The sequence below is a fragment of the Dipodomys spectabilis genome, unplaced genomic scaffold (genome assembly GCF_019054845.1).
Source record: "Dipodomys spectabilis isolate Male_0828 unplaced genomic scaffold, ASM1905484v1 ptg000051l, whole genome shotgun sequence".
Lineage (NCBI taxonomy): Eukaryota > Metazoa > Chordata > Mammalia > Rodentia > Heteromyidae > Dipodomys > Dipodomys spectabilis.
This window is the reverse complement of record NW_024870728.1, coordinates 14,039,268-14,283,060: the sequence shown is the minus strand read 5'-3', so window position 1 is coordinate 14,283,060 and position 243,793 is coordinate 14,039,268. Positions and strand designations below refer to the sequence as shown.

The 243,793-nt window shown below is 42.6% G+C and overlaps 3 protein-coding genes across 5 annotated transcripts; 2 read left to right on the top strand and 1 right to left on the bottom strand.

The window, feature by feature from the left end:
• Positions 1-22,967: 22,967 nt before the first annotated feature.
• Marchf4 (membrane associated ring-CH-type finger 4) lies at positions 22,968-118,651 on the bottom strand. Its single transcript, XM_042679348.1, has 4 exons — positions 118,154-118,651; positions 46,521-46,676; positions 40,849-41,041; positions 22,968-23,335 (listed from the first exon to the last, which is right to left on the bottom strand). The coding sequence occupies exons 1-4, from the start codon at positions 118,649-118,651 to the stop codon at positions 22,968-22,970; spliced, it is 1,215 nt and encodes a 404-aa protein (XP_042535282.1).
• Positions 118,652-162,772: 44,121 nt separating this feature from the next.
• Smarcal1 (SWI/SNF related, matrix associated, actin dependent regulator of chromatin, subfamily a like 1) lies at positions 162,773-233,353 on the top strand. 3 transcript variants are annotated; one of them, XM_042679180.1, is made up of 19 exons: positions 162,773-162,934; positions 163,697-163,770; positions 164,052-164,084; positions 164,980-165,870; positions 166,799-166,849; positions 177,681-177,893; positions 179,544-179,594; positions 184,884-185,070; positions 189,027-189,177; positions 190,473-190,631; positions 193,143-193,208; positions 205,258-205,398; positions 210,269-210,484; positions 214,658-214,728; positions 219,876-219,978; positions 226,709-226,942; positions 228,467-228,567; positions 229,538-229,634; positions 232,664-233,353. In XM_042679180.1, exons 4-19 carry the CDS (start codon positions 165,039-165,041, stop codon positions 232,895-232,897), a joined length of 2,907 nt encoding a protein of 968 aa, XP_042535114.1. In that variant the 5' UTR covers positions 162,773-162,934; positions 163,697-163,770; positions 164,052-164,084; positions 164,980-165,038; the 3' UTR covers positions 232,898-233,353. The 3 variants fall into 3 exon arrangements, with proteins under 3 accessions (XP_042535114.1, XP_042535115.1, XP_042535113.1); XM_042679181.1 differs by lacking the exon at positions 163,697-163,770 and having other exon boundaries at positions 226,760-226,942; XM_042679179.1 differs by lacking the exon at positions 163,697-163,770.
• A 7,321-nt stretch (positions 233,354-240,674) lies between these two features.
• Rpl37a (ribosomal protein L37a) lies at positions 240,675-242,436 on the top strand. The gene is made up of 4 exons (XM_042679040.1): positions 240,675-240,779; positions 241,103-241,231; positions 241,424-241,506; positions 242,318-242,436. The coding sequence occupies exons 1-4, from the start codon at positions 240,777-240,779 to the stop codon at positions 242,379-242,381; spliced, it is 279 nt and encodes a 92-aa protein (XP_042534974.1). The 5' UTR covers positions 240,675-240,776; the 3' UTR covers positions 242,382-242,436.
• The last annotated feature ends 1,357 nt before the right edge of the window (positions 242,437-243,793 follow it).

The following is a 243,793-nucleotide window of genomic DNA, read 5'->3' as shown; positions in this document are numbered from 1 at the left end:
AGATATCTTTGGGCAGAAGTTTGTCACATGTCCAGTTCTAGTAACAAGACAACCAGGAGAGTGAGACCAGTATTATTTTGGTCACTTCAGTTGAAACAGTCTAAGGAAAATCAAGAAGAGCGTGGATATTGAGTTGTTAGATAACAGCTGCTGTCACCCTGTTCCTTCCCTTCCTGTGTGTCTTAATTAGATTTGTAATACTGTAACAGAATACCTGAGACTGGGTATTTTCTAAAGAAGAGAGATCAATTTCTTGCAATTCTGGAGGCCAGGAAATCCTTAGTAGAGGAACCTACCTCTGGCAAAGCTCAGCTCATCCATCCTCTGATGAAAAGTGGAAGGCAAACGAACATAAAGGGTATGGCTGAACTTACCCTTTTATCAAGAGAGGGAAAGGGGCCACTTCCATCTTTCATCAGGAATCCACTCCCTGAAATACTAGCCCATTCCTGAGGTACTTGCATTAATCCATTCCGGAGGGCAGAGACCTTAACCACTGTTGTTAGTTTTGTTTTTGAGGTAGTCTCTCCTTTGTATAGCCCAGGCTATCTAGCCTAGAACTTATCTTCCTGTGTCCAGCTCCTGAGTCCTGGGACTGCAGGCATGCTCCCCCATAATCAACTCTAATTTTGAAAGCCTACCCCAGCATTGCTGCACTGAGTTTTCTGACACATGAACTTTGGGGGTTACATTCAGACTCTAGCACTGGGCAATCTGAGAGAAGTTGCCTCAGCCTTCTAGATTTCAGTTTTGCTACATTTATGGTAGTTGGTAGATTGGTTTGAGGTTTAAAATCAGTTCATTGGAGTAGCACCTCCCATTGAGTGAGCCAGATACCTCATTCCTTCCTGGCCATCCTACCCACCTGTCTTTCCTCACATCCTGTGTCTTTGCCAGAGATTCTGCAGAGATAGCTGGTACATTTCCTGCCATCCATGAAGGCCCCAGCCTGCAGAAGGGACTAGGAAGTCATGCCAGGTACCTTCTGCAGCATTTTTACCTCTCTATACCCCAGAGTTTCAGTGAGTGTTTTCAGTGCCATCACTAGTGGCCTGGGTGTAGCTCACTCTTGGCAGTGGTAGGAGCTGAAGGGGCAATCAGAAGGAAACAGAACTGTAGTTCTGGAATCCAAGGCTTCCGTGGCAGTTTGTGGTTTCACAACTCCTTTTCCTGCTTTTTGATGCCTACCAAATATGAATACTAAGCCAGACTAGGCTCAAACTGCCTGTATTTCAAATCCTGCCTGCTATGATTTAAGTGCAGTTTGTCCCTCCTAGGAGCACTCATGTTGGAGTTTCTTGTTGTTGTTGTTTTAGTTTGTTTTTTGTTGTTGTTTTTGTGCTGGTCCTGGGACTTGAACTCAGGGGCAGGGAGCTAACTTTCTTTGAGCTTTTTTTGGGGGGGGGGAGAGGGGGGTTGGTCATGGGGCTTGAACTCTGGGCCTGAGCGCTGTCCCTTAGCTCTTGAGTTCAAGACTAGCGCTCTACCACTTGAGCCACAGTGCCACTTCTGGTTTTCTGAGTGGTTTATTGGAGATAAGAGTCTCATGAGTCTCATGGGCTTTCCTGCCCGGGCTGGCTTTGAACCCGATCCTCAGACCTCAGCCTCCTGAGTAGCTAGGATTAGGATTACCGGTGTGAGCCACTGGTGCCCAGCTTCTTTTTTGTTGTTGTTGTTGTTGTTTGTTTGTTTTGAAGCAGCATCTTTCTATGTTACCCACCTGGCCTCAAACTCAAGGCTCTTTGGCCTCTGCGTCCTGGAATGTACCACCAGTCTGGTGAAAGTGAAGTCTTAGCCATCTTGGTGTAAGTCAGAGTCCCACCTGGATATATCCAAGTTCCTGCCTGCCCTCTCCTCTCAGCTCTACCTGCTCTCAGCTATACCTGCCCAGTGCTCTCTCACCCTGACTCCCTCCCATGCTTGTCCCTAAACCATCTCTTGTTCATTTCCTGGTACCAGACCTCCTGGAGTATACAAGTGGGTTAATTCAAAGGCCTACTCAGACTAAGGTATCTCCATGAATCACAGCAGCAAGAATATGGTGAAATGATGCTAATTCCAATAAGGGGTAATGTTTGAAGATGTAGTAAAACAGAGTGGAACATTTCTGGGAATTTCTGAATCTTCCTCACTCTAGTGGCCATTTTGTGCTGCTATAAATAAAGTATCACACACTAGGTAATTTACAGCCTATGGTTTATTTGCTCACTGTTCTGGGAGCTGAGGAGTCTGAGGTCAAGGGGTGACATCTGGAGAGAGCCTTGCTAACTATTGTTATGTGGTGCCTGTCATCACATGGTAAGAGGGCAAGGGAACAAACTTTTTTTTGGTGCCAGTACTGGGACTTAAACTCCTGGCTTGGGTGCTGTCCCTTAGCTTTATCACTCAAGGCTGGTGCTCTACCACTTAAGCCACAGTATCACTTTTGGCTCTTTGGTGACTAATTGGAGATAAGAGTCTCACTGACTTTTCTAATCCTTCATTGTCAGCCTCCTGAATTGATAAGATTATAGATAGGCATGAGACATTAGTGCCCATCCCTAAACTCATCCTTAGGTATCAATCCTATAGTAACACATTCATTTTCACAATGGTAACATTAATCCATAAGGGCAAAATTCTCATAACTTAGTCACTTCACAAAGGTCCCACAAAATACAGTTGCACTGGGGATTAGCTTTTTAACACATTCAAACCATAGTTTGCATCTATCTCATTCCCACAGCTCAAGGCTTTGGTCCTTCTTATATCTAATAAACTATTCATAGCATTAATAGTAATAAACTGTTAACAGCTACCTGTATTAAGATACAGGTGGGGCCTCACTGCAGACTGTGATGTTTCAGGAATAATGAAACAGCACTTGGGGCTAAGATGTAAAGCAAGAACAATTTCTGTAGACCAGAAATAGCTTTTCTAGATTGTGAGGGCACAAAGAAATACCTAGTCACAGCTGGGTGCCGGTGGCTCATGCCTGTAATCCTAGCTACTCAGGAGGCTGAGATCTGAGGATCACAGTTCAAAGCCAGCCCGGGCAGGAAAGTCTGTGAAACTCTTATCTCCAGTAAACCACCAGAAAACCAGAAGTGGTGCTGTGGCTCAAGTGGTAGAGTGCTAGCCTTGAGCTGAAGAGCTGAGGAACAGCGCTCAGGCCCAGAGTTCAAGCCCCACGACTGACAAAAAAAAAGAAAAGAAATACCTAGTCATTTTCTGTGGCTTTGTTTGAATGATGTCTCAAGACTAGTGTCTTCCCCACATACATACACATGCATACAGAAAGGAGAGAGGTTTTGAGAGAGATGGCAAACACTGAGGAGAATGGAGAGACGTCAAGACAAAGGAGCAAAGTGATGGAATGTTTCTACATGGGGATCTGGATGATTAATTTTGTGTGTGGGCTAAGGGATACCCCAGAGAGATGGTTAAATATTCTCCCACTTGTAGATGGTAGATTACAGGACATCAGCCTCCATGATTTTTCAACTTTGTGAAAGTAATATTCATTCAAATAGAAATTTTATTTGGGATTTTGAGTTTTAATCTCCTAGGCTAGTGATATATAGAGCAATGAATTCTGAATTCTGAGCAGTGGCAGCAAGCTCCCAGTCAGCCATATGAACACAAGGTAAATAGTTGATACTTAGGCTGGGAATGTGGCTTAGTGGTTGAATGCTTGCCTAGCATGCATGAAGCCCTGGGTTCGATTCCTCTATACCACATACACAGAAAAAGCAAGAAGTGGCACTGTGGCTCAAGTAGTAGAGTGCTAGCCTTGAGCAAAAAGAAGCTTAGGGACAGTGCCTAAGCCCTGAGTTCAAGCCCCAGTATTGACAAAAAAAAAAAAAAGTTGATACTCTTATAGTGTACATAATAAGTGTGTTAGTCAGCTTTGCCTTACTGTAACCAAATTCCTGAGACAAATCAACCTAAAAAGAGAAAAAAGATACTTTTGGCTCACAGGTTTTGATGGTTTTATTTGCATGGCTGATTGGCCCATTGCTCTGGGGCCTGTGTCAAGGCAGAACATCCTAGGAGCCTGTGAGAGAGGCGGGTGTCCATCTTCTGGCAACTGGGGCTGGGTCTCACTTCTTCGACGGCAGGTCTCTGAGTGACCCTCTTCCAGCTTCCACCTCCTTAATGCTCTTCCATCTTCCAACAGTGCCACAGGCTAACAACAAGACCTTTAACACATGAGCCTTTGGGGGGACACTTATAAAGCTCAATAGCATATGAAGTGAATTTCCAGCTTATATTGTCAACCTAGATACATTTATGAGGACATGACCCTATTGTAAGCATTATAAGTCAAAAGCATCTCTCTGCATGCATGTATGTATATCTCAGTAGCTATTTTTTTTTAACCTGAAAAATACAGAAATGGAAAATGAGAATTCCCTGTGCCTGTACCCAGGGTCAGGAAAAGAGGGTAAAGCTCTCTTTCCAATATTTCCTGCTGTTGGGACGGCCAGAGAGTGGAAAGTTCTCTCTACAGAGAATTTAAGGATCTGTTTCTTTTTTTGCCTCCACTTAACTAGGATGAGCTTGCCTGGGGGAGGAGACCCTGTAGGGAATATAAAAGAGGGTGAGACAGTGGGGCTGACCCATGAAAACCCTGTTTTCTTTGGCCTGGGTCTCTCTGGGATCCAGCAGAAATGACAATCTGGAAGATGCTCCAATTAATTGCTTTTAGGCCCTGAGATAGCACCCCCATCATTAGTCGAAGTTTTAATTAATCATGCCCATAGATGGGCTGTCATGGGCCCCAGAAGCCAGAGTAATGAACTCATTTATTATCTGGCTCCATTAATGGGAGGCTCCTAGGCTGCTGGGAAAAGAAGAGATGCTCTGATAGCAGGATCTGGGCAGTCTGGAGAAAATTTCTGGAAATATTTCCATTTTAGAGCCTACAAATCATTGAAGAGGGAGGGTATGATGTGGAATATGGGACTGTGGATCAGACTGGAAGAAAAAGCCTTCTTTCCTTTACTTCCCTTTTTCCTTTGAAACAGGATCTTACTATGCAGTCCAGGATGGCCTCTAACCTGGGATCCTCCTGCCTCACCCTCCTGAGTGTTGGGATTTCAAGCATGAACCCAAAACACTCAGCTCTTTTTTTTTCCTGCCCCAATGCTAGAAATCAAATCCATGCACATGTTAGGCTAGTACTTTTCCATTGAGAAAAGTACTGTTGTAGAAAGAAGTCTTGATCACATAGAGCCTCAGATGATGATGGAATTGGCCTAGCTCACTGGTGCCCTTCACTTTCATCAGTAACTTTAAGGTGATATAGGGTATGCTATGTCATATCTTCTTAAGCAGGAGTCTGATAGGGATGCTTTGACCCAACTGTTTTCAGGTCAGAGGTCATTTCCTATGGATAAATGGCTGGATTTTATGTTCCTGGGTTGTTTCATTCATTCTCGTTAGTGCCAGTACCATGTTATAAATGTTGAATGAATGAAAGGCTAGATAAATGAATACCTGAATGTGGAGTGCCTAGCATGAAGGTTGTCTTTGTGAAACAAAAAGCTTTCACTTAGCCTACTTTGGATCTGAGAGTCTCAGAAGTCTCCAAGGAGTCTGGATCTTGTCATATACACAGCTCTTGCTTTTGAGAACTGCCAGACACCCCTAACAGCACTGGGACAGACAAAATAGATAATGAGTGTGCCCACTCACTCCAGTATGTGAGGCTGGCCAGGGAATAGTCACAGTTAGTCACAGGGTTACAGTTAGCAGACACTATAGTCTGCCAGTCCAGTCCAGTCCCCTTCGTGAATGAGAGTGTTGAGGACCAGCAGGGCAGAGGTCTTTCCTAAGGCTATTCCGCTGGTCTACTACACACAAACCTGTGGCGCCTGCACACATTTTCCTTCCATGTCTCCAGATTGCACACCAAACCCAGGGCAGTCAAAGCAGCTTCACATGTGTCCCATTGACCTTGGCCCTACCGTGCCAAATCTTGCCCTTTGAATTAGCATTTGGGTTTTCTTCTACAGAACAGAGCCCCAATTTTCTCCTGTGGCTTTTAGACTGGACCCTTTGTCAGGTACCCCATTTCATGGTGCAGCCAGGGTAATGAGAGTGTAATTGGACATATAACCTCATGCAAGAAGGCCTGATGTCTGCTGTTCTCTGTGGGGGATAGCCCCTTCTTTCTTGAGCAGTAACCAGACTAAGCAGAGACCATTTTCTTGGACCTGCCTCCTAGTAACTTGCCATCTTAAATATTTGCTGGTACTGAAAAGTGATCAATTATCCTTAATACTTACTTTGAAATCAGAAAACCGTCCAAAAGAAGTCTTTCCCAGAGTTAGCACTCTGGCAATGGTACTGAGAGAGAAAACAGCTACCATTTTTGCTATGACTAGTGTTGCTAATTAGGTTAAGTAGCAGAGTGAAAAGTAACCTGCTGAAAATTTGGTTTGTATTTTTGGCACTATCGGTACCAGGAACTCATATACATTCCTCATATGCTTCAGGATTCCCATTTGGGAAAATGAGGCATGGGAAGACTAAGCCCCTTTTATAAAGTCACACCAGGCATTATGCCTTGTGGAAAGCCAGATTCAAACTTAGGTGGTCTGACTTGTAGTCTGTTCTGAGCCACTTCTATTATACTGTCTTCATAGAAAGATAACTTCCCAACCTCTCACACAAGGAAATATTGTAATTTCCTTTCTCAGAGGCACACTTACCTCCTACTTAAACTATGAGCATGATGAACATTTGGTGTTTCAAAACTCCTCTTCAGAAATATGAAGAAGCATGGAAGTTGCAGGATCTGCAGATGATATCAGCTACCACCACCTTCTAGAAGGTGGCTCTGCTTAAAATGCCGGTACATGGTTCTGGAGGATTGGACTCTGAGGGCTAGACATGCTCCTCAAGTGCTAGAGGTAAGTAAAAATAAATCTGCAGGCCTTATGAAACTGTGTGTCTCTGTGAGATCTGTCTTATGGAGACAAACATACAAAGATGGATCTCTAACTACAAACAACAACAAAGGAGATAATAAATGAATAGTATTATCTCATGTATCTGGAAATCAAGAAAGAGCAGGAAAGGACTGTGGCCAACCATAATGTGTACCTGTGTCTAAAGGAGACAGCTGTTATTCCCAGCTAATGCTAGCCATGTGGGAATATGAACTTCATTGGACTTTTTTTTGAGAGAAACTCTAAATCCACAAATTTCTTGATAGTGTGTGTGTGTGTGTGCGCATGTGCATATGTGTGCGCATGCGCACACATACACACACACACACACACATACACACACACACCAGTACAGGGACTTGACCTCAAGGCCTGGGTACTGTCCTTTAGCTTTTTTCTTCAAGGCTGGTGCGCTGCCACTTGAGCTACAGCTCCAATTCTGGCTTTTTGGTGGTTAACTGGAAATAAGAGTCTCATGGACTCTCCCATCAAGACTCGATTTGAACTGCAAACCTCAGATCTCAGCATCCTGAATTACTAGAATTACAGGCATAATCCATTGGCACCTGGCCAGTTTCTTGATTTTTTTTCTTTAATGTACATTTTTAAGTTTGCTCTGCTGTGGCTTGAGGAATCCACTGTGGGGGGATGGTGATCTGTGATGTTATCTCTAGTCAACTCAAGTATGAAATTGCAGTTGGCGGGGAGGGGGGAGCAGCCTAGAGCCACAAGGCTCTGGGTGCTCTGTCATAGGGCCAGTGGCAGTGGCAGGTAGTTTAGAATTAAGTAGATCTTTAATCTCTTATCAGTCCCAGGGGCATGGAGGGCTCTGAAGTTGAATTCCTCCCATATCACTTAGGGGGTGGCTTTACTTATAGATTGGGGAAGTAGAAAAGATGTGACCACTCTTGGCATCCTGCATGAAGTGAAGCAAGCAATTCACACCACTTCAAACAGTTGCATTTTATCCCTTGCAACAGCCCTAAGAGCTAAGAAACAAGCACATGTTGTTAACAGATTCAGACGGCCTAACTCCCCCAAAGTACCACAGTAAACACATGCCCAAATGCAGACAGACTGGTTTTCTTGGCCTACCACTCACTCAGCAGCCATATGGTCTGGACAACTAACAGTTTTCAAGGCCTGTGTTTCCTCATCTCCTAAAGTAAGTGCAAAGCCATTTTCTATTAGATGTGCTGTAGGCTGAGATTATGTATGGAAAGTGCTTACTTAGCACAATAAGTTCTTCATAAACACTAGGTTTATATTATTCAGGTTCAAATGGTCAGATGCCTAAGCCTATATGGCTGATAGAGCAGGAGTGGAGGCCTTTGCTGCATATCACTACCATTCCCACTATTTCTATTTGGCCCGTCAGACAGGCGTGCTCATCCACATAGTCCCCTCAGGAAATTGTTCCTCACCTATGCTATCCAGTACCGTCACAGCTATCCACATGGGACTCTTGAGCACTTGGTGGGGGTTGGAAATGAGATGTGCCAGAAGTGTGACCTACACCTGGATTTCAGTGTTATAGTGTAGAAAACCAGAACATAAACTGCCTCATTAGTACTTTCCATAGTCATCGTTAGTTGAAGTGATAATTGTTGGGATATTTGGGGCTAAAATATACTTACGATTAATTTCACCTATTTCACTTAATGTGCCTATTAGTTTAAAATTGCATATGTGACTTGCATTAAATTTCAATATTCATCTAAAAGCTAGAGTATGGCTAGACATGGAAACAGATACTGAATAAAAGAATAGCACAGGTCCTAGGCCTGTGTCTTCTCTCTTGAGCTATGCGGTCTCTTTCCCTCCCCTATTTCTATAGTGAATTTTGGCTGTCATTCACCATTAGTCAATGTCTCAGTCCCATACTCCCCATAAACAGAGAAGGGAGACCCAGAAAGATGCAGGTAAAAACACATGGCAGGTCAGTGACAGCAGAGAGTAGAAACAGAATGGCTTTTCCAAAGCCCGTACATTTACATTCTGCCTTGTTATTTTACCAATGAAACTATACAAACAAATATATAAACATACTTCATAAAGATGGGTGGAAACATTCAGGCAGAATAAATGGCCACATGGGTATCCATCACAAACATCTCTTAAAGAGATGGCGCTAACCTCCCTCCAATACCTTGACTCCCAATTAAGGCTACATCTGATCTGAACTCCATAGAAAGAATTGGAATTGAAGACAGAAACCACCAGTACTTTCATTTGGGGCATTTGGTCGTTTATTTTGAGTAAAAAGGCCTTGGGGATGTCCTCATAATATTGTAACTGTATCCAAAAAAACCAAAAGAGTTGGCAGTATGTCTTTGGAAGTCTCTGAAATCATTAATGTTACTGGTCTAGAGAGGCTGCCAGTTGGCACTTGCTGGGTTGCTTTCTCTCCATTTTACTAACATACATATACTCATGCACATGCACACACAAACATACACACACCACCACCACCACCAACCCCACCACTATCATCACCACTACCACCATTACTGTCACCAGAAAAGTGGCAGAGTCGGTGCTCAGAGAGCCATGTGCCAATCAGTAAAAGATTCTGGGACAATACACTTACAGTCAAATCCAAATGTGAGACAGTTATATAATATCATAAATACACTCAAGAAATAGGGCATGAGCATGAACAGAAATAAGCACCAGATTGGTAAGAGTAATAAAAATATAAGGAAAATGTTATGCTGGATTTTTGTTTTCAATGTTGATGACTTCCTGGAAACTGCTATGGTTTGTTCTCCCTCCTCACCCCCCCCCCCTTGCTTCTCATTCCCCCTCTTCCCTTTGTCTTTTTTCTTTTTCATAAGATCTCTCTGTGCAGCTTAGGCTGGACTTAAACTCGTGATCGCCCTACCTCAGGTGCATACATACTTAAAGTTGTGTACCACTGCACCCTGCTCATTCTGATCTATTTCTGCTTAGAATCTCAGACACTTTCATGTTACACAGTGGGTAAGCACAAGCTTCTCTTTTCATTGAGTGGATTGAGCAAGTGTTGGCCTGAGACTTACAGCATAGCTAGAACAAAATGAGAAGTCACAGACACTCAATTGTACATTGAACCAGGCTGTTACAAGAGGTTTGAGGTTTGAGGCTCTAGAAGGAGATTTCATTCTTTCTCCCAAGGATCTAGGAGTCTGGAAAACAAGTTAGAACAGAAACACCTGAAGTTTGGGAAAATTATAACCAACACAATCTAGACAGGACTGTAGAGTAATGAGGATTGCTGGGAACAGTGATTCTGACATAAGGAAGAACTAGATTTTAAAATCAGAAGAGGGTTTTGTTTGATTAGGAAGGAACAATGGGGCTTTTGACTTGGGTAGGCATGTGAGGTCTGAAGACATCGTGTAAATAGGTAGATAACCTAATCAGCATGGTGAGATCTGAAGGCATGGAAGAAGCAGATAGAGAACCTGATTCTCTTCCAGGTAGCCAAATGAGTCAGCATCACACTTACCTGGATGGCAAACGTCCTTGAGACTGCTCTTTACACTTAGTCCTCATGCAAGGTAATAACAGAGGCTAGAAAGGAGATAATGGAGACCTTGAATTCATCCTGTAATTGGTGGCCTACTGTCTTGCTTTCTCAACAGTGTTTTCATTGACGCTGTGTCTACTACTTTTTCCCAAGTCAGTGTTTTCCCATAGAGGTGGGGCTGAGCTCTGGGAACTCAGCTCTGGTTGGCTCCCTGGAAACTTACACCTGCTGAGAGCTCCAGTTGCCTTTCTGCCACAGTGATGAACATGGAGCAAATCACAAAGTGGGACACGTAGAAGAATGAACTGGAATACGGAGCATGAAAACAACCCGTGAAAGCCTCGCCTACAAGACTAAGTCAGTAATAAAAGTCAATGAGACAAACACCATCTGGTCCTGAACAGGAATGGAGCCTCTCCTCCTGGGAATCAGTGCTCCAACTGGGGACAGGTTGCTTTCGTGCCCACCTAAGGCTAACCTGGACTGGGGCAAGTGTTAATACTTTTCTGCAGAGCATTCTGGGCAAGATGCAACACTCGTTTGCAACTGACCACTTGAATGCACTCATTTGTTCCTGCACTCATCCATCTTTTCATTTCTTTCTTCTTTTCTCTACCTACCACTATTGCTTTAATCCACTCCTCGCTTGCTAGGTCCTCCCATTCTGCTGGCCTCTCTCCCTGTGAATCTTCTTCTACATGGTGATGAAAGCCTCTTTGCACAATCCATTCTAATACTCCCTTGATACCAGCCCTTCCTTGTTGCTTGCCTACAATAACTACCATGGTCAAGTTCCTACCAACTATCTAACCTCATCGCCCTCCCCACTCAGGTCCACTAATGAGCTGCATTGTTTCATACTTTGATGTCTTTGCTTACGTAGGTCTCTCATCCTAGAATATTCTATTTCTTGTCTCCTCCCACATTCTTTCACCTACAGCCTGCTGAGAAAGACCAAGTGTAGCAGCCATAAAAATACGCCACTGAGACTTCCTGCCAAGGTGAGCATCAATTGGCAGTGCCCCCAGCTGCTGTCCTTCTGGCTCTGCCTCAGTGTTTATGTTCCTGATGTGTGTGGGCTGTTCCAGCCAAGGACTGAATTTGCTCAGTAGGCTTTGTTGGCAGCCTCAACCAACAAGTTAGGAGATTTCTTTCCCCCAATGGGTTCAAGGACTTCACAGTGTCTGGCCAGAATTTTCTTGGGAATGCTCTGCATTGGAGCTTTTTCAACCCTAGTCTTCTTTTCTTCTCTCTCCTCCCCATCTATGTCAGCTTGTACTGTAGCCTAAGGCTCTTCCTCCTTTTTTCTGCTTTCTTCCCTACCCCCCCCCCCCACCGTCTACCTTCTCTCATATCCTGTTTGTGTTGCTATAACAGAATGCCACAAACTAGGTAAATTTATTAAAAAAAGAAATTTGTTTACCCACAGTCCAGAGGCTGGGAAGTCCAAATGCAAGGCCTCTGGCAAGGCACATTGTGACATGGTGAAGCATTACATGGAATGGGGTGGGGGTCAGGGAGGAGAGCAATTGACCTTTTATTAGAAGCTCACTCCCGCTATCATGGCATTAGTCAGTCATTCATGAGAGCAAGACTCCAACAATTCTTACTAGGTCCCACTGCACATTAACATTGCATTGGTACCAAGTTTCCAGCTCATAAACTTGGGCACCCATTCAGACCATGTATCTCCCTTTGGATGCCTATTTCCCTGGGCCTAATATACCAAGTTAGCTCACCCTCATCCCAGAAGACTTTCCTCTCTTGGGTAAAACAGAGCCCTCTCTCCTTCATACATCTCCTCTACCTTGTCTCTATTCTCACAATCGCATCATTAGGTTTTACTATAGTTTGTTTAAATAGTTGTCTCCATCTCCCAGGCTGTAGATTCCATGTGAAGCCAAAGAATTTACTAACTATCCACTTACCTGTGGTTTATATTACTCTTTAGTACAGTGGATGACATGATCAGATGCCCTATGCTTATGAAATGGATGAATGATTGGGCTGTTTATTCATTCATCAGTTTAGATGAGTGGCCTAAACTATATTAACTACTGAGAATAAAGAGATGATTAAAATAGAATCTCTGCCTTTAATACACTCTTAAGTTGGTCAGGTAAAAGTAGAGGAGCTGCTCCTATCAAAATGGTACAAGCAGAATGAAATCAGAGCCTGGAGAAAAGGTTGATGGTGCACATTGGGTGTTGGATGAAGGCAGAATGAGAGAAGGCTTCCCAGAAAGCATAGCATGTGGGCTGGGCCATGTAGGATCTACAGAATTCATACACAAGGAAGAAGAGAGGAAGAGTCTCCTCTGCCAGCCAGAGAGATGGCACCAACAGGGGCACAGAAGTGTGAATGTGATGACAGTTGTGTCAACTTCTATTATGAGAATTTTTCTGTTCAGAAAAAGAAGGTGCCTGGCTTGTTTTACTTTCTGTTCTGTTATTTTAGCCAAAGAAGGCTTTATTGATGTTTGTTTTATGTCCTCTGCCTGTTTCCCTGGGGTCTCCATCTGCCTTCCAGCTCAGAAACAGCCTTTGCCTTGTTTGTTTTGAGTAGTTCTTACCGTCAGTCTCCTTGATTGTCTTTCCCAGTCACATCTGGCAGGCTCTGAGGCCAGGATCAGCACCTGGGAGGCTATGGCATGGGGCTAGACACGCACAGTCTTCAGTAACGTCTCCAGCTGACATATCCCTGGACTAAAGACCTACTAGCTCCTGCTGTCAGAGACCAGTGGTACCTGCAGGTTGTAAACTGCCTTGAGCATGGGGTGAGGGTGTTGGCACCATACAACTGTCTGCTGTCATTTTTTCTATTGGAAGGAAAACCCTAGTGTCGGGAGGACTTGGATGGTGGGAGGGAAGAGCAGAAGTGGGCCAGTGCCTACAGTCTTCACTCCCTTGCTCTGTTTGCCAGCTTTGCCTGTACAGACAGAGTTGGCTACCAGGAGGCCTCAAAGTTGCCTGTCTGCATATGCACTCAGAGCCTTCTGGCCAGACATTGTTCTCTCGAGCTTGTGCTGGTAGCAGAAACTCCAGGCTCCTTGTTGTTCTGCTCTAGACAACTAGTCTGGATGCCCAAGGCTTAACTGAAGGTGGTAAGCCAACACACAACAATCTAACATGAGATTTATCTCCCTGGCCCATTCCCTCCATTAGAACAGCAAATAAATTCCCAGGTGTAAATTTCCTTGCTCTCTAACATTCCTTACCCTAGAATAAAGAAACAGAAACTTGGAAACCCCTGGCATTGTCCACTCCATATCCCTCAGGACAGGTGCAGAGTAAGTTCTCAGGAGCTAGTTCTGTTTAGACTATTATAGGATCTCTCTACACTCCCCAACGCCCCCACCGTTACCCCATGTATTTTATAGTATGGGGGTTTGAACTCTGGGTCTTGTGCTTGCATTCTACCACTTGAGTCACAGCCATACTCCTTTTTTTGCTTTTGTTATTTCAAGTAGAGTCTTTTGCTTTTTTCCTGGGGCTAGCCTAAATCACAATCCTCACATAGCTAAGATGATGGTTCTGTACCTCCATACCCAACATTATTGGTTGAGATGAGGCCTTACCAACATTTTGCCCTGGCTGGCCTCAAAGCACAATTGATGGAAAAATTACTTAAACGAAAAGCACTTACCTTAGAACTGTCTTTGCTACCTACCTTGCTGAATCATCTCCCCTCCCCGCCTCTCTGAACAGACATATCTGGTGGTCTTGGCAGAGAGCCTGAGACCAAGGCCATCTCTGACTCTGACACTCCTGTCAGACACAGCTGCTGTTGAAACCTTGAAACTCTTCAATCAAAACAATACTGCTCACTCACCTCGCCTCCACCTCACCCTGCCTGACATCACTTTCTGCCGAATATTTAAAGGAACCCTGGTTGTAAGAGGTGGGGGTGGGGGGCGAGGAACGCACCATTTCCCCTTTAGCCAAGCTGAAGGAGACTCGGTTGCCCTTTCCTCCCAAATAAAACCTGATAGTCTGTTGAGTTTCACCCTTTCTGCTCTTTTTCTTTTCTTACAACAATCCTCCTAATCTCCACTTCCTGAGTACCAGGGATTACAGGTCTGAGCCATAGCTCCTGGCCTTGTTTGTTTTTAAGAGAGCCTTGTTATGTGGCCCAACCTGGTCTCAAATTCACTGTGTAGCCCTGCTGGCTTTTTTTTTTTATCAGTAATTTTTTATAAGTTTTTTTTTTTATTGTGAAAATACTGTACAGAGGGGTTACAGTTACATGAGCAAGGTAATGAATACATTTCTTATCAAGCATTGTTGCCTCCTCCTTTGTTTTTCCCCTACCGTCCCTCCTGCTGGCTTTGTACTCAAGATCCTCCTCTCAGTCTTCCAAATGCCTGGCTCACTTGGCTTGGTACCTATTTCTGAAAAAAGCTTTTAGTCGTTGATTTTAGTGGTTGCATACTATTCCGCTGTAACATTTCAAAATACATACGTTCATTCTTATTACTAAAATGTAAACAGCACACCCAGGAAGTTCTCCCTTTGCATTCCTCAGCCTCATACTCTCATCAACTTGGTGGTAGCTTTTTATATCCTTTATAAAGTATGGCATTTTGAAATTGGAAATGTAGATGTGGCATTGCTTATTGTACAAATACATCATCATTGTGCTAATGTCCTACAGGTAATATTTTCAATCAATTTGGTCTTGAGGTCTTCCCTGTCAGTCCTTCCAAGTCTGTGACATTCTCTCAGATGTTGATGGTGCCCCAGGCTTTCATTATCTCCGACTTTCTCACTCTAACATGGAAATTTTGATTCTTTTCTCCATCTTTGCAATGACACCACACCCAATCTTATTTCCCAAGCTCCTTGCACATGCGCAGTCTGCTACTTATCTTTCTAGAAGAGTTGAAAAGGAATGGGATTCCTGGGTTGAAGGGGATGTGTACTCTAAGTTTAATAGAATAGTACCAATTGGCCCTAGAAGATAGCACACTGATTTATCCTCCTACCTCAGTGTGGAGAAGATGCCCCCAGCATTCCTACCCAGCATCCAATCCCATCTGCTTTTCCCTTTATGTATTTCATAGCAGATGCTGCACAGGGTAAATAATCACTTTCCCAGTCCCTCCTGCAGCTCACAATGAACTATATGACATAGTTTTGGCCAAAATGATGTATGAGGAATCAGCTAGGAGATGAGGCATGACTATGGGAATACTCTTGCTTTTCCTGATAGAAAGGAGGGCTGATATTGAACTACTTCTTTCGTGTCTTTCCTGCTTTGAGCTACAAGATCCTAATTCAGGCTCTGAGGTTATAGGTGCAGATGACAAATCAACCTGCTAAGGAAGAATCTAGATTACCAGTGGCATAGCTGAGCAGCCCATTCTAGCTCATTATAAAAGAAAAATACCCTGTTTTTTGCTTTTTGTGTTTTTGTTTTTGTTTTGCCAGACCTGGGGCTTGAACTCAGGGTCTAGACACTTTCTCTGAGCTTCCTTATACTCAAGGATAACACTCTACCACTTAAGCCACACTGCTACTTCTGGCTCTTTCTGAGTAATTTACTGAGCCTCTTTATACTCAAGGATAACACTCTACCACTTAAGCCATACAGCTACTTCTGGCTGGAGGTAAGAGTCTCATGGGCTTTCCTGCCATGGTGGCTTCAAACCACTATCCTCAGATCTCAGCCGCCTCAGTAGCTAGAATTGCAGGTGTTAGCCACCAGCATACAACTCTAAAAGTACATTCTTAATGGTCCTAATTATTTAAGTTCCTGCTAGCTGGATATTTATTACTTACAGCTGAATAAGAACTTAAGTGAGAGATTTTTGATGCTACATACTAATTTTTATATGCTATCATGATATAATAAAATGATACTAGCAATAATTTATTCCCTGCTTACTTAATATATGTTGTGTCTGGTTTTTGGAAAGATCATAGGAGGCAAATTGATTATTTTAAAGATAAGGAAACCAGAGACCAGAAGTGCTGTAACATCCATATTTACACAAGATTTTGACCTTGTTCTGGTTGCTTCCACAGGTTTTCATTCTTAAAGTCATTTTGGAACTCATAGTGGCATGGCTAATCTAATATGAACAGGTGACCTTTGGTATTTTGAATATAAAACATATTTTAAGTGTTTTGCTGATTCTTCTATAAATTTGTGTTCACTGTGCATATTATCCTGAAGGTTATATTTTCCAAAAACATGGTAAATAGCAGAAATAATGAAGAGCTTCTTTGCTTTTGAGAGTAGATCAATGGTCTTACTTCTAGCTTTGCCTCTTCCTCTGAATTCTAGAATCCTGAGTTCTGTCTTGTTGCCTTACAACTAGATCTTGTCTTTTTGTAGGACCTTAAATCAAAATTCTGATCATAGGTCTAACAGGTTTTTACTCTAGGTCATTGCATTGCCTGCTCTGATATAATTTTACAAAAAGATTTTAAATACCCCTTTAAAGTGTATTATGTCTATATGCATTATCTTTCTATTTTGTTGTTTGCTAACCAGAACAGAGTCATAGAGAATTAAGGCAAAATAACAGCTGTAAACACTAGCATCACACAAAACCTGAGCCCTTACTCCATACTATTCATTAGAGTTCCTTTGGCCTCCTAACCAAGACTCTATAGGTTCAACCTAAAGTTTTCTAATGGGATTGTTGGAAAATCTTGTATTTTTTGGTTACAAGTGACTTAAACGAATTTATTCACTAATGTCGTAGGAACTGTAGAGAAGGAATTGAATCCAGGAGCATCAGGACCATCTCTCTGCTCTTCTTTGTTCTGCATATATCTACTTAATTTTGAAGATAAGTGCTCTCCATGTATCAAGAAATAGGGATTTTGAACTTCTGGGACTTACAGATTTCCCCAGCCCACAACCCTTGTGGAATGAAACAGTGTTTCCTGCAGACATGATGCATAAATCCTGGGGTAGACTTACATTGGCTTCTATCACATGCATGTTTCTGTGGAAAAGGAATTAAGATGTTTACATTATTCAAGCCTGGATTATAGTCCTATTTCTGTGGCTGGAATTGTTAGTGTACTCATTCCTATCAAAGCCACATGGTTTCCTGTGGGAAAAAGAGTTTCTGTCCGATAGACAAAAGAAATAGGTGTCCTCTGAATTGATTTAAGGAATATTGGACAATATGAAATAATACCTCAGCCTTGTGGCTTTTGAGGGAGAGGCTACAGCTTATGATGCCACCATCATTCATAGCATGCTTAGGGAAGTGGCAGTTCCAGAACTTCTGGAAGAGATATAGCAGGCTATGTCCAAGGGCTACCCTTCAGCAAGTCACCTCTTGGAACAGCCACAGGTTGAACCCATAGAGATGATACCTCAAATAGAACCTCTAGGAAATGAGGGTGCGCAAACCATGTGACTTTACAGAGCTCAGAGGGATCTTTAGTCCCTCTTCACTGCTGCCTGGGTGTCTCAATCTAAGAATTCAAGAGCTACTCAGTGAATAGGCCTTGACCTAGTACACTTTTAAAGGGATGCATTTGTCACCTATACTCTGTATCTTTCTGTATATGTTTATCTGAGGACTGTGACCCTTCCAAAGAATGCAGTCTAACTCTCCATCTGCTTGGGGGTGATTGAAATTCCTTCACAGAGTTACTCCTCTTACTTAAGCATTATCTTCTCCTAAAAATGCAAATTCTCCAAGAGAAGGCTGTTAGCGTACTTATTTACTGTTAGTAAGAATAAGCTTGCCAGGCAGGCTTCTTTTTATTTTTTCATTTTTATTTTTTGGTGAGAAAAGCTTTTGATGAGAAAGACTAAGCTTCTTACTAGAGTCTAAACTAGGCAATGGAATTCTGAAACATGGCTATATCTTATTTCAGTTTGAGATACCCACCTGGCAAAAACTTCCCACAGAACAGTTTGTCACCATGGGTTTTCAATATGAATAAACTGTAACTTACCTCCAAATTTTCAGGAAAAGTGTTAAACACAACTGTATGTGCTAATCTTTGGGGTGTAAAGAAGAATCAAGGGAGAGGAATCATGCCTAACATTTAGGCTTACTGTTGAGTCTAAATAAAGGAATTGCTAGAAGGCAGAGAACAAAATCTTGAGTTCAGGAGAGTCTGGATATTGGAACAGGCACAATTAGGAAAGATTTTAGGGACTGATTGGTTAAAAATCCTGATCAGAGTCTCAACCTTCCCATAAGGTAAGAAATAAAGGGTTGGGACCAACTCTAACAGCGTATAACATAGATGGTATTTTGGTTACATCCGGCTAATGTTGGGCTCCAGGAGGTGTTAGAATGATTGTATCCCTGGTTTAGGAGCAGACCCTCATACAGAAAATCATCCTGATTGCTTGTTACTAACATGCAGTTTAAGCAGAGTTGTTGAGGAATAATTCTTTCCCCTCCCACTCTGCCCTTTCACCTCCACATTATAAGGAGTTCTGCTTGCAAAACACATCATTACTCTTAGGAATTGGTTGTTGTCATTCCAAATAATCTTACCCTCTGTAGTGCATCTGGATTGGAGACAAAGTAAGGGAATAGCAATAAATCATCTCATAGAAATTAAGATGCTATGATTTTAGAGCTTTTACACTCTAAGATACTAAAGATCTGGGTTTTCAGCAGAGATACGGATAGGGTCTCATATGTGTGGTCCTCCTAAGTGCTTTGGACCATGGCTAGAACCCCCAGCCTGCTACTATTAGTGAGCTACACTGGTCCCCAACCAGTGTAATTTATTTTTACTTTTTTTTTTCCTAGAAGGAAAGGTCTCTGAAAACCCTTATGAAATCTGGCCATTTTCTCATAAAATGTGTCTATTACTGGTTCAGCATGCCTCAATTGCCAGATATAGCCAGCTCTGTAGATAGGCCAACCATAGGACATTATCTAGATAACAGCAAAAACTGATTTTCAGGTAAACTGAGCTATTTTTTCTGTAGTGGTCAAAAGTTTATTTTCATTGATCCCCAATTTCGCCAACCTCCAAATCTCGTCTATAAATCTACCAGGGACAACCTCTCTGCATTGGCTGGATCCAGATTTCCTTTAAATTGATTATCTAGTGAAAAATGATGATGTGGTTATGATCAGGCCCAGAATATCTAGGAAGGAATTGTGGCTGGTGATTGAGTTATTTCCTGTTGCTTTAGTGCCCACATCTATAAAATAAGGTAGTGACAAATTAAAAAAAGCATCTTCTTTTTCAGGTTGTTGGAATATTAAATGAGTTGAGACATATAAAGGTTTTTTTTTTTTTTGTCAGTTTTGGGGTTTGAACTCTGGGCCTGGGTGCTATCCTGAGCTCTTCAGCTCAAGGCGAGCTCTCTAACACTTGAGCCACAACACCACTTCCGGTTTTCTGGTGGTTTAATTAGAGATAATAATCTCACAAACTTTCCAGCCTGGGCTGGCTTTGAACCGTGATCCTCAGATCTCAGCCTCCAGAGTACCTAGGATTACAGGTATGAGCCACCAGCACCCAGCATATAAAGCATTTAAATTGGTACCTGCACATAGTAAGAACTCAGGTGTTAGCTAATATCTTGTTCCATGCATAGTGCTCATTAAGATTTGAATATGAAATAACCCCTACAGGCTCATGTGTTGAATACTTCTCTCCTGTTGGTGATGCTATTTTGAGAGGTGTTGGAAACTTTAGGATGTAGGGCCTAGCTAGAGGAAGTAGGCAATTGGGAGCATATGCTTGAAAATCTGGTGCCCAAGTCCTCCCTCAGCTTTTGCTTCCTGTCCACCATGAGGTGAAGAACTTCGTCCATCACAGGGTCCCTTTACTATGATGTTCTGCCCAAGCACATGGGACAGAACAACCAAGGACTGAATCATGAGCCAAAATAAATCTTAACTCTTTTAAGTTGTTCTCCCAGGTGTTTGGAGCACAGCTATTCAGAAGAGACAAACACCATTCTTTTAAATTCTATTCCCAAGCACAAGATATTGACCATACTACTGAGTGAAGTAAAAACTTGACTTTTCATTTCAACTGCATGATTGATTTTGATAACTAGAGTATAAACTAAAAGGAGAGAAGGCATGTCTCCTGGATGCTGACAGTGTACTGTTCTAGAAGTGTCTTATTCAAAAAGATCATTGAGTAACTAAGATGTGCCAGGCACTGTTGTAAGTCCTGATCATACAACAATAAACAAGACAGATCAGATCGTACTCTCTTGAGCTCATATTATGAGTATCCAAAAAACTGTAGCATTTTATGACCATTTCTCATTAATTTCCTCTTCTTCAATACAATGACCTTGGATCATCACAAGATTCTCAAGGGTCTTGTGACTCATCAAAGAAACATGGCATGTTTTGGCTACTATAGTTCTGATAATATATTTTGTTTCACTCCACTACTTTCTTGAAATTAGATATCATAGTTTTTATAAGTATTTCATTAAACTGAATGGTTTATCCCTAGGCCACAATGAGAAATCAAACTCCTAATCAGTATAAGTTTATTTGTAGAGTGTTGGTTTTCATTTGTTTTATGTTTTCCCTGTGCATTTTCTAGTCTCTGAACAATGATGATGTCTTTTCTAGCCCTCTACATTTTAATCTTCATCAAGGAGGAACTTTCTTAAGTCTGTGTACATCCCATTGGTGATCTTTCCTGACCATCTTTCCACCCCAAGGAAGGCAAGTGAAGTAAAGTTCTTGTCAACTGCCTATGATCTATGTAAATCCTGTTTTGGTGCCCTGTTTTCAAAGGAAAACAGTCATGGAAGGCAGTCCCTCATCTTTTTCCTGGGGCTTCTTCAGCTTCTTTGCAATGACCTGATAGGGTGGAGCTCCCCAAACTTCCTTATAGTACTAGTACCTCCTTGGCTTCTTGGCTTCTTGGGCTGGATCCTTGGGAAAGTCTGGAGTTGCTCTTATACTCTTATACCATTTTCTAGGAAGCCATCTTCTAGGAGTTCTTGTGTTTCATTGGAGGTTTACATACACACACATATACTAACATACCATGTACACACATGCATCCACACTGACATGAACTTACCTGTCTTCCTTGCCTCATCTGTACCCTCAAAGGAGAAATGGAAACACTCTTGAGTTCTTGCTTAGAGGAGACTATAGGGATAGAGCTGACAGAACAGAGAAAAAAAATAGGTTCTGTCACAGAACAGGAGAAAAAAGCAAAAGCTGAAAGGGAGAGGGAGACTAGTGGTAGGGAAAGAAATTTTATTTTCAAGCTTTTAAGAGAATAGTACAAACAACAAGAGTTTAAAAAAAACCCTAAAAACTAGTTTAAAAAAGTACTTGACAGTGTCCTTTTAATACCCAAGGAGGATGTGGCCATTGTGCAATGACAAGAAACTGAGATGACCACTCAGTGGCCTTCCCTGGCAGCATCCTGGGAATGAACAGGCGGGCTCCAAAGACAGTTCCCCCTGCCTGGCTACACAGGAAGGACCAGGGAGCACACATCATTGAGCATGAACCATACTGCCTCTCGGGCAGCAAAAATAAATAAATAAATAAATACTTAGACTGGTCTCTACTCTGCTCCTTGGGATGCATCAGCCAACTTCCTGCCACAGTACAACCACAACAGCTGATCTGGGAGACCAGAATGGAAGGGACTTAGCATGGGTTGGCCTGGTCCTGTGCATGTGCCAAGGCTATGAGAATATGGCACTGAGCTGTCCAGGCCAAATGTAGGGCTAGGTAATTTGGAAAGTTATTCCTTTATTGAAGCCCTAGCAGAGAACTGTGCTTGAGATATCCATGGGAAATCTGAACATGTGTGTATGTATGTGTGTGTGTGTAAACATCTTTCAGTTAAATCACCATAAAATAAAGTTAACAAGGTCACAGAAAGACACCAATCTCCAAATTTCAACCCTCTTTGAAAAGCTCATCAGAAACTGGGAGCTCCAGTTGGGAAGTGTCTTATGGAGGAGAGACACCCCTCTCTCTGGCTCTTCACATCCACCTCTCCTAGCACCACCCACTCCAGGGTCCCTAAAGCCATTTGAGTCATTTGAAGTCAGAGATCTCAAAGCCTGTAGTATGTCCTCTAGCAGCCCTTCCCCCAACTTCCCAGAAACATCACCAGAGGAGAAACAAAAATAACTCAAGGTGGAAATAAGCAGGCTAACAAATTCTCTTCATTTGGGTGGCAGTGGCTTCTGCCTCTTCTTTCTGTCATCTGCGCATGCACAGGTACCATTCACCATATAGGCTTTGCCCTTCCAGCCTCTACTGGGTTTTTTCAGTGATAGGATCTGGATGGTCATTTTATTAGGGTAGGTTCTGTCTGCACTACCTAAGGTGGCTGAGTTTCTGTTCATTTTTCTTGCTGTTGTCATTGGAGAATGGAACTGACTAATCAGAAAAGTGCTTCAGGTGGCAGCCTTCCTCCAGCTTCACTTGCTCTTGGCTCTTTAACGGCCCACCTCTCTCTGCTCACTGTCTGCCCTGGCCTCCCCAACCCTGCTTCCTGGAGCCCTCCTAGCCCAGCATCTCTCCTGTGCTGTGCATGGTCTTGGCCTTCCTCCCAGGTCTCCTTTCACACTGTCGTGACTCTCATGACAAGCTCTCGGCTGCCGCCCTGGGGGGTCCGCTGTTCATGAGGCCTCAAGTGACTCAGGATGTGCAGAATGGTGTAAGCACAGTGGTGATGGGACACAGGTCCTGCAGGGTGACCAGCAGCCCGGGCAGGGCCCTCCTGTGGGGCAGGGGTGCTGGATGTCTCCTCTTCTGAGGAGGGGATATTGGCCTGGGTAGATGAGGAGGTCCGCAGATTTGTCCTGCCTCCTGACTTTTGGTCCTCCAGGTCTTTTGTCTTATCATAGTTCAGTACTTTCCACTGCTGGTTGACAGCCTGCCATCGTTTAAAGATGCGGTACACTGAGGGTCCCTCGTGGATGATGAGACCTGAAGCAGCAGAGAGGAGAAAAACAAGGCTAAGCAGAAGGCAAGGCCACTACCAGAAGAAATAAACACTATCTGCCTTCATGTACAAATAGAGGCATTGGGGAAGCAGAGTTTTGCTAGTGTGATTTGTGTTTTTCAAATCTACTTTCCAGCTCTAAGCCACATGATTTCTAGTAGACTTTAACAAGTTATTAGAAGAGGAAAGGTGGAAGGATTACCACACCATACTCATAAAAGAATTGGACACCTGTATGCAACGCTTTTGCCTGTCTCTTCTACTCTATCCCACCTCTGTCTTGGCTTGACACAACCTAAATTCTTTGGTTGAAAGTAGTATAAACATCTTTTCCTTTCTGTATTATGTATCCATGGCACCCAGTACTTAGCAGATGTTGAATGAATCGTGTGCTTTTAAAGGAAACATGAAAGAAACCCTGTGGTCATTCTAGACCTGCTGAATGATGTCAGAAATTCTACCAATTTGCTTTCTGCACAAATAGCTAGTGAGACTGAAATACAGACTCCCCTGGGAGGGAGAACATTCATGCAGTTATATTGGCCAGAGGCAGTGGTAGAGTGGAAATAAGACATACTAGGCAACTAGACAAATAAATATCAATTGTGTGTTTACTGTGCACTAAACACTGGAAATCCTTCAGGGACTGAGACAGTCAGAGCCTCACCTAAGAGAGTTTACATTCAAGCGGAAAGATGCACGCTCGAAAAGCAAGCACATATTTATGAGGGAGATGGGGTAGGATTATCTGACTGTATTCAGTGCCCACTTCAGATTTGAAGCCATACATTTTAAGTGAGTTTAGTTACTGATTTCTATCCACATCTTCAATTGCCTGTTCAGGTGCATATGTGGGATGAAAAGGTTGTTCTGAGGAACCAGACATGACAATTAGATATGGTTTGCAAGGGAGTGGTTATCACATTGGATCATGGAGCCTAGGCTGAAGAGGAATGAATTGAAGCAATTAAGGTACAGGAATATAGAACATGAAGAGTGACAAAGTCATTGTCAGGTAGTCTTCATGAGACTAGAGAATTACTGGAAACAATAAACTAAAAAGATCAGGAGATAATGGTCTGAGGGCTGGATGTTATAAGTCCAAATTTTGGAAGTGGTATGATTCATCATGACGAGTATTGGGGTAACTAGTTAAATAGGAAATGAGGTGGGCTGGTGAAAAAAATCTTTGTAGCAACAGAGAAGCCAAGGGATGGGTGGGCTCTCTGCATCACTCATCCACGGTACTGTTGTACAAAATACCCATCCCCCCAATTGTTTTTCAAATTTTTTATTGTGACTAAGTGGTTACATAATTTCCCAAATTTCACAGTATTGTGGGATAGTGAAGCTTAGTTAAAGTCACAAACACATTCTAACTTTCTTAGGACAAATTGTCTATCATAGTCTATAACATTTATGACTTCTATGAGCTTTGCGATACAGTTATTTCTTCCACATTGAGTGATATGTACATTTCTTTTGTTTTGCATAGCATCAGCTGTTCCCTCTTTCCCACTTGTTCCCTTCCTCCCATTGCTGCCATTGAGTTGCTTAGTTCATTTTTGTCAATGTCCAGTGCAGTTGATGGGTCCTCCTGCTGTTGTATGTTTTTCCCTGATTCCCTCTAGTTCTGTGTCATCCTCCTGGTTTCCCTCCAGTGTACACATATATACCATACACGTGATCAGCAGCATGGGGGTTATTTAGTAGTATTCGACCAGATGAGTGGAAGTCCTTTGTGTCTTAAGTCCAGTTAATTTTGTCGTTTCACCTAACATTTTGGATTTAACATCCACTTTTCAGGGAGACCATGTGCCGTTTGTCTCTTTGCACCTGGCTTACCTCGCTCAACAGGTAGATTTCTTCTAGCTCCGCCCGTTTCCCTGCAAATGCCATTATTTTGTCGTTTCTAATGGCTGCATAATAATCCATTGTGTATAGATACCACAATTTTTGGATCCATTCATCTGTGGTGGGACATCTGGATTGTTTCCATATCCTGGCTATTGTGAACAGTGCTGCAATAAACATGGAGGTGCATGTGTCCTTGTATACTGATTCCTGTTGTTGAAGATAGATGCCTAGAAGTGGTATGACTGGGTCATAAGGGAGGTCAATATTTAGCTTTCTGAGGACCCTCCAGACTGCTTTCCAAAGTGGCTGTATAAGTGTACATTCCCACCAGCAGTGTAATAGGGTTCCTCTTTCTCCGCATCCCCTCCAGCATTTGTCATTGGCTGACTTGAGGATGTGGGCCATTCTGACTGGGTAAGGTAGTATCTCAAGGTTGTCTTTATTTGCATTTCCTTCACAACCACCATCCCCCAAATTTTAATAACATGTTTATTTCAATATCTCTTTCCTGACTTGAAATGAAATTCATAAGGTATCATAAGCTACTATGGTTTCTTTGTAATCAATAGAATGCCTTTACAGATAACATAAAGTTAAAAGGGAAGTCATTTGTAACAAAACAATATAAATTTCTGTGTAAGTGCCGGGGCACAACTACATTAAAAAAACAAACATGAACCCCATACATCCCAAAATAGCTTCTAGAAGATGGAATACTGATGTGTATACAGATGCTGAGGACAGAAGTGGGAGGGGTGGGAGGGAATATATGAGCCAGCAGCAGAAAGGACTGAAAACTGAGAAGGCTATCAGCAGCCAGTATCCTAGGAGAAAGGAGGCAATGAAAGGGGCCAGGCACTCACTTCAAAGGATGGGCTCTTGAAAGAAGAAGTTGGAGAGGTTGTGTGGAAGTAATGCTGGGAGCAAGAAGCACATGGGCTTCACCTCCAAGTCCCTTAGAATACAGTGTGTGTGTAAAGAACAGCCAGTATGAGAGACAGCCATGAGGGAACAGTGTCCCCAGAAGACAACTATGTCTTCATCAAACGAAGATGAAACACAGAGAAGATGGGCATTAATGTTCGATGGTGAGGTCCGGAGCGCGTGGTGGAAAGCAAAACAGAACAAGATGATTATCCATACAGTGAGGTGGTGGAGAGGCCAGGCCTGTGAGGGTGAGGGGGATGGCTGAGGACTTGAGGAAGTGTGGGACTTATCCTTTAGCTATGGAATCTAGGAAAGGAGCTGGCTCACAGGAGCAAACCATTTGTCACCCCACTCCTCACTGTAAGGCAAAGTGACTGGATGGGAACACCTCAAAGTTCTTTTTGTTCTAACACAGAAGACAAAAGCAGGAGAAAAAGCAGGCACCCACTGCCACTTTGCCTTCCAGTATCCCCACAGGTCCCAAAATTATAGAACTTGAGATCTGCTACAGATCTTTAAGAGTTTATTTTGAGAGACTTTCTGTGGTTCCTGGCCTCCTTAGGGGTGTGATGAAGGCAACCATCTCTCTGGGGTAGGGAAGGCTTGGATATCCAAGTTGTCCTTACAGTGGGAGAGGCTAAATAAGTCTCTGGAACCATCTGTGGATCCCTGACCTGGTCTGATCGCTTCTGGACGAGGAAGTTTCTCTCTCATTATCATCTTCTCCCAAATGTGCCACCTCCTGCTATTTCTGTCAATCCTTGAATATATACCAAAGAATCACTGGCACTGAAACTATTCATCTGTCTATATATCCCACAAGACTGTTTGCATGCTATTGTAGTGTTTTCTCCAGACTCTAGCCTCTGGTGAACAGGGCTAGGTCTGGCTGAGACTCAGCTGCTACACAGCACCAAGAGTGTGTTGAAGCCTGGGGGATGGAGGAGGAGGAGCCTAGGTCTGGGGAAGAGAGACAGGATTTTGTTTTTGAGGCCCCAATCTCTTTCCAGCTAGAGCCACTGTACTCCATCCTTAATTAGCTTCTTCATCAGACAATTTTCCTCTGATTGAAGAGGGTGGCTTAAATTTTTTCATTTGAATACTGCCTTTAAATTACCTAACTTTCTAGTGTCAGGAAGTAATTAAACCATTTTAATGGATGGGTGGCCGAAGGGGAGGAAAGTGCACCTGTTTTTCTAGATAACGCTTGTTTGGCAAAAGTTGGAAAAACACAAACTACCTCATTTGCAAGCCCCCCCCCCCCCCCGCCTTCAGCTCTTCCTCTGCTTCCTAGCCTACAGATTACTTATTGATTCCTTAGACGGAAACATTTTTTTTTAAATGGGGAAGAGGGTATGGGTTTATCTGATGGAACAGGTGATGTTGAAAAGGTGGCAAAGAAGGATCAGGGTGGGAAATGGCAGGGTATGGAGAAAGGTGCAGAATTTAGATAGGGAGCAAAGATGGTTACTAACTGAGGGAATAGAGATGGAGAAGAAAATGGGAAATTAAGATCCATGGTAAAAAGCCAGGCATCGGCAGCTCATGCCTATAATCCTAGCTTCTCGGAAGGCTGAGATCTAAGGATCATGGTTCAAAGCCAGCCTAGGTAGGAAAGTCCATGAGACGCTTATCTCCAATTAACTACCAGAAAACCAGAAGTGTCACTGTGGCTCAAGTGGTAGAGAGCAACCCTTGACCTGAAGAGCTAAGAGACAGTGCCCAGGCCCAGAGTTCAAGCCCCATGACTGACTAAAAAAAAAAAAAAAAAAAAAAGATTCATGGTAAAAATCAAACCCAGTAAATTCTGACTGAGTCTTTTTCTGAGGTTTTTCTATTGAACATCTTCTAATATCAACCTACATACAATGTACCCCCCTGGGCTGTATTTGTGAGAAATCCAGTTTCCACAAATTCTCCATCTTTCTAACATCTCTTTGCCTTTTGGAGACCCTTTTGCTTACACAGTTACAGGTCCACAGATTGTCAGCCATTTCTTTTGTCATCATATCTCCTCCCATCCCCTGCCTGCAGTCTGTGGCTCAGCCCAGGAGGATGGATGAGAAGGTGGGCATGGTGAGTGGGTGTTCCTGCCCACACAGTTCCTTCCGTTTCTACACCACAGGGACAGAGAAGCCTCCTCACACATCCCTGTCCATCCTTGCTGCATTTTGGCCATCAACTCTTGTATATCCATACACTAAGAGGAAATTGAATCACTTTCCTGAGAGCGAGCTATTGCCTTCTATGAATACCAGGCATGGGCCAGAACACTAGCTCTCACTATGAGTAGAAAAGCAGGCCAGCACAAGTTGAGAAGTCTGTAGAGAACCTTCACACATCCTCAGCTATGCCAATATCCATCTCCACAGCCCACACCTCTTGCTAATATCCTGATTTAAGGGGCCATGAACATTTCTGTCAGCTCTAAAGCAGTGCACTTTAAATTTCAGCCTGCAATGGAATCTTCAGAGCACTCCTTAAAACACTGATTCCTGGCCCCACTCCTGGAGAGTCTGATTAAGTGTGACTCGGTAGGTCTGGGTGAGGCCTGAGTGTCTGAAGAGGCCCTGGTGATGCTGATGCTGCCTGTAGTTTGGCCACACTTGAACAGTACTGCTTACAGCTTGGTTCTTACCCTGCCTTCTGCTGCACACAAGGCTCTGCATTTAATTTTTTTTTTTAATTTTATTTTTGGCTGGTCATGGGGCCTGAACTCTGGGCCCGGGTGCTGTCCCTCAGCTCTTCAGCTCAAGGCTAGTGCTCTACCACTTGAACCACAGTGCCATTTCCGGCTTTTTCTGCTTCTGTGGTGCTGAAGAATGGAACTCAGGGCCTCATGCATGCAAGGCAAGTACTCTACCACTGAGCAACCTTCCCAGCCCTACATTTTTATTTTTAAAAGAGATGACATTGTTCAAAAAAGAAATGTACTCATGACCTGACATGACATAGTAACCCTTCTGTACAACACCTTAATAATATTATAAAAAAGGGTTGGACATTGGCGGCTCATGCCTACAATCCTAGCTACTCAACAGGCTGGGATCTGAGGATCCTTGCTCAAAGCCAGCTCAGGCAGACAAATATAAGAGACTCTTATCTTCAATTTAACCACACACATAAAATACAGAAGTGGCAGTAGGGCTCAAATGGTAGAGTTCCAGCCTTGAGCAAAAAAGCTAAGTGACAGTACCCAGACCCTGAGTTCATGCCCCAGTACTGGCACATACACACACAGACACACACACACACACACACACACACACACACACACACACACACACACACACAAGCACATAAGCTATACAGTTGAAAAAATGCTCTCATTATAAATGTAACAGACATTAAAAACAGAGAAACGGTAGAAGTGAACTTCCTCTCCTAGACCCAAAGACCCCATGAGGTCTTTGGAGCCCATGAGTGTGTATTGAACATTAGATTAGTCTGCCACTTATCCTACTGGCTTTTAATGAGTTACCTGCTCATTCTGGGCCCATTTCTTATGAGACAGTGGGAGCCAGTATCTCCTTCCTCACAGAATCATTGTGTGAACAGATGAGTTGATGAGTCCTGCATGTTGTGTCTGGGACACATTTTACACTCAGGCCACATTAACCGACTGTTATAGGAAAGATCATAGATTACACACACCTCTTCCTCTCTCTTCATTGCAAACCCATCACCACCACTAGCACCTGCCCTTCCATTCCATGGAATTGCTCTCCTTCCCAATTCTTAGATTGAGTGATTGTTTATAAATAAAGAACAAGCCAGAACTGAAAAGTATTCTAGATATCAACTGATTGTACTAAAGTGGGGACATGCCCTCCCCTCCAGGACCTATCCTCCACCACCAAGTTTTCATTACTGACTGCCCATTAACCCCCCACCCCCACCCCCAGTCCCTTGCAGACTTCTCCACTATCAGATAGCTACAAGGCAGGGCCTTGTCTTCCATGGTATTCCATCATGACCAAACACTCAGACAACTGCCACCCCTCCCCCTAAAGACCCAGCTCTGGAACCTGCACTAAGGAACACATTGGGAAAGTGTGGGAGAGAAAGACACACAACCAGTTATTTTTGGTGGGTTCAAAGGATTGCTTCTGGGAGACACCAGATTGGCCCCTGCCAATCAAGCTTCTCACAGTATGGCCAGGATGTGCTTCTGGGGACTTCCCAGGGAAGGGGTGAGACATAGATCAGGAACCCTACTTGGGCAGGCTAAGCTTGACTCTAATGCTTCAAGCAATAAAGACTCAAAGACAAAAAAAATGGCAAAAGTATTTGATGAAGATGAATTCAAGCTACCTTCCCTTCTATTTCTGTTCTTTTTATGCTCTGCCTGGGCCTTGGGGAAAGTGTCCTCTTGGATGACTTTCTTCAGAGCTTTTGTCCTCTGGCCGTCAGGCCGTCCACAGAGTATTTCAAGTCACCCAAGTCAGAACCACTGACCTTCCACTGACCTGGGAGAGGCCCTTTCCTAGGAAACTAGAGAGATCATGAAGTGCTTTGAAATGAAGTGAAGTGAGGTCAATACGGCTGAATAGAAGAAATTTTAGAACCCCAAGTTTGTATTTATATCAGAGGATCCATTCCTGAAAGTAGGTTTGTGAAGTCATATAGCAAGACACTGGGTCTTTTTCTGTAGAGGCTTCTTTGTGGGGTGTAGAGCTCTCACTCCCTGGGAAGAATGCCAAGACACTGGGCCTTCCTCAGCCACGTTAGATGCTGTCAGTGGTGTGCAGGTAAGGATGAAAGTCCTGATGGAGGTGATAGGACAATGCTCAATCTTTACTGAATGCTTGCTGTGCACTGTCACTCTCAAGAGGCTTTGCCAAATAAGCTCCCTTTCACAGAAATCCAGTGAGGTAAGCCATGTGATCTCTATTTTGTAGAGGGAAAAAATGTGTTGCACAAGGACACACTGCTTTTTCATCAAGTGTTTCACAACCCTAGGCTGGTTCATCTGAAATAGAACAGGGCCAAGACAAGACTGCTTCCTCCTCCATGTGAGTTAATGTGCACATGTGGTCATATGTACCCCTGAACAGTGAATAAATATATGAAGATAAAATTTTTGTGTGCCAGTTCTAGGGCTTGAACTCAGGACCTAGGCACTGTCCCTGAGTTTTTGTGCTCAAGGCTTGTGATCTACTGCTTTGAGTCATAATGTGATTTCTGGCTTTTTACTAGTTAATTGGAGATAACAATGTCTCAAACTTTCCTGCCGAAGCTGGCTTTGAACCATAATCCTCAGATCTCAACCTCCTGAATAGCTAGGATTATAGGCATGAGCCACTGATGCCTGGCTGACAAGATAAAATTTTAACCACATATGTGTTTATGCAATTTCCATTTGAATCCTTAAGACTTGTTTTGCAATATATATAGTTAGTTAATTAGTTTGTTTTAACACAAAATTTAGGCTTTGCAGTGAGATGATATTGGTTTCTGGGTGGAAGACCTTGAGTGATTTCACCTCTCATCTTTGGCTTTCTCAGCAGTAAATGGGCATTGCATTAGCAATTGCAACCAAGAGTTGTAGAAGATAATGCACTTAAGACACATAGGGCACTTTTCACAGTACTTAGAACATAATGAAAAATAAATATTAGTTACTGTATCATTATTTTTATGTAAATATCACATGATTTCACCTGAAATAAATAATAAATAAATAAATTTAAGTAGCTATTTTTTTATGGCTTTGGGAGATTCAAGATTGGCAGTACCACCACCTCCCTCATGTTTCCTGGGAGACATCTTCATGTTTCTGAGGTATGGCTAGGCTGGACTTCATATACATTATTATAAAGTTTTAAAGTTATTCTTTCAAACTGACATGTCAAAACTTTGGGGACTTCAAAAGATTACCTTTGAGAAGTAAGGTACTTTATCCTTTGAGACTATCCTCTCTCAGAACATTTTTAGAGATGGGCTACTCAGAGATGGTTCACCAAAAATCTATACTCTGTTTCCTTAATTATATAATTGCCATTGAGAAAGGATACTATTTTCTAGCCCTTTGTACCCATGGTGGCCAGATAACTAGTAGTGAATGCATTTACAAAATAGGTATTTCTGTGGGCGTGTAACAGGGAAAGCAAAGAAAGAGGTGGTATTGTCCAAAAAGAAATGTTAGGAAATTACCTGACAGGAAATGGCAAATCATATGTACCTTAATAATAATAATAAAATTATATTTACAAGAAAGAAATAGGTATTTGAGAGAAAAGTGGCGGGTGGGAAATGGCATTGCCTTATTCGTTTAAGATTTTCTACTAGCTGGAAAGAACTGAATCACTGTGTGGAGGAGAATCTTGTACTGCTCAGGAATTTCTACTGGGTTCAACTACTGACAGTTGGGAATTTATCATATATAGTCTGCTGAATTTATCCTAACAAATAGACCTGTAGCTAGGAAGGACTTAAGAGCAGTTTATATAGCTTAATGCCATGTTTCATGCAGTCTTCAAAATGTATGAACTTCCTTAAACATCTACCTTATTTATTGGATTAGGACTATCCCTAATCACAAAGCCACCAGATATGCCACTTCTGAAGTGATTTAGTACTGAGAACAGGTCCTAATGTGTTTTGAGCTTCTGAGAACAAATGAAATGCCTCTTTTCAAGTCTTCTTTGAAGTAGACAGTACTGTGTTAGCAAATCTGCTTCTAAATCAGTTGCATTCCCCCTCCAAGGATCCACCGGCTCAATGTGGAGAGAGATGCTGATGCATAGGAAGCCATAGGAGGTAGAATACAGTTTAACAGTTTAGAATACTGGACAAGCCACATGTAGATAACAGAGCATGGACTAAACATCCTCTTGTCTATTTATATAAGTTAATGCTTCTCTAGTTTTTTGGCCTGGCTTGGCCTGACATCATCGCACAGGGGGAGCAACTTCCAAATCCTAGCACACAAGACTTGGAATGATCCTAAAAGTTATCGAGTCAAGTCTTCTACTGTATAGATGAAACCACGTGTACAGAGAGCAGAGTCACTTGACGAAGGTCACAGAGGTCATTAGTGGCCAACCTGGTTTCCTGTTCTCTTCCAATGCATCAAGCTGCCTCTGCCTTATTTACAAAATTTCCTAATCAGAGAATCATCAGGCTTGACAGGGGTCACTTGAAGCCAGAAGGGGCAAAAAAAGGAAGAACCTTTGTGAAATATATGTATGTTTTCAAGTTAATGTGGATGCAGATTAAGCTTCAGAAATGTTTTACAATCTTGCTTCTATCCCCTGCCTATTTGTTCATTTAATCTCTTTATCACAGAGAGAAAGGAGCAGGCAACTCAGCATCTTTGGAAAGAATCTCAGAGGACTACACAGAGAAGAAACTTTCCCAAAAGATGATTCTATATTTTTTTAGGTTTTAAAAATATATTGAACTTAATTTTCATTATTATTATAAAGGTGATGTACAGGGGATTCTATACTTTTGAGGATTACCATATTCCACTGGTATAAAGTATTGGTAGCAAGCCCAGAAACGTTCTTTTTTTTCCTCCTTTCATTGAATAGGACACAAACATGATGAAGTGGAGGTCCTTATTTTTGTAGAACTCACTTTTGGATGGCCAATGTCTTAGGTGTATGAAGTTGGGGGTGGGGAACCCTTTCAGGTACCAGAGCCATTAATTAATTTATTCTTGTTAAGTCTTAATAACTTGACCCACTGGAGCAGAAAATACCCCATTTGTTTGCAGGGAGGCTCTGTCAGCCTCTTGGCCATAGCAGACAGTGTCATTACAGATGACGGAGGAGGAGGCAGGTGGAATGAGACTGTTAGACATAATCAGATCTTCTTGGTGAGATAAAACCGTTGAGTCTCAAAGAATGTTCAAGAAAAGGTGCTGCCCCAAATAAGAGCAAACTCTTAATTATGTGAGGTGTGGAGTTAGGCTTTGGCTACCTCTGAGCTGTAACTGGATTCAGATTGCAACTATGTTGCCACCCTTCATCCAGCCCTCAGAACAAGAGAAATGTCCCTTGAGCTAGGGTACCCTATGTGATTACCTGTTTACCATACATATGCCATCTTACTCAGTATGCTCACCAACCCTCTTAGGGTTCTGTTATTGACCCTTTCCTGGATCATGGAAGAGAAGCAGAGACACTCAAGGTCACAGGGTTAGAAGAGAATTGAGCAACACATGGCCATGGACTCTAGAATATTCTAGCATCACTTCTGCTACTCTGGGATTCTCTACTATTTTTATCATTTGCTATCTTCATCCATTTTTTTTTTGTAGTTGGTCCTGGTTCTTGAACTCAGGGCATGGGTGCTGTCCCTGAGCTTCTTTTACTCAAGGCTAGTGCTCTACCACTTGAGCCACAGCACCAGTTCTGGCTTTTTCTGAGTTGTTTCTTGGAGACAAGAGTCTCATGGATTTTCCTGCCTGGGCTGGCTTTGAACCATGATCCTCAAATCTCATCCTCCTGAGTAGCTAGGATTACAGGTATTAAGTGTTTAACATCCCTCAGGCCTCTGTCCTTAGCAGTCTCATTTCTGAACAGTCCTCTGTTAGCTCATTAAAAAGCAACCGCCTCAACCACCTCTTATTGCTTACCTCTAAATCTGCATCAACTTTCATCCAACTGTGGGTAGAAACCTGGGCATGCACTAGAGAATCTCATCCCTCCCTTGTCACCTCCCCCATTTCCCATCAATCACTGGCACGTGTAAGAACTGGCCTGATACCCTCAATATCACAGGAGGGAACCAGCTAGGCACTATGAAAATCCTTCTTCCTTCCCTGACAGATTTTTCATGGCATTGCCTGTTCTTCCTTCATGTATCTTGTCTCTATTGCAAACTCAGCTTGGGAATTGGCTCATGCTTCTGGACTTTAGGTGTAAGGCATGCCCCTTAGGATCCCTTTGTTTTACCCACTACCTTTGACACTGTTGTGATCAGATGTGGTGCTCAATTCCCCACTCAAGTCAGGGCCCTGGGACTCCTACTCTGGTAGAAGGAATCTTGACAATTCTATTAAGTCCGTATCTCTCGTGTGTCTTATTTTGTCTCCATTGCCACAGTGTTACATCTCTTTACTTCCTGCTCAAATGGTTCTGAGCATTCCCCAACAGATTCCTCCTGCCTCTACTCTGCCCAACTCTGACCCATGTCCCCAAATGGTCCACATTTTAGGTATAAGATGCACATCAGATCCAAATTCTTTCCTATGTAAACTTCTACCAATGTTTCCTCCTCCTTGGCAAAGTAGAATCTGAGTTCTTAACACATGATTCATGACCCCTGGGACCTTCTAAGGTTTTGCCAAGCTTTTGTACCTCATTGTTCATTATCCATCCCCAACCCTGAATCTTTGCCCTGAACCTTCCCAAAGGTTTCTATGCATGCCTTGTTCGCTCCATCTGTGTCTCTCCTTAGAGAAGTGCCTCTGCCTGGAGCATTCTTCTACACCCTCTTTTGGAAAACCCTCATTTATCTTGTGAAGCTTGCTCAAGGATAGAGTTCCTTCAGTAAGCCTCCTCAGACCCCCCCCCCCCAAGAAAGAAACAATTTCTCTCCTCTCTCCTCCACCTTCCTGTCTGCCTTGTACTGACCCTCATTGTGTGTGATACAAGTATGCACTATGAATTCCTTGAGAGTAATGGACTGTGTCTTACCCATCTCTGTTAATCATTCCTGGTTTGAGGAACAAAATAGGCAGGCAATAAATGCTCCTGAGTGAATGGGTATGACCCCACACCCTCCAACGCAGGCTGCTTCCCCCTCCCCCAAGTGCTTACTTCTCCAAATCCAGGCCTCAGTTCCAGCCCCCCTTTTTTTGTCAGTTGTGGGGCTTGAACTCTGGGCCTGGGCACTGTCCCTGAGCTCTTCAGCTAGGGCTAGTGCCCTACCACTTGAGCCACAGTGCCACTTCTGACTTTTTCTGTTTATGTGGTGCTGAGGAATGGAACCCAGGGCCTCATGCACGTGAGGCAAGTGTTCTACCACTGAGCCACCTTCCAGGCCCCCAGCTCTTCTTACCTGAGAATCAGTGATGACCTCTCCCACCTACCCCATGAAATCAAGCATCCTTATAAGGAGGTGACTTGCTTATTTGAGTGTGTATATCCAGTGCCTTTTCTCTCCCTTTCGCTCCCTCTCTCTCCTTCCCTCCCCCTCGCTTTCCTTTCTCTCTCTCTCTCTCTCTCTCAAATTTATACATACATATATATATATATATATATATATATATATATATATATATATATATATATATATATATAATTTGTCAGTTGTGAGGCTTGAACGCAGGGCCTGAGCACTGTCCCTGAGCGTCTTTGTGCTCAAGGCTAGTGCTCTACCACTTTGAGCCACAGAACCACTTCCAGTTTTTGAGTAGTTAGAGATAAGAGTCTCATGGAGACTCTTCTGCCCATGCCATCTTAGAACCACAATCCTCAGATCTCAGCCTCCTGAGTAGCTAGGATTATAAGCATGAGACACCAGTGCCCAGCTTGGAACACAATTTCTTAAAACCTTTTCTCATCTTATGAAATATGGATTATAATACTTACCATCCACATCTTTAAGAATTGTTATATTCAGTTCCTTGTAATGACTTCATAGTCAATTTTATGTCCTTGACAACTTACATTTAGTTTTTACAGTAGCATTTATTGTTCTCGGGGATTAACACTAAGGCAGATATAGGAGCAGCTTTTGTCACTAAATGTATAACCCTTGGATATAATCAAGTTCAGAGACATTGAGTTTCACCTTCAAACAAGGAACCCAGAACTTCTGGAAAACCATTTCAGACAAAAATCCTCTGATAAGCACTAAAGGCCATTCTCTGAGACAGTAATTTTTTTCCTGGAAGCTTCTCATTGGCCACTGATGTCCCTGGAACCCAGCTAGATAGATATAACCATGAATAGTACTGTTATGACTTCATGAGCAGCAACTGTGCTCCAGATTCTCATCCTCTTGGATTCTTGCTGTTATATCCCAGGGGAGTTCTCCTCAGAGTCTCTCACACTTCCATGAACTCTCCCTTGGCATACTATTTCAATAGAGTATGTATATATTCATCAGAACTATCCATTTTATATCTATTCTTATTCTTTACTATCTGTGGCCATTTGGAAGTCTTAGGGAAGAGATAAATTGTTCCTGAGATCTGAAAAATAAAGTCCAGAGACTCATAGAAGCAGAAGGTTTTATTTCTCTTCTCTTACTAAGTCTTTTATGTGAACATAGGGCTAGAGTCAGTTTCCTTTCTCCTTATGATAATGTTTTTAGCCAGGTGCTAAACTGCACAGCTTAGGTCTAAGAATATGGATTCTTTCACTGCATATATTTTTTTCAACCAACATTACTGGGAGAGTCATGGAAGTTATTCCCAGGTTGAATCTGCAATTTTGCTCTGAATCAAGAAATGAGCCCTGGACTGTTATGGAGTGCATGAGAATTTTCCTTCAGAGTAAGCCCAACTTGCCACCCTCCCCCTTCTGTCAGTGACTCTGGTGCCAAATGCATTTTCTGGTAGTCCCAATTAGTCTGACTACATTGAGATTAAAACTAGATATTGCATTACATTAGGTGGGCACTACAGCCTCTAGTTCGTTCTCCTCCAAAAAGCCCCTAAAAGGCAGGTAGTTTTATACTCACATGGGCATTGCTATGTGTTTTTCCAGAACACTGCAGAAGAGGAATAACTGAAACTTGAATTTCACCCTTAATACTACCATCCATCACTACTGATCACTACCATCATTAAAATTACCATCGTCAAAATAACCACAAGAATCAGTGAATTCCCACTGCTGCCAGTCACCTCCTGCTTCTTTCTTTAGACCAAATGTCACTTCCTGTTTCATTTTGTCTCCCAGCATTTTCTCCTGTAGACAGCATCTATAAGGCAAACACTGATCTGGGAGTCCTGATATAATGCCTGAGTCAGCCTAAGACAAATCCTTCAGGTACAGAGTTTCAGGATATGAAAAGTGGGAAGAATAATCTTTGTCCTCAGGGATATACTCAGAAGTAGAATTAGTTCCAGTTATAACCAATAAAATGATAGAGCAGCCGGAACTCTTTAAAGGTTAGATAAATGGCTTATGGTGTAGCTTGCACCCTAGGATATTTTATTTTCCTAAAAGCAGGAAAGAAAGAAAAACTAATGTGAAAACTTTTAGTATCCAATGAATTCTGCTTCTTTCAGAAATTAAAGGACTAAGTGCCACATGTGCATAAGAAGAAAAGGAATGACAAAGATAGAGCAGGCCAAGGAGAAGACAAGTAGGGGGAACGGAGCCAGAAAAGGGACATTGGGGGCAAGAATGGCACTGATCCTGGCTCAGAGAGACATCCTGGTTCTAGAGACATCAGAGACACATAGGAGCCAAAGCTATATTGCAGGGCGGCTCAGAGCATGGAGAAATGGCCTGCTCATGAGAGTTCCCTCTGTTAATGGGCCCTGGTATACACAGGGCATATTGGGCACCTGAAAATTTCCTACAAGTGATGATATGGGGTTCCTGCTATCTGAATGGGAAGAACACTGGACTGTGAGTCAGGAAACCTCTCTTTTCTAATTTCAGCCAAGAACCTTGAACAGATTCCATTATCTGAGCCCCAGTTCTCTTAGCAGCAAAACAAGGGAGTTTTACTGATTGACTACCATGATTTCTTCTGTGTTCTCAGTCCTCACATTTGTGGAGCTGTCCATAATAAATGGTATTTATGCTCTCTCTCTTGCCCATGCTCCCCAAAGAGGAGGAGAGCACAGTTCTCAACTAAGAGAAGAGTAGTCTGGTAATCCCTGCTTCTTTAGTGTGGGTACCAGCATAAGAATACATTGCATAGCTACAAGCTAATCCCAGTTTAGCTAACCCCAGGTAAACTCAGCACAGGCTCGACTATATCACAGATCCATGAATGGGAAAAAGATATTTATTGTAAGGGACTGTGATTTAGGGTTTCTTGTTTTTTTTTTTTTTTGCTTGTGTCTTGCCAGTCTTGGGGCTTGAACTCAGGGCCTGAGTGCCATCCTCAAGTCTCTTACAGCACCACTTCTGGCTTTTTCTGAGTAGTTTATTGGAGATAAGAGTCTCATGGACTTTTCTGACCAAGCTGGCTTCAAAATGCAAGCCTCAGACCTCAGCTTCTTAAGTAGATAGGATTATAGGTGTGAGGCACCAGTACCTGGCTGGATTGCTTGTTATTGCACCTAAAGCTAACTGATGCATCACCTGATGGGAAAGTCTCATAAAAGCCTACCTCCGAGCTGATCTACCACCTGCGTGAAGGACAGTAAAGGACAGTTGAAGGGGCCTCCACAGAAAGCCCCTCTACTGTTCCTCCTTCCAAGCCAGAGCTGCTGTATTTCTCCATATGGAGACACACCTGGCTTTTGGCATCAGCAACTCAGGCCTCTGCAGGGATAGGAAGGGAGTTTGGTGGGAGGGGAAGGTAGATTAGAATGCATCAATGTCAAATCCTTCCTATTTACAGTCCTCTCTCTTCCAGTCCTCCACACTTGAGCTGTTTCTCTCATTGCCTAGGTGCAATCATTAAAAGACTCTTGAAATTGGGGTTGATGCGTTGATTTAGTTAGCCTAGAGAGGCAGAAGGATGGGTTGGATAGATTTACAAGATCTAGCATCACTGGTCTGTGGCTGCTGCCAACAGTATGCAAGTCTCCAGGTCTTTCTCATTTCTAATATTAAAGGACTCCAAAGAGATTCATAACAACATTATCCTAGCCAAATCCTAGCTAATGAATGTTTTCCTGCCAAACAGAGCAATATAGCATATTTAATGTAATACACACACACAAGTCCAGAAGACACAACTGTGTTATTTTAACAATCCCAGTACTGTGGCCTAGGGAATACACCATGAGTTCCAGGTAAGGAAGTATGACCAGTGCTCAAGCATGCTTCCTTTTACTCAGAGAAACAAGGGCACTGCCCAGACCATTGTGTAAACCATATCTCTGGAACTGACAGCCACAGTGACTTATTGAAACAAAAATGATTCAACCCTCCACCAGCCATAGCGGAAGAGGAGAAACACAGATTTGGGGATGGGATAAGGGAAGAAATGGAGAACCAAAGCAGTGTTTCAACTTTTTTTTTGAAAACTAACCCTTTTCAACAAAATCTTATGTAGAATAAGGATTTTTTTTTAAAATCTCAGGATAAAGCAGGAACACATATACAGAGTCTTTCGGTATGGCATTCTATTTCTTACTCCCAAGACTGGCTCCTAGAGTTAAGTGTGGAACTGAAGTCCTACACACAGTTTTGAGCCATTAGACTACAGAAATATAAGGCCCTGGAATAGACTTATTAGCAGCTGGGGGAAATGAAGAGACAAATATCACCATGGCTGCTTGATGGCATTGTGCTAGAAAGAAAATGGAGTGAACTATGCATAGATCTCTTATTACAGGTTGGCTACCCTGGACCTTCCTCAACCAGCCTTCCCCAGATCTCAGCCTCCTTATCTTCTTCCACTGGGCAAGTCAGATTTGCTTAGGAATGATTCTAATCTTTCTTCTTTGCCCTGCCTCATTCTCACCCTCCCAACTCTCATATCTAAGCTATGATACCTCCTGGGTTCACAGGTTTCAAATTTGGTGTCATTTCTGCTTCAGCCTCCCAGTGAGAGGAATCCTGGGGGACTCCCAGCATGTTGTTTCAAACTTCCCATGGGGACAAGTCTTTGGACCCACCTATGCATACCACGTCCATGAAGCCGTACATCCCGTAGCAGATCTGGAAGAGGAGGTCTTGGCGCTGCCACTTTGCTGAGGGACTGAAGGTCGACCAGATGAGCCAAGAAATACTGGCAATAAGGAAGAGAGAACCCAAGATGGCGGCCGCAATCTGAACCTTCTCGATGACTGTCAGAGAGATGGCCTGCCACTGGGGAGGAAAGAGTGGCAGATTAGCTATTGCTTGGATTACCCTCACCCCATTCTCACCCATCTTCCTTCTTCCATTCCAAGAGCTCATTTCTCTGAGGCAGGATTTAAGCCAGGACTTCCCAACTGGTAGTATATAATGGACCTGGTTACAGTTTTACATTATACTTTTGAAGCAGAGGAAAGCTATATTATAGAATGATTAAAACTTATCTGTAAGGAGGGGCTCTGGGGCAGGCATAGCTGAGGAGACATTTTTTTTTTTTTACTTATGATACAAACAGAAACAGGAAGGAAAAAGAGAAAACAAAGAGCTAGTGTGGGTGGCTTTGCAGAGCTCCAGAATATTCTTTGCAGAGCAGCAATATAGTCTATTTTCTTACTAATAGGTGCTAAGAGGGCACAGGTCTATTTTGTTCCTACCACAACACTACCTTGCCATTTAATGTACATACTAGAAACTACCAAGTCAACAGACCAGGAGAGGAGGTAGGATGTAGGATGTAGAGATAAGGAAAACAGTTTCTAATTTATGAAATGTATATTAACATTGATTTTCCTTTTTCCTCTTTTACAAAACAAGCGCTGTACTTTTAGCAGCACTGATGGATGAATAGTCTGAGGATGGAGTATAGGTGAGTTTCAGCTCTGGAATTTTATGATTTCATGGATGTTCTAGGCAACAATGACCTTAAAAAGCCAGGAGTTGGATTACAGTGCGGGGTTTATTCATACAATTCACTCAATATAGATGTATTGAATATTTTTTGCTATGTGAGGTGCTGGAGATAAAACTCTAGGTCAATCCAGACAGCTACAACTGACAGCCAGCCTATGGAGCAGACAGCCCTGTGGATTTACAATTGTAATCCATCAGAGTTGAGAAAGGGACTGTAAGGGCCTGTGGCAGAAGCATTTGACATCACATAGGAAGCCATACTTGAGCTAAGTAGGAGATTACCAGGCATAGAGAAGGGTGGAGAGTACCCCAGACAGAGGCAGGAACATGTATAAAGGCCCTGTGTCTGAAGAAAACACGATGAGTATGAAAACCTAAAAGAACCAAAATGGGCCGAGTGGAGAAAACATGTGCAATAGGACAACAGGAAAAGCGTGAAGGGTATAGAGAAACCACAGTTTTGTTAACCATATTTGGATTTTTGTCCTGAGAGTAAACACGATGGTTTTTGTTTAAAAAATATTTTTAGTATCTTTAAGTAGTTGTACAAAGGAATTATTCAACAAAGCAGTTTATGAATACAAGATGTCTTGATCAATGTTGATGTTTTGAGTAGCTTTAAGTAGGGAACTGATTAGGTTTGGGAAGGCAGAGGGCAGAACTTCTGATTGGGTGGATGGTGATTTGCATAATGCTCTACCGAGAACACCACTACAAAGCATTGCAGCCTGAATGCAAGGGAGAGCCACATGCCTTCCTCCTGCCAACAGGGATTCTCTCACTGCCATCAAAGGCCTGGAGGGAAGCCGACATCATAGCTTCAGCCAGGACTGTTCAGTGACCTCCAAGGAACAATAGCCAGTGGAAAACTAGACTTATCCATCTCAAGGTAGGACATTGGCCTTGACATTTAATTACACAGATAACATCCCATTACAGGGAATTGGGCCTTGACAATCTTCCACTATTCCCCCAGTTTAAGGTTACACATAAGGATGGAACTTTCCAGAGGATGGCCTGATCATGTACAATGAATGCGTTTTTCCACAGCTTGCCCCACAGTCAGGAAGGAGGGCTTCAAAACCTACTCCTACTCTTCCTGACATCAAGCATCTCATATGTGAAGGCACACTTGGGCCCTCTTCCTTTCTACAGCCCAACCCAAGCCATCCATGGGACCTAAAGGGGGATCCTGACCATGAGGTGAAAAATGAGCAAAGTGGAACAAAGTGGAATGGGGAAAGAAAATGGTCTAACTGTCTGTCCCAGGTGAAGTTTCACAGAGGGGTGAGGGACAAGGCACTGTAAGGAGAGGACAGAGAATGAGAGCCCTCTGACATCTCATAAGCAGACTGAGGAGAAGAAGGCATCCGTGGGATCAGGATCTACTGTTCTCAAACACCGGAAACTTCAGGGCCTTGTTCTAAGTAGGTTTCTGACATTGATATCATGAGACTTCTCCATCCCCTGAACTCATTTCCTGGGGCACTAGTGAGTGGAAAAATAAAAGGTAGAGAGTAAAAACTGGATATTGCCTTCCTTATACCAGGTAGCAGGGTGTCACCTGGTTGTTGATTGTCAGGGAGACCGTCAATTTTCTCTTCTGTCACAATGGGAGGAAATGGTTCTCCTTACTTCCTAGACTATTATGTGGGTTAATTATCAATCCAGTGCTATAAATAGGATGTTTTAGCAAAAATTTGCTGTTTTAGCAAAAAATATAGATTAAGCATGACATGGCAAAAGCCATCCTAAATTTGCCTGGACGTGATGGGGTAGAAGTTAAGAGCTTGAATCCAAGCGTGAGAATTACTAGTGTAGTCAGCAACCTTACTCCATTACCAAATACCAGGCAGCTTCTGGCAAGTTGATAAACCCTCCTGTGCCTTCATTGTCTAATTTGTAAATTGAGAATAATAATACTAACAACTACTTCATTCCATGATTAAAATAGGTAATATATGTAAATATTTAGAACAGTAATAAGGTACCTAATAGACACTAACAGTTTATCAGTATACTATAGTCCTCCCTAAACCAAAAGGATATATATGAAGAGTCCCCTCAATGAATTTTTGAAACCTTGGATAGTACCAAGTCTTACATATAAGTATGTGATACCATGATAGTTGGTAACTGAGATGGCTAATGGATGCATAGTATACACTTCATGGATACACGGGACAAAGATCCCACATCCCATGAAGGATAGAGTAGAAAGGTATGAGATTTCAATGAATGGCATTCAATATAAGGCAGATGCATTGCTTATTTCTGGAACTTTCCATTTCATATTTTGGATTTCAATTGACTATGGTTAACTGAAACTGTAAAGGGAAACCACAGATAAGATAGCAATACTAACATTGCTGTTCATATGTCACAGAGAAAAGCTAGATAGAAAATGACTAATAGAGCCTCGAGATTCACAAGGCTGTGGGTTTTCAGGTAGAAATACGTAGGTGACTGAAATGCTGTCCTATCGTGAATAGTTGTGCCGTTCTCACAGCTTTGTATGGAGCATGAGCCAGTCGATGAGAGACCCAGGAGACCTGGAGGGAGCACTCCAGATCTGCAGTGGTTGCAGATCCCCATCCACATTCCACTTGCTTGTGGTTGACCTGCCAGGTCCAGCTTCTCCTGAAAGCAGAGTTGCCTACCATGACTGAGCAGGCAGCTGCCTCACAATGGACAATTAGGACAATTCAGGCTGCAACCATACAACAGAGCTTCTAACTCAAACTAGACACAAGTTTTTATTTGGACAGCACTTGAGTTTGAACTCAGAGCCTTGACCTAATCAGGCAGGGACATATCACTAATCCTTCTGGCTTTCATTATTTTTCTAATAGGGTCTTGCTTTTTGTCTGGACTGGCCTAGACTGTGGTCCTCCTATTTACATCTTCGTGTAGCTGGGATAACAGTTTTGTTGTTGTTGTTGTTGTTTGGGTTTTTCATTTTGTTTTGCTTTTGTTGAGGTGGCTTTTTATGAACTTTTTGCCCAGGCTTCAAACCACTGTTCTCATAACCTTAGTTAGGATTACAGGTGTGAGCCACTGGGCCAGGCTAAACCAAACTACTTTTGTATTTAAAAAGGTGACATTTACTGAGCATACACCATGGCATTTTTGAAGACTAACAGAATCAGAGGAGTCCCAAGAGTCTAAAACCTCACAACAGGAGACAGGATAATGACTTAAGAATATGATGAACCGACCAATATTTCCAAACACTGATATGTGCTTTCCTGACTCATAAGATTAGAATAACCTTTTCTTTTTTTTTACCCCCAGGAAAAAATTATCCCTGACTGTTTTTGTTGTTGTTGTTTGTTTGTTCATTAAATGAGTCAAGGATGAAACCAAGAGCCAGGTACTTTGGACTCGGCTGGTAGATTTGTGATCTGGTCTTTTCTGGAGGCTTTGGCCAGCTGAAAAGGAAGGTGTGGGTTAATGCACTCAGACCTTTGCTGGTACCCAGCAGACACAGAATCAGCTGTCTGGTGACACGGCTATTTTAAGATACTTCATGAGTTGGAAATGAATGGCTGAAGATGGAACCCACAGTGGGGAGGGGCACCTCTTGTGCTCGTGCTGTGATTCACCATTAAGGTGGCTGAGGTATCTAGGACTTTCAATACCTCTCCCCAAAATGCCCCCCATCCTAGCCCACATCTGCACATGCGTGTGCATGCACACCCCTCCCCCACCACCAGACACACACACACACACACACACTCTTAAAGGTGCCCCATAGAAAACTCCACAGGGTCTAAAATAAACCACACTGGACACAGCAACTGCAGGCTCCGTAGCAACGTAGATGCCAGCTGCCATTCTAAGTGAAGACCCTACCACATTATTATTACCAAACTGCCTGCCCTCCTGGGCTTGCAGGACTGACTTTCTGCCCCTCCTTTCCAGGAGGAGGGAAATTGTGCCAGGCAACTGAACTCCTCATCCTCACTGTTGCCATCCTGGCTAATTGATTATGTGGCAGCTTCATACATGTATGGAGATATTTTCAGAAGTGAAATGTTCTCTATGTGTGCAGGCACCACACAGGGCAAACCGCTTGATGTGAGGGAATTTATAAAGGAGGCACAGGATCTCCCAGCTCCTCCAGGGAAGATGGATGTGTGAACAGAACAGGGGGCAGAGGGTGGGTGAAGGGAGCTGTGAGTTATGTGGAAATGTGTTTGGCAAGCCCTACCCCAGCTCTGCCCTGACTGCCCTCACCCCTCTTAGTAGGTTTTTCATACTCTGCTCTTTCTTCTGCTCCTCCCCTCCCAACCATTTCTCTGCTTCCCTGTCTCATCTCCATTTTTCTCAGGGAGTCTTCCGCTCTTTGGCTTTTCTTGGTTTTTCCTTTGCTCCCTTTTCCTTTCTCACCCCTCCTCTCTCCTCTTTCCTCCTTTCCCCATTTCCTCTCTTCTACTCTTTTTCTTTTCCTTTCTTCACTCTTTTCCTTTCCTTCCTCGCTTCCCTTTCTCTTTCTCCTTCACTCTTTCTTTTCCCCTCCTTGTTCTTTTCCTTTCCCCATTTGCTCATTCATTTCTTCCCTCTCCTATTTTCTCTCTTCTGTCTGATACTCTTTTCTTCAGTATCTATTTATCTTCCTCCTCTTGCAGAGGCTTCAGAGAAAATAAAACAAAAAGATCTTTCACCCTTTCCTTCTTGAAAGTTGTTTCTAAGCTCCAAGCTACCCTGAGTCTAGGATGAACTAATTCTCCCCATGCAAAGCCAGTGGCAATGGAAGGGCCAGGTCACACCCAGCCCTCCTCAAGCAGACCCTTGTTACCTGCAGAGGATTCTTTGTGCTTATGGCGATGACATGATACTTATAGTAGCACAGCTCGCAGCTCCAGCAGCCCCGCTCACTGATCCACTTGATGAGGCAAGGCTGGTGTGTGCACTTGACAGAGCCATCACAGCGGCATGGGCTCAGCAGCTCCCCCTGCAGGGAGAGAGGCAGTGAATACTTTGGTAGGTGGTAGAATAGTGGATGAGAGATTGATCCACTTATCTGAGCCGTTCAGTAAGCCAGATAGGTCCCCATACCAGGCCACAGGCTTTGACTTGAGTAACCAGACTCCACAGAGAAGGCCTAGACTCCAGTGTCCCCACAGCAGGCCTGAACTCTAGTGTCCCCTCAGCAGGAGCCACATGAATTTAGTCAGCCCAACTAAAATTCCTAGGCCCTACTCATAGTTGGTATTACACAGGGCATCATTCTTGTGCTAGCCAAGTTGTAGGATTTCTGTGGAAGTCCTCTTGTAGTTCAAAGGAGGATGTCAGGCACCATTATTTTCTCTTTGAAAGCTCAGCCAAGGCTTCCAAATTCAAATACCTGTAGGGCCAGTGAGGCAAATAGGTAAAGGACACTGACTGTTAGCTGGTAGAGATTGAGATGATCTAGAAGGTTCAACACAGGCTGAACAAAACCCTAACTCTAACCAGCTGTAGATAAAGGAGTCTGGGAGAAATCCTTTTTTTTTTTTTTTTTCTGGTGACCAAACTCAGGGCTTCAGATATACTAGGCAATATACCTAGATCTACAAGCAATCTTCACATAAAACCTCTCAACAGTCAACATTTAACAATTTAAAAATACATTACAGGATTCATTTTGCATGAATGTAGAGCTCTGATCTTGAATTACTGCAATGTCCTCCTGGCAGGCCAGTGCACAGAGAACCAAGTCTTTCTGGTGAAGCATTTTACACTGGGTCCTTGAATGACAAAAGTATGGACAGGCCTGAATCCTAGGGAGGTTGGGCCAAATACCTTTGCTGGAGGCCCGCATCACTCCAGCCAGCCCTGAGCAAGGCTGGGAACACTGGAAACTGAGAGGCAAAGGTTACACAGTGTAAAGATTTGAAACCCTTTGAGTACAATACAGAGCTGGAGCTCCCTGTGGTATGCCAGAGAGGCATAACTGAATCCCATGCTTTGTGCTGCTTGACACATCCCTCCAAAGTATTTCCATGAGCCCTGCCTCTCTTGGGTGTCTTCCCTTTCCACTTTCAGATGTGTCTCCTCTTATCTGCTCTTTCTCTCACATGTAGCTCAAACTCACCATTGCTTACCACATTCCTATCCACTCAGCTCCTTCCTTTACCTTCTCAGGACTTTTAACAACTGGGTCCAACACACTGGCCTATGATCCCTCTGGTCTTGCCCATGTTCTTCCTTACTTTTCATGCCTTCACTCCAACTCATTTATTGTGTACTTAGATTCTCTGCCTCCCACTAATCAAAGCACTCATGAAATACTTTGCATAGGTGAATTGCAACTCCCCATGCTGGTGTGTTTGGGATAGAGCCAGTTAAGACACAGCTCTAGCAACTTAGGTATTTCAGCATTCATAAAACCACTGGTGGCTTTTGCCTGTAATCATAGCTACTTAGGAGGCTGAGATCTGAGGCCTGTGGGTCAAAGTCAGCCCAGTAAGAAAATCAATGAGACTCTTATCTTGAATTAAAACCAGAAGTGGATCTGTGGTTCAAAGTGGTTAGAGAGCTACCCTTCAGCAAAAAAGCTCAGGGGCAGTGCCCAGGCCTTGAGTTCATGCCCCACAACTGATAGAAAATAATAATAAAACCACACCTTATCCCCAACCATGAAAAAGAAGTCCAAGAGCCCCTGCAAATCTCCATCTGCACACTTAATCGTGGCCTTCACTACAGACTGCAAAACTAGTCATTTGCCTCCAAGAATTCTGGAATCATCTTTCCCTTCTACTTCAACTCCTGTCACTCAAAATTCAAATCTTGGCCTGGATGAAGTCAACAATGTTCTCTTTCCCCTGATTTACTATCTGTCACTATCCATTTTCAAGAAGATCCTAAGCTATCGAGAACCATCTCCGATTTCTATGGGGTGAGTTTAGTGCTCGGATGTAAAAGTGCTTTTAACTAAAAGTACGTTGATGTGATGTCATTTGGGGTATATCCCTGTTAGAATATCCAGCACATAACTATAAGAATCGATGCATATTCACCCTCCAAAGCACTCCTGGAAGTCAAGGATGAGTTTTATATATTTCTATCCCTTTCCCTCAGTGCCAAGCCCTACAATAACTTGAAGGCCCACAATAACTTTTCATATTTGAATGAGTGGATTGAAAAACAAAGCAAGTGGCAAGTTTTGCACCTTCCTAGGATATGGCTAGCCTCTGACTCCTGGTAGGCTGCTGTGGTGCCTGTGAAAGGAGAAACAGACAGAAGATATTCACATTGCTGACTACTCGCCACATCCAATAAGGCCTAATGGCTCTTGATATTGAGTAGCTCTGCTATGGCTCTGAGAAAGAGATGGGAGGAAGAGAGTAAGAAGAGGTGCTGGGGGAGGGACAAAAGCCCTCATTATTCATGACAGCATTTCCTAGGCTCATTAATTCTAACAGGATGAGCTGGGTTTGATTAATCGGGTTGTTAAGCATCCATGTCAAATTGCCAATCAGGTAAAAGACATTACTTCTGGTCCCTGGCAACGGTGCCAAGTGACAGCAAAGTCTACATTCCTTGCTTCCTGAGCAGCAGCCATGGAGAAAAGGCAGGAACTGCTGCTGGCTGGGGAATGACTAATAATAAGATTGCTTGTGAATGTGTGGGACTATTAGGGATTATGAGAGGTCCCTAAGCCTTGCCTGGAAGAGGAGGGAACATGGCCTGGCCTAGTCCCAGTGCCTGGCTAAGGGATAAAGAGATCAGAGCTGTACAGATTCTTCAGGAGCAAATCATGTCCCTTAGAGCTGGACAACCCAAAGACAAAATGAAGATTTTCTTCCAGCACTGCCCATAATAGAAAACAAGGACACTCAAACTGTGTGAGAAGTTCATATGTGATTTAAAAAGTGATCCAGAATTTTAGCAGGAAAAAAACCCAGAAATAAGCTATTTTAGCTTTGGCATTCATGCAAGTTTTATACTTATTATTTAGGACATTTTGTGCACCTTTGAGTTTTCTTCTTTTGGGGCCATAATCTTTTTTAATATTTTAAAAGGCTTTAATGTGGTCCCTTCACCACCTTCGATTAATCAGTGTGTCTCCAAGAACAACAAGAGTAGAAATGGCTGACAGAGGGATTAACATTAGACTTAATGAAGATGTGCCTTGGATTCAATGCCGATATCAGTTAAGTTGATTTAACATGGCAGCTGTATAAAATCTCTATAAGAGAAGTCCTGGCTGAAGTGAAAATGAAGTTGAATTACTAATTCAAGGTCACTGAGTCAGCCTGAGTCACACCGTGGCATGTGTAGCATGGGAAGCCAGGTGTTTTGGACTGAGATCAACCTCTGAGCTGCACCACTGCTGCCTCTGTTTCTGTTGCCTACGCCTGTACTGCAAATCTATTGTCTGTCTCCTCCCTTCCAGATGTTACCCAATTCCTGGCTCAGCTCAGGTCCTGCAGCCAAGTCTCCCATCAACGCCAGCTGTGGACCTGTCTCCTCTCCCTGCATCATTACCCACAGATTGGCACTTCACCATTTTCAAATCTTCTGGGACTCAGGCTACTCCTATACCTCATAGATCTGGCACATGGCAGATGTGTGTGAAAGGTGTATTTACTAACTAGACAGGTACGGGGGTCTGGGAAAAAAAATTGGAAGCTCAGTTTTGGAAGCATCACCTATGTCATTCCTATCAGTTCTTCAAGTAGAGATGCCAAACAAGGACTATAATGCATGTCATGCCTAGAGTTTAGGGAAAAGGTCAAGATATAAACTTGAGAGTTGCTGGCATGGAGATGGTGTTTAAATCCATGACAGTGAATGAGATCACCAAGGGTCTTAAGTAGGAAAACAAAGAAACAACAGGGCTGAGACTGGGAGATGCTCATGTGTAGAGGTCAGGAGATGTGAGGAACTAGATGAAGAGATTTAGAGGGAAGGTCAGTGAGATGAGAAGAGAGCATGATGTTCCAATAGCCAAGGAAGAACACTAAGTATTTTAAGAAAACAAGGATCTGTTGTCCTTACCAAATGCTGTTGATGGATCAAGTTGGACAAAATCCAAGAATTAACCATGGACTTGGCAAGATTAACTTTCTCCTATTTTTCTAAGTGAAATATGAAGAAAAGTCTTGGGTTAAAAGTAAAAAGGAGGATGAAGTTTTTTAAGGGTATCTGACACTGGACTAAAACAGTCATCAGGAAAATTTTCATTTTATCAAATAAAATGACTCGTCTGTGAAAGTAGGGGAGGAAGGCTAGTAGGAGACTATATTTAGCTGCATGTCTGGCACACAGTAAGCACATACTAAATGCAGATAATACTGCAGAGGGTTACAAGAGATGCAAAGAGGTCTTCCTGTCTTTGAATCTACTTCTCACTTCCTTCAAATGTTAAACATTTCCCGCCCCCTCCTTTCTGTAACATTCTCTCCTTAATAATCTTAATGTTACAAATATTTCACAGATATACAGAACACTTCCCTAGCCAGTTATACTGCTTGCTACCTCAATAACACAGTAAGGCTAATAACATAGTTCTGCTTTACAGTGGAAGATACTCACCCATAGTTTGTTACCTGCTCAAGAAAATGGAAGAGCAGGGGTCTGAAACAAGTTTGTTCATCAGACTGCTTCACCTGCATTCAAATAGTGTCTGCCCACCCTGTGTGACCTGTCCTTGGTCTCCTCCCATCCACAGAACACTATATCGGATCCTTACTTTTCCCATCCTGATATGGGAGATGTCATTATTGTTTCCCATTAGGACACAAACACGAAGACAACTCTCCTGTTCTTTCATTCATGTTCCTCTTTGAATCCAATTCTAGGCAGTGTAATTGGCTTCAACTGATGTTTGGTGGTAGTAGTGGTGGTAGGGAGTCACACCCCCACTCTTGATGAGGAGGAGACTTGTGTTAAGACAAAGTCAAGAGACAGAGACTTTTCTTTGTAAGAATAGTAAGCCACTAAAATTTCTCTAAGTTGGAGGCTATATCAGTGAGGAAGAGTCTAGATGCCTTGTACTTGTTCCATTGAGAAGACCTTAAGCGTCTAAAGCTTTAAAATCAGAACTTCCCCCTCCAGGGTAGAGCTGGAACCTGTGTGTATTGGGGTGGGGAGGAATGGACAGAGGAGTACAAAACATTCCTTGGGATTGTAGAGGAAAAAGAAGGATGCTAAAGAAGGTAGATCGTTCCCAGGACCATAAATTATTCACTTGATATGGAAACAACAATAATATATATGCACAGTGTGTTACAATAGATCTTTTTCAAAACTGGAGCTGTATGTATTATGAAAATAAAAAGTGTTTGCTTTCCCCCTTCACAAAATCCTGCAACACTGTCACTCTACTCTTTGATTATGAATTTAGCTATTTTGGAAAACTTACATCAGTTGCAACCATGCTGTATTTATATTTTTGTGACTGTCTTATTCCACTTAGTATAATGTCTCCAGGTCTTTTCATGTTGTAACATGTAATAATGTTTTATATTCTTTTAAATCTAAATAATGTTCCATTGTACCTATATATCACATTTTCTTAATGTGTGCATATGTTCACAGGTATTTAGACTGCTATTCAAATCAAACATTGTGAATACTCTTGCATTGAATATGAATATGAAAATCTCTCTTCAGCAAAAAAAAAAAAAAAGATTCACTTGATAGGAAAAATAGGGAACTCTTTGGTCACTCCTTGGACCCTTTGCGTTCAGGGGACTAGATAATAGAAGGCTTATCTATAACACACTCTTTGAACTTTATGGGCACGGTCAACCACGTAACTGGTCCACGATACTGACCAATTACTTGTGTAGCTGTGATCTGAGTTGGAAGAGGAGGGCTGGAAGGGAAGACACAAAAAATGTGCCCCAAAGGAGCCAGTGAGCAGAAGGAAGAGGCTCAGAGAACCTGTGTTTTTTCTTTCTATCAGAATAATAGGCAATGATTTCTTTACTCTGTAGGCCTGTGAAAGGCCCATGTACCTTCATATCAGGATTATTTTTAAAAATGATTATTGTGAAGACCATCTTGCCAGCAAATATTATGAAGGGGATATGAAGAGGGAAACCATGAAATGATGATAAGAAGCTCTGTGTTACTGGTGGGAGTGAGCCTGGTTGGCAAGATGATCTCCATAAAACCAAGTGTAGTTTTCTATAATCTCAGAGCTCAGGAATCTGAGGCAGAAGGATAGTGAATTTGAGGTTCATGGGGCTACATGGCAAGACACTGTCCCTAAAAGAACAACAAAATTTTTATTTCAAATTTTTTACAGTTTTCAAAAAAAGAAATGTATCAACAGACATAAAGGAAATGCAAATCTTACAATAAGATTCCATTTTTCTAATTTGGGGAGGGGAAAGGAAATAACAAAATGAGGATACAGGTTGACTCATTGTAACAATGAGATGTACAAGACACTATGTTGAAAACAAACTTTACAACTTGGGGAGGGGGAGGGAGGAGTTGAGGTGGGGAGGGAAGGGATTGTAGGGGGAACAAAGAAGGGGGTAGCAATGCTCGATAGGAAATATACTCATACCTTACTCATGTAACTGTAACCCCTCTATACACTATCTTTACAATAAAAAATATATATTAAAAAAAGATTCCACCTCATACCAGTCAGAATGTCAACCTTCAAGGAAAATACATACCAACAAATGATGATGAAGATACAAGGAAATAAATCATCCTTGTATACACTGTTCAAATGTAAATTAGTGCAGCCACCATAGAAATCAGCATGAAGGTCCCTCACAAAAGTAAAATAGAAGTACTATATGATCCTGCTAGTAAGACAACATACTGTAGAGATACCTGCACAATTGTATTTATTACAGCACTACCTGTAAGAGCCAAGCTTTAGCATCAACCTAGGTACTCATAAGCCAATGAATGGGTAAAGAAAATGTGTATACACACACAATTTTTCAGCCTTAAGGACGAATGAAACTGAAACTATGATCCATGTAGGAAAATGGGTAATACTATGGATCATCGTATTAAATAAAATAAGCTGGACTCAGAAAGACAAATACTGCATGTTTGCTTTCTTTCATGAGAGGAATTAAAATCTAAACAACTGGGTACAATGCTTGGGTGGGCAGTAAGCGAAGGGGGAGGGTAAGAGAGGATGAGTGGGAGGAACATGGTAGAAGAATATTAAGTGGACATGCGTATGAAATATGAATAAAAATTCATAAGAAAGTATAAAAAGAGGGGCTTGTGAAAAGGAGAGCAATGATGGACTGCATATAATCAAAGTACAGTGTATGTGTGTACATATGTATGTATAGAAATAAGCCCACATATTCACAAAACCAAACCAAAAAAAATCTCCACGAATTACAAAGATCCCCAAGATCCTAGAATCTACTATTGTTCACACACAAGCCAGTCTGAACCCTGTGTATATTGGGTCAGTGTGCGGCAGCTCTGTTTTCTGACTAGAGACTTTTCCAACCAGTCTTCCAGCTCCACAGCCAGCTGTAGCATTTAACCACTCTTATTCCAGTAAAGCTATGCCTAGACTTCTCACCTGCTCAAGAACACCAAGACCAAATCCTGGTGTCCAGGGACCAACAATGTGTCAACACTGGCAGAAGGAAATTAGGAAGTGTTGTGAGATAATTTGAATCAAAAGATGACTTTATTACTAAGGAAAAAAATGATTTAAATCCTTAATGAGCAGTACTTATCTACCCTAAATCCAATTAACCCCATAATTATTTCTTGTTCTACTCTCATAATCACAGCTTACTTTCACATCACACCAACACATGAAACACATACATAAAACCTCCTTCCATAGTCACAGAACATTTTCTAGCCTATCTGTGTCATCATCTCAGGAAGAGGGGTGGTGGTATGCAAAAAAAAAAAGAAGAAGAAGAAAAACAAAACTAACAGAAAACCCATCCAAGCCCTCCAAACAGTGATTTTCATTTTCATGATAATTATTCAATTCCCCTAATGCTTTTCTCCCTATATTTAACTGGTATAAGACAAATGTACCTATTCACTCTAACTGCCTCTAAATCTACTCAACTGGTACTCGAGAGAAGAACTTAACCTCACTATAATTGAATTTAAATAACATCCAATTCTAGGACGCCAAACATGATCAGCATAGCAAACAAACCACATTATACGAGGTGGGAAGGAAGAAGGTTATACTTAATGTGTGCATTTATAATCTTATCAGTATTTCTAATAACCTAAATGTGCAATATGATGTCAGTTTGTCTTTTGTATAACTCATCATGACCATTGCTAGCATTACCAAAGAACTAAAATTAAAAGCTGATCTACCCTTAGTCCTTCTTTGCTTTTCTCAATAGAAAAAACATAATTTAGATTAACCCTGATTAGCCATAATTGGGCTATTTGCCTATAGTGGACAGGGTTCGCTTCTAAGGTTCTAGGCCACTAGGCTGAATTTTCGAAGATGCCAGGAGCCATTGTTCCAAACAAGCCAAGGCCAGGGCATAATTGGCAGGTGAAGGGGAAAACACCCAGTCCTGTTTCTACTCTCCGCAGTCCCTGCACAATGGCAGAGGGAGGTCCAGCCCTGAAGTGTGCACACCCTCAGGCTCTTTGAAGAGGTTGTGATGACATTCTTCAAAAATTAATTTTCATTTGTTGAAATTAAGACATCATTCTGAAAATCTGGGGGATACAGCAGATGTTGTGGGTACACATAAGCTGTGATGACCCATGACATTCCCCAATCCTCCTGATCACAGTCCTAGGTACTTAGGGACACCTCTGTGAAGGGCTGATCTTCCCTGTGTGTGACCCCAGCTCTGCCACCCTCTGGCTGGTGACCATGGTTTAAGTGATCTGCATCTCTACTCATTGGTTCTCAGATCTGAGCATGCATAAAAATCACTTGTGGGGGCTGGGAAGATGGCTCAGTGGTAGAGCGCTTGCTTTGTATGCATGAGGCCTTGGGTTTGATTCCTCAGCACCACATAAGCAAAAAAAAAAAAAAAAAGCCAGAAATGGCACTGTGGCTCAAATGGTAGAGTGCTAACCTTTAGCTGAAAAGCTGAGAGACAGTGCCCAGGCCCAGAGTTCAAGCCCCACAACTGACCCCCAAAAAAAATCACTTGGGAGATTTTTTTTCAGCTTCTATGCTGATTTTGCTCCACAGACTTTGATGCCACGAAAACTGGCTCTCTACTTCTCAACACAACGTTGGCGTAGACTTCACTTGGTGAAGTGCTGGACCAGATCATCCTTAGCAAACCTTCTTCTGTCTCCACTTTAAGACTTGGATATACACAAAGATAAAAAATAAGTTCCAATAATGAAAGCATATTTGAGTACATACTGGATGCCAAGATCTGTTTGCAAGCTTTGACGATTGGGTTCAAATTCAAGTTCTCCTGTTTACTGGGTGAAGAACATGGGATAAATCACCCTCTCTGAGCTCCTGTACAGTTACTGTCATCTATATTGTTTTACCTTGCTAGTGTTTCTACTGTTGCTGCCTCTTTTGCTAGCTCTTGCCTTTGAGTGTGTGCCAGGGGGGCCCAAGTATTGTCTTAAGCACCCAATACATGTGAGGCAGCATGGCATAGTTAGCCAGGCTCCTGGACCCCAACTGACTAGGTTGGGTCTTTACTCTGCCATGCCTTGTATGTGTGACCCCAGGCAAATTTCTCAAGAGATAAAGGAGGAACTCAAGATACTTCCTGTATTCCCAGGTTCTCAAGACAATTAAATAGAAAAATACACAGTAAGGAATGGTCAGAACCCTGTTTGGCATAGGGATGCTGATGTGGCATGACATCATTACCAACTGTCCTGCCTGCACCCACCTACTCTTACTGAATCTATTTACATCCTGACACACAGAGAGGTAGCAGATGCTGTGCTCCCACTCTGCAGATGAGAGGCTCCCTGGAGTCTGTGGCCTTACCAAGCACCTTGCTTTACTGCCTGAAAAACAAAGTTCACAAGTCTGAAAACTGTGAGTCAGAATTTGCCCATCCACAAGCCAGGATGATGCCGATAGGTGATCACTGTAGGAAAAGCCAGGCATTTCCAGGTGCTCTTGCTGGAATGCCTGCCCTGGCATTTCAGGGATCCTAGCTCATCATTCTCTTGTCTGCCTCCAAGAGGGTCCAGCCTTCCTTAAGCCTTCTTCTTTTTTTAATATATATTTTTTATTGTAAAGATACTGTACAGAGGGGTTACAGTTACATGAATAGGGTAATGAGTACATTTCCTATCAAGCATTGTTACCTCCTCCTTTTTCTCATACTATCCCTTCCCTCCCACCTCCTCAACTCATCCTCCCCCCCACACCCCCACCGAAGTTGTAAAGTTCGTTTTCAACATAGTGTCTTGTACATCTCATTGCTACAATGGGTCAACCTGTATCCTTGTTTCAGCATTTTGTTATTTCCCTTCCCCTCCCCAAGTGAGAAAAACATGTATATACAAGATGCAGGGCACTGGAATCAAATACAGTGAAAACAAGGGTTACACCCTGGGGGAAGAAGCCTTCTTCTTTCACATGCAGGCATCTCCACCTCCTTAATGGAAAGTGGAAAGGTTCTTTCCCTTTTGTCCTTTTGGGGTTAAGTTGTGTTCACGGGGCCAACTGAGGTTTCTCTGATGCCTAAGGGACAGGAGGGACAGCAAGATGAGGGCCAGAAGGACAAAAAAGGAAATAGAAGCTGGGTACCAATGACTACACCCATAAGCCCAGTTATTCAGGAGGCCGAGATCTAAGGATTGAGATTCAAAGTCTGCCCAGGCAGACAGATCTGTGAGAATCTTATCTCCCTTAACCAGCAAAAAGTTAGAAGTGGAGGCATAGTTCAAGTGGGAGAATGCCAGTCTTGAGAGGAAGTGAGAAAGCCAAGTGAGAACATAAGGTCCTGAGTTCAAGCCTCGAGTCCCAGTGGCATGTACATGTATATGCACACACACACACACACACACACACACACACACACACACACACACACACACACACACACAAAGGGACGAGAAGGAAAAGGAAGACTAGAAAGGAAGGTAGACATCAAAGCACAATATACACATGTGTAGAAGGTCACAGTGAAACCCATTAGTTGGTACAATGAATACCCATTAATAATTATAATTTTAAAGAATTTAATAATAAAAAGGGAAGAGAAGAGAGGAAAGATTTTTGCCTTATAATTTCCTCTGCCTGCTCTTTTAAAGAGATTGTGGTAAACATATATTTTTCCCCCAATTGTTCTTCTCTTTGGGATTTGCCTTTGTTCTTCATGATCAGCCCCACTCTCAATACACTTCATTTAGACTGATGAACTAGAAGCCCACAGATAGTACTGGCCTTTCCTAGGCTGGAGACTTAACTCCCACTACAGGTTCAGTGCTCCAAAGAGTGGGTCTCACTTCTGTGCAGGCAAGGGCTGTCCATGCCACAGTCTGCTACAAATCTGGCCCATTTCTTTTTCACACCTCTCAAGGGAGTGTACTATTCCTGAAATCCTGGCTCCCGCTCCTTGTCAGGAGAAAGCATGCTAAGTGAATTTGAATGAATCTGGCATGTGAGTAGACTCCTGTCTGTTGGCTCCAGGTTTCTGCTAAGCTGCTCCAAGGGCCTGTAGCTTCTGTCATCTTGGCAACTTCCTTTTCAGTTTCAAATAATTCTGTACTCCTTATTTTTGGTGCTGGGAGGGGCTGGAGTAGGGATCTCAGAGGCTCTTGACCCCAATCTTGACAGATGGTAGAAACCCAAGGGTTTCTGTTGTTCATTTGGCAACTCTTAAAATCCCTTTGAGATCATAGATAAAACATGAAACTGGATATAAGCAAAACTAAAACTGACGGAATAGCCAGAGCCTCTGCATTGAAGGATTGGGGAATGTCTACTGTTTTCTTCCAAATAAATGAGGCCATAGCCCAAGGTCTTCTTTTAGGAAGCATTCAATGGCCTTAGTGGGGTTCCGCATGCATGGAGAACTCAGGACAGCTCTGGTCCGAGAGCCATTCGCACAAAAGACACACACTCCCCAACCCATCCCCAACCCATCCAGATTCTTCAGCTACTGCCATATTTTTAGCCTGCATCTTACTTAATTAGAGGCTGGTCGCTGACATATTAATCTTTTCTAGTATCTGTTAACTCATCAGCAATTAAGATTTGCTGCTTTCAATCGTTTTCTGGGATTTAGTGATTTAGTCTGTGTTCTTCTTTTACTTAGACTTTATGATGATTAAAACTACTCATTTTCCCTTCAGCCATCATCTATTCACACTCAAAAGCCCTATTTTTAGGTATTATTCTCATGTTACTGATTATTTCAGCCACTTTTTCCTCTACATCTTTTTAGATTTTAAGATAACATTACCTGCTCTAAGACAGTCAAGGGTGCATATGCTGAGACTGGAGTGGGGCAGAAAAGCTATTCCTTAAAAATACAGAGAGCTGAGTACCCATGGTTCACACCTATAGTTCTAGCTATGAGGCACTGCCATCTATGGATCATGGTTTAAAGCCAGGCTGGGCAGGAAAGCCACTCTTATTTCCAGTTAACCGCCAAAAAGGTGGAAGAAGTAGAGATGTGACTCAAATGGTAGAGCAACAACCTTGGGCAAAAATGCTAAGGAACAGTGCCCAGGCCCAAGCTCAAGCTCTAATACTGTACACGCATGCACACACACACACAAACACACACACACACACACACACACACACACAAATATAGAGGCTGGTTTTAAATTTTTCTTATAACTATAGCCTCCTCCCACACACATAATTCCCCCTTTTCAAAATCAGGAACATAATATACAACTTATTTGTAACTTGCAGTTTTCTATTCATACTACAGTATGAAAAAAAATTCTCACAGTGTTCTATGATTTTAGGGATCATATCCATGAGTGTCAGTAGAAGGTAGGTCTAGAATGGGATTACCAATCCATAGATATTTTTAAATATTTATTTATTCTTGTAAGTAGTTATACAAAGGAGTTTTGCTGGTCCTGGGGCTTGAACTCAGGGCCTAGGTACAATCCCTGGGCTACTTTTGTTCAAGACTAGTGCTATACCACTTGAGCCCCAGCCCCACTTCTGGGGGTTTTTTTTTTGTTTTTGTTTTTTTGCTAGTTTATTGGAGATAAGAGTCTCACAGACTTTCCTGCCCTGGCTGGCTTTGAACTGTGATCCTCAGATCGCAGCCTCCTGAGTAGTACTAGGATTACAGCCATGAGCCATTGGCTTCCAGCCCACATTTTTTTTTTTTAATTGTAAAGCTACTATACAGAGGGTTACAGTTACATGAGTGAGGTAATGAGTACACTTCCTCTTGAACATTGTTACCCCCTCCATTGTTTTCCCCCTACCATCCCCTCCCTCCCTCCCTTCCCCGAGGTTCTTTTTTTTTTTTTTTTTTTTTGATTGTGATTAAATGATTACATAATTTCAAAGTCACAAGTTCATTCTAACTTCCCTGGAGCAAATTGTCTACCACAGTCTGTAATATATAACAGTGTTCACATGTTATATACCATATTTGTGATCAGCAGCATGGGGATATTTAGTAGTGGTTCAACCAGATGAGCGGGAGTTCTTTGTTTCTTAAGTCCTGTTAGTTTTGTCGTATCACCTAACATTTTGGATTTAGCATCCACTTATCAGGGAGACCATGTACCGTTTGTCTCTTCGTTCTTGGCTTACCTCGCTCAACATGATTCCTTCTAGCTCCATCCATTTCCCTGCAAATGCCATTATTTTGTCATTTCTAATGGCTGCATAATATTCCATTGTGTATAGATACCACAATTTTTGGATCCATTCATCTGTGGTGGGGCATCTAGGTTGTTTCCATATCCTAGCTATTGCGAACAGTGCTGCAATAAACATGGAGGTGCACGTGTCCTTGTATATTGGTTCCTGTTGTTCAGGGTAGATGCCTAGAAGTGGTACGACTGGGTCGTAAGGGAGGTCAATCTTTAGCTTTCTAAGGACCCTCCAGACTGCTTTCCCAAGTGGTTGTATAAGTGTACATTCCCACCAGCAGTGTAATAGGGTTCCTCTTTCTCCACATCCCCTCCAGCATTTGTCGTTGGCTGATTTGTGGATGTGGGACATTCTGACTGGGGTAAGGTGGTATCTCAGGGTTGTCTTTATTTGCATTTCCTTCACCACCAGGGATGATGAACATTTCCTCATGTGTTTCTTTGCCATTTTTATTTCTTCATTTGAGAAGTCCCTCTTTAGTTCCCTTGCCCATTTAGTAATTGGTTTGTTAGGTTTGGGAGGGATTAGTTTCTTGAGTTCCCTGTATATACAGGATGTTAACCTCTTGTCTGATATATTGCTGGTAAATATTTTTTCCCAATTAGTTGGTTGTCTTTCTAGCTTAGTTGCGATAGATTTAGCTGTGCAGAAGCTTTTTATTTTAAGGTAGTCCCATTTGTCGAGTCTCTCTCCAACTTGTTGTGACCCTGGGACTCTGTTCAGGAAGTTCCTTCCTGTGCCTATTAGTTCAAGTGTCTCTCCTACTCTGTCCTGCAGTAGTTTCAGAGATTCAGGTTTAATGTTAAGGTCTTTAATCCATTTTGAGTTGATGTTGGTGCATGGTGATAGGCTGGGGTCCACTTTTAATTTTCTGCATGTGGCTGCCCAGTTTTCCCAGCACCAGCGGTTGAAGAGGCTGTGTTTCTTCCATTGTATGTCTTTGGGTCCTTTGTCGAATATCAGCTGGCTGTAGGCCTGTGGATTTATATCTGGATCTTCTATTCTGTTCCATTGGTCTTCGGGTCTGTTTTTGTGCCAGTACCATGCTGTCTTTGTGATTATAGCTCTGTAGTAGAGTTTGAAGTTCGGCATGGATAGCCCTCCCATATTGTCTTTATCCCCTAGAATTGTTTTGGCTATTCTAGGTCTTTTGTTGTTCCATATAAATTTTTGGACTGTTTTCTGTATTTCAGTGATGTACGTCATTGGGATTTTAATAGGAATTGCATTGAATTTGTATATTAGTTTTGGAAGTATCACCATCTTTACTATATTAAGTCGGCCTATCCAGGAGCATGGGAGGTCTTTCCATTTCCTAGTGTCTTCTGCAATTTCTTTCTTTAACTTTTTATAGTTCTCATTAAATAGTTCTTTTACATCTTTGGTTAGGTTAATTCCTAAATATTTTATTTTTTGGGAGGTTATTGTGAATGGGGTTGCTCCCTTTATTTCCCTCTCTTCCTGTACGTTATCAGTGTATAGGAAGGCAACTGATTTTTGTGGGTTTATTTTGTATCCTGCTATTTTGCAGAAGTGACTTATGATTTCTAAAAGTTTGGGGATGGAGTTTTTGGAATCGTGGAGGTATAGTATCATGTCGTCTGCAAAAAGGGATAGTTTAACTTCTTCTTTCCCTATGTGGATCCCTTTAATGTCTTTTTCTTGCCTTATTGCCCTGGCTAAGGGTTCTAGGACTATGTTGAAGAGGAGTGGAGACAGTGGGCATCCTTGCCTTGTTCCTGTTTTTAGGAGGATTGGTTGTAGCTTTTCCCCATTAAGTATAATATTGGCTATTGGTCTGTCATAAATCCAGCCCACATTTTTAAGGATGTTGATACATGTTGCTAAGTTGGCATTCAGAGATTCCATATCATCACAGTCATGTTCTTAGACAATGATCAGTGGTTCCACAGCTGTGTCTCTGTGGATAGGCCAAAATATAAACAACTTGTTCTTTTCTACCTTTCTTTCCCTTGCAGAGAGGGATCAGGACATGGCTTCAGGACTGGGGTAAGGCTGAGTCAGGAATGAGCAGCACAGCAATTCTCAGGGGGAAGGTCTCAGCTATGAAAATTCCACGAGGCCCTAAGCCCTGTGTGCTTTTTCATTCTCCAAGGAACTGGTAGAGGATAGGAATGACTTGAGAATTCCTGTCAAGTCTCCATATAGGTCAGACTCAGATGGCAAACTATAGAGCAAAGCCACTGGAGACTGAAGGGTCCCACACTGCAGACCTGTTAGCCAAATACCTGCCCACTATTGCCCTTAAAAAAACCTAAATATGGAAACCTCGTTGTGTAACTTTGTAGCTAAACATGTATCTTAATCCAAGTTGTGTTTTTTTTGTGTTGTTGTTCTGTAGTTTTCATCCTTTGCTATGTTTTCATGACAAATGGACAATACACAGGCTTTAAGATCAAACAACTTCTGGCTCTACCATTTACCAACTGTACCAGCTCACTCCAACTGCTCAAGCATATGCACTGCAACATCAGAGGCCTAAAACAACAACTGTTTTGTTTTGTTTTTTTTTTCTCTTTCACAAGTCTACAAGTTTGTCCAGTGGCTCCTGCTGATCTGATTTGGTTGCTCTTGACTGGATTTGCTCAGGGATCTGAGTTGCCTAGAATTGCTTAGCTGATCTAGGAAGGGATGACTCAAGCTCTGTTCCACATGCCTCTTACCGAGTTGGATTGTCCAGCTTGTTTGCATGATGGTAGAAGAGTTTCCATCAGCCAGAGAGACAGAGAGAAAGCAAGTCCCAATGCACAAGCATTTGGAGCCTCTGCCCACATCAAATTGTCTAAGGTCCTATTGACCAAAGTGTGTGAGTCGGCATCACCAAAGGGAAGAGGCAACAAGGAGTCTTAAAGGTCTAAGACCAATAATATAACCAGGCTACCACATTAGCTATCTGGTCTTAGACAATTTCAACCTGAGCTTCAGTTCCACCATGCATTCAAGTGCAGAGATTTTTGTAGGAATTCCTCGCTGTAATATATGTAAAGTATCTGCCACATAATAAACATTCATTTATGCCAATTTCCTTCCCTCCTCCTTTTCACATGAACTTTTTTTTTTCAATATTTAAGTTTAAACTAAGAGCTTTATGCTCGCTAGGTAGATGCTCTACTACTTAAGCCATATTCCCAGCTTTTCTTGCTTTTGCTATTGTTTGAATAGCATCTTGCGTTTTATTCTAAGAAAATCTGAACTGCAATACTCCTGTTTACATTCCCTGTGTAGCTAGAATGTCAAGGGCATGCCACAATGTCCAGTTTATTGATTGAGATAGGATCTAGCTAACTTCTTGCTCAGGCTATCCTGACACTGCAATTCTCTGTGATCTCTCTGACTCGTGAGTAACTTGGATTATAGACATGAGCCACGTGCTCACCTAAATAGAACATTTTTACACATTATTTTTTACCTTAGAGGTCTAAGGAAACATTAAACAATGTATCTATGACTTCGGTTGGCTCTCCAGCTCTTAGCAGGTGCCTAGTAAAATAGGTCCTTATTTACCCCCAAATGATCTGGAATTTGGTGAACAAAGGAACCAAGAAGTGTCTTCCCCTTTTAATTCTGGGGCGGTCCACTCAAGAGTTGATCTGTTGGCTTTGTGATCCAGATCAAATACCAGGAGTGAAATCTAAAGGGTTAACACATTTGAATACGAACTGAGGCAACAGGATAGTAAAACCTCCATTTCCTAATTTAAATGTAGCCTTGGGTGTAGAATACATATTCTGGCCTCTGCTTAGATTAATCAGGCTCTAGAAGAGTCATTAATTGTAGCCAGCCAGTCCTGCTGGGAAGACCCAAAGCTGCCAGCTCCCTTGCTGAGAATGGAATAGAATTATTATTGGCTGTGAAGGCATCATGGCAGGAGATGCAAGAGAAGGGTGGATCCTCCCCCAAAGCAGGTGAGAGAGCTTCAAGAGAAAGGCCCCAGGGAGGTGCATGGCAGCAGGGACCCACCGCCCTTAAGAGGTGGTCCTGGAACTACTGGTTCAGTTAGAGGGATGGATTCCAGATGTCTTCCACAGCACACTGAGGGTGGAGGGAGGGGAGGTGCACCATGCCCTGTAAACCTCACTTCTGTACTTCTTCTGGCTTCTATGAGAGAAGCATGACATAGTTACTGTCACATGCATAACCAAGCTCCTCCTTCAGAGATATCTCCAAGCAGAAGCTCAGCCTGCCAGTGTGCACATGCCCATGGGCAGGGAGCATGTCTGTGTTCATTGGTCTGTGTGGTTTGACGCAATCGCACAGCATTCTGCACTGTTGTTTCAGAGTTAATACTCAGATGTTAATATTTTCTCACTCAGATACCTTCAGATGATAATGTTTGAGAGTTCTCATGGTAATGTGTATGTTCTTCATGCTATGGCAGGTCCTGGAATACATGTAAAAAGAACTGACACATGAAGGCCAACAGATGTGACCATTAACAAGCAGACAACAAGAGCTCGTGTGTGTGTGTGTGTGTGTGTGTGTGTGTGTGTGTGTGTGTGTGTGTGTGTGTGTGTGTGTGTGTGTGTGTATGTGTGCTGGTTAATAGGTGATAGAGACTTAAACATTTTTCTGCATGAGCTGGCTTTGAACTACAATCCTCAGAGCCTGAACTGTGATCTTTCTAGTTACACCGTCTGTGCAGGTGGAATGACAAGGGCATGCCACTATGCCCAGCTTGTTTGTTGAGATGGGGGTCTGACTAATGTTTCGCCCAGGCTGGCCTGACATTGCAATCATCTCTGATTCTCAGCCTCCTGAGTAGGAAGGTTCACAGGCATGAGCCACTGGTGCCCAGCTATGAATGTAAGTTTTTAACACACACACACACACAATGATGCATAAGGCTTTTCAGAAACTGTAAGGCAAATTATTTAACCTCTTTGTGCCCTAGTTTCCTTGTTGGTGAACTGAGGGTAACAAGAGTGAATAATGGATATAAAGTGCTTAGAGTAGAACAGAAACTCATTAACTGTTTATATAATGACTTTTAATTTTGTATGTGCCAGTGCTGAAGTTTGAACTCAGGGCCTGGACTTTTTTTTTTTCTTCTTTTCTCAAGTGTGGCACTCTACCACTTGAGCTATATGTTCTCCCACTTCTTCATTTGAGATAGGAGTCTCATGGACTTTCTTGGCCAGGCTAGCTTTGTACCATGATCCTCTGATCTCAGCCTCCTGAGTAGCTAGGATTATAGGCAGGAGCTATCAACTTCTGGCCATGATAACTTCTAATGAAGGCTTAGAACTAATTATTTACCTACCCTTCTCTGTTGACTTAGTTATGGTAAGCCTAGTGGCAAAAACCAAGGGAGAATATTTTTAATAGCTAATACTTTTCAAAAACTATTTTAGGGGAGAAAATCTTAATAAAAATTCAGAGTTTTCAAGGAAACTTGACTGCATTAATACTTTAAAACTCAAGGCAATGAACCATCATTTATAACAACTAAGTGGTTTTATTTTTATTGTACATTTTGAGTTTTATTATCAAAGTTTTATTGCAAGTTCATCACTAATTTAGTTAGGTAGGAGAGCAATGCATTGACGGGATCATTGAAAATGGCACTTTATAATTTATAAAGCTACAATGATAAGCCTCTAGTTTGTAACCAAAAGAAAAAAGAAGAAGCACAACACAATCCCATTTCCCCACTCAATGCCCCTCTCCTGTTTATGCTTTATAAGGAATAAGACATCTGTCTGGCCTTAGCTCAGAACACAGAAAGGAATAGAGCAGATGAGGAAGAAGAAGAGGAAGAAGAAGGAGGAGGAGAAGTGGCCAAAACATAGTATCTTCTCTGAAGTAATGAGAACCTGATATTCAAAAACAAAAAAAGTAGGAAGTTGTTGGTATGTAGGAAAAAGAGTCCATGGGAGATGGCCCTGGCTCACACCTGTGGAAGACAGATCAGGCTTTCTGTTATTGGAAACAGCCCTTTCTTCACTAAACCTGGTTATTGGATCAAGTTTGAGTGCCCAATCTGTCCCCAGTGGGCCACCAATGCTGGAAAAACGAGTAGAATGCCATTTAAAGTAGTCCACTGCACAAATCAGGCCACCCCTTCAAAGAATGGTTCTCTTACGCCTCCTGGTTCTACAGTAGGGCGACAAGGTATGTGGAGCACAGGCCATGCCTTGCTCTGTCTGAAGTACTGAAATGATGCATGACTGGGATACTTGATGGGGAGAGAGGATACAGTTGTCAACACTGGGGTTCCAGCGTGCTGATGCATTCTGGAGACAGTTGGGTGAATGCTTGGCTTCAGTGTTGGCCCCTTGGCCTACACTTGGGTAGGGCTTTCTCTTTCTGAGACTATTGGTTTTTTTTTTCCCTTATGCTAGAAAGGGAATTAAATTAATCATCTCTACTTGTCTATGGCAGTTTCTATTTACAATTCTATAAATTATACAAAGGCTTCCTAGATGAAAAATGACTTAACACCAGGTTCTAAGGAATTTCTTGGAGATAAATTAGGCCAAAGGCATAGATGCAGAAACTCTTTGTAATTGAAGAGAGCACACTTCATAGGCAGATCAAAAGGACACCTAGAAATGTTAGTGTCGACCACAGAATCCATCCCTGGAACCTTGAAACAAGGGACCTGGAGATCAGTTTAGATTTGTGTGCATATAATATAGTAGAAGCATGGAGCTATGGAAATACTTCAGGCACTGAAAAGAATTGCTTCCTAGGATAGAAAAAGTTGATTTCTATTGCTCACTTCAGATCACTTTTTTGAAGCACTTATGTATGCCCCAAGTCACTAAACAAGTTTCTTTTCTTTTGTTCAGCTTCTCCAGTGATCCTAGACTACATTCACTCAACATAGAGACATAAGTACTCTAGATAATAAGAAGGAATATCTTCTACTGAACAGAGAAACCTATTTCTTGTAGTGTTTCTTGATCTGAAGTTTGTCTGTATAGAATATGATCACTCAGAGAAAACTCTTATTAAGCAGGGTGTTGGTGGCTCATGCCTATAATTCTAGCTATTTAGGAGGCTGAAATCTGAGAATTGTGATTCAAAGCCAGCCAAGGCAGGAAAGTTTGTGAGACTATTATCTACATTAAACTACCAAAAAAAGCCAGAAGTGTGGTTCAAGTAGTAGTATGCTAGCCTTGAGGAAAAGAAGATCAGGGATAGTACCCAGACCCTGAATTCAAGCCTCAGGACTGACACAAAAAAGGAAAAAGTTTATAAAGTGAAGTGAAAGAAAGAGCAGCTCTTTGAAAAGAGTGACCACAAACAATATGGCTTCCCTCAGCCCAATCTCATAGGGCAAAATTCCTCTTAATGTTAGTTGCCTCATCAAAGGGTATTTATTACTCTTGATGCTGCCCTGGGTAGTCCTGCCCACATGAAAGGAATCAAGGGCTGGATGTCATTGCTAAGCATCATTCTGTACCCATCTCTCTTTCCTTCACCTGAGCCATAAAAGGAATGACAGCCCAAGTCCCAAAGAATAGCAAGGCACAGTGACCACATCCATCTTTTCTCGGCTCTTGGGTATCTAAACATTTTCTTTCCTTCCCAGGACATCCTAACACATCTAAACAATTCACCATTTACCAAAATATTTGTCAATATAGGCATCATCTTTATGTCATAGTCATCATCATCATTATGCAACAAATTGTTTGATTTCTTTATTTGGATTCCCACATTTTGATTCTGTATTTATATGTGCAAAGTTTTCGTCAGGGTTATAGCTGCACTGAAACACTCTCACTGAGAATATATTTTCCAAAGAGACTTCCCTTAAGCAATCAATCCTCCTTTAATACATAGTAAACTGGTTCTGTGTTTCTCACTTGTCAGTGTTATTGAAACTTCTTGTTGAGATAAATCATCTTATAAGTAAAATGAGCATTAACTATTGATCCATATCAACTTACTAATTATAGTTTTGTCATGGAAGACTCTGTTTTATGGCTTTACTATCCTTCCAAATCTAATTTTTTTCTAAGTTGAAGTTTTTGCAGATGTAGATTTTAATTTTACTGAAAGCAGCAGTTTTAGCTGTCTTCAGTTTGATCTTACTGAATGTTTCTTCAGCAAAGAGGTCTGCCACGTAACGGCAAGGGTCCTTTAGTAACTCTTATACATGTGGGTATCAAGTAAACGTAGTTCAATCTAGTGAAAGCTCTGAGAGGTGCGTCTCATTATCCCCATGGTACAGGTAGGAGAACCAAGGATGGAGAAGTGAGGTCATTTGCCCAGCAGCATGCCAAAACCATGTGATAGACTCGGGGATTGAAAAGGATCTACTGTACTACAGCATTTCTCACTTCATTCATAAATATGCTATATCCTATCTCATTTTTTCCTTGCTCTTGCCTACCTGTTCTTCATTCTCTCTCTCTCTCTCTCTCTCTCTCTCTCTCTCTCACACACACACACACACACACACACACACACACACACACCTTGGGCTTCTGACAAAGCACACCAGGCTGCCACCAGGCTCCAGACGTTACTCCAGGGACAGCATGACTTACATTTTTCTTCCCAGTAGAAGAGTCCCAGGGGACAGCCTGAGAGGACTTCCAATTGCCAGCTCCTCAGGTTGGCCTTCCTAGACTCAACCCAGCTCTAGCTGGACTTCTTGAAAGAAGTGGGCATGTGGTGGTGGTAGTGATGGTGATGTGTGTTGTATGTATATGTTTGTGCATATGAGCTTGATTGCATGTGTGTGCATGCATGTGTGCACATGACTAAATCCCATGGCGGGGGCGGGGGGGGAGGGAGCAGGAATCATGTTGCTGCCAGGAGTCCAAACTCAGCTTCACTGCTGGCGCTGACTTCCATGGGCTCAGGCTGGTCCTGAGAGTGTGTCAGTGTGCCATTTATTTTGTCAGAAAGAGAATGTCTGCGTGCCTTTGCAAGGGAGCACATGCAGTTTCTTTCTTAAAAAAAGCAACAACAAAACAGCAGCAACAAATTACAGGGTGGTGGGAAGGAAAGGAAATAGAGGGAGAGAGAAAGAGCGAGGAGTTTCTATTTTTAAACCCTTGCGGGGCCTCATTTCAATAGAAATTTCTGTGAGGAAGGAAGACAGCAAATGAGAAGCTGAGGGGAGCAATTTCTAGACATAACTATTCTAGTCGCTGGAACCTTTTCCCCAGTGTATCCTATGAGGAATGCCAATATATGAAACAAATAAAAGAACTGCTTATTGATGCAAAGGTAGCTGCTTCCAGAACCAACCCACCCCCTGGCAGCATCACCATGCACACAGCAGCCTCTGGTACAGCTCTGCTGAAACTATGCTGAAAGACATGGATCACACGTCCAAGCACGCATTCATTCATCCATTCATTCATGAAGGACTTGGTACTTATTGTGTACCACATGACAGGCTAGGAATAGGGCTACTGTGGGCCCTACTTATACTCTTGTAGACGAAACAGACATTCGTCATGCAATCATACCAACGAATGTACATGGCAGCTGTGATGCATGCTATTAAAAAAAATGTTACTCTTCAAGAGCCATGTGTAGGCTGAGTGGGAAAGACAGATACCAAGAGCATGAAGAAGAGCAGGAAGCCAGGCACTGGTGGCTCATGCCTATAATCCTAGCTACTCAGGAGGCTGAGATCTGAGGGTTGCAGTTCAAAGCCAGCCCGAGCAGGAAAGTCTTATCTCCAATTAGCCACCAGAAAACCATACATGTCACTGTGGCTCAAGTGGTAGAGCACTTGCCTTGAACACAAAAGCTCAGTGCCAAGGCCTTGAGTTCAAGCCCTGCAATTGACAGAGAGAGAGAGAGAGAGAGAGAGAGAGCGCCAGCCGGAGCAGGAAAGTCCATGAGACTCTTATCGTCAATAAACCACAAGAAAACAAGAAGCAGCGCTGTGGCTCAAGTGGCAGAACATTAGCCTTGAGCTGAAGAGCTGAGGGTCAGCACCCAGGTCGGGAAGACTAGGTTGCTTGCAAATTAAGGCAGGGCAGGGGGAGGTAAGAGCTACAGGAATGCTTAGCCTTCAGCTTGAGATGTGTGCCACACACATGTGGCTAGGTCACTGTCAATGTCTGCTTTGCTGAGCGCAAGGCATTTATTTTTTAATGCTATTTCCAGGAAAAGATGTTTATAAGCAATGAATAATGATTAATAGCAAGCTGAGTAAATCATTGGGGTTATAGATATTACCATTTTAACCCTCACTTGGAGGGGTTTTTTCTGTTATGTTGAGGAGTAATTTAAAAGTACGCAAACACAGATAACGCAAACAATAATAATGTTTCTTTACATACTATGTATATCACATTAAAAAAAAATGTTGATTCTTGTAACAGCCCAGAAAACTATTCAAAATTAGGATTATTCCCATTTGCAGATGAGAACATTGAAGTTAAAAACCCTGGAAGCTCCCCACAAAAATGAAAACTTATTTAGGGACAGGACTTATTAGGCTCTGCATGGTGATAACAATGATAATGCCGATCATAAAGCGAACAATTTTTCCGATGCCTATTTTTGCCTGTTTCCATGCTGAGAGCTATAGTCATTATCTCTGTTGGTCTCTCAGCAACTCTGTGAATGTAACATTACCTCTAAATCAGGGCTCTTGGTCAAGTGACTTGATCAGGGTCTCACAGCTAAGAACTCATACATTTAACTTGAATCTGACCTTGAAGAAATAAACAAATCCAAATTGTAGGATTGTCTACAAAACAACTAACCTGCCTCTTCATTTTTCAAAAAAGCCAACTTCCTGAATGCTGGAAAAAGGTAGAGGAGCTAGATGGAAAGAAAATTAGTTTCAAGGACATATGAGAACATTCAACTCTGTCGAATACAAACTTAATATTAGCTTTCTTTTTCAGTACTGGATTGAACCCAAGGCCTCATGCATGCCCACAGCCCCTTTGCTTATATTTTTTGAGACAGAGTCTTGCTAATTTTGCCTGGGCTGGCCTGGAGCTTGTGATTCTCCGGCCTCTACCTTCCAAGTAGCTGCTGGGATTATGGATTTGCATCACCATGCCCGATTTGCATTCCTTTTAATACCATATCAATGCTGGACTTCCTGAGCATAATCACTGCAAGGTGTTTATTGAAGAGAATAAGCTTGTTCTTAGGAGATAGAGAAATATTGTCTGTCTTAGGAATAGGGAAGTATTTAGGGGTAAAGCATCATGAAGTTTGCAACTTATTCTCAAATGGCTTAAGAAAAAATATAAAAATATGAATGTGTGCATATATATATAGATATAGATAGATAGAGACATTCTCATAGAAAGAGTAGCAGAGAGAAAGCACCATGTATCAAAATGAAGGGAGTGTGGGTGCTCATTCTTTGTGCTATTCTTTCAACTTTGACATGTCATTGAATGTTTTCAAAAATAAAAACACTGGGGAAAGTGTATTATTTTCAAGTCATGCATGCAGTTTTGTCCTGGCCCTCCAGCCTTGCTAGACCAACCATGGGAAGCAGGCTGATGAGAGGGACACGTGACCAGCATGAGCCAACTGTGCAGAGGAGACCTCTAATGTGCTGTCAGGTCCTGCCTGAGGCGTGGTTGTGAGTCAGTCTGCCCTTTGCGTCCTGATTCCTGAGCTGTCATCCTCGCAGTAATCCACTGTGCTGCCCAGCATTTGTCCCTGACAATCCCCAGAAAGGCATCTTGAAAGCTGATAGAAAAGCCCAGACTATGACGCCCCCATACTGTCCAGACAGTTATTTATCATTCATAGCTCATTAACCTAAGCTAAAAAAAAAAAAAAAATGAGGGAAGCCATAGCCAGCTGCTAATCCTTCAGGTACCAATCTTGGTTTGATTCAGATTACACAACTCCTTTAGCTCTCCAGACTGTCAGGATGACGCCCACCTTTAATCTTCAGCTCTACCCAGACCAGAGCTCCTCCCTGCCCTGGAGTTCCTGCCATACAGTTGGCCCCTCCCTGTCTCTGCCCAGACCCACCTGAGCTCCCATCTACCTCACTTCCTGCCCCCAGACCCTGCTCTATCTATAGCAGAAGCTGCCATGTGCTCTCTCTCAGAGGGAAATAGGGCTCCTCTAATAAACCTTGTAATCATCTTTCTCCTGTGCCTGCCTGCCTCTGCGTGGTCTCTTGGTATGGATGTGATGGATCCCTTCATTGATCCTTTCACTGACTCCCCATTCCTAACTTTTTCCTATTTTTTTAAGGGAAAGGTGTGAACATTCAAATCCATTCATGGTTTACTCCTTGTTTACTCCTTGTGACCGGCAGAGGCAAAGTGCTTACAGAGGGAAGAGAATGGCTATCACAGTCAAAATAAAATCTTGGGATAATTCTGGAGATTTCCTTCTACTTTTGATCGATCTTGGTTCTCTTCACCTCCCCCCAGAAACATTTTAAAAAATGGCAATGTATCTCTACAAAGCATCTGGCCCTGAAGATCTTGTGGCACTTTACAGATGGCTTCTGGAAAACCTAATTAACCCTCACAGTGTGTCTGTGAGGGATGAGGTTTTTGACAGAAATCTATCCTGAAGATGGAGCAGAACAAGATGGGTAGGAGCTGCAGCAGGAGGAATTCAAGCTAAAAGAGAGGTGGAATTACCAGATGGTGTGGACATAAAGTAGATTTCTAGGGCAGGTGTTTACATTTCTTTTTCAGATTTTTTTTGGCAGTACTGGGTATCGAGCTCAGGGCCTTGAGCTCACTTAGTCTAGCCCCATTTGCTAGTGGGGGGTGCATTGGTTATTTTCAAGGCAGATATTCTATTTCATTTTATTTTTTTAGCTTTGTAGGTCATGGGGCTTGAACTCAGGGCTTGGGCACTGTCCCTGAGCTACTTTTGCTCAAGATTGGAACTCTACCATTTTGAACCACAGCTCCACTTCTGGTTTTTGGGTGTTTCATTAGAGATAAGAGTCTCCTGGACTTTCCTGCTCAGACTGGCTTCAAACGACGATCCTCAGATCTCAGCCTCTTGAGTAACATGAGCAACTAGTGGCAAGGCAGTGGCTGGTCTGACTTGGGCTAGGATTCTCCTATTTGTGCTTCCCGATGCCATTGGGGATGACAAGACTCCACTAAGCCCAGCCTTTGTGTTTTCCTTCTTACTTGGATAATAGGCATGTGCCATCAACCCAATCATTGATCAATAGAATCTAGCAAATTCCTTTATACCCAGGCTAATCTCAACCCACAATTCCCCCATCCAACTCCCAAGTGGCTAGGATTACAGGTTTGAGTCAGCAAGGCTGGGTTTTTTCTAAATATTTTTAACACAGGTAAGAGCTCCTTAGAGTGGACATAGGAACTTCCTTTCTATAGCCTGTTCAGCCTATCTAGTCCAAGTAAGGCTTATCTGTTCCCCACCACATCCTGGTTCCATGTGTGTACACATAACCCAACCTAAGTAATCAGAGGACTTCCGTCCTTGGCCACAGTGATTAGTTTGGAAATGGGTCCCATGACCCAAGCCATTTTAGGAGGTCTCCCCAAGGACATTTCCTAAGCTATAGGGGAAGACACTCTCAGGCTGCGCTGACTGCAGAAACTCAAGTGCAATGTCAACTAAGGCTGCTGGAGTCCACCATGCTTCTGCATCACACAGTCAGCTACACAAGCCACACTCAGCTCCATAAGCCAAAGGATGGAACTGGAGTATAGCCCTTGGTTCCAGCCATGCTGCAGGTAGTTTGTTCTTTCCTTGATTTGGGGCCAATTCACTCCTATTTTACGTAATATAATCCCAGTTAGTTTTCTGTCACTTGCAATCAAAAGAGCTCTAACTTACATAGTTCTATTTTTTGGTCCCAAAGCTTTATCCTATACTGTCTCATCTGTAATCACACCCAATCTATTTAAAATGGCATTGATGCATTCCTGTTTGGAACAGAGGAACCTGACTGGGAGGGAAGAAAATGACAAAATGATTTCCCCAGGACGTTAGGGTGCATGAGGCAGAAATAATTGGCCTGGTTGAGACCCTGGAAGACATCTTCTCCCCAACAACCCCTTGGTGTACCAACTCCCATCAACACTGACACCAGGTGGTTAGCCCTCCTTCTCCCTGGAGGCCAGTAACCCTTCTTGCAGAGCTACTCTTCCACTTTGGGGCAGTTCAATCATTACATGGTTCTTTCTTATACAAAAGCATCTATTTATTTCTAGCCTTGGGTTCTTGTCTTCTGAGATGAGAGAAAGAGTTTAGTCTCTGCTTTGTGATAACTTCAGGGACTAATAGGCAGTAGTCATCTGTCTTTTGAATCCTGCCTAAGTATTCCAATCATTTTTTGTGTCACATGGCTTTAAGTCTTCCCCTCCTCCCCCACACATTGTGATCTTCCTATCACTAACCTACTTCTGGAAGTATATCCCTAAGGGGTCCGTCCATCTTGTACACTGAGGTGTTAGCATAGGAGTTCTCTTACTTCCTTTGTCTGGATTTCAGTGACTGTTGACCAAGATCCCATTATCATCATGAAGATAAACAAAGGGAAAAGAGAGAGAATGTTCTTTTTTTAAAAAAATGAAATTCTTTACTGTTGGTAGAGCGCTAGTCTTGAGCTGAAGAGCTCAGGGACAGCGCCCAGGCCCAGAGTTCAAGCCCCACTACCAAAAAAAAAAACCAAAAACTAAAACAAAAAAAACTTTACTGGACTGCAATATAACTATCAAGAAAAATAATTTCACCAATAACCCTACCACCTAGAGATAGTGTTAACATTGTTATAGTGTAATCTATATTCTATAAAAATATATGAATAATTTACAAGCTGACCACTAGTGGCTTACACCGGTAATCCTAGATAATCAGGAGGCTGAGATGCGAAGAATCACAGTTCAAAGCTAGCTCAGGCAAAAGTCCACTCCACTTCCAATGAATCGGCAAAATGCTAGACTGGAGGTATGACTTAAGCAGTAGAGCATCAGCTCAGCAAGCATGAGACCCTAGGTTCAAACCTCAAAATTGGGAAAAGAAGGAGGAGGGGGAAGAGGAAAAGTAAAAAGAGGATAAGGAAAGTAAATTGTTACAAATAAAATTTGGAGTCAAACTCCAGATGCTTACTAGACTCAGGAGCATATTTTAAGTCATTTTATTTTATTTTATTAAGCAGTTGTATAAAGAAGTTTCAATTCCATAAGTCAGGTTATGAGTAAATGCATCTTGATCAATGTCACCTTTTCCTTCATTGTCCCTATTTTTCCCCTTTCCCCTTTATCCTTATATAGTTTAATTTTTACATAATGTACATTGAATATTATTACTCATTTGCTGATCCCATGTCATTAATAATCTCTGGGAACATTATGGTAATGATAATGGTTCACATAAATGTTTAAATCACATCCTTAAAGGTTTGTTCATATTTTGTAGCTTAGTAAACAGTCAAGTGAAGGAGATTAAGGTGATTTACAGATGAAAGATTAAGAGCTTGTAGCCTTTTATAAAGGCTCTTGCTTCATCCCAGAAAATTCTGGAAATGTATTTATTTCTTTCCCCCCTCCAAAATGTATAAAGCACTTGTTTAAATACATTGCTCAGTGCTAAGTACTATCATTGCTTACATTGTAATGAATTTATTAGAAACAAATGGTATCTAATTGCAATTTTAAGTTGTGTCTTTTGGTTAGTTGTAAAGTTGATTTTTTAACCTTTAATAAAACAATTTTAAATGGAATAAATTTGGCCATTGTTTCTGAGGTAAGTGGTATTTATTTTCTTTTTTTAAATCGTATTCTTTTGGTGATCAAATTCATTAAAATGATTTTTAAATGGAATAAAATATTTTGTTACATCTTCTGTGTCTACTATATTACTTTCATAAATTGAAAAAAAAAAAAACAACACTGTGCCAGGAACAGTGGCTCAAGCCTGTAACCCTAACTACTTGGGAGGTAGAGATCAGGGAATCTTGGTTTTAGGCCCAGCCCAGGTTAATAAACCTTGCCATATTCCATCTCAACCAACTGTTGGCCACCGTGGTACACACCTATTATCCCAGCCATAAGGGAAGCACAGTAGCAGGGTAGTACATACCTGTCATCCAAGCAACTCAGAGAAGCTCAAGTAGGAGGATCACAGCCCAGGCTGGCCTGGACATAAAATAAGAACCTATCTTGAAAATAACCAAAGTAAAATAGGGAATTAGGGGTGTGGCTTATACTTGATTGCCTGTTTAAACCCTGAATTTAATCCCCAGTATAGCCTCCCAAGGCCTGTAAATCTGCCAGAGCTGCCTCACAGGTGTGTTCTGGAGGAGTAAATGGCACACGGCATGAGGTGGCACTTGAAACTTTAAAAGCACATGTAAGCACATGTCATCATCTTCCTCTTTTTATCTCTGACAACCCTCCACAGCTGTCATCTTTGTTCACAACTTTGAGAGGTGATACCTAGATAAGTAGAAGGTGTAGAAAATTCCAGCTTCTCAGAGTTGTGGTTTCTCTGGGAACTGAGATTTCTTGTGCCTTCCAAAGGCGGCTGTGAAGATTGCAGGAAACACAGCACAGATATTTGATACTGCTGCCATTTCAATGGTTTGAGTTGGCTAATAAACACCATTAATTAAGGATCCACTGGGGCTAAGCCCTGAAATAAGCATGATGGAAAACAGCACTTAAGACAAAGGCAATAATGGAAAAAGGGAAGTGATTGCAGGGAGGAAAGATGATGGGCTGGAGAAGAGCCATGATAAGAAATGAAAGCCAGGGGCTGGGAAGGTGGCTCAGTGGTAGAGCGCTTGCCTTGCATGCTCGAGGCCCTGGGTTCGATTCCCCAGCACCATATAAGCAAAAAGAAAAAAGCCGGAAGTGGCGCTGTGGCTCAAGTGGTAGAGCGCTAGCCTTGAGCTGAAGAGCTGAGGGACAGTGCCCAGGCCCAGAGTTCAGGCCCCACGACCAGACCCCCCCCAAAAAAAAGAAAGAAAGAAATGAAAGCCATTGATTCCATCCTCCTCCTGCATTCAAGATTTCTTTCCTTGGTGGCAGGTAAAGTGAAATGGAGACTATCAGACAGGTACTCATTGCAGTGGTATGTTGTAATTTTAAGACATCATTCTGAAAAATTTAAATTAAACCTCTGGGTTTTTTTTTTCTAGTACTGGGGTTTGAACTTGAGGCCTGAGTGCTATTCCTGAGCTTTTGCACTCAAGGCTGGAGCTCTACTACTTAAACCACAACTCCACTTCTAGCTTTTTGGTAGTTAATTGGAGATAAGAGTTCCATGGTCTTTCCTGCCCAAGTTGGCTTCAAACCATTGCTAAACCTGAGCATAAAACTAGACCATAGAATTAGGGGAAACAGGAGGGAGGGGGGGCCAAAAAAACCTAAGTAGGACATCAAAACCAAGTAGGGTCGCAATTCTGGAAAAAACAAGCCAGAGCCTTGAGACAGGACTTCTGTATTAGATATGATGAAACTATGTGCTAACTTTGTGCTGAAGGTTGACCATATCCTGCTAGCCTAACCTCAAGATCCTGCTTCTGTAGATGGCTTGCTTGCTCAAGAGGGTTGCAATCTTGGTCATCTCCAAGTGGGCTTTGTGGTTTTTTACTTTAACTACCCTAAGCTATTTGAGTTCTGGGGCTGCTCTCCACTGCCTGCATAGTGGGGGACACAAGACACACACATACACACACACACACACACGCGCGCGCGCACGCACACACACGCATACACACAAACACATACATACATGGAGAGAAAACGAAAGAAAAGAAAAGAAAAACCAAACCCAGAGACCACCTCCGGAGGCTATTTTCATGCAATGGATTACAGTGAAATCACTAAGAATGACTTATTTTGTTGACATGAAAATGTATTCAAGATACTAATTTTTTGAAATAGTTTATAAACCAGTCTTTATGATAGGATTGATTCTATTTTGTTTTCTGATATTGTATATATGCATCTAAATATCCTCAAAAGGATGTGCTGGATTACATGTAAATTTTTATTTTCTTCCTTATGACTATATGCTGTACGCACGCATTCTCTATATGCTGAGAAAAAGATAAAGCTGCTCTCCTATTAAGTTGGGTAAAAAGTGAGTCATGGCAGGCCCCTGGGGGCCAGCAGGGCTGGAAGATGATCCTGTCTGCTTTGCTTTCTGGGCACATGCGTGTTTGACCATCAGCACTGAGCAACCTGGGGGAGGCAATATCTTTTCCTGATGCATTTCTATCCCTAGTTTAGACACTGTCACCAGCCACATAAGCCCCCCTGGCTTAATGTTTTCTCTTCTTCCTGGGAAACAAAGCCTTTAAGAGCTCTGATTCATCACCCGGCTGGAGGCCAAGTCACTGGGGCCTCCTGCGTGCAGGTGTCTGGGATGACACAGAGCAATGCTGAGCCTCCCGGAACCAGGGCAGCCCTTCCGCCTTCAAGGCTGTGAAATGTCAGGCATGATTAGAAAGGTCACTTGTCCTGACAGCTCTCTGCGCTTCCCAGAGAGCAATCTTCCTGCTGGGAACATTCTTAATTGTGCTTCCTGTGGTAGGTGCCTGCCTGCTCCATTCCTTCTAATAACATAGGCTCCACCTTTCTCTCACTTCTTCCCAAAAAGAAGGAGGAGGAAGAGGAGGAGGAGGAGGAGGAGGAGGGGGAGGAGGGGGAGGGGGAGGGAGAGGGGGAGGGGGAAGGGGGGGGAGGAGGAGGAGGAGGAGGAGGAGGAGGAGGAGGAGGAGGAGGAGGAGGAGGAGGAGACGACCAAGGCCTGCAAAAAAAAAAAAAGGACATCTCTTAGATTTAACAAAATAGTGCAAAATGGATTTCTAGGAATGAGTGTCATGTGGTAGAAGGATAAAAGAAACACTGGCTCCTGGGGATGGTGGAGCTGGTGGGTCAGGGAGCAGAAAACAGACACACCTTCTAATCAACCTAGTACAGCAGGGAACTCAGACAAGTGCCAGAGAGAGAGGCTGAAGTTCTCAGCTCTCTATGGGCTTTTGGTCCCTCCTATATAACCTCTGATTCTGAAGCCAAAGCTGCTGCCCACAAAATACATTTTCAAGAAGCATCCAGGGTGCTTCTGGAGACAGGTGGTCTGAGCATCTTGCTTTAGGAATCCCATCCTAACAGACAAAGACATGTTGAGAAAGTAGTTGCTGGGCACAACAGAGGAAATCATGTGGCAAAAGAGTATGTTGATGGGGTGGAAGAGTAAGCTGGTTGGGGACAGAGGGATGTGACATGCACAACCTCTATCTTTTTAAGGCTAACTTAGCCAGGAAGTAGCTTTTGAGCCTGTCAAGTATCATCCTGCTGTGAGTGCCTCCCTGTATCTGTTGGGTTTTCATTACTATAGTGAAACACTCAGGGTAGGTTTCATTATAAAGAAAAGAGGTTTGTTATGGTCCACAGCAAGCTTCTGGTGGTACAAGGTCAAGGGGCCACATTCATGGTAGACTCCTTGCTGGCAGAAAGGCAAGGCAACAGACAAGCAACATGTGTGTATGTGTGTGTGTCTCTGTTCTCTCTCTCTCTGGTGTGTGTGTGTGTGTGTGTGTGTGTGTGTGTGTGTGTGTGTGTGTGTGTGTGTGTTGGTAATGGGGTTTGAATTCAGGATCTTGCACTCTTACTTTGCTTTTTTGATCAATGTTGGTACTCTATCACTTGAGCTATAATTCCATCTCTGAAGAGTCTCATAGATTTTTCTGCCTGGGCTAGCTTTGACCTGCAATGCTCAAATCTCAGTCTCCTAAGTAGCTAGGCTTACAGGCATGATCCATCAGAGTCAAGCTTTTGTGTTTCTCTCTCTCTCTCTCTCTCTCTCTCTCTCTCTCTCTCTCTCTTTCTCTCTTCATTTTTATAAAGTCACTAGGATTCAATTATAGATCTTCATTCTAAGGGTCTCTTCTAATATTAATCACTTGCCAAAGACCCTCCCCCTAAGCACAATATAGTCAGATGATTGCCTTCTTAATACCTCCTAATGATAAATAAAACTCCAGCAAGAGGTTCAGGGGGACAAGCTATATTCAAGCCACAGCATACAGACAAGCCATAATATTCAATTGGTGTGATTATGAAAAACCTTCCCTCCAGTGATATATTGGCTAGACAATTACCTTAGAGCAGAGCTATTGTTTGGCAATATTATATTCATTGCTATTTCTAAGTACAGGGAATATTTTTGTCTGTTTTTTGTTTTTATCATATGCTATCAGGAAAGTACAGTAGAAAAATTGAGCTCTAAAACACCCACTGCAATTGAGACTGGTCACTAAAGCCCTTCTCCTCCCATAATGAACCAGTCTGCACACTACATAAGTATCAGATTTGACAGATGGCCAAGAGTTGAAGCCAACAAATTCTATGCTTCTTAGTCAAGTCAAAGAGAGAAAGAATATGACCAGGTCATGTAATAATGGCAGGGAGGATATAGATGGAAGAATGAACCATAAGCACATTGGTGGCCCAGAGAATTGGGCAATCCCAGGGCATTTTGTGCTAATGGAAAATTACCAGCCATGATGCCAACTGTTTGACATCACATAGGTAGTGAGAACACATATTAAGGTTGCCAGGGAAAAGAAGGGTTCTACCATACAAATGGAACCATCCTTCCTGCTTGATCTTTGGAGGCCAGCTACAGAAATGGTAGTGTAAGGCTCATCAGAACATCTCTTCTTACAGCAAGAAACTAGACTCAAATCTCCTGGGGGAAGGGGGGGGGCCAAGTGGTCTCCAAGCATTGAATCTCAAGGTCTTGCAAGGTTATACGTGTATATGAGATTTCCTGCCACCACCATCCCCACCTGCCACCACCACAGGTTCATCTCTCTTAGAGTAATGAATGAAAATAACACCCCCAATAGTTCTGCTTAACCTCATCAATAGCACATGACATTGCCATCTAGAAAGCCAGACTACATCAGAGGCTTCCCTTGCTGTTTGGCTGTTCCCTGCCAGGCTACCTTAACCTCGAAGCCTCGGTGGGTTTATAATCTTTATCATCAGTCGATGCCTTGGCTTGGTTCATCTCCCCAGTGTTTTTCTTTCTCTCTCCAGTGTCCTGGATGGTGTCAAATGGAGAGTAAAAATCTGCTAGAGACCAGATCCTTGTAAGACCCAAAGATCTATTCAGGAAACACAAAGCACTCAGTATTAAACTAACCTACAAAACATATCAGATCTTAAAGGTATTGTTTGCTCCTGTTTTCTAGGAAACAAGAAAGGAAGATAGTTATATATTAACCCTTTTGGTCCTAGTTCTGATGGATGCTTAATTCTCTACTTCTTTTATGGGGATCTCCTGAGCACTGAGAACTGACTATGGGTCAGGATAAGCATTTCACAGAATAGAATTCCATTTGTCCTAGAGACAGCATTGCCTCCATTTTATAGTATGAATCAGTTGCTGACATTGCACCATTTGATTAAACTGAAAGAGCCAGCAAGTAGACAACCCAGGTTTATTCCTAGATTTACCTGAGTCTAAAACCCATGGTTAAAGCCACAATATGATATGCTTTTTCAGGGAAAATAAAGACACAGATAATAACCTCTTAACCCTTAAGTAAGACTTTAGAGGTTAAATAATTTCTGAGGTTAAATAATCATGAAGAGACTGATAATAAAAATGCCAGAGCTCTAAGACACAGCTCAAAACTAGAAATTTAAGGTGAAAGTCATTTAGCCTAGAAAACAGGCTTCCTATTATCTGAAGGTTTGTTACATACCAAGTCCTTTGGGTTGTGTGAATATATCTTTCAGTCTTACAAGAATCTAGATTATTAGAAGATCTGTTTTTATTTAACCCTATCTATGGTGAACATAAACCCTTAGTCAAAATTCCAAGGCTTCTTACAATCTGAAATAATTACCTTCCATCCATCTACTCAAACAAATGGTGAGATAAACACACCTATCATATGGGAGGCAACAGAGGTACAATAGTAAATTAAAATACAATGGTTCCCACTCTCATGATGTTCATGGTTTGGGGAGATAGACAGACAGACAGACGTCAGACACACACACACATACACATACACATATATACATATATGTGTGTATTATATATATATATACATATACATATCCTACACAAGACAGAAAATGCAGTGCTATATACACAGGGAGAAGAGACTGGTTTATCCTTGAAGAAGGGATGCTTAAACCATGGTATAAATGAGGGCTATGATTTAACTAGGCAGAGAAGAGGGAAATTCTAAAGAAGTCCTCCAGCCATTCCTTTGTCTTTCCCACTCAGCTTGTCCCAGCAGAAACCTGGGTCCTAGGAGATGGAGTTGAGGCATACATACTTCAGGTATCATGCTTTTTTTTTGTCAGTCGTGGGGCTTGAACTCTGGGCCTGGGTGCTGTCTCTGTGTTCTTCAGCTCAAGGCAAGAGCTCTACCACTTGAGCCATAGAGCCACTTCTGGTTTTCTAGTGGTTTATTGGAGATAAGAGTCTCACGTACTTTTCCTGCCTGGGCTGGCTTTGAACCATGATCCTCAGATCTCAGCCTCCTGAGTAGCTAGGATTACAGGTGTGAGCCACTGGCGTCCGGCTAGGTCTCATGCTTATTTAGTGTGTGTGTGTGTGTGTGTATCTATGCCCACCCTCATGAACAAAGGTAAATTGCCTGAGATGGCTAGAGGAATTCCAGGGCAGTAAGAAGAATGAGAATCAACAAAACCAGCATCTCCTGGATGCTAGATCAAGTTACAGTATCAAGTTACCAGCAGATATGCAAGAAGTAAATGGAGATCCAGGCACTGGTATCTCACACCTGTCATTCTAGTTAGTTAGGAGGCTGAGATCTGAGAATAGAGGTTTGGAGCCATCTCAGGAAGGAAAGTCCATAGATTCTTATCTCTAATCATCAGAAAGTCAAAAGTAGAAACATGGCTCAAGTGGTAGAGCGCTAGCCTAAGTAAAAAAGTCAAGTGAAGGTAAAACAAGATGGTCTACTGTCTACTGATGATGAGGTACCTGAAATCATTGGAGAAATTGAAGGCTAGCTTTTGGGGAGGGGGGTTCCTTGGAATCTAGTCCCAAGGGTTAGAGGAAAAGATTTGAACTTGGGGCTTATCAGTGATCTTCAGGGGATCTATGAAGCTCCTAAAATTATATAGTATTATTTTGCATACATCTGTACATGCATTCCTTCCCCTATCCTGTGGAAGGGTTCTAATGTTTAGCCAGATCCTCAGATTCAGAGCTAGTCTCCTGCCTAGCCTGGCTGGGTGGGTCACCGGACGTGCTGCAAAGATGGTAACATCTATATTTACCAGGAAGGCCAGGAGAGTCATCACCTTCCTTGGGAAAAATAAATTAGTGCTCCAGGAGAAACTTTTCTCTCTTAAACATGGCCTGACCTGCTGGAACCCTATGCTCTTCCCCAAGTGGTAGAGTTTTTCTGAATGTGTTCACTTAACCCTGAGTCTGCCATCAGGCTCCAAACTGCTATGAAGTAAGCTACATTTTCATCACCTCTGTATCCACAGAGTTATGATCATTTTCTCCTTCTGGGCAACCATGCAAACGATTAGAACACAGAGTGAGAGAAACCTTGGGTGGCGAACTCCTTCCATCTGGAGTTTAAGGAGTGTTACCAGCTGGGACACTATTTCATCCTGTGAACTTCAGTTTCAATACCTGGTAAAATGGAAAACTAACAGTTAACCTTCCTTGCAAGATATTGTAAGGAAAAAACAATTCAACCTATGTCGATATTTAGTACAGTGATACCAGCTACAATTATGATTCAGTTCCTGTTTCCCCCCTCCCTTTTTTTTTCTTTTTAGTCAGTCATGAGACTTGAACTCAGACAGGTGCCGTCCCTGAGCTCTCTTTTGCTCAAGGTTAGTGTTCTACCACTTCTGGTTTTCTGGTAGTTAATTAAGTTAAGGAAATAAGAGTCTCATGCACTTTGCTGCTCCAGCTGGCTTTGAACTATGATCTTCAGATCTCAGCATCCTGAGTTGCTAGGATTACAGGTGTGAACCACCAGTGCCCCACCCTGCTCCCCCTTAATTTTTCTATTTTAAGCTTTTTCTTCATTTTTGTTTATGAACTAATTGAGGTATAGTTTATATGCCCTGAAATTCACAGAATTTAAATGGACTGGTAGCTCATGCCTGTAATCTTAGCTATTTAGGGCTGGCTTTGATCCTGGATCTGATCAAAGCCAGACCAGGCAGACAAATCTAAGAGACTTTCATGTCTAATTCACCAGCAAGCAGTCAGAATTGGAGGTGTGGCTTAAGTGGCACTGTGCCGGCTGTGAAAAACAAAATCTGAGTTTCTGAGAAAAGTCTTTTCTCTTGAAGTATTTTGCTCCCTTTCTGTTAATCTTGTAAGAATTGTTTTTTCTGAACGATTCCTGATTTGGCCAGGTTGCTTGACCCTTGTTAGTTACACTTTAGTTACATGTTTTTCTGCTGCAGGTTGCTTGACCCTTGTTAGTTACACTTTAGTTACATGTTTTTCTGCTGCACTTTAATTAACACATCCTGTTAGAAGATAATTTTAGTTACATCCTATTAAGGTGCATCCTTTTGCAGATTGTGAACCTGAGCTCTGCCAATGTGAGCAGAGGGGCTGGGCCTGCTGGGTTAGAGATAAAAAGGAAGCAGCCTGCCCTTTCTGTGTGCTTGCCTGCCAGTAGGCAGGCAATGACACACCCTTCTGCAGAAGTAAACTTTGCCTTACCAAGTTCCTTTTGAGTTGGTGTCCTTATTCCTATGGGACACCCCAATCTCCCGAGACGTTTCTAACAAGTCTTAATACCTGTGCAACAAAGAAATAAATGACAACTTGACTAATTTTTAATAAATCCATGTCTGTTTTTTAATTAAAAGCCTTGTGCTGTATCCATTGACCAGGTTAGAAAATGTTTCCTGATTTCCACATTGGATTATTTCCAAACTGGATTATATTATAACACGAGATCCACAAAATATATAACTTACTGTGATTATAAATCTATCTCCTTCCAATAAGACAGATTCTAAAATAGCTCCTCCCTACCCTCAGCCAATGTAAAACCTAGAAGAAATGCATGTGGTACCGCCCTCTTGCCCTTCTCTGCATCCCAGAGAGGCTGGGGATATGGCTGTTGTATTTTTAGATCTATGCTCCCTCAGTCACCTGTCTCAGCGCTTAGCAACACCAAACACTAGAAAGGTCTGTCCCTGTGTGTCCCTGGCTCCTAAATGAGTAATAACAACTAATATTGATGTTATGCTTTAGCAGAGCCACAAACCAGGTTAGGGGGGGGAGAGGGAAGGAGAGGAGGAGAGAGGCAGAGCTGCATGTGTAGAGAAGAGTGTGCTTTGACACAAGTGAGATTGGTGCACAGGCAGAAGGGGGTGGGGTGGTAGGGGAATGGAGCTCTAGCCACATACACAGGTCTGAAGCTAGGTTTGTAGTCGCCAGATCTTCAGATTGTTTTTTCCAGGGAGAAAAAAAAATCATATTTTTTTCTGTTTTCTTTCTTTTTTTTTTGGTGAATTATCTTTTCAGAATCATAGTTTGCTTTACAACAGAAAATTCTCTATAAATCAAAAGAGCCTTTGGGTTGCCTAAATGTAGCCCATGGGACAGATTTTTGCCAGATTTGTAATCCCTGCTTTAGGTTATGTAGTTGTTGTTTTTGTTTTTTTTTGTTTTTTGTTTTCACCTCTACTGTCTCACTCTGCCCTGAGTAGACTTGTAAGACCGGTAAGGCAAGCAGGTGTATAATCCTGATTTTAAGAGGTGAAAGAACTGAGACTGGGAAGTAGCAACTAGTTTGTGCTATACGGCTGGCAGACCCAGGCCTTGTTGTTCGGTTCTCCCTACATCCCAACTTTGTCCTCTGAGATCTGTGGAGCCCTTGTTCATATCTTAGTGAATTAGTTGCCACCTATGCTACCAGTGAGGGAAAGAATTAAAAGAAGGTCTAACAAAAAGGCTAACAGAAAGGAAGAAATAAAAATTAATACAAACAAACAAAAAAGATGACTGGGTGCCAGTGGCTCATGCTTAATCCTAGCTACTTCAGGAAGCTGATCTCAGCATTGATGTTCAAAGCCAGCCTGGAGAGGCAAATCAGAGGGACTTTTTTTTTTCTCCACTTAACCAGTAAAAAGACAAAAGTGGGGAACTGGCTCAAATGGTAGTCAAATTTGAGCTTAGGCCTGTAATCCTAGCTACTTGGGCATCTGAGATCTAGAGAATCATAGTTTGAGGACATTTGGGGGGAAAAAGTTCATAAGACCCATCTTAACTGGTAGGTAGGTGCATCTGGCATCCCAGCTACATGGGAGACTAAGATGAAGACTGAAATCCATGCCAGCCTGAGGAAAAAGGTGATGAGAATCACCTCTTGCCCCCTCCCCCAACCAAGCATCTCAACAGAAAACCCTGGTATGATGGTACATAACTGTGACCCCAGCCATAACAGGAAGCATAAATAGGAGGATCATGGTCCAAACCTGACCATGCAAAGAGTGAGACACTTTAAAAAATAACCAGAGCAAAAAAAAAAAAAAGGCTGGAGTTATGCTTCCAGCAGTAGAATGCCTAGTTAGTAAGCATAAAGCCCTGAGTTCAGACCTCAGAACTATCAAAAAAGAAAAAAAGACATTAAATACTAAGTGTTGGAGTAGCTGTGGAACATCTTCATTGTTGGTAGGAACATAAAACAGAACACAAATCTGAAACTTGTTTGGTGGGTTCTGCTGAAGTTAAACACACATACTCCCCACCTCTGCAATTTTTGGATGTGTGGATCACAAAAGCAGTTCATCAGGTACTCCTGCTTTACTCATTTCTCTTGGCTCTGGAATAATTGCTTTTGACCTCATTTCTTTAAAAATCCTCCCCATTTCGTCTCACAGTCATAACAGGAGCATTTCTTCTATATTTAGTACATGCACCCCACTGAGAGGCACTGGTCTGCAAGACACAGCTCAATACCCTCAGAAATAGACTAGAGTGGCAACTACTCACTCACATATAGGACTTGGGAATAAATCTTCTGTAACACAGGATAAAATAAACTATTGGGTCTCCCTTGAAATACCCCTAAATCTAGGCCTGAAATAGAATAATTCTGCTGGGCTAATTCTCTCCATCTCTGTTTCTGTCTCTTTCTCTTGCTCTCCCCCCCATCCCCCCACATACACATCACACACACAAATACCTAAGGTCAGGAGGCAAAATAAACTATGATCACCCAAAAGTTGTCTATTTTTTGAACCATGGAACCTAGATCTGGTCTCTTTCATATGGAAGAAGGCAGAAGACTGGATCAAGGAAACCCAGGGAGACAATAGCGAACTGCAACTCCCGACTATAAGGATGTAGGACCAACGCTGTGAGTCAAGGAACAGGTAGCTGACAGAAGTTGGGAAGGGCCCCCAGCTTCCAGGCAGAAAGGGAACAGGGACATCATCTTCCAGGAATTCAATTCTGCCAACAACCTGAATGAGCAGAAAATAAATGTCCCCCTGGTGCCTCCAGAAAGAGATATAATGGGCCAACTTCTTGCTTCTAGTCCCTTGAGACCCATACTAGACTTAGGAACTACAGAACTGGCAGAAAATAAATTTCTGGTGTTTAAAGCTACTTAGTTTGTAGCAATTTGATACAACAGCAACAGAAAACTAATACAGTTGGCCAAGAGACAAGGAAATAAGAGTTTCCTAAGATAGTCATCTGTTTTTATCAGAAATCAATTTGCCAAAACAAGAGGTTTCCAAACAACCAGTTAGTCAAAGTTAGGAAATGTACAAAACTTGCTGATTTACAACCCCAATGTCAGAAGTAACCTATTAGACTCAGGAGTTGCTGGAACCTTCCAGATGACTCCTGCTATTCTGAGCTGTTCACGTAAACAGCCATAGTATGAAGTCTATGCTGTATCAAAATGAATGGTATAAAAGCAACTTGGCAACAATTTGCAGAAAGTCTGTATAGTCCACAGTTCTGTACAAAAAAAAAGAAGGTATTACACAGAAAGAACCAAATTACCAAGTCTCAAAAGAAAGTCACCAAAAATCCAAATAACAGGGAAGAACTAACCATTAATTGGTCTCAAATCTTATAAATCCCAGAAGATAGGCTCAGCAAGAAAATGACAAAAACAATCACATCAACTTAATTCCAGAAATTCAAACATTAAAGCTGAAATGTCATTTGAGAAGCTGGTGAAAGAATGTCCCAAATGACTGAAGACTAGGAAAATAGGGAATGACACATAAGAGTGTCCCAAACATCCCAACACAGGGGAGAGTCAGAAGTAAGTGCATTAAAGTTGATGCTCAATCTGAAGAAATTAGCAAGCGAGTGCTCAAATGCATATAATTGAAAAAAATTAAAAGACATTTACTATGAGGTTTAGGAGCAGTTTGAAGATGGGCTGGGATGAAAGAGGCTGAGTTCAAAGCAGCAGAAGACCACAGAAGCTAGAAGAGATCGCTATGATGAACAGCACAGATTAATCAGCAATGTGAAATCAAGGTGAAAAACCACAGATTGGTGGTTGCTCACCCTAAAAATGTTACAGGGGTGCTAAGAAAGGGCAGCTGTCCTCACAGTTCACAGGATGCTTTGTTTACTAATGGTACAAGCAAACAGAAACGACTAGGAAATTAGCTAAAGACTCATAAAAATTTTAAGTGTGATTGTTTTTAATTGTCAGAAAATGACATAAAGGAGTCAAAAGAAATCAATAAGCACTGAAAGCTTCCCACTTACAATGACAACATTCTGGTTTTGCTCAAGGAAATGCACGTTTTTGGAAGTTAGATCCCCACACACAAACCCCCATTGTCACAACCAACTAAGCAACTCTTAAACTGAAAACCAGTCCACCCAAACTCAGTGGAAGTTCCCAAAATCCGTGAGAGAACCCTCCCATGCAACAGAAATTGCTCTATAATTCTGTTAGTTTGTCCATTTGTTACATTATTCTGTTAATTGGTTGTCTTATGACCTGCCTTTGGCTTGTTCTGTCCATCTGTCTGTCCGTTTGTCTCTCTATCATCTATCTGCCTTCTTACCTGGCTATTTTATGAATTGGTCATTTTATGAATTGAATTTTTGCAAAATGGCTTTAGATCAATTCAGCGTTTGTAAATTTACCCAGAACCATTTCCTCTACAGCAAGTAAAGAATGCAAATAGATTTTTTTTAAAAGCCTTTCTGGAAGGCAATTTGGCAATCCTTGTTAGAAGCTGTAAAAATTGTGCATTTCATTGACCAACGATTCTACTTCTTGGAAATAATGACAATGTGAGAAAAGATTAGGTTACATGGATTTCTTAATAGAGTTATCCAATACAGTAAAATATTAAAGACAAGTTAAAATTTCAATACAAAGGCATTGGTTAAATAAATCAAGTGAAAGTACATGACAGTTGATATAAAGCTTTCAAATATGTGCTGTGATAGAAGAATGTCTTGGAAAGTTGTTCAAACATTATTAAGTTTAAAAATAAACAGGTTGTGAAACAGACTGATAGTTCTGTAGTAAAAAAACTGTCGTATGTTTATGACTGCAAGAAGAAATTTCAAAATATTTACTATTATTTTAGAGGTTAGCACAGATGATTTTTATTTTCTTCTTGTTATTTACCTGAAATTTCTAAAATATTCACACTAAGTTTGTCTTATTTTTTATAAACAAGACAACAATAATTTTTAACAGCCCATCAGTTTAAAACCCGAGAAACTTCACAGCCTTGACCAAATGACCTTGAATAAGCCTCACCCCCTCTTGAATTATACCTTTCTTTCCTCTGGCTTTCTTTCTTCCCTCTTTTAAAAATCTGTTTAAAGGACCAGGTGCTGGAGTGGCTTACACCTGTAATCCTAGCTAGTCAGGAGGTTGAGAACTGAGGATCACTGTTCAAAGTCAGTCCAGGCAGGAAAGTCTGTGAGTGACTCATCTCCAATTAACCACCAAAAAGCCAAAAGTGCAGCTGTGGCTCAAGTAGTACAGAGCTATCCTTGAGAAAAAAGGCTCAGGGACAGTGCTCAGGCCCTGAGTTTGTCTCAAGTCTCATGACTGGCACACACACACACACACACACACACACACACACACACACACACACACATCTGTTTATGATTCACTACTCCTAGGAATCCATATCCCCCAAGCTCAGAATTTCATGGAGCCTGTTCTGAACAGTCATTTGTTATATGTTGCCATACAGGATTTGCACCCAATGATTGTGTGGTTGGTGCTCAAGGACTAAGAGATGCCAAGAGGAGAAAGATGCTTCTAGAAGCCCAAGTTCTAATGGAAGAAACAGATGCTGGATAAGAAATGGCACTATGATGAAAAAACACTCCAGTAGAGTATGAATAGAGTAGAGTGGGATTACAGTGTTCAGAAAAGACTTCCCAGAAAGGTAAGGCAGCCTAGGGTTGAGTCCAAAAAGTAGGAATATTAAGAGCCCCTGGTAAGTGAATACTCTCAGACACTGTGATTACAGACTCTGTGTGCCCATCTCCTCTAATCCTCCTGATGATGCCAGCCATTTGCTTCCTCTGCCTATTTCTTTCTTTTTTTTTCCGGTGCAAGGGATTGAACTCAGGGCCTTGGGTAAATATTCTACCACTTGAACCACACTCCTAGTTCATTTCTTTCAAGGAGTTTGCAACAAGAAAGTGTAGGAGGGAAAGTCATTTGCCCAGGTCATTTCTTGCCTTGTCTTCTTTTGTCTGCACAGTAAGGCACCAATTCTTACAATCTACACTTTCTTGGTGCTACATCTCTTAGGGTACTTCCTATACTATCATGTATTATTAGGATGGGAGTTAGAGAGAAACCACAGTAGAACTTTCCAACTGCAGGTAGCAACTTGTATGGTGGCTGTTTGTTCTAATGGTTTCAACCCCTACAACCCCCCTGCAGCTCCTCCTGGGTAGTCCCAGCTTTCACCAAGAAGTCTGGATTCCCAGGCTCTAGGAATCCACCTCTTTCTCTTATTCCTAAAGCTTAAAAGACAGTACCTTTAGAAGATGGCTTATTGAGCCAGGCGCCGGTGGCTCATCCCTGTAATCCTAGCTAACTCAGGAGGCTGAGATCTGAGGATCACAGTTCAAAGCCAACCCAGGCAGGAAAGTCCATGAGACTTTCCTGTGGCTTATTGGAGAATAAACCACTAGAAAACCAGAGTGGCACTGTGGCCCAAGTGGTAGAGCACTCGCCTTGAACTGAAGAGCTGAGGGATAGCACCCAAGCCCAGAGTTCAAGCCCTATGACCATCAACAACAACAACAAAAAGATGGCTTATTGTATCTCTCATCTGTCTAAATCTCTCTCCCTTGAAATTAAAGCCCCACAACACCTTTGAACATCCTCCTGAAAACAGAACTTGACTCAACTAGTTAAATAGCCCATCCTGGCTGAGCTAGTTTCTGATATCCCTTAAAAAAAATCCCTAATCTCCAGACCCAAAGAAATATAGGTCCCATGGTTTCCTTTATTTGTAATAATTAGTATATGTCTAGGATAATCTTATCAGATAAGCAGAAAAACTCAAAAGCTATGTGCATATGACCATAAGATGATGCCAAGTGAAATGAACCCCAAGATATGGACACAAGAGGTTTTCTTTGTCATTGTTGTTTTTGGTGTACTACTTGACTTTCTTTTGTTTTGTTTGTACGTTCTTCCCCCTATGGTTTAGCCCCTGTTGTCACTGTATTTGATTTTGGTACCCTGCATCTTGTATATACAGTTATCTAATTTGGGGAAGGGAAAGGGAATAACAAAATGCTGAAATAAGGACACAGGATGGCCCATTGCAACAATGAGACACACTTTGTTGGGAATGAACTTTAAACTTGGGGGGCGGGGAGCGAGAGAGAAGCAGGGGAGGGAAGGGCTAGAGGAGAAAAACAAAGAAGGGGTTAACAATGCTCGACAAGAAACGTCCTCATTATCTTACTTATGAAAATGTAAACCCTCTGTACAGCATCTTTACAATAAAATTTTTCTTTTAAATCCCAAATCTTCAAAGATGACAGCCACAGTTCATTGAACACTTATCAAGTGTCAAGGGCTTTAGATGGACCATATCGTTTAATCCTCTCGATCCTATGAAGTCCTCTTATTATCTCCCAGACCTAGAAAATTTCCCAAACAACACAACGATCAAGTGGGGTTAAGAGAAGCAGTACTTCGGCAGTTTGAATCCAGGGCCTGTGCTCTTAACCAATTGCCTTCCTCTGGATGGACTGGAAGGAAAAAGGGAGGTGGAAAAGATTCTCAAGAGGGGTGAAAATAGCCAGGTGCTGGTGGCTCACGCCTGTAATCCTAGCTACTCAAGAGGATGACATCTGAGGATCGTGATTCAAAGCTAACCTGGGTAGAAAAACTCTGTGAGACCCTTATCTTCAATTAACCACCCCCAAAAAAGCCAGAATCAACAAGTATGGCTCAGGTGGGAGAGCCCCATGTTTAAGCAAAAAAGCCAAGTAAGAACACAAAGCTCTGAGTTCAAGCCCCAGTACCTGCATCAAAAGACAGAGAAGTAAGTCTGAAATATGGATACTAGGTCTAAGTAAGGCCATCTTGTCCTCACTGCCACCTTGGAATCTTAATACATACATGAGGGGAACTTTCTGAAAACTCTATAGAGGTGAAATTCTACTTCCCCATTCCCCTCCCCCCACCCCCACCCCAGGTTATAGGTGCCTGAATTCCTAAAAGTAGATGGAGCAAGGCATTTAAACAGTAGGTTCCTGGACTTGCCAGACCAGTACCATAAACTCTTCAGACTCTTTGAACCCTTAAGCTCCCTGACCATAACCCTGTTTAAGCCTCTCCAGCCCTGCACCCTCTCGCCATACCTCTTGTCTCCTGACTCTCAGGTCATCATGGCATCCCTCTTCAACTCTCCATCAGAGTTGATTTGGTCTGTTGAGATTGTTTTCTGGTCTTTCTTCACCCTGATACCTTCATGGCTCAGTTTCCTAACAGTATGAACTGCATTCAAGGCTACAAGTCTTTGGGACATGAGTCTACTTGCAGTTGCTCGCTTTCTAATAAAGACACCTGATTCAACCTCTCAAAGTGTGGCTTATCTGTACCTTGCTGATGGAAGTCCTATATAACAAGACTTAGGGAAAAGCACAGAGAAGGACCACAAGGAGGACCTCAGTACTTCAAGTTCCACAGCAATAGTTCGACAGGATAGACCTGATCACCAAATCTTCTCTCCCTAGAACCCCAGAACCCCTATCCACAACACCCTCACCCCATCTAACCCATCCTGAGCATCTGTGAGAAAAGCAACTGCCTGGGCTCTGATGGATGGAAAGATGCTGAGAAATCTAAGCTGCAATGTCAAATGACCTTCAATGTCTCATCCCCACCCTGGCCACTTCCTGTGGTTTGCCATTGGTTTTCCCAAATCAAAGGGGGGGCGGGGGAGGAAGCGGAGAGAAAGGAAAAAGTTCACAATCCTCTTGGGAAATGCCACCTATCCTTCAGCTCCAGCTCTTGCACACTGCAGGGAATTCAGGTTGCTCTGACTCTAATTAGCAGGTGCTAAGCAGTTTCCACATTTCTTAGTAAATATGTCAAAACACAAAATCCATTCATTCTTTCCTCTCCACCCTCCCTTCCCCTTTTCTTGAAAAACATGCTTTTCTCTCTCGGAGCTGCTCAGCCAGGAAGTGGGATTTTTTGTTGTTGTTGTTGTTCTTGGGTGTGTGTGTGTGTGTGTGTGTGTGTGTGTGTGTGTGTGTGTGTGTGTGTGTGTGTGTGTGTGTGTGTGTGTGTGTGTGTGTGTGTGTGTGTGTGTGTGTGTGTGTGTGTGTGTGTGTGTGTGTTTCTTTAGCAAGAGAGAAACTGTCATGGACACAGGGAGTCTGGCAGTTTTACAATCCTTTTCAAATCCTCATCTGCCTTCCTGGTCATCCATCCATCTGTTCAATTGTTCATCCATTTTCCCACTATGGTGCTGCCACTGATTTAGGGATCTAAGTTTTATTGGGGTATTTCAACAATAAGGAAGTATCTCACCAGGGACCCCCAAGGAGACCCACCAGAAGACCCCATTATCACCCAGCACTCAGCCAAGAGCAACAGGGTGCCAAGGAGCCTAGGGGGAGTCAAGTACTTAATTTCTACCATCTTTCTGAACTCCTGCTGGGACAGTTTGAAAACAACTTCTTAAATCAAGCAGCAGCTGGTTCACACCCTGCTGAGCTGCTCCCCTGGGAGGAGTCTGCCTGGGTGGAGACTCATCTCTGGGCAGGGCTGCCCCCTCTCCTTCCCAGCCATCCTTCTCTCCAGGAACAAAGGACCCAGAACCTGAGAGAGTGGAGGCTGCCAGGTTTGTTGGTCCTGGGCTCCAGAAGCCTTGCTTAAGTCTCCTGGCCAAAACCTGCCACCACTGGCTGGGCTAGCTAGTGGCTAAATGAGTTTTGTTTGCTTAAGGTGCTTCTTTAAGTTTCGCCTAAATGGACCCCTCCAAAATGACTTTGAAGGGCTAGCAGTTCAGTTCAACCAAGAACTCCAAGCCAAGCCTCCCCTTAAATTTCTTCTAGCAACTTTTGTCTTGGAGGTTGTAGATGTGGAGGGGTAAGGGGAAGGGGGAAAGGGAGGGGGACAGGGAGAAGGACCCCAGGACCTTCCAGGTCTGAATCTCATGGTGGACCTAATGAAATATACCAGAAACAAATGGATACTGATTTTTAACTGATTCTGCCAAGCTCACCCTTGCTTTGTAAGGAGCAGTCTGCAACACGCTCTCACTACCTGGTCATCTCTCTCTGCCAGCACTGTAGCTCAGACTGACCATCTGTCATGCGCCTAGGACCTCAGGAACAAAGAGGGAGAGGAAGTGGTTGGAGAGAGAGCGTGTTCAACCGAGAAAATGGAAGGGAAGCTTTTTGAAAGAGTATGTAGTAGCTAAGGAATAGGCTAGCAGAGATTTGGAGGATCCATTAGTGCAGTCATAAGAAAACTGAGGCCCACATCCCAGACCTCCAAGCCAGCAGGGGAATCACAACACACACCTTCTGTGCCTCCGAATTTCTATCCATGTGTCACAATGCCAGCCAGATTCCTTCCCTCTCCTCACCCTGCCCTCTTCCCTTCTGATCTTCAAGGCTTTGCCCTTTCCAAGTGCTCGCCTCCAGGTGTGGGGACCCAGGAAAGCAATTGTTAGAACCATTTGGAGGAGGCAGACAAACAGGGAGATGAGGAGAGGTGTGGGCAGAAATTGTTTTCATTAATTTATAACCATTTCCACGCTGCTCTACTGGGCCGGCTCCCTGCTGGTGCTCTCCAGGCCTGACTGAGATGGCTCTTCTGTTTGTTTCCATTGTCTGAGAAATGATGCGGTGTTGATCACACCCACGGTCTCTCTGGTCTCTTGTGAATGACTGTTCTGGCTGCCCACAGGCAGAAAGCACCGTCTGTACCCATCTCAAACATTAGCTTGCTGTTGGGGGCCTTGGGCTGAGGAACTCACCCTCCCTCCCCCACTGCTGGGTGTAGACAGAGGCTAGAAAGCCCAAGCAGCCCTGATGGGTCCTGTTGGTTAGCATTATGCCCACCTTTAGTCCTTAGCTCCACCCATACCTGAGCTCCTCCCTGCCCTGGAGTTCCTGCCCTACAGCTGGCCATACCCTCTCTCTGCCCAGACCCACCTGAGCACCCACCTACCTCACTTCCTGCCCCCAGATCCTCTTGCTATCTGAATAGGGACAGATGCCATGTGCTCCCTCTTCGGGGAAATATGGTCCCTCTAATAAACCTTGTAATAATCTTTCTCCCGTGTCTGCTTGCCTCCGGGTGGTCCTGTGGGATGGATGCGATGGCTCCTTTCACTGTTCACGTCAAAGGAGAGGGAAGACTAGGAGAGGAAGCTGATGTGAGGGCACAGGAAGGACTCACTAGTCTGTTTTCTGTGCCCTCCATGCTGGGAGCCCAGCCATGAGTGGTGAGTGATGCTAGTACATGCCTGGTGTGTTCATTCCAAGTATATACCAACTGGACTCATGTAGACACCAATCAATCAGCTGCTGTTAGCCCCAAGAAAGGGTCCCACAGGCTACTTGCTGTGCCTGGCCACTAACCCTTTAGCTGCTGGTTCACCAACCATCACAGATCAGCAGTATTAGAGATGTTAAATGCTAACCATATCCACAGTGGGTCCAAGGGTAGGGATGGAAAGAGCTACAACAAACTGCAGTTAGGGACCACAGCTGTCCCATGGCAAAAAGTCGCACACTGAGTCCCAATCTTCCAAGTTTTAAAAAGGAATCAGATGAGTGTGTGTGTGTGTGTGTGTGTGTGTGTGTGTGTGTGTGTGTGTGTGTGTGCAGGCGCATGCCAGAACTGAGACTTGAACTTGGGGTCTGAGCACTGTCCCTTAGCTTTTTGCTCTAGGCTGGTCCTCTACTACTTAGGCTGGACCTCCACTTCCTGCTTTTTGGTAGTTAATTGGAGATAAGAGTCTCACAAATTTTCCTGCCTGGGCTGGCTTCCAACCATGATCCCCAGATATCAACCTCCCAAATAACTAGGATTACAGCAAGCTCTAATTTTTTTTTTTAAATCTCCATTTACTCTATTTGGCAGGTTGGGGAAGGGAGACAAGGAAAATGCTGGTTGCAATTCAGTCATATAATTCATGCACAAATGAAGAATGGCCCTAAAATTACATAAGATTCCACCACAGACAAGGTGAAAGGAAGCAAGCCAGTCCTCTTGGCCATTGCACACACACGTGAAGAAAGAAAGAAACACACACTGTGAAGTAAAAAAAAAAAAGAAAAGAAAAAGAAAAAGAGAATCAGGAGTCACTAATGTGCAGAAGCCAGGCACTACCTATAAAAGGCCATTTACCCTTACAATTAAGTCACTGGGGATTTCCCAATCATTGATGGAAGTTAAAAACTAAGCTGAAAAAACAAGAATGAGCCTAGGATATAAGGGAAAGAAGACCAGATGCAAAAGAGTCTGTGAATGGAAAGGGATCAAAGATATCCAGGACGGATGCATGTGACGGGAGGTAGAAAGAAATGAAGCCAAGTCCACACGGAAGTGGAAGGTGCTGGGGTGACTTGATGTGGGGTCACCTTGAGGAGATGACACTGTGCTGCTTCTTTTCAAACAGGGAAAGGGGCAGGCTAGGTAAAGACAGACATTTGCAAAGGTGAAGCAGGACTGATGAGAAGCAGAGCAGGAGATAATGGACTGTGAACAGCTGACCCCAATTTTCTGAGTAAAGTAGGAGGCAAGGTCACTTGCTTGGCAACTTCAAATGAGTGGAATATGTTTGCAACAGCTGCTAGAAAGCATCAACCAGCAAGGAAATAAAAGAGTTGCTGAGCACTAGGAGGACCAGAGTGGAAGCTTCAGCTCTACAAAACCTGTGGTTCACTGGTGCTCGAGGGTCTCTGTGCTTTCCCCTTGGCCATTATTGAGGTAGGAGTCCCCTCTTCTCCACAAGCCTACATACCAGGCTCACATATTACCCCAAGAGCTCAGGAAATATGGTTGAGTCCCCACTGAATGGCCAAGTAATATAGACCATATAACTTGCTTTTCCCTCCTCCCCCTCCTCCTTCTCCTTTTCCTCCTCTTCCTCCTTATTCTTCCTTTCTCTTTTCTCTTCTCCCTACTCTATTCCTCTGCTTCCCTCCTCCCCTTCTTCTTCCCCCTTCTTCCCTTCTCCAGGATCTTGCCTCTAGGGTTTCCAAAATAAGCTCCTTCTGATTTTACTTTCAATAAATCTCTTGACAGCACGGTCTAGCCCATCTGGACCAATCAATCAGTTTTTATCATCAAGTGATATTTTTCTCCGCTTCCATTTCCTGGGATTTGCAACCCTGTCTGCACATTGGAAATGCCTGGTGCCTGGTAGGGTATTCTGGTAGATGTTAATGCTCCTAGAGATTGACTAATTGACCTGGTTTTGTAGCTAGGCATGAGTAAAATCCTCCCAGCTAATTTTAGTATCTGAGGATTTGAACCACCGGCCCCTTTTCTATTTAAAGTGTGTCCTGTGGGCCAGAAGCATCCATAGCAGCCCATCAAATCTCAGCCTCACTCCCTACACCTTTGGAATCTGAAGTTTAGCAAGGTCTTCAGGTAGTTCCACACTAAAGTCTGATAAGCTCTGTGATGAGTACCTAATCACTTAAATGTTCTTGCTTACCCTGTGGAACCAAGAGAAATAGGAAGGTCTTAGAGATCACATCTCCTTCTTTCTAAGCAGCCTGTATGTAAAGACCTGATGGCTACTTTCTCCAGAGAGTGAAACAGACATGATCTGCCAATCATCAAGTGTTTCCTGCCTATGATCAAACAGACTCTCAGCACCTGAGTGGAGGTTCTCAGGTTTAACACTTTACCCTTGAGTTGAAGCAGTCTTATAGGATAACCCACCGTCCAGGTTTGTCTGGACTGTCCCTGTGCTAGCACTGCAAGTCCTATATTTGGGGATAGTCATCAGTCCTGGGCAAGCTAGAATTTCTGATGACAATGCAAAATAATATTTTGAATTGGTTTTACCCTACTACACACAATACATATACATACATACTTACACATATTCATATACAACCTCAAAGGTAAGGTTTTCTGTTTCCTTGGGAACTCTGCCCTCTTTTGAACACAGAGCTAGAAGCTTTAGGTATTTTGTGAGCATTATTAACACTTGAAAATGTCAGCTCATGAAGAGCTGAGGGACAGCACCCAGGCCCAGAGTTCAGGCCCCACAACCAGACCCCCCCCCAAAAAAAAGAAAAAAAGAAAATGTCAGCTCATTCATTCAACAAAAACTTACTGAGTGCTCTTGGTGTGCCAGTCTCTCTGCCAGGTGTTGAAAAGTAGCATCCTAGTTCTATTGCTTTGTTGTTGTTGCTGATGCTGGTGGTGGTAGGTGTATGTGTAGCACCCCACACTGCATTTCATTGTTATTTATCTGTGATTTCCAGCAGACTATAAAAGTCCCTCAGCCTTTTATGTCCTCAGGACTTGGATAGCCTAGCAGACCTCTTCCATCCTTCAGTTGTTTGGCAAGGTATCCCTCAGGCTTGTCTGCTGTTCTCAGGTTTCTGCTTCTGACAGTGAGCAGAGGACTTGTGAGTTACTCCCTGTCCACACCCCCCACCCCCACCCCCGGTGTGGACATCAGCATAGGGCCTGAGCTGCTGAAGGAATGTGAGGGAGGGTGAGAGGGACCCACAGAGGGTGACAGTCACAGAGAGGGTAAGAAACAATGTTCACAGATCTCCCTCCCCAACCTTAGTGCTGGTTGAGGGGGAGGGGGATGGGCGGGAGGAATGCTTCCCTTGAGTGGATCTGTGAAAGAATTCAAATACCTATCTGGCTTGGCCTGCACAAATTGCATTACCTTTCTGAGCCTTAGAGTTATCAGGTACTACACAGAGGGCAGAGTGAGGCTGAACTGGACACATTCAACACATTCCCCAGAGCCCATCTTGTATGAGGAGAAGAAACAGAGGTCCGAGGTGGCAACAGGGCAAGCCACCTACAGCAGGCAGGACTGGAGTGAGGGAGGAGATGCAGTGCAGAGGAAAGCTTTGTGGATGAGGTGATGGGCAAGGCAGGGCTTCTTGGAGGAGTTTGGAGTTTGGGCTAGAACAGGAAATAGGTGTCAGGGAAAAGAAATCAAAAGGCAGAGAGACCCTGGGCATATGTGGGGAATGGCAGCCTATAAGGATTGGCTGGAATGTCTGGAACCTGATCTAAGAGGTCAGGACAAACTCAGCAGTCCCTGACTGTCATTGGATGGAGGACAAAGAATGTTCTTCTGTGACAATAAATAACCTTAAGAGTGAAGGGGGCGGGGCAGAAAAGCTAGAACAAAGGGTCAACAAATACCACAGTGGTACTTAACAAGACACTATGTGGAAAATGAACTATATATCTTGTAGGTGGGGAAGGGAGGGAAAAAATGGAAGAGAATTATACTCATTACCTGGTTCATATAGCTGTAACCCTTCTGTATATTAACACTACCATAAGAAAAAAAATTTAAAGAGTGAACTTCTCAGGGACCCCACACAGTATGGGACACTGGGGCAGAGGGTAGACCAGATGTTTGCCTCAGCCTCTTCACTGCTAGGGACAGCTTGAGAGAAACAGCACAATGGAATTCAGGGGGCCTCTGGTTCTGGCCCACCTGCTTCATGACACTCCTCACATGCACTCCTTTCATATGCTGAGCACCAGTCCAGACATGCCAGCACACCCAACCTGCCATAACACCACCCAATCATGCTGCACCATGCTGTGACATACCACCACATCATGATACCACATCATGGCATGACACAGCCCCCACGCTAATACCAGGGTACCTCACTGTGCCATGCTACCATGCTGTACCACAACACCTCATCTTTGTAAGGGTGAAAATGCCTCTTTCTCCACCCATCTCTAGTGAACCCTTGGTCATTTTCCTGCCATCAGCCAGAGGTTCTGGTTCCTCTCTCAGGGAAGCCATCTGTCTGGGACTCACTAAAGTAGAATTAGTCCCTTCTTCCCTTTCTGCATATGCTGCAGTGAGGCTGTCTCTCCATCATGATCTTTATGACAGTTATTGCTTTCATGCTTGTCTCTCTTATTAGACTGAAAGGTCATTAAGAGAAGAAGCCATACTTATTTATCTTCATTCCTAGAGCTTACACCACGCGTGGCACATTGTAGATACTAGAAAAAAACATTACTGCATAATTTGACTATGTTTAATAACGTAGCAAAAAGAGCAATAGACTGGGAGCCAAGAGCCTTGAATCAAAATCCCAGTCCTACAACCAAAAAACAAGTTACCTGATTCTTTGGAGAGGAGCTCTCCACCACACAGGGATATATGATGACAATATTGCATAGATTTGTCTTAGCAGACTCTATTATATTCCTGAAGCATAACGGCTGTACTTCTGTCCATCATGCTTACTTGCCCATAATTACTTATTCAGAGGCCTTAGGTAAAGATTAGATATTACTACCATAGGGAATATGCTGTGTGCCAGATGTCATCAAGTGCAAGGAAGACAGGCATCTTTGAAACAGAAGTCCAGTGGACTTGAAACTCACCAAGATTCCTGGAGAGTTCAAGGCCATTATAAAGACCCAAGGACCCACAATCGCACTGGATTTCACCTCTAGACTGTACTCTCCATGAGAATGGAGTCCTTGTCTGTTTATCCTGACTGTGCTGCTTCAACTAGCCCATCATGCAGACCCCCATTACTTGCCCTCTGTCGGCCTTGATTTCCTTGTTTCAAAAAAAAAAATGAAGGCTCCATTTTCAAAGTACTTTATTCTATAAGTGATGAAACCTATAAGCCTCCTCTAGCGTGAGGGTAGGCAGTAATAATATTGAAGGCAATTGAGGAATCATAATATTAAAAGAGAAAGACAAAGCAAACATAGTATTTAATTCTGTGTCTACCAGATCCTCAGAGATCGAAGACACCCAGAGAAGTGAGATGAATCAAATAAGCCAAAAGTATGGACAAATCACAGAGCAGGTACCACAGGACTAACCTTTTCTCTTGGCTCTCTATCTACAAAGTGACCTTTAGGTAAGAGATCAAAGAGTACCTGGGTTTTGAATGAGGCCCTGTTGGCCAAAAGTACTGGAGGAGCCTAGGCACATTTAGACTTCTCAAGCTTCTCTGCACTATCCTTTATCAACCTGTGGCACTCCCCCAGCCAACTGAAGTGATGGTTATCATGGTAAACACTCCAAATGGAGGTACCTGTGTGCTCCAGTTCCACAGAAGAAACTGCCAAGTGGACCTGGAGTAAAACAGCTGCAACTGCTGTTGCTGTGGCAGGCTAGTTGCTGACACAGGAGTGTGTGTTGAAGTATTTGGGTCTTTCCATTCGTCCAAGAGGGACATTCCTTTTCCCTCTCTGTGCTTTTTTGATAAAGTTCCACCTTCTGCCTGAAATGCCTGCCACTCTGTTGTCTTGGCCCACTTCAGATCTGGTGTGGATACCTCTTCCAGTGAGAAGCCCACACTGGTCCTCTCGTCTATACTTCTGTAGCATTTTATACAATCCCATCCTGATGCTCCTGGATCTTAATGACCACCTCTGCAGCTACATGATTAGCAGCTCTATTCGGGCTTGCCCTGGTCTCCAGAATCTTCTGCCTGGTTCTGACACAGAGCGGCTGCTCAATAAACACATGCTATGAGCAAACTAGAAATCTTTACTCACAAGGGAGAAAGATAAAACAAGTTGATATCACAGTTTAAGTAAAATCCACCCACAGACTTCTTACAAGAAAAAACCATGGTCTATGAAGCTGGAACTTCATTTGCTGTATCTTCTATAACCACAGAGACAAACTTTAAATAACAATTTCTTCAACATGAAGGAAATGTTGGGCACGGTTCAAATATACCACAAGGAGGCCTCAAATTTTGTAAATATTTTCAACAATAAAAGTTGGAATGAAAGCTATAAACTCAACTACAAATTTACTAGAAAATAAAATTAACCATATACTCACCCTACCCTGCCTAGTCCTCCTTTCCTGATCTCTTCCATTTACTAAACATTCCATGCTTTATGTCAATATATTAACGTGTTAGCAAGTGAATGGATGGATAATTCTGAAATGTGAAGAAGGAAGTTTTTTTTCTTCTGTCATTTCTCACTCTGAGAATCAGAGAGACTCCAGCTTTGTAGTTTGCCTTCCATCTTGAACCTTCTCCTCTTTCCTCCCCTCTTTTCCTCTCCAGTTCTCTTCTCTTCCCTCCCTCCCTCCCTCCCTCCCTCCCTCCCTCCCTCCTTCCTTCCTTCCTTCCTTCCTTCCTTCCTTCCTTCCTTCCTTCCTTCCTTCCTTCCTTCCTCTTCCTCCTCCTCTTTCTCCTCTTCCTCCTTCTTCTTCAGGTACTGGGGCTTGAGCTCTAGAATTCGCACTCTCACTTGATTTTTTTACTCAAGGCTGCTACACTACCACTTAAGACACACCCTTACATCTGCCTTTTTGCTTTACTGATTGACTGGAGAATAAGGGTCTCCCAGATTTGTCTGCCCAAGCTGGATTAAAACCACAATCCTCTCGTCTCAACCCCCTGAAGAGATAGAATTATAAGCATAAGCCATAGGTGCTCAACTGAACTGATGGTTCCTAATGTGTTAGAGGATACAGAAGCTTCTGAATTCCCAAGGATTCTACCAAAACTCTGGAAGCTTAATATAAAAACTCCATTCAGGGCTGGGAAGGTTGCTCAGTGGTAGAGCGCTTGCCTTGCATGCATGAGACCCTGGATTCGATTCCTCAGCACCACATAAGCAAAAAGAAAAAAAAAGCTGGAAGTGGCGCTGTGGCTCAAGTGGTAGAGCACTAGCCTTGAGCTGAAGAGCTGAGGGACAGCACCCAGGCCAAGAATTCAGGCCCACAACCCGACCCAAAACAAACAAACAAACAAACAAAAAACTCCATTCAACCAAGAGGGTTTTTTTTGTTACTATTCAAAAGCAAAGACTACCACTTTTGTACTACAGAATGGCCATAAGGACCAAGTCTAGAAAAGCTAGCACTAAGAGGACAAGTGAGTAACTACCCACTCTTTAATCACTCAGATTTTTGGAGAAAACTAGTGAGTCTTAAAGCATAGGGGGGAAACTAAAAGGCAATGAGAGGACTAGTGCATTAGGCCAACTAGAAGGAGTAAGTTTCTGGTGAGGAGAGTAAGGGTCATACTTTAGTGCACACTTCTACCTGGAGAATTCCCTTAACTGCCTACCTTCTCTCATGCCTCCTCTGCCACTCAATGATTATTTCTTTGGGACCTTTGCCAGCTCTTCTAGTCACCCTTCCTGTGAAGTGGTCATTTCACAGCCTGGCCCAGGTGCTACTTACTGTGTTGTCTTGTGATGGCATCTTACTACCCTAGCCTGTTGCAGTAGACTCGGAGCTTCTATCTGACCTGTGGATTGCCAGGGCCTGTCACCCAGCTATGTTCACTCCACTGTCAGCTGAATGACACACTGGCTCTTTCACTTCTACCAGACCTCTGTGACCCAAAAGGAAATGACTTGTGAGTGTGAAAGATTGTTTAAGAGGCCAACAAATGTATTTTCCTTGTGCAGAAATAACAATGGGACTGGCTCAGGTCTTGTCTTCCAATCTGGCTTTCATAAAATTGAGCTCAAAGCCAGCTACCTAACCTCAGCTAGCTCTACCTGCCTTTTTGTAAAATCTATTCAGTACTAGTTTTTTTTTTACATTTTTATTAACCAAACACTAGGCAATATATTTTTATTATAAAAAAATGCACATATAAAGGTAGTGAGAGCTGGATCTAGTGCTTCGTATCTGTAATCCTAGGCACTCAAGAGGCTAAGATCTGAAGGAAAGTCCACAAGACTCTTAGCTCCAGTTAACCAACATAAAGCTGAAAGTGAAGGTGTAGCTCAACTGTGAGAAAAAAGAAGAAGCTGAGGGACAGCATCTTGACCCTGAGGATCAAGTCCTAGCACTGGCAAAAATTACTTAATTAATTACATGAAGTGAGAGCAGTGTTCGAATAAATCTCATGTGGGCATCACCCAGCTTCTGTACCTCTACACTAATTTCATTTATGGTCACTGGGTTGTACTGAAGCAAATTCCAGGTATCATGTCAATCAAGTACTTTTCTTGTATGTGGATTCTGGTACTGGGGCTTGAACTCAGGTCCTTGCACTCTTCACTTGGTATTTTTGCTTAAGGTTGGTGCTTTAGCCACACTCCACTTCAGCCTTTTGCTGGCTAACTGGAGATAAGAGTCTCATGGACTTTTCTGCCTGGTCTGGCTTTGAACCTTAATCCTTAGATCTCAGTTTCCTGAGTAGCTAGGATGATAAGTGTAAGCCACAAGCTCCCAACCAAGCAAGTACTTTTTGAATTGAACTGCATTCATAAGAGGGATGAAAATAAATTCAAATCATATGGAACCTCTTTCTAGGGTTACTTCCCAGTAAGTGGGGTTTCAGAGAGGAGAAATGAAAACCCTTTGAAATTATACTACATACTTCTTCAAAGTAAAACCCAAGAGTGACTGTTGTGTGCAATGTCATTACTGACTTTTCAGAGACCAAAGCCTCTAGGCTGTCTTTGGAACAAAGATGCACCAAAGGCTAGAGCTAGAGTCATCAGAAGGACCAGCTTTCTGGAGTGCCTTTTACTCCTGTGCTAAATACTATATTCCACATCCAGACACATGCCCACCCCAACCCCTCGCTCACTCCCACCTAAAAGCACACACACAAAGGGAATAACACCTACACACCCTACTCTCCCTCATTCACCACAGCTGCCTGGTTCTGGTAATTGTGTTCTAAACACTTTGGAGCTCAAAGAGCCCCAGGACCAGAGAGTTTTTCTTTGTCAAGTAACAAGCACATTGCTTCACAGAGACTCAGATCTCTGATTCCTGAAGGGATGGCTACGGGAGAAATCAAAGTATCCATCCCAAGCCAGACTCCAGAAGCTCATGCCTATAATCCTAGCTACTCAAGAGGCTGAGGTCTGAAGATCAGATCAGATCAGATCAGTTCGAAGTCATCCTGGACAAGAAAAGTCCATGAGACTCTCATCTCCAATTAACCCACAAAAATAAATAAACAAAAAGTTTGAAGTGGAGTATGTCTCAAGTGGTAGGGAGCTAGCCTTGAGCACAAAAGCTCAGGGACAGCAGCCAGGTCCTTAATTTAAGCCCCAGGACCCACGCATGCATATATGCATAAGCACACACAGCACAAAGAATTCCCATGTAGTCATCACCCAACTTCTCCTGGGCTAACATCTTATGTAACTGTAACACAATAACCAAAAACTAGGAATTTAACCTCGATAATAAGACTATGATTTAATTACATACTTTGTTATGGCTTCACTAGCTGTCTCTTTAGTCTCTTACCAGGTCCAGAATCCAGTCTAGATTACACAAAGTATTTTAGTTGTCACTCCTGTAATCTAAGACAATCAGCCCATCATTCCTCATCTTTCATTACCTTGACACCTTTGAAAAGTACTAGCCAGTTTTAATTTTTTTCTGTTGTTATTAGAAAGGTGATACACAGAGGGGTTATAGTTACATAAGTCAGGTAAAGAGTACATTTCTTTCTGGACAATGTCACGCCCTTCCCTCGCTCTCTCCCAGTTTTTCCCTTCTATCCCCACCCATAAGTTGTATAGTTGATTTTCAAAATAGTGTCTAGTGAGTATCACTGCTGCATTTGTTCACCTTTTGTCTCTCCATTTCTGTGCCCTTCCTTGCCCTTCCAAAGACATAAATGAACAAATAAGACAAAAAGACAACAAAAACAACACCAAAAACAAAACCTCTTCTTTCTATTTCCTAGAGTATACTTCGATAAATATTATTTTATATGATCAGAGGCATAGTCAGTTACTTTGTAGAAGGCCCCTTAACATGAATCTCTTTTAATATTTAAAAAGCTTCAAATCACTTAGTACTTTTTTACCTGGCTGCTCTTTTATATCTTTTATAACAAACTTTAAAAAAAAAGAAAGAAAAGAAAAGAAAAAAGAAACAAAACTGGTATTGTGCTTTAAAAAATAAAGTTTCCAAACCCTCAAGTGACTGTAGCTATACTTTTGAGTACTCTGTTGATTCAGGATATGCTCTGTGACAAGGAAACTGCACGACACTACAGGGCACTTTGATTCTGTTCATCATAATAGCTTTTACTGAAGCCCGTGTGTGGAGGCTGAGATCTGAGAATGGCAGTTCAGAGCCAGCCTGGTAAGGAAAGTTCATAAGGCTCTTATTTCCAACTAAGCACCAAAAAGCCAGAAATGGAGCTGCGGCTCAAGTGCCATAGCACCAGCCTTGAGTAAAAGTTAAAGGACAACATCTAGGCCTTGAGTTCAGGCTTCAAGATTGGCACGCGCGTACGCCAGAAGTGGAGGTATGCATAAAGTGGTAGAGTGCCATTCTTGAGGGAAAGTATATGGAAGAGAGCAAAGTCTTGAGTTTAAGCACCCATACTGGCATGAAAACAAAACAGAAGAAAAAGCTATAGCTTTCATTGTTCTTCAAATGTCTTCTCAGCTATTTGAAAAACGGTCAGCATACCTGTGAGATAATTTGTATTTAGTTGACAGATAATGCCTGGGATGTTAATTTCATTTACCCCTATATCTGTAGGCAGCTCTTCCCCAGCCCCAGTCTGCAGCTTAAAGTTATATCTATAGACCAAAGTAGAAATTCTCAAAGAAAGTTTAAAGAAGAAAATAGTGAGGGACAAGGTCAGATATCAACAGCCAGTAAATGTGTATTATATGCTGGTGATTTTTGTATTATATATACTTGCATTCCACAAGGAAATAAGTGTTTTCCATGCAATACCTTTGAGCCCCACAATATTATCTATAATGGAACTATTATGATCATTTGAATTCCAAAGCAGAGGAAATTAGAACCCCAAGTCTGTGAATGACTCATCCAATGTGACACTTCTACACAGCAACACTGTAATTTGGAGGCCTAACTTTGAAAATCCCATGGTCTAGCTTCTTGGTCTTTTCAGCTAAGATCAAGGGTCTTAGCCAAAATCTCCATGGTTTTAATCTATCAGACTACTTTGCTCCTGAAGCATCTCTGACTCTTGGTTTCTGTTGTTTCTACACCTGGAACAGTCTTCATTTCCCATTTTACAAAGTCTTTCACCAATTTAGTGGTGAATGCCTGTTATCCCACTATGCCAGACTTCTTCAAGGCAGCCTTTGGTGCTCTGTTCTTTGAGTGCATCAGTTTCCCCTGATGCAGTAAAACAAGGACAGCAGAACTGGAAGGGGCTTGGGTAGTCCTGGGCACAGCCTTCTCCTTTTATAAGTGAGGAAATAAGGACAATAAATCATTGTCACTATTTATTGAGCATGTACTGATGGCTCAGGCAGTATTTGTGATCTTGTGCCATTCAGTTCTCACAGTTACCCAAAGAAGGCAGAACTATCGCTGTCAGAGGAGAGACTTTACTTGAGAACAGTTCTGAATACTGGAACATGAAGATGTCATTAATCTTAACCCTACAGGAAGGCTTCAAAGGTCAAGTAACAGAGGGTAGCATTGAAGTTTGGATATGCCATGGAGCAGGCTTTAGGAAAGCCCCTCCAACTTGGTTGCTATAGCATAAAGACAGAATTTCAGTTAATCTATGTGGACATGTTTGAGGTGTGTTTTGTTTCGCAAACTTTTGTGTACTTGTTTCTACATAGTTTAATGGAGGAATTTTTTAAACTACACATACAAATAATAATCAGCAGTTAAATCAAAAAACAAAAAAAATTACTTGGAAAGTAGAAAGCCAGGAGTAAGCCATAACTGGAACCATGGAATGGGTAATAATGATGGTCAATGTTGATTAATCCATTGTATCAAACGGTACCCTATGGTGGAGATGGTAGAGGAGAGGCAGAGAGTACATGGAAACTTTCTGTATTTGCTGTTCAATTTTTACTTTAAAACATAAAGAATAAAGTCTACTAGAAATAACAGATGCAAATGTAAACAAATTAAGATCAACAAGTTCTAGCTAGTTATTGGTGTATATCCAAAAAGTCTGACGCCTTCTCTTTTTGTTTACAAAGGAGATTGGCAGCATGAGAAAGGTGTTAAAGACATTACCACAATGAAATTTTTTTCTCTTAACTATAGTTATAAAGTATGAAAACACACAGAAGGAACAAGTCTCACTTGTGGGTCAATGTTATTTAACATCATGACTGTTTAAGGGTATCCATCTAATACCGGGTCTTCACTAGTCGAGTGATGACCCTAATGTTGGGAAATCATTATCTCTGTGCTTCTCCTCTACAAACTCTTCTGCATGCTGGGTTTGCTCTCTACCCATGGGAACTAGGCTCAGGAAGAGTGTCCTTCTACACAATTGTGCCAACCAGGAAGTACTTCTTAATCATATCAGGGCCATGGTGGTACTGGTGGAAATAGGTAAAAGACAACTCTGTTGGAGTCTGGAACCCAGGGAAGAGAGAACAGAGTTCAGCTGAGACAAACAACATAGAGGTAGAAAACCTGCTAAACCAAGATTTACACCTGGTCTAAATGTGCACAGAATCACCTGAGATGTTACTGTCATATAATCTTAGAATGTGTGCATGTTTAAGGTAGTAGTAAGATAAGAGCAGCAGGAAGGGTAGCTGTGTGATGAGGAAGCCCCATTCCAGGCTCCTGACACACACTTCTGGAACAGGTCAAACAGTGGCTTCAACTTAGGAGCAGTAGTTGTGTGATTAGTTCTTTAATACACTGTGTCACCTCCTTACAAATACTGAAATTCAGTTCTGAATCTCTGTGTTATAAACAGGGAAGTTAAATAAGTAGCCCAAGATGACAATTGAGAGGGAACCAAAATGGGAATGAAATCCACATCTTTCTGTTTCCAAAGCCTATATGTTCTTCCCATCCATCTAGAACAGATGAAGAAAGATCTATTCTTGGCAACATGGTCTTAAGCCAGGGTAATATTCACTATGATTACAAAAATCATTATTACTTGTCATTATAAAATCAGAAAAATGAAGTTGGATAAGAACAAGGGATCATCCATATCCTCTTTGTTTGACCCTTTATTACTACTGCTATTATTATTATTGTTGTTGTTATTGTTATTATTTTGACTGGCACTAGACCACTCACCCTGCCCCCTGACTCTTTGTTTTTGCTTTAGTTATATATCATATAGGGTCTTTTGTTTTTCACCAGCTCCAACCTCAGATCCAATCCTCCTACCTCTGTCTCCTGTGTAGCTAGGGTTATAGGTGTGCACCACCATGTTTACTAACTCTTTTTGCCTCAACTACTCCAGACTGATTTCTTCCTATCTCTGTGTCTGCATAGCTGAGATTACAAGTACACACCACTATTTCTGGCCATTGTGTAGCACTTTAATTTACACAAACTTGTACACAAATAGACATACGCCCGTTCAAATGTACCTCTAGCATGCACATACCAAGGATCAAAGATAAAACGATTTATCTGGAATGAACACAAGCTGAGAGGAAGGGAAAAAGAACAACAGACTGTGCCCCTTCCACACACAGTATATTGGCCATGAGAGTGGCTTCAAGAAGGCTCTTTAGGTGTTGGTTCTCTTCAACTCCATCCAAATCAACCTTTCCATAAAGGAGGAAAATAACTTGATCCATCCTCAACAATTCTGTGGAGAAACTTCTGGAGAAATCTTCATAAGAACAATTGGCCGAGTCTGGGACTGAGGCTTATGTGTTCTCTTCTGGGGAAGAGATTATCCCTTGAATCAAAATTCTGGACTTAGCAGAGGTCCCCTTCTTTTTTTCTGATGGCATCTACCTGTAGCTCAAACTGTTGCCTAACTAATTTATACCATTTTTCTATTTCGTAATGAGACAGTCTCCCCAGTATGTATTCCACTTTTGCTTTTAAAACCTACACAGAGGTTGATATCAAATGTGTACTATTTGTAATACACAAATACAAATGCTAGCTTTTACATATAGTACATCTCAGGAGGGGGATGGAATGAAGCTCGAACCATACAGTATTCACTTGCCAGCTCCTTTACATCGGGGCTCACTTCCAACTTGGCTGCCTTCCCAGCAAATAAGAAACAGCTCACTCTCTTCCCCACATTCCTTTGAGTATCTCCTTCCCCTTCATATAGACCCCATCCCCCAACTCACAGGCCACAGCTGAACTTCTAAGATATACCAGACTGTCTTTTCTCTAGAAAAGAGAAAGAAGGAGAGACAGAGACAGAGAGATAGACAGTGAGAGGGAGCAGAGAGATTCCCAGCATCTCTGCTTTCTTTTTCTAGACAGTCTTCAAATTTATATTTCACACTCTTCTTTCTTACCAGACTTATTAAGTAGCTCTCTGTATGAGGGGCTCACTAGAAGCCATACCCAGTAAGTCAGCCAACCCACCCCAAAAGGATGCAGGCTGCCAAGTGAGAGGCTACTCCAAAGCACATCAACAGACTGATTTGGGAACTGCTGCACATGTCATGTGTCATGGCTGTGTATCTCCCACCCATCCATCCCTGCTTCTGAGAATGTGCGACAAGTGCAGTCTCCATGTTTTATTCCTGTGTTTGCGTGAGGATGTGCACATGTCAGTAGCAGATACTGTGTGCAAGTCAGTAATATGTAGACAAATCAGTGGAGTAATCAGGGACCAGATAGTGGGGTCTGAACATCCTGACACCATCTCCCAAGAAACAACAAGAGCCTGGGTAAGGACTTTGAATGAAGAAAAAGTCTGTGAAGTTTGCAGTAGGACCAGGGCCAGTGGAAGTAGGAACTAACTGGCAACAATGGAAAAACTGAAAAGTAACTAGGTTCCCCATTTTCTAGGATGGTTCTTTGTCTTTGGGTATACTATAGTATCTGTTGCCTATTGGCCATGAAAGGCTTACTTTCCTATCATGATATGCATCTGGTGACAATTCACAATTGCAGTAATCATGTGAATGTCAACAATTAGAACATTCTATAAGCACAGAGCAGAAACATCTTTGAAATCCTTTCTAAAGCTATATTTGTATATGCCATGGAATAAGTATCCTGGGACAAGATATTCTAACATGAGATGAAGTCTTGAATTGGAGAGAGCTCAGGGTTCACTTACTTTTCATTTTTAAAGATTAATTATTTTTGGAGAAAGGTTCTTCCTATGTATCTCAAGCTGGCCTGGAACTTTGGAACTTGTTATGTAGGTCAGGCTGGCATCAAAATCATAATCCTCCTATAAACATTATCCTAGTGTGAGCCAGTAGGCCCAGTGATTTCTTCTTGCTTAGACTGAAAACCTTTCTGGCTGGGTGCCAGTAGCTCATGCCTGTAATCCTACCTACTCTGACCTGAGAATCATGTTTCAAAGCCAACTGGTACAGGAAAAGTCTGTAAAACGCTTATTCAATTAACCACCAAAAAGCCAGAAATGGAGTCATGACACAGTGGTAGAGCAATAGCCTTGAGTAGTAATCTTCAGATACAACACCTGTCCACAGGCTCTGAGTTTAAGCTCCAGGACTGGCATGTGCATGTGTGCGTGTGTGCGTGCACGTGCGCGTGTGCGCACACACACACACACACACACACACACACACACACACACACTTCTCTGGACCCAAGAGCAATCTCATGAAATTCAACTCTCAGGCTCAGAAGAGATTTTGAGGATCATATAGTCCTGGTTATTCATAAGATTCCCCTTCCAAAGAACCTATACTTGTTTTTTGTAGCATATTTCTTTCATAGAATACTTTCTACTATCAAACTGATTTTCCTGGAGATGCCCTCCTTGGACAAGACAGTGCCCTGTGTATCCCTTCTTCAAAGCATTCTTTCAGCATTCAAGACCAGTGAATGTTTTACTCCTAACTGTTCCCTTTTCCCCAGGTCCCCTGTTCATTGAGCTACCTGTTCAATGAGCAAATATTTTAACAATTATTTATAGAGTATGAGGCATGAAGCAGGTGCCAGGCATTGGGTTAAGAGCTGATGATCCAGTGATGAATGAACTCACACAGGTTGCTTCCTTGGATATCCCTTTCTATTGTCTGCCGTAGACCAAGGCAAAAATGTCCTGTTCTGGCTCTTTTTCAGCTATACCTGTTCCCAAGAGGGCAGTTTGCCAGGTCACTCCTCTTCTGGAATATGCTCCTGGAATTCCTGCCCAGACTGCCATCAGCCTGCTTCTAAGACCTACAGCATTCTCTTCTTCAACTCTATAAATCTCTCTTCTAATCTGGGAGTTGGAGTAAAGAGCCATTGTTCTGGGGATAGTATGGATGGGCAAACCAGTGGGAGTATTCATGTGTGTGGATCCAAAAGTTCACTTGTTTGGATGGTGGAATCAGCATGGAAAGAGAATCAAAGTAGCCTGTAGACAAAGGGCCAGACATCCTTCTTTGCCTAACACAGAATTCAGACAGATTCCAAAGTTCTAAATAAAAAAGGTGTCTTCCAGGTTGTTTTTAAAGGTGTATTTGTCAGGACAGGAAGGTAGTGTTTTGTATTTAAAAGTTCATTAACTGGCTTTATTACTTGTAAACATTTGATCGACAGCATGTGAGCCTCCATGTGTAGTGTTGCCCTAAGGCCTATAACAGTTAGAGTATATCTGTTCTTGTGGAGACAGATATAAATGAAATAAACACACAAAGAAATGTAAAAAATAAACTCTAGTGCTTAGAAAGATAACTACAGTGTCTGTGTCTCTCCTGCAATGTTAATCTTTATTCCCAGGGTTCTCAAAGCATCTTGACAAGCTCTTATCCAGCTCCCTAATAATCCAACACACTGGCGAACACATTCCATGCTATTCTTGTCCTCTCTAAACACTCCCAGCCTCAAGAAAGTCAGAAAAGGGTGTTAAAATCCTGCTTTCTATTTGGTCTAATACAGGTTCCACCTCACCGTGATCCAGACTTCCATGGTGGATAGCATCCTTGGACCCAGCTCCAAATGCTTCCAGCAGCCCAGCCTGGCAGGCAGCTTCCCTTCTTTGTGAAAGTTTCTGTGCTTCCTCTCTCTTCTGCTTCTTTCTATCTAACCTCAGCCTTGCAGTCTCAATCGGTTTCTTTTCACTTGGTCTGCAGCAATAAGAGACAAGCCTTTCCTAACTAACTGGGGAAATGGAAACAAATTCTCCCTGCTCCTGTCTCTGTGAATAAGCACCCCACCCACTAGACTGCTTTTAAATGTGTCTCTCTTTCTTGTACTGATATTACTATAATTCACCCTGGCTCACTCTCTTGTGTGTTCTTGATCTCTGTCAGCCCTTGTGATATCTGGGTTAGACTGTGCCATCCTAGAGGGTAGGGCCAAATTGATCGTGTACCTCTCGTCCCTGCTCAGCAAAGCAGCAGAGACAGAATGGCACTTAATAAAGAGTTTGGTGATGGAAGTAGAGGAACACTATACTATACCCCGAGCATTCTAAGTGAGAAAGAAATATCCACAGCCACAGCCAACCCTCCTCCCAGTCTGTGAGCTCAGGCACATGTTTTCAACAAAACCAAGGGAGCATTCTTTTATGTATGAGATAATAAGCACATTAACACTACATTGTCACTACGTGGCTCCCATGGTACTGGTTTGATGCTCAGAATAATCTTATGAAGGTGACTATCATTATTTTACAGGTGAGGAATCTGAAGCATGAAGAGGCTGTGTGATATGTTCAACCCTCTGGCTTCAGACACCTCAGTTTACCCACCATGATGCACTGTTCCTCATGGAACCCGTAAGTGGAGAACGGAAAGGTGCCAAGAAGGCTCTTGAGCTACACTTTCATGAGTGCTTGACCCCTGTCTTACATGAATGAATGGGTGAGAAGAGAGTGGCTACTCAGGAACTTTGCAGCATGGAATCAAGTGGGCTCTCAAAGTATTTCTACACAAATCATCCCTTTCTTTCTCCTTCTGTCTTCTCTGTTGTTGCTCAGCTGCACTGAGTTTATTCATTTCTAGATTTTGAGCTTGCTCTTTCATCCACCTGGAATGCTCTTCTCAGATCCACACATTGCTGGGCCCTTCTAGCCATTCAGGAGGCAGCTCAGATAGCACATCTTTAAGAAAGCTTTTCCCAATTGCTCTCTGGCTGTACCTGTCTCGTCCCTTCCCTTTCATTCAAGGCTAACTCATTTGCCTCACTTTGTTTCATCATGGCAGTCTACACTCCCTGAAAACACCTGATTTATCTACTAGTTTGCTTGTCTATTTTTGTGTTTTCACTAGGGTAGCAGAAGAACAGAGCAGTCATTTGTTTTGTCCACTCTTGGATATTTAGTACTGAGAACAGCATCTGGCATATCATAGGTTCCCAATAAACATTTGTTAAATAGGGAATGCACAAATAAATGAACTGTAAAGTCCTTTGTAGAAACCTTCAAAGGTAGAACGAGTTGACTCTTCCTGTTGTCCCTCACCACATATATTGTAAACCCCTTGTGGGAAAAGACTAAGTCTTTATTCTTGGCATCATTTCAAATCCTAGAGCACTAGTATGCGGGGTGATGGGTGAGAGGGAAGGTTTTGTAGTTTCTTTGTTTGGGAAGGAAAAAGACCAAAACATTCAGCTACTGAGACTGCATGCTATGCTCCCTCTAGGACCAGGTGTAAGCAATTGCTGGACAGCTCTCTCCCTGAATAGATGCCAAAGTACAGAAATCTCAGCCTGCCCAATTTTCCTTCTTCCTCCATCCTCACTCTTTTTTTCTCCATTGCCATTCCCTCTTTTTGTCTTTCTTTATTATTGAAATGCTGGGAAGAAAGAGAAGAAAGTGGAAACCGATGCTCTCCACAGCCAGTATAACACATCATTCTTACTATCACTACAACAGTAACCCATTAAAACCTCTTGGCTCATATACAAACAATCTTCCCTATAAATATAATGATCATAAGCAAGAAGGGTTTCATTTGACCCAGTCTTCATAGAGACAAGGCTTCCTAATCCTCTCATTTTTGTATAAGTGTGTTTGCCTTTTAATTCAGAGCTATGTCTATGACACCTAGTAAAACTAATGCACAAAAAGGAATGCCCTTACCCCTGACCAGACCTTGTGTCACAGGAGGACATTTCACAATATGGCTAATGAACTCTTTTTCTTTTTTGCAGAAAAATACAGCTTTTCCATCATCAAACCACATATTCTTTATATATTAATCTCTTGCAAGGTATTTTCACACTCATTGTCTTCTGGCCTCTCCTGGAAGGCAAGGATGTGACTAGTAAATGGTATCTCACAGAAGTTGGCAAAAAAGCCCAGAGGGGTAATGCTATTTGAAGACATTCACACAGCAGGTGAGATATTATCCCAGGACCCAGTCCAAGTTCTGCCATTTTCTACAGATGAATGCTTTTGCCACAAGGCATACTCCCTGCACTCCTCAGCCAGCCCATGTGGGAGAAGAAAGACATAGCTTGCAAAGTTAAGAAGCTAATCATTCTTTCTTTTGGAAAAGATGAAGTTCTGATTTGGACAAGATCATGACCCAGAGCACCCCCAATGGGAGGTTCACTCTTGCCAAACACTCTACAGAGTTCTAGCAGAGAGGCTCAGCATTGGCAGTGGGGGAAAGGGCTAGAAGAAAGGCATAAACAGCCAACCTAGGTGTTTTATACATATATATGTGTGTATAGATATATGCATATATATATATATATGTATTTCTAGAACTCTGAGCAACATCTTTTTTTGTCAGTTGTGGGGCTTGAACTCTGGGCCTGGGCGCTGACCCTCAGCTCTTCAACTCAAGGCGAGCGCTCTACCACTTAAGCCACAGCGCCACTTCTGGTTTTCTAGTGGTTTATTGGAGATAGGAGTCTCACAGTCTTTCCTGACTGGGCTGGCTTTGAACTGCGATTCTCAGATCTCAGCTTCCTGAGTAGCTAGGATTATAGGCGTGAGCCACCGGTGCCCGGCTGAGCACCATGTTTTTAAATGCTTCAGGTGGTCTTCAACACAGCAAGCAAGAAGCTAGGCCTCAGCCTCTCAAAAACACTTATTTACCTGTAGTGAGATTTTTATCATGTCCCCTCATAATGTCCAAGCTACAGCTCCAGGCATCATCCAAGTTGAAAATGGTTTGTTCATTCATAGCAAAAAGAAAACAAAATAATGAAAATGTCATCTAAGCTAGCATCTCACAGAGCAAGTCCTCAGTAGGAGCCAGAGGCAATAGTGTGGCATCCTGCTACACTGCCACTTGTTCAAGGAGTACCTAGAATCTTCCCTCCAGGTCATGAAATTACTGAAGTGGCTGATGTGAGCACAGGACTCTGTCCACATTGGAATTCAATGTTCTTTGTCCTGCATCAATCACTAGATCAGATTTGCAGGCAAGCCTTTTCTAAGCTGGGATTATTTCTTATTTTCAAATTTCTTGACTCGTGAAAAATGAACACATGCTTCCCCACACTACAGCTACTGAACTGTAAGTGCAGTAGTAAATGTGGTATTGGTGAAAGCCTGAATGGACAGGGTTGGGAGAAGCTTCCAGACTTAAGTTTAAGGAGGATCTGCTCCAGGAGGTACTTGTCACCCCCTATCCTGTATGGGGAAAGATTAAGCTTCACTCTTAGTCAATGTACTTCAGGCCTGAGAAGGGGGATAGAACGGCAGCGTTCTCCGCTCTATTCGTAATGTCCCCTAAACTCACTCTGGCCTTGACTTGCCTATCTGCTTTCAATATGGGGCAGTTTGAGACTGATAAAAAGTGTCTTGGCAAACAGAAGTAACCTCAAAGTGAAAAAATCCTAGAACTATTGTATTTCCACATATAAGAAGAGGGAAAGAAAAAGATCCTCATTTTCAGAAGGGAAACAGTTTGAACAAGGGGTTGAAGATAGGCTGGGAAAAGTTTTACTAGCCTGAAATCTGCTGAAAGTATATCCTTACAACAAACATGAATGTACCACCACATCTCTTCATTTCAATTTCATTGCTTCTGTATCTTTTATTCTGAGGGTTTTTTTTTTTTTTAAACAGAAATTTAAGGATGGAATCAGGGAAACTAGCACTGGGAGGAAAATGCAAGAACCAGAGTACAACAGAGCCACCAAATGACTCCATTAGGAATCAGACACCTTACTGGGAAAAACTTTGCCACATGCAACATCATTATGGAACTCTAACAACTTAAAATCCTTGATACTGGCACCAGCATAATGGTTCCTTGGGGCAAGCAGGTGAATAACAACCTGCAAGACCTGGAGATCCCCCAAGGAAGCAAAAGGGAGAAAGTGACTCACCTGTTCTGGCCCCTGGAAGCAGATCCGACAGAGTGGAGTCCTCATGCCACTGTCCAAGCTACTGCCCAGTGAGTAGCAATCCTCAGCCTTCTCCTTACCGAAGTCATCTGAGGAGGCACTGCTGAGCAGCGGGGCAGGTGGTTCTGTGGCTGGGCCACCCCAGTCATCTTCCACGGAAGAAGGTGGCAACGGTGGTAGAGGTGGCAGAGGAGGGGTCTCCCTGCCCACCGCTTCTCGAGGGCTCCTCCAGCCTGCCCACCCCCCGGCACCTGGAGCCGGAAGGGTGTTGTTATTGGCTGCCAAACCAGGGAGCTGGGGGTCGCCGTGCATGGGCAGGGGCGCTGGAGGGGGGCGCCGCAGTAGAAAAACCTTCAGGTCATTGAAGAGCATGCGGCAGCGGCACTTGAGGAGACCTTGGTGGCGAAACATCTGGGGAGCTGGAATGCACAATCCACAGCAGCAGCACCACCACAGCAGCCCACCCAGGGGCATCAGCATGTGCCCAGGAGAAGAGCAGAACCCACGAAAGGCAGCTGAAGTCTTTGAAGAGGTGGACAGGATAGGGTTTGGGGTCCACAGTGTTTCTGTGTTCTAGAAGGAATCTCTTGTCTCAATGGTTCTTCTTACAGTCCCTCTAAGCAGCAAATAAATTGCTCCCGGGACTGAGAACCATGAGCCAGAGATTCTGAAACCCACCTAGAAAAATGCAAAACAAACAAACAAAAAGTTTTTGTTGCCCTTGCAATCCCTCCCCTAACCTCAGACTTTGGCTCAAGGTATCTCCTTTCTGCCGGGGACCCCAGGACACTGGCAGGAGCAGAGCAATAGAAGAAGCATGAGAATTGGGTTGTTAGAGCCTTAAGATCAATGTCTAATTGTTAAAAAAAAATTTTTTTCCAGGAAAGAATGACTGGGTTCTTCTCAAATCTCCAGGCAGTGTGTGTAGGGAGGAATCTCTTTCTTTTATATAAAAGGGTGGAGATAATTATAAATCAAATTTAGAGTGAACTGAGCTGGGCTGAGGGAAACCCAGTGAGCACTTGAGGGCTGCTTTTGTGAGAGATAGAAAACAGCTTTCCTCAGGTAGCAGGAAACTGGGCGGGAGGAAAGTGGGAGTGGAGAGGATGTTGGGAGAAGTTTTAAATCTCCTGGGCAGAAAACTAGGGCAGTTAACCCCTGGAAGCACCAGAGTTGCTTTTAGAGAACAGCTAGGTGGAGAGGAAGAGGGTGAAGGTGGATTGAACCGGAGGCTTGTGCTTTGCCTCTGTAGCCAGAGGGGGCTACACCGAAAGGGAAAGGCCAGTTAGGCCCCAAAGAGGTGAGTTATGGGGGGCTTAGGGACGGGTGGGGAGGGCAAGAAGGAGGGCAGGAAAGAAAAGACGGTGCCTGGAGAGCTCCCTGCTTCCTGAGCGTTAAGATCCTGACTGGAGGGAAGGGTGTGTGTCTGTGGGTGGGAAGGTGGTGGAGAAGCAGAGAAAAGGCGTCCAGAAGAGGGGCGTGTGGGAGGGGACAGGAGGAAGCGATAGTTACATGATCTGGGAGCCCCAGCCCACTCCGGCTGCAGTCTGTAAATCCGTGGCCCCCTCCCCTCGATTCCATCAAAGGTCTTTTCGTGCCGGGCACAAGAAAGGCAGGTCGGGGTGAGCCAGTGGCCTCGCCTTGTCCTCTTCTTCCTCGTCCTCCTCCTCCTCCTCTGACTCGGGGTCTGCCTGCGTCCGCCGCCGCGGCTGCTGCTGTGGCTGCAGGAGCGCCTGCCGGTCGGCGGCGTCCGGGAGTCTCCGGGGCGGGGGATGCTCTGGCACGTCCTCCGGCTGCTGCTGCTGGTCGCCGTCCGGCGCGATCGCCACTCGGGGCTTCATGATCCTCCTCCTCCTCCTCTTTCCCGGGGGGCCGGCCCTGAGCCCCCGCGCCCGGGCAGTGCTGCCATGCAACCAGAGACCAAGCCAGGCGTGGGGAGGGGGGGTGTCTGGGGGTGAGTGTAAGTGTGGAGGGGGCGATGGAGGAGGGAGGGGATGAGTGAAGAGGAGGAGAATTTAAAGAAAAAAAAACGAAATGAAATAATACTGACGGAAGAATTCGGTTGTCGAATAATCGAGAAGAGTGCTGGCGGGGGGGCGCGGAGGGGGCGGAGGAGAGCGGCTTCCCCCCCCCCTCCCCGGCAGCTTTGCCCTCCCACCCACACCCCCCTAGCCCCCACCCAGGGCGGCCTTGGCCGGTCTCGGCCCCTGCCCCCACCCCGCCCCTCCCTCCTGGCCGCTGGCCGGGGCGGGCTGGGCTCGGGGCGCCGCCGCCGCTACCTCTCCTCCGAAAGGCACCGAGGTGAAAGGCTTCGTTGGCGGTGCCAGCCCAAGACGGGGGGGGGGGGGGGGGAGAGAAGGGGACCGCGAAGCAGTGGGGGCTCCCCCCCCCCAGATGGGAGGCAGCCGGCACTTGGCTTCACTTCAGGCTTGGTCCTCTTGACCTCTTGCCCCAAACCCGTATATAAATGTAGCTCTTATTTGGAGGGGGGTGGGGGGCAGAGGAAAAAACGCGGAAAGGAAGCAAATCCGATCCCAGGTGTTGTCTTCCGCCGTTGCTCAGCGCCCGCCGCCGCCGCCGCCGAGGCTGCCGCTCTCCCCTCCCCGTCCTCCCCACGCCCTGGCTCAGTTCCTAAAGGGGTGGTGCCGGCAGGGAGGTGGCGGCGCGGCCCACGGACGGTCCGGACGCTGGAGACGACGTCCCGGGAGCGGAGGAGGCTCCCGATCCTCCGTCTCCACCGTCCGTCGCTCGCGGCCGCTGCATTCAGCACCGGGGTGAGTGGACAGCTCCCGCCCAGACCCCGCCCGCGTTACGCCGGTGGGGGCCTGACGCAGACGCCGCGGAGGGATGGAGGGATGGAGGGATGGAAGGGATGGAGGGATGGAAGGGAGACCAGAGCTAGGGCGAGCGAAAGCAGCAGAAAAGGCGAGGGAGGGGAGGGAGCCAGGCAAAGGGAGCGAAGGAAGAGAGGAAGGGAGGGAGGAGGGAGCTGTGTGAAGAGAAAGAGGAAGGACCCGCTGGAGGCAACTGGGAACGGAGGGCAGCGCTCCGGGTGCCATCTCCCTCCTTCCCCCCCCCCCCCCCCCACCGAAGCTGGAAAGTATCCGTGTAGGTTTCTGCCGACTGTACATCTACCGTCACTCCAGGGCAGATTGCTCCCAACCACAGTCCATTAATTCAAATACTCCAAGTAGCTCTCAGTCTACCAGCTAGGGGAGAAAGTTTTGTGCCATCCACATTAGAGCTGAGACCTGATGGAGTGTGAACCTCTGATGACAGACTTCATGAGAAAGAAATGCTGTAAGACTTCAAGCGGGGAGAAGGAGGTTCACATCGTGTGTGTGTGTGTGTGTGTGTGTGTGTGTGTGTGTGTGTGCGCGCGCGCGCGCGCGTATACCAGGGTCGTGTGCCCGGTACTGGGGCTTGAACTCAGGGCCTTGCACTCTTACTTCGCCTGCCAGGCTGGCTCTCCACTACTTGAGTCATACCTCCACTTGCAGGTTTTTGCTGGTTAACTGGAGATAAGTGTCTCACAAACTTTTCTGCCCTTAGCTGGCTTCAGACTGGGATCCTCGGAGCTCAGCCTCTTGAGATTACAGATGTAGGTAAAATTATAGATGGGAGCGAGCCCGCCAGCACCTGGTTTTAGCATCTTTTTTGATGACTTTCTTTCTCTAGAATTTAAATACCAATGGGTAGTGAGGATTGTTTTCTGATTCATTTTATTTTGGGTCCCATGTGCCTATGTCAATAGCATGAAACAGAACAAATATGCATTAAATGGCTTGTGGCCACCATCACTATGGTCATCATTACTCCAAGTCTTGTGCTTTTTACATAATAAATGATAACAATCCATACCCAGATTACAGCTTCAACTTAACCAATATACCCCACTTCCTCCCTTCCAAACTTTTTACTGAGCCACTGGCAAGGAATAATTTGAAGTGAATTTTAATTTCCTCTCCTTTTTTCTTTTTTTTTTTTTCTGATTCTGACATGGCAACAAAATATCCCTCAATCTGAAGGGCCAGAAAAGGGTGGAAATTTAAAGTATTCTGTATAAATACTCAGTATTTGCCACTGCAGAAATTGGTCATTTAAAACTAAGGGATTACTTCCTGGTATTTTCTTTTCATAAATCTCTAACTCTCTTTTTGTCTCTCTCCCTCTCTGTGTATGTCCATATATTTCTCTGTGTGTGTGTGAGTGTGTGAGTGTGTGTGTGTGTGTGTGTGTGCATGCCTGTGTGTGTGCCTCTCTCTGCTCACTCCCCACTTCTAGGTTCGTAGATTTCAAGAAGGCATTGCAATGAGTCATTCATACAACAGTACTAATTGTAATAATGCCTTTATAAATCCTGGAACCATAGAACAATATGCAAAATCTCTATACCAAAATATCACCGGCCTGAAGTTCAGTCCAATGAATCATATGAAAACTACCTCCTTGCTGGCATTTTCATGAATGATTCATCCCTTTGAGCCCTAAGGATCAAGGATATGTATCTGTGTCTTGATTAACCCAGTGTCACTGCTTGTCTGAATCATGCCCCAACACATGATATGAATGCTGAGACCCTTCCAAGGTGTTTATAAATGATGCTGGTGCTTTTAATAACCATAAAGTAATACTTAAATTATTGATACATCTATGAGCACTGTACTTCAAAGAGAACTTTATCTAAAATCCACTGTGCTCCACATTACCTTGTATCTGCCTCAAGCATTGTGCCAATCACCATACAAAATTTGTCTCATACATTCATCATATATTCATCTCCCCTTTACATGACTCAGAGCTGCTTTTTTGTTTCTATTCCTGGGGCTTGAATTCAGGGGCCTCAGGGCCTGGCTGCTGTCCCTGAGCTTTTGTGCTCAAGGCTAGTGCTCGACCACTGAAGCCACAGCTCTTCTCTGGCTTTTTTGGTGCTTAATTAGAGATAAGGGTCTCATGGTCTTCCCTGCCTGGGCTAGCTTTGAACCTCAATTCTCAAATCTCAGCCTCCTGGATAGCTAGGGTTACTGGCGTGAGTAACGGACACTCAGCAACCCAGAGCTTCTTGAGTGGACAGTATTTTTCAATTTGCATCAGCGCTTGTAACACAAAATCTGAAATCTAGGTCAAGAAAATGACTGAGGGATGGGGCATGCTTCAAGCAGTAGAGAATCTGCCTAGCATACATAAGGCCTTGAGTTCAAAACTTAGTACTGAAGAAAAAATACTGAACAAATAAATGGTCTTTTGTTTCAATGAAGCTACATATTTCTCCCCTTCAATCTAGGCATATGTGAATTATTTCACACAGGACTGAATATCTGCTTCATCTAAAATCGATTTTTAGGGCTCATGCTCATGAAATGCTGTTTCAACTGTACAGTTCAAGCACACCAGGACAGGATAGAACAGCCATATTCAGAATCACAGAAGTGGGCAATATCCATAAGAAGACTGCTTTTCCCAACTGAAAGTGAAAAGATTTCCATAAGCAGAAAGTTGCTATAAATGAAGAAAAACAATAAGATTGTCTTCAGAGAGATTGAAAGGCTTGAAAATTCTGCTTTGAATAGACTGTACATCATGAAAAACATCACACTGAGTTAGATTCTCTTTATGTCAGTGCTGAATCATGAGCCCCAAGAGTAAATAGAAAACATAAAGAAAAATGTTAAATCAATGCATCTCCATTTAAACATTCACAAAATATAGCTATGAACACCAATCATAGGTAAGGGATGGTGTTAGAAGGTATGGAAAATACAAAAATGAATTGTCGGAGTTGCATCCTGGAGGGTCTAGTACTATAAATACACACATTGTCATAGCATACTGCATAAAGTATTAAATGCTTCAAAGGTATAGAGCTTTAAGAGTGTTCAAAATAGGAAAATGGTACCCACAACCCGGTGGCAATTAAGAGAAATGTGAGAAGAAGAGAAGGATGATAATGCTGTGGGAAAGCCCTTCTTTGAGAAGGGACATTTGAGCTGGGGGCTCATGTCGGTAATCTAGCTACTGAGGAAGCTGAGATCTGAGAACCATAGTTCAAAGTCACTCCAGGCAAGAAAGTCCATGAGACTCTTACCTTCAAGTAATCACTAAAAGGCCAGCTGTGGAGCTGTGGCTCCTGTTTTGACACCCTTAAAACTCTATACCTTTGAAGCATTTAATGCTTTATATATTACATTATGGTTATGTATATATTTATAGTACTAGACCCTTGAGCTGAGACTCAACTAGTAGAGTGCTAGCCTTGAGCAGAAAAGGTAAGGGATAAGGCTCAGGTTCTGAGTTCAAGACCCATACTGGAACAAGAAAAAAAGATAGTGACATTTTAACTGGAATAAAATGAGTAGAATTTAGCTGAAGGAAAAATTTCTTGGCAGTGGGAATACTGGTTGCTTTTTAGTCCTTCCATTTAGCTGGGCCAGAAGGTACTTTGAAGTAAGTAGCCAAAAGTAAAGGCAGGAAGGTAGAATGGAGCTAGATTACAGCATATCCTAAATGCCGCTCTGGGAGAAGATTTATTCATTGACCAAGTACTTGTTTTAATGGTTTTAAAGATTTGGAGCTGAAGGTGAAGGGCAAAAATAAACTTTATCGCTGAGCAGGTTAATTAACTGGATGGAATTTCATTGCTAACAGGTGGGAAGCAATCAATATTTTTTCATTTCACGCCAGAAAGTTCTTGGCTCCTTAATAGATTTGTTCTTTTAAATGAGGTTGTTTTCAGACATATTTCATTACTTACAGAGATGCTGAGGTCATATGAATTAGAAGAAGAGTAGAGGAATGAGAGGCTCCAAGGAATAGCCTATAGGAAGAAATATTAGCAGACCCAGAGCTTCAGAGAAGAATCACTATGAAGTCCATTGCACTTGCTTCTCCAAAGGAGGACTCTCTAAAGGGATTACAGGCTAGCTGTTGTTTCTTGTACCAAGACTAGCGGAGATTTTACAAAAACCTAAAAACAAAACCCAAAGCAGTCTAAAAAGACTAAAAAGCTGAGTCTGAGATTCCACAGCAAAGTAAAAATATCATACAAGAGCTAGAATTCATACACCTTCTAATCCTCACTATGATTTACTTTTCCCAATTTTCAGTTTATCCATATATATCCATATATATATATATATATATATATATATATGCCTCAAAATAGTCGTAGAATTGCTACTAGTATGCAAATCAATAATAGCTACCACATACTGGACTTAGAAGTTCTTAGAAGTATCTGGTTCCTCACTAAAGACAGAGATTCCACTGGACACTGGTGGCTCACGCTTGTAATCCTAACTACTCAGAAGGCTGAGGTCTGAGGATTGCAGTTCCAATTCATCCCAGGAAGAAAAGTCACCGTGAGACTCTTATCTCTGACTAACTTCTCAAAAACTGGAAGAGGCACTGTGGCTCAAATGGTAGAGCTCTAGCCTTGAGCATGAAGAGGCTCAGGGGCAGTATTCAGGCCCTGAATTGAAGCCCCAAAACAAAAACAAAAGTTCACTGAGAATGATTGTACATGCCTATAGACCTAACACCTAGGAGATTGAGGCAGGAAAATCATCATAAGTAGCAAGCCCGGGCGACATGTGAGATCCTATGTCCAAAAAAGAAAGAAAGCCAGGCGCTTGTCAGGTGCTTGTAGCAGGCAGGGAGGAGAGAGGGAGGCTAGAAGGGAAGGAAATGATTTCTCAGAAGCAATTATCTTACCAAAGTGATTTTTGATCCTCAAAACTCCTTAGGTAGCAGGTAGTGATTTTTTTCCTACCATTTTTTTTTCAGATATGAAAACAAACTTGAAGAAACTAAGTTGAAAGTTGTGTACTTGGTGAATCCCCAAGATGAAATTCCAACAGAGGACTCCCTGAGCCTGAAGTCCAGGCTGCCCTTACTATGCAACACTGCCTTTCATTAAATTTCTGTGTGCTACATGGAATTCCCACGTACTTTCTGTCATACTATGTCAGACACTAGTTCAGAATTCAGGCTAAGATGGCTTAAGGAGCTTTTAAAATCTCTCCCATTGGTCTATCGAATGCCATGCCATTGTATGTGATTGACTTGGTGACTTTTCGTCAGTACTAGGATTTGAACTCTGGGCTTGGGCACTGTCCCTGAGCTTCTTTTGCTCAAGACTAGCTAGCACACTACCACTTGAGCCACAGAGCTACTTCTGACTTTTTCTGAGTAGTTTATTTGAGATAAGACTTTCCTGCCCCAGCTGGCTTCAAACCATGATCCTGAGATCTCAGCCTTCTGAGTACCTAGGATTTATGAGCATGACCCACAGGTGCCCAGCTGGACCTGGTGGTGTGTGTGTGTGTGTGTGTGTGTGTGTGTGTGTGTGTGTTAATTCTGGGGCTTGAACTCCAGGCCTAGGCACTGTCCCTGAGGGTTTTTATTCAAGGCTATTGCTCTACTACTTGAGCCACAGTTCCACTTCTGACTTTTGATGGCTAATTAGAGGTAAGAGTGTTACATACATTCCTGCTCACACTGACTTTAAGCCAGGAGCCTCAAGTCTCAGCCTCCTGAGGAGCTAGGATTACAGGCATGAAACATTGGTATCCAAGTAGAGATTTATTTCTAATAAATAGAATACACCAAAAAGGATGGAAAAGTTACTTCAGAAAACAACACAAAAGGCTATAACTTCCACCTTACTTGCACATCCTCTCTGGTTTGTCTCACTTGCTCGCTCTGATGGGCCAGTTGTGGTGTTGTAACTCTCCAATGGAGTGATCAAAGTGTTAAGGAACAGAGGGCATCTTCCAACCACCAGCCAATGAGAAATCAAGGTCTTCCCTCCAATGGTCCACAAGGAACTGAATTATGTGAATGAACTAGGAAGTGATTTCTCTCTGAGGTAGGCCTTAAGATAATAGCAGTCTTGGCCACATCTTGATTGTAGCTTCATGAAAGTGCCTAAACCAAGAAACCCTCCTCAGATAGGTAGGCCTGAATTCCTCACCCACAAAAACTCAAGCATTTGTTTTAAGCCCTGTAAACTCTATTATGGCCCCTGTGTCCAAGACACATACAGAGAGGACCACTTCTAGCCCATTTTGAACAAATACCAATCTGCAAACCTTAGAATTCAAAGTTTTGAGAATCCTTTATTGAACCTGAGGACATTATAGAAACAAAAAATGACGAAGAATTCATCAAAAGACAGTGCTCCATACAGGAAAAACAATGCTAGCACCATTTCCTTCCACTTCCTCTTCTAGAATATAAAGTTCACAGGGAAGGAAATTTTTGTTATCTATTTCGATGCTATGTGTCTAGACCATGGAGCATAGTAGGTGCTCAATAAATATTTCACTCCAAGCTCTTTTACATCTTCATCCTTAACCAACATCCCAGCTTCCTCCTTACCTGAGCCTTTTACTAGGCCACTGACAAGGGTCATTTGAAGATTTTAATTTCCTTTTCTGCTCTTGACTCATGTCCTCATCAAAGACTTAGTAGTTAAGAAAGCAGTGTCCCTAACTGAGAGTTGCACATTAGTTGGGAAATTTTGTGGCACAGCAATTGATAACTCCTACATTAAATTCTCGGTATTAATCACTACACCCAGGTTTCTAAGTGCTTCAAGGTACTCCACTTTGACCTCAGAGAATACGATCATTCATAAGGCAATGCAAGCACAAAAGTGAGAACTCAGTGGGGGTGGAGGAGAGTATTTTGGTATGCTTAGTGAGTGAGCTTGAACTCATGAACTAAGAGTATTGCATTCCTGGCAGTAAACCCAGGACTTTGGGCTTGCTAGGCAAGTGGTCTGCCACTTGAGCCATGCCTCCAACCTGAGCGCGTCATGAGGATCAATAGTGCTTGTTCAAAGTATTTTTTTGCCTGGGCTGGCCTAGACTCAACCCTCCTATTTATGCTTCCCATGTCACTGAGATTACACTTCCCATATCACAGGAGTGGCATGCCCAACTTTAGTTGTTGGTTCAGATGAGATCTCATGAGATTTTCATCCAGACTGGCCTCAAACTGTGACCCTCTTGATGTTTGTTGCCTGAATAACTAGAATTACAGGTATAATTTACCATGTCTGGTTTGGATTTCCAGCTTTTAAAAGATCCCTTGGACAGCTAAATAGGAAACAGACTGGAAATAGTCAAGAGTAGAGACTGTTTTTGCCCACTGTTCAGCTGTAGGACCTAGAGATAGATACAAGCAGAGTCTCAGTTTCCCAATCAGTGAAGTAGTTGCTTGGGATCAAAAGAACAACACCATCCTGTGAAATACACCGGTATCCTGAATTTGACTCAAGTCCCTCTAAGTGAGTAGAAAACTAAGTTTCCAGTTTCTGTCTCACAGTATTCCATAATCACTTGATACCAGCTCAGCCTTTTCTCCACCTTCCCAAGGCTTCTGAATGGTGTCTGAAGCCACCCACATGCATGGCCTCTTCTTCCTGCTGCAGCCACAGCTCTGAACCATCTGTTGGAGTTTCCAGTTTGGGGATGTTCCTGAAGGGACATTACTGGCCAGCCTGCTTTGGATCAGCACCAACCTTACTGCCTACTTTCTGTACCCACAACTGTGTCAGCCTCTCTAAGCTATTTTTTCTGAGAAGACAAATGTACTATTAAATATTCAGTAAGCCTGACATGAGACTGTGGACATGATAGACAAAAGCTGCTTGTCAATTGTATGAAGGGGGCAGTTGCTTCAGAATCATCATGGAGCAGAGGAGGGATTTCTCAGCTGATGCTGCTTCCTGGGGCTCTTATGTCATGTTTTCTCTGCAAATATGCCCACAATGTAAGAGTTTTTGCCCTTCTTTAGAACAAAAACCCCTACAGACCATTCCTAAATGACAATATATCTTGTTTGAGTGACATGGGTATACATAGGTTATAAGTGTGATATTAATGTGTATATCTGTAGTCTGTAATTAAAATAAAATCTGTATTTACTTCATGATGCACAATGACACCCAACATTTAGCCATGGGTACCTAACCCCTTGTAACAGTAGGCCTAAGTACTTAATGCAACATCGCTTTAAAAAAAAAAAAAAAGAGTCTGTTTCAAATGGCTACCCAACGTGTACATGTAGATCGATATACAGACAGATAGAAATATTGATTTTTAAATACGTACATAACTATAATAAAACCTTGAATTTATATGCCTTCTTCTCTGGGGGAATTCACAGACTGTGTCTAGTCTCTTCTATGCAGAGAGCACCAGTGTGTATCTGTGCATGAGATGTGAGGCAGAATTAATGTAAACACAAATGTTTAAAAGTCCTGTCACATTCTTGTCTAGCTATATATGCCCTAAGCATTTGAATGCATACAGCATCCAAGAATACAGACTTGTATGAAGAACTGAGACAGGCACCGGTGGCTCATTCCTATAATCCTAACTATTCAGGAGGCTGAGATCTGAGGATCACACTTCAGTGCCAGCCTAGGCAGGAAAGTCCTCCAGACTCTTATCTCCAATTAACCACCAGAAAACCAGAAGTGTCACTGTGGTTCATAGTGGTAGAACACTAGATATAAGCTGATGAGCTCAAGGACAGCTCCCAGGCCCTGAATTCAAGCCCCATGACCCACAAAAGAAAAGCTAGCAACCTGTTCTTCTAAGCTGGGATCAGGGGAATGCAGAATACTAATACATATGGCCCATCTCAGAACTCTCTTAATGCATATGGAGTATAGAGCACTTCATCTTAATTTGATCTAACACTATAGTGTCATCTTGATCACTGAACCTCCTTGTGCTTGTTTTCTCATCTGAAAATGAGAAATGAACTAACTACACTGGCCTACATAAAGATTAAATAAGAAAAAAATGAATGGAAAGCACTTTGAATGGTGTCTGGCACATGACTCTGTAGTTCCATTAAGATCACAGTCATCACCCCTACTTCTGGCACTAACACAGGCAGAACCTACTCAATGCACAGTGACATTTAAGAGCCACAACCTCTGCTTCCTAGAACAAAAAGGATTACATATAACCAGAGACCTAACTAGTGATTTTAAATGTCCTGGTTGGCCACGTCATCCATAATGGACAAAAACCTTGTGGTCTTCAACACCCTAGCAAGGCTTTATGCTTTCTAACTCTCTCAGCAAAACCTCAGCCTCTTCTTGTTGCAAGCTGCCTTAACCTTAATAGTACTTCTTTTCTATAGAAAGATTCTACTTCCTGGCCCAGGTCCTCCCAGAACATCCTGCAGTTATTGAAACTGGAAAAACTGGCCCAGCCATTGCTCTCATCCAATGCACTATGTATGAAAGTGGGCAGAATGAAGCATAGATAAGTGTGTACAATGAGCAAAACATGGATTCAGGCTCAGATCCTGCGAGACATTTGAGACTGTGTAGTCCTTGCTTTACAGTCTAGAAAATGCAGCCAGGTGCTGTACTTCAAGCTGAAATGCTAGCTACTTAGGAGGCTGAGATCTGAGGATCACAATTGAAAAGCCAGCCTGGGTAGAAAAGTCTGTGACATCTTATCTCCAATAAATCATCAAATGAAAGCTGGAAGTGGAGCTATGGCTCAAGTGGTAGAGCACCATCCTTGAGCTAAAAAGCTAAGGGAGAGTGCTCAGGCCCTGACTTCAAGATCTAGTTTGGGCATACGTGTGTGTGTGTGTGTGTGTGTGTGTGTGTGTGTGTGTGTGTGTGTGTGCGTGCGTGTGTGCACACACATTTACAAATTTTTCTCATATGTAGAAGTTAGATCTAAATTAGAAATATATGTAAACATGTAAATGTCATATGCATAAATACACAAACATATCAACTAAAGTATGGTATATGCAGGGAAGAATTCCAATGGTAAACCTCTTTGATCAACTAACTTAGTTTAACAAAATGAATACCAAGAAGCTGCATCTTGTGGTGTGGAGGAGAGAGTCAGGGAGTGGGGTTTAAAAATGAAGAGTGAAAAGGTGGGTGAATGCAGTCATCATATTCAATGTATATATGTGAAGATGGAACTAGGAAATTTGAGGTCATGAGTTGGGGCTGGGAGAGATGGAGGAGGATAATGAAAGGGGTGACATTGATCAAGATGCATTGTACTCAGCATTGACATGCTGAAATAAAACCCCTGTGTGCAACTACTTAAGGATAATTTTTTAAATTAAGAAAAGTACAACCCTCTGTTTCTATATTAGAGGGTTGTATGCAAATGGAAAAGAGAACACACATACGGAGGAAGTGCCTTATGCAATGCAAGCACCATCACTATCACTACCAAAGAGAGACATGTATTTGCACTAAATAAGGAGTTTGCTTAGGAGAAGGTTTTCAGCTCTATTGTACAAAGAGCTCCTTACCAGCTAAAACAAAATCTCTTTGGGCATTGTTGTTGAGATTTGGTCCTAGCTAAGGTTGGCAAGATTTGTGCAATTTGTACACCTTGTAAAATTCAATCAATGTATCTCTGACTGACATATGTAAGGATTGTGGAAGTCTATGTTCAAACCAACAGGTAATTATAGCCGACAATAGATGTGTAAACATGATGTTAATTAGTAACTCTTCTCATAGTGGTGCCCAATTTGGGGATCTGTGTACAAATATTAAAGAATATGAATAGATTCATGCATGCATGTATGAGCAGTCCATACCCCATTCTTTATTAGATCTTTCGGGTTTTTTTTTCAACAGAAAATATTACCTTTTTAATTCAAGAAAAGAGAAATCACTTTAGCCTTTCCATTTCTTATGCAATCCCTTTAAACTCACGTTTCCTGGTAACCTTGTGCTTATACAAAGTGTTTTTAGGTAATATGGACCCTGGCCTCATTTCCTGAGTTCCTAAACAGAATTAGATATAAAGGCCTGGCCTGTCGTTTTGTTTTTTGTTTTTCTTTTTAAGATTTGAGAGTGATGAGTGATAGAGGGCTAAAACAAGAAGGTGGCTAAGATTAATAAACAGTCATAAGCCAATAAATTGTCCTTATTGGACCAAGAAGGAGAGAAACTACACAGGGGAGACAGTGACCTGAATGGAGACTCTGTCCTGCTTTCCAAAGGCTGTGGCTTGGCACTTCTCTTGCAAAGTAGACAGCATTCCCATTTATACTTCCCTAGAGATGGGCTGCAAAACTATTTTCAGTGATGAGCAACCACAATTAATTCCCTGGCCAACAGCAAAAATCCTAGAGGCCCTGTCTATAAATATTTTTTCTAAAGATACATCTTTTTAATTCTCTTTTTTTTGTTTCATTTTGGGTGGGGTGGTGTTTGAGTCAGAGACTTGCTATGTAGATGAGGCTGGCCTCCAACTCACAACCTTCCTGCATCAACCTCCCCAGGGATTACAGGTAGACATCACCATCATGCTTGACTTTAATTGTCTTTATCAATTGATTGGTATGGATAACAAAGGAAAGTGAGGCATGATTTCCCACTCATCCCTCTTAACACTTTTCTTCGTCAGTAATAATAATGTGTGTGAATACCACTTCCTTTGTATTCTTCTCTCATTGTTTCACAATTTCCAAGAAATCTCTCTGGATAAATAGGCAAGGAGAAGCAGTACATCCTAGTGGATATGACATAATTCAGAAAGATGTGGTTTTGAAAATCAGCCTTTTCATCCTTATACTTGTGATAACAACAACAAATGACTCTGAGTATTGCCAAGTAGCACCAACTGGACAATATTTCTATTGATCAAGAACCATTGGTGCACCCAGAAATGGTAAGAAATTTTACCACTTCTGGTTAAAAATTGTATCCCACTTGTCAATGGTTTCTTGAACATTGGACCTGTGATATATTTTTGTCCCATTAGATGTGAAAAGCTTTCTGGCAGATTCTGGAAAATATTTCCTTCTTTTTAAGGAAAGAGCAGAAAGAATAAAGAGGTAGTTCCACTTCTTTATCTGGAATATGGATATGACACTTGAAATTTAACAGCCATTGTGTAACCATGAGAGAAGTTCTCCTGGGAGAACTGACACCGAAAATGAAGGGGGAGATACCACCAGGCAACTTGAAGACATTGGTGAGAGACTTGGGTAAACCTCCTGGACATTGCTCTCTCTGTCTTTGCATCTCTGTTATATGAAGTAGAATATTTTTTTTTATTTTGTTTAAGTCACTTGGAGTCGCATTTTTCAGTTGTTTGCAGCTCATATGATCCCAGATGACATACACTTCAATATGAGTGTATGTAGTCCTGGGAATTTCTGCAAATTCTCTTCTAACCACAAAGAAAACTTTTCGCTAAGGCTTAGAGAAAATACAGAAGATGAAGAGCCAGGGAGAGAGAATTGGATCTTAGTGACAATATTTCAAATATATGAGACAATACAGATTCTCTGCTTGGCTTTAGTTTATAGAGTTCGGATTTCTATGCCTTACAACACAAAATGATCTAATAAATATAGATGGAAGCTGGTACAAGTGGCTCATACCCATAATCCCAGCTACTCGGACGCTGAGATATGAGAATCATGGTGGTTCAAGCCAGCCTGGGCAGGAAAGTCTGTGAGACTCCTATTGCCAATTAAATCATAGACAAAGCCAGAAGGAGCTGTGGCTCAAGTGGTAGAGTGCTAGCCTTGAGTAAAAGGAGCTCAGACCCAGAGTTCAAGATTCAAGACTAGTTGAAAAAAAGATAGATAAATATAGGAATAGGGCCTCCTCAGTGAGAAAGTCATCTCAAAGCAGACTAGAGATCTTAGTACTTTGGATATCAGTCCACACAAATTAATCAGTACCATTTTGCCGTATCTACGTCAATCAACAAAACAGTATAAAGCACAATCCAAGCTATATCCCTACCTTCCCCAAATATAGCAAAAGACTTCTGTTTCAAATATCAGTAAAATTTTTTTAAAAGATATACGCTTCAAGTCTGGACATTTGTCACAATGTCTACCGAGTCATTATATATTGCCAGGAGGCCCCATACAAACATTTAATTGTGTTGGATCATAGTGTATGCAGAAAAGTAAAGTGCTAAAAGAAACTTAGATACACCCTATCAAATTTCTTACTTTACAGAGGAAGAAACTGAGCTCAGCAAGGGGAAGTGAGTTTCAAGGTCATGTTGTTCATAAGTGGTAGAGCCAAAGCCAGAAGCTTTGTTTCTTGCTGCTCTATCCTTCTCATTCTGCTTTGCCTCCCTTGTATGACATTGGACCCCATTTTCTAAATTGTTCGTGCAGGGACTGAGGAAGTGTTCTGCTTCTCCTGAAGTGCTAGACATGACTATCTCAGCACCTGGATCTTCTCAGGTGGTAGCACCCAGGTAAACACGGGCCTTGTGTCTACAGCCCAGGAAGGCTATCCAGAAAGGAACACCACCACTCTCCACTTGTTCCAATCACCAGTCTAGAGAGGCTTGTCCTTTAGTATGAGTCAAGCCAGCTAGATGGTGGAAAGGCAAAATAACCAGAGACCACCCCAGAGGAGAACAAACCTTCCTAATGCCAGAAGACATAGAATCTTTTGTATCCCTAAAAATGCAATCCAAATTTAAAGCTGACACACAGGTGGAGTGGGTGGGCCTCTGGGATTTGATGGGTTCTCTACTGCTCTGCCTACCTAAAAATATCTCTACTATCCACCTGCCTAGGGCACCTTTCCATCTTGTCAGGCCTCTAAGTCCTACCATTCCTGTTGCAAAGGTCTTAGACAACATAGAAGTGGGCATATTTCTCAACAGGTCACCGTTAAAGCAGGTTTCCTGTGGATGAAGTAGGTAGAGGGAGAGAGGCCCTTGTCTATGCCCCTTTCAGTACAAAGAGCTAATGCTGCCAGAAGCTCAGAGCGCACAGGAGTGCCCTAGTTTGTCATTTTGCCTCCCACGGAGACACCAGTCACTCCGTTCATTCATGGCCCTGTGACCAGGGCCTTGAAGAAATTAGACAACAGACTTTAACACAAATAAGGTTAGTAGTGTTACAAGGAAAGAACCAGATTCTGCCTCTCCTCTGTAGTCCCATTTAGCATTGGCATCTTCCTCCTGTGGATTCTGGGCCCAAACTCCCACATGTGTGGGGATAATATGCTATCAGAATGTCCCAAAATGTAGCAGCAGCATTTAAGTATTCTATTTCCCCTCCCTAAATTCTTCCCTGCTTCCTCTGATCCCTTAGCTAATCCCAGAAGAAACTAAAACAAAACAATAAAACAGATGCCTTAAGTCTTAGCATGTTAGTCAGAAGTAGAGGAGTAAAATATCTGTGGGCATGGGAAGGCAACAGAGGAGAGTCATAACCCTGTTGATTGGTTTTGTCCAATCCATTCCAACAGGTGTGACCCTCAGCTCTGTTCTGTCAGAGTCTGGAACAAAGCAGAGAGACTGACAGAGTGGGTCAGAGGGGAACAGTGGCTGACAGAGAGGGCCTGCCAGGCAGCAGAATGATTAATGATTTGGGGCTTGGAAAGCAGACAATGGCCACAGAAGGAAAGGATAGTGTTGATTGGGTTGGGAATTGTGCTAAGAATGTATATGCTCTGGTGTGAATGAGAAAGCTGCCTGAATACTTAAGATACTTGGTGAATGTCTTGCCAGTTGGAATCAGGATGAGAACTTTGATTTTGGTCAGATCATTCATTCATTCATTCATTCATTAGCAAGGTATACATGCTGACTGGAGAAACCAATTGACTGATGAATGTCAAGTTGTTTCATGATCATCTTATCTGATCCAGATGGACATATCTTGGTGGAGGAAGGTGGGAAGCCTTGCTCTGGAAGCAAATGGATCTTCTCATTGTCAATCATCCTGACAAGCATTTAATTTGATGCTAGCTATAAGGATATAAAGATGAGTATTCACCTGTTCATGTTTCCTTGAATAGGCCACTCTTTAGTTGGTGTTGCCGCCACCCCCCCCCCCCCTGCACCACAAAGCTAAGAGAATTTGGGATGTATCTAGTGTGGGTGCACATTAGGTCAGCAGGATGACCCAATGATGACTGTCATTTGCCAAACATAGGTGGACAGGGAGCCAGGCAGGGGAACATATTCAAAAAATGGATGTGATATGGAAGAAGATATTTTGGGGGTAATTCTCAGTTTTCATGCCTCTCTACTCGCTTTAGGCTTACAGAAAAAGCCCTTTATCGTTTATAGCTGACTCTCAGTGACCTTCTAGAGCTTATAGGAGACAACAATCAAAAAGCAAAGCAGGGAGCAGTGTCCCTTGCCTGGAGGCCAACAAAGTAATGTCAGTAGCAGTAGTAGAGCAAGTGTACCCAGTAGGGTACAGTACCCCATGGTAGATGGATGACGCAGTGGCTGGAGGAGAAGGCAGAATGAAATAACCTGATGAACTTGATCCCTGAGGCAGCCCTCTGAAATGGTATGAAGGTCTTTCAGCGTAAGCTAAGGCTAATCCGCTGGGGTCTGGGACATTTTCTCCTGTGTATCAAATATTCCCAAGAGGCATGGCATTGAGTTGAGTGTATGGACAGAGATGGATGAGACCAGACACCTCCCTTCAGATACTTTCTCCTCTAGGTGATTTTACCCTGTCCCTCAAAATGTCTGAAATCAGATGCTCTTGAGTCCTGGCCCTGGAACAATAGTTTGTATCTTGTACATATTGTTGAGCCCATTGCTGGGTTTTAGGAACACAAGGTTTGTAAGGCTCAAGAGTATTTCACTCATTCTTTATTTTTTGTTATTGTTTATTATTTTTCTTCTCATATTTAGATTATCTTGCAAGGGAACGGATTCAAATGCAAACATTTTACCATCTTAGAAGAAAATACTAAAAGACGTTTGATTATTCTACTAAATATTCAAGAATTATTTTTCAGTTTATAAACAAGACAATAAGACCTGTTTTTAGTATCTTGATGAGAAATACAATAGCAACAAGTAGTATTCCACAGTACTAGTTACTGTCCGAATATATTCAAAATAGCATTTTTCTGTCTCATACTGTGAAGCAAGAATTTCCTGAGTTCCAACTATATGCCTGCCAATCAAAAGGAATATCTAATATTCTTCTAGATATCAAGAAGTGTAATATATTCTGTGGTATAGATTACTTTGTATGGGTATCATTATAATTTAATACCATGGGAAATGTGTTTTATATGTTGACTCAACTCTGATTTCACAGGCTTGGAAATATTTATTTGGCAGGATTGGGTGGGGAATCCAGACCAGTTCCTTGAGAAAGGGTGTTTGGTGTAAGTTGACAAGAAATTATCACCCTCTCTCTGAGGCTGTTATAGTCTCAATCTAAAAATGCCCCCTGAAGGCTCAGGTAAAATCCCTCCTAAGATCATCTGTTGGCTGAGTGGCTAAATGCTGGGCTTTTGAGAAACGATTGGATATGAGGGCCCTACTTCCTTCCTGGAGACATCCATTCATAGTTGAATGGACTATTAGGAGGAGAAACCTGGTTGGTTACAGGAGGTAGGGCATTTGCCTTTGAAGGGCATCTTATCCCTAGACCTTTCTTCTCTGTGTCTCTGCCTTCTATTTACCATGAAGCAAGCATTTCCTCTGCCACATGCCCCTTACCATAGTGTCCTGTCTTACTATGCATGGACCCCAAAGCAACATGGCTAAGTAAGCATTGACAGAACCCCCTGAAACCCACATAATGATTTTGTTGCCTCTGGTAGAGTAGCAACTTTTCTTTGAGATCTAATCCCTTCCCTCTTGAATCTGAGGTGGCTTTGGTGACTTGATTGAGCCCACATACATTTTTATCCCTGAAGTTGGTTTTCTCAGGTAGTCTGTCACAGTGACAGGAAGGCTGACTTATATGGAGTCAGAGGAAAGGTGACAAGTCCTGTGTCCAAAAGCATAGCTGAAACATAGCATTCAAGGCCTGGTTCTGTTGCAGGTCTATGACAAAAAGGTCTATGACTGAGCCTTTCAGAGCCTCTATTTTCTCATTTGTAAAATGAGGTCAGTAATGGCATCTACTTGCAGAGAGAATTAAATGAGGAAAATCTGTCAAAGGCTTAGTATTGTGTCTTGTACATTAAAAATGATGCTACTCTATAAATTGGTGATATAAAAAGAAAGGTTTTTTTGTTGGGTTGCATTTTTTTGCCTCTCACTCTGTTGGAGTTAGGGCTAATTTGTCTTCTTGTCCTGCCCCAAAATACATGTCAGCTGTACAGTCTGCTGGATTTAATAGCATGAGTTATTACCAAATCATAAGAATATGCTTCTTGCTGGGTGCAGGTGGGTCAGGCCTTTCATTGTAGCTACTCAGGAAACTGAGATCTGAGGATCATAAGGCAAAGCCAGCCTGCGCTGGAAAGTCTCTGAGTCTCATTTCCAATTAATCATCAAAAAAACTGAACCATGGCCCAAGTGATAGAGCACTAGCTGTGAGCAAAAGAAGCTCAGAGACAGTGCCTGCTATGATACTCTACACAAGGACTGGGGGCATGCCTCATTCAAGTGTAGAGCACTTGGTTAGTAAGGGTGAGGCCTTGAGTTCAATAGCCAGATGAAAAAAGAAATTCTAGGGGGAAAATAAAACAGTCTAGGCAAGAGGTAAGAACCCAATGATCTATTGTCATGTAACAAACTTCCCTAAAACTTGGTGGCCTAAAACAGCAACTATATGTGTTCTACCTTATGAGTTTGTGGTTCAAGAATTTGAGCAAGGCTCAGCTGGCTTGTCCTGCTCCGTTTAGGGTTGCCAGAGGTTACTTGTGAGATTCAGTTGGCAGACAGACTGGGATGGGGAATCCAATGGGACTCCATTCCTATGTCTGATGCCTTGGTACAAATGCCTAGAATTATAAGCTCAGCCGAGATGGTCAAGTGCTGAACAATCTTTCTAGAGCCTGGGCAATAGGATATGAAACTGCTTCTGAAATCACAGGATATCTGTCGTACCATATTCTACTTTCAATCAAGTTACCAAAACCACCTCAGATTCAAGAGGAAAAGGATTAGATCTCAAAGAAAAGTTGCTACTCTACCAGAGGCAATGAGAGCATATAGACCAAAATTTTACTGTGTGGGAGAAAATCCCCCCCACAAAAAAAATTGTAAAAGATGCAGAAATAAAAGGAAGCATGGATGATTGCTATGAATGGAGAAACTTTTGAAAGAAACCAGAAAAACAAATACTGTTATAGTTTCAACCCCTCTATGCTAAAAGCTGTTGTAAACTGAATAAAACCTATCAACCTCAGGGCTGGTGTTACAAATGGATTGAGAGAACACTTGCTTAGTATATGCAAGGTTCTGAGTTTGATCCTCATCACACACACAAAATATCAACCTAAAAAGAAACTTAAGAGAAATAGATTCTCTAAAGGAAAAAGAATGTTTCTTTAGAGGTGATAGAAGACTGAAATCTGAGATATGCACTCCATGGAAAGCCATGAAGGAGCTCTATAGGTATGTCATGGGATCAGGGAGACAAAGAAAAGCTGGCATTTTCAGAGGTAAAATGAAGCAACTAAAAAGCTTCATCATATAAGAGGTTAACATCTGTAAGGTTGAGAATTAATACAAACCAATAAGAAAAAATAAATTTAAGAGCAAAATTAGGCAAAGTAAATGAATAGACAATTTCCCAAACAAGATGCATTGACTAATAAATATGCAGAAAAAACTGCAGCAGTAGAAATTAAAAAGATTTTAATATATTTCAAGGTATTTTTTAATCTCTCGATTTAAGCTGACTAACAAATATCCCCTTAAACACTGGCAAAAAGGTATGAGATTGGCATTCTCCTCAAACAGCCTGGAAATGAGCCTCATAATATATATATCAAAAGCTTTTTTAATGTCATATTCTTTTGGTGGGCTTTTTTTTTTGTCAGTCCTGGGGGCTTGAACTCAGGGCTTGAGTGCTGTCTCCAAGCTTCTTTTGCTCAAGGCTAGCACTCTATGACTTGAGCCATAGCTCCACTTCTGGCTTTTCTGGTAGTTTATTGGAGATAAGAGTCTCAAGGACTTTCCTGCCTGGACTGACTCAAACTGAAATCCTCAGATATCAGCCTTCTGAGGAGCTAGGATTTTAGGTGCATGAGTCATCAGCGCCCAGCAATGTCATGCTCTTTAATAATCTAATTCTACTTTAAGGAATGTGTCCTGCACAGAGCTGCATGGACAAAAATATTCACCTCAGTAGTGATTGAAATAATAACAAAAAAGTCAAAATGTAGCAGGTGTTTATTGAAAATGTAGCAGATGCCTTTATTGAAAAGCACTGACTCTCTTAGGCTCTGAGCTAACTCAGAGCAGAGGAAAAGCCTGGCAGCCCAATCTCCATTTTGTATCTATGTCTTTTGCTTTCAGCCATTCTCTCTTGCAGCCACTTTACAACCATCTTGGAATCCAGAAAGGAACAGGCAGGAAGACCCAGACCACCTGCCTGGCATCGGTGATCCTTATTGTAATAAATCTCCAGCTGACCAATCTTGAGACAACAGGCTATCAGATCATATGACACCACCGCTGATAACTCTAACATATCTGTAACTAGGACTGTTTATGCATAACTCTCTCTCCCTGTTCCCCATTCTTTGTCCATTTAAACCTACAACTCCTGTCTGATAGAGTAGCTGAAGATGTAATGAAGTGCTATCTTCCCATAGCTGCCCATACCATGCAATAAATCTCCAGATTTGAGAAGAAATCTATCAATCAAAGAGTGCTTAAATAAACTATATGTTCACAGGTTAATACTATATAGCCATCAAAATGAGGAAAACATGTTTCTTAACATGGAAAAAACTTCACATATGTTGTTAAAGAGAAATTATGTAGTATTACTCTATTTTGGCAAGAAAAAATATATGCCAATATGCATATAGCCAATGCTAATATGCATCTATATGTGTATATATATAAATATCTGAGAAGCAAACTTGGTGCTAGACAAATGCTATAGCTTCCGTTTCTTGCAGCCATTTGAAGGGGCAAATCTTCTAATGATTTCACTGTAGCTTCATGGGTTGAATTCTGTCTCCTCAGAAGATGCTAAAGTCAACCCCTGGTGTGGACCTTGTTTGGAAACAAGGTCTTTGCAGATAATTAAGTGAAGGAAGGGATTTAGGTGGGTCCCCATCTCATACCACTGGTGTCCTTATAAAAATGGAGGGAAAGTGAACACAGAGATAGTCACAAGGGAAATATCATGTGAAGATGAAGGCAGACACAGGAAGATGATAGTAGAAACCAAGTCCAAAGAACTACCAAAAGCTAGGAAAGACATGTGGAAAAAAAGTTCCTACCCAGCCCCCAGAAGGAACTAACCTGCCAACACCATGGTCTTATATTCCCATGTTCCAAAACCATGTCACACAATCAATACAAAAACTTAACATTTCTCCAACTTTGACCTCTAAGGTTAAAGTTGACCTTCGAGCTTTGGATTATAAATCCTTTCTTGATATATGCTTTCCTTCCAGAATGACAGAATCCTACTGAAGTTCTTTTTCCTCCCCCTCACTTTTTTTTAAACTAGTGACATTCTTTAGTTCTAAACAGATACCACCTTTAGCTGTTTCAGCATAGAGAAATGGGATTTGTGGTGTCTCATAGAAACAGAACTGAACAGCCAAGTCTCAAGAAGGGCAGGGGGCGGGGGGGGGGGGGGGGGGGCGGGCGGGGGAGGGGGGGGGGAGGTGTCTCTGCAGACAATAGCATTTGTGTGAGGTCATTAACTAATTAAATAAATAACCAATGTTGCCATGAATTTGACTTAGTTGTTTCCTGATGCAATGATATAGAGAGGTTGTAGAACCTGTAAGAAGTGAGTCCTCCAGGAAGTGGTGCTGTGGGTCAAGTGGTAGAGCACTCGCCTTGAACTGAAGAGTTCAAGGACAGCGTCCAGAGTTCAAGCCCCACGACAGACGGAAAAAAAAAAAAAATGAGTCCTCCAAAAGGAAATGTACTCTTGACCTGACTTGTGACTGTAACCTTTCTGTACCTCACCTTTATAATAACAATAAATAAATAAATATGTAAATAAATAAAAGTGAGTCCTGTATAAAATGATTAGGTCATCAGAACACTGCTCTTCAACAAGATGGATGCTTGCTTCTCAGGAGTGGGCTAGATCTCAGATGGGACTGTATTGGTTACTCTATGAACAGTATTATAACACAATTTCTGTTTTCTTGGCTTATTCTCTTGCTTCATCTCCACATGATTACCTCTTCTCCCCCTTCCCCCTCCCCCTCCCACCCCACTGTGTCACCCTCCAGAAGCCAGAGCTAGTGCCAGCTCTTGGACTTCCAGAACTGTAACCTAAATAACTTCTTTTATTCATTAAGCCCGTAGTCTCAGGGTGTTTTGTCAAGCAACACAACCCAGACCTAAGGCACTCTTCATCTTTCTTTTCAAAATGTGAAAGAACATTGAAGCCCACCCTCACATAGACCAATATGGAAGGGAGAAAGGGACCGGAACTGTACTACTTGGCAACACCTTGAGTGTCACATGAAGAAAGCTCCCAGACAGCAGTGAGTAGGAGCTGTGTGGTCACCAAATAAATAAAGCTCATATAAAGCCTGTAGACAATGTACTTAGATGGTCTCTGTGAAGATTTAATTGTGATATTGTTGCTTGTTTCAGTTAATATGTTCATATCTATATGGATTGTTGTACCAAACCGATTTGATCATCATACCTAGCAAAATGAGCTACAACAACAGAAAATTCCTGGTATCAATTACTATCCATTCTAGTTCAAATTTTCTGGTGTAGCAAGTCTCTCTCTTTTTTTTTACATTTAACTTAATTCTATTCACATTTTAGTTTTAGCTTGGCGCATGTGAAAGGCATTTTGGAGAAGCATGGGGTGTTTTTGATTACTCCAGGCATGCTTGGAAGCTCATTCTTTGAGAGGTGAAGATGGAATCCTAAGTAGCTTGATCTTTAGCAATCTGTGACACAATCCTGCATATGATTTACCCCAGATCCCAGGAAACTTTCAAATGTCCAAGCAGTAATTAAGAGGTGAAAAACTTACTTATTATCACCTGAACTTTTGAATGTATCTTCAACTTTTACATCAGCAGATTTTTAATATGATTTTTCTATGTGTGTGTGTCAGAATGGGGGCTTGCATTCAGGGCCTCACATTCTTGCTTAGTTTTTTTTCCAGCTCAAGGTTAGCATTCTACCACTTGAGCCACACTTCCACTTCCAGCATATTTGTTGGTTAGTTGAAGATACGTCTATGTCTCATAGACTTTTCTTTCCCAGCTGGCTTCGAACCACAGTCCTCAGATCTCAGCCTCCTGAGAGGCTAGGATTTCAGGCACCAGCACCATCAGCTTTTAATTGATTTTTATTACACACTTAGTATACAATAAGAATGAGGCTTTTTGATCAATTAAGAAGATGGCACATGAGCTGGGCGCCGGTGGCTCACACCATAATCCTAGCTACTCAGGAGGCTGAGATCTGAGGATCATGGTTCAAAGCCAGCCCGGGCAGGAAAGTCCCTGAGACTCTTATCTCCAATTAAAAAAAAAAAACAAAAAGTGAGAAAACTTAGAAGTGGTGTTGTAGTCCAAGCGGTAGAGCGCTGGCCTTGAGCTGAAGAGCGCAGGGACAGCACCCAAGCCCAGAGTTAAAGCCTCACAACCAACAACAACAACAAAAAAAGATGGCACATGCATCTTTTGTTCCTTCCTAGGGCTCTTCACCACTCAGGGAAAGAAAAAAAACAAACACGTGGCTGACAGCCATGCTGCTCATGGTGAATTGAGTCTCCAACCTACCTGTGTTGGTGTTCATTCATAGCTGTCACATCCATGGTGATTTTACTTTCAGGAAATACTGTCTGCCTGTTTCATTATGTTTACCAGTGTGGCCCACCCTGGGCTATCACTTATTGAAATGCACTCTGAAGTTTGGATCCTTAGCCTCTTCCTGCTCTAAATTTCTCCCAACCCCTCTTCTCACCATGATCAAAACAGACACTCAAATCTCCAGCTGCGTTGCTCAGAAGGTAATGGGCTGACACCCAGGTGGGGTTGGGGCCAAAATGTGGACCTGGATTCCCTGGCCATTTTGGGGGAAGGAAACAATGGAATACATTTAGGAGTCACAACAAATGGAGAATGGGGTGAGGATGACCAGGAGGAAACATTTCATAGCCCTGTCACCATCATCTATAGCAACATTTCTCCTATGTACCTTTCAGATTTGTTTCCATTTCCTGAGCACCTCCACCAAACCAGCCATTGTGCCAGCCATCTCTCAGCATCTGCACAGACATTATCATCTCCATCTTTACTTGAACAAAACAGACACAGCTTCTTCAATATAAGAAGCCACCTAAGGAGCTTCCTAGAACCCTCACTGGTTGGTCTTTTCCGAGTCCAGCTGACACACAACTCTGCTTCCATCCTCCGTATCTTGTTTTATAGCTGTTCAGGCTTGGCAAAAAAGGGAGGGGGCAGAAAAAGCCCTGGACAGATGGTAGGGTAATAAATGGCTCTGATTTAATAATTTGTTGCTCTCCTCTTAATTAAAAGGCTTTTCCTAAATGAGTTGCTGATCACACAGACAGCACACCCGGGTAGGGTGAGGGACTAGGGGGCTCAGGGAAATCTAGATTGAGAGGAGGAGTTGGATAAAGAGGCGCCAGATGGGCAGAAGGGAGCCCACCCTATGTAGACTCCCTCCTCTGCAAGTCTGAAATGAGTTTGATCTGATGACAGAGCCTTGGGGAACTGGTTCTTCTTGATACCCGATTTTGTCCGGCTTAACCAGAGGTTTTTGAGTTTCTGAGATCTAGGTGTGAGCTTCACCTGAAGTCATGGCTTTCCATTCCATTCCTCCAGGGCTTTTGGGACCATTTTGAATGTGTCCTATAACTTATTCATCTGATATACAGAGAAGGTGGTGAGAGCTAGACTAGGGACACCGTTATTCCAAACATTATACTGTCAATACCTTCTGTTGCAAATAATGATGTGCGCTCTGTTTCTCTGATCTGCTGCCATTTGAAAGTCCCTGTGACTAAATGTACCTGGCAGAAATTATCATACATGTTTTCAGTCTCACATGTCATTGTCAGATGTTATTGATAAAGTATTGGCTAAGGATTTAGCCTTTGAATGTCCATGAGGGATTGGTCTTGTAAGTAGTAAGTACTGCTTTCCCCCTATACATTGTAGGGGAGAGTCATAACAAGATGTCAAATTCAATCCATGCATACTCAGGGACTTCTGGTTCTCCTTCCCTTGTTCAGGATTTTTTTTGGTTTTCTTTATTTTTGTACATTTTTTATTGTAAAAATACTGTACAGAGGGGTTACAGTTACATGAACAAGGTAATGAATACATTTCCTATTGAGCATTGTTGCCTCCTCCTTTGTTTTTCCTCTACCATCCCTTCCCTCCCATTTCAACAAGATACAGTGTCTTGTACATCTCATTGTTATAATGGGTCAACCTGTATCCCTATTTAAGCATTTTGTTTTTTCCCTTCCCTTCCCCAAATTAGAAAAATGTATATACAAGATGTAGGGCACTGACATCAAATACAGTGAAAACAGGGGTTATACCATAGGGTAGGAACATACAAAGAAAAAAAATCACATGGTACATAATAAATACATTAGAAACAATAGCAAGAAAGAAAAAATATTTGTGTCCTTATCTTGGGGTTCATTTTGCTTAACATCATCTTATGTAGTCATATGTACATAGATTTTGACCTTTTCTGCTTGTCCTACACATGTACTAGTTATTGCAAATAAGGGAAACCATGGGATCTATGTTTCTTTGGGCCTGGTTTACTTCACTTAATATAATTTTTTTCCAAGTCTTTCCATTTCCTAACAAATGGGGCAATGTCATTCTTTCTGACAGAGGCATAGAATTCCCTTATATATACATACCACATTTTCTTGATCCATTCATCTACTGAGGGGCATCTGGGTTGGTTCCATCTATGGTAAATAATGCTGCGATAAACATAGTTGTGCTGATAGACTTAGTATGGCCTTGTTTGTGATCATTTGGGTAAATGCCCAAAAGTGGGATTGCTGGGTCATAGGGGAAATCTATGTGAAGTCTTTTTAGGAACCTCCATACTACTTTCCAAAGTGGTTGAACAATTTTACATTCCCACCAACAATGCAGTAGGGTTCCCTTTGGCCACATCCCCTCTAGCATCTGTTGTTATTAGATTTCTTGATTATAGCCATTCTAACTGGGGTGAAGTCAAATCTCAATGTTGTCTTGATTTGCATTTCTTTTATGGCTAGAGAGGCTGAACATTTCTTCATGTGTCTATTGGCCATTCTTATTTCCTCTTCAGAGAAGTCTCTCTTTAAGTCTTTAGCCCACTTATTTACCGAGCTGTTGTTTCTTTGAGGATTTGTTGTTGGGAGATTTAATTTTTTGAGTTCCAAGTATATTTTAAATATGAGACCCTGTCTGTTGTGTGGCTAGTGAAGATCTTCTCCCAATCCATGGGCTTTCTGTTGATCTTGCTAGTTATATCTTTCTGCCATGCAGAAGCTCTGTAGTTTTAGAGTTTTTTTTAAAATAAAATAACACATATTCATGAAATAGTAAGTGTATAAAAGAATAAAGAATAAGGCAGGGCTGGGAATATGGCTTAATGGTGCCAGCACCATTTACTGAAGAGGCTGTCTTTCTTCCTTCTATTTTTTTTAGCTCCCTTATTGAAGATTAGGTGGCTATAGGTCTGTGGGTTCATTTCTGGGTCTTCAGTTCTATTCCATTGGTCCTCAGGCCTGTTCTTGTGCCAGTACCAAGTTGTTTTGATTACTATGGCTTTGTATTAAAGTTTAAAATTTGTTATTGATATACCTCCAGCACTGTTCTTTCTTTTAAAGATCACTTTTGCTATTCGGGGTCTTTTATTGTTCCATATAAATTTTTGTATTGCCTCTTCTATTTCATAGAAGAATGAGGTTGGGATATTGATAGGTATCGCATTGAATTTGTAGATAGCCTTGGGAAGTATTGCCATTTTCATGATGTTGATCTTTCCAGTCCAGGAGCATGGGAGGCTTTTTCACTTCCTAAATTCTGCTTTGATTTCCTTTTTCAGGTTTTTAAAGTTTTCATTGTAGAGGTCCTTCACTTCTTTAGTTAACTCTTACGTTATTTTTTGTGGGGCTATTACAAAAGGAGTTGCTTTCCTGATTTCTGCCATCCTTTTCTCATTGTTGGCATACAGAAAAGCCATTGATTTTTGAGGGTTAATTTTATATCCTGCTACTTTGCTCTTGTTCAAATTTGTTAAAAAGACTCCCAAAGGGGTAGGGAATGTGGCTCTGTAGGGGAGTGCTTGTCTAGCATGCATGAAGCCCTGGGTTTGATTACTCAGTACAACATAAACAGAAAAAGCCTGACGTGGCACGGTGCTCAAGTGAAGGAGAGCTAGCCTTGAGCTGAAGAGCTCAGGGACAGCACCTAGGCCCAGAGTTCAAGCCCCACAACCAGCAAAAATAAAATAAAATAAATAAATAAAAGGCCCCCAAAGATCATTATCACATAGGAAAACATCCTGCCAACCTATAAGTCTCTGATAAATAGTAAAATCTTAGGTTGGATGGGGCTGGGAAGGTGGCTCAGTGGTAGAGTGCTTTCCTTGCATGCATGAGGTCCTCGGTTTGATTCCTCAGCACCACATAAGCAGAAAAAGCCAGAAGTGGGGCTGAGGCTCAAGTGGTAGAGTGCTAGTCTACAGCTGAAGAGCTGCGGGACAGGGCCCAGGCCCAGAGTTCAGGCTCCAGGACCGACAAAAAAAAAAAAAAAAAAGCATACTCGCACTAAAATCTTAGGTTGGAGTGTAGCTCAGTGGTAGCATATATGAGGACCTAGGTTTGATTCTCATTTCCTCTTCCTCCTCCTCCTCCTCCTCACCACCATTATCATCATTATTGCCATCATCATTATCATTATCACCATCACCATGTCATCATCCCCATCATCATCATCTTCATCATCATCATGATCATCTCTTTTAAACATTATTTGGATTAACAAAAATTTCCTCAGCATTTTTGCTTCTGTCAAATTAGATCATTCTTGATCCAATAACTGCTTTCTTCTCTGTTACTTTAGAGTGTCAAATTCCTACTTATTTTTAAAACCCAGTACAGATACTACTTCATCCACTTAACTTCCTTATTCTATACTTCTTGTTCTGTAGCTCCTCTAGCAGGGCTCCTTACTAAACCCCAACAGCAGTTCCTCCATTGCTCTTTCTGTGTTGTATTTTTAACACATCTTCTCTTTCCATAAGCAGTAACCTCTTTGAGACAGAAGTTTGTATTTCATTCATTGTCAATAGCCAATAGTATCTTAAACATAGATAATGAAGACTGAGTTGCAGCAAAATGTTGTAAGTGAGATGTGGCTCAAGTGATTTTGTACCAGTCTTGAGCAAAAAAAGCTAAGGTACCAACCTTAGGCTCTGTGTTCAAGCCCCAGTATCAGAAAAAAATAACACACACACACACACACACACACACACACACACACACACACATTCTCAAAATCACGAATACAGAATTAGTTATAGGACCTTAGACTAAGAATGTGTGAATAGGATTTATGAAGTTGCAGCTTATGTAATAGCTTCATAGTTTAAATCTGTTTGTAGCTTCATAGTTTAAGTCTCCATCTGAAAGGAGCTATTTCGGTGTATAACTTTTATACATGCATAGAGTTTGTAACATGTACATATATTGTCCGTTTACAGTGTGTATAGTTTTTATTAAAACTGGTTTTTAAGATGTTTCAAAAGGTATCAGGGTGCTAATCCTTTATATCTATAATCCTAGCTACTCAGGAGACTGAGATCTGGAGGATCATAGTTCAAGGCCAGCACAGGCAGAAAAGTTCACTAGATTCCATCTCCAAAATGCTAGCAAAAAGTAGGGTTGAAGTAAAGGCTCAAGTGGTAGAGTACTAGCCTAGCAAGTTTGAAAACCTAAATTCAAACCCCATTATTACAAAAACTTTTTTTTCAAAAAGCAAGCTAGGTATCATCATCACACCTGTAATCTCAGTACTTTAGAAGCTGAGGTATCACACCTGTAATCCCAGTACTTTAGAAGCTGAAGTAAGAAGATGGAAGGTTCAAGGTTAGCTGTTATCAAAGCTCTGTCTCAAAAAAAGAAAAAAAAAGAACTATTTTCACTTGTGTACAGGTAGAGAATGATATGCCTATAGCCAAGTTGGAAGGAATACTGAGAAACTATCTGACATTGTCTATTTAACAGAAGCAGAGTGGTGAGAGGTGGGAATTTATTTCCATAATCCAGAAACAGAGCCTTATGCTGGAATTCTCAAAGGCTCCAAGACTGGATTGCATATTGCTTGCCCTACACAGAGTTAAAAAAGAGTAAGCCTGCTTTTTTTTTTTGGAAGCTTACAAGAAAAAATAAAATAAAAACTCAAATAATATTGAACTGATTGCTAAGAGGGAGCTGATTTCCTGGAAGCTAGTGCTAAGGACTAAGTAGGAGACTAGAGGGGATGCTAATGCTCTTTCCCAAATGGAGCTGATGGCTGGTGGTTTTCTATTATTGCATCCAGGAGTGGGAGGTCCCTTACAGTAAACTACCTAGAAAGCGTTCATGCTCTTAACTGTTCAATTAGGGTAATTTACATTTGTGATGAATGGAATGGTTCCTTCTTCTCAATTTAGTCGGGGAGTGCCTCCATCCAGTGCAGATGAACAAGTTCTGTTTGCTGCAGAAATCCAGTCCTGTATCCTCGCCACTCTGATGTCTGAATTTGTAGTTTGTAGCCTGGCAGCCCACAACCCCTCAGGTCACAGAGGCATAAAATAACTCTCGGTTTTCTCCATAGTTCTTTCTCTCCAGAGGGGAAAACAAACAAAACAAAGCTGAACTTGAAGAAAATCTGGAATGAATTCTAAGAAGAATCTTCTGACAGTAAGAAGGATGAAATACTGGTGTAGAGAGAAGAAGTTGCCTTTTCTCCAGATCAATTGGATCCCACACTTTGGTAGTTGTTTGGATGCTTTCTGAGTTATAGTAAAGAGGTCTCAGTCTCTGTCTCTGTTGATTGATCTCTTCATTAAGGCTGGTACTCTACTACTTGCTTCACACCTCTACTTATAGCTTTTTGCTGGTTAATTGGAGGTAAGAGTCTCACCAATTTGTTTGTCCAGGCTGGTTTCATACTGTGATCCTCGGATCTCAGTCTCCTGAGTAGCCAGGATTACTCGTGTGAGCCACCAATGGTTAGCCCAAAGACTCTTAATGGTTCCTTCACTCTTGAAATTCTTCAATGACCTAATGTCTTTTGGTTTGTTTGTGTCTTGTTTTACTTTTGTCAAGGGTAGCTCTCCCTTTCTTTTCTGTTGAAGATCATTCATCTGTCATCAAGGAAAGCAATTGGTGGCCAGTCAAACAAAAATTAAACACACAAGGATGCAGAAAAGCTAGGAGAGCAGACAGTGTTTCACTAGTACTTTTATTAAGAGCTGAACTGAAAATGAGGAGCAATTCAACTCATAAAGCAAGATTGTCCACTCTATGGACAATCTAAACATGCGAATAAAGAAGTAGAGAAACAAGGGATGGTTTAAAAAAAGTAAATAAGTATAACACAAAATGAAACCGAAAGAAATAGGAAGGGACAAGAACATACAGGACCAAAAGGAGGGGACCAGAGAAAGATGGGTGTCAGGGGGATCATGGGACACAGGCTGCCAGCTCTCATGGAATGTTATCTGCCCCCTAGTGGCACACAAGGATATTGCAGTTGCCTAATGACGGAATCCAGTGGGAAATCTTCCCCATCTGTAGACACAAATGGGATATTATCACTTAAGCAATTTCTCACAGGATGAACAGAACCTTGTGAAGAGTAGATTATGGTGCAGAAGCTGATGGCTTTCCACTGTGGTAGGATCCACAGAACAGTATACTGGTCCAGCAATAGGAACATCTAAAATTTAGGTTGGAGCGTAATTTTCTTCATGTTTTTAAACAAGCTACTTGACTCTTTCGCTGTCATTTTTCATTAGTCACAAACAAACACAGATCCCCAAATTTATATTTGAAAGGAACACAGGAAAACTATGTAATTGTGTAAGAAAGCTTGGAGTGTTACCTCAACTTTCTCAGCCAAGTTTAGATCTACTGCATGAATGGAGAAGCTGCGTAATTGTGTACTGGATTCAGATGCTTGGTTTTGTGAGACAGAGATGGTTCTGGAGTCTATTATCTGCCATGGTTTCATTATGGCTTGTCTCTCCTGAAACTCATGTTGAATTGATTTTCTGGTGGTGGTGTTGTTAATCTTTAGGTAGTTGTACAAAGGAGTTTCCACTTAACAAAGCAGTTTTCCTGTTGAAATTTAATCCCTGAGAAGAGACATTAAATGGTGAGATCACTAAGAAGTGATTAAGACATTGCCCTCATTATTGGATAATGGTGAATTGGTTATCTCAAGATCAAGTCTGCTTAAAAAAAAAAAGATCAAGTCTGCTATAAAATCAGTTTGGTTAGATCTCTCCTGGACTTCCTGTGTCTCACCATGTTTTGGTCTACTTCCCTTTGAGACTCTACCAAAACTGTCAGCAGATGCAGCCTCTCACACCAGAACTGTGAGGCAAAATCAACCTTTGTTTTTCTTTTTGTCAGTTGTGAGGCTCGAAATCAGGGCCTGGGTGCTGTCCCTGAGCTCTTTCACTCAAGGCCAGCACTCTACCACTTTGAGCCACAGCATGATTTCTGGTTTTCTGATGGTTAATTGGAAATAAGAGGCTCACAACCTTTCATGCCTGGGCTGGCTTTGCAGCACAATCCTCAGATCTCAGGTTCCTAAGAAGCTAGGATTTCAGGCATGATTACCTGGCTCAGCCTTTTTTCTTTATAACTTCCCCAGCCTGTGATATCATGTAACAGCAACAGCAAACAGTCTAAGAATCCTTTCAGCCTTCCAATCTAGCCCTGTCTCCACCACTTCTTCCCCAGAACTCTGAGATGGCTTCTAATAGGATCTTCCTGTGGACTCTTTGCCTTCCTCTAGAACTTTCTCCACTCTGAAGTCCCATGTTGGTTTCTTATTTGATGCTGCCACCCCAGTGCTTTTGCACAGGGTATGGCTCATTTTAAGTCCTTGAACTTTCCTTTAGTAAATGCATGAAGGAATGAGTGAAGAAAGTGAAATTTGCAATATTGGAAGAAAAGAAAAAGCGATATTTTACAAGTTAAAGAAAATCAGAGCAGGGGCTGGGAAGGTGGCTCATGGTAGAGTGCTTGCCTTGCATGCATGAGGCCCTGAGTTCAGTTCCTCAGCACCACATAAGCAAAAAGAAAAAAAGCCAGAAGTGACGCTGTGGCTCAAGTGGTAGAGTGCTAGGGACAGCACCCAGGCCCAGAGTTCAGGCCCCATGACTGGATCCCCCCCCCCAAAAAAAAGAAAATCAGAGCAGGGTGTCTGGGATGGGGGTTGCTTTTGGCAAATGTATAAAGTACTATGTACAAAGAAGGCAGGTGAATCAATCCCAGGTAGGAAAGTCCAACAGTCTGGGAAATGAAGGCTCTTGGAGAACTCGTGCACCCAGCTCTGAAATTCTTGCTGTAGAAATCCTCCTGCAGATTCATTTGGAGTTTGAGAGAGAAAGAGGGGCTGGGGGAGGCGGACCAGAGCAGGGAGAAACACTGAACTGTCAGGCTGAAGGCAATTAAACCCATCAGAACGGAACAACCGCTAAGGAGGGTGAATTTCTTGCCTTATAAACCTCTGCAGTGCTCCTCGGTGCTTTGGATATGCAAATGTCTCTTTGGACTGGCAGCACCCTGGGAGGGGGCAGACTCCTTGCCACTCAAGCTTTGCCACCCTCCCCATCTTATCACAGTATCAAAGTACTCCGGGCATAACGAACCTGAGAGGTGGTGTGCCCTTGAGGTGCCTGCCAAAGGACTGCTATGCCCTCTCTAGGAAATTAGCAAGGAAGGAAGAGGGGAGTCCATCGCTTACCTTACTAGAAGCCTAACATCTGATTTGGGTATCCAGATAGGTCGCTCCATAACTGTTTATACATCTAGCTAAGGTCTTTACACTCTAGGGAAAGAGATTAATGGTAAGGACACTTCACAGTGTTACTTTATGGGTAAAGAAAATTAGATTCTCTGGAAATGTGTTAGTAAAACTGTTATTATATTTTGAAGACTCCAGAGAACAGGAGGTAGAAAATTAGGGTTTACTGGTGGGAATGAATATAATGGCTCACGCTTGTAATCACAGCAATCAGGAGGCAGAGGCAAGAGGCTTATGAATTTGAGGTTAGTCTAGGCTACATAATGAAACCTCATTTTGAAAAAAACTAAAGGTACACAAAAGTAAAAACAGAAAGACTCATACAAGCCTGGGAATGTGGCTTAGTGGTAGAATGCTTGCCTAGAATGCATGAAACCCTGGGTTGTATTCCTCAGTACCACATACACAGAAAAAGCCAGAAGTCACGCTGTTGCTCAAGTGGTAAAGTGCTAACCTTGAGCAAAAAGCAGCTCAGGGACAATGAGTAGGCCTAGAATTCAAGCCCCAGGACTGGCAAAGAAAAAGAGTCATATGATGAAAGGAATATGTTTGTTGCTTTTTGCCAGTCCTGGGCCTTCAACTCTGAACCTGGGTATTGCCTCTAGGTTTTTTCTTTGCTTGTTTTTCCTGGAGGCTAGAGCTCTACCACTAGAGCCACAGCTACACTTCCAGCTTTTTGGTAGTTAATTAGAGGTAAGAATCTCACAGATGTACCTACTGCAGAAATCTCAGCCTCCTAACTAGGTAGGATTGCAAGCGTGAGCTAACGGCACTCAGCTAGGACTATGTTTTAAGACACAGCTCTTGTCATCAAGGCAATGAGTCCAAGAGAGAATCTAGGGAGGATAAGGTGGAACCTAAGGGACTAGGTTGAATCCCTGAATGACAAACTCATACCATTTAGGTCCTTTTGTAATCATTGCCATTTTGTGGCTGTATTTCATAGAAAACACCTAGTAACAGTTCCGAGGTAGGAAAGGAAGCATAAAGGGAGGGAGGGAGGGAGAGAGACGACTAACCTGGAACATAGAAGTCAGCCATCTTTGGATGTAAGCAACAGAGACTGGCATTGGTTGAATTATGCCTTCCCCCAGAAATAAAGAATCAACTGGCAAGCTAAGAACAATTCATAACAGCAGTGGAAAGGGACGTCAAGAATTACAGGACCGGGCTGGGAAGGTGGGTCAGTGGTAGAGTGCTTGCCTTGCATGCATGAGGCCCTGGGTTCGATTCCTCAGCACTACATAAGCAGAAAAAGCCAGAAGTGGCACTGCGGCTCAAGTGGTAGAGCGCTAGCCTTGAGCTGTAGAGCTGAGCAACAGCGCCCAGGCCCAGAGTTCAGGCCCCATGACTGGCAAAAAAAAAAAAAAAAAGAATTACAGGACCTAGGCTTCTCTGAAAAGCTGGACAGCAGAAACTAAGGCAGGGTCTATTCAATGCCACTACAGCAGGGCAATTGTGTCTGTTGTCTCCCCTCCCCCACTGATACGTCTCCTGCTCAAGATTGGACTGGCAGAAGGACTCTCTGGTTATTTCCACTGTGTCCCCCAGCCACTGTGAGACCTCTGGATTAATGCTCTCCCAAAGCCATGTTATGTCTCCTCCAAGATGCCACAAATGCTAGCCAAAGGAGGCTGAAAACCTTTGCTGTGCTTGAAGTGAGCCCTGCAACAATGCTATCTGGCTAGGGATGAGGAGATCTTGCAACACACTGCTCCTGTATACTGAATCGTGTTTCCTTAAAATACAAATTGAAAAGTCACCTGTATTTGGAGATAGGACCTACAAGGAGGTAATTAAAGTTGAATGAGATCTTAAGAGACAACTTGTATGTGACAGGATGTGAGTCTTTATAAGAACAGACACCTGCTGGTACACAACTGTTATCCCAGCTACTCAGGAGGCAGAGGCAGAAGAGTCACAAGTTCAAGGCCAGCCTGGGTGATTTAGTAAAAACAGTGCCTCAAAATAAAAACAGGACTGGGGTGTAGCTCAGGAATAAATTTGTAGTCAACAAAGCCCTGGATTCAATCTCCAGCATAATCAATCAGTCAACCATCAGTCCCTTCTAACTTTATTTATTTATTTATTTATTTTTTTGGGTCTGGTTGTGGGGCCTGAACTCTGGGCCTGGGCACTGTCCCTCAGCTCTTCAGCTCAAGGCTAGCGCTCTACCACTTGAGCCACAATGCCACTTCCGGCTTTTTTCTTTTTGCTTATGTGGTGCTGAGGAATTGAACCCAGGGTCTCAGGCATGCAAGGCAAGCACTCTACCACTGAGCCACCTTCCCAGCCCCCCTTCTAACTTTAAAAGTCACTATTTGGTGCATGTTTTTTCTCATATGTGGAAGCTTGATCTAAAATACAGCTGCAGGTGATAATTTATTCAGGACTCTAGTATTCACACACAATCAGAGGATTATCTTTAGGGGAGGAACCCAAAGGCATAACGCCTCTGGACATTGAAAGTATTATTTATCCAAACAAATTCCAGGAAATGGGAACATGTGTTTTGTTGTTGTTTGTTTTTGCTTTTGGGCTTTTTCTTTTTAGAGAGGCAAAGGAGGGCACAGAAATGGAGGGAGGAAGGCTGAATAAATGCAGTCATGGTATTCAGTAGACACTATGTGGAAAATGAATTATGCGACTTGTGGGTGGGGACAGGAGGGGGAAATTGGGGAAAAGTGAAGGAAGGGGTGACATTGTACAAAAAGAATTGTACTCAGTACCTGACATGAAATGTTAACCCCTCTGTACAATACCTTAAGAATAACAATGCAATTATGTGTATATATATATATATATATATATATATATATTAAAAACAGATTCCAGACAGCCTGAATATTCAAACAAAAAAAAGTCAATGTCTCTATGATTCACCCATGATTCAGCCATCTATCAGTGCATATTTCTGTGCTGCTAAACTCAGTCTGAGCCACTAGTAAGAGCAGACTGCTTTTATGGCTTCAGGTAAAATACAGAACACTGTTAAACATGCATTTCAGATGAGCAACGATTCCTTCTGTAGTGTATGTGTCACCTGCGCTATTGGAACAGACATTAGGGACACTTGCTAAGCTTGGCAATTCTAGCGACTTGTCTTTTATTCTCTGAAACTGTAACCAGTAAAAGGATGGAATCAGACTTTACTTATCTCTGGATGCCTTAAAATAGTGTCTGCTACATTTGGGGATTTACAAACTGAACATTATTAGATTTCTTTTTAAAGAAAGAAAGGGGGCTGGGAAGGTGGCTCAGTGGTAGAGTGTTGTCTTGCATGCATGAGGCCCTGGGTTCGATTCCTCAGTATCACATAAGCAGAAAAAGCCAGAAGTGGCTCAAGTGGTAGAGCGCTAGCCTTGAGCTGAAGAGCTGAGGGACAGTGCCCAGGCCCAGAGTTCAGGCCCCACAACTGACAGAAAGAAAGAAAGAGAGAGAGAGAGAGAGAGAAAGAAAAAAACTTAAAATCATCAAATCTTTACCAGTGGAGAAACTAGTTAACCATTAGTAGCTGTCAAAAAACTCTAAGGACTTTACATTTGATAATAAGTATTTAGCTCTACAAAATGTTCATCCTATTTGTCCTTTTGTTTATTTCTTTTTTTTTTTAAATTTAATTTAATTTTATTTGTGAACATACTGTACAGAGGAGTTACAGTTACATGGGCAGGATAATGCATACATTTCTTACCAAGCATTGCAGCCTCCTCCTTTGTTTACCCTTCACATCCCTTCCCAGCCTCCCCCCCTCCCCCCCTAATCCCAATCCTTCTCCTTCCCTCCCTCCCCCCCCCCCCCCCCCCCCCCGCACCAACATTGTAATGCTCGTTTTGGACATGACAACTTGTACTTCTCATTGTTGCAACAGGTCCACCTGTATCCTTAAACAACTGGTTTTTCCCCATCTCCTCCACAAGTTATACTGACATCAAATATAGTGAAAGCAGGGGTTATATTGTGGGGGAGGGACATACAAAGCAACAAAGAGATAATCTTATAAATGTGTTAGAAACACATGCATGAAAGAAAAAAACATTAAAATACACATCTAAGGGTTCATTTTCCTGACATCACATTATCTGACCTTTTCCGCTTGACTCATACATATACTAGATATTACAAATAAGGGAAACCATGGGACCTACGTTTCTTTGGGCCTGGCTTACTTCACTTAATATAATTTTTTCCAAGCCTTTCCATTTCCTAACAAATGGGGCAATGTCATTCTTTCTGATGGACGCATAGAATTCCATTGTGTATATATACCACATTTTCTTGATCCATTCATCTACTGAGGGGCATCTGGGTTGGTTCCATATCTTAGCTATGGTAAATAATGCTACAATAAACATAGTTGTGCTGGTAGCTTTAGTGTGGTCTTGTTTGTAAACATTAGGGTAGATGCCCAAAAGTGGGATTGCTGGGTCATAGGGGAGCTCTATGTGAAGTCTTTTGAGGAACCTCCATACTGCTTTCCAAAGTGGTTGAACAAGTTTACATTCCCACCAACAATGAAGTAAGGTTCCTTTCTGTCCACATCCCCTCCAGCATCTGTTGTTGTTAGAGTTCTTGATTTTTGCCGTTCTAACTGGAGTGAGGTGATATCTCAATGTTGTTTTGATTTGCATTTCTTTTATGGCTAGGGATGTTGAACATTTCTTCATGTGTCTATTGGCCATTCTTCTTTCTTCTTCAGAGAAGTTTCTCTTTAAGTCTTTCGCCCACTTATTTATTGGGCAGTTGTTTCTTTGAGGATTTGTTGTTGGGGGGTTTAATTTTTTGAGTTCCAAGTATATTTTAGATATGAGACCTTTGTCCGTTGTATGGCTAGTAAAGATCTTCTCCCAATCCGTGGGCTTTCTATTGATCTTGCTAGCTATGTCATTTGCCCTGCAGAAGCTCTGCAACTTTATGCAATCCCATTTGGTCCTTTTGTTTATTTCTAAGTCAACCATGTAAAGTTCCAACTCTACTGGCACCGTCCAGCTGATATTTGGAATGTCAGCTGTGCTGGTCAGTTGATAGGCTTGCATGCCTTCTTAATTTTTGCTTTAGCTTCCAGGGAGCTCAAAATAAAATTGGAACTGAATTGCCACATGTATCCTATCTTCTATTTGCATTCCTTGGCTCTTGTGCATCTTCTAGGCCTTTAAATTATTTTTATAGAATATAATAAATTTATAGAATATAATAACTTCTGAAGTATAGAATTAAAAAAAACCTGCATATAATCGCAAGATATAAGTGCTGTTTCTGAAAAACAAAAGACATGAATCTGATTGTTATTTCTGAAAATAAAAATTTTTTGGTTTAATAAAAGAAAAGCAAAAGCATTACAAGAAAGTAAGAAAAAAAAAACAAGAAATATATTTGTAAAGGAAACCAAAAGTTAATATGCACCAGGAGCTGCTGGCTAACACCTGTAATCCTAGCTACTCAGGAGCTGAGATCTGAGGATTGTGGTTCAAAGCCATCCTAGGGAAGAAAGGCTGCAAAGCCGGATGCTAGTGGTCACGCCTGTAATCCTTGCTACTCAGGAGGCTGAGATCTGAGGATCACGGTTCAAAGCCAGCCTGGGCAGGAAAGTCCGTGAGACTCTTATCTCCAATAAACCACAAGAAAAGTGGAAGTGGCGCTGTGGCTCAAATGCTAGAGTGCTAGCCTTAAGCTAAAGAGCTGAAGGACAGCCTTCAGGCCCAGAGTTCAAGCCCCACGACCGAAGGGGGAAACAGAATGAATGAACGAAAGAAAGGAAGGAAGGAAGAGAAAAAGAAAGGTAGGTTGCAAGACTCTTATCTCCAATTAACCACCAGAAAACTGGAGGTGGTGCTGTGACTCAAAGTGATAGAGCACTAGCCTTGAGCAAAAAGAGCTCCCAACACCCAGGGACAGCACCCAGGCCTTGAGTTCAAGCCCCACAACTGACAAAAAAAAAAAGAGTTAGTATGCTTCTATAATATTTGTTTCTTTAAAAAAAATTAAGTTAAGTTGTACAAAGAGGTTTCAGTTCCCTAAATCTGGCTATGAGCGCAGTGCCTCTTGATCAATGTTACCCTTTCCACCATTCTTCTCCAGCTTTTCCAGTCCCATCCCTACCCTCAAGTTACGTAGTTCCATTTTCACATAGATAATATCTTACACTGAATTTTTATTTTAATTCCTAGAATTTTAAGACATTAGAGCTAGAAAAGTAAGTCACATCTTCTAGAGCAATTCTAGACTTCCCACATTAGGGTTTATGAATGTACTGAGGACCTATGAATTAATACGAACTCTAAGCATCCACAATTAGGATCCACCAATCCAAAGAGCATGATGTTGTGAAACAACTGAAGGTCAGGAAAGTGAATGACTGCTCCAGTGACAGGCATGGGGAAGGGCTTTCTTAGCAAATTAATTGACTACTGGTGCAGGAAGGGCAGGGCTAACTCATTGATTAGTATCTATTCACACAATACCGCAGAAACTAGGTTGTGCCTATACAGAATTCTAAGATTGACCCTAGAAGTGCCACCATCCCTCTCACATCTGTTCTGGTATTTCACAGTTTACTGAGCATTTTCCCTATATTATCTTGCTTCAAATCTAACAATAAGAAGGTTTAATGAGGTGTTATTTTCCATCTCTACCGAATTGAAGATGAAGGCTCAGTCCCTATGTTTATAGGGCCAATTAAAAGGATGTGTAGAGCTGAGATCTGAACACTTTCTATTGTTAAGTCTCACATCCTGCAAGAAGGCCAAGGTCTGTCATTTCAACAGTGTCTTATAAGTTTCAAGTCATGCAAGTTCTACATGATTACTGTAAGAAAATTCAAATAATTCAAGGGGAAAAAAATGGTTGAAACATGTACTCCATCCAACCCTCCTCCTTCCTAGAACTTTCTCTGTACTTACAAGGATTTCTTCTTCTCTCCTCACTTCCCCCACTCCCCTCTCCTACACAACTTGTGCTTTTTCTTTTTTCTTTTTTGTCAGTCATGAGGCTTGAACTCTAGGCCTGGGCTCTGTCCCTGCGCTCTTCAGCTCCAGATGAGCAAGCTTGCATTTGAGCCATAGTGCCACTTCCGGTTTTCTGGTGGTTTATTGGGGAGAAGAATCTCATGGACTTTCCTGCTCGCAATGGCTTTGAACTTCCACCCTCAGATCTCAGCCTCCTGAGTAACTAGGATTACAGGCGTGAGCCACCGGCGCCTGCTTTCCTTTTTTCTTAATATGACATTTCCATTTTCCAGATCCTTACAATGAGAGCCGCTTCTTTGTTTTTTTTTTTAATTTTTATTTATTTTTTATTGTGAAAATACTGTACAGAGGGGTTACAATTACATGGGCAAGATAATGAGTACATTTCTTATCAAGCATTGTAGCCTCCTCCTTTGTTTCCCCTTCCCATCCATTCCCATCCTCCCCCCCTCCACCCAATCCTCCCCGCCCCCCCCCCCACCAAAGTTGTAAAGTTCGTTTTCATACTTCTCATTGTTGCAACAGGTCCACCTGTATCCTTATTTAAATGACTTGTTTTTCCCCTTCCCCTCCACAAATTATACCAACATCAAATATAGTGAAAGCAGGGGTTATACTGTGGGGGAGGGACATACAAAGCAACAAAGAAATAATCTTATAAATGCGTTAGAAACAATCACATGAAAGAAAAAAAAAACATTTGGATACATATCTTAGGGTTCATTTCCCTAACATCACCTTATCTGACCTTTTCTGCTTGACTCAGACATATAATAGATATTGCAAATAAGGAAACCATGGGACCTATGTTTCTTTGGGCTTGGCTTACTTCACTTAATATAATTTTTTCCAAGCCTTTCCATTTCCTAACAAATGGGGCAATGTCATTCTTTCTGATGGACGCATAGAATTCCATTGTGTAGATATACCACATTTTCTTGATCCATTCATCTACTGAGGGGCATCTGGGTTGGTTCCATATCTTAGCTATAGTAAATAATGCTGTAATAAACATAGTTGTGCTGGTAGCTTTAGTGTGGTCTTGTTTGTAAACATTTGGGTAAATGCCCAAAAGTGGGATTGCTGGGTCATAGGGGAGCTCTATGTGGAGTATTTTGAGGAACCTCCATACTACTTTCCAAAGTGGTTGAACAAGTTTACATTCCCACCAACAATGCAGTAAGGTTCCCTTCTGGCCACATCCCCTCCAGCATCTGTTGTTATTAGAGTTCTTGATTATAGCCATTCTAACTGGGGTGAGGTGGTATCTTAATGTTGTTTTGATTTGCATTTCTTTTATGGCTAGGGAGGTTGAGCATTTCTTCATGTGTCTATTGGCCATCCTTCTTTCCTCTTCAGAGAAGTTTCTCTTTAAGTTTTTAGCCCACTTATTAATCGGGGGGGTTGTTTCTTTGAGGATTTGTTGTTGGGGGATTTAATTTTTTGAGTACCAAGTATATTTTAGATATGAGACCCTTGTCTGTTGTATGGCTAGTGAAGATCTTCTCCCAATCTGTGGGCTTTCTGTTGATCTTGCTAGCTATGTCCTTTGCCATGCAGAAGAGAGCTGCCTCTTTGTAAATGAGCAACTTTTTCAGGATAGGAAACAATTTGCCATCAATATGTAATCATAATTGGGTGTTCAAAGGTGCTTAAAAATTAACTAAACTCTAAAGGTTTCAGATCAAAGCAAGGCTTTGTCAAATGGGGATAAGAAAAATCTGTATTTCATAGGTTGTAGTCAAGAATTCAATAGTTTATATTGATGCTCAGTACAATGGCTGATGATAGTGTAAGGTCCATTCCTGGAAGGCGAACAGACCTCGCCCAGTACCTGCGTTACCTAGGCAACTGGGACACCTGGAAGAGGTCACATCTGCATCCACTGAGGTCACATCTTAATCTGATGTGGCCACACCTTTCTCCCACCTGATCCCACTTCCCCTTACCTGGACACACCTTTCCCTGCCCTTACCCTATATAAGGCCTAACCCGGGGCCAGACAACCTCTTTTGTCAGCCTTGTGGAGTGCCAATCTTACCTAGTCCCAGTAGGTCTACTGAATAAACCTACCCCTTACCTGAATACCACGTGCGTGGTGCTGTTCTTACTAGGCTACCTCTTTTTTAAAAACCTAACAGATAGCACTGCCAAAGGTGACAATCATAAGGACCACTCCAATTCTCCTTTGGTCCAGGAAGACAAGGGTTGGGACAGCAAGTGTGGGGAAGAAGGGGGAGGGGCTTACATTGCAAATATAGCAATTCTAAGTATGGATGTTCTGGGAAATACTTGTATTAAGAGCTACCAAATCATTATGTTTGGATTGCTTTCCAGAGGCAGTTCTGATCATGAAACCGGTTTTGGAATCTTTAATATCCTATTTGAGGATCTTTTAGCTTGGGTAAATGCTTGGGGGGGGGGGGGGGGGGGAGGGGGTATTGAGAACTACAGCTCCCAGGGTGCATCGCCGCTCCTGTTTTTCCCGCCTCCTGACGTTGCGTCACTTCTATTTCTTGCCAGACTACCCACATAAAACTATAACTCCCAGAAGGCCTTGCAGCAACAGTCTCATCACTCCTGTTATTTGAATCAAAACTTCGGCCGCGTTGCTCACTGGGAAATGTAGTTCGGAGGCAACCAAGTTCTCTTGGTCAGGCCGCTGCAGCAAGGCCGGTTAGCAGGCAGCGCCTGAATTCCAGTTCCCCTGCAGCGCTTCAGTTACCGTTTTCTCAATCGCGCGGCTGGAAGCGAAAACTAGTCGTGGAGGGTTCCGGAGAAGCGCCTGGCCGAGGCTGCGAGGGCAACCTTCATCTTAGGCCTCGCCGGGTGAGAAAGTGTACAGGGGGAAAGGCGGCGGAGGAGGTGGACCAGACCAAATGCCAGCCTGGAGGCGGGGGCCAGGCGGGGGCCAAGTGGGAGAATCCAAGAGGAGAGGAACAGGGGCGGACTAGGGCGTCCGCAGCCGAGCTGAGAAGGGGCTCACCGGGGAACAGAGCGGAACAGAGGCCCCAGCTCAGAGGGGCGGCCGGGGGGCGGTGGTAATTCAAGGTCTGGGACTTCTCATCCGCTGGTCTCCAACCTGCGAAATTTGGGAGTTCAGGAAAACCGTGGCTGGAAACAGAACTAGAGTGTTTGGCCCAGGAAGAGTTTCTGCTGTGTACTGGCAACACACCTAGCTCCTTCCTAACCACTCTAGGAGGAGGTGTAACTTCTCTGAGGTGTTGGGGTGCTCCGGCAAGAGGGAGCCCCCCCCAATCAGGGAAGGAAACCTGTGACTCTCCGTCCCTCTCTCAGAGGCCTAACCAGATACATCTGAGGACCCTAGTCCCGAGCCCAGACACAGAAACTGCGGTCTGACTCCCTCATTCCTATGGTCCAGCTCAGTAAAATGTCTAGGAGCAAATTCATGGGGAAAAAAAAAAAGTTGGGACGACAGTATAAAATATACAGAACGATCCTACTTTCCTGTATTGCATAAAAATATAATAGGGAAAAAAAAAGGCAAGAACTGTGTTGTAGTCTGAATTAATGTTGGTTCTATGGCTGGCGAGATAACGATTGAATTTTAACCCTTTACATTTTGCGTAGATTTGCACAATCCACTGCTCAATCTACACCTCTAACCCTGCTTTTTTGCTGGTTATTTTGGAGAAGAGGATCTGGTAAGTTTTTTTGCCCAGGATAACCTCAAGCTGCAGTCCTCCAGATTTTATCCTCCCAAGTTAGCATGAGGATTTTTATAAAGAATATTACATCCTTCTGCCTCCTCCTCCGCTTTTTTTCCCCCCAAAAGTCACTGCTGTTGAATTTGTATTCAGGGACTAACTTGCTCACACTGGGTCACATGCAGATTAATTTACCAAGGATCACAAAGGATTAAATGCAAGGGGAAAAAACGAGGGTGTAAGTCTATTTGAGGTTAATGGTTTTTTCCTTCTTCCAGGTTGGAGTTCTTTTGAGCAAGTATCACATCATGGTATGTGGTTGTTTGGTCTATTTATGTCTAGTCTGATATCCTTTCTAGTTTAAAATGTTGCTTTTTTGTTGTTGTTGTTAAATTTAGCTTATACTGTAGAACTTTCTTGGGGTCTGATAACTTTTCCTTGACTAGGAGATGGGAAAGAAAAAATATGGTAGCTGAAATACCTTTTTTTGGGGGGGAGGGGGCTCTGATCGTGGGGCCTGAATTCTGGGCCTGGGCTCTGTCCCTCAGCTCTTCAGCTCAAGGCTAGCGCTCTACCACTTGCGTCACAGCGCCACTTCCGGCTTTTTTTCTTTTTGCTTATGTGGTGCTGAGGAATGGATCCCAGGGCCTGCCTCATGCATGCAAGGCAAACGCTCTACCACTGAGCCACCTTCCCAGCCCCGTGAAATACCTTATTTTTAGCTTTGAATTTGATGAATACTTTTTTCATTTGGGTCATCATTTTAGCATATGCTGCCTATTACCCCTGTGCGTGCACTTTCTTTTTGATTATAACAGAAATTTAATATGTCCTTTAGTCATTTCCCAGAACAAAAGCTTCTTAAAAATCAAGGTAGAAGCCAAGCACTGGTGACTCACACCTGTAATCCAGGCTGCTCAGGAAGCTGAGATTGAGGATTATGAGTTTAAGCCAATCCAGGCAGACAAATCCATGCAACCCTTACCTCCACTTAACCACCAGAAAATCAGAAGTGGAGCTGTGGCTCAAAGTGGTAGAGCAGCACTAGCCTTGAGCAGAAAAGCTCAGGGACAGCGCCCAAGCCCTTAGTTCAAGCCTCATGACTGACAATAAAGAAATGAAGAAAAGGAAGGAAGGAAGGAAGGAGGGAGCATGGCAAATTTAATGTTTATTTCAGTCTTTTGTTTTTGTTCGTTTTTGTCACAGCTTCTGTCAAGTTCCCACTTAAAAGGTTGACATTCCTGCCTAGACATATCCCTGTTACAATGTCTTTGCCTCTTACTGAGGAACAGAAGAAGAAGATTGAAGAGAATCGACAGAAGGCTCTTGCTCGTAGGGCTGAGAAGTTATTAGCAGGACAGCCTCCAAGCCAAGGCTCTGGATCCTCCATTGCTACCAACCCTTCTCGGCCCAAGCAGGGCCCTTCTCAGAATCTCCGGAGGGAGCCTTCTAAGCCAGTGGGCCATGGTGTCACTGTTAAACAACAGAATCTCAGCAACTCATTTCATGATGACCAAAGACTTCATAATTCCCACCATTTTCAGCCCAGCACATCAAACCAGGCTGAGAGGACATGGAAGAGCCAAGAAGAGAGATCCGTAGCCTGTCCTAGCCGCAGCCCACCAAGTCAAACAATTCTTAGTAGGCTCTCTCCCCCCTTGGCACAAAGTCCTCCCAACGTCCTTAACCAACAGCTCTTGGGCTATAAGTTAGGTCAAAGTCATACTCAGGCTTCAGATAAAATCAGATCAACACCTGTGGCTAATATAACTCATGAGCCTTTGGCCAAAGCAAAGAATTCCCAGGAAACTCCTGCTTCTTCCTCTGGACCACTTCCTCGAGATCCTGAATTTGAGGTCAAGACTGTGAAACCGTCCACATCTGGTGGGCAGAGCATTTTTGACACTCATAATAACTCAGGGGGTGTGACGTCCAAGATAAAAGGAAAATTTCAAGAGAAATTGAGAGCCTCAGTCCAAAACCCAGTAAGTTGTCAGAAGGGGGTATGCATCAAGAATGGAGATCGCTTCATGGTGAAGATTGGCTACAACAAGGAACTCATTGCAGTGTTTAAGAGTCTGCCCAGCAGAAGTTATGGTAATGAGGCTTTTGTTCTGCAGATGTTTTTTCTATTTTTGGAATCTTGTAATCATGGTTTCTCATACATATTGTGAGAATGCACTGGCACATGCATTTTTTCTATTTTAGCTGGTATTTCCCTTTATAATAGTCCTTGTCTCCACCACCTGCCATATTTTGGAGCTCCTGCTTGGCCATGAAGAGAGCAGGTGAATATTTACTAAGAAGCCAGTTCCTCTACCAGGTGTTCTAGATGTACTATAGCATTTAAGGCTAAAAATAGTTATATGATACTTATAATTTTTTCCAACTTCTTTTTGTGTATATGTATATGTGTGTATCAGTCCTGGTGCTTGAACTAATGGCCTAGGTGCTGCCCCTGAGCTCTATTTTTTTTTACTTCAAGACTAGCACTCTGTCACTTGAGCCAGCTCCACTTCTGGCTTTTTCCTGGTTAACTGGAAATGTCAGTCTCACAGACTTTCCTGCCTGGACTGGCTTTGAATTTTTATCTCAGATCTCAGCCTCCTGAGTAGCTAGGATTGCAGGCATGAGTCACTAGTGCCCAGCCCAAATTTTAAAGCAATGGAACTGACTTGGAAAGGTTAGTACCATGCTTTGGTTGGTCTGGAGGTAACGGCAGGATGTGGCTGCTCATTTTCATATTGCTGTGCCTGGCTGCACTGGAACATGGAGAATTAGATTCTAGTCCTAACTCTGCTTCAGCCCATGTATAAATAAGTCCTGTAACTTTTCCAGGGTCTTAGTTCTATTAGAAGGCAACAAAAGAATGATCTGTATCTGCAATTTGTCTTCTGTAGAGATTGTAGGGGCTTGCTGGTCATATTTTGAACTTGGCATCTATCACTCAGTCAGAAAACAATCTTTTATTAAGTGCCCAAGCACAGATTAAAACAAGAGTCATCAGCCTTCTGTTTCTTTGCAGATCCAGATACGAAAACATGGGATTTCAGCCTGACAGACTACAATGCCCTGAGTAAGTAGAGTCATCCTTGGCTTCTGTGGAGGGAGATCCTGCATTGGAAATTTTCTCTGGAGTAGGAGATACAGTTTAGCTGGTGTCTGGCTTTATAGGCTGTGAAAACTTTCAGGGCATTATCCCCATGCTGCTTCCCACTAAGGCTAGTGCCTCAGCAAGTAATTTTCCTCCAGTATCTCCTCCCTTGGGCTTTGTGTTGATTGCTTGATGGCTTGTGCATGTGCCATTCCAGCTCTTTTCCTTGGTTGAGCAGATACCCGGGTATTATGGGAAGAAGCATTTGAGCAGGCACTGATAAGCCTACATGCCATGATAAGCCTACATGTTATCTGTCACATGTACTAGGCTATTCTAAGTCCTTAAGTTACATTATTTTTTTTTCCCTTATAAGAACCATTTTACAGATGGGTAAACTGAGTCCTGTAAAGGATGAATAACTTATACAGGGTCACATAGCCAATAAGTTATACAACTAGGATCCAAACTGCAGACTGCATCTTTCCATTGGACATTGCCAGCTTCCCGTGGTGTCAGGCAGTGGTGCCAGGTGTGCTACTTCTGGAGAGATCATACAACTCAGCAAATGACACTGTCCAATTCACAAACTACAGAGTACAGAGAGGAACTGCCCAGGAAGGACTAGACTATGCGGAGAGTGGTTGCAGCACCCCTGGGTCCACCACTGTCTTTTGAGATCTTGTTGGCCAGCATTTTATTTTTTAATACGTTTTTATTGTAAAAATACTGTATAGAGGGGTTACAGTTACATGAGTAAGGTAATGAATACATTTTTTTTTTTGTCAGTCATGGGTCTAGAACTCTAGGCCCAGGCCCCGTCCCTGAGCTCTTCAGCTCAAGGCAAGCGCTTGAGCCACAGCGCCACTTCCAGCCTTTTCTGTTTATGTGGTGCTGAGGAATCGAACCCAGGGCCTCATGCATGCGAGGCAAGCACTCTACCACTGAGCCACTTTCCCAGCCCAAGTACATTTTTTTAATCAAGCATTTTTGCCTTCTCCTTTGTTTTTCCCCTAACATCCCTTCCTTCCCCACCTCCCCAACTACTCCCCTGCCTCCCACCCCCTCTCCCCCCATGGAAGTTGTAAAGTTTGTTTTCAGCATAGTGTCTTATACATCTCATTACTACAATGGGTCAGCCTGTATCTTTATTTAAGCATTTTGTTTTTTTCCCTTCCCCTCCCCAAATTAGAAAAATGTATATACAAGATGCAGGGCACTGACATCAAATACAGTGAAAACAGGGCTTATACCATGAGGGAAGAACATACCAAAGAAACAAAAAAATCACATAATACATTATAAATATGTTAAAAACAATAGCAAGCAAAAAAAACCATTTGTGTCCCTATCTTGGGGTTCATTTTACTTAACATCATTTTATATGGTCATATGTACATAGCTTTTGACCTTTTCTGCTTGTCCTAAACTTATACTAGTTATTGCCAGTAAGGGAAACCATGGGACCTATGTTTCTTTCGGCCTGGCTTACTTAATATGATTTTTTCCAAGTCTTTACATTTCCTAACAAATGGGACAATGTCATTCTTCCTGATTGAGGCATAGAATTCCATTGTATGTATGTATGTATGTATGTATGTATGTATGTATGTATGTATGTAAGTATGTATGTATGTGTGTGTGTGTGTGTGTGTGTGTGTGTGTGTGTGTGTGTGTGTGTGTGTATCTCACATTTTCTTGATCCATTCATCTACTGAGGGGCATCTGGGTTGGTTCCATATCTTAGCTATGGTGAATAATGCTGCAATAAACATAGTTGTGCTGGTAGCTTTAGTATGGTCTTGTTTGTAATCATATGGGTAAACGCCCAAAAGTGGGATTGCTGGGTCATAGGGGAGCTCTATGTGGAGTCTTTTGAGGAACCTCCATACTACTTTCCAAAGTGGTTGAACAAGTTTACATTCCCACCAGCAATGCAGTAGGGTTCCCTTTGGCCACATCTCCTCCAGCATCTGTTGTTATTAGAGTTCTTGATTATAGCCATTCTAACTGGGGTGAGGTGGAATCTCAATGTTGTCTTGATTTGCATTTCTTTTATGGCTAGGGAGGTTGAGCATTTCTTCATGTGTCTATGGGCCAATATTATTTCCTCTTCAGAGAAGTCTCTCTTTAAAGTCTTTAGCCCATTTGTTAATGGGGGGGTTGTTTCTTGGAGGATTTGTTGTTGGGGGATTTAATTTTTTGAGTTCCAAGTATATTTTAAATATGATACCCTTGTCCATTGTATGGCTAGTGAAGATCTTCTCCCAATCTGTGGGCTTTCTGTTGATCTTGCTAGCTATGTCCTTTGCCATGCAGAAGCTCTGCAGTTTCATGCAATCCCATTTGTCCAACCTTTCTTTGATTGTTGTGTTTCTTGGTCTCTATTAAGAAAATTTTGGCCTGTGCCAAGGAGCCCTAGTGTTTCTCCTATTCCTTCCTGTAATGTTTTCAGGGTGTTTGCTTTGACTCCAAGGTCTTTGATCCATTTGGAGTTGATTCTGGTGCAGGGTGATATATAAGGATCTAGCTTTAGTTTTCTACAGGTGATTAACCAATTTTGCCAGCACCATTTACTGAAGAGGCTGTCTTTCTTCCATTCTATTTTTTTAGATCCCTTATGTAAGATTAGGTGGCTATAGGTCTGTGGATTCATTTCTGGGTCTTCAGTTCTATTCCATTGGTCCTCAGGTCTGTTCTTGTGCCAGTACCAAGCTGTTTTGATTGCTATGCCTTTGTAGTAGAGTTTGCAAATTGGTATTGATATTCCTGCAGCACTGTTCTTTCTGATAAGGATCGTTTTTGCAATTCAGGGTCTTTTATTGTTCCATATGAATTTTTGGATCGCCTCTTCTATTTCCTTGAAGAATGAATTTGGAATATTGATAGGTATCACATTGAATTGTAGATAGCCTTGGGAAGTATTGCCATTTTCATGATGTTGATCCTCACAATCCAGGAGCATGGGAAGTTTTTCCACTTTCTTTTTTTTCTTTTCTTTTCTTTTTTTTTTTTTGGGTCCGGTCGTGGGGCCTGAACTCTGGGCCTGGGCGCTGTCCCTCAGCTCTTCAGCTCAAGGCTAGTGCTCTACCACTTGAGCCACAGTGCCACTTCTGGCTTTTTTCTTTTTGCTTATATGGTGCTGAGGAATCGAACCCAGGGCCTTGAGCATGCAAGGCAAGCGCTCTACCACTGAGCCACCTTCCCAGCCCAGTTTTTCCACTTTCTAAGTTCTGTTTTGATTTCCTTTTTCAGGTTTTTAAAGTTTTCATCATAGAGGTCCTTCACTTCTTTGGTTAAGTTAATTCCTAGGTATTTATTTTTTGTGGGGCTATTATGAATGGAGTTGCTTTCCTGATTTCAAAGGTGTTCTTCTCATTGTTGGCATGCAGAAAAGCCATTGATTTTTGAGGGTTAATTTTATAGCCTTCTACTTTACCAAGGTTTCGAATCAGCTCGAGTAATTTGGGAGTGGAGTCGATGGGATTCTTTAAATACAAGATCATGTCATCTGCAAAGAGGGAGAGTTTTACTTCATCTTTCCCTATTTGGATCCCTTTTATGTTTGCATCTTGTCTTATTGTTGTACCTAAGCATTCTAATACTAAATTGAAGAGAAGTGGAGAGAGAGGATATCCTTGTCCTTCCTGAGTTTAGAGGAAATGGCTTTAGTTTTTTACCATTAAGTATAATGCTGGCTGTAGGTTTGTAATATACAGCCTTTATTTATTGAGGAATGTTCCATGTATTCCTAATTTTTCCAGAGCCTTCATCATAAAGGGGTGTTGGATCTTGTCAAATGTTTTTATGCATCTATTGAGATAATCATGCGGTTCTTATCCTTGCTCTTGTTGATGTGATGAATTATATTAATTGATTTTCATGTATTGAACCAGCTTTGAATCCCTGAAGTGGATCCTGTTTGATAGTGGCATATGATTTTTTGTTGAGTAGTTGAAGTCGATTGGCCAAAATTTTGTTGAGAGGTTTTACATTGATATTCATCAAAGAAATGGGTCTATAGTTCTCTTTCTTTGATGAGTCCCTGCCTGGTTTGGAGATGAGGGTTACGATGGCTTCACAGAAAGAGTTTGGTAGTAACCTTTCACTTTCAATTTCCTTGAAGAGTTGGAGGAGTATTGGTGTGAGTTCTGCTTGTAGAATTCCGCTGTAAATCCATCCATTCCTGGGCTTTTCTTAGATGGGAGGTCTCTTGTTGCTGTTTCTATTTTGATGCTTGATATGGGTCTGTTAAATTGGTTTAACTCATCTTGGTTTAGTTTCAGCATGTCGATATTTGCTAGGAAATTGTCCAGTTTCATCCAGATTCTCAAACTTATTAGCATAAAGGTTTGAGAAGTATTCCCTTATAATGTTCTGAATCTTGGTTGTTTCTATGGTGATGTTTCCATTCTCAGCTCTGAGTTTGTTTATTTGGGTGTGTTCTCTTTTTCTGATAAGATTTGCTAAGGGTCTGTCAATTTTTTTAATTTTTTCAAAGAGCCAACCTTTTGTTTTGTTGATTCTATAGTTTTTTTGGATTCTAATTTGTTTAATTCTGATTTAATTTTAATTACTTGTTTCCATCTACTGGATTGGGGTTTAACTTGTTGCTCTTTTCCAAGGAACTTCAGATGTCTCATTAAATTGGTGGTTTCAGATCTCTCCAATTGTTGATGTAGGAACTCAGAGCTATGAACCTGCCTCTGAGTACTGCCTTTGTTGTGTCCCAGAGGAGCTGGTAATTTGTGTGTTCATTTTTGGTAAATATCATGAACACTTGAATTTCCTTTCTGATCTCTTCCATGACCCATTGGTGGTTCAACAGTGTGTTGTTCAGCCTCCATGTGTTAGAGGACTTTCTTTGGTGGCTTTTGGTGTTGAGTTCCTAATTTTATTCCCTGTGGTCTGAGAGAAGCAGAGCATAATTTCAATGTTTCTGAATTTGGACAAATTTGTTTTGTGACCTTGAATGTGGTCTATTTTGGAGAATGTTCCGTGTACTGCTGAGAAGAATGTGTATTCTGATGCTGCTAGATGAAATAGTCGGTTGATGTCTGTTAAGTCTAGTTGGTCTATGCAATGGTTTCTCTGTTGAGTTTTTGCTGGGTTGATCTATCCAGTGGGGGTAGTGGTGTGTTAAAAGTCCCCAACAATTAATGTCTTTGGATCTATGTGAGATTTGAGGGAAAGTAGTGTTTCTTGGATAAATTTGGGTGCTCTGTTGTTTGGTGAATAAATATTTAGAATTGTAATATCCTCCTGAAGGAGAGATCCCTTAATTAGTATGTAAGCGACCTTCTTTATCTCTTCTCACTAATTTTAATTTGAAGTCTATTTTATCTGATATTAGGTTTGCAACTTCCGCCTGCTTATGGGGGCTGTTTGCTTGGTAGATTTTATTCCAGCCTTTCACTTTCAGGATATGTTTGTGTTTATGGGCAATGTGTGTCTCTTGAAGGCAGCAGATAGAAGGATCTTGCTTTTTAATCTAACTAGACAATCTATGTTGCTTAATTAGAGAGTTAAACCCATTGATATTGAAGGTTAGGACTGAGAGGTGTTAGGTAGTTCCTGCCAAGTTATCCACCTTCTTGGGTGCTGTGACAACTGGGTTCTTCCTATGATTCTTGGATTCTCTGTTTGGGTGCAGTTTCTTGGCCTTTTTTGTGCTCTTGTTGGTTTTCTATAAGTATCTTTTGTAGGGCCTGTTTGGTGAAGATATATTGTTTTAGTTTTTCTTTGCTATGAAAGGTTTTTATTTGACCTTCCATTATGAAGGAGAGTTTAGCTGGGTACAGTATTCTTGGTTGATAGTTGTTGTTAGGGTGTGTCATACATCATTCCAGGCTCTTCTTGCTTTAATTGTCTCTGCTGAGAAATCTGAGGTTATTCTGATTGTTTTCTCTTTATAGATGATTGATCTTTTCTCCTTGACAACTTTAACGATCCTTTCCTTGGTCTGAATTGATCCTGTATGGATTACAATGAAACAGTGGGATGTCCTGTTCTGATCTGGTCTATTTGGGGTTTTAAAAGCTTCTAAAAGATGAATAAGCCTATCTTTTTGCATATTTGGGAAGTTCTCTGCTAGGATCCTGTTATATAAATTTCCTAGACTATTAATTTCAGTCTCTAGGTTTGGCCAGCATTTTAATTCCCTTGTCCTGGTGCCTAACATTTTTGTCAAAGAAACAGCCTGTGTCTCCTCATCTTCCACCTTACTAATCCTTCCAGCAGCCCTTTCTACATCCCTTTAAAACAGAGAAAAAATGGTGCATGCTCAGACCACTTCTCTGATAAGACAGTATAATTCCGTGGGGTCACTAGTATAATTTCTGTAGCAAAACTTCCTGGTCTTCTCCTTTAGGCTCTTACTCTGAATGTGTGGTGTTAGTAGTGGCTGCTGTTGGAATAGTTTCCTAGGGTTGTTGTAACAGAGTGGGGACTTAACTGCATAGTATTTCCTCATGGTCTTAGAGGAAATAAATTGCAACTGAAGATCTCAGTTTCTTTGAATTCCCATTGATTAGCAGAGGTCCAGCTTCTCTCTGTCCTCTCATGTCCACTGAACATACAAATCTCTGGTGATTTTCTCTCTTCTTATGTGAACATTTTGGATTAGGGCCCACTCCTAATGAACTTATTTAACTTGGAAGACTTATGGTCACATTCTAAAGTACTTGGGATTAGGGCTTCAGCATGGGTATTTTGGAGGGACATAATTCAACCTGCAACACTGAGGCTGGTCTCTTTTGGGAAGACCTTCACTCTTTTCTTGCGGGTCATGCTGTATAACACTGGCTGCCCATGAACTCATGCCCCTCCTGTCTCAGCCTCCCAAGTGCCAGGACAACAGGCATGAGCATGAGCTACCGTTCCCTATTTGGAAAGCCCATTTTTATTTGGTTCAGCATTAGAAGGAGGAGACTCATATAACTGGTTTTGACACCTAGAGGTTTTTTTGTTTTTTTTTTTTTGGGTCCGGTCATGGGGCCTGAACTCTGGGCCTGGGCGCTGTCCCTTAGCTCTTCAGCTCAAGGCTAGTGCTCTACCACTTGAGCCACAGCACCACTTCCAGCTTTTTTCTTATGTGGTGCTGAGGAATCGAACCCAGGGCCTCAGGCATGCAAGGCAAGCGCTCTAGACCACTGAGCCACCTTCCCAGCCCCTGACACCTAGAGTTTCTAGTCTGTTTTCTTTGTTTTTATCATCTTTTATTCCTATTCAGCCACAGTTCCTGGTGGTCTTTTTTTTTTTCCTCTGTGGAATGATCAGTTTTTGTAATGCTTCACATATTTTTTGAAAAGTGTTTATTGGACACAAAATTCCCATATAGCTTTCAGATGAAGTTTACTGATAAAGTGTTTAGTTCTCCTATATACCTTGAAATTGAGTACAGTAATTTGGGATTAGTGAATTTATCCCTATATTTCTATGTTTCACATAGAGAGTTATCATTGTTGTGTCTTTTTAGTAGGTTGCATTTTTCTTTTTTAATCAGTGCTACAGATATAACTCAGGGCCTGGCACATGGTGGATGGGTACTCTACTACTCAACTATACCCTTAGCCCATTTACACTTTTTACCGATACAAATGTAAAGATAGTCTGTCAGTCTTTCTATCATTTTGCTTTAAGTATATCTAGATTTTTGTTTTTTCTTTTTATTTTGTGTGTGTGTGTGTGTGTGTGTGTGTGTGTGTGTGTGTGTGTGTGTGTGTGTGTGTGTGTGTGTGTGTGTGTGTGTGTGTGTGTGTGTGTGTGTGTGTGTGTGTGTGTGTGTGTGTGTGTGTGTGTGTGTGTTGGTTCTGGGTCTTAAACTTAGGGCCTAAGCATGATCCCTAAGCTGCTTTTGCCCAAAGCTAGTACTCTACCACTTGTGCCACAGCTCCATTTCTAGCTTTTGCTGGTTAACTGGAGATAAGAGTCTCGCAGACTTTTTCTGCACAGGCTGGCTTGGAACAGTAATCCTTAGATCTCAGCTTCTTGAGTAGCTAGGCTTACAGGTATGAGGCACTGGTGGCTGGCTTTGCTTTTCTTTTTTCTTTCTGTGTTGTTGGGGATTGAACCTAGGGCTGTGGACAAGTGGGACCAGTGTTCTGCCACTGAGCTATATCCCTAACCTGGATTTTGTGTTTTAACTTTGCCACACCTTCATTTCAGGGCATGCAAAGGGCATTAGGGTATAATATACAACTCACATAATCCATACTCAGCCACTACTCACATTTGTATTTCTTCCAGTCTTTCTTCCCTGCATTAGAAGAAACAGATTTTATATTTGTATGTGATGTATATATTGCCTTTTTCAGTCACTGTTTCAGGCTAAATTTTTTTTTTTTTGTCGGTCGTGGGGCTTGAACTCTGGGCCTGGGTGCTGTCCCTCAGCTCTTCAGCTCAAGGCTAGCGCTCTACCACTTGAGCTACAGCACCACTTCTGGTTTTCTGGTAGTTTATTGGAGATAGGAGTCTCACAGTCTCTCCTGCCCGGGCTGGCTTTGAACCGCGATCCTCAGATCTCAGCCTCCTGAGTAGCTAGGATTACAGGTGTGAGCCACCAGCGCCCAGCTCAGGCTAAATTTTTTAATTGACTGTAGTTAATTCAGGATGATGAAAATGTGGGTGTTGGTTATTATAATGGAGTATTGTGACCTTCAGAAATTGATCTCATATTATTGAACATAACATTTTTTGTACTTTGGTCATTTCCAAAATTTCTTGTTTAAAAGCAAATTAATTTGCTGGGTACCAGTAGCTCATGCCTGTAATTTAACTACTCAAGAGGCTGAGATCTAGGGATCGCTATTTCAGCCCAGACAAGAAAGTCTATGAGATTCTTTATCTCCAGCAAAAGTCCAGAAGTGGAGCCATGATAGAAGAGGTAGAATGCTAGCCTTGAGCAAAAAAAAAAAAAAAAAAAAAGGTGACAGCATCCAGGCCTTGAACTCAAGGCCTATGACTGGTACATACACACACACACCCCACACACACATGTATCAATGTCTATGACATCCTATTGTATGAGTGGGTCGTACTTGCATAAACTGTTTACTTCCTATTTAATTTGCCCCAATTTTTCCTGTTTTATAACTCTGAGGAACATCTCTGCAGGAATTGATGTTTGAATTTTCAGTTGTTACTTGGCTTAAATTTCCAGAATTTGAATTCCATCATCATGGTTTACAGCTCTTGTATATATTGCAAGTTTATACAAAACTAGCCTAATTGTTTTTTTTTTTTCATCTTGTAACTTTGATAAGTTAAAAAATAAAGCTTTTTATTTCCCTTATCATTTATGAAGTTGGACATTTTTTCCTAATATTTTCTAGTCCTTTTTCCTCCTGCTTTGAATTGACTATATCTCTGTCCTTTTTTTCCTTTTTTTGGAGGGGGGTCTTAATACTTTTTAAGTATGTGCTTTTATGCTTTGTGATGTTTCTTGCAAGTCTCTCTGTCTCTGTCTCTCTCTGTCTCTCTGTCTCTCTCTGTCTCTCTCGTTTTTTTAAACAGCTTAACTCTCGTTTTTTAAATGCCAGTCCTGAGGCTTGGACTCAAAGCCTAGGCACCATCCCTGAGCTTCTTTTTCCCAAGGCTAGCATTCTACCACTTGAGCTATAGCACCACTTCTGGCTTTTTCTGAGTAGTTTATTAGACTTTCTAAGTAGTTTATCTCATGGACTTTCCTGCCCTGGCTGGCTTCAGACCAAGATCCTCAGATCTCAGCCTCCTGAGTAGCTAGGATTACAAGCATGTGCCACCAGTACCTAGCTGCAAATCTCTTAGCAGTTTTTCATGTTAGTTCATCTTGTTTTGTTTTTTCTTTTTTTGACAGTTTAGCTGTATGTAATCAAATCCATAAAGTACATCAGTGACAGGTAATGTTCAGAACCATGTGTGTGGCCTGCTGGTCTTCCTTCTCATTCCTTGTTCTCCAAGCAGTTGACAGAGTAGGGAGCTGGGAAGAGGGTTCAGTGAGGGTGGTATGTTGATTTCAGAAATTTCTCCAACCCATGACTTACCCAGGAAGTAAATGTGCTCATTGTGATGAACTCTTCCCCTATTAATTTCTTAATTCTAATTTCTTTGAATTTTTTTAAATCTTTTATTTGTTTAATTTTTTTGGACTAAGGGAGGTTGAACCTAGGGACCTTGTTCATGCTAGGCAAGCACTCTACCACTAGTTATCCCATATATATACATATGTGTGTGTGTGTGTGTGTGACATATATATATATATATATATATATATATATATATATATATATATATATATGCAGTTTTTGAGGCCTTGTCTCTCCTAGGCTAGCTTCTAACTCAATTTGTAGCTTATGTTGGCCTTCAAGACCTTCCTTCCTTCCTTTCAAATAACTAGAATTATAGGCATGCACTCCTACATCTGACTTGAATTCTAATTGTTTTTATTTGAAAAATTAAAGGAGCAGAAAAATTACATTGAGAGCGTTTTTTAAAAAAAATCAGGTTCTCACTGTTTCCCAAGCTAGCCTCCAACTCATGGGCTCAAGTGATCTTCCTGCCTCAGCCTCTCAAGTAGCTCGGACTGTGGGCACACATCACTCTTCTCAGTGCTTTCAGTCCATAGTGAAAGTTCCAAAGCCCCAGTTAAAGAACATTTATCAGCCTTTGTAATCAAACAGTGCCTTTTCTCACCAAGCTGCCAAACCTAATTCCTCCTTGACTCTGTCACTGCCATACTTTTCCTCTGCCCCTCCTGCTTACCTAAGCATGCTAGGTGAAGGTTGTCTAATGTTGTCCATCTTGTCACTCTTGTCCTTCTGTTCTTCTTCCATAGTGGAAGCAGCTAAACATCTCCCCACAGTCACACTCCAGCCATTGGAAGAGGTTGATGTCAGCAGTCAAAGACAGACCAATTTGCCTTTAGCTCCATCCCTGGCCTTTGTCAAAGGAAGATGCATACTCATTTCCCGGGCCCGCTTCGAGGTAGACATCGGCTATTCAGAGGAACTCATTGGGCTGTTTAAGCAGATGGATTCCAGACAGTATGGCAAGTAATTGGTCTCTGTGATTCTCATGGTGTGTAGGGAGTGATTCTTGTCATAGAGCACCCTTGGTTCTCCTTCTCATTATAGATAGATGACACCTGAATTGTTCCATATAGTGAACATTTAGTAGGAGCCATTTTATCTTCTCCTAAAGAGAAGACCCTACTATTTTTCCTGGTGCCTGGACATTGTTGTCTTGGTAAATGCAGGTAATTGCTGCTTCAGCTATTTAAATCTTTTTTTGCCAGTCCTGTGGCTTGAACTCGAGGCCTGGGCACTGTCCCTGAGCTTCTTTTGCTCAGGGCTAGCACTCTACCACCTGAGCCACAATGCTACTTCCAGCCTTTTCTGTTTATGTGGAACTTGGCTATTTAAATCTTTCAGCCTTACCAGAGTAGACAAACAGTGGTTTCTTTAAAAAGAAATGTCTTGAGTGTGCATGAAGCCCCTGGAGGGTTTGATACAGCATATGTTACTGAACCCCAGTTTCTGATTCTGAAACTTGGGTTTCCAAACAAGTTCCCTGGTATTGCGGCTTCTGCTGTTACTGACCAGGTGCCATCGTTGCAGAGTCTGAAATGCTGTAGGCTCTACACTCTGGCTGCTTTCTTTCATTAGTTTCACTGGGCTACTTCAAAAACATTGATGCCTGGTTCCTGCCCAACCTTCAGTTGAGCCTCGTACTTAACCAGAATTAAAAAACATTGGCCATACCAGAGCTCTTCTTCCTTCTCTTCTTTCTGTATATATGTGCATATGCGTGTGTGTGTGTATGTGTGTGTGTGTGTGTGTGCGCGCGCGTGTGCGCGCATGCGAGTGTGTTTCTGTATGTGTATGTGTTTATGTTTCTTCAAAAGCCACTAAGCCAGAATAAGGGACAGAAACAGCTTTGGAATCAACTTCTGAGCTTCATCCTGAATTTTGTCCTTAGCTTAGCATATGTATGATATTTTAAAAAAATGCTCTACCACTTGAGCCACCAGTACCACTTCTGGCTTTTTCTGAGTAGTTTAATTGGAGATAAGCATCTCATGGACTTACCTGCCTGGGTTCGCTTTGAAACACAATCCTCAGATCTCAGCCTCCTCAGCCACAGGAGTGAACCACTGGCACCTGGCTTGCATCCTCATTCTTAAGATGTGGAAACTGAGGCACCAAGATTTTACATAACTTTCCCAAGGTCTCCAGGCTAGTAGGAAGTGGAGCTGGGATTTCAGTATAAGTGAGTTGACTGTTTTGACCATGTGCAGCTCATTTTCCCCTGTGTAAAATGGAGCCGATAAGAGAGCCCACCTCCTAGAGCTGTGAGTTGCAGATCTCACAAGTCCCTGCTCGGGTACCAGGCGTGGCTTAAAGTAAGTGCTGAGTACATGTGAGCTGCAGCTGGCACCCAGGCATTCTGGCCTGGGCCTTATAACACCCTTTATCAGCCCAGGGTTGCCATCATTTCTAATTGTGTTTCCTCCCTGTTTTACTCTGTATGTCTTGAGGGTAAGTCTCTTAATTTTATATCCTCAGTGCTAGGCACAGGACCAGCCATGTCCTCAGAGCATCCTGGAAGTTTTGAAGTCAAAGAACAAATAAGTGAATGTCATAGAGTAGTGGGAGGACAGCATATCCGGTTTGCTTACTGCTTTCTTCTCATTTTGCAGATGTCAAGACCAGGAAGTGGAGCTTTCTCTTGGAAGAGTACAATAAACTAAGTGAGAAACCCTTTTGCTGCTTTTTACTTTTTTTTAATCTTGCTGTTGTTAAGCTTTGAGTCTGCCTTAACTGTAATGTCTTTGAAGAGTTTCCTCCTCCCTCTGATGCTGTCATTCAGATGCTTGAGGAGTGGATAGGTAAAGGTGGGTTCTTGGGCAGCCTTGTCCAGGTCTACCTAATATGTAGTGGCTTTGTGATAGCCCGTAACAATGTAGAACCCTCTGACCTTGACGGTGAAATGGTGCTCCTAAAATTCCAAGGCCTAGGAAACTGTTCCAGGTTGGAAATGAGGGGTGTGGACATGGGGAATGGGAGATGCACTGGGATTGATTAGCCCAGATAGAAACTACTTAGATGACCTCTAGGAACAGGCTTTCAGTCTATGTGTAGAACCAGTTGATCAAGAAAGTAGCAGAGTCTCAGTGGTTATGGGACTCAGCATGGGCAGAAGTCTAGGCCAGAAACAAAGCATTTTAACAGATGTTTTACAGACTGCCCAGGAGGAGGGGCTGTGTGTACAGGTATCATGACTATAGTGGAGGATTTGGATTGCCATGTTTCTTCTGTGTGCTCTGCTTAGATTGGACTGTAAATTCTAATATGCCTGACAGAGGGGGCCTTGCTTTTACCCTGTCTTGAAATGTCAGTCTCACTCATCTTCCAAACTGTGGTGATTGTGCTGTGAGTGTTCACCTGGCTCAGCTTATGTTCCCCCTGCCTGACACTGGTGGGCTTGTCAGGCCTCCCAGGCAGGAGTGGTGGTTGAGACCAGTCAGCCAACAAAGACCTGACCTTGTCTTGGTAGCTAGGAGCCACTGGCCTACTTGCCTATCTATCTAGGGCTTTAAGAAAGAGGGAAGTGTTGGGTTCCTTGCCTGTGTCTCCTGCTTATATGACAGACTGTGTGATATCCAGTAGTTTTCCTTGAGGAAGGACTTGCTATAATCTACATTGTTAAGTTTAAATATGTGGTGATGTTATTTAGTGTCAGGAAAAGCTTGGCTCAAACACAAAGCACAGCCAGTGTTGATCTGTAGCTCCCTGGCTGCCTCTATTTGCAATTTGTAATTTTGGGGGTGGGGGTTGGGGGGGTGGAGGCTGTGGTCCTGGGGTTTGAACTCATGGCCTAGGTGCTATCCCTGGACTTTTTTGCTCAAGGTTATTGCTTAACCACTTGAGCCACAGCTCCACTTCTGGATTTTTTTGGTGGTTAATTGGAGATAAGAGTCTCACTAACTTTCCTATCGGTGCTAGTTTCGAACTGCAATCCTCAGATTTCAGACTCCTGAGTAGCTAGGAGAGAACAGAAATGAGCCACCAAGGCCCAGCTAAAACTGTATTTTTGGTGAGAAATAGTTAATTCTTTCCTTTTACATCATTGTCTTTTTTTTTTTTTCTATAAAGACTTTGGCTTTTGTGGAATGACAAAAGGCAGGATACTTAGCGCACTAGTGGATGAATGTAATGGTAGAAAACAATGACTCGTGACTCACAGCATTATGTGATAGTCTCTAGTCAGTGTGTGGACCAGAGGCTCTAAAATCACTAATGAACTCAATGGCTTCTTCACTCAGGAAAAAATGCACATAATGAGCACTCATTATGTTTGCGTTTGACATTAATAATTCCATGGAGCCTAGATTTAGAGCTTTTACAGGCTTTCTCCTCATTACAATGTCTCCTAGAAGGTAAGATGGAAACCTCCCCATTTTGCCGATGGATAAAAGCTTGGGCCTGGGAGTAGGGGGAGCAAAGAGCTACTTTCCTTTTTGGAAATATTGCAGGGCCACAGGAAAGTCAGTGACAGAAATTTTAGTGAGACTACATTGCCGTCTGCATTAGTAACATAACCCATTATGAAATTTAGAAGCGAGCTATATTGCACTAAGAAGCTGAGAAGGGAAGGCATTGCAGAATACAGCACAGATCCCAATTCAGTTCTGATTCTACCATTAGTGCTGTCGACCTGGGGAGTGTGCACTCTCCTCACCCTGAGGTCTCCTTCCTTGTGTGTGAAATTAGAGTACTGACCCTGAGCTTGTGCATTGGAAACTAATTAAGAAATGGCAGTTAGGCCTGAGTCTGAGTACTTCTCTGTAGTGTGGCGAGCGTAGAAAAGTGAATCTAAGAGTTTTCTTCTCTTTTCTTTTCAAGTGACTTGAGGCCTTCTGCCCATAGTGAAATTGGCACGAGGCCTTTTGTTTTCTCCCGGCTGTCACAGTCCAGAAGGGTTCTCCACGATCTTGTCTTGTCAGCTGCTATTTGAAAACATTAGCTTCTCCCAGCTGTGTGGCTAGTAGCATTCTGCCAGAGATCTTTTTACAGAAATGACTTCTAAATGACTCATGAAGCCAGACAGTACATGCCTGTCATTTCTCACCACCAGGGAAGGGACAATAGAGACAGCCATTGGCCAGGAATGGTGGCATTCTTAAAAACACACCCAGTGGGCTAAACTGGGAGCATAGGATTTTGGAGGCAGTAGCTGGTGGTAGACACAGTGGTGGTTGGATTTTTCTTCCCTTTTGAGAGGCTCAAGGAACCGGATTGGTATAAAGTACTGCATTTCACACTAGCTGGATCACCAGCTCTTAGCTTTCATTGGATATTGGAGTTCTGAAGATGACTAGGATTAAAATGGGAATGGTCTCTTGCAAGTTCAGCCTCCAGAAATGCACAGAAATCAGCATGTTTGGATTTAATTTGGAGGTATAAAAGCATATTCTTTCAACAACATGGACAGCCTATTTTATATTAAAGCTATCACCATACCTGGAAACTTTCCAGAAATAACTGGTACTTCTATTCAGTGAAGGACAGAAATAGATTTAAATGCATTGAAAATGCAATGCAATTTGAAGGCAACAGTGGGTGGTGTTGCCCTGAATATTCCTATCAGCATTTGCCCTGCTAACAACTTGATGGTGTGGCCAAGGATTCTTGGACTGTCTTGTGAAGATGTTAAGAAAACGTGATCATGCCTGACTATAGGGAATAGAGAGCCAACAACCCCGGGATTTCAAGTAATGCTAGAAAGGAAATATGTCTAGTTTCACTGTCTGGTTTCTTTTCTGGACACCTGAGGACATTGAACCTGTTGGTGGGTTACTTGACTCCTTGGAAAAGGAAAAGAGGAAAAAAAGAATAATTGAATATTTGTAAATAATGCTTACTCTTCTGCTTAGTTTATTTTATTTTTATTTTTTGGGGGAGGTCCAGTTGTGGGCCCTGAACTCTGGGCCTGGGCGCTGTCCCTCAGCTCTTCAGCTCAAGGCTAAGCACTCTACCACTTGAACCACAGCACCACTTCTGGCTTTTTTTCTTTTTGCTTATGTAGTGCTGAGGAATCGAACCCAGGGCCTCAGGCATGCAAGGCAAGCGCTCTACCACTGAGCCACCTTCCCAGCCCTGCTTAGTTTTTTTTTAAATAGAAAAGTGATAAAAAGAGAAGCTCCATAGGACTGTAGGCTATGATTAGTTATTTAATCATTCTTCTACCAGAGATCATCTGGTCTATCGTTGTTTGTCTAACGTTTTAATTTCTGGTTTGTTCATTTTGTTTCTCTGTTGAATAGAGATATGATTTTTTTTCTTCTTTAATTTTGAAATCAGGTAAGATTAAACTCTTTCAACTCTATAGTAAAATTAATTTGCTTTAATTTCTATGTATATTTTCTTTCTATTGGGTTAATTGCTTTGCATAGAAGAGATTTCTTCATGTGTGATAAAAGGGTTTAGACCCAGCTCATTTAGAAGGGAAAAAGAGGGGACCAAACTGAAGGAGTTTAAGTAATGGTCACCCCAACTAATAGTGAAGACTCTTAAGCTTAGCTGAGAGTGCTTGAGATCAAACCCCAGTGCCCTATTACCTATTTGGCATGTGATCTTACATCTGAGCTATAACCCTAGTCCAGTAACTTGCATGTATTGAATACATAAGGCTTGTGGATCATGCAGTCTTAGTCCCAGCTGCTCCACTCTGCCGTCGTCATGTAAGAGTAGCCCTAGACACTCCATAGTGAGTGGCATGGCTGTGTTCTAATAAAACTTTTCCTGAAAAAGGAAAACAAACCAGGTGTCAGTCCAGGTGGGAAAGTCTGTGAGACTCTTATCTCCAATAAACCACTCAGAAAAAGCCAGAAGTGGCAGTGTGGCTCAAGTAGTAGAGCACAAAGTATCTCAGGAACAGTGCCCAGGCCCTGAGTTCAAGCCCCAGGACTGGAAAAAAAAAAAGAAAGGAAAGGAAAAGAAAGGAAGGAAGGGAGGGAGGGAGGAAAGAGAAAAACAAGCAGACTGACATGGCTCATGGTCCTTAGCCTGCTGAGCCCTGCTTTAGAAACTATGCATTGAGGGCTGGGAAGGTGGCTCAGTGGTAGAGCGCTTGCCTTGCATGCCTGAGGCCCTGGGTTCGATTCCTCAGCACCACATAAGAAAAAAGCCGGAAGTGGCACTGTGGCTCAAGTGGTACAGCGCTAGCCTTGAGCTGAAGAGCTGAGGGACAGCATCCAGGCCCAGAGTTCAGGCCCCACGACCGGACCAAAAAAAAAAAAAAAGAAACTGCATTGAGCTATTAAATTGCCTGCAGACCATTGCATACTTGAGCTGCTTTACCACAGAGAGCACTACTGCAAAATGCAAGACTACATTCTTACCAGTTTGTGGACTTCATGCAGACTCTGCCTGTTGATCTCCCTATTTGTAAGTGGCAGTGTTCTGCCTGCCCGCCCACCTGCCCTCCTTCCTTCGGCTCTTACTCTCTCTTTCTCTATTTATCTCTCTCTCTTTCTATCTCCTGCTGTCCTGGTGCTTGAACTCAGGACCTGGACGCTGTCCTTGAGTGTTTTTGCTCAAGGCTAATGCTCCACTTTCAGCTTTTTGGTGGCTAATTCGAGATAATCTTATGGACTTTCCTGCCTAGGCTGGCTTCGAACTGCAATCCTCAGATCTCAGCCTCAGCTAGGATTATAGGCATGTGACGCCAGTGCCTGGCAGTATTTTAAAATAGACATTTTTTAGTTCTTTGCAGAATCTGTACAGTATGTCAGATCACTTTTACATTATCAAGTACGCTTTTATTTGTAGAAACTCAGAAATAGAAAACTTGTTCTGTGGGTTTATATGCTCTGCCAGATTGCCAGTATCAGCCCCTGGGTGCACTCTGCTTAACCTTCTTGAGAAGGCTTGTAGCATAATTCCACTGCCTGGAATGTATATACCAAACTCCTTTGCCTTCCCCCAGATCTTTTGGGTGTTGCCACTGGCTCACATGCGTCTGTTCTTCTTTGCAGTTGCGGAGGTGCGCTGCCTCCCACAGGTTCAGCTGGAGCCTCTGCCCAAGACTGTCACCCTGGCATTTGCTTCTCAGCTGGAGAAGACATCTCTCCATCTCACAGCAGACATCCCCGAGGCCGACCTTTCTGGAGTGGATGCCAAGCTCGTGTGTAATCTGATGCCCTTTCAGAGAGTTGGAGTTAAGTACGTTCTTGATCTTCCTTTCGCTTTCTCTTGCTTGAATTTCATCACTCCATTAAAAATTTCTCTGTGAACTCTCATCTGGCATGCTTGGCTAGAAGCATCCTAGGCTCTAAAATAGTCAGGTGTCATTTTACTGAAGCCTTATTGTAACTATTGATTTCAAATTTCATGAGTTCACTAGAAGTCTGGATTGCAGGTGTGTAAAACCCAGGAAAGATAGTTACATGAACAGAAAGTCCAAGATCTCTAAGATCTCATCAACATTTTCTGTTTTCCCTTTTCAGCATTGTGTTCTTCCTAGTTTGCTGTCTTCTAGGTGCTCCTCCATGTAGCAGCTAGGGATGCCAGGAACTTCTGGTTGCATTTCATCATCTGAGCAACCCAGCTTGAGCTGATAAATCTGACCTGCTGTGGCTTAAGACTGGTGGTGATGCCATCACTAGTCATGTGACTTAGAAGTCTTGAAGTCTTGTCAGTGAGACCCAGAGATTGGCCTGTCTCTGGAGCCAGAGGTAGGGTCTACCCCATCCAAACTCTGAGAACTGAGAGTGGCTCTTTAAAAGAATGTTCTAGCCGGAAGTGGCACTGTGGCTCAAGTGGTAGCGTACTAGTCTGGAGCTGAAGAGCTGAAGGACAGCACCCAGGCCCAGAGTTCAGGCCCCATGACCGGACTCTCCCCCCCAAAAAAAATTAAAATAAAATAAAAGAATGTTCTTGGTATAGAAAGAAAAAGAATGTCCGGCACCGGTGACTCACGCCTGTAATCCTAGCTACCCAGGAGGCTGAGATCTTAGGATCACGGTTCAAAGCCAGCCTAGGCAGGAAAGTCTGTGAGACTCTTATCTCCAATAAACCACTAGAAAACTGGAAGTGGCGCTGTGGCTCAAGCAGTAGAGTGCTCACCTTGAGCTGAAGAGTGTAGGGACAGCGCCCAGGCCCAGAGTTCAAGACCATGACCAACAAAAAAAAAAGGAAAAAGGATCAAAGTCATGCTCTGACATATCCTATTTTTTCTTAAAGATGCTGAGAAATAAAAATGACAGGTACAAACTTAGTTTTTTCATGAAAATATAGGAGTTGAAGGAACAGAAAGAAGGTCTTGGTGATGTGCCCAGAATATTGGGAGTTAGAGCTGTTGGTAGACAGTGTGGCTGGACACAGAACTCCAGGCAAGGAAGTTCAGTTGTCAGTGGGACTGACAGATGTGGAGCTGGCCTGCCTGGAGCCTAGTGTGGTATTGTGGTAAAAGTTTGGCTACTTCACTGGTGGGATTTTTATTTTATTTTATTTTTTATCGGTTGTGGAGCTCATTGAACCCTGTGCCTGGGTGCTGTCCCTCAGCTCTTAAGCTCAAGAGCCACAGGGCCACTTCGGTTTTCTGATGGTTTATTGGAGATCAGAATCTCACAGACTTTTCTGCCCGCGATCCTCAGATCTCAGCCTCCTGAGTAGCTAGGATTACAGGAGTGAGCCACCAGAGCCCAACGGGATGTTTATTTTTGTGTGTTGTTTAGGCATTGCCACACTTTCCAACCCCACAGCCCTTGTTCTGTGTACATCCCTTTTCTTCCTTTCCCCTGCCTCCTATCTTCCTCAGAAAATACACTTTGCAGACCTTCATCTGTTGAGATGTCCTTTGGGCCTCAACTTCACTAGGCTCAGTATGATTTATTCCCATGAATAAACCTTTTCTTCTTCCTGTGGCTCCTTTACTAAAGCAGAGACAATTGCCCAGCCCCATACCCTGGTTTTCAACCTCTGTCTATGGTAGTCAAGCTTTTCATGCTCTGGTAGGAATTCCTAGGTCCACATGGTCAATGCTGGCATTACCAGTTCATCTCAATACACTTAGGAGACTTATGTGGGACACACAAGTGTGTCACAGGCCCGTGTGACTACAGCTGTAGCAGTGGGACCAGGGCATGGCTAGCTATTTTCATCTCTTTATCTCTCTGTTCCAATAGTCTTTCTTCTAATATTTATAATTAAAACTAGCTCGTTTACTTTTGCCTCTGAAAAGAGAGGCTTAGTCTTGAGCAGAGGGAGATGTTCCCTATTTTTTAAAGTAAGAATTAGACGCATCTTCACATTTATGGAACAGAACTCTTAGAGGTATCAGCTTCTTCTAATAGCTAAATTATCCTATTGAGTGAAGCAAGGAGAATTGAGGTTTAAGTCTGTTGTTTCTAAAGCATTTTTTCTTTCATACTGAACTATAGAAAATGTGTTTAACTATATTTCTTTTATTCATGCCTTTTCTTTGTTGCCTTTTTTCCCCAACCCCCTTAATTGGGCACCTTAATACAGGGAAAAGGGAAAGAACCTGAAATTCAGGGATCCTTTCTCATTTAATAATGTCCAAATGGGCCAAATCATCTGTAACTTATAGACAGTAGAGACAGGGGCACTTAGAAGGGCTGGGTATCTGTGGATTTTGTTTGTTGGGTGCTGTCTGTCCTACCTGATCACCAATTTTACACATCAGGAAATGTAGTAAGACAGGAATCCTCTCATACCTGCCTCCCTCCTCTCCCCGCAATCATCTGTACTGTGGGTTGATCATAGAACTATCTAGAAGAGTTCATGGAGGGAGGTGTGCAGCAGGAGGCCTACTTGTTCTGAGGAGGAAAGCAGTACCCCACTAGGCTCCTGCCTTCCTGGGAAGGGGGGTGTGCTGGCGAGGGTGGGCACTGCGGGAGAGGATGCCTTCTCTCACTATGGTTGATGTGGCTAATGGAAGAAGTCCTCTGACATGACACCTGTGGCCTACACCCTGCTGAGGTACTCCCTTTGGTCTCCAGAGTTGTTGTTCTGTTTTTTCCACTTTAGGAAACAAGATTTCCGGGCAAACAGAAATTCTTATGGGCCCATACAAGCTGCTGATTAGAAGAGGTGATTTTCTGAGTTGGAAGGAAAGAAAAAGAACTCTTCCATAGACTTATCACCAGGGTCCTGAACAAGAATTACATAAAAAGATGTACTTCTTGAAGCAGGGAAGCAGATGCCTGCCATTCCAGATCCTTTTAGCATCATAGTAATTTAACTGAAGCAAGTCATTTTACTGTCTGTACCCTGGTTATGTCACGCTTTGTGCAATGATGGTTATAATAGAAACATTTCCTAGTACTTAGGAAGGGGCTACACACCATTTTAAGTACTTTGTATTTTCTTTAACTGCTCTGTGGGGTAGGCAACACTATTATTTCTATCTCATTGCTGAGGGTGTGTAAAGGTATATGAACCTTTATGGTGGAATTAGGATCCACCCCCAAACCAATCTGGTTCCAAAATAGTGGGCTCCAGCCTCATCTGCAGACTGTTAGCAAGGCTTAGTGCACTTAAGGGCTTTAGGCTCCTGGAAGCTGCCAGTTCCTGAAAAACCCTGTTCAGTGCTAAGGCCATGCTTCCTCTGAGACACCTGGCTCCTGTCATTCCCTTTTCTCCAGCATTTCCTGCCAGCTCTGCCCTGTTCCTTTATGCATACAGAGTGCACTCTGACCTTCAGAATATCTTACTTCTAATACCACCAGCTCTACTTTCTTTTTGTTCTTCCTGGGTATATTCTTCAAGGGAGCCATAGCCCTGGTTGTGGACAGCTTATCACACCCTATTGTATGTTGCCCTGGGCTGCTTGTGCTTGGTTCAGGCTGATGTTTCTTACTGAAACCTCCTCCCTCTATTCTCATGACTCATTTGCCTTCTAGAGCTCCCTGCACGTCTTCTTCATTCCATGTCTTCCCTATCTTGAATGTCTTTCTCATTTCCTTTTATTCTGCACCCCTCCTTGGCTCCTTTCTAGTTCTCTTCAAGGAGAGTTTTGCTGTGAGAAGGGCCCATGCTAGCTGGTGTAACAGCCAGCAACAAGTGATCCCCTTCACTCTACATGAGGCCAGGCTACCTAAAGTGGATGGGGCAGAGTGTTTCCTGTGCCACTTACTTTCCCTGTCTGCTTGCAGTTTTGCTATAGCCAAAAGAGGCCGCCTGCTGCTTGCTGATGACATGGGCCTAGGGAAGACCATCCAAGCTATCTGCATAGCGGCCTTTTACCGGAAGGAGTGGCCGCTTCTTGTGGTGGTGCCTTCCTCTGTGCGCTTCACCTGGGAGCAGGTAGGTTTTCTTTGGTTTGGAATCCTCACATCTAGAACATCAGAATAACACTTTGGAGACAAGGCCTGAGATCTTGAAGGGCAGGGAGAGAAATAACTGGCCCCTCAGGGTAGGCTTAATAGTTTTCTGAATTAGTCAGGTTATATCTCCAGGGAAGAAAGTCAAAAAGTCACCAACTGAGTGACATATGCCAGTACCTCAGCAGATACTTGCAATACCTCTGGCCCCTGGGAATAATGCCTTCTATCTGTGACACATTTCAGTTCCAGAATATCTTCACCTCCTTTGTCTCCCTTAGTCCCATGAGACCACAGGCAGCCATTTCCTTTACAGTTGAGCAAACTGACTTTCACAGAGATTGAGTGCCATGCCTCAGGCTAATGAGGAGCAAAGCAGGACTTGGTTAAATCTAGAGGGTGGTGTGGTGGTATGTTCACTGTCAACAAAATAACCAAATGGATGGAAGACCTGATGTGAATATTGAGTCATCAAGTCCCTGTAAGCCAACTCAGTGAAAAAGGAAGGCCTAACTCATCATCCATAGCTCCTCTAGACTGTAGGCAACTGGTGTCGGCCATCAGTTTCCTACAGCTTGGCTTCTTCCTAAGGCCTCTGTGCAAAAAAAAAAAAAAGAAAAAGGAAAAAAAAAGTTCTTTGAAACAGTATTTCATTTTTGTCCTGGCCTTGTGTGGTTTCTGCCAATGCTGATAGAAAGCAATCATTGAATGCATAACTCCTGTGTATTAGATTCCTCAGCACCACAGAAATTCCAGGGAGCCATCACATAGATGGTTCTGAGCAGGGCCAGGACCAGAGAAAAGGCCAGCATCTCCAGTGTCAGAACAGTGTGGCCCAGGCAACACAGGGGAGAATCTGCATGCTTAGAAGCTGATGTGGAGACACCTGAGGGCCTTCGTAAGAGGCCAGGTTACTGACATAGATGTTTTCATCATTATTAATAAACATAATTTGCCTTCAATGTACAATCCTCTTCTGGGTCCTTTATAAAATAATATTCTGCTGCAGCAGATACTTACTGTCTAGTTAGAAATCAATGGGATGAAGCAGACACACAAAGTGCCTATTGGCAAAGGAGGGTACAGTGGGTCATGGGTGCAGGTAGAGATGGCCAGGATTCCAGCAGGTGTATGAGGATGTAGAGGAGAGACCTGAGTTCATTTTAGGTAATGTTCTATTTTGTTCACGTTGACAAAGTGCTATTGATGGTGTGGGCTGCAGTCACAGCTTGCGGCTGCTGTCACCATCATGACTTTGTTCTTTCCTGTCACCTTCAGGCCTTCCTTCGGTGGCTGCCATCTCTGAACCCAGAGGATATCAATGTGGTGGTGACCGGAAAGGGTCGCCTGACAGCCGGCTTGGTCAACATTATCAGTTTTGACCTTCTTAGCAAGTTGGAAAAACAGCTGAAAACCTCTTTCAAAGTTGTTATTATTGTAAGTGACTTGGAAAAACCTTAAAATACTTTATTTCTTAAAAGCCCCAAGGACTTTGGTAGCTGTGATCTCACTGTGTCTTCTGTGGAATGGCGTTTCATTCCTCTCAAATAGTGGTTCTTAAACCAGACTGTGTTAGCATCTCCTGGGGAGCTTTTTAAACTGTTGGGAGGGATCTGTGCTAGGGTTCCTAGCCCATCTCTTCTGTACTGTGAGGCCAGGTAGAGGTGATTACCTGGACACCAGACTACCTAGGGCTCCAGGGACTGAAATGAAAGTAAATTTTTGTCTTTTTTTTACTTAAGTTACTTTTTGAAAAAGAAGGCTGTAGGGAGCCCTGCTCCCAGATTCCACAGCTCATGTTTCAGTGACACACATTTCATGAGGAACATCTGGGCTGACTTAGTACCCAGCCACTTGTCACTACTGAATGGGTTGAAATAGTTCCCGAATAAAAACATAGTGGGAGCACAGGGTGGGAAGGCAACACAATTGCTGACCTCTGGGAAATCTCTTATGTTCTAGACCTGAGAACCACTGAGTTCTTAGCATAAGTAAATAGAAACAAACATGCTTTTCCAAAGCTATAGAGGTAATGAGTCTGTAGGGGAGTCATTTCTGGCTTGGCACAAATTCAAATATGGCTTTGATAAAGTGACAGGATTTTTTAAGTGAAATACAAGTGAAAAGAAACTCAAGTGAAATGAAAACATTAAAAGAAGCATCCCAGGATGGTGCTGTTAGTTTTCTAGGATGTGTGGAGAACAATGCCTTCATTTCCTGTATGTTACCATTTATTAGGACTTCATATCTAACCATGAATCTTCCCAGTGCCCCTGGGAAGTGTTTGCCTTTATTCTGGGAGCTAGCTATCTACTCCTCCACTGATGAAACTTGACAGTGAGAATTTTTTGCCCATAGACATCAAGCTGGAGTGTCATTGACTCAACCTGCTTGTATCTGGTTTCAGAATCCATGCTTTTCTGTTTCTGGTTCATCACTTTACCTGCCATTTGATTTTGGCAAGTCACTTACCAGGAGGGTTGGCTTGTTCTTCAGTGATGTCCTCTTGTGGTTTCAGAGATTCCTCATAGGAAGCGATGAAGTCACAGCTCTGTGTGACACCCTTAGAAGAGGCTTCAACTTCAAGCCATGGCTTGTGATTTGGCCCAATGATGCTGCGTTTTTACCCATTGACCAAAGTGCCTTTCATATGCTTTGTACTTCTAGTGATTTTTCTTTCTAAATGCCTCTTCTGTGGTTTCCATGAGGCTTCATTGTAAAATCAGACTATGAATGTAGCACCCCAGGCTTCTGGGCTCTATGTGCTGTTGATAGTGGGGGGGGGGGGGTGGGGAGGAGTTGGGGGACAGGACACGACACACATCTCCACTCTTCTCTGCTGTGCTTTCGAGTCCTTTTGTTCATCCAAGCTGAAATGGAACGGAATGGGGTTGGGGGAGGGCTTAGAGATTATCCTCAAGGACAAAAATGGGTTGTCTCCGGTATTCTAGTCCCAAGGGAGCTCACTGAGTGGCAAGACTGTTCTCAGGGCTGCCATGTATTAGTCTACTTAAAACTTTTAGGCACCTGATATATTAGGGATTAGCATTATAACCATTTTACAGATGGAGAGGTTGGCACGATGGAAAGGTCACTTAGTGACTCAGAGTCATGTAGCAAGGAGTCAGAATGTGCCAACCTAAAAGTTACTCCCCAGGCACTAATAACATATTAGTTATTCAGCTGGGTTTAGAAAATATGAAAAATTCTATGCTTGCTTACACAGAGAATACAGAGCTGCAAACAGTCAAATTGCATGTTCTCCACATAGTAGTCAGACACCTTGGAGGACAGAAATCACAACATCTTCTCGTTCCTCTTCTCATTTTCTCATTTTCCCACAGTGCTTTGTGCACACTGCCATGGTGACAGTACTGATCATCTGGGCATTTGTCAGCGTACCTGACCTTGCTGTACTTGGAGCACAAAGGGCAGGCTCTGGACCCAGAGCTTTGTACCAGTACAGGACACACAGTAGGTTTTCAGCACTCTTTGTGTTGGTCATGGGGCTTGAATTTGGGGCCTGGGTACTATCCCTGAGCTTTATCACTCAAGGATAGCACTCTACCACTTTGCGCCACAGTGCCACTTTCTGGTGGTTAATTGGAGGTAAGAGTATCACAGACTTTCCTGTTCCAGCTGGCTTTGACCTCAGTCCTCAGATCTCAGCCTCCTGAGTAGCTAGGACTATAGGCATGAGCCCCTAGCATCTGGCTTATTAGCACTCTTGACTCTTGTGCCATGCAGATGTGAGAGCTGCTGAGAGAGGTGGGGTGAGGGCTTACTATCCTCATTGTAAAGTGGAAAACTGTCCTCAGAGAGGTGAAGGGACTTGTACAAGCCCTGAGCCCTGGGTCCTTTCCTAGACCTGGCTGAGGTCAGGCTTAAGGTGAGCTCTCCAGCAACTCAAGACTGTTTCTCATTCATGCATATGGCTGTTTCTTTCAGGATGAATCGCACTTCCTCAAAAATAGCAAGACCGCACGCTGTCGAGCAGCTGTTCCCATCCTAAAGGTGAGTGCTGCTGGGAATAGACTTGGGCCTGTGCCCACTGGGCTTGAGATCCACTGTCATTGGCCCAGGCATGTAGATGTCTTGTCAGGGCAGACTGCTGTGAGCTGAGGGCTGTGCTCAGTGTTGCCTCCAGCATCCTTCCTTGGGGCTTGCATGCCTGGTTCAGTTTTTCTTCTGGACATCCTGCTAAGAACCCAGCAGCCCAAAGGAAGACCTGTTGAGGATCACAGGCTTGGTTGAGACTGGACTTCAGAATCCTGTCTAACAGGAGGAGGCCTGCAACAGTTTGTCCACTAAACAGCTCAGGAGAAACTGAGTCACCCATTGTGGCAAAGCTATTAAGGTGCTGGAAACCCAGGAGGTGAGTTATTCAAACCTGGAACCAGGCTAGGGCTAATGGGCATCAGCAGGAAGCACTGTAAAGCTGAGACATGCCTCTTAAACCTGCCTGTTTTCTTACCTTTGAGGTAACTGGAGGGCCAGCCATGGACATTCCTTTCTGTGGGGGCTTCTACCTGTCCCTGAGCAAGCAGGCTGCTGTGCTGGCTTCAGAGCAGGTGCCTACAAGGAATAGGGTCCAGTCTTTCTCTCCATATGTTGTCGTGCAGCTTAGATTCTATGTTCTGTCTGACAGGCTCACACTTGTGTATCCTAGTCCCCCACCCCTCACAGAAGGGAAATTTCCTTTCCTCTTTTTTTTCCCCTCTTAAAATTTGGGTTGGGAGAATATGAAAGTAGCATTTTCCCTTAACCAGTTAGCAGTCTCTCACAGAAGACTGGAGGAACCATTTTGGTTGGTATGGACTAAGCAGACAACTGAGAGCGTATCCTATGCTCACTCTATTAAGGCAGGCCTTGTGTTCCATGAGTGTTTTCATATTGCAGCTTTTATTGCTTAAAAGAAACTTTTACTTTGGCTTAAACTAAGGCAAACAAATTTACTAAATAATGGCAAAGTTTAAAGCCAGGTGCTAGTGGCTCATACCAGTAATCCTAGCTACTTGAGAGGCTGAGATCTGGGTATTGGTTCAAACCCAGCCCATCAGGGAAGTCCATGAGACTTATCACCAGGTAACCACCAAAAAGCTGGAAGTTGAGCTGTGGCTCAAGTGATAGAACACTAGCCTTGAGCAAAAAAGAAATAATGCACAGTTTAGCGCTTGAAAATTAACTTTATTTTCTCATCTGCCCCCAAAATACATATGTTTACTCATTTCAAGTTGTAATTCCCTAAGGAATAACAGTTAACATAATTAATATATTTTTGAAGGCAGGGTTCTGTCACATGCTTCAAACCTAAAATTTAGTCTTTCACTTAAAAAGCTTGGCTCTGTGTTAGTATTGCCTATAAATGTTTATATGTCAGTAGTCATTTATGGATATCCATAAATGAAATGTTTTGCCCTGGGGTAGTGACTCATCTTTTCGTAGAAAAGTATTCCTACACCTTGGTACCAATATTATGGCCACAACTAAGACTAATTCTCTACTCCTGATTGTCTAGACAAAAGAAAGTGTGTAATAGATAGATTATATCATTCAAGTTGTGATATGAAAGCTTATTAGCAACTAATATAGTCATTGCCTGGATTCTCTTGGGGCTTCTTTTTTTTTTGGTCGATTTTTTTTTTTTTTGGTTGGTTGTGGGGCCTGAACTCGGCCTGGGCACTGGGCGCTAGGTACTGTCCCTGAGCTCTTAAGCTCAAGACTAGCGCTCTACCACTTGAACCACAGCGCCACATCAGCCTTTTTCTGCTTATATGGTGCTGAGGAATTGAACTCAGGACTTCATGCATGCAAGGCAAGCACTGTATCACTGAGCCATCTTCCCAGCCCCTCTTGGAGTTTTTTAGTGGGTTCTAAGCCATGTGTCTCTGTCTAGACCTTTGGAACCATCATGTACATCTTTGACATCTTGGGTATGCTTCAGAGTGACACTTTTAAAACAAGTCTTTAAACTGCCAACACACACACACACACACACACACACGCACGCACGCACGCACGCACGCACGCGCACACACACACACACAGATACTGCATTTGCTGTAGGAGTTCAGAAAACTAATATCATAAAAATAGGGTCCATGAATGTGACCTGCTGTTCATGAATGTATCTCAAAGTTCACTCTCTTCTATAAAGTTGCTTCCTCTGATGCTCAGCAGCAGATTTTTGCTGGATGTTTTCTAGATCAGAGTTGCTCAGCCTAAGCATGGGTAAACCCATTGACATTTGGTGCCCCATGATTCTTTGCTGTGGGGCTGTCCTTTGCATACAGGTTGTTCAGTAGCATCCTTGGCCTTTACCCACTAGATGCCAAGAGTACTCCTAGAGTGACAGCAAAATGGTCTCCAGATGTCAAATGCAAAATGTCCCCTGTGGGGAAAAAATCATTCCCCACCCATCTACTCCCTGACTCCCACTGAGAACCATTGAACTTAATCCTCTAAGAAATTAATTTGAATGCATTTAGAATAAGAAGATACTTGCCACTCGATTGTTCCTTTAGTGTATGCTTATTACACAACTACAGTCTGATCATTACATCACATTTTCAGCCAATGTGCTTCAGGATTTTATCATATAAACTGATATAACAGGACTAGGTCATATCCAGAAAAATGTAATTTTATAAATGACAGCAGTATTACAGAGAACACATTTAGGTCAAAAGAAACTGCCAGGCTGGAGGATGGGTCAAGGGTAGAGTGCCTACAACAAAGCCCTGAGTTTAAACCCCAGTACCACGAACGAAAGAGGAAAAGAGAAAGGAGGGAGGGATAGATGGAGTGGGGAAGAAAGAGACTAGTGACATTGTCCCCCAGGAAATGAGACATCATTCTTCCCCCACAGTACTATTATCCCTGGGCTACTAATACCAAGCAGGGTGGTTCTATTTTTATATATAAACATATGTAGGCAAGACAGAACACTATAAAGAACAAACTTTAAATCTTTTGAAAACCACCATTAAGTTGAATTGTTTTTGTAACATGTCAGTTGTGGGGAAGATCTTTTTTTTTCTTCTTTTTCTTTTTGGTGCCAGTCCCAGGACTTGAACTCAGGGCCTTGGCACTCTTTTAGCTTTCTCACTCAATGCTGGCACTTGAGTCACAGCTCCGTTTCTGGCTTTTGTGGTGCTTAATTGGAAATAAGAGTCTCACAGACTTTTTTAAAAGCCCAGGCTGGCTCCAAACCATGATCCTCAGATCCAGCCTTCTGAGTAGGTAGGATTGAAGGCATGAGCCACCGGTGCCCAACTAGGATCATCTTTTTTTTTTATAATAATTTTTATTAAGATTAAATGATTACATAAATTTCACAAATTTCACAGTATTGTAGGATAGTCATACTTAGTTAAAATTACAAACACATTTTAACCTTCACAAGGCAAATTGTCATTATCTTGGCCTATAAAGTTTATGAATTCTACAAGTTTTAACAGTACAATTTCTTCGGCGTTGGGTGATATCTATATTTCTCTTCTTTTACTTTGTGTTAGCTGTTCCCTCTTTTTCTCTCCTTCCCTCCCTCCCATTGCTGCCCTTGAGTCACTTAGTTCATTTTCATGTCCAGTGCAGCTGATGTGCCCCTCTGTTGTAGTTTTTCCCATTTCCCTCTGATTCTGTGCCCTCCTCCTAGCTTCCCTCAGATGTGCATATATATATATATATATATATATATATATATATATATATATATATATATATAATTTATGAGGTCAAGAACATGGAGTCATTTAGAAATTATATGACAAATTAACTAGATGCCCTTTGTTTCTTTTTTTTTTTTTTTTGGGGGGGGGTCCGGTTGTGGGGCCTGAACTCTGGGCCTGGGTGCTGTCCCTCAGCTCTTTAGCTCAAGGCTAGCACTCTACCACTGGAGCCACAGCGCCACTTCCAGCTTTTTTTCTTTTTGCTTATGTGGTGCTGAGGAATCGAACCCAGAGCCTCATGCATGCAAGGCAAGCGCTCTACCACTGAGCCACCTTCCCAGCCCCTCCTTTGTTTCTTTAGCCCTATTTACTTTGTCGTATCTCCTTGCATTTTGGATTTACCATCCATATATCAGGGAGACCGGATGCTGTTTGTCTCTTTGATCTTGTCTTATCTTGCTCAGAATGATTTGCTCTAGTTCTATATATTTCCCTGTGAATGCCATTATTTTGTTCTTTATAATGGCTGCATAATATTCCATTGTATATAGGTATCACAATTTTTGGATCCATTCATCTGTAGTGGAGCATCTGGGTTGTTTCCATATCTTGGCTATTGTGAATATTGCAGCAGTGAACATGGAGTTGCATGTGTTCTTGTATCTTTGTCCCTGTGGCTCAGGGTAGATGCTTAGGAGTGGTATGGCTGGGTCATAGGGGAGGTCTATATTTAGCTTTCTGAAGTGCCTCCAGACTGCTTTCCAAAATGGTTATATTAGTGTACTTTCCCACCAGCAATACAATAGAGTTAAGATCATCATTCTTTTTTTTTTTTTTTTTGTCGGTCATGGGGCCTGAACTCTGGGCCTGGGTACTGTCCCTCAGCTCTTCAGCTCACGGCGAGCGCTCTACCACTTGAGCCACAGTGCCACTTCCAGCTTTTTTGCTTATGTGTTGCTGAGGAATCGAATCCAGGGCCTCATGCATGCAAGGCAAGCACTCTATCCACTGAGCCACCTTCCCAGCCCAGGATCATCATTTTTAATGACTGGAACATTCCATTGTACACACATATCCTGTAGTTAAACCTTCAGCACTTGGTTGTTTCCCTTTCTTGCCATCACAGGTAATTCTGCAAGTGAAAATCATCTTTCTTTATACTTGCTTGCTTATTCTAGTAGGACACATTACTACAAGCAGAATCGCTGGACTGGCTGTCATGTTTCCTTCTGGAGGCCTCTGACATCCAGACTGGCCAGGTGTAACCATTTTCGTTCCTATGCAGCCTGTGTTCAAGGGTCTTTATCCTCCTATGAACTTTGAAGATTATGGTCATTCATTGAATATCAGAATGTATGTTTCAGTTTTTTGTTTGATTTATTTGCATTTTTTGTGCTACTGAGATTTGAACCCAAGACTAGGACTTTCTAGCAGGTATTCTTACACTTGAGCCATATATCCAGCATTTTTTGTTTTGTTTCTTTTTTGAATATGGGTCTTCCTTCCCCGCCAAGTCCCCACCCCCACCCCCGTGACTCCCTCTGCCCAGGTTGGCCTGAACAGCAATCCTCCTATTTCTTTGTAGCTGGGATGACAAGTACATACCACCGTACCCAGATTTTTATTGGTGGAGATGGGATCTTTTAAACTTTTGTCCAGGCTAGTGTTGAACCACAGTCTTCTGAGTCTCTGTCTCTAGAGGTCCTATTTTTTTTCCCCTCATGTGAGGCTACAGGAGTTCCCAAGTACAGTCTATTCTTGTCTGTTCCCTGAAATTCAAATTCATTACAGAGCTAGACTTAGAAGGAAATTATTGAAGCTAAATTCTTTCTCTTGTGTTCTCTCTCTCTCTCTCTCTCTCTCTCTTTCTGTCTTTCTCCCTCTTCCTCTCCCTCTCTCTCTCTCTCTCCCTCTTTCTCTTTCTCTCTCTCTGGTGCCATTATTGAGGCTTGAATTTGAGGCCTGGGATCTGGCCCTTAGCTTTTTTTGTTCAAGGCTGATATTTTGATACTTAAGCCACAGCTCCACTCATAGCTTTTTCCTAGTTATTTGGAGATAAAAGTCTTCATAGACTTTACCTGCTTGGACTGTATTCAGACTGTGATCCGTAGATCTCAAGCTTCCTGAGTAGTTCAGGCATGAGCCTCAGGGACTTGAAGTCTAATTCCTAAAGGAAAATAGTGTATTTTACAGAGTAGAACCACCTACCTTAGTATTTAATTTTTAGGCTATCTTAATAATGCCTCTACACAAATGATTTGCATTCCTTATAGCTCTGAATAATATGACTTTAATTAGTTACAAATTCTTGCTGAATTATAACATCTTGGTATTTTGAATCAAGATGCTGGTAATCAGTTTTCATCCTGTCTCTTACCCAAGGACTGCCTCATATGTGGAATCATAATTTTAGAGAGGTGGTACTGGCTTAGTTTGAAAGTGCTCTGTGACCATGCAAATGACCTTAGTGAGGTCACTACCCTTCAGGCTTTTACCCTTTAGGTAGTGAGCTAGAGGAAACCAGAACATTTGCTAAGTATCACTGAGAGATAGGTGGCCTTTGGCTGGTCCTGGGAACAGCTCCTGGTCTGCAGTAGCCATCTTGGGTTGGTCTTTTGTTGTGGGGGAGTAACCCCTCAGATGCCTTGTGAAGAGTAGAACTTCTTTTTTTTAAATGTAACCATCCAGTGTGTTTACCTGTAGATTTATAGGCATATTCTAGTTACCACAAATGGAAATCGCGTAACCTATGTTTCTTTTGGTCTGCCTTACTTAATATGATTTTGTCCAAGTCTTTTCTATTTCCTTGCAAATGGTACAATATCATTCCTTCTGATGAGTGAGTAGAATTCCATTGTGTATATATATCACATTTTCTTGATCCATTTGTCCATTGAGGGGTGTCTCAGTTTATTTCGTATCTGGGCTATGGTAAACAGTGCTGCAGTGAACATGGTTGTGCTGGAAGCTCTAGTGCAGCCTTGTTTGTGTTCTATTGGATAAATGCCCAGAAGTTGGATTGCTGGGTTATAGAGAAACTCTTATGTTTGGTCTTTTGAGAGACCTCCGTACTGTTTTCCAGTGTGGTTGAGCAAGTTTACATTCCTACCAGCAGGGTAATAGAATTTCCTTTTGGCCACATCCCCACCAGCAATGTTTTTTGTTAGTTTTCTTGATAATGGCCATTCTAATTGGGGTGAGATGAAATCTCAGTGTTGTTTTGATTTGCATTTCTTTTTATGTCCAGAGATGTTAAACATGTGTCTATTGGCCATTCTTACTTCTTCTGAGAAGTCTCTCTTTAAGACTTTAGCTCATTTATTAATTGGGTTGTTGTTTCTTGAAGGGTTTATTTTTGAGGGTTTAATTTTTTTGAGTTCTAAGTATATTTTAGATATGAAGTCTCTGATGCATAGCTGGTAAAAACCTTCTCATATTCTGTGGGCTTTCTGTTTATCTTGCTAGCTGTGTCCTTTGCCATGCAGAAACACTTCAGTTTGACATTGTCCCATTTATTCAATCTTCCTTTAATTTGTTGTGATTCTGGATCTTTACTCAGGAAGTTTTGACCCATGCCTAGGAGCCCTAGTGTTTCCCCTACCCCTTCCTGTATTTTTTTTTTTTTTTATGGTATCTGGCCTTACATTTTAGTCTTTGATCCATTTTGAATGAATTCTGGTACAGGGGGATATATAAGGATCTAGCTTCAATTTTCTGCATGTGGATAGCCAATTTTGCCAGCACCATTTTGTTGAAGAGGCTGTTTTTCTTTCAATCTGTGTTTTTGGCTTCCTTATCAAATATTAGATGGTTATCAGTCTGGATTCATTTATGGGTCTTTTATTCTGTTCCATTGGTTCTTAGGCATATTCTTGTGCCAGTACCATGCTGTATTTATTTATTTATTATTAATTTTTCTGTCGGTCATGGGGCCTGAACTCTGGGCCTAGGCGCCGTCCCTCAGCTCTTCAGCTCAAAGCTAGCACTCTACCACTTGAGCCACAGCACCACTTCCAGCTTTTTCTCCTTATGTGGTGCTGAGGAATCAAACCCAGGGCATGTAAGGCAAGCATTCTACCACTGAGCTACCTTCCCAGCCCCACCCCCCGCAAGCTACGGCTTTGTTACAGAGTTTGAAGTTTGGTATTGATATTCCTTCAACAGTGTTCTTCCTGATAAGTATTCTTAGAGTCTGTCATTCCATATGAATTTTTGAATTGCTTTCTCTATTTCATTGAAGAATGTTGTTGGGATTTTGATGGGGACATGATAAATTATAGAGATCTCTAGTCATTCACACAGAGATAGACCAAAGGAGGATATTCTTAGGAGAGGATCACAAAAGTGCAATAGCTATGTGCATCTGATCATATAAAATAATGTTTTTCAAAATGAACTCCAGAAAATGTAAACAAGAGTTTTTTTTCTTTGCTGCTGTTATTGTTTTCCTTTGATTTGCTTATTTGCCTGTCTTTGGGAGGCTAACAGGAGCACAGAATTGATGAGGCAAAGGGTGAACAAATGTAGCAGTGATATTCTCTAGATACTACATTGAAATGAACTATATAACTTGTGTGTGGTACTGAGAGGGGAAAAACTGAAAGAGAGCAAGGGAAGGGGTGACATTGTTCAAAAGTAAATGTACTCAAACCAGGCCCCGGTGGCTCATGCTTATAATCCTAGCTACTCAGGAGGCTGAGATCTGAGGATTGCAGTTCAAAGTCAACCCCGGCAGGAAAATCAATGAGACTCTTACCTCCAATTAATCACCAGGAAAGAGGAAGTAGTGCTGTGGCTCAAGTGGTAGAGCTCTAGCCTGGAGCTGAAGAGTTCAGGGACAGCGCCCAGGCCCAGAGTTCAAGCCCCATGACTGACAAAAAAGAAAAAAAGTACTCTTTATCTGACTTATGTAACTGTACATCGCCTTTATGATAACAATTTTTTTTTGGTTGGTTGTGGGGCTTGAACTCTGGGTCTGGGCGCTGTCCCTGAGCTCTTTAGCTCAAGGCTGGTGCTCTATGATTTGAGCCACAGCACTACTTCCAGCTTTTTCTGTTTATATGGTGCTGAGAAATTGAACCCAGGGCCTCATGCATGCAAGGCAAGCACTCTACCACTGAGATACCTTCCCAGCCCACAATAACAATTTTTTTTAAGAAAAGAATAGAACCTCAGTCTTCTCTATTACTGGATTTTTCCTTCCTACATATTGAGCTTTCTTTCCATTCTCCAGTCTTCCATTTGCTGAAAGGTATTGACTCTTCTGGGTTTTGGGGGGGTTTATTGTTGTTGTTGTTCTTCTTGTTCTTCCTGAAATGTAGCCTGAGATCTTGCTTTTTTTTTTTTTTTTTGATACATAGTCTCACCATGTAGCCCAAGCTAGCCACAAACTCTTACTCCTCCTGCCTTAGCCTTCTGAGTATTGCACTTAACATGCTGCATTTGTTTGAGATCTAAGTGCTTGTTGGTTGCTTGTCCCCAAAGTATGCTTGCCACTGTCCTTATTTTTGAAAATTCTACAGTGACTTAAGAACTAGTTAAAACTTAACTAGCTCCAATGTCCATCATGTCAGGATTCTTGAGTGTTAAGACATTTGGGTGGTGTGGATGTGGCTTTGTGTTTGTTAGCTACCTTCAGCATATCCTGTTCCTACATTGTGTACATTGCATAAGTTTCACTTAAACCATAGCAGTAGTTCTAGGCACCGAGCTCTGGGGAGCATGATTTTATTTCTGAGCTGGCATGTTGGTGAAATACATTATAGCCAATAAAGATATTCAATAAACGAAATTACTGGCTCTGATGCTAACAATTTCTGGACTGCTTCTTATATGAACTTTGAATAAATAACACTAAGATTCATTTCAGTAAATCTAACAACTTACTCTATTATCAACCTGTTGTACAGATTTTGTTTCCACTTTAAAACCATTAGTAAAGTAAGCCTGTCTTGGAAGGTCATCTTGTCCCGAGTAGTGTCTGTTCATAACTACATCATCCTTCCAACATCAAACAAATTCTTTTCTACATTGTTCCATTGTAGCTTTCTTGGATCCCTCTTTTCTTTCTTTCCCTAGGAGAGGTAATTATAAAGTGTTTGGTTTGGTGTTGACTTATATATAGCTTTGTGTGTTTATATTTCCCTAGATTAGAACTTCTCAAAGGTAGAGGCATATAAATCATTTGCAGCAGAGCACAGATTAAAGGCCCTATGGATGGCAGTGATGACACTACATACATATTGGGACTGAGCAGGAAGTGGGCTAAATCATTCACAGCAGATGAGATTTGATTCTGGTTTCTTACTATAGCCAGCCTTTTTCCTTTTCTATAATGCTACTTGTGCTTTTCCATACCTATACATATCCGTTTGCACTATTCCCACTGCTCCTGTCTAGGAAGCGTGTGGGGGAACTGACTCAGTACTAACTGCATCTTATACATATCCTACAGAGGTTGGAGTTAATTTCCATCACCTGGTTCAGGAGTCACTTTGGCCCAGGCTCTGCCCCAGGCAAACTTGGTGACATGGGGAGCAGGTTTGAGAGGATGGACAGGTTGTTCTCTTCTTAATGGAACTTTTCATTTTGCCCCTTCATTGAAATGGGCTTAAACCATGCAGAGAGATGCTACAGACATCATTCAAGAAGCCCATTGTTATTTTAATGAGTCTGCACAAACCCATGCAGGAAATTAGAAGGCCCAAGTAATTGAACTGTGGAAAATTATAGCTGGAGAAATTCATAGTTCTACCATCATAATGAAATTAGGTATTGGCAGTGGCCAAGAGGGCGAAAGTGCACTCTAGAATTGTATATATTGTATATTTATGAGGAATCATCTTTCTTCCCACTGTTACATCTTATTTATTTATTTTATGAGGCAATGTATTCATTTGAAAATCTAATTTCCTCCCCTAGGAAATTGACTTCATGCCACTACCTTATATTACTGTCATTAACTCAAGGTTACAGTGGTTAACAAGCTGTTTCTAGACAACTGAGCTCTGCTCAAAGCTGAAGTGAATTTTACGTCCGGCAATTGTGGAGACTTTATGTTCTAATATGTTAAGAAGTGTCTTTCCTTAGTCTCGCCCACTTTCCCCTTATACTGAGAGGTGGGAGATGAGTCTGCTCTTCTCTTGGTTGGTGTCAGGGTGGTGAAGGCTCTAGAATTTGTCATTGGGGTTGACCAACTATTTATTTTGGTCCTGACCACTGCTGAATGGGCTGCCGGAGACCTAGGCTGAGTTTAGAGTCAGTGGAGCAGGTCTTACCATGCAAAGACCCCAAAATTAACTTGAAGCAAGGGTCTGTAGGCTTTTTTTTGAGTAGTGGTAGAGTTTGAATTCCAGGCCTCATTCTTGTTAGGCAGGGGTTTACTGCTAGAGCTATACCCAAAGTCCTTTTTGCTTTAGTTATTTTTCAGGTAGGGTCTCATGTTTCTACACAAGCCAGCCTTGGACTATTACCCTATCTCTGGCCTCCAGCAAGCACTGGCTTGCACAGTGGTGCTCAGCTTAAGATGGGAATGGGGTAGGGGAGAAGTAATCTCATGAATATTTTTCCTGGGCTAACCTTGAACAGTCATACTCCAGATGTTCTTTCTAAGTAGCTAGAATTAAAGCTAGAATTAAATTTTGTTTTATTAAAAACAAAACAAAATAAAGCCCCCAAAGTCAATAAAGGTTTATAGCTAGGCAATCCCTCTCTCTTTCTCCTGGGCCTAGCAGTGTCTGACAGTACCTGACAGTGTCTGACAGTAAATCCTTTTGGATGCATTCTGTAGGAAGTTCAGCTCTATGGCTCTCTTTTCCCACTTCCTATTCCACTGATGGAGTCTTTGAGTTCACTCCATGTTTTCAACATTAACCAGCTTCCTTCAAATTATTTCTCAGCATCTAGTGAACATTTATTGGTGACTTGCTTTTGTGCCGGGCACAGAGTTCTACAGAAAATAAAGGGCATAACAGCTCAGTTCTTCATCTCAAGAAGCTTGCAGTCAAGTGAGGTTGGCAGGGGAAAGAGAGTCCAGAATATTGTAGTCAGTGCTGTGAGAATAGCTAAGAGGCACTTTAGAGCTGAGAGCCCACCTGACTGCAGACATGGCAGTGGCACTAGGTTCTCAAAACACATATGGTTATGATACCCTGGCCTAGAAATCTCAGGTTATCAGCCACAGATTGTGGTTGGCCTCTAGCAACTTTGGAATCTAGACCTACCCTGAGATCTAAGGTATTTGAACTTAAGAACCATGAGAGGTGAGAGCTCCCAGAAAGTGGAAGGCCATGGATTCCAAGGAATCCTTCTATTGCAAAGGGCACAACTCCTGCTCACTGGGGCATTTTGCATATTCCCTGTGTCCCAAACACCTCTTGTCATTTGTCTTCCAGGTTGCCAAGAGAGTGATCTTACTATCAGGCACGCCAGCCATGTCCCGGCCCTCAGAGCTCTACACGCAGATCGTCGCTGTCAAGCCGACATTCTTCCCTCAGTTTCATGCCTTTGGACTTCGCTACTGTGATGCCAAACGGGTATTCTCTCTTTCCTCCCTTGCCTTGATTGTTCACCCTGATTTTGACATGTGATCTTGTTGCTCCTTCTCTCTGGCTGTGATATGAGCTGAGTATCAAGGGCTAGAAAACTAGACTAAGTTCCAGTTTGCTCCTAACCCTGACTTTGGCATATTTTCAAAGGCAAGATATATTCAGATGCCTCCTAATTTTAATGTCTGTGGTGATTCTAGATTAGCATTGTCTACAAAAGGGACCAGCAGATAGTGCAGAGTTGTGCCCAGCTCTGATAGTCATAACCCTGAGCCACGCTTATAGTTCCTCCAGCAGGCAGGGTTGCTGGGGCTGTAGAAGGAAAGTTCACACCAGATGCTGGCCCCTTGAAGGTACTATGGTGGCGAAAGGGAGGTCCTAGGCAGAGTCAGGAAAATACATGAAGAGGCAAGAGTTGCTTGGGAGGAATCTGAAATAAAACTGGGGGAAAAAATCGTCTCTACAAAAAAGGCAAAAGATCCCTCGAGCAAGCAGAGTAGGAGCATGATCCAGAGCTTCCATGGGAGGTTTTTCTGCAGAGCCTTTACTCCTAATGGTGACTCAAGTGTGTCATCCCTGGCTGGAAGGTCTGAAACCTCTGACCCTCACATTCTTACGTGAATGCATTGCCAGTGGAGCAGGAAACCTGTAATAGAAATGTGCTACAGTCAGTATCACCATTGTAAAAGCCAGACCAGAGTGATTCTTACTTTGTAGCCAAATTACAAATAAGTACTCAGTTCTTATTTGCATCAAAGACACTGATACTGTGGAAAAATGGGAACTATTTTTGGTGCCAGTTCTGGGGCTTGAACTCAGGGCCCGATTGCTGTCCCTGAGCTTCTTTTGCTCAAGGCTAGTGTTCTACATTGAGCTGCTGCTACCTTTGGTAGTTTAATGTAGGTAAGAGTCTTACAGACTTTCCTGCGTTGGCTGGCTTCAAACCATAATCTTCAGATCTTAGCCTCTTTAGTAGCTAAGGTTATAGGCATGAGCCATCAATGCCTGGCTTAAAATACTTGTTTTAAAAGAAAAATCCTAGCTGGATGCTGGTGGCTCATGCCTGTAATGCTAGCTACTCAGGAGGCTGAGATCTAAGGATCCCTGTTTAAAGCCAGCACAGGCAGGAAAGTCCGTGAGATTCTTACCTCCAATTAACCTTTAGAAAACCGGAAGTGGCTCTGTGACTCAAGTGGTACAGAGCTGAAGAGCTGAGGGACAGCACCCAGGCCCAGAGTTCAAACCCCACAACTGACCAAAAAAAGAAAAATCCTTTATACATTTAATTGGTAAAAGTATTGCAAGAGTCCTGTTTATAGTTATAGTATATATAACACAAATTACAATGATTTCCAAAGTTAATTCCAAACTTTTGTAGTTGATTGTTGATGCAAGAAATTTCTCAATTACTAAATGCATTAAAAAATTGCTTTTGTAGTTGATTGTTGATGCAAGAAATTTCTCAATTACTAAATGCATTAAAAAATTGGGGCTGGGAAGGTAGCTCAGTGGTAGAGTGCTTGCCTCACATGCATGAGGCCCTGGGTTTGATTCCTCAGCATATAAGCAGAAAAAGCTGGAAGTGGTATGGTGGCTCAAATGGTAGAGCGTTGAAGAGCTGAAGAGCTGAGGGACAGCACCTAGTCCTAGAGTTCATGCCCCACAACTGACAAAAAAAAAAAAAAAGCCTATGTTTCTTTTTCTATGGGGAGTGAATATGTGGTCATGCACTTCTCTTCTGGGGGAGGAGCGGTTGAGACAGGGGCTTGCTGTATGGTTCAGGCTAGCCTGTGACCAACTATGTAGCCCAGATTGGCCTCTGAACGTTTGATCCTCCTGCCTCTACCTCCAGAGTGTTGAAATTAACAGATGTGTGCCAGTGTGCTCAGTTCTCACCACATGCTTCTTTAACACAGTCTGTGACTCATTTTCTCTGTGGTTGGATCTAGACCGAGTTGATTTTGTGTAGGTTTCAGGTATGCTTTGTACGTGTGACTTTGTTTACAAATAATGTTTGGATCAGGATTTCTCCCTAAGCTAGTTTATCTCTATAGCTAGAGATAAGCAGGCCTGAAGGCTGAGCCATTTTCAATACTCCCTAGGTCATCCCTTCCTTTGTTGTCTGTATCAGGCTCATACTAGAAACTCAGTATATCATCCTTGAATTCTTCCATTCCCCCCTTCTCTTCACTCCCTCACCTCCACTTCCAAACACCATTAGTGCTTTTTCCTCTTCACATCTTTTTCCTCAGCCCAGGGTCTGGGACCAGTAAGTTTTCAATGAAAGTTTGTTGGATTGTGATTGTTCTAAAGTCCAGTTTAAAATCATTGGTATTATTTGGCTTTAACCTACAAGATTAAGAGGAAACAGTATTAATCTTAGAATGTGATGTCAAATTAATTCTGATACCTTCTTGTGCCCAGCATGCTTTTTTTTTTAATTTCCAGCTTCATGCATTAAGAGAAGCTGCTGAAAAGAGTACCCATGCTGAGCTCATTTGCTGCCCAGTGGCTATCTAAAGGAATCTACTGAGAACTTTCCATTGATTTCTGCCTTTTAAATTTTTTTTTAGTTTTCTTTTAAGTACTCCTACAAAGGGATTTTGATTCAACATGTCAGTTTGTGAGTGCAATGCAGCTTGCTCAATGTCACCACTTCTGTCATTCTCCCCCAATTCTCCCAACCCCACCCACCTACCCAGGTTACCACTTTCACATATGTACATTGAATGTTATGGCTGTATTCTCCCACTCTTCCTCTCTCCATTTGTTCCTCCTTTCCTCCCAACTGAAACAAAACATGTTTCAGCTTTCTGGTATTCATTCTGTTAAACTGTAACTTAGTTATTCAAAAGAGACCATTGGAATCCTACCCTGTATATGCCCTACTGTAGTAATATGTTTGTGTATATATACATACATATGACCCTGTATATGTTTTCATGTTTATAATTTAGATCTGACTTCCACATATGAGTGAAAACATTTGCCCTTTCTGTCTCTGAGCCTGACTTATTTTACTTAACATAATTTTTTCGTTAAAAAAAAAAAAAACAGCTCTGAGTCATTGTATATCTTCATCTTTGTCTCTTTTGGTTCTCAATTGAGCAAAACTCTATAGGACACATTGCCTGCTCCCACTACGATGCTGGGCCCTTGGGTCCTTTAAAGTAAGCAAGCCCAGACCCTCCCTTCAGGCTGCTCATAGTCCAAAGAAATGTGAAGCAGGAGAGACATAAGCAGTTGAAGATGCAAAGCAGGCACTGGTGGCTCAAGTTAGAGGCCACTTAGAGGAGGCTGAGATCTGAGGATTATAGTTTGAAACCATCCTGGGTAGGAAAGTTGATGAGACTCTTTATCCCCAATTAACTGCCAAAAAACTGGAAGTGGAGGTGTGGCACAAGTCCAGAAAAAGCCAAGCGAGAGTGCGAGGATCTGAGTAAAAGCCCCAGAACTGGCACAAAAAGAGAGAGAAGGGGAAAGAAAACGGGGAGAGGGGGAGGGGAAGGGAAGAAAAAGAGGAGGAAGAAGAGCAGAGGGAGAGAGTACAAACTAGGCTTCCTGGTTTTCAACTGTGGAAATGAGTCCTGTTTCCTGTAAGCTTGTTGGTCATGGATAGGATTTTTATGTATTTGATTTGTTTGTATAGTATGGTGCTGAATGGAGCCTGGGGCCTCACACATGCTAGATGTGCTCAACCACTGAGCTACATCTTCTCTACCTGCATGACAGGAAATAGGCATTTGAGCTCACTGCTTCCTAGGAGCTGCTGTTTGGGGAAAGCAGGTTGTGAAGGACTGCTAGCCCTCCTGGATGACCTAGTCAAACCAACCCCAACCACCGTTTACCACAGTAACATTGCAGTTGGATTTGATTGGGTTGCTGTGATCCACAATGAGAAATAAATAGTTTTTTGTTTTTGCCAGTCCTGGAGCTTGAACCTCAGGGCCTGGACACTGTCCCTGAGATTCTTTTATTCAAGGCTAGTACTCTACACTTGAGCCACAACACCACTTCTATAATTTTTTTTTTTGCGGGGGGCGGGGGGGGTGGGTCTGGTTGTGGGGCCTGAACTCTGGGCCTGGGCGCTGTCCCTCAACTCTTCAGCTCAAGGCTAGCGCTCTACCACTTGAGCCACAGTGCCACTTCCAACTTTTTTCGTTTTGCTTATGTGGTGCTGAGGAATCGAACCCAGGTCCTCAGGCATGCAAGGCAAGCGCTCTACCACTGAGCCACCTTCCCAGCCCCCACTTCTATAAATTTTTTTGATCTCCAGAAATCCCATCAAATAAAGATGTTTCTGATGTTGTTTATGACACAATGTAATGGAGTCTGTAGGACTCACCTTGAGGAGAATTTCTTTCTGTATTTAGTATATAGGAATAGTCTGAAAGCTATTTTTTATTTTTTAATATATACCTAATCTGAGCTGAGAATGTGGCTCAGTGGTAGAGTGCATGCCTAGCATGCATGAAGCCCTGGGTTCGGTTCCTCAGTACCACATAAATAGAAAAAGCCAGGAGTGGCACTGTGGTTCAAGTGGTAGAATGCAAGCCTTGAGCACAAAGCAGCTCAGGGACAGTGCCCAGGCCCTGAGTTCAAGCCCCAGGACTGGCAAAAAAAAAAAAAAAAATACATAAAATAAAATAAACATCTAATCTTCTGAAGTTCTGCATTTGCAGCTGGAAAAGTTGATGCCAAACTTTAGGATGCCATGATCTCCTGGCTGTTTTTTCCCCACCTTTCTTCCCTTATTTATCTTATCTGGGGCTGATTTCTCCTCATCACCACTTGGGTGGTGATGAGAAAAGCACCCTGCCTGGAGCAAACAGTCTAACGCAATCTCATTTCTCCTCAGCTATCCTGGGGCTGGGACTACTCGGGCTCCTCCAACCTGGGAGAGCTGAAGCTCCTGCTGGAGGAAGCCATCATGCTGCGCCGCCTCAAATCTGACGTCCTTTCCCAACTGCCTGCCAAACAGCGCAAGATGGTAGTAGTTGCCCCAGGACAGATCAGCGCCAGGGCCAGGGCTGCCCTGGATGCAGCAGCCAAGGAAATGACCACTGACAAAACTGTGAGTTCTGGCTTGGAGACAGGCTGGAAATGGATGCAGACAGGTGTTCGTTTCTGAACAACTCTGTGAAAACGGCCCAGGGTTCTCACCTTGCCTTTCCACATTTGCTGCACCCAGGCAAGAACAGCCAGCCCTTCCTTGATGACTAGTGGCAGATTGTCATAAAAATAACCTCAGGGGAGAAGCAAGATGGTGATATATGTGTGTATTCTGACAGAAAGCTGAAATTTATCTTCAGAGTACACTGAGGCTGCCTCAGTATGGGAGCAGTTAAGACCATTAGGGCTCCATCTAGTGGGTACTTAAGTTACCCCTCAGGTCACACCTATGCATTGGCACCAGTCAAGATAACAAATGGACATGGGTCCCAAAGCAGAGTTTTTGAACCCTCTTAAACCTTGGAAATCCTTAAGTCATCTAATAATGGCTGGCAGGAAGTTGGCAGGTCCATTTTACAGAGAGGGAAACCAAGGCTCACAGGATGCTAGGGTGTTATTTCTATTCTACAGTAGAGGCAGGGCTAGAGCCAAGTCTCTTGTCCCTGTAATTTAGGGTTAGGGCTCTTTTTTTTTTTTTTTTTTGGGTTGGTCGTGGAGCCTGAACTCTGGGCCTGGGCACTGTCCCTCAGCTCTTCAGCTCAAGGCTAGTGCTTTACCACTTGAGCCACAAGTGCCACTTCCGGCTTTTTCTGCTTATGTGGTTCTGAAAAATCGAACCCAGGACATCATGTATGCAAGGCAAGCACTCTACCACTGAGCCACCTTCCTAGCCCCTTAGGGCTCTTTCTACTTTCACCTTTTCAAAACAGTTATTTTACTATTCCAACTCCGTTTGTGTCTCTTAGGGTAATAACCTTCTTGCCCTGGTGTTATTCTCATTGGTCAGGCAATAATCAGATGTTTGCCATTATCACAAAGCATTATTTGAGCCTCATATTATTTATTTCATAAAGAAGCTTAAATATCAATAAGGTCTTAGCTTTGTAGGAGGTTGCAAAATAAATAAAAATAACAGGAGACACAATGCATGAAATTTTTAGTGTCATTTTTACCATAAGTAAAACTAGCCCATCACTTTTAAGAAGAAAATGCATTGGTAAATTGTTACACTGTATTTAATTTATACTATATTACATATACTAACCTGGATGATTCCAAGTAAATAGAGTAAGCACAATCTCTTTGCTGGAGACCTTTACTGTGGACCTGTAGAACATTTATTCTTCAACTTCAGCAGAATCATGGGGAGAAGCAAGGTGCTGTTGTAAAAATAGTTCAGTCCTCCTCTTCTGATGGGAGTTAAAATTCCAGTGAATAGAAATTTTCATCTCAATTTAAATTTTTTTCTTATCATCTTTTCCTAAACTTTTAATGTCTGCTGACTTCTGTCCAATAGTGAACAGCACCGGACAAGAACTGATGAATAAGGACCAAATATAAAGAGTGATAATAGTGGCTGAGGATGTAGCTCAGTGACAGAATACTTGCCTAGCTAGCATGTGCTTGGGGATAGGGAACCAGAATCATAATGTCAAGATTGGACTCGATACCTGTAGGCATTCCTTCCAGACTCTGACCAGCTAGGAAATCCTGAGTTCAAAGTTAAATGGAGAATCGTGGTTTTATGGTTTTAGTCAAATAAGAAATCCATCTTGCTATAGTTAATAATTAATTTTTAGCCCCAAGTTTCTCTTTTTTGTATATCATGGCAGCTCCACCAAGCACTGCTGACCTGCCTGTCAAGAAATGATTCTTTGTACCTTTCCATTTAAAAAAAAAAAAAGAAAAAGAAGAAGCTTTAGGAGAGGGACAGGTATGAGAGGTGGGAACACAGAGTGTGAGGGGAGGCTTTAAATCATAAAAAGGTAGCCAGTTTACAATCTAGGTTATAATGAAGGCTTTTTCTCATTTTTTTCAGCTGAAATAATAGGTCTGTCTTCAAAGGCTAAGGAAAGGCTGCCTGTAATTGTCTTTTTGTCTAAAGCAGTTTTTGATCCCCAAGAGCAGGATCATGTCCACCCAGACTTCCTGGTGACAGAGTCAGTTCACTTATGACATCTGACATTCCATTTTAAAAAAAAGTTTAAAAACTCCAATACATCTAATTTAACCAAAGTCTAGGAAGCAGGAACAAAGAATACAGGCTATTTAAAATTTTCTTGCTCACAGCTAAAAAAAAAAAAAAAGTGGGGGGGAGAGATCATTAATATGTGATATCTACCCAACTTGGAAAGTTTTCCCTTTCTTTTTAAGATAACACTATTACAGTTTCTCCTACATTAAAAATCCATAGGTTTGGGGAGGTAGGGCAGTGGGAGAACACCTGCTTAGCAGGTTGAGAACCTTGGGTTTGGTCCTCAGCATTTCTGAAACAGAGAAAGAAAGAAAGAAAAAGTAGTTGCTTATAATGCAGTAGATATCTATTCTATAAAATCTAAAAAATAAATAGGTCTGGTGCAGGGGCTCCTACCTGTAAGTTTTGCTCTTCAGAAGGCGGAGTGATCAGGGAGGATCACAGTTCATGGTCAGCCCAAGCAAAAAGTTAACAGTACTCTGTCCCACAACAAGCCTGGCATGGTAGTGTACCCCTGAAATCCAAGACACTGCAGAGGGTTAGATAGGATCCCTGGCAAAAACATGATACTGTCTGAAAAGTAATTTGAATTTAGGGCTGACAGTGTGGCTCAAGTGGTAGAGCACCTGCCCAACAAACAGAAGACTTTGTATCCAATTTTCAGAGAAAAAAGGAGAGGTACTTACAGTAAGGAACCATTGAGTGCTTGCTACATGCTGGGAATAATGCTTTATGTGTTTCAGTTATTTAACTCTCACCATCAGGGTCTAAGCCAATATACTTGAGCTCCCAAGACCACATTGATTTCTGGTTCTGTCAGGTGTTGGTGGCTCACACCTCCTAGCTCCTCAGGAGGCTGAGCTCTGAGGATTGAGGTTTGAAACCAGCCAAGGCAAGAAAGTCCATAAGACTTTTACCTTAACCATTAATCAGCCAGAAATGGAGCTGGGGCTCAAGTGGTAGACCTCTAGCTTTGAACAACAAGCTAAGAGACTGCCTAGGTCCTGAGTTTTAAGCCCAAGTAACACATGTGTATACACACACACACAGACACACACACACACACACACACACACAGGGCTGGGGGGGGGGAGAAAAATTCTAGTTCTGCCTTTAGAAACAGTGTGGCATCAGCTTATGTGTCTTTTCTACTTTCATTTTTCCATGTCTGCAAATGGAGATGAGATCATTGTGCCGTCTTCAAAGCCATCTTCATTACTGAGTTAGAACTCAGTACATAGCCTTTACACACTGCAGCTAATAGCATTAGCTGTTATTTTTATTTCTTTACTACAAAAAAATAATTATCTTTGCAACCACATAATTTAGAATACAGCATTTGGGTGTTTTTCTAAAATGCTTATAAATGTGTATTTTGCTTTAAATGTCTATAATTTCTCTATAAAATATGCCTTATATGACTATATATAAGTATTCCAACATATTTGCATATACCTATAATGCATATTTATATGTAAAACATATCACTCAGTAAAACCATGTTCTATTATATGCAAAATACATGCAAACAGTGTCTGCATTTCAAGAGAAGAATTGGGACCATGCAAATATGGAAACCAGTGACAGACTGTTGTGAATACCTGTCCATGTTATTAAGTGTTCTTCAAACCCAATGTCTTAGTGTTTGCTCACATGGCAGTGTTAGAACTTTGCCTCCCACTTATTTAGTTGGATCTTGAAGTTATCATCACTCCCTCTCTCCCCTGAGTAACACCACACTGACAGAGTAGCTTGTGTATAGATTTGTGCACATATAGTTCTAGCTCATGAATAAATTCTTAAAGAGTAAATTCTGAATCTCAGGGGGATGAAATGCTTTCCAGAAGAGCTTTCATGATCCTTGTCTCCTTAGATCCATGCAGCTGTTATGGGAATGACTGAGGATCTGGAATGTTGGCTCTAGAGAGAAAACCAGAGCAGTTCCTCTCACCTGGGCAAAGCGAGCAGATAGGTCAAGTGTCAGTGCTAGGGTCTCCCCATAAACTGGTGGCTGTTGGGAAGCTCAGGGTAGCCACAGTTGAGTCAGCTTGTCACAGAGTTCTCACAGGACACCTTTCAGCTCTCTTCCTCTTTCAATAGAAACAGCAGCAGAAAGAAGCCCTCATTGTCTTCTTCAACAGAACTGCTGAAGCCAAAGTCCCATGTGTCATGTGAGTACTTACCAAGTATCCACCTGTCATTCTCTCTCTCTTGTCTCTGTTACCCCTATCAGTCTGCCAGAATCATTTTACTGCTCTGAGAGTTGACTAGCAGGCTGGAGCTGTGCTCAAGTAGTAGAATGCTAGTCAAACAAGGAAACTGAGCAACTTCAGGGCCCTGAATTCAAACTCTGGTGCTGGCTGGAAAAAAAAAAAAAGGAATTGAGTAGAGTTTAGAATTATAGCTGCTTTGAAAATCAGTTTAGTCTCCATGAACTCAGCATCTACCATGCATAATCACCCTGTTACTGGAGCCACGCCTGGGCTGTAGTTGGAGTCTAACAAGCCTTTCTCAACCCAAGAGGGTACTGTGACTTAGAAAGAGGGTAGAGGGGTTAGATATAATGGTAAGCACCTGTAATCTCAGCTACTTAGGAGGCAAAAATAATAGGACTATGGCCAAGTACTGAAGGCTCACATCCTTAATCCTAGCTACCCAGGAGGCTGAGATCTGAAGGTTGTGATTCAAAGCCAGCCCGGGCAGAAGAGTCCCCATGAGACTCATATCTTCAACCAGAAAACCGAAAGCGGAGCTGTGGCTCAAAGTAGTAGGGTGCTAGCTTTGAATGAAAAAGCTCAGGGACACCACCTAGGCCTGTGAGTTCAAGCCCCACAACTGACAAATAAATAAATAAAGAAATAAATAAATGAATAAGAGGACTGTGGTTAGAAGCTTGCCTCAACAAAAGTCCCTGTCTCAAAAATTAGTTGGGTTTGATGCACATGCCTGAGGATCTCAACTTGTAGGGAAGTTCAGACAGGAGGATTGAGGTCTGAGGCCAGCCCAGGCAAAAACATGAAACTTGCTCTGAAAAAAAAATGAAATAGGAAAAATAAAAGGATGCGGCTTGACTGACTCCCCAGCAAAGTTTTCCCTGGCTTGGGGAACTGTGGTCACCTGCCTTTAAGAAAGAAATTAAAGAGAGAAGCTGCTTTTGAGGATACTCTCTGCCTCTCTCCAGCAACATGAGATTTCAGCCATTACTTACCTAATTTTTTTTTTTAAAGTGGGCTATTGTCACATTTAGTTCTCTTTTTCACCATATAAACTAAAGCTGAAGAAATAATTGCTGTTCTAGTTTTACTGATTTTAAATATCCACAATTGCTGCCTTTCTTAAAGAAAAACCCACTCATGTTCCAGTATCACTGTGGTCGGAACTTCAGGCGACCCTAATGGTAGACAGTAGGCATTATTTTTTTTTAATTGTCTTCACATTTGTATGAAGCTCTGGTGGGATTATGGTTCAAGTGATTGATTCATAATGAAAATAAATTTGGTGTGGGCTGAGAGGTGCCAGACCGGCTATGGAGAGAGATCTATGGGTAAACTGACAAACACGTGGCCTGCCCTGCCCTGCCCTGCCCTCCCACTAGGCCCTTGGATCCCCTGGCCCACCAGCCTGGCCCTGCCACCTTTACTGCTACACTCAGGTCCACATGCCCCAAGAGAGACTGCTGACTGTCAGCCTGCTCTCCTTTACTCTCTAGGCAAGGCCCTTTTCATTCATAAGACTGTTGTGGGACTTGTGAACTCCAGATGTGGCTTTTATGGCCTGGAAACTTCTCGTAGAAATGAATCTGAATTGCCCTTGCCAATGCATTCCTCACCTGCTGCTAAGTAACAGATGGCAGGAGGTTGTTCTTTGCCTTGCTCCTTCAGCCCAAGACCTACAAAATTCAGGGTCCATGGGGCTATCTATGTCTTTGGGTGTTGAATCAACATGCACACATTGCCCTTAGAATTTTAAGCTAACCTTTTGTTTTTTGTTGTCTAGTTGTGGTTTTTGTTTTTTTGTTTTTGTTTTTTTTACAGTGCTGAGGATGAGACCTTGGGCTCCATATGTGCTAGGCAAGTGCTCTACCATTGAGCTGAATTCCCAGGCCTTAAGGCTAAGCATTTTACCATCTCATAAATAAACTTTGGTCATACATCATACGTACTTTTTCAAAGTTGTATGGTAAATTATATAGTTCTTTGCAGTTTCTAAGCAATTTTTAGCTCTATTTATTTTTTGAGTGTGCCAGCACCAGGGCTTGAACTCAGGGCTTCTTGCTTTTGCTTAGCTTTTTTGATCAAGGCTGGCACTCTACCACTTTGAACCATACCTCCACTTCCAGATTTTTATTGTCTGATTGGTAGGTAAGAATCTCATGGACTTCACTGCCTGAATTGGCTTTGAACTGCAATCCTCAGATCTCAGCTTGCTTGCTTGCTTGCTTGCTTGCTTGCTTTCTCTCTCTCTCTGTCTCTGTCTCTGTCTCTCCCTCCCTCCCCCTTCCTTCCTTCCTTCCTTCCTTCCTTCCTTCCTTCCTTCCTTCCTTTCTTTCTTTCTTTCTTTCTTTCTTTCTTTCTTTCTTTCTTTCTTTCTTTCTTTCTTTCTTTCTTTCTTTCTTTCTTTCTTTCTTTCTTTCCTTCTTTCTTTCGTCATGGGGCTTGAACTCTGAGCCTAGGTGCTGTCCCTCAGCTCTTCAGCTCAAGGCAAGTGCTCTACCACTTGAGCCATAGCACCACTTCCAGTTTTCTAGTGGTTTATTGGAGATAAGAGTCTCATGGACTTTCCTGCCTGGGCTGGCTTTGAACTGCGATCCTATGATCTCAGGCTCCTGAGTAGCTAGGATTACAGGCGTGCACCACCAGCACCCAGCCATGGGCATCTTTTAATATAATAGGACAGTTACTATGGTAGACAAGTGCTTCCAGCCTGGTAATTGAGGGACTTGTAATGGGTAGAACGGTGAAGCTGTGTCAGATGGAGAGGGAAAAGAGGCATTACGAAAACTGGGACCAGAGGTCACCAAATTAATTTTTTTTGTGGCCCTGTGACTTTTTGATGCTGTAGCAATAACCTTTTTTATTTATATCATGGCAAATTTTATATTTCTCAAAATAATTAATGTGGTTTTATTAGTACAACAGTTCACAAATTGATCTCAAATCTGGTACCTTCCATCCCCCATAGTGTTGTTTAAAAACAACTCTTAGTTAGAGGACAGTCCACTTAATTCTCCAACCCCCTACGTATAACAGGAACCTGTTGAGATTTGTTTGTAAAGGAAGGCTGCAATATTCTTTGTGAAGACTGCCATATCTGGGGATGACCTCAGGTTGGAGGACAGGCAGGGAAGCTCTTATGATTAGGGACGGGAGCCGCAGTTACCTGCACAGGCTCACCTCTTCCCTGGGGTTATGAACCTCTACAGGGTGCTAATCTATGGGGAACAGCAGGGTCGGTTAGCTGGGTCACTCATACCACTCACACTATAGCTCCACCAGGAGTGAGGCCTTTTGAGGGCTTGCAGATAAGAAGTGTGATGTTAAGAAACAAGGCAGGGAAGTGGTGCTGTGGCTCAAGTGGTAGAGCACTAGCCTTGAGCTAAAGAGCTGAGGGACAATGCCCAGGCCCAGAGTTCAGGCCCCATGACCAACAAAAAAAAGGACTGGGAACATGGTTGAGTGGTAGAGTGCTCGCCTACCATGCCCAAATCCTAGGTTTGATTCTTCAGTTCCACATAAACAAAAAAAGCCAGAAGTGGAGCCATGGCTCAAGTGGTAGAGCAGTAGCCTTGAGCAAAAGAAGCTCAGGGACAGTGCCCGGAGCCAGAGTTCAAGTCCCAGAACTGGCAAAAGAAAAAAAGAAAAACAGGGGGCTGGGAAGGTAGCTCAGTGGTAAGAGTGCTTGTCTTGCATGCATGAGGCCAAGTTTGATTCCTTAGTACCACATAAGCAGAAAAAGCTGCAAGTGGTACTATGGCTTAAGTGGTAGAGTGCTAGCCTTGAGCTGAAGAGCTGAGGGACAGCGCCCAGGCCCAGAGTTCTGGCCCCATGACTGGCAAAAAAAAAGAAAAAGAAAAATGGGGGAAAAAAAGAAGACAGTGGCTGGGTGTATATCAAACAATCAAGGTTTGAAGGCAGCCTTGGCAAATATGTCTGTGACGCTCTGTCTACAGTTAGTCAGCAAAATGCTAGAAGTGGTAGAGCGTCAGCCTTGAGTGAAAAGGCTAAACAAGAACAAGAGGTCCTGAGTTCAAGCCCCAGTACCAGCATAAAACAAAAACAAAAAACAGTGAGTGGAGGAGAGAAATAAAGGGAAGTTTTAAGCAAGTGAGATCCTTTTTACCGTATTCATTTGCCTTGGCAAAGAATTCAGTCACCACTGTCTTAACTGTGGGCTGTGTTTTCTGAATTCTGAGTAGGAGGAAAAATAGAACCAAAGAGCCTTCTCCGAATATCTCTTCAGTATCGTTATTATATTTTTCATTATTATTATTACTGTTATTATTTGGTGGTAGTTTGTGGATTGTACTCAGGGCCTAACCTCATGCTTGTTAGGCAGATACTGTACCATTTGAGCCATGCCTCCAGTCCCTTTTTGTGTTTTTATTTCTAAGATAGGGCCTTGTTTTATGTGCAAGCCAGCCTGGGCTGTGTTCCTATTGCTTTTGCTTTCCCTCACTGTTGGGGGTGACAGGTGTATACTACAGTGCCTAACCGTTGAGATGGAACCTCCCAACTTGCTTTTTTGCCCAAGGTGACCTTGAACTACAATCCCTCCATCTTCACCTCCCAAGTAGCTAGGACTCCACACTTAAGCCACTGCAACAAGAGTCACTTATTTCTTAATATTAAGCTTCTAGAAATTTGCGAACTGTTTAAAATCCCTTAATGCCCTGCCTGTGTGTTCCAGGACTATAAAGACATTTCAGTTTGTATGAAAAACAGATGAACATCCAAAGTTAACAAGTTAGCAACCAAAGTGAGAATTGTTGGTGACCTTCTCTGATCCAAAATAACATATCATAGACACATAAAACATTAAGGATACTTCAATATACTTGTGTAGGCGAGATGACTGAAAAGTATAGAAGTCTTTCTGCACATGGCAGAAGATGGCTTCTCAGCAGCTTCTCATTTTGCTTCTTGTCCACATGACCTGGTGTGAGGTAAAAGGGGAGCATTCCTCTCCTAGAGAAGAGAGTGGATAAGCTTGGGAGTGCAGTTGATCTTGAAGGGTCTGCTGTCCATGTAGAAACTTTTCAGTGATTAACCTCAACTAGATGAGCATACATTTAATCCATTTTATTTTGTTGTCCATGCAGTGAATATATCTTAGACCTTCTGGAAAGTGGAAGAGAGAAGTTTCTAGTGTTTGCACATCATAAGGTGGTTCTGGATGCAGTTACAAATGAACTTGAGAGAAAGGTAAGCTGCCTTTGACTTTGAACCACTGGGTCTTGAGTGAATTTCAGGGTGCTTTTACTGCTTACTTGTTGTTTTATTATGGTCAGGGCTAAGCTGGTAAAGGAAGTGATGGTTCCCAGACCCACAGCTGATGACCTTCTGAAGAAGAGTCCTTGCTTGTTGGACAAGTGGGCACAGTTAGTTCCCCACAGGGAATATTTCAATTACCCTGTGCCCTAGATAGACATCCACAGCATTTTGCTTTAGGGCTGTCTCCAGGGACTCTTCCACTATTCTTCACTTATAATACAAAACCTCCAGAAGTGGCGCTGTAGCTCAAGTGGTAGAGCGCTCGCCTTGAGTTGAAGAGCTGAGGGACAACGCCCAGGCCCAGAGTTCAAGCCCCACGACCGACAAAAAAAAAAAAAAACCTCCAGAAAGGAAGGAACAAAAGTCCTCTTTGGGGCAAACAAGTGTTTGTATGCATGTCTTCTTGTCTTCTTTCTTTTGTTTCTCTTTACTATTATCTTTTATGAATTATACATAGCAGTGTGCAGACCAAAGTACACAGGAAAATCCACAAGGATCTCTAAGGGTGTTTGTTAAAACTGTACTTTCACTCTTGGTTAAAGTTTAGGACCATGGATTTCCTGTTGTCTTCCTTCATCCTTTGCAGTGATGTTACATTAAACACACAAACTCAGGTACATACACAGCACCTATGTATCTTACACTCAGACTGAATAAATCTAAAGTTTCACTGTATTAATTTCAAGGCTTTTTTTTTCCACTACCATATGGAGATACTATTATTTATCCACTCATCAATAAGGCTATTTGAGTTGATTCCACGCTTTGTAAATATGAATGTTTGGTTGCTAACTATAATGCTGAACTTTAAACTGAGGAATGGAAGTCCGTGTTGAATTATTGAGGAAATGTGGTCAGCTAATACATTAGTATTGTCAATCATTTAAATTTATTGTTATATGTTTTGTGGCCTAATAACATTGACATTCAATATGTTCTTGAGAACAATGTATAGTCTACTTTTATTGGGTTTAGAATTCCATAAAATTTGTTTTATGTAGTTGGTTTAGAATGATTTCCGAATCTTTTATTTCCTGTTGATCTTCTGTTTAAGTATTCCATCCATTAGTACAAATAATGACTACTCCCTCTCTCCTTCCATTATCTCTCTGCCCTTCAATTTTATCAGTTTTTGCTTCATGTATTTTTTAATTATAAATGTGTTTATACTAATGTCTCCTTTTTTTCTTTTTTGGGGATTAGTACCAGTTAGTTGTACCAAGGTGTTTCATTTTAACATGTATATATATCGATACAGGTATCTATTAGTTACCTCCTCCATTCTTCTCTCTCTTCCTTTATCTCCCTTCTCAAACCAGTCTCAAGTTTCTTTGTTCTGTTTTCATGTTCATATATTATTATGCTTGTTTTCATCCTCCTTCCTCCTTATCTGTTCATCCATTGCATTTAGCACTATTGCTACATCCCAGCCCAGACATGTGAATAAAGGGAATGATCCATGAAGAGGAAATTACAGTTGTCAACATGTATGCATCAAATAGTAGGATACTCACGTTAAACTAACACTGACTTACAAATATTGAGAGATCCCAGCAGAGTAATAATGAGAGACTTCAACACCCCATTCTCATCAGATAGATCATTCAAATAAAAGATCAGCAAATCGCAAAGTTAAATGATACCATAGACCAACAGACATCTACAGAGTATTTCATTCAGTAGCTGCACAATACACATTCTTCTTAGCAACCCATGGAATTTTCTCTAAAATAGATCTTATCCTAGGACATGCAGCAAGTCTAAACAAATATAAAGGGCTGGGAAGGTGGCTCAGTGGTAGAGCGCTTGCCTTGCATGCATGAGGCCCTGGGTTCTATTCCTCAGCACCACATAAGCAGAAAGAAAAAAGCCGGAAGTGGCGCTGTGGCTCAAGTGGTAGAGTGCTAGCCTCGAGCTGAAGAGCTGAAGGACAGTGCCCAGGCCCAGAGTTAAGGTCCTACAACCAGACCCCCCCTCCCAAAAAAAAAAAAAGAAGACATTGATTGAGATAATGTAAAAAACATATGGATTTACTCATGGTTGTTGTGTATACTTGGTATATTTGTACATTTGTCAATAACTTAATAAAAACTCACTTTTCCAAACTCTCCTTTTTAGGAATTTATCCTAAGAAAATAAATGATCAGACTAGTGAACAAAGATTTATTTATAAGGATATTATATATAAGGATATATGTCATTCTGTTAATATTTAGAAACTTAAAAGGTTATCAGCAAATGTCCCATTAAATAAATTGCAGTATATATAGCCATAAAAAAACAATCACAGGGGCTGGGAAGGTGGCTCAGTGGTAGAGCACTTGCTTGCATGCCTGAGGCCCTGGGTTCGATTCCTCAGCACCACATAAGCAAAAAGAAAAAAAGGCGGAAGTGGCGCTGTGGCTCAAGTGGTAGAGCACTAGCCTTGAGCTGAAGAGCTGAGGGACAGTGCCCAGGCCCAGAGTTAAGGCCCCACGACCAGACCCAAAAAATAAATAAATAAATAAATAAATAAGCAATCACCGGTCACCCTTCCTAACATTTTGGAGGCCATTAGATTTTTTTTTTTAATTTAAAAAAGCTTTAAAGTTGAAGCTCCTGATGTTTGTCTGGCATTTATTAGTACGGAATAAAGTCTGAGATATGCTCTTAAGAAAAATAATATGGTCAGGGCTGGGAAGGTGGCTCAGTGGTAGAGTGCTTGCCTCGCATACATGAGGCCGTGGGTTCTATTCCTCTGCACCACATAAACAGAAAGCCAGAAGTGGTGCTGTGGCTCAAGAAGTAGAGCACTAGCCTTGAGCTGAAGGGCTGAGGGACAGCACCCAGGCCCAGAGTTCAGGCCCCACAACTGACAAACAAAAAAACTAAAAATAATATGGTTGGGTGCCAGTGGCTCATGCCTGTAATCCTGACTACTCAGGGGCTAAGATCTGAGGATCACAATTCAAAGCCAGCCAGGGCAGGAAAGTCCATGAGACTCTTATCTTCATTTAACCTCTAAAAAGCCAGAAGTTGGGTTGTGGCTCAAGTGGTAGAGCTCTAGCCTTGAACAAAAAGTTTAGGGACATCATCTATGCCCTGGATTTAAGCTCTGTGTGTGTGTGTGTGTGTGTGTGTATGTGTGTGTGTGTGTCTGTGTGTGTCTGTGTGTGTCTGTGTGTCTGTGTCTGTGTCTGTGCGTCTGTGTCTGTGTCTGTGTGTCTGTATGTCTGTGTGTCTGTGTATTTGGAGACTAGATAGAAGCATCTTTATTACCATGTAGAGGAAAAAACCTGAATAATATATAACAAAATTTTAATGTTGATTATAAGTTGTTTATATTACCTTCTTTAGTTTTTCTACATATAAAAAAGACATACCTAGGTATGACTTATTCTTTCAGATCTCTGCTCTTTAGTTATATTTTTGAATAGCTTGCAGTAGTCACGATAGGGGAAGGTATTTCCATATATGTTTGCTATGTATTTCTAATCAATCTCACCCCTCTATCACTTCCTGCCCCCTGCCCTTCCTCCTTCCCAAATAACAGCAGTAGGTTTCATTATTCTATTTCCCTAGTTGCAAACAATCTTTTTTCACCAGCTGGGGTAGAAAAATCTGTAAGACTCTTATTTACAAAAATAGCTGAAAGTGACTCAAATAGTAGAGCAATAGTTCCTTGTGCACAAAAGCTCAGGGACAATGCCCGGGCCCTGAGTTCAGGCCCCAGGAATGGAACAACAACAACAAAATCTTGAAGAGGAAGAAGAGGAGGAAGATAATGTTAAAAAAAAAAAAAGTTTGGGGGCTGGAAAGGTGGCTCAGTGGTAGAGTGCTTGCCTTGCATGCATGAGGCCCTGGGTTTGATTCCTCAGTACCACATAAGCAAAAAGAAAAAAGCCGGAAGTGGTGCTGTGGCTCAAGTGGTAGAGTGCTAGCCTTGAGCTGAAGAGCTGAGGGCCCAGAGTTCAGGTCCCATGACCGGACATCCCCCCCCCCCCCCCAAAAAAAAAAAAAAAAGTTTGACCCAGTCTTACTATCTTAGAGTCCAGTTTAGCCCCATTCTCCTGCCTCAGCCTCCCTAGTACTGGGATTACAAGTGTGCATCACCACATCTAGCAACAAGATAATTTTTTTGCCCCATCAAAAGCAAGATGTAAAAATGTGTGATGCAGGCTGGTAATGTGGCTTAGTGGTAGAGTGCTTGCCTAGCATGCATAAAGCCCTGGGTTCGATTCCTCAGTACCACATTAACAGAAAAAGCCAGAAGTGGTGCTGTGGCTCAAGTGGTAGAGTGCTGACCTTGACCAAAAGCTTAGGGACAGTGCCCAGGCCCAGAGTACAAGCCCAGGACTGGCAAAAAAAAAAAAAAAATGTGCGTGATGCTCACTGTTGATAAGAGTGCACCAAGATAACATGCTCACACTTTATGTTGGAAAGTTGACCAATGATATCAAGGAGCCTTAAATTAGGTTTTTCCCTTTTGCCTTGGTACTTGGATTGGTTTTAGGGCAGGGGAGATGTTTTATTTGGGGGGGAGGGAGGACGGTGGTTTAAGACAAGGCCTTGCTAAGTAGTCCAGACAGGCCTTGAACTTTTCAATCCACTGTCCCCAGCCTCCTGAATGCTAGGATTACAAGAATGAGTCACCATGTCTATCATCATTGTAATGTGATACACTGCACATAAACACAGAATTTGATAAGAGGATATGGAGTATCTCCATCAACCTATTTCCTCAGTCCCTGTCATCACCCTTTTCTCTGAGATATCTTCAGCTTCCGCTGATCACTTTTCACTGGGTTAGTTTGCATTTTTTTTTTACAGTTTTATGTAACTCTGTAATCCAAGTATATGTTTATTTGGGGGATCTAGTTTCTTTCAATGTTTTTTGGGATTCATCCTTATTGTGTGTGTTATCAGTCTATTCTTTTTTTTGCTGAGTAACATTCCATTGTATACATGCACTATATGTTTTTGTATATAGTCACATGTGAATGGATGTCTGCGAACCCTTCCTTTGAGGGAAAAACTGGAAACCCTCTAAAACAGCAGAAATAGAAAAACAGTTATACTATTGACACATAATAAATTAGAACCAGTAAAAACCAAACTTGGGAAACTTGCTAGTAGCTTAGTCAAAATATGATATTTGTTGTAAAAAAACTGGCAATAAAAATTTTAATTTGGCTGGGTAGGTGGCTCAGTGGTAGAATGCTTACCTTGCATGTATGAGGTCCTGGGTTCGATTCCTCAACACCACATAAGCAGAAAAAGCCAGAAGTGGCTCTGTGGCTCAAGTGGTAGAATGCTAGTCTTGAGCTGAAATGCTGAGGGACAGTGCCCAGGTGCAGAGTTCAGGCCCCATAACTGACAAACAATAATAATAATAATAATAATAATTTAAACTATGTGCCATAAACACTGAGAAAAGGACAGAAAATAAAATAAACTGTTATGTTTACTATTTGTTTTCCTTCTAGTGTTTTACCATTTGAAAGGGTGAATGTAAATGTTCCTTAACATAGCTAAGCTGAACATATAGTTACATACAATCCAGCTTCTTGGGTATTTATCTGATAGAAAGGAAAATTTAATGCTCACACAATAGTCTGATCATGACCATTCCTGAATTTTTTTTTTTTTTTTTTTTGGTCGGTTGTGGACTTGGACTCTGGGTCTGGGCACTGTCCTCAGCTCTTCAGCTCAAGGCTAGTGCTCTCCCACATGGGCCACAGTACCACTTCCAGTTTTCTGGTGGTTAATAGGATGTTCCTGCCTTGGGCTGGCTTTGAACTTCGATCCTCAGATCTCAGCCTCCTGAAGAGCTAGGATTACAGATGTGAGCCACTGGTGCCCAGCCCCAAGCGTCTTTATATGTAGTGCCCCAAACTATATCAGCTCAGACGTCCTTCAGTAGATAAGACATTAAATTATGTACATACACATAAGTGGATTCTCATCCTTGATAACAAAGAGATCACTGATTTACTCAATGGCTCTGTGAATCCCCACAAAATAATACTGACCAAGCTGGGAAGGTGGCTCAGTGGTAGAGCGCTTGCTTTGCATGCATGAGGCCCTGTATTTGATTCCTCAGCACCACATAAACAAAAAGGAAAAAGCCGGAAGTGGAGCTGTGGCTCAAGTGGTAGAGCGCTAGCCTTGAGCTGAAGAGCTGAGGGACAGCGCCCAGGGCCAGAGTTCAGGCCCCACGACCGGACCCAAAAAAAATTTAAAAAATAAAAATAATACTGACCAAAAAAAGTCCTTCGCCTTCTTCCCCCCCCCCCCCCAAATTACCCATTGCATGATCACCTTTGCATAGCATTCAGGAAATGAAACATTTTAGAAATGCAGAACCAGTTAGTGGCAGAGGTTAAGGACTGAGGAGAAAGAATTACAGAAGGATCCTTGACTGTGGATATGAGTACATGAAAAGTTTACTTAAGTAATAAAAATGTGTAGAGCACACATGAATTCAGGAAGAGAAATCTGAAGGTCAGGAGGTTGTATCAAAGTCAGTCCAGATTGATGTCATACTGTTCCAGGAAACCTGAGCGCTGTGTACAAAAGATCTCTGAGTTATTTTTTAAGGTGGTATGTGAGTATGCAGTTGTGTTTAAGAGCAGAGGGCCAGACAGTCTCTGGGACCCTGCTGAGCGGGCTTGCTCTTCAGCCTCTGGCACCACAGCATTGCAGCCGGCCTGAGTTTCCCCTGTCCCTGCAGCACGTACAGCACATCCGCATCGATGGCTCCACACCCTCAGCCGACCGAGAAAAGCTGTGCCAGCGGTTCCAGCTGTCTGAGGGACACTCAGTGGCAGTGCTGTCTATCACTGCCGCCAACATGGGCCTCACTTTCTCCTCAGCTGACCTAGTGCTGTTTGCCGAGCTCTTTTGGAACCCAGGGGTAAGGGGTACAGAGACTAGAATCTCCCTGGGCATGCTTGTTTCTGGGGGAGTAAGGGAGATGGGTCTGCAAGCTTTCCCCAGTCCAGTTTCATTGACACTTTTCACTTCTTTCAAGTACTGCTTCTTAGGTCTTCATGGTATTCTGCAGGAGTGGCGGCTCCACGTTATCAATGGTAAAATCAGAGTTGTAAAGGAGCCCTAGATGTCACCTCTATGAGGAGACTGGGAACAGAGAGTTGAGGTGGTCAGCCGGCACAGCAGAGTTGAACCTTTAGGGGCGCATGCAACAGTGTTGGGTTGCAGCCTACTGGGTTCCAGCCAGTGCTCCTTTTTATTAGCCATCTCTGTGAGCTGCTCAGCCAAGGGGTCCTCACACAGAATGACCATGCTCAGTGTTCCCTGGATGTCATGAACCACTTCCCTTACTGATCACAGCCAGACTGAAGGCTGTCACACAGCTGTAGGGCATTTGTTTGAACTCATAAAATTTTCTTCTTAAACTTCAGAAAATGAGTTATTTCCCTCTGATGCTCTTGATATGTGGCTTCCACTGGCCAGACTTCAATGAGTGCTTTAACAATAGGTGGACTTCAAGGTCACAGCTGTCAAGAAAAGAAACAGTTCTCTTGATTTTAGTTACTTATTCTGCAGTATCTACCATATAAAAATACCACCCCACCTCTAGCCATATATGGTCTCTTTCCTGGATGTTATCTTTCTGGTTCTTTAGAAGATAACATTGACTATCCCAAAGACAAGAAATGCAAATGTGGACTGGGAGTATGGCTCAGTGATAAAGTACATACTTAGCATGTGCTAAACCATGGGTTTAATTCTCAACACTGCAAAAAATAAGAAGTGTTAGAGTCGGGGTAAAGATATCAAGCAGTGGTAGAGTGCTTGCTTAGCATATAGGAAAAAAAGAAGGAAAAGAAAAGAAAAGGAAGAGATAAAAAGAGGTGGAACTGGGTGCTGTTGGCTCATATGTGTAATCCTAGCTACTCAGGAGACTGAGATCTGAGGATCATGGTTTGAAGCCAGCCCAGGCAAGAAAGTCTATGAGACTCTTATCACCAACTAACCACAAGAAAACTGGAAGTGGAGTTGTGGCTCAAAGTGATAGAGTGCTAGTCTTGAGCCTGAAAGCTAGGGACAGTGCTCAGGCCCTGAGTTCAAGCCCTACAACTGACAAAGTAGGGGATGGGGAGAGAAAGAGATGGAGATATGCCAGGTTACCCTAATTTCCTCAGCACACAGCCTGATGGTGGAGCCTGCACATTTTTCACTGCAGCACCCAGCACCTCCACAGGGTCCTTTCCAATTCCAGGTCCCCCACCAAGGTTTGACTGTCCTTAAATGTCAGGTCTGAGAGATAGTGAAATGCTGTGAGGAGGAAGGGCTGAAGTAGAGCTGAGAGACCAGAGGCTACATGGTATGATTAGGCCGGGGTGGGGGGGGGGGTGAGGGAAGGAAAGGCTGCTTCAGGCCCTCTCCCTAGCTGTCTTGATCCCTGGGCACACAGGTGCTGATCCAGGCCGAGGACCGAGTGCACCGCATTGGACAGACAAGCTCCGTGGGCATTCACTACCTGGTTGCAAAAGGCACAGCGGATGACTACCTTTGGTATGCCTAGCTGGACAGCTGGATGTGGAGTTGACCGAGGGTGGACACTGTTTTCTGAGCTCCGGAAGTGCTTCCACTTTTGCTGAGACCTTCAGAAACCCATTAGTCATGGCACCACAGCATGACTATGTTGGAGCTGTGACACTGGCATTCTTTGGGGACTTGCAAGGTGCAGGAGAAGGTCCTGTGGGACCAAGGGGAGGTAGCTGCTCTCCCACCTGCTCAAGAAGGAGAAGAGCACAATAGGAACTGGTTGTAACAATGTAGATGGTTTAGTTTATAAATCACTCTGTTCCCAGCCATGAAGACAGTTGTTAGGATAAGCATCCCTTTTCTCTTCTTTTCTCTTTTATGATGTGTGGGATGATCGCTGCATCTGTCATCTACATCTGCTGCTGCTGGATGCAAAGACAGACAGGCTCACCCTGGACCATGCAGTGTTCTATTAGTAGGGCTGAGATCACGTGTTCAGCCCCAATGTTTTGTGTCTGTCAACTAAGCAAAAAAAGCCCCCAGTACTCTTTCCCAGTCCCATTTCTTTGTTCCTGATCTTAAGTCCCTGAGTTATCTCCTTAGTGTCCACTAACCCCTTTGTCCAGCCTCAATGACCAAGGTGTATGACCTCTGCAGTGCACATGGACCACTCACTTCTCTGTGTTCAATGGGCTGGTTCATTGCACAGCTCATAGCACCATCAGGCTCACAAAATTCCTATAGTGAGGCAGTGTTTATTTCCTGAACATCTTCCATTAGGAAGAATATTGAACCAGTTCTGATGAGTCCTAAGGTGGAGGTTGGTTACAACTGAGAGGGGCACATATTTCAGGGTAGATCCCGAAGCCTTGTAAGATGCAAAGATGGGAACCACTTACCACCTCGCCGTCCCCTAAGGAAGAGCAGGATGGCTTCATTCTAATCAGCTGCTACTTCTAGAAAATTATGTTCACTACAGTTCATTTTTCCCTGACAGGCCCTTGATTCAAGAGAAGATTAAAGTTCTAGGAGAAGCTGGCCTTTCCGAGACCAATTTCTCAGAAGTGACAGAAGCCACTGATTACTTCCACAAGGTAAAGCCAGCCCTGACTGCCTATTTCTGGAGTGGAGGCAAGGCATCAAGCTGTCAGCCAAGCCCTTGAGACCTAGGGACACAGGGTGTGATTCACTGCTTGGGCTATCTCTGGCCCTGGGGCTTCATCTGGCCCTGGAGTTAAAAAAAGAAAAAGAAAAAGAACCTGCAGTCATGCTCAAGTCAGCCCACTATACAGCCCTTTATGGGGAAGCATTGACTCTTAATGCTTCTCACATGCCCCAGAAGAAACCAAGGCTTCCAAATGCTGCTTTCCCTTAGCCCTCCAGAAATTGAAAAATTCAAGGCAATTGTTGAATTGTCACCAAAAAAAAAAAAAAAAACCAATAGCAACACCAATCATAGCAGGACTACTACAGAACTGTCTCCAGCACAGAACAGAGAAGACCCTGAAATAGGGTACTACCTCAAAGAGCAGCTTCCCTTCTGTCATTTAATTTTATTCCCATTTTGTAATGGGGTAAACTGAGACACAATGCAAAGTCACAGGGGTATGTGAAACCCATGCCATCATGTCTATGGCATCAGCCCTCATTCTAAAGGGCTGTGACAGGCCAGAAGACATCATCCCATGACCAGATAGGCTTTGTCAGAGGGGCCCAGAGGGAGCTAGTTGATCTCAGAGTATAACCCTAGGCCCACCATGCCCTCCTTGCTTGGGCTACATGCTGATCCAGTGGCTGCCATGGCCTCCTGTGCCACCATTTAAGTGGGATACCATGGAGCAGGAGGCTTAGAGACCAGCCCAGATGGTCAAGGATTTGGGTGAGTCTGAGCCTCAGACAGGAAGGCAGCTTTGTAGCAGTATAGTCAACAGGGAACTAAGGTACCTTCTCCTTCCTCTGCAATTGCTGAATACTGGAATTTGAGTTAAATGGATGGATTTTATAGGTGACTCTAAAATTAAGAGCCTGAGCCGAGTACTTCTGGCTCATGCCTTTAATCCTAGCTACTCAGGAGGCTGAGACCTGAGGATCATGGTTCAAAGCCAGCCTGGGCAGGAAAGTTCCTGTGACTCTTATTTCCAACTAACTACTAAGAAAAAGGAAGTGGCACTGTGGCTCAAGTGGTAGAGTGCTCTCCTTGAGCTGAAGAGCGCTGAATTCAAGTCCCACGACCAACAAAAAAAAAAAGAGAGAGAAATAAACAACCACCACTAACTACTCAGAAAAAGCCAGAAGTACTTCTGTGGCTCAAATGGTAGAGTGCTAGCCTTGAGTAAAAGAAGCTCAGGGATAGCACCCAGGCCCTGAGTTCAAGCTCCTGGATTGGCAATAATAATAATAACAACAACAATAGCAATAATAATAAAGATAAAATGGAGTTTGAATATTGACTTAACAAAGAAATCCTTTTTTTCTTATTATTGGCAGTAAGACTCAGATCATATTTTTAAATATCAACTGTAAATTATCCTTTTAGACAAAAGCAATTACTAAGCCAATTTTAAAACAATCTTATTTTTAAGCTTTTGAAAGCTAATTCAGCAGAATGATGATTTTGTATGTCAATGAAATCTAGGTTGCCCTGTGCTGTTGGAAAAGAACGGTTCCCATTTGAACTCATTTTCTCATTTTGGCCTTCTCTCAGTTACTCTGAATTAGCTAAGAAATTTTACCTAAAATACAAGTACAAAATAATGCAAATGAAGCTTACCAGTATTACAAACATACCCAGATTACACCTCCTAAAACATTCTTCTTCTCTGTTAAATGAATGAATTAAAACACCCTTATATGTTAAGTAGTTGGTGTTTAGTGTAAAGAAAGGTGCAGTAAATCCAGATCCAAAGTACAGGAGCATCATAACCACTTATCCTTCACTGAAAATAGCAGCTCCTTCTCAAGGCCCTCCCATTGTAGCTCCAGTGGACCCTAAAGGCTGTGAATCTCCAGTTACTCTTGTCTACAGGGTGTTGTTGGATGTTGGAAGGCAGAAAGACAATTGGCCATGTGACTCCAGGTCCCCCTTCCTTATAATCTTGTTCCCTTGAGCACAGAGATAAAAAGGGCTCTCAGTGTTTATTTTGATTAAAAAGGTATCAGCTTATTTTTATTAAGATAGGGCTGAAATTTTCATTACCAGCTAGGGAAAAGAAAATGTTACCTCCTATAAGGGAGACAAAAGCAAAAGAGGTTATATTTCAGTATGATAGCCTTCCTTCTGAGAGGGGAAATGAAATATTAATCTGATCTTGGAATATTCTTCCAATTAATTATGCATGCTCCAAGTGTGCAGTAGAATTGCCAGTAGCTTAATCACATGCAAATTAATAGGTATTCCTACTGGCAGTGGTCTGCTACTGCCTAGTGTTGTATCCTGCTGTGATACGATTCAGTCATGAATGTGTCTATGTTAAAGTGCTGTTATCCAAGCTGGGCGCTGGTGGCTCACACCTATAATCCTAGCTACTCAGAATCGCAGTTCAAAGCCAGCCCGGAAAGTCCATGAGACTTTTTGTTGTTGTTGTTTGTGGAGCTTGAACTCTGGGCCTGGGTGCTCAAGGTGAGCACTCTACCATTTGAGCCACAGGGCCACTTCCTGTATTCTGAGTGGTTTATTGGAAATAAGAGTCTCTTTGACTCTGGAGTCATCTGGAGCTTGAACATTAACAGACACAGGGATAGGTATCCACTCTGTAAATGAGGTGGGTTAGGAGGAAGTGAGATCCTACAGCGATTTCAACACTGAAATACTGATTTGGAAAGGAAGGGAGAAAATATCTCCAACATAAATTATAGTGGAGGAACAGCTCCTTTGTTATTGTCACAACCATCCTTTTTACTCCTAACCCAGTGAGCAGCAGAAAAGATGTCAGGCACTAAGAGCGAGGGGCTGCTTTACTGGTAAATCATTTACTGAGATGGATGGTTCATTACCATGTAGCTCCAGATGGCATAAAATGTACTGTCTGTCCCCTTGGAACTCTCTTGCAGGATACACTGGAGAAAGGTCAGTGATAGAGCCTGGGTTCTTCCTTTTACTTTTTCTTTCCTTTTTCCAATGAAGGACCCGAAGCAGCAGACAATCTATGAGTTATTCCAGAAGTCATTTGAGGAAGATGGAAGTGACTTAGAGCTCCTGGAGGCCGCAGAGTCCTTTGACCCAGGAAGTACTTCAACAACCTCTGGAAGTGGTTCTCTGGGAGATACTCTGGATGAAAACACATTGGCAGCCAGTCCACCAAAGAAAGGGAAATTTGAATTTTTTGATAACTGGGACAGCTTTACTTCTCCTTTCTAAGAGGATGCAGGGAAAAAAAGGAGGGGCAATTAAAAATCATGGGATTTATTCAAAGAAAATAAGAAACTTTGATTATAATGCCTGTTCCTTTTGTCATGCAGCAGTATCTGGGTCCGTCCTCAAGCCCAGTGGTATACCAGCATTTCCATTCTCATGTTCCTAAGTGGAGACTTGCTTGGGGGCTTAATTAACCTTAGAAAAGGAGAGTGGTTTATAATTTTGGTAATTCACATTCTTTAAATAATGAAGTGCTCCCTACACAACCTCCAATACCTACATCTTAAGAATTTAATGACTATATGTATAGAGCACCTAATTTGTGCCAGATAGTGCCTAAGTACTGATAATAACTCATTGTAAAAAAGAAAAATGTGCTTTTGTGGGGTTTATTTGACAGAAGAAGCAACACTTTGTAAGTCCTCTTTTCCAATAAAGTTCTGTAAATGAACACTAAAATTTGAATTTTTTTTTAAATTTTCATGTGTCACCAATTACTCTTGACTTTCAACTGTTTTACATGTGAAAACTATTCATAGCCCACTGTCTATAGAAGCAGGTGTGGAGCCGGGCGCTGATGGCTCACGCCTGTAATCCTAGCTACTCAGGAGGCTGAGATCTGAGGATCGAGGTTCAAAGCCAGCCCGGGCAGGAAAGACCGTGAGACTCCTATCTCCAATAAACCACTAGAAAACCAGAAGTGGCGCTGTAGCTCAAGTGGTAGAGCGCTCGCCTTGAGCTGAAGAGCTGAGGGACAGCGCCCAGGCCCAGAGTTCAAGCCCCACGACCGACAAAAAAAAAAAAAAAGAAGCAGGTGTGGATTGGTATGGCACATCTCCCATAGTCTGTCAGCTCCTTAGAGTAACATGAGTAACATTATTGAATGGCAGTGTAATGCAAGCCACATGTGTGATTTTTCACTTTTCTGAAAGAATATTTTAAAAAGAAAAAAAACCCATAAAACATTGAACCCAATATATTCAAAACCTAACATTTTAACATAAACTCTGTGTGTGTGTGTGTGTGTGTGTGTGTGTGTGTGAGAGAGAGAGAGAGAGAGATGCTGGGAATCAAACTCAGCACGCTTTACATATGCTGGGCAAGGGCTGTACTTCTGAAGTTCATGCCCAGCTTTTAAAAAAAAATTTTTAATGAGAAATTTATAATTTGATCTGTCTTTTGAGACCCCAGTGCATGTATATCACAGCATTTTAGTTTGAACTAGCCATGCTTCAAGTGTTTAAGTGCCACATTTGATTGATGTCTCTTGTGTTCCCTCAGTAGAATGTCATGATGTTAACGGAGAATAAAAGGTAATTATATTAGATCAAAAGAGCTGAAGAGCTCACAGGTCAAGGTGAAGATTCTGGACTGAGTTAGAGGCATGGCTCAGGTGATAGGTTGTCTGCCAGCAAAAGCATCAGATAATGAGTTTGAGTCCTGGTTTCAGACAAAAAAAGAATCTGGATTTAGTTTTGAGTATGAATAAGTCAACAGATGTCCAGGCTGGTGGCTCATGCCTGTAATCCTAGCTATTCAGGAGGCTGAGATCTGAGGATTGTGGTTTAAAGCCAGCTCCGGCAAGACTCTTATCTCCAGTAAACTACTCAGAAAACTGGAAGTGGCACTATGGCTCAAGTGGTAGAGTTCTTGCCTTGAGCTGAAGAGCTCAAGGACAGTGCCCACACCCAGAGTTCAAGCCCCACAACTGCTAAAAAAAAAAAAAAAAAAAAAAAATCAACAAAGGGTGTGTTCAGGTTTGGTTTGATTTCTTGAGACAGACTCACTAGGTAGCCCAGACTGGTCTCCAACTTGCCATCCTCCTGTCTCTGTCTGGGAGTACACTTCTGTGCCACCACACCCAACCACTGAATGATTTTGAGCAGAGGTATGAGATGGTCTGATTATAACTTTATAAGACAGAACAATTTCACAAGAGAGAACTACTTTTCATCAATTTGTAAACAGAGCAGGATGGGCTGAGAAGGTGGCTCAGTGGTAGAGTGCTTGCTTTGCATGCATGAGGCCCTAGGTTCGATTCCTCAGCACCACATCAGCAGAAAAAGCTGGAAGTGGCGCTGTGGCTCAAGTGGTAGAGTGCTAGCCTTGAGCTAAGAGCTGAGAGACAGCACCCAGGCCCAGAGTTCAGGCCCCATAACAGAGAGAGGGAGAGGAAGGGAGGGAGTAGGGGGGAGCAGGAGGAACAGGCCATGAGATTTATATCCAATTAACCACCAGAAAAACTGGAAGTGGCACTGTGGATCAAAGTGGTAGAGCACTAGCCTTGAGCAAAAAGAGCTTAGGGACAGCACCCAAACCCTGAGTTCAAGCCCCCGACAAAAAGAACAATAATGAGCCTCACCCAGGACTCATACATCTCCAGAGACTCATCTACCTGCCCTGTCCTGACAGACTTTGGTGCAGCTTTTCTGTGAAAAAAAATCTCATTTCCTATACTTCCTCTTTACTCCAGGGATATGCTTAGGAGACCACTAGTGTCCTATTTAAATAGAAAGTGAATATCTTTAGGTTTAAAAAAATGGATTTCAATAGTAACCCTTTCTTCTCCATTTTTTTCTAACTCACAACCCTCCAGAACCATATTTCAGGAATTGCCACTGGGAATGAAGAAAAGCAGGACCTCATCCATTCCCATTTGTTGGTTGAAGACAGGATCTCACTGTGTAGCCATGATGGTCTAAGAATTCACTATAGTCCATGCTGGGCTTGAGCCGACATCCTCCTATCACAGGTTTCTGAGTGCCGTGTTCAAGGGTATGTACCACCAGGTCTGGCTTCAATTGTACCTTATGATCTCCCTCTGGCCTGCTTTTTATATGCCTTCCCTTTCCTGGATGATAGTTGATTTCTACCTCTAGTGCTATTCCAAGACACCTTCACAAGGAAATAAGAGCTCCCATTTGCCTTAATCCTGTTGTTCGAGAATTCTCATGTCTTTTTCCTCCTTGGCTTCAGATGAACCTTTTTTCTTCGATCAGTGGAGAGAGAAATTGTATTTCTTGGGGCCATCTTGGTCTTAGTTTTGTCTGTACATCCTTGTCCTCCCGCACCTTTGATGCTTTTTGAAGAAATAAGTGTCATCTTAGGTTTACCCCCATCTTCTCATTTCCCACCAAGTTTAGGATTACGAATGTAGGAAGAGTTTTAAAGGGGGTTGATGGAGTAGTCTTGCACACTCGGCCTTTGTCTTGGCTTTATGTTTCTTTATGGGGTCTCAGTGAAGAAAATGAATATCTAATCTTAACACAAAACAGTGAGAAGCCTGTGAGTCAGTCTTCTAGGATTATACAGCCATTGTATTTTTTAAATTTTTTTTTTTTGTCGGTCGTGGGGCTTGAACTCTGGGCCTGGGCGCTGTCCTTCAGCTCTTCAGCTCAAGGCGAGCGCTCTACCACTTGAGCTACAGCGCCACTTCCGGTTTTCTGGTGGTTTATTGGAGATAGGAGTCTCACGGTCTCTCCTGCCCGGGCTGGCTTTGAACCGCGATCCTCAGATCTCAGCCTCCTGAGTAGCTAGGATTACAGGCGTGAGCCACCAGCGCCTGGCTATTTTTTAAATTTTTATTTTCTTGTAAAGATGCTGTACAGAAGAGTTACAGTTATATCAGTAAGGTAATGAGTACATTTCTTGTCCAGCATTGTTACCCCTCCTTTGTTTTTCTCCTACTATCCCTTGCCTCCCTGACCTCCCCCATTCCTTTCCACCCCCCAAGCCATTGTATTTTACAGCATTGTCTGCCCACATTTCCCTCTTCAATTTCCATCCAACTGAGTTTCAACTCATGGGGCTTGAACACAGGGACTGGCTGCTGTTCCTGAACTCTTTGAATTGTAATCCTCTGATCTCAGTCTCCTGAGTAGAGAGGATGACAGTAGAGAGGATTACCTAGACAGGAAAGTTCATGACATTCAGATCTCCAAATAAGCACAAAAAAAGAAGCCAGAAGTAGAGGTGTGACTCAGAGACCCTCCGTTCAAAGCTGTAAGACCAGTGCACACACAAAAAAAGATGGGGGAAAAAGACTTTGGGTTGGAGACACTAGTAATTTACATGTGTGTGCTGGCACTGGGCTTGGACTCAGAGCTTCATGCTCTTGCTTAGCTTTTTTGCTCAAGGCTGGCACCCAGCTACTTGAGCCACACCTCCACTTCTGGCTTTTAGTTGGTTAACTGGAGATAATAATCTTTTGGATTTGTCTTCCCAGGCTAGCTTCAAACTGGGATTCTCAAATCTCAGCCACCTGGGGCTGGGAAGTTGGCTCAGTGGTAGAGCGCTTGCCTTGCATGCATGAGGCCCTGGGTTCGATTCCTCAGCACCACATAAGCAAAAAGAAAAAAGCCGGAAGTGGTGCTGTGGCTCAAGTGGTGGAGCGCTAGTCTTGAGCTGAAGAGCTGAGGGACAGCGCCCAGGCCCAGAGTTTAGGCCCCATGACCGGACCTCCCCCCCACCCCCACCCCCCCAAAAAAAATCAAATCTCAGCCACCTGAATAGCTAGAATTATAGGTGTGAGCCAGCAGCACCTGACCATTGATAATTTATTCCCAAAATCCAGAATTTCTTATAAAAACTGTTATCACATTTTCATACTGGAAATGGCCTGTTCTGAATGTTTGAATATTGTTTCATATTGTCTCCTACTGGGTGCACTGCCCGTGTAAAATGCCCTTGGAAATCCCCATTAACAGCAACAATACTGATTTTTAAAAGAAATCAGGGAAATGAGAAAGGAAATGAGGGAGGAAGGAAATGAGGGGAAATGAGGGAGGAAGGAAAGAACATATACTCCTGAATCCACTTCAGACACCCTGATTCTCAATGTCTAGGCCTCCTCTTACTGAGGCTCCTCTTCCTGAGCCTGTGGCTCTGGAACATTGTGCAGGACTGGATTTTGTCTGTGGTTACCAGGTACTTCTGTGAAGATCAGCAGGTTAAACCCTTTGTGTCTTCAGCATTATACAATTGGGAATCACACTTGTGCCCATGATTTCTTCCAAGAGTAACGTGTTCCACATGAGAACTGGTTGCCTTCACAGCTGGAACTCTTTTTGGGGGTGACTTTTAACTTATTTATTTTTCCACAGATGAAAAGCAAACTTTGAGAGCTCCTGAATAGCACTGATGACTCAAAAGAGATTTTTACCGTGACTTTTATGGGATGCATCACTGTGAATGTCCTCCACCCTTGATGGTCCTCTAATGGGGGAGGAGACTTACTGCCCCACAGATAAGACCAATTGAGACTTTATGAGAGAGACAATTTTCTGAAGTCACTTAGAGCTGATTTTATGACAGTGCTATTTGTACATCCTCAGGCTTGCTATTTAGGGAGAATTGTTCCGTTTTGATAAAATTGCTCTGAACATGAGCAATTTCCTCCCATTATGAAGTGGCTCATTTTCAGCTGCTCTCTGTCACATTCTTCTTCATACACGGCCCCACCCCCTTTCCCTAAAAGCCAGAGACAGGAGAGTATGCACAGATAGGCAGTACATTTTCTAAATGTCATCAGAATTAGGCTATAGAGAGCAAAGGGCTCACGTTAGCTCAGTGTGGGCTGCCCCAGTACCAGGCCACTGTATCTGCTCAACTGAGACAGCTCAGCATCACTCCTGCTTGGCTTAAGAGGCCCAGATTGGAACATGAAGACCACCACCAGTTTCTCAACACTTCATTGACCAATCCCATTTGTTTAAATCAATATGACTACATTTTGTCTTAATGTATAGTTCCTGGGGACAGGTATTTTTTTTGTTGGTGGTGGTGGTGGTGGTAGTCATGGGGTTTTGAACTCAGGGCCTGGAAGCTGTCCCTGAGAGCTTTTTTGCTCAAGACTAGCACTCTATCACTTTGGGCCACAGCTCCACTTCTGCCGTTCTGGTGATAAGAGTCTCACAGACTTTCCTGACCCATCTGGCTTTGAATAGCCATCCTTAGAACTCAGCCTCCTAAGTAGCTAGGATTACAAGTGTGAGCCATGGTCACTCAGCAAACAAGCATCATTTTAATGGAGAACTTCTGACATCATCCTCAAGAACCTTTTCCTTCTAGAAAAAAGGGATTACTACCTTGGCTCAAGCCATTCTTCTATCCTTAGGAGGAAGAGGTGATCAGAAGGCAGAGCCTGCCATGGACTGACACACCTTACGTACATTCCACTCCCGTTGAGGACCTTGGGTGGGAAGATAGCTAACATTATGATTGTGGTTACAGAGCACTTTGCTGTTTTTTGAAGCTTTAAGCCTGACACCTCAGGAAGCATCTGGAGAGTAGGTTCTCAAGAGGCTGGAGCAGGCCATCAAAAGTAAAGAGCCAGCCAGGTGTTGGTGGTTCACGCCTGTAATTCTAGCTACTCAGGAGGCTGAGAACTGAGGATCGAGGTTCAAAGCCAGCCCAGACAGAAAAGTCCATGAGACTCTTCTCTCCAATAAACCACTTAGAAAACTGGAAGTGGGGGCTGGGAAGGTGGCTCAGTGGTAGAGCGCTTGCCTTGCATGCATGAGGCCCTGGGTTCAATTCCTCAGTACCACATAAGCAAAAAGAAAAAAGCCAGAAGTGGCGCTGTGGCTCAAGTGGTAGAGTGCTAGCCTTGAGCTGAAGAGCTAAGGGACAGTGCCCAGACCCAGAGTTCAGGCCCCACGACTGGACCCCCCCCCCCCAAAAAAAGAAAGAAAACTGGAAGTGGTGCTGTGGCTCAAGTGGTAGAGTGTTTGCCTTGAGCTGATGAGCTGAGGGACAGTGCCCAGACCTAGAGTTTAAACCCCAGGACCACCAATAACAACAACAAAAAAGTAAAGAGCCATTGGTCACTGGTGGCTCATGCCTATAATCCTAAACTATGCAGGAGGTGTAGGATCTGAAGATGGCACTGTTCGAAGCCAGCATAGGCAGGAAAGTCTGTGAAATTCTTTTTTTTTTTTTTTTTGGGGTCCGGTCGTGGGGCCTGAACTCTCCCTCAGCTCTTCAGCTCAAGGCTAGCGCTCTACCACTTGAGCCACAGCACCACTTCTGGCTTTTTACTTTTTGCTTATGTGGTGCTGAGGAATCGAACCCAGGGCCTCAGGCATGCAAGGCAAGCGCTCTACCACTGAACCACCTTCCCAGCCCCAGAGAGTGAAATTCCTATCTCCAGTTAACCACCAGAAACCAAGAAGTGGAGATGTGAGTCAAGTGGTAGAGCACCCAAAATAAGTTCAAGGACAGAGCCCAGGCCCAGAAGTCAAGCCCAAGGACCAAGACAAAAAAAACTCAAGCCAAAAATACCAAAAACAAACAAACAAAACAACCCCCCCACCCTCAAACAAACAAAACGATACTCAAGAGTCCCAAGGAGGAGCTAAATGGTGATACTCTACAGCAACAGTTAATCCCACCCAACTTTCAACTCAGACTTTAGGAAACTTCAGGCTCTTTTCATATCCATTCTTTCATTCATTCTTTCGGAACTCTGATCAGTGAAACTGAGTCACTCATAAACGTGACTGAATGTGAACATGGCCCAGCATTAGAACTTGTTCTGAGAGCTGTCTTGGATTTTTGTCACCACGATGGTCAGCAGTCAGGCATAGGGCCTAACAATTTTATATAATATAGTGGAGAAAGCAATGCGATTCGGCAATGGGCTAAAGGTTTAAGGACTTCGCTAAGTCAAGCATCTAGTAAGCAAAGTTTTCTTGTGGACAGCCTGGAGGAAATCATTGTAATATGCAAACCGGCCTCCAGGGGGAGTAAACTGCAGGAAAACCTCCAGGCGATAGAGCTGAGTTCCTAGCGAGGTCGTTTCACCACTTCCGGTCTCCTGCCTAAAACCGCGCCTGCGCGGGACGGCCCTTCCTCTCTGGGCCTGGACCTGAGTTACGGCAATATGGTGAGCGTTGGTTTTTCTGTGACATAAATCTCTATCCATCCGCATCCGTCCTCTCGGTGTTTTCGTCTACACCGTCCTCCATCTATCTGTGTTGTCTTGCATTCCACCCCGGCGTCCGTGTCCTCTTCGCGTTTGTAGGCTTCATTCCAGGGACGGGGGCGGCTTGGTGGGGCCTAGCTCATCCGAACCGGCTTGTGTCAGGGCATCGGGAGGCTTGGGACACCGGTATTGCTGCACGTGGGGAAAATGAGGCCCCACCGGAGGTGAGGGGGAGATGCAAGGGCCGACTCCATGTTGTTACTCCCATTCCTCCGTATAAACAGGCCAAACGCACCAAGAAGGTCGGCATCGTCGGTAAATACGGCACCCGCTATGGTGCCTCACTCCGGAAGATGGTGAAAAAAATTGAAATCAGCCAGCACGCCAAGTACACCTGCTCCTTCTGTGGCAAGGTAAGGTGGGGTCAGAGCTGTCTGATGGTTGGGGCAGAAGTTCATTCCAGCTGAGGCGTCCTTGCAAAACTTGCAGTTGGGCATAAATAAGGATTTGGTCCATTGTGTTCAAAAGTTGGTTTTCCTTACTTGTCTTCTCAAAATCTAAGAAAAGGTTTTTGTTGTTTGTGCTGAAAATTACTTCTTTTGTAGACAAAGATGAAGAGGCGAGCAGTGGGCATCTGGCACTGTGGTTCCTGCATGAAGACAGTGGCTGGTGGTGCCTGGACCTACAAGTGAGTCTTACTTTGTGGTGCTTAGAGCTATTTGTGGACCAGACATGGACTGTTTTTCTGCCTATAATATATTAGATGAGGAAGGTAAAGATGCTGGTGTTTTCTCAAATTTCTTCAGTGTTACTGTTTACTTTCTATTCAGAATAGAAATAGCTACTGAAGCAAAAGTTGGAAGAATCCTCTACACCTCCATCTTGGGGGTTTAGGGGTGTAGCATGCAAAGCAAGCTACTGAGCTATATATTCCTAGACTGAGAATCAAAATTGAAGAATTGAAGTTTAAGCTGATTTAACAATGTAAATTTTGGAGATATGTAAGATACACATAAAAGCACCTTAAGGTAAAATCAGAACAAGAGTGTTCTATTCTAACAGTGAAGTGAACGAGCATTTGTATACGTCCATATGAGGTGGTTTACTTGATAAATTTTTTTTAAGGTGTCCCTTGAATAGTGAAGCTTTTTCTTAGGGTTCTGGGGATTGTACCCGGGGTCTTGCATGTGCTAAGCAATCATTCTGCCATTGAGCTGCATCTTTTGACATTTAAATCTGTCTGGCACCTTAGTAACTCACTGTACGATCTTGGTAATTTAGTTTCTTCTGATCTGTCCATGCCCTTAAGAGTAGGTCAGGTCAGACTGTTAGCAGAAGTAAGGTTCTGAGTACAGTGCATCCTGATCAGTGTTACCCCTTCCATTGATTAACTGCGATATAGTATTGATAGACTGGAAATTCAGACTTAGAATTGTAATGTTACAATGTAGATCTTCTTGTTACTTTAATTATGTTTGAAACTGCCTTTTTCTTAACAGCACCACTTCTGCCGTCACAGTCAAGTCTGCCATTAGAAGACTGAAGGAATTAAAAGACCAGTAAAAGCTCTACCATCTGAGATGTCCCTACCCTACAATAAATGGGTTAATTTATATAAGTGTTATATTTTTTGTAGTTAATTATTAACTATTAACTATACTAATTTGTGTGAATTATTGGATTTTTCTGATGGGCACAACCTGGCACTGGTAAGATTTGGAAGTTGAAGTCTTCCTGGTTTGATTGGAAAAGTTTTTGGTGGTGGGTCAGTTATCTTGATCCAGTCTCTTCTAATCTGCTGATAAAGTGTAAGAAAAGGTAAGCCTTATGGGTGGGTGTTATATGTCTTAGGAAGTATTCTAATGATTCCACTTTTCTGAGGCATGAGGCTTTTTTTTTTTGCCAGTCCTGGGGCTTGGGACTCAGGCCTGGACACTGTCCGTGAGCTTCTTTTGCTCAAGGCTAACACTACCATTTGAGCCACATCACTACTTCCAGCTTTTTCTGTTTATGTGGTACTGAGGAATGGAACCCTGGGTTTCATGCATGCTTGGCAAGCCCTCTTCCACTAAGCCACATTCCCAGCCCCTGTGCTTTTAAGGAATTACATTTTGGTGGTACTGGTGTGCTCTACCAGCCTTCTAAGTAGCTAGGATTTTTTTTCAGGCAGTTTCATGGCTGTCTTCCATTTGCTATCTTATACTCAGGAGAGTAGATTATAGGTGTGAGTTATCAGTGCCTGGCTCTTTTAAGGAGTACTTCGCATCTTTTTTAAAAATTTATTTTGTAGTCTGGGGCTTGAATTCGAGCTCCCTATCAGTGAGACACTTTTTGTTCAAGGCTAGCACTATACCACTTGAGACAGCTCCACTTTCAGCTTTTTGCTGCACTTTTCTTGTCTGGGCTGGCTTTAAATGCTATTCTTAGATTTCAGCCTCCTGAGTAGCTAGGATTACAGGTGAGAACTTAGATGTGATCTAGCTAAGTGATTAATGGATGCCTTCCATTATGCATAAAGGACAGCAGTGTGTCTGCATTCCAGTGGCTAGGATTATAGGCATGAGGCACCAGCACCTGGTAATATTTGTCTTTTTTGAGCTTAAGTCAGTATGGTGTCCCAATTTTGTCCATTTTCCTGAAAATGACTATTTTTTTTCAGGACCTAAGGCTGAATTCTCGCTCTGGGTGCTATTCCTGAGCTTTTTTGTTGTTTTCTCAAGGCTACTGCCACAGCTCTACTTTGGGCTTTTTGGTGGTTAATTGGAGATAGGAGTCTCGTGGACTTTGCTGTTTGAGCTAGCTGGCTTTAATGCACCATCCTCAGATCTCATTCTTGAGAGTAGCTAGTGTTACAGGCAATGGCCATTGATGTCCAGGTGGCTTCAATTTTTTTGTAGCCAAGTAATTTTCTGTGGTGTATACATACCATATTATCTGTAGCACCTTGGCTGATTAAATTGAAATCTTGAGTCTAT

Bases quoted from the DNA above. Each gene is read 5' to 3' on its own strand.
- Marchf4 (XM_042679348.1), bottom strand. From the start codon at position 118,651: ATGCTGATGCCCCTGGGTGGGCTGCTGTGGTGGTGCTGCTGCTGTGGA. The intron at 46,677-118,153 runs GTGAGTCACTTT...CTCTCCCTGCAG, and splicing joins GCTTCCAGGGGCCAGAACAG to GGGGAGCTGCTGAGCCCATG. The intron at 41,042-46,520 runs GTAACAAGGGTC...TTTCCTCCCCAG, and splicing joins GCACAAAGAATCCTCTGCAG to TGGCAGGCCATCTCTCTGAC.
- Smarcal1 (XM_042679179.1), top strand. From the start codon at position 165,039: ATGTCTTTGCCTCTTACTGAGGAACAGAAGAAGAAGATTGAAGAGAAT. The intron at 228,568-229,537 runs GTATGCCTAGCT...TTTCCCTGACAG, and splicing joins ACAGCGGATGACTACCTTTG to GCCCTTGATTCAAGAGAAGA. The intron at 229,635-232,663 runs GTAAAGCCAGCC...TTTCCAATGAAG, and splicing joins CCACTGATTACTTCCACAAG to GACCCGAAGCAGCAGACAAT.
- Rpl37a (XM_042679040.1), top strand. The intron at 241,232-241,423 runs GTAAGGTGGGGT...CTTCTTTTGTAG, and splicing joins CCTGCTCCTTCTGTGGCAAG to ACAAAGATGAAGAGGCGAGC. The intron at 241,507-242,317 runs GTGAGTCTTACT...TTTTCTTAACAG, and splicing joins GGTGGTGCCTGGACCTACAA to CACCACTTCTGCCGTCACAG.